The 288358-nt window shown below is 38.4% G+C and overlaps 3 protein-coding genes and 1 non-coding gene across 10 annotated transcripts; 2 read left to right on the top strand and 2 right to left on the bottom strand.

Moving 5' to 3' along the window:
* The first annotated feature begins 43786 nt into the window (after window positions 1-43786).
* On the top strand, window positions 43787-62966 carry PLA2G12B (phospholipase A2 group XIIB). 5 transcript variants are annotated; one of them, XM_060406667.1, is made up of 4 exons: window positions 43787-44158; window positions 53852-53928; window positions 57642-57807; window positions 62553-62966. In XM_060406667.1, exons 1-4 carry the CDS (start codon window positions 43948-43950, stop codon window positions 62669-62671), a joined length of 573 nt encoding a protein of 190 aa, XP_060262650.1. In that variant the 5' UTR covers window positions 43787-43947; the 3' UTR covers window positions 62672-62966. The 5 variants fall into 5 exon arrangements, with proteins under 5 accessions (XP_060262650.1, XP_042096920.1, XP_011960656.1 ...); XM_042240986.2 differs by having other exon boundaries at window positions 62550-62966; XM_012105266.5 differs by having other exon boundaries at window positions 53852-53940.
* Window positions 62967-64706: 1740 nt separating this feature from the next.
* OIT3 (oncoprotein induced transcript 3) lies at window positions 64707-90963 on the bottom strand. Of its 2 annotated transcripts, XM_004021457.5 has the most exons (9): window positions 90874-90963; window positions 86333-86707; window positions 85465-85572; window positions 80534-80656; window positions 76513-76635; window positions 74587-74747; window positions 72558-72973; window positions 66951-67050; window positions 64707-65508 (listed from the first exon to the last, which is right to left on the bottom strand). In XM_004021457.5, the coding sequence occupies exons 1-9, from the start codon at window positions 90932-90934 to the stop codon at window positions 65335-65337; spliced, it is 1641 nt and encodes a 546-aa protein (XP_004021506.3). In that variant the 5' UTR covers window positions 90935-90963; the 3' UTR covers window positions 64707-65334. The 2 variants fall into 2 exon arrangements, with proteins under 2 accessions (XP_004021506.3, XP_042096919.1); XM_042240985.1 differs by lacking the exon at window positions 85465-85572.
* Window positions 90964-101607: 10644 nt separating this feature from the next.
* Window positions 101608-287511, bottom strand: MCU (mitochondrial calcium uniporter). 2 transcript variants are annotated; one of them, XM_004021456.5, is made up of 8 exons: window positions 287353-287511; window positions 147600-147669; window positions 128267-128437; window positions 127062-127166; window positions 116947-117107; window positions 115072-115275; window positions 104993-105109; window positions 101608-103607 (listed from the first exon to the last, which is right to left on the bottom strand). In XM_004021456.5, the coding sequence occupies exons 1-8, from the start codon at window positions 287500-287502 to the stop codon at window positions 103530-103532; spliced, it is 1056 nt and encodes a 351-aa protein (XP_004021505.1). In that variant the 5' UTR covers window positions 287503-287511; the 3' UTR covers window positions 101608-103529. The 2 variants fall into 2 exon arrangements, with proteins under 2 accessions (XP_004021505.1, XP_060262646.1); XM_060406663.1 differs by having other exon boundaries at window positions 101608-105109.
* On the top strand, window positions 123019-123125 carry LOC114110885 (U6 spliceosomal RNA). Its single transcript, XR_003587054.1, has one exon. It is a non-coding gene; the product is annotated as a U6 spliceosomal RNA (small nuclear RNA).
* Window positions 287512-288358: the final 847 nt, after the last annotated feature.

Here is a 288358-nt window from a genome sequence, read left to right as displayed (position 1 = left end):
TCCAGCGGTTAGGACTTCGCTCTACCAATGCATGGGCCGAGAATTTGATCCCTGGTTGGGGAACTAAGATCTTACATGCCATTCAGCATGGCCAAAAGCTAAACAAATTAAAGAATAAAACTAAGGCCTAGGGCATACCCTGGGACAAAACTATAATTCAAAAAGATACATGTAGACTTCCTTGGTGGTCTAGTGGTTAAGAATCCGCTTGCCAATGCAGGGGACACGGGTTCGATCCCTGGTCCAGGAAGAGTCCACATGCTGTGAGAAACTAAATTCTAGTGCCACAACTCTGGAGCCTCTACTCTAAAGCCCAGGCTCCGCAACAGGAGACACCGCTGCAATGAGAAGCCTGAGCATTGCGATGAAGAGTAGCCCCCAGGAGCCAAGACTAGAGAAAGCATGTGTGCAGCAAGGAAGACCAAGCACAGCCAAAAATAAGCAAATAAAAATAAAAAAGATGCATGCACACCTATGTTCAGAGCAGCACTATTCACAATAGCCGAAACATGGAAACAGCCTAAATGTCCATCAATAGATGAATGGATAAAGAAGGTGTAGTACATATATAAACGGCATTCTGCTCAGCCACAAAAAAGAACAAAATAATGCTATTTGCGGAACATAGATGCAACTGGAGATTATCATACTAAGTGAAGAACAAAAAGAGAAAGAAAAATACCATGTGATATCCCTTATATGTGGAATTCAAAATATGACACAAATGAACATGTCTACGAAATAGAAACAGACTCACAGACTACAGAACAGATGTGGTTCACAAGGTTGGGGTGGACAGCAGAGGGATCGACTAGGAGTTTGGGGGGGATAGATGCAAACTATTATGTTTAGAGTGCATAAGCAACATTATTCTGCTGTGTGCCACAAGGAACTACATCCAATCTCCTGGGATAAACTATAATGGAAAAGGATATTAAAAAAAAAAAAGAATGTATGTTTGTGTAAAACTGAGTTGCTTTGCTGTACAGCAGAGATTGACACACTGTAAAAGGGCTACATTTCATTTTAAAAAATCAATATATGAAACAAGAAAAATATCAAATAGTGCCAAATTTTTTTTGATAGAGTTAAAAAGAAGAAGATTAAGACCTGGGGAAAGATACCAGTGAAAAGACAATATGTTTTAAAGCCTGAGGCCCTGAGGAGGTCCAACCACTGGTCAGAAAATTCCTAAAACATGGATTATTTGGGCCCTGCTGATCCCCTTGTACGAGTCCTGTTCTCACAGTTCATAAGTCTGGGCTTCCCTGATAGCTCAGTAGGTAAAGAATCTGCGAGCAATGCAGGAGACCCTGGTTCGATTCCTGGGTCAGGAAGATCCCCTGGAGAAGGGATAGGCTACCAACTCCAGACTTCTTGGCCTTTCCTTGCGGCTCAGCTGGTAAAGAATCCATCTGCAATGTGGGAGACCTGGGTTCAATCCCTGGGTTGGCAAGATCCCCTGGAGAAGGGGAAGGCTACCCATTCCACTATTCTGGCCTGGAGAATCCTGGGTTGCAAAGAGTTGGACAGACTGAGGCACTTTCACTTTCACTTTTTAGAAGTCTAATGGGGAGAGTTGGTTTGTGCAGACTGGGGAGCAGTGAATGAGGCAGTCACCCCTTTTCACCCACTGGTGCCAAACCCATACACCCTCCTCACCCTCGTGCCAGGGAGCACCCAGTATTTCTCTGGTTTGGACCTGAAAGACACACTTATCTTTATTCTCCTCCGTCCAGACTTTCAATACCATTTTGCCTTTGAATGGAGGAACCCTGACACCCTGAAGGATACCCAGTACACACGACAGTATTTCTGCAGGGTTTTTGGGACAGCCTCCATATTTTTGGAAATGCATTAGCAAGGGAACTAAGCCTTGAGAAGGGATCTCTGCCTCAATATTTTGATGATCATTGATTAAGTAGTGAGACCAAACAAGATTCAGATCAAAATACTGTTAAGTCCTAAACTTTCTGACAAAAAGGGGATATAAAGCCTCTTTAAACAAGGCACAAATCTCATAGCAACGGATTCAATATTTAGGATTTGTTTTGACTCCAGGGACATAAGCCCCATCATGGATCAAAAAACAATAATTACTGCATTACCATCTCCAGCTAAAAGAGGCAACTCTGAGGCTTTCTCAGAATGGCTGGGTTCTGTCTGATCTGGATCCAAATTATGGCCTTACAGCAAAACCCTTACATGTGGCACTAACGGGAGGGGAAATGGAACCCTTTCAGTCTAATAAGAACCACCAGCAGGATTTTGAGATTCTAAGACTGAGTTGAGTAGAGCCAGTACTGAGCTTCCAAAGTTGGACAAGCCCTTTCCCTTATACATTCGTGGGAGGTCAGGGATAGCACTAGGAGTCCTGAGCCAAAAGCTGGGCCTGGCTCAGAGGGCAGCAGGTTACTTTTCAAAACAACTGGACCCAGTGCCCCTGGGGTGGCCAACCTGCCTGTGGGCAGTTAACAGCCACAGCCCTGTTGGTCAATGAGGCTTCCAAGCTCACCCTGGGACAACACTTAGTTGTGTTGACCTCTTGTCATGTACCATCTGTGCTTGAACTCAAGGATATGATTGGTTGACTGGAGGAATGTTCACAAGATATCAGGCCCTCCTAGTAGACATCCTGGACATTACCTTAAAGGTGTGCCGGACCCCCACCCACTGACTCTGTTCCCAGTGGCCAAGAGTGGAGATTTATTGCATCAGTGTGAGAGGCTGTGGAGGAGGAAATGGCAACCCATTCCAGTATTCTTGCCTGGAGAATCCCACGGACAGAGGAGTCTGGTGGGCTACAGTCCATGGGGCTGCAGAGTCTGCAGAGTCAGATGCAACTGAGCATACAAACACAGAGACCGTAGAACAAGTTTACTCCAGCAGGTCTGATCTCCTGGGTGAGCCTCTTGACAGCCCTGAGATGAATGATTTGCTGGTGAGAGCAATTCCGTAGAAGTGAGAACTTGACAGGCAAAGTATGCCATAGTCGGTCTAGATGGAGTCATAGAAGCCGAGGCTCTGCCACCCCAGATATCAGCCAAGAAGGCCGAACTAACTGCATTAATGAGCTTTGCAACTGCTTTGCAACTGGGGAAGGAAAGGAAATTAAATATTTTTATTGACTCAATACAGGTTCCATGTGCTACACTCTCATACTGCCATTTAGAAAGAAAGAGAAAATACTAACAGCTAGAAATTCCCCATGAAACATAAAGATTTGGTTCTGGCTCATTTACAAATGGTGCAGCTCCTGACCCGGGTAACAGTAACCACTGTAGGGGCCAGCTGAGGGATGGACCTTCTGTGAGCCAAGGGAACAGCAAAGCTGATCCAATTGCAAAACAGGAGCTCAACTGCAGCAACCTGAACAGGTTATGGCTTTAGTGATTGGCCACCTGAACTCCCTAGCCTTCCCCAGTACACCCCACAGGATCAAGAAAATACGGAGAAATGGGGCTATTAGAAGGGAAGCACCAACTTGTATGAAAAGGAGGCTAAAGATCTAATCCCTGATGCCCAACAGTGGAAACTCACTGATAGCTTACAGGAGCTTACAGGATGCCACTCAGTGAGGAGGGATGCAGTATGGGACTTGACGCCATAGGCCAGTTCAGGGAGGGATTAAAAGAACAGGAAAACAAGTAATGCTTGCCTGTGATTTTTGTGCCCATAATAACCTGCAGTCCCATCCAACACCCTCTCCCTTAGTCAGACCAATCCAACATGGAGGGACATTCAGGGGAAGCCTGGAAGATAGATTTCACCCAGATGTTCCCAGGATCAGGATAGAAATATTTTCTGGTGTTTGTTTTTCCTTTACAGGATGGGTTGAAATTTTCCACACCCAATCTAAAAAGGCTATGGAAGCCTGTTAGTTCCTTTTAAAAGAAATAATCACTCACTTTGGACATCCTAAGTCCCTCGAAAACATTAGCAAGCCCTCTCTTACAGCCAAAATCACACAGAGGCTCACAATGGCCCTTGGGATAGACTGTAAGCAACTATAAGATAGGCTATAAGCAGCTACACATCTCTTAGCACCCAAAGTCTTCAAAGAAGGTCTAGAAAATGAACCATACTTGAAAGAAAACCTAAGCAAAGCGCTGCCAAGAAATTCAGGAACCCTGAACCAGCTTGCTTCCTACTGCAGTCCTGAGGGTCCGTGAGACCCGAGGAGTGGTCTGAGACTTAGCCCATTGAAATGGCATATCGGAGGCCTTTTCTTATTACTGACATTTTCCTGTTGAGGAAGTAAACCAGGCTCTGAGATACATTACTCATCTAGGACAAGTTCAGAAGGCGTCCAGGATTATGCCCACAAGGCACTGCCAGCTCCCACTGAAAACTACAGTAATGGAGCAGCTCCTTCACAAAGAAACTGAATCCTTCTTAAAACCTGGAAAGAGGGGTCCCCCAAAGACCAACTATTGCCAAAATAGGAGGGTACCTATACGACCTATAGGTATAGGTATAGGGAGGATACCTATACCACCCAACTGCTGTCAAACTGCAAGGGATATTGAGTTGGGTACATCTGTCCAGATTAAACTTTTACCTCTAGGAACCTGTCAGGTCACACAGGAGGGACAGTACACCTGCGAGGCAATGGAAAATCTGAGATAGCTATTCAAAAGATGGGCACCAGGCTTCCTTGCTGGTCAAGCGGTTAAGGATCCTCCTTTCAATGCAAGGGAACACTGGCTCCATCCCTGGTCTGGGAAGACCCCACGTGCTGCAGAACAACTAAGCCCATGAGCCACAACTACTGAGCCGTGAGCCTAGAGCCTCTGCTCCACAACAAGAGAAGCCACCGTAAGAAGCAGCTTGCACGCTGCAACTAGAGACGAGCCCGCGTGCCGCAGAAAGACCCAGCGCAGCAAAAAATAATCAGGCACCATCAACAGTGGGACAGTATTCACCATAAAGAAAAATGAAATAATTCCATCTGCAGCAATATGGATGGACCTAGAGGCTATATTAAGTGAAGGCAGACAAAGGAAACTATGTTATCGCTTATATGTGGAATCTAAAAAGATACAAATGAATTTATTTGTAAAACAGAAACAGATTCTGCACACTTCAAAAACAAATGCTACCGTTGCCAGAGGTGAAAGCTTTTGGGGAGGAATAAATTAGGAGCTGGATTAACATATATGCACTACTATATATAAAACATACTCAGGGAAATTCCTGGTGGTCCGGTGCTTAGGACTCTGAGGTCTCCCTGCCAAGGGCCTGGGACAATCACTGGTTGGTAACTAAGATCCTGCAAGCTATGCTTTGTGCTGCTGCTGCTGCGTCGCTTCAGTCGTGTCCGACTCTGTGTGACCCCATAGATGGCAGCCCACCAGGCTCCCCCGTCCCTGGGATTCTCCAGGCAAGGACACTGGAGTGCGTTGCCATTTCCTTCTCCAGTGCGTGAAAGTAAAATGAGAAAGTGAAGTCGCTCAGTCATGTCCGACTCTTAGTGACCCCATGGACTGCAGCCTACCAGGCTCCTCCGTCCATGGGATTTGCCAGGCAAGAGTACTGGAGTGGGGTGCCATTGCCTTCTCCACATGCTTTGTGGTCATAAGTAAATAAATAAATAAATAGATAAAATAAACTAGATAACCAACAAGGACCTACTGTATAGCACTGGGAACTCTATTAATAACCTATATGGGTACATTACCATATGTAAAATAGTTAATTAGTGGGAATTTGCTGTATGAATCTGGGAACCTAAAATGGTGCTCTGTAACAACCTAGAGGGGTGGGGTGGGGAGCGATGTAGGAGGGAGGTTTAAGATGCAGGGAACATATGTATAACCTATGGCTGATTCATGTTGATATATGGCATAAACCATCACAATATTGTAAACTAATTATCCTCCAATTAGAAGTAAGATAAATAACTTATATGGGAAAAGAAACTGAACAAGAATAGATACATAACCACATAACTGAACCACTTCACTATACCTCTGAAACAAATTTAGTAGTATATTTCAACCATATCCCAATATAAAAATTAAATTTAAAAAAGAGAACAATTTAGATAGAGAACAGGCAAAAGTCTATGAAAAATAAAGTATATCATTTAACTAACAATTCAGGATAAGGAGTAAGAAATAACCCAGTGTGCTGAATGCTTTAACTGCTAGACAAAGGACAACACACACATAACTTCTGACTAATGGGAACTGAACAGGCATTAGAAAGCAGTGGAATAATAACACTTCTGTTTGTGATATAGGAAAGTTGTTGAGAATAAATCCAAGAGTTCTCATCACAAGGGAAATGATCTTTTTGCTTTCATTTTGTGTCTGGATGAGATGATGGATGTTCACTACATTTACTGTGGTCATTTCATGATGTATGGAAGTCAAATCAGTATGCTATACAATTTAAACTTATACAGTGCTATATATCAATTAAGTCTCAATAAAATTGGAAGAAAAAATATCTCAAAAAAAAAAAAACAAACAAAAAAACCCTTGCTAGATTTAGACAACTAAGTGGCTAAAGGCAACATTCTTTCACTCACTCACTTGTTCATCAAATGAACCTACCGTCAGGAGACTGCATTTCACCTGTCAATTGTGAGGAGTTACCTGAGAAAAACACCAAAATTTGTCTGTGAATTCTGGGGTCTTTCAGATAGTGCAGGCTATGTTTGGGGGAGAAAACTGGTTATTAAGGAAGGTTTGTTTACATGTTAGTCTCATCTTTGCTGTTATCCTCAGGGGCCAACACTGGATGGAGAGACTTCTTCTCCCCTTAAAATTGCCTTGGGGAAAGTTCTTGCAGTTGCCTGTAGTTCAGTGGAGTTTTCTGGGTTATCTACATCTTGCTCATCTCTGCTCTTCAAGTCAGTTTGAGCCAGTGCTGTTGGTTTCTCCCCTAATCATGTGACAGGAAGGGCTTGATAGATCTTGTATTTTCGTCTTTGACTAGAAGATAGTCACATCCACATTTCAAATGCTGTTTGAAATTTTGTTTTGGCCAATTAAATTTCTTTTCCTTGTATTTGGGGGTCGGCAAACCTGTGTAAAAGGTCAGATGATAAAAACTTATAGACTTTTCAGGCTGTGCAGTCTATTGCAGCTATTCAATACTGCTGAGAAAAACAATACATAAATGAAGGAATGCGGTTGTGTTACAAGAAAAATTTACTTGTCGCAATAGGAAGCAGGCCGGATTTGGCCTGGGGGCACGGTTTACCAACTCTTGCTTTTCATATAATTGTCTCAAATAATACATATACAGTGCTTAGCAGAGTACCTGGAATAGACTGCTGCTGCTAAGTCGCTTCAGTCGTGTCCGACTCTGTGCGACCACAGAGACAGCAGCCCACCAGGCTCCCCCGTCCCTAGGATTCTCCAGGCAAGAACACTGGAGTGGGTTGCCATTTCCTTCTCCAGTGCATGAAAGTGAAAAGTGAAAGTGAAGTGGCTCAGTTGTGTCCGACTCCTAGCGACCGCATGGACTGCAGCCTACCAGGCTTCCCGTCCGTGGGATTTTCTAGGCAAGAGTACTGGAGTGGGGTGCCATTGCTTTCTCTGTGGAATAAACTAGGTAGTGCTTAATAACATTAGCTTTTATAGGTATAGTTTATATATAAGGTATAAAGAAATTCCAAAAGTTAACCAGTAAAAGCAAGAATTGGTAAACCCTAGTATATTCCAGGTACTCTGCTAAGCACTTTATATGCATTATTTCATATAACTGTCTCAAACTTTGACATGGATACTGTCATCCTTTTACAGAATGTGCAACTGAGGTTTAGAGAGCTTCAGTGATGTGCTCAAGTTCACAGAGATAGGAAGTAGCAGACCTATTATTTGAACCAAGGTCAATATGAATATCTTTTACCAAGTTACCAAGCCACTAGTTCTATTAATTTTAGTTTAAAAGGACTAAATGAAGAGACAACCATCCATTGATGAATGGATAAAGAAGATGTGGTATATATACACACAAAAGAATACTCCTCAGCCATAAGAAAAGGATGAAATCTTGGCACTTGCAACAACATGGATGGACCCAGAGGGAATTACGCTAAGTGAAATAAGTCAGATAGAGAAAGACAATACTCCATGATTTCACTAACATGTGGAATCTAAAAAATAAATGAACACATACACAAAAAGGAAACAGACTCAAGGTTACAAAGAACAAACTGGGGTTGGCAGATGAGAGGATGGGGTGAAACGCTGGACAAAATAGGTAAAGGAGATCAGGAGGTATAAACTTCCTAAGTCACAGGGATATAATGCACAGAATAGTCAACAATGGATATAACACATAGTCAATAATATTACTCATAGACTTAATATTCAGTTCAGTTGCTCCATTGTGTCCGACTCTTTGTGACCCCATGAATCGCAGCATGCCAGGCCTCCCTGTCCATCACCAACTCCTGCACTTTACACAAACTCACATCCATCGAGTCGGTGATGCCATCCAGCCATCTCATCCTCTGTCATCCCCCTCTCCTCCTGCCCCCAATCCTTCCCAGCATCAGAGTCTTTTCCAATGAGTCAACTCTTCTCATGAGGTGGCCAAAGTACTGGAGTTTCAGCTTTAGCATCATTCCTTCCAAAGAACACCCAGGGCTGATCTCCTTTAGAATGGACTGGTTGGATCTCCTTGGAGTCCAAGGGACTCTCAAGAGTCTTCTCCAACACCGCAGTTCAAAAGCATCAATTCTTCGGTGCTCAGCCTTCTTCACAGTCCAACTCTCACATCCATACATGACTACGGGAAAAACCATAGCCTTGACTAGATGGACCTTTGTTGGCAAAGTAATGTCTCTGCTTTTTATTTATTTATTTTTTTTAATTTTAGTTTTTATTTTTAAATTTTAAAATCTTTAATTCTTACATGCATTCCCAAACATGAACCCCCCTCCCACCTCCCTCCCCATAACATCTTTCTGGGTCATCCCCATGCACCAGCCCCAAGCATGCTGCATCCCGCGTCAGACACAGACTGGCGATTCAATTCACATGATAGTATACATGTTAGAATGTCATTCTCCCAAATCATCCCACCCTCTCCTCTCCTCTGAGTCCAAAAGTCCGTTATACACATCTGTGTCTCTTTCCTGTCTTGCATACAGGGTCGTCATTGCCATCTTCCTAAATTCCATATATATGTGTTAGTATACTGTATTGGTGTTTTTCTTTCTGGCTTACTTCACTCTGTATAATCGGCTCCAGTTTCATCCATCTCATCAGAACTGATTCAAATGAATTCTTTTTAACGGCTGAGTAATACTCCATTGTGTATATGTACCACAGCTTTCTTATCCATTCATCTGCTGATGGACATCTAGGTTGTTTCCATGTCCTGGCTATTATAAACAGTGCTGCGATGAACATTGGGGTACATGTGTCTCTTTCAATTCTGGTTTCCTCGGTGTATGCCCAGCAGTGGGATTGCTGGGTCATAAGGTAGTTCTATTTGCAATTTTTAAGGAATCTCCACACTGTTCTCCATAGTGGCTGTACTAGTTTGCATTCCCACCAACAGTGTAGGAGGGTTCCCTTTTCTCCACACCCTCTCCAGCATTTATTGCTTGCAGATTTTTGGATCGCAGCCATTCTGACTGGTGTGAAGTGGTACCTCATTGTGGTTTTGATTTGCATTTCTCTAATAATGAGTGATGTTGAGCATCTTTTCATGTGTTTGTTAGCCATCCGTATGTCTTCTTTGGAGAAATGTCTATTTAGTTCTTTGGCCCATTTTTTGATTGGGTCGTTTATTTTCTGGACTTGAGCTGCATAAGTTGCTTGTGTATTTTTGAGATTAGTTGTTTGTCAGTTGCTTCATTTGCTATTATTTTCTCCCATTCAGAAGGCTGTCTTTTCACCTTGCTTATATTTTCCTTTGTTGTGCAGAAGCTTTTAATTTTAATTAGATCCCATTTGTTTATTTTTGCTTTTATTTCCAGAATTCTTGGAGGTGGATCATAGAGGATCCTGCTGTGATTTATGTCTGAGAGTGTTTTGCCTATGTTCTCCTCTAGGAGTTTTATAGTTTCTGATCTTACATTTAGATCTTTAATCCATTTTGAGTTTATTTTGTGTACGGTGTTAGAAAGTGATCTAGTTTCATTCTTTTACAAGTGTTTGACCAGTTTTCCCAGCACCACTTGTTAAAGAGATTGTCTTTACTCCATTGTATATTCTTGCCTCCTTTGTCAAAGATAAGGTGTCCATATGTGTGTGGATTTATCTCTGGGCTTTCTATTTTGTTCCATTGATCTATATGTCTGTCTTTGTGCCAGTACCATACTGTCTTGATGACTGTGGCTTTGTAGTAGAGCCTGAAGTCAGGCAAGTTGATTCCTCCAGTTCCATTCTTCTTTCTCAAGATTGCTTTGGCTATTCGAGGTTTTTGTATTTCCATACAAATCTTGAAATTATTTGTTCTAGTTCTGTGAAAAATGTGGCTGGTAGCTTGATAGGGATTGCATTGAATTTGTAAATTGCTTTGGGTAGTATACTCATTTTCACTATATTGATTCTTCCGATCCATGAACATGGTATATTTCTCCATCTATTAGTGTCCTCTTTGATTTCTTTCATCAGTGTTTTATAGTTTCTATATATAGGTCTTTAGTTTCTTTAGGTAGATATATTCCTAAGTATTTTATTCTTTCGTTGCAATGGTGAATGGAATTGTTTCCTTAATTTCTTTTCTACTTTCTCATTATTCGTGTATAGGAATGCAAGGGATTTCTGTGTGTTGATTTTATATCCTGCAACTTTACTATATTCATTGATTAGCTCTAGTAATTTTCTGGTGGAGTCTTTAGGGTTTTCCATGTAGAGGATCATGTCATCTGCAAACAGTGAGAGTTTTACTTCTTCTTTCCAATTTGGATTCCTTTTATTTCTTTTTCTGCTCTGATTGCTGTGGCCAAAACTTCCAGAACTATGTTGAATAGTAGCGGTGAAAGTGGACACCCTTGTCTTGTTCCTGACTTTAGGGAAATGCTTTCAATTTTTCACCATTGAGGATAATGTTTGCTGTGGGTTTGTCATAGATAGCTTTTATTATGTTGAGGTATGTTCCTTCTATTCCTGCTTTCTGGAGAGTTTTTATCATAAATGGATGTTGAATTTTGTCAAAGGCCTTCTCTGCATCTATTGAGATAATCATATAGTTTTTATTTTTCAATTTGTTAATGTGGTGAATTACATTGATTGATTTGCGGATATTGAAGAATCCTTGCATCCCTGGGATAAAGCCCACTTGGTCATGGTGTATGATCTTTTTAATGTGTTGTTGGATTCTGATTGCTAGAATTTTGTTGAGGATTTTGCATCTATGTTCATCAGAGATATTGGCCTGTAGTTTTCTTTTTTGTGACATCTTTGTCAGGTTTTGGTATTAGGGTGATGGTGGCCTCATAGAATGAGTTTGGAAGTTTACCTTCCTCTGCAATTTTCTGGAAGAGTTTGAGGAGGATAGGTGTTAGCTCTTCTCGAAATTTTGGTAGAATTCAGCTGTGAAGCCATCTGGACCTGGGCTTTTGCTTTTTAATATGATATCCAGGTTGGTCATAACTTTTCTCCCAAGGAGTAAGCCTCTTTTAATTTCATGGCTGCAATCACCATCTGCAGTGATTTTGGAGCCCCCCAAAATAAAGTCTGACACTATTTCCACTGTTTCCCCATCCATTTCCCATGAAGTGATGGGACCAGATGCCATGATCTTCGTTTTCTGAATGTTGAGCTTTAAGCCAACTTTTTCACTCTTTCACTTTCATCAATATTATCATATAGTAAATTTGTATGTTGGCAGATTATTACTAGACTTATCAGTGGTATTATATATAAATGTCAAATCATCCTGTACACTTGAAACTAACATTGTATGTCAGCAATACATCAATTTTAAAAATGTTAAAGGGACAGTACACCTGAAATAAAATTGATGACAAGGCATTAAATCAAGCCAATGCTATGATAAGGAAAATTAACCTAAAATCAAATATTGTCCAAATTATAATTATAGCTATACCTATATAGATAGATAGATACAAGATGTAAAAATTATCCATTTTGTAGCTAAGTACTCTTGCAGTATCTAAACCACCAGTGTATGTAGATGCATTAAAAGGGGGAATTGTCAGGACACAACTGGGACTTTCATCAGTTTGCACTTCAGGAGATGTGATCTCTCAAGGGAAAAAAAATGGAGGTCATAATATCCATTCAAATTGTTTTTATTACTTATCACTTGGGGTCTTTGAAAAAAACCTAAAATATGAAAAAATTTTCAAGAAAGCAAACAGGAACTTGCGACAAGGAAAAAATCCCAGAGAAAGTAGAGCTCTGATAGAAAATCTCACCCTACAACCCAATCAAACTCTTTAAGCCTGAAACTTCAAGGTGATCAAGTAGTGATGGAGAGAAGTGGATAAATTTAGTATGTGCTTTGGAAGTAGAATCACAGGACATGCCGGAGAATTAGATGGAAGGCCTGAGGGGGAAAGGAGTCAAGAACCATATTAAGTTGAACTGTGCAGAAGCACATTTCCATGAGTAAGACATGGGGTTAGAATGAAAACATCTGTTTAGGTCATAGTGAGTCTAGGATATTAAGATGCTTGAGGTGGAATGATTGCTAACAGCCTCCTCTAATCAGACTTTAAAGGAAAGTGAAGGAATCAAGATGAGGCAAAGAGGGGAGAGAGGTTTACTGGGGATGTGAGATGGCTCTGTATCTCAGTTCCTCTCATTTCTTCAGCCCTCTTGAGAACTGCCTCTAGAACAAGTCTCCCCTGTTAAAAGCCTTTCTTGATATGACCAATTTGTTCTCCACCTTATTGAACCTCATAACTTCATTTTATAATCAGTCATGTGTTTGCTTAACATATGCTTACTGAGCTCTTTCTGTGTGCTAGTCTCTGCACTAAATTCTAGAACATGATCTGTAAGGCACAGCCTCTTAAATTCTGATAGCTTTTCCTCTTCTCAACTGTGTTACTCATCTTGAGTTTAAAAGAAACAATTCAAGTGTAACAGGCTCTGGTCTTAAAACTAGTCTTTATTCTCATAACCATCAACATCCTTTGCTATTTACCATCTGCTATCTACAATGACTTTTCATATTTCAAGACTTTGTCTTTGGTCATCGGCAGAAAATCTCACTGGCGGCTTGCTTTGTGGCCTGCGCTCTGTTCACAGAATCTGTTCCACAAACTTTCCCCTGAGCACAGTTATTCTGTGGGACTTTGGATTAGTAAAGTTCTCAAACTTCTTGGTCTCAAGGCCCCTTTGTACTGAAAATGGAGGATGCCTGAGAACTTTTGCTTTATATCTTTCTATGTTTACCCTATTTGAAATTCAATTTTTGGAAAGTTTAATAATTTAATGTTAATGAACCCATTGGAATTTTTTCCTGGCTGCACCTTGTGGCGTAAGGATCTTAGTTCACTGACCACAGGTTGAACCCACAACCTCTGTGGTGGAAGCAGAGTCTTAATCACTGGACCACCAGGGAAGTCCTTGGATTTAAACAAGTTTATGAAAAAGTTATCTTCCAGAAAAAGTGACATCCTTTACATTTTTGAAACATCTTTAATGCCTGATGTAAGAGGAAACAGGCTGAGTCTCGTAACTGGTGTGATGCAACATGTCATGCAGACTTTGAAAAACTCCACATTTGTGAGACTGTGAGTGAACAAAGTAATGTCTTACTATTATAGTTTCATGGGATTTCCTGCCCCAGTCTGAAGTTCCCTGGACCCCACCCTAAGAACTTCATCTCCAAAATATACAAACAACTCATACAACTCAACACAACAAAAAACAACCCAATCAAAAAATGGGCAGAAGACCTAAAGACATTTCTCAAAGAAGACATACAGTTGACCACAGGCACATGAAAAGATGCTTCAATGTTATTAATTATTAGAGAAATGCAAATCAAACTACCATGATGTACAACCTCACACCAGTCAGAATGGTCATCACTGAAAAACCTACAATAACAAATGCTGAAGAGCTTATGGAGAAAGGGAACCCTCCTACACTGTAGGCGGGAATAAATTATAAGTTGTCACTATGAGGAATAGGGGCTTCCCTGGTGGCTCAGATGGTAAAGCATCTGCGTGCAATGTGGGAGACCCGGGTTCAATCCATGGGTTGGGAGGATCACCTGGAGAAGGAAATGGCAACCCACTCCAATACTCTTGCTTGGAACATTCCATGGACTGAAGAGCCTGGTAGGCTGCAGTCCATGGGGTTGCAGAGAGTCGGACACGACAGAGCGACTTCACTTTCACTATGGGGAATAGTAGGAAGGTACTCAGAAAACTAAAATTAGAATTGTCATATGATCCAACAATCCCACTCCTAAGCATGTATCTGTACAAACTATCATTCAAAAAGATACACGCACTGCTATGCTCATAGTAGCACTGTTCACAATAGCCAGAACATGGAAACAACCTTAATGTCCGTCAGCAGAAGAGTGGATACAGAAGGTGTGGCTCATACATACAATGGAATACTACTCAGCCATAAAAAGAGGGGAACAATGCCATTAGCAATACCATGGCAACAACTAGATACCATCATACTGAGAGAAATAAGTCAGAAAAAAGACATACCAGATGATATCACTTATACGTAGAATTAAAACATGGCACGTGAACCTATCTATAAAATAGAACGGACTTGTGGTTGCCACTGTGGGAGAGAGAGGGAGGGACTGGGAGTTTGGGGTGAGTAGGTGCAAACTATTACATCCAGAATGAATAAACAACAAGGTCCTACTGTACAGCACAGGGAACTATGTCTAATCTCCTGGGATAAACCATAATGGAAAAAATATGAAGAATATATTTGTGTGTATAACTAAGTCACTTTTCAGTACAGCAGAAATTAACATTATAAATCAACAATACTTCAATTAAAAAAGAACTGCTTCCCTAGCCTGCTCTGTGTTGGGCAAGGTACAGAGCAGTTTTTGAGACTTAGTTTAGGAAACTAATGTGGCTTCAGTGGCAGGCTTAATTCTCCCATGCAGAGAAAAGATAGACTCCACTATTATTTATTCCACATTGGTTTTGGCTGAGTGTAGAATCATGGCGATGTCATGTATTTTCTTATTTTATCAAATGTATCGGGTGTCTTGGCAATGCTGGGTTCTTTCCTGCTGTTTTGTCTGCTTCAACTCTGTCAAAGCTATTCCACTGTGCTTTCATCTCTATTATAGTGGAGTCCACTGAAGGTAAGTCCCCCTTACCTAGACATTTGGTTCATAGTTCTGTGATAGTTTTACCAAATCTTCCATAAAATACATGTATGCCCAGAACCCCTAGATGTGTTGGCAGCATGATAGAATTTGGGCCAGAGCCAGTGACCAATCAGAGGCATAGCATTACTTCAAATAGGCTTGTACTCTTTCCCTCACTCCTACAAGTTGTGGCTGGGGTAGACTATAAACCAAGGTAACTAAAGTGGGCTTTTTTCAGGGAGCAAGCAAGGGAAACTGTTGTTTGTCCTTGCTCCCCTCTGCTGCAGCAGGGGCCCCAAGAAGGCCTTTCCTGAATTTCCAGTCAGGCCTCTGATCTGTTTTTATTGATGAAGGAGGCCAACAACGCTGGTTGGTAACACTTTGTGGTGCCCAACATGGGGCATGTTCCCTATTAAGGAAAAGATCTGGGCACCTCTGGGACACCTAACTTGGTTTCCTTGTGTGTGACCAGCGGCTGTCTCAACCTCTTGTTCACAGTCACCCACGTTTTTTCCCTCTGCCTCCCTGGCCTCTGGGGGCCTCAGTTCCCTCACTCAGGCAACGCTGTCCCCCTCACCATTTCCCCTTTTCCTCTCCTGAAATCTCTCTACCTCTCTGTCCTCTCTTACTTCTGTCCTGTCATTCTGAGGGTGTAGTCATCAGGGAGCCCACACCTGAGCTTGTGAGACCTGCTCCCTCTGGCCGGCAATGGCTCACCTTGACGGGTGACGAGAGAGGTGGGAGAGGCTCTCCTCATACCGTGCAAACCTTGGCCCAGCGGACTCCCAGCTGACCAGAGATTTATGAGAGTGATAGGGGTCAGAGCTCATTACGTGTGGTGGCTGGAAGTCTGATCACCCCTATATTCTCACCTTCATTTCCTGCTGCCAAGAGGAGTCCCTGAGGTGATGGGCTAAAGCAGCAGATTTCTGTACACTGGTGTCCAAGTGGGTGAGAGGCCCACTTGTGGGTTGCTGTCCCACCCAGGATGGACAACTGTCTGTTTTCCAAGCTTGATCACCCTGGTGGGCAGTGGACAGGGTGCTCCATCCTTCACCGGTCCTTTCTGGAAGCCTGAAGGTTGGGGCCTGAATAGACACGTGCAAGGGGTAGGTTGAAATGGCAGTCTCTCTCTCCCTGTCTCTTTCTCATTTCCAGTCTTTTCTGTGTCTCCTCCCTTTATCTCTCCGTTGGTCCTCACCCCTATACTCTTGTCCTCTTTATCCTGAAAACCCTTGTTTCTGTTTTCAAGTTTTGTCATTGGTGTTTTTGTGATGCAGTTTTGTCTGGCCAACTGCTCCTGCAAGTCTCTGCTGATATTGTGGACACAGTGGGGCACTTAAACCTTGAAATACAAACAAGCCCACATTGCCTGAGAGTTGAGCACTGGGTTACTTATTGGGATTTTAAAGAGCAAAAAGAGAAAACAAGAGCTTGCATCTCTCCTCTGCCTTTGCAATGTAACTAGCCTGCTGGCCTTTCAGGAACCACCTGATTCACCTGTAGTCTTCCAGACTGAGGCGGGGAAAGGCCATTTTAAATTTAAGCAGGGAAACTATGAGATTTCTGGTTCTGTCTTTGTGTAAATATTAACTTTTAAATGAGCTGTATTTCATTGGCTTAAAGGAAATTGAGTGCTTATGCACATTCTCAGAAATATATAAGAGCTGAGAAAAGAGAAACTTCCATACGACCCAGCAATCCCTTCACTATTCTCTGGAACTCTGCATTCAGTTGAGTTGTCTTTCCCTGTCTCCTTTGCCTTTCATTTCTCTTTTCTATTTATAATCCTAAAAGATGATGCTGTGAAAGTGCTGTACTCAGTATGCTAGCAAACTCTGAAAACTCAGCAGTGGCCACAGGACTGGAAAAGTCAGTTTTCATTCCAATCCCAAAGAAGGGCAATGCCAAAGAATGTTCAAACTACAGCACAATTGTGAAATAAGAGCAATAGCAATCCCACTTGTGGACATACACACTGAGGAAACCAGAATTGAAAGAGACACGTGTACCCCAATGTTCATCGCAGCACTGTTTATAATAGCCAGGACATGGAAGCAACCTAGATGTCCATCAGCAGATGAATGGATAAGAAAGCTGTGGTACATATACACAATGGAGTATTACTCAGCCATTAAAAAGAATACATTTGAATCAGTTCTAATGGAGTGGATGAAACTGGAGCCTATTATACAGAGTGAAGTAAGCCAGAAAGAAAAACACCAATACAGTATACTAATGCATATATATGGAATTAGAAAGATGATAATGATAACCCTGTATGCGAGACAGCAAAGAGACACAGATGTATAGAACAGTCTTTTGGACTCTGTGGGAGAGGAAGAGGTGGGATGATTTGGGAGAATGGCATTGAAACATGTATAATATCATATGTGAAATGAATTCCAGGTTGGAACCAGTCCAGGTTCGATGCATGATACAGGATGCTCAGGGCTGGTGCACTGGGATGCCCCAGAGGGATGATATGGGGAGGGAGGTGGGAGAGGGGTTCAAGATGGGGAACATGTGTACACCTGTGGCGGATTAATGTTGATGTATGGCAAAACCAATACAATATTGTAAAGTAATTAGCCTCCGATTTAAATAAATTAATATTTTAAAAAAAGAATTTGTCACAGTTTATTGTGATCCACACAGTCAAAGGCTTGTTCATAGTAAATGAAGCAGATGTAGATATTTTTCTAGAATTCTCTTGCTTTCTCTGTAATCTAACGTATGCTGGCAATTTGATCTCTGGTTCCTCTGCCTTTTCTAAATCCAACTTGTACATATGGAAGTTCTCGGTTCATATACCGTTGAAGCCTAGCGTGAAGAGGAGAGATGCAAGCTCTTGTTTTCTCTTTTTGCTCTTTAAAATCCCAGTAAGTAACCCAGTGCTCAACTCTCAGGCAATGTGGGCTTGTTTGTATTTCAAGGTTTAAGTGCCCCACTGTGTCCACAATATCAGCAGAGACTTGCAGGAGCAGTTGGCCAGACAAAACTGCATCACAAAAATACCAATGACAAAACTTGAAAACAGAAACAAGGGTTTTCAGGATAAAGAGGACAAGAGTATAGGGGTGAGGACCGACGGAGAGATAAAGGGAGGAGACACAGAAAAGACTGGAAATGAGAAAGAGACAGGGAGAGAGAGACTGCCATTTCAACCCACCCCCTGCAGGTGTCTATTCAGGCCCCAACCTGCAGGCTTCCAGAAAGGACTGGTGAAGGACGGATCACCCTGTCCACTGCCCACCAGGGTGATCAAGTCTGGAAAACAGACAGTTGTCCATCCTGGGTGGGACAGCAACCCACAGGTGGGCCTCTCACCCAATCCTGAGAACCTGTATGCAGGTCAAGAAGCAACAGTTAGAACTGGACATGGTACAACTGACTGACTGGTTCAAAATTGAGAAAGAAGTACAGAAAGGCTGTATATTGTCAGTTCTGTTTATTTAATTTCTATGCAGAGTACATCATGAGAAAATGTGGGCTAGATCACTCACAAGCAGGAATCAAGATTGCCAGGGAAAATATAAATAACTTGAGATATGCAGATGAAACCACTTTAATGGCAGAAAGTGGCAGAAAGGAACTAAAGAGCCTTGTGAGGAAGCTGAAAGAAGAGAGTAAAAAAGCTGGCTTAAAACTCAACATTCAGAAAACTAAGGTCATGGCATCTAGTGCCATTATTTCATGGCAAATAGATGCGGAAAAAGTGGAAACAGTGAGAGACTTTATTTTCTTGGGTCCCAAATCACTGCAGATGGTGACTGCAGCTACAAAATTAAAGGACGCTTGGTCCTTGAAAGAACAGCTATGGCAAACCTAGACATTGTATTAAAAAGCAAAGATATCACATCGATGATGAAGGTCCATATAGTCAAAGGTATGATTTTCCAGTAGTCATGTATAGATGTGAGAGTTGGATCATAATGAAGGCTGAGTGTCAGAGAATAGATTTTTTTTTAACTCCGGTGCTGGAGAAGACTCTTGAGAGGTCCTTGGATAGCAAAGAGATCAAGCCAGTCAATCCTAAAGGAAATTAACCCTGACTGTTTACTGGAAAGACGGGTGCTGAAGCTGAAGCTCCAATACTTTGGCCACCTGATGCAAAAAGCCTACTCATTGGAAAAGACCCTGATGATGGGAAAGATTGAGGGCAAAAGGAGAAGGGGTTGATAGAGGATGAGATGGTTGGATGGCATCACCAACTCAGTGGACAGGGGTTTGAGCAAACTCCAGGAGACACTGAAGGACAGGGCAGCCCCATGTGCTGTAGTTCATGGGGTCAGAAGGAGTAAGACATGACTTACCGACTGAACAACACTATCAGATAACATTTAATATTCTTGTGATCTGGGAGATATTCAATATTTAATCAGTATCTGGTATTAGAGCTAGCTTAAGCTTGTGGGTTCCATTAATACAGATCTGTCGTTAAAGCTATCAATGTTACGTACAGGATTCCCTAGTGGTCCAGTGGTTAAGAATCCGCTGGCCAATGCAGGGGACACTGGTTTCGACCCCTGGTCCGGGAAGATCCCACATGCTGCTGGGCAATGAAGCCTGTGTGCCACAACTACTGAGCTGGCATGGTGCAGTTACTGAAGCCGTCACGCCTAGAGCCTGTGCTCTGCAACAAAATAAGTCATTGCAACCAGAAGCCTACACACTGCAGTGAAGAGTAGCCCCTGCTTGCCACAACTAGAGAAAGGCCACATGTAGCAATGAAGACTCAGTGCAGCCAAGGAAAAAAAAAAAACCAAAACATTAAGTACAATACTTTCATTGTTCTTAGGGTTACTGAGAGTCAGTAGGTGCATATTGCTTTTGTTATGAAATCTGTCAACAGGGAAGACAACCTGATACAATTAAAAATTTAAGTAAATGTAACTGGGATAGGAACTTTTTGGTAAGCTCGATAGGAATAATTCTGCCCATCTAATACAGTCTCTCCAAATTTTGGTAAACTGAAATCAAATTAAGTGATAGGAATTCACTGAATATCCAGGCCATTTCAAATAAGATAAAGTACTGAAACATTAATTACAAAACAGATCTAAATTTACCTACTTTTGTCTTCTTATGAAAGTGAAAAAGAAAGATGTGAGAATGTAGTCGCCCAGTCATGTCTGACTCTTTGCAACCCCATGGACTGTAGCCCACCAGGCTTCTCTGTCCATGAATTCTCCTGGTAAGAATACTGGAGTGGATTGCCATTCCCTTCTCCAGGGGATCTTCCCAACTCAGGGATTGAACCTGGGTCTCTCACATTGCAGCCAGATTCTTTACTATCTGAACCACAAGGGAATCCTTGTGTTTCATGAGAGAAAAACTAAAGGTGTTAGGTGCCAACTTGAGAAGTTCTTTACCAATCTATAGAATGTTAATATAGAAGACAGTTCATGATCACTTAAGGAAAGTAGAATTTGTTTTCAGAAAATAAAGTATGAGGAATGGAAATACATATTGTTGAAAGAAAACAAAAAGGTGATTTTGGCCTACAGCTGGCTATTCCTGAATGAGGAAAAGAAGGGGCAAGATGTAAGTACAGAAAGTTTTGATCTGTGGAAGAGGAACACTGAGAAAAGAATTTTGTATGTGGTCCAAGTCTTCTAAAGTTGGATTAAATTTAATTAGGTAAATGAATTTTTAAAAAGAGTAGGCTGATACATGCTTGGATTTGGCTTCTCTCTGTCATAAGAGAACAAAGTTGTCCTGGAATGCTACTTTTGATGTTGGGCTATGTGAGTTTCCATGACTTTAAGTGATCTATATTTATTTTGGATTTTTTCCCCCACCTTAGTCCAAGGAGTATTTTTTCACAGAAACCTATGATCCGATCTAACTGGGTATTTTAAAACTCTCAAAAATTTTTGACTAACTTCCCAAATATCAAATTCTAATTAAAATTCTCTTGGTTTCCAGTTAACTTTGGGGTGTTTCAAGGGGCCCCTGGAAGATCCCAAAGAGGGATCCTAAACTAATTGGGTTAACCTGTGAGAAGAGGTTTGGCAGGATCTCAGAGAACCCTGGCAAGTTTAGAGATTATTTGTCAGTCTAGGGTTGGCAATCTCTCTCACCTGGCAGGACAGCATGGTTATTCTGGCCCACTGTTGCACTCAGGATGAAATGAAGCATATACTGAGAAAGGCCAGGGAACGTGTAAATGGCCTACCGGCCACCAATTCACACAACTAAATTTGCCAGGTGGGTGGGGATGCAATCCCAGAACATGACCCATACGGGGACTATGAAGATCATTTAAGCCAAGCTAGGATAAGACAATATATTACTTGTCTATCAGAAGGAATGAAAAGGTGTATGGTGAAGCTCATAAATTCTGATAAAGTCTGAGGGGTTGAACAGGAAAAAGATGAAAACCAGTCTTCCTGGGCCAGGTGAGAGAAGCATTCAAGGACACCAATACAGACCCAGAGTCCACAGAAGGGAAGAACATACTGGCCATGAATTTTATCACCTAGGCTACTCCTGCTATGCAGATACAATTACAAAAGCTTCAGACTGGGTCCCAAATCCCACTGTCAGCCTTGGTAGAGGCAGTCTTCAAGGTCTACAACAACAGAGATATAACAAAAGAGGCCAGTAAGGATAAAAGGCTAATGAAGAAAATACAGCTTTGGGCTGCTCTGATTAACCCACCAGAGGGACCCTGGAAGGCCAAGGATGACCAAGAAATGAGCCTGAGCCTGAACCAATGCACCTTTTGTCAGAAAGAGGGGCACTGCAAGGGGGAATGTTCTGAGCACTCTCCAATGGGATACCTGGGGACAACCCCGACTGGCCCCAGTATCTTGCAAATCTCTTGGATGAGAGATTCCCACACACCAACTGATGGGGCCTGAGTGCCTGCCTGACTCCAGATTCTGCTTGATTCACCTTCATTACTTCAGTGGAGACTTGGGTCCCTCTTGATGTGGTAACCCAGTCATGACTGCTTTGTGATGGAGGTTGATGGACAGCCAAAGGTCAGGTGGTTTATGTCTCCCCTGCCTGCAGAGTCGGGTCCTTTATTATTTAACTCACTCTTTTTGTACATGCTAGCATACTCTGTCCCCCTCCTTGGGAGAGATTTGCTAAATAAGTTAGGAGCTAGTATATCCTCATGTGTGTGTTAGTTGCTCCGTCATGTCCTATGTGACCCCATGGACTGTAGCTCACCAGTCATCTATGTAGCCCCATGGACTGTAGCCCATTAGGCTTCTCTGTCCATGGGATTCTCCAGGCAAGAATACTGGAGTGGATTGCCATGCCCTTCTCCAGGGGATCTTCCTGACCCAGGGGTTGAACCTAGGTCTCCTGCATTGCAAGCGAACTCTTTACCATCTGAGCCACAAGGGAAGCCTACAGTATATTCTTAGGACAGGGTGAAGTCCGAGAATGTAAAGAATCTGAACAGAGAATGTATCTATCAGTAGCCTCAGATGATCTACCTGTTGGGTATCAAAATATTCTCCAAGGCCTCCCCCAAGAAATTTGAGAACAAGTGGATCTTGCAGTTTGGCTTCCCTCGATGCCAGGAAATCTAAAAACATGTTCCCCCAATAAAAATAAGGCTAAGGCCTGGGGAGAAATACCCATGGAAGAGACAATATCCTTTAAAGCCTGAGGCCCTGAGGGGGAATCCAATCATTACTCAGCAAATTCCTAAAACACAGACTCATTAGGCTCTGCCGATCCCCTTGCAACACCCCCATTCTCCCCACTCAGAAGCCTAGTGGGGAGTATTCGTTTGTGCAAGACTCAGGAACAGTGAATGAGGCCGTCATCCCTGTTTACCCACCAGTCCAAAAGCATGCACGCTCCTCACCCAACTGCCAGGGTGCTTGTGCTTAGCTCCTTAGTTGTGTCCTACTCTTTGCGACCCCATGGACTGTCAACTGCCAGGGAGTGCTTAGTATTTCTCTGTTTCAAACCAAAATAAAAGAGATGCACTTCTCTTTATTCCCCTCCATCCAAACTCTCAATACCTTTTTGCTTTTGAATGGAGGGGCCCTGATACCCTGGAGGCTACCCAATATGCAAGGACAGTGCTTCTGCAGGTTTGGGGGGACAGCCCCCATCTTTTTGGGAATGCATTAGCAAGGGAAATGAGGGACCTGAGCCTTGAGAAGGAGCTCTGCTTACAATGTTGATAATAATTGATCAGTAGTGAGACTAGACAAGATTCAGATCAAAATACTGTTTAGGGCCCTAAATTTTCTAGCAAAAAGGGGATATAAACCTCTCCAACCAAGGTTCAGATCTCCAGGCAAGAGTACTGGAGTGGGGTGCCATTGGGGCCCCAAATAGCTTAAATAATTTTTAAAGGGCAAAGCTAGAGACTTATACTTCCTGATTTCAAAGTTTACTACAAAGCTGAAGCAATCAAAATATTGTATCTTGGCTCATGGAAAGAAATATAAATAACAGTGACTAGACTAAAAACCCCACAATAAACCCCTTCATATAAGTTAAATGATTTTGACAAAGGTTCTAGAGCCATTGAGTGGTAGAAAGGACTCTTTTCAACAAATGGTCCTGGAAAAACTGGATGTCTACATGCAAAAGAATGAAATTGGTCCTTTATCATATACCACATTTAAAAATTAATGCAAAATGGATCCAAAACCTAAATATAAATTATAAAAGTACTGAGGAAAAGGATATGGCAATGCTTTCTTGTCTACGACACAGAAAACATAGGCAACAAAAGAAACAAATATATCAATTGGACACTACCGAAATGTAAGTTTTTGTGTAAAATTCCAAACGAACAAGAGAGAAAAGGCAATCCACAGAATGGGATCAAGTATTTGCAAATCCTATAAGAGATTAATATCCAGAATACACAAAGAACTCCTAAAACTCAGCAATCACCACTGCAATTAAAACCTGGGCAAAGTAGCTTCCCCAACTGTACAGGACACAGCCAATGAGACCCATTTACTTATCTTATCCAAAGTACTGAGTCATAAGCTACCACTGTAGAGGCTGGGGGAGTGGCAGATAGAACTCCTGGACAGCATTAAAGAGACACAAATCCTAACCACATCAGAAACTGCATCAAGAAGCCCACCCAGAAGTCACTGACCTTGGCTCGCCCACTGATCCCCCCAGCTCGAGCACTCTGCTTGCTTTCCTCATGTCCTACCACACCCCGTGTCTGGCTCCTGGTGCACATTCCTGATGGGACTAGCGTGAGCTCTGGCAGATGGCTAGTGGGGACTCACAGAAAACCAGACTGACTCTGCAGACCAGGAGTCTGTCCTAGGTTAAGCAAAGAGGTGGCGGTCAGCACCTGTGAGTATATTGCAGCACTGAGAGAAGGCCTATGAGCTTAAGAATTCAGCCAAAAGAGGGAGCAGGAAGCTTGGAGCAGATGTAGTCAAAGAATCTGATAAACCCTGAGAATTCCTAGCAGGATGATGGAAGGTATTTCTCTCCTAAAAGTGAAAGTCGCTCAGTGGAGTCGGACTGTGTGTGACCCCTGGACTATACAGTCATGGACTTCAAGTCAGCTATAAAAGACAAGAGGAGGTAACTACTACTTTAAATGTAAAGACAACTATGCAAGACTTTAAGGGACATAAAAAAATCAAGGAAACATAACAACACTAAAGGATCACAATAATTTTCTAGTAACTGAACTCAAGGAGAGGGAGATCCCCAGTTCACCAAATAAAAGAATTCAAAAGAATTACTTTAAGGAAGCCCAATCACACACAAGAAAACAATTCAAAGAAATCAGGAAACAGTACATGAACAAAGTGAGAAGCTTAACACAGAGGTAGAAATCATAAAATAGAACCAAACAGAAAATCTGGAGCTGAACAATTCAATAAGTTAAAGAAAAATATAATAGAGAGCACTAACAGCAGGATGAGTCAAGCAAAAGAAAAGTTTGTATGAATTAGAAGATAGGACCTTTGAAATTACCCAGTAAGAGAAGAGAAAAGAATAAAAAGAAAAGAAAAAGCTACCTTGTCTATAGGACAACATCAAAAGAAAGTTTGCTAATTATTGGACTCCTAGAAAAAGACAAGAGAAGTAGGAAGGAAGCTTATTTAAAGAAATAATAGTTGAAAACTTCCCAAATCTAAAGAGAGATTTGGATATCCAAGTTAATGAAGCTCACAGTTCACCAAACTATTTCATATGAACAGATTTGTACCTTTAAATGATATATTAAAGGAACTTAACAGATACAGAATATTCCATCCAAAAGTAACAATGCATACTTTTCCTCAAAGTGCACATGGCCAAAATATATCTTAATAATTTTAACAATACTGAAATCAGATCAAGCATTTTTTAATTAATTTTTTTTTTTTTTGGCTACAGCATGCAGCATGTGGGATCTTAGTTCTCTAACCAGGGATTGAATCTGTGCCCCCTTCTTTGGAAGTGAGTAGTTTTAACCACTGGACCATGAGGGAAATCACAGATTAAGCATCTTTGCTGACATGAATGGTATAACTAGAAATCAATTATAGAAACAAAACTGAAAAATTCATAAACATGTGAGGATTAAACATGCTACTGAATAACCAATGGGTCAAGGAATAAGTCAAAAGAGAAATTAAAAAATACATTGAGACAAATGAAAATATAACATACCAAAATCATGTAATGCAGTAAAAGCAGTTCTATTAATACGAGGGAAGTTCATAGTGGTAAATGATCACACCAAGAAATAAGAAAGGTCTCAAATAAACAACCTAACTGTAGTTTCTTTTAAGAAACTAGAAAAAGAGCAAACAGTCCACAGTTAGTACACTAGAAGGAAGGAAATAAAGATCAAAATGAAAATGAATGAAACAGAGACTAGAAAGACTACAGAAAAGATCACTAAAATTGAGGGCGTTTTTTAAGATTACAAAATTGGCAAATATTTTGTTGAATTCACCTAGGAAAAAAGAGAAAATTCAAATAAAATTAGAAATGAAAAGGGAGGGGTTTCCCTGGTAGATCAGTGGTAAGGAATTCCCCTGCTAAGGCAGGAGACACAAGTTCGATCCCTGGTCTGAGATGATCCCACATGCTCTGAAGCGACTAAGCTGATCCGCCACAGCTATTGAGCCTGTGCTCTAGAGCCTGGGAACCACAACTACTGAGCCCACACGCCCTACAGCCCCTGCTCTGCAGTAAGGGAAACCACCACAATGAGACACCCGAGCCCTCAACTAGAGGGGAGTCCCTGCTTGCTGCAACTAGAGGAGAGCCCCCACATCAATGAAGACCCAGCACAGCCAAAAGAAATCAATAAAAAATTAAATTATTTTTTAAAATAAATTATTAAAAAATGGAAAGAAATGAAAGAGATGTTATAACTGATACTATAGAAATGCAAAGGATCACAAGAGACTACTATGAACAATTAGTAACCAACAAATTGGACAACCTAGAAGAAACTGATAAATTCTTAAACATACACTCTACCAAAACTGAGTCAGAAAGAAATAGAAAATATGAAGGGAAAAAAATTTATGAGTTTGAAATTGAATAATTAATCGGAAACCTCCAAACAACCAAAGTCCAGGACTAGACAATTCATTGGTGGATTCTACCAAATCCTTCTCAAACTCTTCCAAAAACTCAAAGAGGAGGAAACACTTTCAAACTCATTTTATGAGGCCAGCATTACCATGATACCAAAAACAGTCAAGGCCAGTACCAGAAAGTAACAGTACTGGTCAATATCCCTGATGAATATAGAAGCAGAAATCCTCAACAAAATCTCAGCAAACAGAATTCATCATACATTCGGGCTTCCCTGCTGGCTCAGTGGCAAAGAATCTGCCCGCCAGTGCAGGACACATGAGTTTGATTCCTGGTCCAGAAGGATCCCTCATGCCACAGGGTAGCTAAGGCTGTGTACCGCAACTACAGAGCCTGTGTAGCTGCAACTGCTTGAAGCCTGAACGCTCTAGAGCCTGTGCTCTGCAACAGAAGGGGCCACTGCCACGACAAGCCAGCATACTGCAACAAGACAGTGGTCACCGCTCCCCGCAACTAGAGAAAAGTCCACACAGCAACAGAGACTCAGTATAGCCAAATACATAAAATTATATTTAAAAATCCCAATACATTAAAAAGATCATATACCAGGGAGATGCGGCCAAGATGGCGGAGTAGGAAGCCCCTGAGCACATCTCTTCCCACAGGCACAGGAAAAGCACATCTACAGAGCAACTGTAAGAACAACCTGAGGCCTAGAAGAAAAGATTTTCCATAACTGAAGATATAAACAAGGAATTATGAGATGATACAGTACAGTCAAGATACACATCACCTGGGTAGGTGACAACAAATGAGAAGATAATCACAACTGCAGAAATTCTCCCCAGTGATCAAGGAGACTGAGCCTCATGTCACGCTCCCTATCCTGGGGTTCCTCAAGACAAGCCCCAGGAATGCTTGGCTTTGAAGGCCAATGGGGCCTGCGTATGGGAAAGCCAGAGGGCTGTACAAAGCATAGACTGTTCTTAAAGGGCATGCATAAAATCTCACACACTCTGAGTCACAGTAGGAAGAAGCCTGTGTCAGACCCATTTGCTGATCTTAGCACCCTTGAAAAGCAAGAGAAAACTGGAACTCCCTTTGGGAACACAGATGCTGACAGCACTGTTCTGTGGGGAGCCCATTCTACTATGAGGATGTTTATGCTGGCAAGCACCATTTTGGAGTTCTCCCTCTAGCCTATTAGTGCCAGAGGTTTACACATCCACCAGTAAGCTGGCACCAGCACTGTGACTCCTTGGCCTGCACAACTAGCCACGCTGGGACATGGGCCTACCCGCCAACAGGCTGAAACCAGCGCTGTGACTATGCATACTGCAAAGCCACTATGGTGAGACATGCCCCCCAGCGGGTCGTGACACCCCAGGACCCTCCAAGTTACACAAGCAGCTGAGCTAGGACTCACCCACCAGGGAGCTGGCAGTCACTGCATGAGTCAGGGCCTGGCTGTCAACTAAGCCTGGGGCCAGCCATGCCTAACAGCCCTACCATATTAGCTGGCCCCAACACAATAGAAGGACCCATGCAGCAGTCTATATAGGGGGCACCCTAGAGGGTATAGCTCTGGAAACAAGAGGGGAGTGTGCTGCTGGGCCCCACAGGACATCTCCTACATAAGGTCACTTCTCTAAGATCAGGAAAAGTTACTGACCTATATAATACATAGAAATAAACAGAGAATTAAGCAAAATGAGGAGACAGAGGAATATTCTCTACATGAAGGAACAAGGCAAAACCCCAGAAGAAGAATTAAGTAGAAATTAAGAATCTATCCAATAAAGAGTTCAAGATGGTAATCATAAAGATATTCAATAAACCCAGGTGAAGAATGAACACAGTGAGAAGTTTAACAAAGAGCTTAAAAAACCTCGAATAGCCAAAGCAATCTTGAGAAAGAAGAATGGAACTGGAGGAATCAACCTGCCTGATGTCAGGCTCTACTACAAAGCCACAGTCATCAAGACAGTATGGTACTGGCACAAAGACAGAAATATAGATCAATGGAACAAAATAGAAAGCCCAGAGATAAATCCACACACCTATGGACACCTTATCTTTGACAAAGGAGGCAAGCATATACAACGGAGAAAAGACAATGTCTTTAACAAGTGGTGCTGGGAAAACTGGTCAACCACTTGTAAAAGAATGAAACTAGAACACTTTCTAACACCATACACAAAAATAAACTCAAAATGGATTAAAGATCTAAACGTAAGACCAGAAACTATAAAACTCCTAGAGGAAAACATAGGCAAAACACTCTCCAACATAAATCACAGCAGGATCCTCTATGACCCACCTCCCAGAATATTGGAAATAAAAGCAAAAATAAACAAATGGGACCTAATTAAACTTAAAAGCTTCTGCACAACAAAAAAAAACTATAAGCAAGGTGAAAAGACAGCTTTCAGAATGGGAGAAAATAATAGGAAATGAAGCAACTGACAAACAACTAATCTCAAAAATATACAAGCAACTCCTGGAGCTCAATTCCAGAAAAATAAACAACCCAATCAAAAAAGGGCCAAAGAACTAAACAGACATTTCTCCAAAGAAGACAGACAGATAGCTAACAAACACATGAAAAGATGCTCAACATCACTCATTATCAGAGAAATGCAAATCAAACCCACAATGAGGTACCATTTCAAGCCAGTCAGATGTCTGCGATCCAAAAGTCTACAAGCAATAAATGCTGGAGAGGGTGTGGAGAAAAGGGAACCCTCTTACACTGTTGGTGGGAATGCAAACTAGTACAGCCACTATGGAGAACAGTGTGGAGATTCCTTAAAAAACTGGAAATAGAACTACCTTATGACCCATCAATCCCACTCGTGGGCATACACACCAAGGAAACCAGAATTGAAAGAGACACATGTACTTCAATGTTCATCGCAGCACTGTTTATAATAGCCAGGACATGGAAGGAACCTAGATGTCCATCCGCAGATGAATGGATAAGAAAGCTGTGGTACATATACACAATGGAGTATTACTCAGCCATTAAAAAGAATACATTTGAACCAGTTCTAATGAGATGGATGAAACTGGAGCCGATTATACAGAGTGAAGTAAGCCAGAAAGAAAAACACCAATACAGTATTCTAACACATATATATGGAATTTGGAAAGATGGTAATGATAACCCTGTATGCGAGACAGCAAAAGAGACACAGATGCATAGAACAGTCTTTTGGACTCTGTGGGAAAGGAAGAGAGTGGAATGATTTGGGAGAATGGCATTGAAACATGTATATTATTATATATGAAACGAATCACCAGTCCAGGTTTGATGCATGATACAGGATGCTCGGGGCTGGTGCACTGGGATGACCCAGAGGGATGCTATGGGGAGGGAGGTGGGAGAGGGGTTCAGGATGGGGAACACGTGTACACCTGTGGCGGATTCATGTTGATGTATGGCAAAACCAATACAATATTGTAAAGTAATTAGCCTTAAATTTAAATAAATTTAAAAAATAAAAATATGAAGAATAAATAGAACTGAAAGATACAATAACTGTCATAAAAAATACACTAGAAGACACCAACAATAGATTAGATGGAAGGAAGAGATCAGCAAATTAGAAGACAGAATAATGTCTCCCGAAGAGACAAAAAAACTTTCTAAATGAGGATAGTTTAAGAGACCTCTGAGACAACATCAGTCATACTAAAATTCACATGATAGGGGGTCCCTATAATGAAGGAAAAGAGAGAAAAAAAGAGGCAGAGAACTTACCTGAAGATAAAAACTTTCCTAACCTGGGACAGGATCCAAAACATCCAGGTCCAGGAAGCATAATGCCTCAAACAAGATGAACCCAAAGAGTTCCACACCAAGATATGGTGTAATTAAAATGACAGAAATTGAAGATAAACAGAGAAATCTTGGGACTTCCCTAGTGGCCCAGTTAAGAATCTGCCTGCCAATGCAGGGGACGTGGGTTTGATCCCTGGTCTTGGAAGATCCCACATGCGACAGAGCAACTAAGCCCATGGGTCACAACTAACGAGCCTGTGAGCTGCAACCACTGAAGCCCACGTGCCTAGAGCTGTGCTCTGCAACAAGAGACACCACTGCAATCAGAAGCCTGCACACTGCCATGAAGAGTAGCCCCCACCCTCTCAGTTCAGTTCAGTCGCTCAGTCGTGTTCGACTCTTTGCGACCCCATGAATCGCAGCACGCCAGGCCTCCCTGTCCATCACCATCTCCCGGAGTTCACTCAGACTCACGTTCATCGAGCCAGTGATGCTATCCAGCCATCTCATCCTCTGTGGTCCCCTTCTTCTCCTGCCCCCAATCCCTCCCAGCATGAGTCTTTTCCAATGAGTCAAATCTTTGCATGAGGTGGCCAAAGTACTGGAGTTTCAGCTTTAGCATCATTCCTTCCAAAGAAATCCCAGGGCTCATCTCCTTCAGAATGGACTGGTTGGATCTCCTTGCAGTCCAAGGGACTCTCAAGAGTCTTCTCCAACACCACAATTCAAAAGCATCAATTCTTCGGTGCTCAGCCTTCTTCACAGTCCAACTCTCACATCCATACATGACCACAGGAAAAACCATAGACTTGACTAGACGGACCTTAGTCGGCAAAGTAATGTCCCTGCTTTTGAATATGCTATCTAGGTTGGTCATAACTTTTCTTCCAAGGAGTAAGCGTCTTTTAATTTCATAGCTGCAGTCACCATCTGCAGTGATTTTGGAGCCCAAAAAGATAAAGTCTGACACTGTTTCCACTGTTTCCCCATCTATTTCCCATGGAATGATGGGACCAAATGCCATGATCTTCGTTTTCTGAATGTTGAGCTTTAAGCCAACTTTTTCACTCTCCTCTTTCACTTTCATCAAGAGGCTTTTTAGTTCCTCTTCACTTTCTGCCATAAGGGTGGTCTCATCTGCATATCTGAGGTTATTGATATTTCTCCCGGCAATCTTGATTCCAGCTTGTGTTTCTTCCAGTCCAGCGTTTCTCATGATGTACTCTGCATATAAGTTAAATAAGCAGGGTGACAATATACAGTCTTGATGCACTCCTTTTCCTATTTGGAACCAGTCTGTTGTTCCATGTCCAGTTCTAACTGCTGCTTCCTAACCTGCATACAGATTTCTCAAGAGGCAGGTTAAAGCCCATGCGTTGCAATGAGGATCCAGGGCAGCCAAAAAAGGATAAATAAATACATTTTTAAAAAGAGTGACTCTTAACAGGAGCAACATAAAAGCAACTAGTTATATATAAGTGAATTCCCACAAAACTATGAGCTTATGTTTTAGCAGAAACTTTGAAGGCCAGAAGACAGTGACGTTATATATTTAAAGTGATAAAAGGGGAAAACCTACAACCTACAAGAATACTCTACTCAACATGGGTATCATTCAGATTTTTAGGAGAAATAAAGAGTTTTATCGAAAAGCTAAAGCTAAGAGTTCAGCACTATTAAGCCAGTGATTATAAAAGGAAAAATCTCATTCGTAAACACAAACAGTAAAGTTAGTGGATCAACCAGTTATAAAGCCAAAGTAGTAAAGCCAAAGTAGTAAAATCTTCTATATCCACAAATTAGTAGTTAAGGGATACACAAAACAACTAGATATTAAATACTATGCCAAAAACTTTGAATGTGTGTGTGTTGGGGGAAGGAGTAAAAATGCAGGGTTATTAGAATGTGAACTTAAGATAACCATATATATATATATTTACACATATAGTTATACTTCTATATTTGAACCTCATGGTAACCACCCTCCAAAAACTTGTAATAGATACAGAAAAAAAAAAAAACAGAAAGGAATCTAAACATAACACAAAGATAGTCAAATTACAAAGAGCAACAAAAGAAAAAAAAGAGAAATACAAAAGATCCAGAAAATAATAACAAAATGGCAGTAAGTATATACCCAGAAATAATTATTTTAAATGTAAATAGACTAAACTCTGATCAAAATCAGAGTGGCTGAATGGATACAAAAATAAGACCCATATATATGCTGCCTAGAGACTCACTTCAGAGTTGAAGGCACACACAGAAAGTGAGGGGATGGAAAAAGGTACTCCATATAAAACGAAATAAGAAAAATGGAGAATCAATGAGACAAAATAGACTTTAAAACAAAGACTGTAACAGGAGACAGAGGATATTACATAATGATAAAGGGATAACTCCTATAAGAAGAAATAATAAATGTAAATTTATATGTATTCAACATAAGAACATCTAAATACATAAAGCAAATATTAACAAAACAAAAGGGAGAAAATCGACAGTAATACAATAAATACGAGACTCTAACACCCCACTTACATCTTTTCCAAACACAACACTATGAGACTAGAAATAAACTACAAGAAAAAATTTGCAAAAAAGCAAACATGTGGAGGCTAAAAAAATATCCCATTAAACAACGAATGTGTCATTGAAGAAGTCAAAGAGAAAATTTAAAAAATACTTGGAAACAAGTGAAAATGTAAGCATTGATCCAAAAATCTATGAGAAACGGCAAAAACAGTTCTAAAAAGGCAGTTTATAGCGGTACAAGCCTACCGCAGGAAACAAGAAAAATTTCTAATAAACAATCTAACCTTGCACCTAAATGAACTAGGGAAAGAAAAAAAAAATAGAAAGTTAGTAGCCAGGGAAGAAATAATAAAGAGCAGAGCAGAAACAAATGAAAGAGAGACTAAGAAATAATAATAATAAAGATTAAGGAAATTAAGAACTGCTTATTTGAAAATGTAAACAAAACTGGTAAACCTCTAGCCAAACTCAAGAAAAAAAAAAAAAAAGCTAGGCCTCAAATAAAATCAGAAATTAAAGAGAAGTTATAACCAAACCATAGAAATACAGAGTGTCATAAGAGAGTACCACAGTTATATGCCAACAAAATGGACAATCTAGAAGAAATAGATCAATTCCTAGAAACACACACTATCCTAAGACTGAGTCAGGATGAAGCAAAATATGAAGATACTGACTACCAATAGTGAAAATGAGCCAGTAATAACGTGTTAATCATTCAGCTGTGTCCAACTCTTTGCAACCCTGTGGCGTGTAGCCCGCCAGGCTCCTCTGTCCATGGAATTTTCCAGACAAGAATACTGCAGGGGGTTGCCATTTCCTTCTCCACTAGTAATAAAAACAAACAAGCAAACAAACAAACAAAAAAACTCCTAACAGAAGTCCTAGACCAGACAGCTTCACAGATAAATTCTGCCAAATATTTAAAGAAGAGTTAACATCTATCCTTTTCAAACTAGTTCAAAAAATGGAAGAGGAAAGAATACTTCCAAACTCATCCTATGAGGTCAGCAGCACACTGATACCAAAACCAGAAAAAGACAACCCTCAAAGAGAAAATTACTGGCTAGTATCACTTCTGACACTCAAAGATGAACTCCCCAGGTCGATAGAATGCTGGGAAAGATTGAAGGCAGGAGGAGAAGGGAACAACAGCAGTGAGATGGTTGGATGACATCACTGACTCAATGGACATGAGTTTGAGCAAGCCCCAGGAGATGGTGAAGGATGGGAGGCCTGGCATCCCACAATCCATGGGGTCATAGAGAGCCAGACATGACTGAACAACAATCACTCCTGACCATAGATGTCGAACATTGAGGAAACCAGAATAGAAAGAGACATGTGTACCTCAATGTTCATCGCAGCTCTGTTTACAATAGCCAGGACATGGAAACAACCTAGATGTCCATCAGCAGATGAATGGATAAGAAAGCTGTGGTACATATACACAATGGAGTATTACTCAGCCATTAAAAAGAATACATTTGAATCAGTTCTAATGAGATGGATGAAACTGGAGCCGATTACACAGAGTGAAGTAAGCCAGAAAGAAAAACACCAATACAGTATACTAACACATATATATGGAATTTAGAAAGATGGTAATGATGACCCTGTATGCGAGACAGCAAAAGAGACACAGATGTGTAGAGCGGACTTTTGGACTCTGAGGGAGAGGGAGAGGGTGGGATGATTTGGGAGAATGGCATTGAAACATGTATACTATCATGTAAGAAACAAATCGCCAGTCTATGTTCGATGCAGGATACAGGATTCTCAGGGCTGGTGCATGGGGATGATCCAGAGAGATGATATGGGGTGGGAGGTGGGAGGGGGGTTCATGTTTGGGAACTCATGTATACCCGTGGCGGATTCATGTCAATGTATGGCAAAACCAATACAGTATTGTAAAGTAAAATAAAGTAAAAATGAAAAAATTTTTTAAAATGAATAAAGTAAGAAAGAGACTTTAGATTAAAAAATATATATATTAGAAAACCAAATTCAACAACACACTAAAAATATCATACACCATGACCAAGTAGCATTTACTCCAAAAATACAAGGATGGTCCCATATCCACATACACACAAATCAATCAGTGTGATAAGACCATATTAACAAATTGAGTAATAGAAATCACATGATCATCTCAATAGATGTGACTAAAAGTTTCTGATTAAATTGAACATTCATTTATGATTTTAAAAAAGCTTACAGTGAATGTAGAGGGAACATACTTCAACACAGTAAAGGCTAGATGTAGCAAACATACAACCAACATAATACTCAAGGGTGGAAAGCTGAAAGCATTTCCTCCAAGATCTGGACCAAGACAAGGATGCCCACTATGAGCGTCTTATTCAACATAGTATTGGAAATTCTAGCCATAGCAATCAGAAAAAGAAATAAAATAAATCCAAACTGGAAAGGAAGAAGTAAAGCTGTCACTATGTGGAGATGACATGGTAAAAACATCTTAAAGACATCACCAAAATATTAGAATAAATTAATTCAGTAATGTTGCAAAATATTCATATATAGAAATCTGTTGCATTTCTATACACTAACTATAACTATCACAGGAGCTAAGAAACAATCCCATTTACGATTGCCTAAAAAACAATAAAATACCAAGGAATAACTCTAACCAAGAAAGTAAAAGGCTTGTATTTAGAAAACTATTGTACAAAGATGAAAGAAATTGAAAATGACACAAGCGAATGCACATGGAGTGGAAGAATTAATATTGTTAAACAACCATATTCCTCAAGGCAATCTACACGGTCAATGCAGTTCCTGTCAAAATACCAATGGCATTTTTCATGGGACTAGAGCAAGTAATTCTAAAACTTTTATGAAAACAGAAAAGATCTTAAATAAGCAAAACAATCTTAAGTACCAAGTTGGAAACATTACAGTCCCTCATTTCAAACTCTGCCACATTACTACAGTAACCAAAAAAATGTGGTACAAAAAAATAGACACATGGATCAGTGGAACAAAATTGAAAGCCTAGAAATAAACCCACATTACATGGTCAGTTAATCCCCAAAAAAGAGACAAGAATATACAAAGGGGCAAATACCACTTCTTTAATAAGTGGTGCTGGGAAAATTGGACAGCTACATGTGAAGAATCAAATTGGACTACTTTATCACACTGTATACAAAAATAAACTCAAAATGAACTGGATTCAAATGTAAGACCTGAAACCATCCACTTCCTAGAAGAAACCATAGACTGTATGCTCTTTGACAATAGTCTTAGCAATTTTTTTTTAATATGTCTCCTCAGGCATGGGAAACAAAAGCAAAATAAACAAATGGGATTATATAAAACTAAAAAGTTTTTGCATAGCAAAGGGAACTATCAATGAAACCAAAAGGTAGCCTACCAACTGGGAGAAGATATGTGCAAATGATTTATCTGATAAGCAGTTAATAAACAAAATACACAAAGATGTCATATAAATCAACAACAAAAAATAAACAACCTGATTCAAAAATGGGCAGAGAACCTGAATAGACACTTCTCCAAAGACGACATACAGACGGCCAACAGACACAGAAAAGATGCTCAACATCACTACCCATCAGGGAAATGCAAACCAGAACCGTAGGGAGATTGACATCTCGTACTTGTCAGAACGGCTATTACCAAAAAGACAACAAATAAAAAGTGTTGGCAAGGATGTGAAGAAAAGAGAACTCTTGTGCACTCGTGGTGGGAATGTAAATTGGTACAATCACTATAGAAAAAGAGTACAGTTCCTAAAAATTAAAAGTAGAACTACTGTATAAGTAGCAATTCTACTTTTGGGGATTTTTCTAAAGAAAAGGAAAATACTACTTGGGAAAGATATATGCACCCTTACATTCATCACCGGATTACTTGCAGTAACTAAGATGTGGAAGCAACCTAAATATCAACCAATAGATGAACAGATAAAGAAAAGGTAGTATATGTGTATATAGGTACACATACACACACACACACACACAATGGCATATTCGTCATAAAAAAGAATGAAACTTTGCCATTTGGAAGAAGATAGATAGACCTAGAGGGTACTTATGCAAAGTGAAATTTAAATCAGGCATAAAAAGACAAATATATGATTTCACTTAGAATCTTAAAAAACACATGAGCAAACATAACAAAAAGGGAACAGTCATGGATACAGAGAACAAACAGGTGGTTCTGGGGGGCGGAAGCGGGGGTTGGGTGGGGACGAGTGAAAAAGGTAAGGGAGATTAAGAGACACAAACATCCAGTTACAAAAACAAATGAGTCACAAGGATGAAATGTACAGCATGAGGAGTAGAGTCAATAATAGTGTAATGACTTTGTATAGTGACAGATGATAACCAGAGTTATCATCATTTTATAACGTATAAAAATATCAAATCACTATTTTGTACATCTGAAACTAATATTACAAGTCAATTATATTTCAATTTTAAAAATCTTACCTATGAATAAATTACCCACCAAGAATGCCAAAAATAAATAAATAAAATTAAAAAAAAAAAAACCTACCCAGAAGCTGTAATCAAATCTTTAAACTGTTGACAAAAACTGATTCTCTGGTATCATTTAATGACAACACTAGCCATGCCATTTAAAAATTTCGTATGTAGTAGAGAAATGTTTTGCGTATGGTTCCAAAACCATCTGAGCAGAGGGTGGGGGCAGGGGCTGAGAGAGGCGGCTAGCAAGCCTTGGCCTGCAGTCAGGGTGGGGTGCTGAAGCTCCAGCAAAGGTCCCAGGGAGAGGCTGGGGCTGGCGGCTGTGGGGATACGCTAAGAGGGCAACTCTGACACAGCTGTGGATTTAGATGCAACTGCCACTCCCAAAGCCAGAGAAGGTGCCTGAGGCAGTGGACAAAACACCGCGGGTGCTGTCCTAGCCTCAGACGTGGCAGTTTTCACAAGGCTGTGAGCAGGCGTAGGCACTGCTCACACCTTGCTGGGGGCTTAAACAGCTTGGCCTCTCCTAGGGACCCACGAACTGGGGTCTTCTCTGGGAGAAATGGTAAAATGTCTATTTCTCACACCGTCTCTCTTAAGTTCCTGAAATATCTCTTGGAAATACTGAGAAAGGATGATGTGGAGAAAAGCGCCATCAAGGCCATTTTTAAGGACAGGGAACCCCGGAGTGCTCTAGCCCACGGGGTCGTAGAGAGTCAGACGTGACTTAGTGACTGAACAACAAAAACAAAACCTTTTAAAAGTGAATTAAAATAAAACAATGAAAAAATTTCATATGTAAGGAGAAATAGGTGGCTAATCAGGTGTAAATGAAGAATTGTAAAAAAAAAATGTTTTGAATTTGCTGAGGTTTTTCTCTTTTTTTTGCTTATAAAAACTGAATTTTGATTAATCAGAAAAATGTTTCTTTTATCTGTTGATAGATCTTACATCTGACATTGATTTGTAATGTGGTAATGCAGTCTCTTTCAGTAACTGAAATAATGAAGGAGCTGCCTTCATTATTTCTTTATTTCAGCAGAAACAAATGTGGAATCTAGCTTCCTTCTAAACCTCAAAAAAAGGGGGGCTTTCCCTAGTAGTCCAGTGGTTAAGAATCCACCTTCCAATGCAAGGGACATGGGTTTGATCCCTGGCCAGGAAACCAAGATCCCACATGTCATGGGGCAATTAAGCCCTTGCACACCAACTAGAGAGACTATACACCTCAATGGCTGGGCCCACGTGCTGCAACAAAGACCCGAGCACAGCCAAGAAAAGAAGGATCATACATCATGATCAAGTGGGATTTATTTGGGAGATCCAAGGATGGTTTAGTATCTGCAAATCAAGCAATGTGATACATCACATTGACAAAATGAAGGATAAATATCATGCTATCATCTCAAGAGACACAGAAAAGTAGTTGACAAAATCCAACATCCATTTATGGTTAAAAACTCTCAAAAAAGTGGGTACAGAGGGAATGTACCTCAACATAATAAAGGCCACATATGACAAATCCACAGCTAATATCATACTCAATGGAGAAAATCTGAAACTTTTCTCTAAGATTAAGAGCAAGACAAAGATGCCTATGCATACCACTTTTATTAACATAGTATTGGAAGTCCTAGCAGAGCAATTAGGCAAGAAAATGAAGTAAACAGCATCCAAATTGGAAAGGAGGAAGTAAAACTGTCACTATTTGCAGATGACATATTATATATAGAAACTTCTAGAGACTCCACACACACACACACACACACACACACACAAATTAGAATTATAGAGCAATTCAGTACATTTGTAGGATACAAAAATGAATATATAAAAATGTTGCCTTTCTATACACGAAAAACTATCAGAGAAATTAAAATAACAAACTCATATACAATTGCATAAAAAGAATAAAATATCTAGGAATAAATTTAACCAAAGCAGTGAAAGACAACTCTCAATATGGGAGAAAATAATAACAAATGAAACAATTGACAAAGCATTAATCTCAGAAATACATAAGCAGCTCATGCAGCTCCATATCAGGAAAACAAACAACCCAATCAAAAAGTGGGTAGAAAACCTGAACAGACATTTTTTCACAGAAGACATATAGATGGCTAAAAACACATGAAAAGATACTCAACATCACTCATTAGTGAAATGCAAATCAAAATTACAATGAGGTATCACCTCTCATCAGTCAGAATGGCCATCAAAGTCAACAATTCTACAAACAATAAATCCTGGAGAGGATGTGGAAAAAGGGAGCCCTCTTGCACTGTTGATGGGAAGATAAGCTGATGCAGCACTATGGAGAACAGAATGGAGATTCCTTAAGAAACTAGGAATAAAACTACCTTATGACCCAACAGGCAAGCACCCTGAGAAAACCATAATTTGGAAAGACACATATACCCCAAGGTTCACTGCAGCTCTATTACAATAGCCAGGACATGGAAGTAACCTAGATGTCCACCGACAAATGAATGGATAAAGTTGTGGTACATACAAACAATGGAAAATTACTCATCCATGAAAAGGAACAAAATTGGGTCATTTGTAGAGATGTGGATGGACCCAGACACTGTCAGACAGAATGAAGTTAAGTCAGAAAAAGTATCGTATAGTAACATATACGTGGAATCTAGAGAAATGGTACTGATGTAACTATTTGCAGGGCAGAAAGAGAGACACAGATATAGAAAACAGACTTGTGGACGCATGGAGGAAAGAGGAGGTGTGATGAACTGAGAGAATAGCACTGACCTGTATACACTACCATGTGTAACACAGATAGCTAGTGGGAAGCTGCTGAGTGACACAGGGGGCTCTCAGCTTGGTGCTCTGTGATGACCTAGAGGGGTAGGATGGGAGTGGACTGGGAGGGAGGTTCAAAGGAGAGACTATATATATACTTATAGCTGATTCGCATTATAGTACAGCAAAAACTAATACAATATTGTAAAGCAATTATCCTCCAATTTAAAAAAAATTTTTAACTATAATGAGGTATCCCCTCATCAGTCAGAATGACTATCATCAAAAAATCTACAAACAATAAATACTGCACAGGGTTTGGAGTAGAGAGAATCCTCTTACACTATCGGTGGGAATGTGAATTAGTACAACCATTATGGAGAATAATTTGAAGTTTCCTTAAAAAACTAAAATAGAACTGCCAAATGATCCAGCAATCCCGTTCTTGGACCTATATCCTGAAACAACCATAATTTGAAAAGATACACTCCCTCCAGTGTTCACTGCAGCACTATTTACAACAGCCAAGACATGGAAACAAACTAAATGTCCAATGACAAGAATAAAAATGTGGTACATATATACAATAGAACATTACTAAACCATTAGAAAAAGGCAAAATAATGCCATTTGAGATTACCACACTAAGTGAAGTAAGTCAGAGAAAGACAAATATATGATATCACTTACATGTGGAATCTAATAAAAAAGTGTAATAAACTTATTTACAAAACAGACTCATAGATCTTGAAACTTAACGGTTGCCAAATGGGAAATGTTGGATGAAATGATAAATTAGGAGCGTGGCGTTAACATACATACATTACTATACATAAAATAGATAACTAATAAGGACCTCCCATATAGCACAGGGAACTCTACTCAATATTCTGTAATAACCTATATGGGAAAAGAATCTGAAAAAGAATACATGTGTGTGAGTGTGTGTATATATACACACACACACACATTATATATATGTGTGCATATAAAATGATAGAGGTATTAACTAACCTCTGTATGGTAATCCTTGTACAATATAGATAGGTATCAAATCATCATGAAGTATACCTTAAATTTACATAATGTTATATTCCAATTATATCCCAATGAAGCTGAGGGAAAAAATTAGGCAAAGGAGGGCTTGAATAGACACTTCTCCAAAGATGACATATAAATGACCAAAAACCTCAAGAAAAGGTACTTAATATCACTAACCATCAGAGAATACAAGTCAAAACTGCAATGAGATACTACTTCATATTCTTTAGGATGACTATTGCCAAAAAACAAAATGGAAAATAACAAGCATTGGTTAGGATATGGAGAAATCGGAACCCTTCTGCGTTGCTGGGGGCAATGTAACTGGTGCAGCCACGGTAGAAAACAGTATGATGATTTCTCCAAAAGTTCAGTGTAGAATTACCACTTGATCTGGCAAAACCCATTTTAGCCAGGTACTCAAAAGAAATGAAAGCAGGTACTCGAACAGCGATGTATACTAATTTCACAGCAGCATCATATACACAATAAATACTGACACACACTTCAACACGGATAAACCTTGAAAACATTATGCTCCATGAAACCAGCCAGACACAAAAGGACAAACATTGTATCAGTCCATTTCTACGAGGTACCTTCTATAGACAAATTCATATGGAAGGAAAGGATAATAGTGGTTGCCAGAAGTTGAAGGAAAAGAATGGTTAATTACTGTTTAACATACACAGAGTTTCCGTTGGGGATGATGAAAAAGTTCTGGAGATGGAGACTGACGACAGCTGAACAACATTGTGAATGTCTTTAATGTACTTAAGGACACTGCATTATCCATTTAAAAATAGTTAAAATGGTAAATATGAATAAATAATATCTACCATAATAATAATAAATTTTAAAGTATCAAAAAATGGAGAAAAGATACTTTTAATAACTCCAGTAACAGCTGGATCAGCAGAGCCTTCTCAAAATTAAAAATTATCAAAAAGTATCTGAGACCTTGCATTTGCCAAGAGCGACTGGCAATGTTTTCAATTGTATGAACTGAAAATGAAGTCGCTAAAGGTATGAATTTTAATGACTTAATGAATTTGCAGAAAAGTCAGAAAAATGATCAATCAAGGTGTCATACATTAATAATAAAGTATTACATATTATATAAAACGATGACACCAAAAATATTTTTGCAATTTATAAGTTTATATTGTTATTCAGCTATCACTATTACCCAATATTTATAACACAATAAAACATTTTTTTAAAGGAAAAAGCTTTCTATTTTAGGTCCCTTAATAGCAATTTCCCCCTGCTTTTTGAAAAGGAGCTCCACTTTTCATTTTAACTGGTGATGTAGCTGGTTCTGTCTCTCAGCTTTTAGCCTTGATAGCCTGTTTGTCTCTGACTGAGTCATTTCTATCTCAGTTTTCTCACCTCTCAAATGGGTATGGTATTTACCTTTCTTTGTAGAATTGATGTGAAATTAAAAGACACACACACGCACACAATGGTTTTTAAAAATTATAGGCACTTTAAAATATTGGTGGCATTGCTGCTGTTCATATGAAATATTTTATAATGAGTACCATTACTGGAGTCTTTAGACAAATACATTTCTTATCTAAAATGAAGAAATTTAATTCACTATTTTCTGTGGATATTTCCAGACTTTTGACAGAGAAGCAAGATGACTCATTTGATCCATAGTTATTATTTTTTAGCCTAGTGATTTCACAGATAAAATTTATTTCTTCACATGACTAAAAGCAAAGTATAAACTGAAGATGACACCAAAACACTAGACTTCAGTCAACACTTTTAAAGCCTAAAATTTCAAATAGTGTTTCTGAGAAACTCTCTTTTAAGCAACTCAATGGAAGATTAACACTAAGAGTGCTGAGTTCCCCAAGTTCTATCTCAATCTGTAAACACCAGATGCAGCTGAGTATAAATAAAAATACTGCTGTAAATCAAGAGGCAAAAATGCCCCATGAGGAGCTCTGTCAGATTAGAGGACAGAGTCTGAGCTCGAAGCGGCACTGACACAGAAGGTGGGGTGCTAAATCTGAACGCCCCATTCACAGACACTTAGAGCAGACTCTGACAGTACCCAGACCATTGGTCCTGTTGACTCACCCTCACTGGGGATTTCCTGAGTCTTTTATACATCTTCCTGCATCTTGCTAAACACCAGCTGTAGGTGACTGGCTTAGGGGTGTGGCCAGGTCCTTTGTGTCAAGAGGCTGGTCCTGGGGGACCAAACTTGCAACTGATCTGTAGGTTAACCAGCTTGTTTAGGGTAGAATTCCAATGGCTCCACGACTTATGCCTCCAGAAGCTGGCTAACTTCCCTGCTCCAGGGCCGGGGAATCCACTGTGAAGTGTTCGCTCTCTCACTAGCCGTCCCCCAGAAAGGCCCTCCTACTGCCTAACCTTTGCCCTTTCTAATTGCCCTGATCTCATCCTAACCTCCATAGCTGTGTTTAAAGTCCACCTCTGGGGAGCACACAGATTGAGCGTTCCAGGTAATCCCTTTTCCAGTCCTGCCTGGCATCTGGCCGGTGGGCTGTGTACCTGGACTTCCTGGGACACTGGCTGGGGGAGTTTGAGGAGGGACCTCAGCACCCACCTGGCTTCAGGATGACGCGGGCCATCAGCTTCTTGATTTTGTGGCTCAGCCTGGCTGGTGGCCTGGCTCAGAGCGACAGCAGCCCTGACGCAGAGGAGTCCTATTCAGACTGGGGCCTTCGGCACATCCGGGACAGCTTTGAATCTGTCAACAGCTACTTCGATTCCTTTCTGGAACTGCTGGGAGGGAAAAATGGAGTCTGTCAGTACAGGTGCCGATACGGTGAGTGCATGGCTTCTCTTCCTGTGAAACTATCGCTGGCGGACCTGTGAACAGCCTGAGCGGGGCCACAATCCGTCATGCACTTTTCCCCTGTTATCCCCTTCTTACAGGGTAGTTGCCAGATTTAGAAAATTAAAATGTAGAATGCCCAGTGAACTCTGAATTTCAAATAAACAACCAATATTTGTTAAAATATTTGAGATGTTTGAAACATGCTTATAATGACAAATTACTGATTGTTTATTTGAAATATATATTTCACTGCACTTCCTGTGTTTTATCTGGCAAACCTACTCCAAGGAGTTTTGCAATACTTGTTCCCTGGGGCCATTTTAATGGGTTTGTTTGAGGCAGATAGATACTTAGCAAAAGGTGGCAAGGAGGAAAATGAATAGGGGATGTCTTTGTGAGGTGTTCCTAGGGCTGAAAACTGAAGCTGATCATTCAGGGAAAATTCTGAGCTTCCTCAGACACTTTGTGCCTAGCTTAGAAATGGATTCTCCTCTCCCCGTAATACAGTTCACACCTTCCTCCCAGCTATGTCAGTCTCTGATCACTTTGCCTAACCCATCCCACCCCCTACCCCATCCCGAACCGAGAGAGCTGTCCCTGCCTCAGTCAGCAGTGGCAGGCCTTCCGTGAGTAGGATGGGCATCTGCCAGCCGCTTCTGCCCACCAGGGATCAGGCCCTGAGTGACCACACTGTCCCTCAGGCCTGGTCTTGGATGTGGAACTGAATGGGTAGGAGCACTACCTCACCCGAGTTGTAAAGAGGGCACATGGGAAGCTGCGTGAAGGCCTAGCTGCAAAACAGCAGAACCTGAGGCCTGTTCTTGCTCTCCCCAACACTGGAATTCACTGTAATGGGAGCAGAAAGAGGGGCCCTGGACCTTACAGCTAGGAGGCAAGGGGTAACTTCCAAGGAAAATGTTTTTGAAAGCAGACACAGTCTCCTAACAGCATCGATTTCAATGTTTAGTTTATCAAATGTTTCAGCATGGGATTAAGAGATGAAGATGGTGATTGAGCCTAGCAGGAAAACACTTGAGAAATTTTCTCTCCAGACACAACAGATAAAGCTCAGCTTGGAGAGAGACTCAAAAAAGCCACACGCTTGCTGGACTCGGCCAATGTCTTGCACTCCTTTCTTACCCCTGAGCAGAGGGAATCTCTTCTTACAAACTGAAAGTGACTAAGAGACTGTGGTTAGCACTCCAGAACCAAAATTTTTACACAATAGAAGCTTCAACCTCAGAGGGAGATAGTGAAAAAAAGGAAGCTGCTGCATCTCTGTGAAGATTCCATAGAGTAAACCTGTGCTAGAGGAAAACTGCTAGCCACGTCTTTATCCAGGGTGTTTTGGACAAATGCAGAGATGCCTTGTCACAGGGACCATGCTCACCGAGTTTGCATGGATGGGGCAGGAAAGGGTTAACTCCAGGTATTTGATAAACACAGGTGCTCCTTTCCTTCCTAGAAGCAACACAAGGCTTATGAAGTCTGTGGTTTAGCAAATAGACAACACAGGACTTTTTTTTTTCTTTTCTCTTCTCTTTCTTTAGGGAAACAAGACCCAAACCCTCTTTTCTAGTAAAATGGCATTAAAAGATTTCAGCAAAGTTTGGTTGCAAGTTTCCACCTGGGTCAGTCGATGCAGCAATCACTGGTGGGGGATGGGAATAGTCAACAGAGATTACAGGGTCGCAAGTAACTCCAGTCACTCTGCAAAACGGAACCTGTCCAAAGAAGGACCTGAAAACCATATAGGAAAGAGGGGGTTAAGCCTTGTTTCCTTTGGAATGCAGAGAGCCAAGAACCTGAAGGCTGCACCCAAACAGCACAGACTATCTTCTCAAGTTGATTGAGAACCAAGCAGGCTTTTGAACAGATAACATCTAATAACTCACTGTTCGTTTACAGTTTGCTTTGTGACACATTTCTTGTGCAAAACACTTTCTTCAAAGCACTGGCTCCCAAACTTGCCAGCGCTGCAAATCCCTTTAAGGGCTTGTTTAAGAAGACTGCTTCACCTCGACCCCTCCTATACTGATTGGGTAGGTCTGGGGCGGGGCCAGAAAATCTGCAGTTCTAAGAGTTCGCAGGTGGTCCTGCTGCTGCTCGAGTCCTGGGATCACTCTTCCAGGGGGAAAAAGGCTGCTTTAAAAACTGATTTTTTTCTCTTTTTTTTCCCAGAAGGAACAATTTAGCAACAGTTAGTCTACAAGAAAAATTGCCATTTGATAGGTGCTTATCACCACTTAAAACAGTGGTTCCTACCTCACTCAGCACTTAGAATCACCTGGGCGGCTTTAAAAAACACTTGCTGCCCAAATCAATTAAAAGGGAATCTCCTTAGGTTGGACCCAGACATCATTATTTTTAATGTTTCCCAGGTGATTACAAATTGCAGCTACAGTAGACAACACAATGTAAGGGATCATTCTGGAAGAACTTCAGCCCATAGTTGTTCAGACCGGCAATTTGTGCTTGTATCCTGCTAGCATGTCAACACTGTTTTTGCCACACTTCATTTACCTACAGTTAGTTTTCCTGTTAACACACAAAATCTGAATTTACCAAAGGATTGGGCTAAAACATAGAGATTCAACACGAATCAAGAGCATACACGGTACCGCTGCTGCTGCTAAGTCGCTTCAATTGTGTCCGACTCTGTGCGACCCCAGAGATGGCAGCCCACCAGGCTCCCCTGTCCCTGGGATTCTCCAGGCAAGAACACTGGAGTGGGTTGCCATTTCCTTCTCTAATGCATGAAAGTGAAAAGTGAAAGTGAAGTCGCTCAGTCATGTCCGACTCTTGGCGACCCCATGGACTGCAGCCCACCAGGCTCCTCCGTCCATGGGATTTTCCAGGCAAGAGTGCTGGAGTGGGGTGATACATGGTACATACACCTGGTTTAAGGAGTCTGCACTAATGTGAACACCCTCTCCCACCTCAGGGATTCTGACTCAGTAGGGCTGTGCTAGGGACGGCACAAATGGTCCTTGAACCAGGCTTTGATGCAAAAATCAAGGGTTTGATCTGGGGGTGGGGGTGTAGGACATCTCGTTGCTAGTGACCTTGGACAAGTTACCTAACTTTCCCAACCTTTGTTTCCTCATGTTTATATCTAACGTTAATAATATCTATCTTGCAAGATGGTTATAAGAATTAAAGACACTGTATATAAAGAATTAGTGCTGTTAGAAAGTGAAAGTCACTCAGTTGCGTCCAACTCTTTGTGACCCCATGGACTGTAACAGCCCACCAAGCTCCTCTGTCCATGGGATTCTCCAGGCCAGAATACTGGAGTGGGTAGCCATTCCCTTCACCAGGGGATCTTCCCGACTCAGGGATTGTACCCCCGTCTCCTGCATTGCAGGCAGATTCTTTACATCTGAACCAAGCTACCAAATGGAGCATGGCAGGTACCAAACAAATTTTATAAATGTTTGAGAAAGATAGTCAACAAGTTAACTATGCAATCAGATTCTTCTGATTCTTTTTCAATATAAAATTAGAAAACACAGAAATCCCGGTGGCTGGAAAACACCCTCTCGGCTTCTGGAAGAAAGTATCAAATGATGATTTAGATGTTCTGCGTCTTTATGAAGGTTTCTGGGGCAGAGTTTCTGTGTCTTGTATATCATGATTTAAGATATTCATGCACACTGTCACACTTGGATAAAAGGATAATTTTCTTCTTGCGTTAAGTTCTAGGAAAGCAGGTATCCTTAAACATCAGCATTCTTATTTTCTAGAGAACTTTTTACCTGTTTGTGATTTTAGAGCAGAATTTTATGAACCTGTGAGTTTGTGTATTTTTCCAGGCAAAGAATTCACAGCCTTCATCAGATTCTTAGAGGATGTATGGCCCCCCAAAAAGGAAAGAGCTACTGACCTAGAGGGCAAAGGTTGTTCTCAGGAAAGGTGATGAACTGTCGAGGTTTGCCAGGGTGAGGGGGGCGGTGGTTCCTGGGAACAAAGGACTTTAAATACTGAAACAGGGATTGTCCCAGACAAATCTCTGGGACCAGTCGCTCACTTGACCTCATACAGTAACTGGATCTGTTTTAGCGACTGGAATCGAGTTCACTGCCTCAGTTCAATTGCCACAGTTCTGTTTGGCTCCTTGCTGTGTTCCTCATGCTGTGTTTGAGGGTTTCTGGCAGGAAGCAAATTCGAAGCGCTTAATTCGGCAGTCTGACCACCAGGTCGACCCCTAGTGGAGCGCAGAGCTGCCTCCGCTGGAACCAGCTGCGTGGGGAGAAAGTACACACCCTCCCGTGTGGCTTAACCCTTGACCTGGATGATAAACCCCAGACATTTTTACTGTGACAGAGAGAAAAACCGGTTGGGCCCAGAAGGTAGTAGACCTGTCTGCTGGTAGTACTCTCATTTCACGCCGAACTCCCTTATTTGTCTTTAAAGTGTTTTGTGGTGTTTCACTTTAGTCAGATGTTTTAAATCTCCACAAGTCTATCAGGACTTCCTTTATATCTTCTGCATTTTTTCTCTTGCTTAAAGGACCATCCTCAAGATCAAAACAGTTTTTGGCTTGTTTTTCTGTGAAAGCATCTGTGGCTAATATACTTAATGAGTGTTGCTGTGTTCTGAAGAGTTTTTATGAGCACTAAAATTTTAATTTCAAGTTTAATATGTCACAAAATATTATCCTTCTTTTGACTTTCCCCCCAACCATTTAAAAATATAAAAATTATTTTTATCTGGCAGGTTATACAAGAACAGGCTGGACTTGGCCCAGTGTTTGCCAAGCTGATCCAGATCAGGTGGTCAGCCTGTCACTCCTATAGGTAGCCAAAACCCCAAAATAAAACTAGGTTGTGACATCGTGTGTAACTGAGGCCTAGACTAAAAACATCAAACTGAAAAGACGTAACACAACTCAAATCTGCTCCAGCTGTAACATGAGGATCTGGTACATAATTTCCGTCTGGACTCAAACCATCACCTTTTTTCTTAGAATTTTTATTTCAAGCTTCATTCCTCAACAGACTTTCTGCAGCTATCATGAAACATTAAATACAATAAAAGTAACTGTCATCAACAGCAGGCCAGATAGGACGTGTCTGTAATTGGTGACCCATTATCTTTCAAACTGGGAGTTTTGTCTTCTGTGAGTTATTAAGTCCAAAAAAGGCAGAGGGTAACTCAGGAAACTGGACTGAGTCTGCTGCAAAAACCCTTGATCAGAAAAAGAGTTAAATTTCACCATCAAATTTAGACATTTGTTTGTTTACTGAAATGTTCCCCCTGATTTCTATAAACCTAGTATAAGTAGAACATTTGTAAAATAACAACTCAAAGAAGAAATAAAATCACCATAGTCTCACTTCCGAGAGATAATACACATTTAATTGTGTGATTATTTCCATATGTATAATTTGATTACTAGTATTATTTAATACACTTTACCCATTCCCCTACTGCCAGTGCAACACGCACATACACACAAGTTAGTAGAGTATCAATACTAAGTTATATTTCTCAAGGCCTTTGAAAAGTGATGGAGGAATCACTGGTGGGCTGGCAGACTCCATCAACAAGTACAGGACACTTCCATTACAAATAATAAGAAGGCTGAGTGGAAATTAAATATTAAAACACATACATATACACTCAAGCTAGAATGAAATAAAGGGAAACCTGCAAGTTCCTGAAATGAAGAGGAAACACAAAACCAAAGTGATAGCAGGAGCTTATGCTGCTGTGGTCCTTGGAGGTCTCAGTCTGGAACATTATATATAGACTCCATGGGCTGAGGAATGTGCTTTAATAAATAGTCATACAGAGAGAGGAGAAGAACTGTAAGATTTGGGAAGTTGGAACTGAACAGTTTGCAGAAAGTTTAGAGCCTAGGAAACTGTCTAGTCTGTTTAAAAGGGATTAGAAGTAGCAAGGAAGCTTTCTATCCACCTGGGGGTGGGGCCTGCCGGAGGGAATAGATACCCACTAAAAAATCACTACCTGAAGCATATTCTATGCACAGATGAGGAATCTGAATTTCTTCAGTTGGCCTGGTGTGAGTATTCCAAGCTGAGAAATTAACAAATACCTGTGTGTCTCAATTACCCACAGTCTGCTGGAGCCACAGCAAAAGCAGCTAGGGACTACTCTGCAGTATGTGACTCAGGGCACAGGAATTCTTTTAGAAAAACAAGCCCTTCTGAAAACAACTACATACCATTTGAAAAGATAATCCACCATGACAGAGAGTCAGTGGACATTAAAAAATGAAAGGGCATCCCAAGGATTGGAGATAAAAAATCATAACATTTGAAATTATTAAAAATATAAAAGAAAGGATAGAAAATGTAATTAGAAAATAAAACAAAGAAAATGAATACGTAGATTTGAAAGATTTAAATAGAACTCACAGAAATAAAAATTATAGTCATCAAAAGAATTCAGTGGATGGGTTACATATCAGATAATCTAGCAGCTAGTCAACCTAGAGATAATTAATAAAGTAGAAAATAAATTTGATGAAGCTAATAAAAATTCAGTACAGAGAGAAAAATAGGGAAAATATAAAAGAGAGATTAAGATACAAGGACAGGATCAAAAAGATTCACCATTCAGTAGAAAGAGGCCCAGAAGGAGAAATTATAGAGAATGAAGAAACTTAAAAATTCAGACAAGGGCTATGAATTCTCCAGAGGTGAAAGACCCAAAGCCTTCAGATTGTTCCAGATATATAGACCACTTATAGATACACTGTAGTGAAATTGTGAGGATTAATGAAATTGGAACTTCTGTATATTTCCGGTGGAAATACAAAATAGTACAGCTGCTGAAAAAAGCAGGCTGATAGTTCCTCACAATGTTAAACAGAATTACTATATGACCCAGAAATTCCACGCCTTAGGTATAGAAAAATGAAAGAACTGAAAACAGATATTCAAACCAACACTTGTAGACAGTTGATCATAGCAGCACTATTCACAAATAGCCCAAAAAATGGAAACAAATACCATGTCTATTAATGTGGATGAATAAACAAACTGTAGTAGATCCAGAGAATGGAATATTATTCATGCATAAAAAGGAATACGTACTGGTACATGCTACAACATGGATGAACATGAAAGATGGAGATTTTTGTAAAAATGGGTATTGGGTTTCTTTCTGGGATAATAAAAATGTTCTAAAATTAGATTATGGTGATGGTCTCACAGCTAAAACCCACTGAAATACATTACACGAATGAATGTATAATATGTGAATTTTATCTCAATAAAGCTCTCGTAGAAAAAGATGTAATGAAAAAACATTCAAATCATAATGACAACTGCAATAATTAAGTATTGCTGAGAAACAAGTGCCCCCCAAACTTAGCAGCTAAAAATAACAAACATTTTATTGTATCACACAGGATGGGGGATCTAGATGCTCTTCTGGGTGGTTCTGGCTCTGAGTTTCTAATAAAGGTTCTAGTCACACTGCCTGTTGATACTACAGTCTCTGAAGATATGGCTGAAGCTGGAGATTCCTTCCAAATTCATGTGGCTGTTAGCAGGAGGCTTTAGTTCTTTGCCACATGGACCTTTCCATGACAGAAGTAGTAGTCTTTTATAACGTAATTTTGGAAGCAACATACCTCCATTTCTGCCATATTCTGTTGGTCACACAGGCCAACCATAGGACAGTGCACACAGGTATAAATACACCAGGACAAGGATCACTGAGGGCTATCTTGAACCACTGTCTTATAAGCATGTTGTACCACAGTAACAAATACCCAAACAGACTATGGCAGAGACTGCTCATTATCCCCATTTTTTCTACATTCATAAGCCCTCCTTCCAACTTCAAGCTGGGCTCATGGCTGCCTACATTGGAAAAAAAACTTCATTTCCTAGCCCACTTTTGCAAGTAGGTGTTGCCATATGATTAAAGTCTGGCTAAAGGGAAGTAAGAGGAAGTGATGTGTGTAGCATTCTGGAATGGGTTTATTAAAGAGAGGACCTCTGACCTTTTTACCTCCTTCTTCCATTCTGCTGTTTGTAATATGGATGTGTTGGCTGAAGCACCATCTTGGATCATGAGACCCAGGGCTACATTCCAGGGCTGGTAGAGCCGGAAGGTTAGAAGCACCCTCGGTTCCAGAAAAGGGCAGACATCATTCCAGCCTTCTGAGCCTTAATTTTAGATCCTGATATTCTTAAGATATTCTACCTTGTTTAAGCATCTGAATAATATAGTTTGTAGGAGATATAATAAACATGTGGAATAAATCATAACACTCTATTGAAAGACATAAGAAAGATCTAAGTAAATAGAAAGCTATATTAGGCTCATGTCTGGAAATTTAGAATATTCTAAGAAATCCAGTTGTCTCCAAATTAATCTGTAAATTCAATGTATTTCCAATAAAAATCCTGATGATGTCTTGTAGAATGTAATAAGTGGACTCAAAAATTCATGTGTAAGAGTAAATGTCCAAGAGTAATCAAGACAATTTGTAAGAATAAAAGGAGAGAGAGCTTTAAATCATAGACTTAGCATCTAAAACTTAAAACAGAAAGATGGGGTATAAAGAGACTTCAACTATACTTAAAACATTTAATTAAGCATAAAAAATATTTATAGCAAGTTTGGCAACACTGACATTCATTGTCTCTGTATAGTGGGTACATAGGTATTTGTTTCTCTGACTTTAGTTTTGAAATAGTTCATAATACAAAATAATTAAGAATAAAATACCTGATAGGAGAAAATTACAGAAGAGAAAGAAGAAATGCCATGCGTCTCACTTGGAGGATTAATTCCTGGCTTATTTCCTGAGTCTTTTGTTATGTCTCGGATCTCCTATAAGATGAAGAGGAATGAGGGGAAAGAGCATGGGCTTAGGAGACAAACGGGAAAGCTGGATTTATACCCCAATTCCTCCCACTTTCTAAATGACTCAGGCAAGCCACTAAATCTCTTAGTCCCATATTTCTTATCTGGATAATGGCATAAAAATACTCACTGCAGATGACTGTTCTGAGGTCATCTAAGGTCAAGGTTATCTTTATCTATAATGACTACCCTTGATACACTGACAAGGCTTCTCTGTATGTATTTGCAAGACTATAAAATAACCCAAAAGCCATGAAGGAGAAACCAAGAAATCCAAAGCTTTTCAGATAGTTTCACCTTAGTTCTATGACACAAACAACCACAATATTGTATAGGCATGTTTTCTCTGTATTTTGGTAAATAATGCTTTGCCTACATTTATGGAATCTTGCAAAATTTCCTTCAAGTTATTCTAAAAATGTTTGTGGTATTATTTTAATTCTGATCCCTTAACTGTATGATCGGGCAGTGGTCTTTGTGTATAGTATGTGGTCTTACAGTGGATAGAAGAATGAAAGATCTTAAGTTTTAGTTTGGTTTTGCCGTGGACCTTATCTTCAAGGTCACCCATGTAAGAAATGTTAGAATTGTTAGTAAATAAATGCTCATAAAACTCTTCAAGATTGGGAGAAAAATGCCAGTCTGGTCTGGAGAGTATTACTTTTTTTTGATATCATCACTCATCATCACCACCTAATTTAAGTCGGTGATGAGCAGTTATTTTTAAAGGAAAAGTTGAGTATACTTTTAGACAATTTTTATTTGATGAATGTTTCCAAATGCTTCATTTCTAAACTCTTCTTCCTGCTTCTTTCCTGTTTCCCCTGCTAGGAAAGGCACCAATGCCCAGACCTGGCTACAAGCCTCAGGAGCCCAATGGCTGCAGCTCCTATTTCCTGGGTCTCAAGGTACCAGAAAGAGTATGTACACCTCCATTGTTTTCTTAGTTGACTGGTTTTGACTAAGACTAATCTAAGAGGTCCCTCTAATGGAACTCATCACTTATGGAATATGGTTGAGCAATATAATTAGTATTTTAAACTGGATACAGAGAAAAGGAGATAATTTTCAAAGAAAGCATCTAATTTCCTTTTCTCAGATGCAGCTGTCCCTCAGATTAGCCATTGGGTAGTGAACTTTGAAGTCACCAGTGCAAACATCAGCTGAGCCTTAGTGAACCAAGCATAACTTAATTTGAAATAGATCGGACAAGTGTGACTTCTTCAAATTGGTGAGACTTTCTAGAGATGTACTGGAGCTAGCCGGTACTGACCAGTGAGGGCTGATTGCTGTATGCTCAGGACTTTTGCAAGTGGCCGACTTCATGTCTGAACTGTTAAATCAATTATGTTTGGAGTAGTAGCATCATAGAAATCTGCAAACACACACATACACATACTGTCCCCTGCCAACCAGCTGCCGCCTAAAACATTTTTAATTTTGCCACTGACTATTTCTCAAACTATCAGCTTCCTCTAAAAACAAGTAATAATTAATTTTTTAAAGACCTCTCAGAAACCCTTTTACCTTTTTCACTTTAGAAAAGAGGCTAAAGTGGTAGAAAATTTGGTAGAAGCATTTCATATCTTGTTTTGGATTCTAAGCTGGTCCTACTCTTGTGTGTTCTTGCCCCCAGTATTCACAGCTGTCAGAACTAGTGTGTTTTTCTTTTGTGGGAGCTCTCAATGACCTTTTATATATTCCATAGACACAGAGTCTGCCTGGTTGACCGTGTGGATTTAATCTGCAGCTTGTACAGCTGGAGGGAAGGTTTTGGGTCTTCTTCCTTAGCCACACTGCCCCTGGATTTCAACTGTGGTTTTATTTCCACCTCGGGGTATGGGTCATCCACTGGGGTTTGCTCCTGAGGCTGCCCTGGAGGACTTGGCTTTGCCCCTGTGAGGGCCAGGTGTGGGGTGGTGCAGCTGCTTGGGTCACAGGGATTCTGGCAGCTCCAGCTACTCAGGGGAGTTGGCGGCTAGGGCAGCAGGAAATATAGTGCTCTAGAAGGATATGGAAACCTCCAGGCAAATTCCTGCCTGGAGACCCTACCCTGCTTCCTGACAGAGAAGCCTGGCAGGCCACAGTCTACAGAGTTGCAAAGAGTCAGACACTACCAAAGTGAGCCTGTGCGCATAGACGCAAGACTCTTTTTGCCTGTGGTAGCTCTGCCCCAGTGAGAGTTGAGGATGAAGGTGGCACAAATGCTTGGCTTGTGGGGACCCTGGCGACGCCAAGTGTGTAGGGACACAGGCTGCCTCCACTGCAGGAGCTACGGCCCTACCAGAGTCTTTTGTCGAGCCTCTTTTTGCTGGTGATCAGAAGGCCTCTTTGGCCAGTCTTTCTCCGTAGCCCTGCCCTTTCAGGGACTTAGAGGGCTCCCTTGCCTGGGGTCTTTCTCTGTGGTCCGGTGCATCAGGCACATAGAGGGGCCCCCCTGGCTGGGGTCCTACGATGTAGTCCTGCGCATCAGTCACTTAAAGGAGCACCCTGGGTGGGTCCTGCTCTGTCCTTCAGTGCATCAGGTGTTTGGTGGGCCAGCCTCTACTGTTCAGCTGCCGATGCTGGCGTGTGGGGAAAGAGAGGCTATGGTGATGGCTCCACCGCCTCCAGCAGTATCGCCTTGCTTCCATGGCTGCCTGGCTTTCCTCCACAGGCATTTCCCACCACAGTCTCCTTCCTCACATCTGCCCCCCACCCGCTACCCCCATCTGTCTCTCCGCGGTCAACAGCAGCCCTCTCCCTGGTATTGCTCCACAATCCCTAAACTCCAGCTCCCAGCTGCTACGCCTTCCAGGGGAGCAGCATCCCTGTCCGTGGTATGTATGGCTATAGCAAGGACTATCTGATCCTCATCCCCTTTAGGCTGCCACAGATCAGCTGTTTCACTCTCAGCATTAAATGTTTCTCCTATGACTCAGACAATTGCCTTGGTGTGGGGATCGGATCCCTGCTTCAGTTCCCCCATTGGCCAAGGGCAGGTCCAGTCCTACTAACTTTTCCCCCTAGTTCCTTCATCCTTCGGAGGTTTGCGTGGTATGTATATTCTTTTCCTCGGAGAAGGCAATGGCACCCCACTCCAGTACTCTTGCCTGGAAAATCCCATGGACGGAGGAGCCTGGTAGGCTGCAGTCCATGGGGTCGGGAAGAGTCAAACATGGCTGAGCGACTTCACTTTCACTTTTCACTTTCATGCATTGGAGAAGGAAATGGCAGCCCACTCCAGTGTTCTTGCCTGGAGAGTCCCAGGGACGGGGGAGCCTGGTGGGAGGCTGTCTATGGGGTCGCACAGAGTCGGACACGACTGAAGCGACTTGGCAGCAGCAGCCTATATTCTTCTCTACTGGTCAGGTACTTCTGTTAGCTCTCAGCTGGTGTTCTGCATGCATCTCTGTGTCTGAAGGTGTAGTCCTGATGTCATTGTGGAGAGAGATGTACTCCACGTCCACCTACTCCTTCGTCATCTTGTTCTTGATTACTTCTCTTTCATCACTTATTCTACCATGTCCCTTCCCTCTTCAAGTGCATGCCAGCTAAGTTGCTTCCGTCATGTCTGATTCTTTGTGACACTATGGACTGTAGCCCACCAGGCTTCTCTGTTCATGGGATTCTCCAGGCAAGAATACACGAGTGGGTTGCCATGACCTCTTCCAGGGGATCTTCCCAACCCAGGGATGGAACCTACATCTCTTAGGTCTCTGGCATTGGCGGGCAGGTTCTTTACCATTATGCCACCTGGGAAGCCCAGTCAAATCTAACTTGTTACTTTGGAAGTCAAGGCCAGCTATCAACTTGTCTTTCTCCCTAATTAAAAAGTACATATAATAAAAAACATATATCACACAGAGAAGACCCTAGAATGACTAAACAAACTGGTTGACTTGCTTATATATGATTTGCTTATTACTTCCTTTTTTGACTTGTTATATCTTAAGTATACCATTATCTAATAATCCTCTACAAAAGTTCCCATTTGATGTCTCTGTGCGTGGAGGTCTATGAACTTAGTTTATGACAGATTTATAATTGTTTATAGGACACTTTATAAATGTGTATGTGTATATATATGTTAGATGTTGTTTGATCGTAGTCCCGTTGTGGTCAGGAACTATGTTCTATACCCTACTCTGTTCCCCAACACATTACAAACAGATACACACACTTAAAACAGCGCTGCATGGAATGGGTCCCTGCAAAATCCTGGTGACCTCTTTGTGAACTAAGGCTTAATTTTTCATACTTCTGAGCCTTGGAATCTTTGGTTAAAAAAAAAAATCTCACAAAGTAAAGGTTTTAGTTGAATTTGAAAGTACAGAAGCTCTGCCCTCTTGCACTCACTTTCTGATTTTCTATTTTTAGCTCCACAGTGGCCTGTGAATTTGAAAACTACTAAAATCTAAAAGAAAAAGCAGAAAAAGGGGCCATTCAAAGTTATTAAACTAATGACTAGATCATGATTAAAACTTAGCATCCTGTGATTATCAACTTGATGTATACTTTCCAGTCATCTGGTGCTTCTGAACTGACCTGAATCTGTAACAGGAATTTGAGAACAAGGTAGGCAAGGTTGCCTAAGGTCCTTGGTCTAAACGTGGCATTTTCTTCCTTCACTTTTCTCCAGATGGACTTGGGTATTCCAGCAATGACCAAGTGCTGCAACCAGCTGGACGTCTGTTACGACACTTGTGGTGCCAACAAGTATCGCTGCGATGCAAAATTCCGATGGTGCCTCCACTCTATCTGCTCTGACCTTAAACGGAGTTTGGGCTTTGTCTCCAATGTGGAAGGTAGGTATCTTAAGTGCATTGACCTGTGAGCAGAGAGTTTGGTACCTATTTTCACAGAGAAATGTAATCAGAGCCCCTTTACTCAAAGAGACCATCAGAGTTCACTGATCTTTCTTTATAGAACTCTGTGACCAATGAAGCAAGGGGGAAGGGAAACTCTTGGCAATCCTTCACTAAAGTTCTTGCTGTCCTGCCCAGGAGCTGCTGGCGCCACTCCTGATGGACAGGGCCACACCAAAGCCTTCCCAGAGGATAAAAACCTATCCTCTAAGACAAGAGCAAGACTTGCCCAACTGGCTTTCATTATCCATTCCACTGTTAAATAATTTTCCATATCAGGAATTATTCTGTATAGGTCCATGGTGTTGGGTTGAAGCTTTTTTTTTCTTATTTTGTTTTCAGTAAGAGAAAGAACTTTTTAAAACCTATCTTCTTTTTGTGTAAAGTTCTCTATATCCTTGAGGATAATTATTTTAAAATGACTGCTTAGCTGCCTAACTTCTAGCAGTGATTCTATAATTTCTTTTTCCTAATTTATCTTAGGAAAATTGTAATTCTTTAGTTAATGAAGCCCGAACAGTATATCCAGGTATTACTGTTACATGCTTTTAGATGGTAAAGTTTTAAATTCGGGCTTATGAAGAGCTGGCTTTATGCTACTGGGAAAGTCAGCTGCAGGAAGAATCTTGGCTCCTGTTACAGATCAATGTCTAGAGTGTTGTTCTAAAGTGAATGTGCGTAGACTTGAAAATATTAATAATTAATGAGGCTCTGTAAATGGGAGTATCCTTCTATCTATACCTATAAAAGGTGAAAAATGCCTGCTGCTAATCTAGGGTCAGGTCAAGCTACTCCCCACAATAAATTTTAGAACAATTTCATCACTCCACAAAGAAATCCCAGAGCCATTAGCAGTCTCACCACAATGTTCTCCTGTCTAGTTCTAGGCAACTGTTAGTCTTCTGTCTCTATAAATTTGCTATTCTAGACAATTCATATGAATGGAATTACAAATATGTGGTCTTCTGTGACTGGGTTCTTTCATTTGGTAAGGGTTATCCATATTGTAGTGTGCATCAGTATTTCATTCCTTTTTAATAGCTGAATAATATTCCATTATATGGATAAAACAAGTTTTCTTTCATCAATTGATGGACATTTGGACTATTATGAATAATTCTGGTATGAACACTTATTTCAAGTATTTGTGGTGACATGTTTTCAATTGTCTTGGATATATATCTAGGAGGGGAATTTCTAGGTTATTTGGTAAGTTTGTGACAAATTGATTTCCAAAATAGCTACCCCAATTCACATCCCCACCAGCAATGTATTAAGGCTCCAATTTCTCCACATCCTTGCCAACACCTGTTATCTATCTATTTTATTATAAACCCTATTGGGTGTGAAGTTATCTCTCATTTTGGTTTTGATTTACATTTCCCTATGGGCTAATGATATTGAGCATCTTTTCATGTGCTTATTAGCCATTAAATAATTGCTTTGGAGAAATGTCTATTCATTTGCCCTCCTTAAAATTGGGCTCTCTTTTTATTATTGAGTCATAAGACTTTTTAAAATATATTCTGGATGTAAATCTTTTAACAGATGTATGACTTGCAAATGCTTTCTCTCATTTTATGGGTTGATTTTTCACTTTCCTGATGATATAATTTGTAGTGCAGAAGTTTTACATTTTGCTTAAGTCCGTTTTTATCTTTTAAATTTCTTGTACTTTTGATGTCATATGTAAAAGGGCTTTGCCGAACTCAAAGTCACTATGTTTTCTTTTAAAAGTGTTGTGTTAGCTCATATATTTAGATCTATGATCCATTTTAGTTAATTTTTCTGTATGGTGTAAGAAAGAGATCCAGCTTCATTCTTTTGCATATCGATATACACCATTTGTTAAATAAAAGACTATTCTTTCCCACCACTTGTTCCTGCACCATTTGCTGAAAGAGACTATTCTTTCCCACATTAAATCGTTTATGTACCCCTGTCAAAAAAATCAGTTTGTCATAATTGCAGTGTTTATTTCAAGACTTTCAATTCAATTCTATTCTATTGATCTATGCCAGTACCACGCTGTTTTTATTACTGTAATTTCGCAGTAAAATCTGAAATCAAGAAGTGTCCTTCAACTTTGTTCTTTTTCAAGATTTTTTCAGATATTCTGTATCTCTTTCATTTCCACATGAATTTTAGGTTCAGTTTGTCAATTTCTTCAAGAAATGGCAGGTGAGATTTTGATAAGACTTCTGTTGGCTCTGTAGATCCATTTGAGGAATATTGCCATCTTAAAATTATGTTTTCTGACCACTGAACATGGATGTATTTCCACTTATTTGGGTCTATTCTAATTTTTTTAAAAACTTTTTTTTTATATTGGAGTATTGCTGATTAACAACGTTGTGCTAGTTCCAAGTGTACAAAAAAGTGATTCAGTTATACATATACATTTATCTTTCTTTTCAAATTATTTTCCCAGTCAGGTTGTTACAAAATATTGAGCAGAGTTCCCTGTTGGTACCTGAGTTACAGTAGGTCCTTGTTGGTTATCCATTTTAAATATGGCAGTGTGTACATGTCAATCTCAAATTCCCTAACTATCCCTCCTAGCAGTTCTATTAATAAGAGGAAAGTTCATAGCAATAAACCTCAACATCAAGAAATAAGAAAGATCTCACATCAACCACCTAACTTTACACCCCAAAGAACTAGTAAAAGAAAGCAAATGAAGTCCAAAGATTGTAAAAGGAAGGAAGGAAGGAAGATCAGAGTGGAAATAAATGAAATGAAGACTAAAAGGACACTAGAAAAGATCAATTAGTTTTTTTTTAAAAAGACAAAATAGACAAAACTTTACATTTGCCAAGAGAAAAAAAAGAGGATGAAAATAAAATCAGAAATAAGAGAGAAAACATTAAAACTAATATCACAGAAATATAAAGGACCATAAAAGTCTACCATGAAAAATTATACACCAAGTTAGACAACTTAGAAGAAACAGATGAATTCCTCAAAACAATCTATCAAGAATGAATCATGAGGAAACAGAAAAACTTGAACAGAACTGTTACTAATAAGGAGAATGAATCAGTAATCAAAAGTCTCCCAACAAACAAAAAATTTAGGATCAGATGGTTTCACTTTTTTAAAAAAGGTGGAAATTTTCTATATATGTTAATTTAATTAGAGATAAATTTTACATGAAGTTAACAAAAAATCAAATTTCAAACAAATATTAATAAGCATTATTTCTTAAGAGAAGTCATTGAAATTTACAAAAAAATTTATTAAAAGACATGAAAAAACTTGCATCGTTATTTTGAAATTGATGTTTCCAATTTAGCCAAGAACATTATTCTCTACCATTTCCTCTCTCATCTCTGATTTCTGTTGTTATATCTGTTCCATGTCATACAGAAAGTGTCTAATCCAAAAGATCTGGGTTATTAAAACTCTGCGCATTCCCAAGAAATGGCTATTTTCTAGCCATTCTAGCTGATGACTAGCCCTTCATCAGCCCTGGGGAAGTGAACTCTTGGAAAATTCTGACTGATGAGATGTTTTGGATGCCTAAGATCTTGAGGCACACTATACCAGTTGGTCTAGATGGCTCATACAATCAGTGTATTTTATGGTGAATACCTGCTTTCCTTCTGCGGGTCTGGGAGTACCAGTGACTGAAATAAGTCACATAAGTACCATATGCCTATGTAACTAATGCCCAATAAAATCCCTGGACTCTAGATTCAGGTGAGGTTGCTGGCTTCAACATTCAAAGAAAATCAGCTATTTAAGCGGCTTCAACATTTAAAGAAGAATTAATATCAATCCTTCTCTCCTCTGTCTACGGGATACTCCAGGCAAGAATACTAGAGTGGGTAGCCATTCCCTTCTGCAGGGAATCTTTTCAACCCAAGGACTGAACCTGGGTCTCTCTCATTGCACGCAGATTCTTTACCACCTGAGCCACCAGGGAAGCCTTTCAAAAAGTTCAAGACAGGACTTCCCTGGTGGTTCAGTGGTTAAGACTCTGTGCTCCCAAGGCAGGGAGCCCAGGAACTAGATTCCACATGCTCCAACTAAGAGCCCATAAGCTGCAACTAAAGATCCTGCATGTGGCAGTGAAGACTCTGCAAGCTGCAACTAAGACTGGGCACAGTCAGGCTGATTAAAAAAAAAAAAAAATCGAAGAGGAGGGAAAACTTCCAAACAAGTCTTATGAGGCTAGCCTTACCTATACCAACAGATAAGAACACCACACACACACACACAAATTTACAGGCCAATATCCCTGATGAATACAGATGCACAAATCTTTCACAAAATATTAGTAACCTAGTTATTTATCCCACACTTGAATAGGGAAAGCTATAGGAAACATAGCAATGTTATTTGAGTCCTCCGGAAAAAAAATGTAATTTTCTATGGAGTGAGCATAGTGATGTGGGAGATTCTGATTGCTAGTCATGGTTTTGACCTGGAGGCCCCATAAAAGGAGGGCATCTCAAAGTGTGTTCTGCTTTATTAGCCTGGCTAGAAGCTTCTCTGAAAAAGCTTCTCATAAATCTTTTTTTTTTTTCCTTTTAATTCTGTATTTGGGTCACTGCTTCTAACTTTCCTCTGGGTATCATGTTATCCTTGGAAATATGCTGCCTCTTCAACATTACTCAAACTACTACTTGGGGTAGTCTTGTATATTAACCCTTATATTTCTCTTCATCTTTTTCAAGTAGCCTGTGATTCCCTGGCTGATACTGTGTTCAACACTGTATGGACTTTGGGCTGCCGGCCCTTTATGAACAGTCAGCGGGCAGCTTGCATCTGTGCAGAAGAGGAGAAAGAAGAGTTATGAGGAAGAGGTGATTCCTTCCCCATTTTGAGTGACACCACTCAAAGCTGTCAGTCTGGGAGTATGGCAGATGTGCCTCATCCTTTTTCCCAAAGTTTGGATACCACAAAGCACAGAAAGGAACACCATTTTATAGCTGAAAGTGAGTCTTGACCTTGGAAAAGGAAGATTGGAAAAAAGACACCAAGTGATTTGAAAACTACTCTTCACTTTAACACCAATCTCCCCAACCAGGACATATTTGCCTGGAAATTCAGTGCTTACTTTGAAGACTAAAATAAAGACTAACATACTGGAATTCTTGGAATTGATAATTATATTAATAAGTGAAATTTTGGAGAGTCCAACCATTCGAGAGGCAATGACTTTCCTCTGGTCCATGTTTCAGTTGCTAATAAGCATCTCACATATTATATAGTTTTTAGAAAATGTGAAAAGAGATGCATGAATTCCACTATCACCAATGTGCTTCCATTTCACTTAGAAGAGAACAGAACCCAACCTGGTAAGTTCCTCCAATGACAACAATTATAACCACTAGTGCTGAAGAGTTAAGAACAAGACAAGGTCAGAGACTTACTTGATTAAAGCCTGTGGAGGTACAGGTCAGACAGAGTGAGGTCTCTGGGGTTCCATTTTTTTCCTTCATTGAACTAGTCCTATTGAAATTCCCAATTACTAAGCGGTGTTAATGTCATGTTAAGATCTGAGAAGCATTTGGTAAAAACTGCTACTGAAGACCGGCAATGGCACCCCACTCCAGTACTCTTGCCTGGAAAATCTCATGGATGGAGGAGCCTGGTAGGCTGCAGTCCATGGGATTGCTAAGAGTCAGACATGACTGAGACTTCCCTTTCACTTTTCACTTTCATGCTTAGGAGAAGGAAATGGCAACCCACTCCAGTGTTCTTGCCTGGAGAATCCCAGGGACGGGGTCGCACAGAGTCGAACATAACTGAAGCGGCTTAACAGCAGCAGCAGCTACTGAAGACAGCTAGGAAAAGTCCGTGGAAACTGAAGGGAATGAGACTGAGTCCTGATTGCTGATTAGAATCACCTGATGAGTATTAAAAACACTGGTTCTCAGCACTGATTTAGATTAGAATCACCTGAGGAATATTAAAACCCTAAAGAACCTCTGGGGGCTGATGCCTGCTGCTGCTGCTGCTAAGTCGATTCAGCCGTGTCCGACTAAGTGCGACCCCATAGACGGCAGCCCACCAGGCTCCCCTGTCCCTGGGACTCTCCAGGTAAGAACACTGGAGTGGATTGCCATTTCCTTCTCCAATACATGAGAGTAAAAAGTGAAAGTGAAGTCGCTCAATTGTGTCCGACTTCGTGACCCCATGGACTGCAGCCCACCAGGCTCCTCCATCCATGGGATTTTCCAGGCAAGAGTACTGGAGTGGGGTGCCATTGCCTTCTCCAGGGGCTGGTGCCTACATCTTGGTATTTTAGAAACACTCCCCAATGATTCTGATGCACTGTGAGGCCTGAGGACCACTGAAGTTAGGGACCGACAAACAAAGGCCTGGGCCATATCAGGCTTAGCGCCTGTTTGGGTAAAGTTCCCGCTGTTCCTGTGCTAGGATAGCCGAGCTGAGTAGTTGCAGCAGGGCCTGTGCGACCAGGGAAGCCTAAACTAGTTACCCTTCAGCCCTTTACAGAAAAAGTTTGCCAACCCCTGATTTAGATTGTTTTCTCCTTTTTCTTCCTTTTGTTAATGTTACTGGTTCCAATACAAGTTGTTGGTTGCAGCTTTTTCTAAAAAGAAAAGTAGAAAAACTGTTTTCTGATCTTCTGTAAAGCCATAAAATGAACTGGCATATTTAGCAAGAGGATTTAACTGCGGATAACATTTATCTCTGTGGTTTAGGATAGTTACTTCGATAAAATGTATTAAGCATCTACAAAATAGAGTATGGTGTAGCTTTATAGCTTTTTCTATTGTCAGTCTGAGGGCGCAGGATGCAAAATAACAGGGCATATGTTACCATATTTTAATTTTGTCTACTGTTGAGTCACTGAACCACTTAAATCCATGTTAATGAATTTATTAACATTTATTAATTGAAAATAGTTTACTTAAGACAACATAAAAACCCCAGAGGAAAATATTATGCAGGAGAAAATCCAAATAGTTTATTTTTAGTACATACTTACAGTGATAAACTTCCAAATCCCCTATAACTATTCTGTATTTGAATGGAAATTTTGGGGTATAATTATTGTTTACATATTTAAGGAGTCAGTGGGTATTTACGTCATAAGTTCAAGCCACTATTTCATTTTTTAAATTCCTAATTTGAAATGATATACCCAACTTCTGATTTTAGTGGTGGTGCTACTGTAGCCTACTCTAGGTGTTTTATTGCAGGAAAGAAATGAGGGAGCATGGGAGTGAGCTGTTTTGGGGGTGCATGGCACAGCTTTCCACATTAGGAGGATGAAGTTCCATCTGGAACAGGCTGGTCAGCAGTGAGGTGACTTTTCCTGACCCAGTGGGCTGGAGTCAGAGTGAGTCGGTTCTGGGGGTTTGTCTAACCCCGAAGTGTCAGGTTCAAAGCAGCATGGTGCTCTAGAGTGTGGACTGATGCTCTCAGAAGGCGAGGGGAGAATTCCAGAGAGACAGGCTGCCTGCAGGAGGACTTGGGTGATGGGCTGTCCTAGTCCTCCCAGTCGATGCTGATCGGCCCGCCTGTCAGCATCTGGCTCTGTGGACCAGTGGCATCCTCTCCTTCTACTGCCTCACGACGCACTCGCCGGTGGCAGCCCTGAGCACAGCGAGAGCGCTCGTCGAGCATCCCGCAGACCAGGACCCGGCAGTGCAGGAACACTTCCTGGAAAGATTACAATGATAAAGAATAAAAACAGTGAAGACAGCTGCCAGGTGGGGGAAGCCAGACACTACCAAATGTTTCATATGTTTTATCTCATTTCATCTAAACAACCACCCTTTGAGACAGATGTGATCCCCATTTTACAGATAAGGAAACTACGAAGGTTAAGGAACTTGTCCAAATCCACACATTTAGTAATGAGGCAAACATACTCAGTCACATGGGTGATTTAAAACCTGACATCCACAACTTATGCCTCCGTGCCTGGACACGTGCAAAGACAACTTTGTGAGGACAACGTCTAATAACACTAACATTTTGATTCATCACATCAAGGTCTGGGCATAACATGGGGTCCCACCCACTTCTGTGTAAAGTAACAAGTTCTTTCTACAAGCTTCTTCCTATAAGTAACTTCCCAATGCATGCTGCCCAGTTGAAGAGGAAGATCAGGGTTAGCCATCATGGTTAGCAGTTATTTCGAAACAATGATGAAGCTGGATAGCACATGAATACACTTAGATGCATTATGGAAAAAACTGTTGGCCTCAAACTTTCCTTTGCTTAAGTGTTTCAGCAATTCTGCTAAAATAAAAAACCTTCCACCTTAACACAGTATATCAATATATGGCCTCTTATAACCTCTATTTACTTATATACATTAAAAAACTGTTTCATATTCAATTTGCATTTAAATTTTTTGTGACAAGAATTTTTTCATATCTCCTTTTTCTATATTTCTTTGTACATTAACTGCTTAATATTGAATCAATTGATGCACTGGTTTAATGCCTCTCTCATAACAGTACTCTATAAGCACATTCAACAAACCATGTTTTTATTTTTGTTTCTGAGAAGCTGTCAGAATTGAAATTTTTGACTGATAATTTTATGGTTATTACACATTGTCAGATTATTAATTAATTGTCAGGTTGTTACACAACTTTCCAGAAAATATATCAACTTATATTGCTACTATACACATCTCCCTAGAGCCTTGAAAGTTGGGATTTATAATTTTTAAAAGTTTCATATGTATATAATAGTCTTATAATTATTTGAATTGGCATGTAAAACAGTGAAATGCTGTTTTCACTGAACATTTCATTATTTGTCTTTTTTGCAAATATTCTCTCCATATAGTTTGCCACGTGACCACTACACAGGCTTTTTCAATCACACCTGCTCACAAGGATTTTGGATTATAATCACATCATATTTTCTTTGAACAAGCCTCGTTAATTTATTGGGAGGGGGCAGATGATTCTGACATTCATGGAGGTGTTAAGATTCTAGACGCCCAGTGTTATAGTATTTTTCATAAAGGTCATACAGGTCCCAATGGTAGGCTTTAGAATGTGAACAAATGGGGACAGTAGGAAGGCTCAGGTTCATGAAGGGAGAGGGCAGGCAGCTTTGTAAGGTATAGGTGTTCAGCTCACCTTGTGGTCTTTGCCCACAAACTTGAAGACGGGGGCCTGAAAGTGCTTTGCGAGGTGATCCCGGGATGTGTACTGCTTTACTGAGTCATCTGAAACACAGCTGGAAGTAGGGCAGGATAGCACGTAAGACTTGATTTCTTAAACAGAGGTGGAAAAACAACCCAGTCCAACGTGTTTGGTCCAAGGAGAGGCAAGCCGGGTGGAGGAGGTTGGGCTGCACTCAAGATTTTTGAGAATGAAGGAAAAATGAAGTCCCTTCCCTGTGAAGGCATCTCAGACACAGCTCTGCTCATTAACGCTCTCTGTCCCATCTCTCATTCACTGTACCCACAAACTGTGCACCAGGACCTCCTGTTAAGTCAATACATTGAAGAATTAGTAACAGCAACAACATTTATTATAAAGATATCTTTCGATATGGGGTATCTTTTTAAGGCTGTAGTTTCATTTTTAATACATTGTAGGAATTCTGCATTCATGTACTTTATTACTGATTTGAGAAGACTTTTCTTTATTTATCAGACACCTAACAGACACTCACACCTGAAGGGGATCCAAAGGTGAGCAAACCCCAATTTGTACAACAAGGAGCTGCATAAAAATGTCAGTTTCTTAGATAATAACTAGACCTATTGGGGGAAAATAATTTAATTCTAAAATGTTTTAGTACCTCTTTTCACAGATTTAATGCCAAATTTTAATTTATAGGCTTTGAGATTTTAATCTCAGGTCTACCACTTGAAGTGAAACTCCTCGGCTCGCCTCAGGGTTAGCTGGGGGGAAAAGAGGGGTTCTTGATTCTCCACTTTGAGCCCAAGGATTAGAATAGATGAACCATTTTTCCTAAAGGCCAGGGCTCATACATATATTGTCTTTTCTGTTCTGAATTCAAAAGGAACTTTTATCTATTTTCCTTTTTGTGGATGTGGATGCTTCATAGTTTCTGTCTACCAGGCCAGGAAAAAAGTGGGATCAGATATAAATACCTATAAAACTGGATACTTACTCCACATATTTACAGAACACTTTCTAGTTTATTGCTAATTGCTGTTTCATGGCAGTCAAAAAATCCAATGAAATTATTTAAAAATATGACACCTTGACTTGTATTACCACTGGTACCTTATTCCCCTAAACTGAAGAGGATCTAGAAATATGTGGTTTCTGTTATTTATTATATTTATGTACGCATTGTCATTTCCCTGAGGTTAAATGAAGCTATGCCATTTCTGATTATGTTCTCAAACACCAATTGCATATCTAATCTGTGTGACACACTCTGCTGGGTGCTGCAGAGGAGTCAGAGATGAACAATATGGTCTGTGATGTCAGGGAACTTAAAAGTCCATTAATGGCCTCAGCATTTTCAATTTATCTTTACCTAAAATACTAGTTTTATGATTTACGATGTTAATTTCTGATGTACAGCAAAGTGACTTAGGTATACATATATATATGTTCTTTTTCATATTCTTTTCCATTACAGGTTATTACAAGATATTGACTATAATTCCCCGTGCTATAGTGTGTGGGTATGCTCAGTCGTGGCTGACTCTTTGCAACCCCATGAACTGTAGCCCACCAGGCTCCTCTGTCCATGAATTTTCCAGGCAAGAATACTAGAGTGGGTTGCCATTTCCTCCTCCAAGGGATCTTCCCAACCCAGGGATCAAACCGGTGTGTCCTGAGTCTGCTGCACTGACAGGTGGATTCTTTACCACAAGTGCCACCTGGGAGGCCCTATGCTATACAGTAGGCCCTTGTTGTTTATGTTATATATAGTAGTGTGTATCTGTTAATCCCAAACTCCTGCTTTATCCCTTCCCCAAATCCCAACTTACCCTTTGGTAACCATTAGTTTGTTTTCTATGTGAGTCTGTTTCTGTTTGGTAAATAAGTTCACTGGTATCATATTTTAGATTTTACATAAAAGTGATATCATGTGGTATTTGTTTTCCTCTGTCTGACTTCCTTCACTTAGTGTGATAATCTCTAGGTCCATCCATGTTGCTGCAAATGGCATTATTTCATTCTTTTCTGTGGCTGAATAGTAAAAGAAATACTATTTTTAAAAGAAAAAGTGTGACAGAAAGAGTTGTTGTAGGGTAGCACATTACAGAATAGAACCCAAGACAAATTCCGGCTCTTGATTGGGTGTTTGCTGTGATTAGACAATTCTAGTTCATCAACTCCAAGTTCATGTGCTAAAAGAAAGTAACAACAAACAGCACAGGATAAGTCCAAATAACTGATCACCCAAAAGTTGTCCAATACTGGATTTTGGAATTCAGTGTTTCTTTTTCTGGAGATAAACTTTCTAATTCTACTTTGCTTAGGCTTACATTAAATTTTTTTGTATTCTCAGAGCATATGCCAACTAAAACTAGAGGGAAGCAAATCAGATGTGTTAAATATCAGGGGAAACCAGCCTGATTTAAATTTTAAGCTGAGGACAATGAATAATCAACCAATTTACAAATATAAGTAAACAGCATTATGTTTATTTCAGGACTCTGAACTAGCCCCAAATTAGTATTATGAAAACAGTCATTCAATAGTTCATTAGACAAATAGTTAATGACCTTTACTGTATGTAGGCAAGGCATTGAGGATGATGAAAGGAAGATTTCTAGTTCTGGTTAGAACAATCAGGGCAGGCTTCATGGAGGGAAAAAAATTCCCAGTGTGTCTCAAAGGACCAGTAAGAATCAGACAGGAAGAAAAAGGAAAGATTTCAGGCAGTGGAAATGGCAGCTGCAGAATCAGGAAAGTGTAAGGAGGAACAGAAGCTGTGAATTGCCCATAGTTCTCTATGGCAGGAGCAGAAATCAGAGAAGGTAGAGGTCAGAGGGTGAGGCAGAGTGAGCCAAACTGAGAGCTGGATTTTATCTTGAGCGAATATCTCAAATGCACCATTACTGTTCTTAGCTAATACTGTACTATCCAGTATTGCACTAGAGATGAAACTATTTGCCTATGTATAGTGGAAACAGGTCCACATAGCTGTGTTTTCGAGTTCTGCTTATGCTTTTGAACAATTTTAATATCTTCCATAGCATTGTTTTTGTGTGTGCTCAAGGCTGGAAAATTAAATAGCACATCTTCTTAGAACTGTATAAAATATAAGCATATAATCCTAACTGAGAGTCTGAATAAAGTTTATAAATAAACTTCACCAGCTTTATTGAGACTGTAGGTTACATGTTTTCCCAGTAAGTGAGTTAAGACTATATGTTTGCAAAAGGAAATGCAAGGGGCAGGAGGAAACTTGTGGCAAGAGAAATATTCACTGCCTTGATTGTAGTGATAGCTTCACCAGTGTGTAGACATCAGAACTTACCAAATCGTACACTTAATCTTTTGGCCACATTGGGCGGCTTAGTTTCCTGACCAGGGATTGAACCCAGCTCCCTGAAGTGGAAGCGTAGAGTCCTAACTACTGGGCCTCAAGGGAATTCCCCAAGCTGTATACTTTGAATAGCATATTTATTGTATACAAACAGCACTGCAATAAACCTATAAAAAATTTAAAAGTAACCAAAACCCACCCCCCACAAAGTAAATCCATCCCCAAGTCCACTTAGCACTAATTATGTGACTGAAAAAAAAAGAAATAAAAATTGATGCTTCTATGTTTCATTTTAAAACTTTGTGGAGATTACTTTAAGACGACAAGAAACCCAAAGGCCTGTTGTCTCCCATGAAACCTGCCTCTAGCCATCCAAAGGAGCTCAGATGCCTTTTCCAGATTCTGAAAACAAGCTAAGGAGGGTACAGGAATCTGAAGCTAGAGGTACTCCTGCTAGTAAACAGCTAAATTTACCAACCAAAGAAGTCAAGAGCCATCAGTATATTTTCAACAGGAATCTGACTATATATATAATTTGTTTTTCTTTTGACTGGATACCCAGGGCTTTGTGGAGATGAGACTTGAGAGCTGGGATGTAGGAGGCTGTGTTTGGAAGCTTTCATCTGTCCAGGTGAAAGATAAAGAGGGCTGGAAATAAGGCAGTTAAGAGTGGAGAAGGGAGTTGGGATATTGCTACTTTTAGAAAGGCTTTGCAGTTGATCCTAATGTGTATCAAAAGTTTAAAATCGCTGTGCAGGAAATCAATAGCAGCATGGAAAGGTCGCCTGCGGTGAGAGATCCAGGGGGTTAAAAGCAAAGGAGAAATTTCAGAGTCTATCAGGGTAATTAGCAAAGGGCATGAACCAGGGCACCTCTGTGGTGCTCTTCACTAAGCCATTTGCCTTTCCTTAAGCGGCAGGTCCTGACCTGCTAGAGATATGTCCCATCTGACACTGAGGATGAGGAACTGATGAGATACAGCTAGGAATTTAGGATGTGAGTGTAATTTTCCTGGGAATGTAAGCAGTAGATGTGGTAACTGTTAGGCTTTTAATGACACATGGACACATGCAAAGTTCTCAATCTAACAACCTCAACAGATATGGAACTCTCCTTTGTATAAAACAAGCAAACAGAAACAAAGTTCACTTGATCTCTCCTCTCCTAAAACCAACCAATTATTTCATCTCTCTCCTTCACGACCAAACTTCTTAAAGCATTTGCTGCTTCCACTTCCTTATCCTCTTGCATTTCTCATTCCCCATCTGCCATCCTTATGCGAAGAGCCTACTCATTGGAAAAGACCCTGATGCTGGGAAAGACTGAGGGCAAGAGAAGGGGGCGACAGAGGATGAGATGGTTGGATGGCATCGTTGACTCAATGGACATGAGTTTGAGCCAACAGGGAAGCCTGGAGTGCTGCAGTTCACGGGGTTGCAAAGAATCAGACACGGCTTAGAGCCTGAACAACAACCATGTGACCCACGCTCTACAGTCTCTCTGACCAGGTTAATCAATCCTATGTATGTATATTAAGTTGCTTCAGTTGTGTCCAACTGTGTGACCCAATGGACCCTGTAGCCCGCCAGGTTCCATGGGATTTCCCAGGCAAGAATACTGGAGTGGGTTGCCATTTCCTTCTCCAGGGGATCTTCCCAGACCAGGGATCCAATCCATGTTCCCTGCATTGGCAGGCAGACTCTTTACCATTGCGCCACCGGGGAAGCCCAGGCATTTACATTAGAATATTATAATTTGGAATTATCATATTCAGTATTTTTACAGTAAATCTGCTTTTCAACCTATGTCCTTTCATCTTGGTTAAGGACATCTAATCAGTTATACAAGTTAGACCCCTTGGAGTTATTCTGGACTCTGCCCTTCTCACCAGTTTTTACCACCAAAATGTACACAAGTGGTTTCTGAACTAATTAAGAGCAGGCAAGAGTGCTGCTTGGTTTTATGAAATGATTGAAGTTGTTGCTATTGTGTCCAGAGATCAAATGTGAAAGTGTTAGTCCCTCAGTCTGTCCAACTCTTTTCAATCATGGACTGTAGGCTACCAGATTCCTCTGTCCATGGAATTCTCCAGGCAAGAACGCTGGAGTGGGTTGCCATTTCCTTCTGCAGGGGATCTTCCTGACCCAGGAATTGAACCCGAGCCTCCTACACTGCAGGCAGATTCTTTACCATCTGAGCCACCAGGGAAGACCCAGCTGAGAACTAAGGCTAATCCATCATTCAAGAAGCCTACTTACCCATCCTGGATGAGGTAGTACTTCATGATCTCGTCGATCTTGGATGTGGGAGTGGCAAAGCAGCTCTCCACCAGGCTTTCTAAGCCATTCACGTGCACCAGGGGCTCAATACCAAAGTAGAGGGAATCTCGCAGCTTGAGAGTAGGCAGAGCTTCCCGGTAAGGCTCTTCGAACTCATGGTCCTTGAAGATCTCCAGAGTGAATGGGAAGATTCCATGACTGCGGCTCATGATTTCTAGCGGGGTGTTGCGAAGGTTGGGAACGTAGCCTTCGGAAATGGTGTACAGGCGTGGAAACTCACAGGTCACAGGAATCAGCAGTTTGCTGGTTCGAATGATGATGTCACCGCTGCTCCCTGGGGTCTGCTTGGGTAGACCTGTCACCAGGTTGCTAGCCACGATCTTGTCGTTCACCACCTGAGCCAGGCCAGAGCCAGGAGAGGAAAGAGTCTCTGTTTATTATTACAGAGCACCCTACCCACTGCCCACCATAACATTCTCCAAATTTCTCTTTACATCAAAACACATGAGAGATTCAGTTGCTAAAACCTGAAATTAAAAAAACAAAATCACTTCTCTTCTTTTTACTAACATGTTTTGACTGTTAAGAGTTTTATATACGACTTCATGGTCAACCCACACATTCCTTTGGAGTATTAGTCATAAAAACCTGAGCTATGCAGAATCAGCAAATTCAAAGCTCTGATAGTTTAGAAAAGAACAGCCTCTGTAGATTATATTTTTCTGGAATCCTAGACTTGGTGATTGTGCAGCAGCATGACCTTGGGCTGAGCTCATCTGCAATGGGCTTCAGCTGTCGCATTTACTCAGATGATTTTCAGTTCTTCATCTCTAGCCTTGTCTGCTCTCCTGTGTACCAAGAACCCCTGGCTCATTGCAGAGCATTTCTATTTGATTATCCACAGATATGACAAAACACAATTTGCCTAAAGTGGGTCCTTCTCAAATATCTCCCCAATGTCTCATCCCAAGTCTGATTAGCTCTCTGACTTTTCTCTATTTGTTTCCATAAATAAATACTTGTTTATTTGATTGCACGGCCTCTACACCAATCTCCTGGGTCTAGGTCCTCTTTTTTCTATTCATTTTGTCCACTTCTGATTTCATCATAACAGTGCCTGCTTCATCCCGTTCCTATGGGAAAAAGCCAAATGTCTCACCCCAGCACACAAAGCAGATCTTTGAAAGCACAGTCTCCCTCCACCCACTTTTCCAGTTTCCTTTCCATTATTCATTCCTTGCCAGTCAGGTTGTGTTGCCCATTCGCTCAGCATAAGCCTCAAGAATTCCCATCTCTGAGACTTGATCACTTGCTTCTCATCTGAAATGCCCTTTCTCCACCTCTCTGCCTGTATAAACCACGCATATGCTTCCACCCCAAATCAAGTCTCACTTGTCTTGACTACTCCCGGGTTTGTCCCTTTCTGGCCTCCTATACCACCTGTCAACTGTATCCCTGACTCACATTTTATGTGTGTTGGTTTTAGGAACCATGTATGTTCCTAAAAGTCAGGAATCTTATTTTGCATATATCTCACATATCGCTCAGCCTCCCCAGCACAGGGCTGTGCACAGATTCCTGGAAGGAAGAACAAATCTTTTACCTCTGTCTGGTTCAATCCTTGGACTCATTTGTTATCTCATGAATTAATCATTGTTTTCTTCAAGTAAAATAATTGGTCAGAGGAGACACAGTAGGCCTCCTGGTACTCGTGCTGACACACTCAGGAAAATGTCTGTGCATATTGGAGAGATGGTATTCAATACTATTTGAGAACTGAAAGAGCAGAATCCTTTTTAACTTGCTGTCTTCCCAGTGTCAGGACCACAGCACAGCACAGATGCTCAATAACACATCTGTTAAATGAACAGCCTATGAATTTTTGAGCACCAGACTTTCATGCGGAAATATGTCATCTATGACACAAGCCACAACGCACACCTTCATCAACCAATCCCAAAAAAACTAGATTTGGTCATTCCCCAAGAGTCCTCCAGAAAGAACCTACATCAACCACTGTGCCACACGTCTTGAGGGAGAAGAGGATGTTGACATGGGTGCCATTGGACACGCCTCGGCAGGAGGTGTTGGTCAGGAAGAGCTCCAGACCGCCAACCAGGTCCCTGGGGATGCTCACTTCGATGGTGTTCGACTTGCAGAATACAGGGACTGCGGGGACAGGGGGCGCTGTTAGAGCCGGGAAAGCGGGGCTGGGAGAAGGGGGAGGAGACCACTAGGAGAAACAGCTTCTCCCTCTTGCACTGTGAGCTTTTTCGTGGTCAAATAATGCTCATCAAATACTGCATTATTTCCCAAATGAAGAAATATTGTTCTGAAGTTTCAATTTAACAAACATTTCAAAGCGTGTCTAGCGTAACTCCATGTATCAAAACACTAAAGATGAACTTTTAGCGGAAACACAATTTATAGGCAATATAGGAAAAGTACTGCTTTGATATGGGCTTAAATTACATAATGTTACTGCTTTGACTTCACCATTAATTACTGCCCCATAAAACAGTGGTAATAAAAACAGCATTAGTGCACTTGGGGAAGAGTTCCAAATCATCCTTGCATGGCTCCGTAAACCATAAACTGTGACTATAAATCCCACTTTAATTTAATATAAAAAGATTGCTTTTCTTAAGCATTCTCGTCTCAAGACTGTACAAATATCCTAACACGAGTACTTCTGAGTACTGTCAGACAAAACACAAGGGCAGTATCAGTGTATGAGGGCACATAATAGCAATGACTTAGTATTAAGAAATCACAGATAGGTGCTTATTAAATATTTGCTGGATTGATAAATTAATATTCTGAACATAAATAACTAGATTTCCAGAAAAACAATGATCTGTTAGAAAAGAGGAACTCCACCTAAATTAAGTATTGAATATTAGTTATACAACTAATAATAGAAATCAGGGTAAATAAAATCAGAAGTAAAAAGCAAAGGAAACCATATGTTCCAGCAATCCATTTCTGAGTATAGATCCCAAAGAAATGAAAACAGGATCTCAAAGAGATATTTGCATACACATATTCATAGCAGCAGGAGAAGGCAATGGCACCCCACTCCAGTACTCTTGCCTGGAAAATCCCATGGATGGAGGAGCCTGGTAGGCTGCAGTCCTTGGGGTCGCGAAGAGTCAGACACGACTGAGTGACTTCACTTTCCCTTTTTACTTTCATGCATTGGAGAAGGAAATGGCAACCCACTCCAGTGTTCTTGCCTGGAGAATCCCAGGGACGGGGGAGCCTGGTGGGCTGCCATCTAATGGGGTCGCACAGAGTCGGACATGACTGAAGCAACTTAGCAGCAGCAGCAGCAGCATTCATAGCAGCATTATTGACAATAGCCAGGAGGAGGAAGCAATCCAAATGTGCATCAATGGATGAATGGATAAATAAAATGTGGTGCACGCACGCAGTGGAATAGCTTTATAAAGGGAAGAAATCCTGTCATACGCTACCTGCATGAAACTTGTGGACAATTTACTAAGTGAAATTAAGTCAATCACAAAATGACAAATTGCAGGAATCCACATATATGACGTACCTAAAATAGTTGGCTTCATGGAAATTGAAAGTAGGATGGTGGTTGCCAGGGGCTGCAGGGAGGAAGGAAGGAGGGGTAGCTGTTTTTAACGGGTACAGAGTTTTAGATGTGCAAGATGAAAAAGTTCTGAAGATTTGCTGCACAAAAATGTGAATATACTTAACACTGCTGCTAAACTATGCACTTAATACTGGTTTAGATGGTAAATTTTATGTTACATTTTTTAACTGCAATTTTTGAATGATTCCAGAGTGAACACACACTGCTGAAAGAGCTGGTATTGTAAAAGATGAGAATCTTGACACACTTGGGTGAGGAAGACAGGGAGATTCGGGGCAGAAGAGGTCAGAGCAGAGGCTAAGCATGTACTACCTTGGCAAGTGTGGTTATCCTCAGACAGCACCAAGCCCCGGGGACATTCACACTGATAGCCTCTCTCAGTTGTAAGGCAAGAATGGCTGCAGCCACCATTGTTATTGTGGCATCCTTCAATGTCTGCAATAAAAACCGAAAGAAAAAGGAAGGATCTTGTAGCCCTCTTCCCCAAGAATTCTGGTTCTTGGACTTACGGTTTGCATCAGGCATTATACTTGACTTACCATAGTATCACTGGGGCCCAGCTCAGTCACTGAGGCATGCAAGAATGTCCACAAAGAAGTTTTGATTAAATGTCAGAGCTACAAAGAGCCATCTTACAACAAACACAGCTCTCACCATTTAAGCTGCTCATTTTGTAGAACCCCTTCAGCCTGGATTTGTCTGTTTTTCTCATGATTAAAGTATAATTTGGGGAGGAAGACCAGAAAGTCATTTCTTAATTGCTGTAAAACTTGTCCACCCAATTTTGAAATGTTTATTACTGATGTAAAAGGAACTCACGGAATATAAACTCAAGCAGAGCAGCTAAATGGATCAGAGTTACTCAGAGTTATTGCCAATGGTTGGATCACCAGCCCCTCTCCTCGAATCTCTAGGAATAACAGCATTGGAGATATTTTTCTTGGGTTGACAGCACATTATAAAAATGAGACCTGGACAGCACACTGAGAGATTCCAGTCTACTGAGCTCTTTCATTCTTCTCTTATGAGGTAGCTTTAAGTTTTCTTTTTAAAAGGTTTGTATTTTCAAAAAGCATACTCAATCAAATGGGCAAAAAAGGAAAAATATTCAGTTGAAAAATGAAGAAACTACCACATAATGTCATAGTTAGCAGAGGAAAAATAATGACCTTTGTGGGTTCTGGATGCTATCTTCTAGATCATGGATCATCAAACTCTGGCTGCTATATGCTGTTGTATATAAAGTTTTATTAGCACACTCAGTCATGCTCATTTATTTCCCTCTTATCTATGGGGTGCCTTCTCACTACAAGGGTAGAGTTGAGTAGTTTCAACAAATTCCATATTAAATATCCACTGTTTGGGCTATGCAGAAAAAGTTTGCTGCTCCCTGTTTTAGGGGTAAGGTAATATTTTTAGGACTTCCCTGGTGGCTCAGACGGTAAAGCGTCTGTCTACAATGAGGGAGACCCGGGTTCAGTCCCTGGGTTGGGAAGATCCCCTGGAGAAGGAAATGGCAATCCACTCCAGTACTATTGCCTGGAAAATCCCATGGACAGAGGAGCCTGGTAGGCTACAGTCCATAGGACTGCAAAGAGACAGACATGACTGAGCGATTTCAAAGGGAAACCTATTTAAAACGGAATGCCTTCAGGAATCCTCTGGTGGTCTAATGGTTAGGACTCTGAGATCTCAATCCCAACAGTCCAGGTTTGATCCCTGGTCAGAACTAAGATCCTTCATGGCATGGTCAAAAAAAAAAAAAGTGGGAGAGAATGCTTTCAATTCATTTAAGATGTTCAAGGAAAGATATTAGCCAGTTTCCAGTTATAGGTATAAGTCTCAGTTCAATAATGATAAAAATATTAATTCTTTGGAACATCAGTTAATTCAGTTGGAATGAATCAATTTTTGTGAAATAAGGAGAGAGAATAAATTTGCAACAAATTAATCTTCACAAAATTTAAGAGAAATTAGGTTATGACCTGTTTATAAATCTGTAGGTAAAAAAGATAAAAGTATTCTTACAGGTTTTTTAAATAGCTGCAAATGATATATAATGATATAGGAGAAAGCATAAAATATGCTATAAAATGTTAAAATCAACATTAATAGGAAATTTTTTTCTTAAAAGTGATGTTCCTTAAGTCATTTAATTTTCCTGGGTGTCAGTTTCAATAAATGTAAAATGAAAGTGTTGGATTAAATGTTTATTAAGAATATTTCCAGATCTAAGACTGCAATACCCAAAATAAGCTGAAATTCTTACTTGGATTGAAGAATTTTAAGTCTCTTACAAGGATATATATACCAAAATGTTTAGAATGGATATATCTAGCAAATGGGATTTCTGGGTTCATATCTCTCTTTTACTTCTCTGTATTTTCCTCTATGAACATAACTCTCTCATAATAAAACAAACAATAAAAATTACTTAAAAATTAAAAAGAGCCTTTTATTTTAAAAAAGAAAATATGCTAATCTAACAGACTAGCTAAACAAACAAATATGTTTGGACTATCAATAAAATGTAAGGATTTCCAGAAAAACAAAAAACCAAAAAAATCTCCAGAAAGGGCTTCAAATAGGAACCTTAATCCTAAAGTATAATTCATATTCAAACTTTATCTTCTGCTAAAATACTTTTCAGTTATGATTATTAGGTTTTAAAATGATATGAGGATTAACTGTAATACTTCCAATAAAATACTCATAGATAATTACAAATGTTCCTCATGGAACATTTCATTAATAAACAAATACGCAAAGATGGTTGTATAAAATAAGATTTAAGGAGGATTCAGGATATTACCCTTATCCAATAAAACTTAAAGTACATTTAGCCTTTTTATGAGAGACAGCAGTTTGATATCCTGGTTAAGGACCCTGAGTTAATAATGCAAACTTTGTGGCATGAAATAAATTGTGACCACTAGCCATAATTTTTCCTTTTAGGGTAGCAGTTTATTATTTTGAATATAGATAGAATAAAGTGAACTCACAAGCAGTGTTATAATGTATTTGCCACATATTCAGTTACCCTCTGGGACATATATGTCCTCTGTAAATAATGATAAGCAGCAGCAGCAGCATTTATTTCTTCATATAATCTGCAGAGTTTTTTTCTTTTTTTGGTCTCTCAACTCTCACTGTCATGAGATTCAGATTTATTAAAGTAGAAATTACAAAATTTCAGCCCAGATAATCTGCAAGGGCAAATGTGCCTGAGAGAAGGGATATATCAAAGCTTCATGTCATAACAGTAGACAATTTCCATTTCAGTTATTCAACATACATTTCAAATTATTTTTTATTACTTAATTATACAAAATATATACAGAATTTTTGGACTTCCCTGGTGACTCTGTTGGTAAAGAATCTGCCTGAAATGCAGGAAACCACTGCAATGCAGGAGACCCAGGTTCCATCCCTGGGTTGGGAAAATCCCCTGGAGAAGGAAATAGCAACCCGCCCCAGCACTCCTGCCTGGGAAATCCCATGGACAGAGGAACCTGGCAGGCTACAGTCCATGTCCAGCTCTACAGTCCGAGAGTCGTACATGACGTAGTGACTAAAACTGCCGCCATACAGCATTTCTACTATCAAATCAGGTAAGTTTACTTATCTCCAAACGTGTTAATCTCTAATAAATGCAATGCATATGAGTAAAATAAATGACTTCATAAAACCCAGTTTCCCAAACTTCCAAGATGGTAAGACTCAGGTAGGAAACTTGGTAAAAATACAAACTGTAAGGCCCCGCCCACCTCACTGAACCAGAGTCTTCAGGAGAGAGACCTGGGAAGGGCCAGCTTTAAAAGCATGCAGGTGATTCTCAGCAAGGAAGTCTGAAAAACTGCTATAAACCATTTGTTCTGCCACCTGCCTCCCTTATCTTGCTACTTCAGACGTGCTCCCTGGGTCTGCAGCATGGTCAGCACCTAAGTTATTTAAAAATGCAGGATCTTCACCTGACCCCAGACCTACTGAATCAGAACCTGCATTTTAACAAGATGCCAGGTGATTCGTGGGTGTATTAAAGTTTGAGAAACATGGAATACCCAATTTTTATATCCCAAACTAAAAATGCAGCTCTCTGCCTCTTGCAACATGCAACAGCTCCCTTCTGCCAAAGCTTGGAGATAAAATCAACACTGCATTCTGTCTGCAACACAAGCATTCTGCGGTGATACTCAGTGATGATGGTTTGTGGTTTCTTTACACAGCCAAATTGTTACTCTCTTCTAACCCTGCACAGTTTCATAAATGTCCAAAAAATAAGCCAGTGGCTTAGTGGGGACTCTTGATGTGAATCCCTTCTTGCCCATCTCACCTTCACATGTCTTGCCATCACTTCTTAGCACACGGCCAACCCCACACTCACAGCGATAGGAATTTTTGAGGTTTACACATATCTCACTGCAGCCACCATTGTTTTGCTCACATTCATTTTCATCTGTAGAAGAGAAAGCACACCATTTACACAGTGCTGAGCCATGCAGTCTTTTCCCAAGCCCCTTAGCAGAATCACTACATCTTTTCAGATCCTGTTCATAGACTTTCCACAAACGATCTCCAATATAATCACTTCTATAATATTAACCTGGTCTCCTCAACCAAGTCATTTGTCCCTCTGCCCTCTGCTGGCATGGAAGGCAGCTGGTTGTTTGCCAGTTCCCTCCTCAGGGCAAAACTGCTGGGGAAATGAAAATCCCTTTGTTATCTGGTTTCACTTATTTGCTTGTATTATCGAGTCTCATTTTCTCCAATTCCTGAAACTTATAAATCAAACTGTGTTTTAAATGCATTAAATAAATTTACATTGCAAAAGGATAGGTCTGATGAACTTTTTTGTGAAGCAGTCTTCCTTAATATATATATATATTTTATTCAAGTATAGTTGACATACAATGTTTCAGGCGCACAAGGTGATTTAGTCATACATCTACACATATATTAGTTTTGAGATTATTTTCCATTAGAGGTTATTACAAGATATAGAGTATGGTTCTCTGTGCTATACAGTAAAACTTTGTTGATTGTTGCATATCTGTTTTTTTTAAAAAATAAAAATCTAGCATTCCATTCATACTAAATCAAACAAGTGGAATCAAAATGTTATGAGCTGTTTAGCTATGCAAAATTCATGTTTTCTAAAATATATGTATTGGGCATACTATTAGTGAGGCAGTCTTCTATTGGGTTGGCCAAAAAATTTGTTCAGTTTAAGTAAAAAAAGACACATTTCTCGTTTTCATGAAGAACTCTATTGACTCTGTTTACCAATTGAACTAACTTTTTGACCAACCCAACATTATCAACAACTGCCTTTAAAATCTGTTTTAACTATCGGAAGGGCCTTCCCTGGTGGTCCACTGGTTAAGACTTTGCAGGCAGTGAGGGTTCAATCTCTGGCCGGGGAACTAAGATCTCACGTGCCTCGTGGCCATAAAAACAAAATATAAAACAGAAACAATGTTGTAACAGGGCTTCCCTGGTGACTTAGATGGTAAAGAATCTGCCTGCAATACAGGAGACCTGGGGTCAATCCCTGGGTTGGGAAGAGCCCCTGGAGAGGGCAATGGCAACCCACTCCAATATTCTTCCCTGGAGAATTCTATGGACGGAGGAGCCCGGCAAACTGCAGTTCATGGGGTTGCAAAGAGTCAGACACAACTGAGCAACCAACACAATGTAACAAATTCAGTAAAGACTTCAAAATACTAAAATACCACCTTAAAAAAATAAACATTGGAATATTCCCTTATTGTACTTAAGTAATGATTGTTATCCTTTTTAAGAATCTGATAAAGGATAATGATTTTTGTTATAAAAAATGTACAGTTGGAAACAAATGTCAATCCACTTCCTTCTACAAACAAAAAATGGGGGGTTTGAAGAGCTAAATTTGTCATGGGTTGGATATAAGATATAAACTAGGGACTGGGATTTAAATACCCACTAAATGACAGAAGGCACGGCCGCGGGTCCCTGAGAGAAGATGAGCTGGAACTGAAACCCTGCTCAACCCCGGGACCTTGGAAAAGGCCTCCCCGTAGTGAAAGGGGGAGAAGAAGGGCTCTGCTCTGAGGCCAGGGTAAGCAGTAAGGAGCTCTCTGCCTGAGGTTCTGAGAGAGAAAAAGCCTTCATAAAAGCCAAGTCTGGCTCTGCCATGGTTGAAGTATGAAGTCACAATTCCCACATCTTGTGGGGATCTTGAAACTGAGAAACTGATGTAAACTTTGACCTGGATTGGTTGAACTTTGGTGACGAAAGAATCTGGAACACTGCTGCGTAGTAAAAACAAAACAAAACAAAAACCAGCTTCTTCAAACCAGGTGATTAAGAGTGGAGTTCCACAGAAAAGACAATCACAATAGAAGACGGTTTAGCATAAAACACTACACAGGCGGAGATGATCCGCTATGGGAAAGCTGATAAGGTAACAACTGGTAATCTCTGAACTATAGAGAACAGAACAACCCAAGAAAATGTGTAACACAAGGATTTTAAAAATTACTAAACAGATACGAGGACAGTAACCAAATAAAAGAATGTGTAGGAAGACAAAGCAGAATTGAAACCAAATACACAGAACCTGTAGAAATGAAAAATACAGTTGATAAGATCAGGCCCTACTGCCTGGACAGTGGATGAACAGGGGTGCTGGCAGCCTTCCTGGATACGGCCACACTGGTGCTTGGGTCCAGTCTCTCCCCAAAGCCTGGACTGCTTACCTTGAGACTGATTCTTTTTACCAGAGAGAGAAATACACTTCTATTTATTTAAGCCATTGTTATTTGGGAGTTAATTGTCCGTTACAGCCTAACTTAGATACTCAATGCCCCAGCAATTCCAATTTTATAGGTATAAAATGAAAAAAGTGTGGAGAAAATCTCACAGAAGAGTTAAGGTTCTTAAAACTATGTTAATTTTAAGAACACACAAAACAGTGCTATATAGTTAGTTATATATGTTATATTGTGATTGCTATTTATTACATAAATAATAAAAGCATAAAAACAGGGACCAGAAGGACATACACTAACTTCAAAATACTAATTCCCCTGGAGGGTGAGAGAAGTAAAAGAGATGGCATGAGATAGCTTTATCTGTGTCTGTAAAATTTTATTAAAAAAAAAAAAAAAGAAGAAAAATTTAGCTATAAGTCTGGGTACTTGAGGGTCTGTTATATTATTTTTCTTTACTCTTCTCTCTCTCTCCCCGAAATACATAATTTATAATAAATAAATATAATAATAAATAATAAATATAATAATAAATAATTAAAATGGTTATATATATTTTTAAAAACTAAAGTAACATTGACACAACGTTTTGCCTCTAATTTCAGGGAATTCATGATCTCCCTGAAACCAGCAGACAGACCCCAGGTAGAAACTGGCAGCTTTTCCCTGTGTCCTGATAGGCAGAAACATCCAAGGTAAGTTGCTAAGCAAGAGAGATGTATGGTGTGAATAACAGGTGGCCTTTGATTTAAACAACAGCAATAAGTAAATGTGTATATTTTTATTTTTATATCTGCCTGAAGAAATCCTGGAAGCATACATAAGTAAGTAATGTAGGAGTTTACTTGGGGTGGAGTTGGAGGAGGGGGAAATAAGACAAATGGAGGACACAGAGCTAGAAGTTTCACTGTATGCCTGTCACGACGCTTTAACCTCTGAGACACCAGGGAAGCCCATTTAAATACATTACCTATTCAAAATTTATATTAAAATAAAGGCAGAGAAATGAATGAAAAACCCCTGCCTTAAAAGGAAGCCAAATAGTTTCCAACAGATGTGTGTGTGTGTGTATGTGTGTGTGTGTGTGTGCATGTGCCTGGGCAGTGTGAGAGGTTGGGGGGACTGGAGGAACCATCACCCCCCACACCCCAAATCTGTTTGCAATAAATCACATAGTCAAAATCGACCATGCAAGAGCCATAACAACTGTTATGGGAGGGCCTAACCCTGCTCCATGAACAGTTAGTGGGGGTGGGGGGAAGCTGAGAAACAAAAGCTTTTCTAAAATAAGAACGCTTTGATAGCCCTTTCATCCTGATCCCTATCCCACCCTGATCTTATTACTACTCTTCAGAGGAGGCAGGTGTGGGGCAGTGCTTCCCTTTGTCCCTAGACTTGTTTTAAATCTCTTTGAGTCTGAATACAAAAAGCTTCATAACATTAAACAGAAAAGAGATGACCTTCAGTCCTGGGTTTTTCAATTCTATTTTCTCCCAGTTGTGGACAATAAAACATATATACAATTAGACAACTCTGCATTTCCAATGAATAACCTGACTCCCCTTTCTTGCCACTCGGACAAACCAAAATTATGTCACTGAAGCTATAGGAGTATACCTGTAGGTAATTCTAAACCAAAGCTATCCAATAGAAATACAAAGCAAGCCACACATATAAAATTTCCTATTAGTCACATTAAAAATTTTGTTAAAAGGCATTGGTAAAATTAATTTTAATAACATATTTCATTTACTCTAGTATTTCCAAAATGTTTCATTTTAATACATACTCAGTATTAAAATCATTGAGATATGTTCTTTTAACTAGTCTTCAAAATCCAGTGTGTATTTTACACTTACAGCATGTCTCAATTTGGATGATAAATTTTCATCAGAAATATGTGATTTGTACTTTAGATTCATGAAGTTTACAGTTCACTCAAGTTGTTCCACATATTTTTAGTTTTCCAATGACAATCAAGCATTAGCTTTTAAATTAAAATTATGTAAAATTACAGTTCAGTTTTCCAGTCACAGAAGCCACATTTCAAGAGCTTCATAGTTACATATGGCTAGTGGCTACTAGCTGCCATTCCCTGGTGGCTCAGACGGTAAAGCGTCTGTCTACAATGCAGGAGACCCAGGTTCGATCCCTGGGTTGGCAAGATCCCCTGGAGAAGGAAATGGCAATCCACTCCAGGACTATTGCCTGGAAAATCCCATCGACAGAGGAGCCTGGATAGGCTACAGTCCATGGGGTCACAAAGAGTCAGACACAACTGAGCAACTTCACTATTAGTGGCTACTAGATTGGACAACATAATCCTAGACTGCCCCAGTACATGATATGAATTTGACTTGTGGCTTTAGTTATGGACTAAAAAGGCAAACCCCATTCTGAGTGTTCAGAGACACAAAGTGGAAAAATGGTGGTGCTATGAGTCAAGAAGAGTTTTTGATTTGATTTGTCCTTTTGCTCCTAATAGCCTGTTTCTACTGCAAGAGGAGTTTCTTACCAAAGCATGTCTGTCTGTCGGGGCCTAGCACGGTTCCTGGAGCACATGCGCACTCAGTGGTACCCAGGCAGCTGCCATGGCAGTCGTCATCACAGATGTCATAAAAATCTATGGAAGGATAAAGATGACCCTTCATGAGGGGCGAGGGTCAGAGGACACTCTCATCCATGAGAAAGCCTCACGAGTTCAATCATGGGGTATGAATTCCTAATTAACATCAAGAGAATTCTCACTGTTCTGGGTTTATATAACCCACTGGCAAGAGGTACTGTCCAGGGGCATGGGCATGTTCTGTCATTGAGATCCATGAGTCCTAACTTCAGATCCACACACCCCTGGGTGACCCTGGTGTTTTCTGCAAAACCTCACCAAACACGAGCTGTAGATTAAATAGCATTATGTTCTACTCTTCTATGCAGTCTATTTTTAAAATGTATACAGACTTTGATGGGATTAATAACATGAAAATTCATTTGAAAGTATTACTGATCTCAAGTAGCTTCTTCCCAGTATACATCATTTCTAAAGAATATCAATGGATAGTAAGCACAATGCTACCATATGGATGTCTGAAATATATCTAAAAAAGGGGTCTCCCCTGCTCAGAAAGGTTGGAAATCCACACTAAATTACATAAAAGACAAAACTGGTCAAAGTCATAGCTCCCTTCCCTTTCTATTCTTAGGAACTTTTCAGAAATCTTAAGAGCAGACCCCAGAAATCATGAGCTAGAGATAACTGCACTCCTAAATCAATGTTCTTCAGGCGCTGAGATACTACTACAACAGAATTTCCTATGGTGCTATTCTCTTTGATGCCATTCCTGTGACCTTTGAGGGGAAGGAAAAGAGTCCAGAGAAGTACTCACGGCCACAGTAGGCATGAAAGCAGACGCTGGGCTTGGTCAGACGGTACACATAGTAGCCTCCAGGGCAAGACTTGACCTCCACAGTGGTGTTCCATAGGCAGCAGTTGCTGTTGAAGCTCGCACAGGCCTGGCGTTGCACAATGCCATCACCTTCCAGAGGGTGGCTGCCATTGAGCCAGACAGGTGCATGGGTTCCACAGTGGTTTTCTGGTATGCAGAAGGTGGGCATAGCATCCCCCGCCATGCCTGTGAAGCGGTACCACTCCCCGTCCACACTGTTGTCACATAGAGGGGAACCTCGAGACTCGTCGAATTGGTGCTCAGTGTTCCTCCACGGCTCGTTCAGACTGATGTAAGCAGAGCAAGGGTCTAGGGCTGGGAATGAAAAGGACACCTCAGAGGCACCTTGATGGTTTGGATCACAGTGGCAATAGCCTGAGTTTACTTTCTTGATCTTAGATTTCAAGAAAGAAATAATCTAAAGTCCCTAAAAGCAGTTGTTTAAGATTCAAGTTGATGTAAACATATTTCATAAATGCCTTTTACATTTGAAAAATTATTTCAAATCTACTTAAGGCTCTGGGTTTGCATTGGACTAAACCTTTTATCCACAGTATTCCTCTGATAGGATTGTTGTTTAGACCAAAGGAAGTTATAATCTTACTGAACACTGCACTGGTCAGACTGGATTTTGAGTACTGTGTTCATACCTAGAGGCTATACTTTATGAAAGTAATGGACAAACCTGATGTTCAGAGGATGGTGACCAGATTTAGAAGGGAGCCTAACAATTATTTACTGGGAAAGAAGCTGAGAACTATCATTTGGAGAGAAAAAAACCCTGTATATTATGTATTACTTTCCAAAAAATCTGGAAAAGGCTTGTGAAAGAGGAATTAGGTATTCAGTTACAATGACAAAACAAATTGCTATGGGGAAGTGCATTTCAGTTCAGCTATCCAGTAATGGTGGTTTGATCGCTAAGTCATGTCTGACTCTTGTGACCCCGTGGACTGTAGACTGCAAGGCTCCTCTGTCCATGGGATTCTCCAGGCAAGAATACATGGAGTAGATTTCCATGCCCTTCTCCAGGGGATCTTCCCAACCCAGGGATTGAACAGGCTTTTCTTATGTTTTCTGCGTTGGCAGGTGGGTTCTTTACCATGAGTGCCACCTGGGCAGCCCAGTAATGGAGAAGCTGTATCACAGTGTGGTAAGATCTTCATCTTTGAAAATTCTGAAAAAGACTGGATGGTCCAACTAGATGGTCATTTATAAGCAAGCTTATGGGTGGAATTTTGTACTAGTAGGTAGTTTGGCTTGATAATAAATATGTAAACTTTTTCTGCTGAGAAGTAAAAGGCCTCTGGCACATGCTTTGAAATATACAGTATAGTGGCAAGAGTAGTCTCCATGTGAATGTTGGTACATGTTCCACCAGCTTATTGAAAATATCATGAACTTTGTGTCTTCACAATTAGCCGTGGCATCACTGTCTAGAATACAGCAACATTTCAAGCATGCATTTTTAAGGCATAAATAACATAGACAAGTATCTTATCAAAACCATTTTAATGACTGAAGACACCAATATCTCCAGTTTTCTCACTGCTTCTCTCAATTTCAGAAAAATGCTGAATTAACATAGGCAAATTTTGCTTATAAAGAATCTTACAATAAAATCAAGAAATTCTAGAAAGGAGACCTAGCCGGAGGATACTATCCTTCTTAATGCATGTGAGGCTGATTTAATTGACATTGTAGGCCGGGAATTCATAGCAAGGCCAGTAAACTTTGTGGACAAGAAATTCAGCTTTAAAAAATACTGCACAATAATTAAATGTGATGGGCCTTGTTGATAAGTTGTCAAGAAAATATTTTGAATTTTCCCAGTCTACATTTCCAATTCAAGTTTACTCTCAAAACTTCAGTCACAGGTAGAGGAGGGTGTAGCCTAGTGCCCCGCTAAGAATACAACAGGGATAAGAAATGAGTAGAACACTGCATATTCTAAAAAAAAACTTTTGCAGAGTTACACATGGAAGGCACAAGCCTCCTTAAAATGTCCCTGAGGTACCCCAACTGTGTCCTAGGCAATGGTTTGATGCCCCTTGAGGGGAAGAAAGGTCCACATATGGACTCTCTACCCTCTGAAAAGGGAAACGTTCCCTCATCTGCTCTCCCAGCTGTGATTCTCTTATGAAGAAAGGTTTCCAGGGCAAATTCACAGGTGATTATATATTCATAGAAATATTTGGTTCATCTCCTTGGCTCTAATTTTACAAGAAATGGTTAGGCACTCAACTGGTAATGGCTTTTACAGAAATTCCTAAGTGTCCCTCAATAACTATTTCATGATTTATAAAGTTTTTCCTTAAATATAACTATCATTTCTTGTGCCATTCTCTAAAAGTTAATTTCTTCTCTTGTAGGGATATATGGCACACATAGAAATTTACTATCTTCTGTAAAATAAACATATATTAAAAGTTACTCATGCAATATTTTCTAACATTAAAGAAACCCATTCCACTCACCCCCCTTTTAGGGGAGTACTTCAATCCTTAAATAATCTGGCCGCTGGTGTCAATTCCTGTTTTCAGACTCTCAGTGTGGAGGCCAGAATTCGGTATTGTATGCTGCGTCCTGAATTGCTGATATATGTACACACATCCATATATACACTCCTCAAATGAAAACAGCCGGGTGGATTCCTCTCGAAGTTCAAGCCAGGGGGCCTGGCTGGGAGAGAGCCGGTCAGCCTTTACCAGGATTCTCGCCCATCAGCCCCCTGGCCAGCTGCCCCTCCCGTATCCCCCGAGCCGGGAAGCGGCGCGGATGTCCGTGCGACCCGGAGCCAGCACCTCTCAGCGGCCCAAAGCAGAGAGCAAATGTCAGCATCGCCGCCCTTTCATCCCCGGGGACCAGGAGTCCCTGACGGTCCCGGTCCGCACCCCCGGCCCCACCCCTGGGGTGGTCGAGGTCGCCCGATTCTGCGCCCTCTCTCTCTCTTAGGCCGGAAACCCACCCTCTCTTCTATCCCTCTCCCCCTTCACTCCCTTCCCTCCCACCTCCCCTCTTCCCTGGCTCTTCTGTTCCTTTTTACTCACTTCCCCTCTCCTCTCAGGCAACCTCACCCCACCTCAAAAAGTCCCCAGCCCCTAAAGTTTTCCCTTTTTATGGCTTGGAGTCAAACGTCCTAGAAGTGCTGGGGGGAAAAATTAATAAAATAAAAAAGATCTAAGAAGGGATCCAGAGAGATGATATGGGAGGGAAGTGGGAGGGGGGGTTCAGGATTGGGAACTCATGTACACCCGTGGCGGATTCATGTCAATGTATGGCAAAACCAATACAGTACTGTAAAGTAAAATTTAAAAAAAAAAAAAGGGAGAACGCGTCTGATGGCAGGGTACAGGAGGTAATGGACAGTTAAGCCAGGGAAGAGAGTGGGGAGAAAGCAGAGAGGAAGTTGAGGAAAGGACGACTTTGGCTCAAGCGACTCTTGGTTACTTACTGGCAGCAGATACAGGGTGATTAAACTTGGCCCAAACCTATCTTTAGGACTATTTTTTAGACCAGTTTTAGATGTAGAGAATAGCTGAGAAGACTGTGTAAAGAGTTCACATCTTCTGGCACCCAGCTTCCCCTCATGATCTTTGCCACAATTAAGAAAGCCCTGTTGATACCTTAACTCAAGTCCACAATTTCGATTTCTTTAGTTTTTGCCTATACCTTTCTCGGTCCCAGGATCCGATCCTGGATACCACATGACATTTAATTTTCCATGTCTCCTTACTGTCTCAAGCCTAATTTTAACGTTTATTCTTAAAGGTACAAGAGCAAGGCCTTAGTTACTCCAAAGAAATAGGGGCAGTTAAACACTGAGCTTCCCCAAAATGCCAAGGAGTATGGTTCTCTTCATCTCAGCCTCTTGTCACTCTGTCTTCTAGTTAGAACTTAAATTCTAATGGGAAAAGGAGAGAGAAAATTGTTACTAACTGTAATGAAAACTTTGCTTTGTTGGCCTGTTTTACAACAAAGCTGAGTGGGGAGAGAGTTTAAGATTCACTGAGTCAGTGCAAAAGTCATATTTTAAGATGTCAAACCTAAGAAGTCTGATTTATCCAGATCTGTGCCTTTGTGGGCACAGTCAGTCCCTTGTGTTTGTTAAAGGAAAAACTCTATCCTCCACTCTGAAAATCTTTTTTTTTTTTTTGCTCTTAAAGTTAGGACTATAAAAGTGCCTAGAAAATAAAGCGGTTAGAATTCCTTTTACACATACTCCAAGAAATATTTAGCTCGTGGAAAGTTGTTTGGATTTGGCAGATCCATGGAAATTTTGGATGCCAGGTGAGAGGCTAAATGGAACATGAAATGAAATTCTCTGAAAACATATCTCCATAGGTTATCAATGACTTTTCTTATACTATTCTAGAAACAGTATTTAAGATAGCGGAATCTTGCTCTTAATAACCTGTACATAACAGCAAATTCCTCCAAAAACAGAAAATATTGTGCCAAGTACTTGACACAAGACTTACCCCTTGGTGACACTAGTGTTACTATGATGAAGAGGCAGGCGAAAAGCAGGAACTGAGGCATCCTTCTGAACCAGCCACCAGAGACAGACTGGAAAATCCTCTTGATTTCAGTTTCCCTTTGTCTACTTCTTTTTCAAGCCCTTTAAAAAAGGCCTTTGGCTCTTATGAAAAAGTCTTTTTACTACTGGTTGGGGCTTTATCAGAGGAAGAGGATGAGTGGGATAAGGTGTCCATTGCTCTGGCCTTGACCCCAGATAGAGGCACTGTTTTACATTGTCAAGTTATTTTATTGATATTTTTCTTTAGGGGAAAAAAAAACAAACAACAAACCGTCACAATCCCTCATCCTCCTATTGTATTTTTTTCCAAGACTTCCCTGCAATGAGGCCTCCAGTATCTTATCCAGAAGGGAACTCTAAAAGAGGGACATCCCCTCACGTCAAAATCTTGTTTTGTGACTTTAAGAAATTGATTTCACGATATTGAAGCCAGAGCATAGCATACTAAATGAGAATGCAATAAAGTCTAATTCTGGAAAAAGATCTTTAGAAAATGTCTTTGTCGGGTAAGCAAGGAGTTGATAATATCACACAAAAAAGCAGTAGGGATCAGTATGGAATGAGGACAACGTTCTCTTAAAGCAGGCTGCCAAGTCTGGTTTATTATAGCCTTTGGTATCAAAACTTACTAAAGAAACAAAGTCTAAGCTGTGTTTGAGGAGCAGTATCTCATGTTTTCACAGAGCCTTTCCTCTCTGAATTTAAAATGGCTTAATGTTATTTCTTTTACTAATTCTCCCTAAGATAGGGGTTGTTGTTCCGTCGCTTAGTCCTGTCTGACTCTGTGATCCCATGGACTGCAGCACGCCAGGCTTCCTGTCCTTCACTAACTCCCAGAGCTTGCTCAAACTCATGTCCATCGAGTTGGTGATGCCATCCAACTATCTTATCCTATGTCATCTCCTCCTGCCTTCAATCTTTCCCAGCATCAGGGTCTTTTCCAATGAGTCAGCTCTTCGCATCAGATGGCCAAAGTGTTGGAGCTTCAGCTTCAACATCAATCCTTCCAATCAATATTCAGAGTTGATTTCCTTTAGGATTGCTTGGTTTGATCTCCTTGCTATTCAAGGGGCTCTCAAGAGTCTTCTCCGGCACCACAGTTTGAAAGCATCATTTCTTTGGTGTTCAGCCTTCTTTATGATCCAACTCTCATATCCATACATGACTACTGGAAAAACTATTGCTTTGATATATGGACCTTTACTGGCAAAGTGATATCTCTGCTTTTTATTACACTGTCTAGGTTTGTCATAGCTTTTCTTCCAAGGAGCAAGCGTCTTTTAATTTCATGGTTGCAGTCACCGTCTGCAGTGATTTTGGAGCCCCCCAAAATAAAGTCTGTCATTGCTTCCATCTTTTTCCCTATTTTCCATCAAGTGATGGGACTGGAGGCCATGATTATAGTTTTCTGAATGTTGAGTTTTAAGCCAACTTTTTCACTCTCCTCACTTTCATCAAGAGGCTCTTTAGTTCTTCTTTGCTTTCTGCCATTAGGGTGTTGTTATCTGCATATCTGAAGTTATTGATATTTCTCCCAGCAATCTTGATTCCAGATCGTGCTTCATCCAGCCTGGCATTTCATATGACATACTCTGCATATAAGTTAAATAAGCAGGGTGACAAATATAGCCTTGACGTATTCCTTTCCGAATTTGGAACCAGTCTGTTGTTCCATGTCTGATTCTAACTGTTGCTTCTTGATCTCCACACAGGTTTCTCAGGAGGCAGATAAGGTGGTCTGGTATTCCCAACTGTTTAAGAATTTTCCACAGTTTGTTGTGATCCATACAGTCAAAGGGTTTAGTGTAGTAAATGAAGCAAAAGTTTTTCTGGAATTCCCTTACTTTTTCTATGATCCAGCAGCTTAATTGGCAGCTTAATCTCTGATTCTTCTCCCTTTTCTACATCTAGCTTATACATATGGAAGCTCTCGGTTCACATATATTGAGGCCTAGCTTGAAGGATTTTGAGCATAATCATGCTAGCATGTAAAATTAGCATAATTGTGCAGTAGTTTGAACATTCTTTGGCATTTCCCTTCTTGGGATTGGAATGAAAACTGACCTTTTCCAGTCCTGTGGCCACTGCTGAGTTTTCCAAATTTGCTGGCATATTGAGTGTAGCACTTAAACAGCATTCTTTTAAGATTTGAAATAGCTCAGTTGGAAATCCATCCCTTCCACTAGCTTTGTTTGTAGTAATGCTTCCTAAGGCCCACTTCACTTCATACTCTAGGATGTCTGGCCTAGGTGAGTGACCACATCATCGTTGTTACCCAGGTCATTAAGATTTTTTTGTATAGTTATTCTGTGTATTCTTGTCACCTCTTCTTAATATCTTCTGCTTCTGTGAGGTCCATACCATTCCATTTCTGTCCTTTATTGAGCCCATCTTTGCATTAAATGTTCCCTTGGTATCTCTAATTTTCTTGAAGAGATCTCTAGTCTTTCCCATTCTGTTGTTTTCCTCTATTTCTTTGCACAGATCACTGAGGAAGGCTTTCTTTATCTCTCCTTGCTATTCTTTGAACCCTGCATTCGGATGGGTATATCTTTCCTCTTCTCCTTTGCCTTTCGCTTTGCTTCTTTTCTCAGCTATCTGAAAGGCCTCCTCAGACAGCCGTTTTGCCTTTCTTTTTCTTGGGGATGGTTTTGGTCACTGCATCCTGTGTGTTACGACCCACCATCCGTAGTTCTTCAGACACTCTGTCTACCAGATCTAGTCCATTGAACCTATTTTTCACTTCCACTGTATAATCATAAGGGATTTGATTTAGGTCATACCTGAATGGCCTAGTGGTTTTCCCTACTTCCTTCTATTTAAGTCTGAATTTGGCAATACGGAGCTCATGATTTGAGCCACAGTCAGCTCCTGGTCTTGTTTTTGCTGACTGTATAGAGCTTCTCCATCTTTGGCTGCAAAGAATATAATCAGTCTGATTTTGGTATTGACTACCTGGTCATGTCCACGTGTAGAGTTGTTTTTTGTGTTGTTGGCAGAGGGTGTTTGCTATAACCAGTACATTCTCTTGGCAAAACTCTGTTAGCCTTTGGCCGGCTTCATTTTGTACTCCAAGGTCAAACTTGCCTGTTACTCCAGGTATCTCTTGACTTCCTACTTTTGCATTCCAGTCCCCTATGATGAAAAGGACATCTTTTTTTTTTGGTTTTGGTTCTACAAGATCTTGTAGGTCTTCACAGAACCATTGAACTTCATCTTCTTCGGCATTAGTGGTTGGGCATAGACTTGAATTACTGTGATGTTGAATGGTGCCTTGGAAACAGAGATCATTCTGTCACTTTTGAGATGGCATCAAAGTACTGCATTTTGGACTCTGTTGACAACAAAGACTACTCCATCTCTTCCAAGGGCTTTTTGTCCACAGTAGTAGATTTAATGGTCATCTGAATAATTTTGCCCATTCCCGTCCATTTTAGTTCACTAGGAGTTTCAAATTAGGAACTACTCATCTAATTGCTGACACTTAAAAGTAAGCGACAAAGTTTACTAGAGTTTCATTTTTAGACAAAAGAGGGAAAATGTAGGGTCCTGTATATTACATGTCACTAGATATAGCCTTAGTAATTACAGGTTTGGAGCTTGCCAGCCCCCTGACATCCTACAGTGTGTAGAATGAGACCTTGTAATCACTGAAGATAATGTGAAGGGGAAGGATACAAAGAAGCATAGAGAAAAGGGTTTTGTTTGTTGTTTTTTAAAATACTACATTAGACAAGGAACCAAGTGAAACCAAATTTTCACTCTCCTAATCTTACCTTGACCTGATGCTTTGGGCTTCTAATATTTATTTTTCCTCATCAATGTTCTTTTTCTAATACCTGAATTTCTAATGCCTGGCAAAGGAATATTATTATCTTTAGGTAGTAGTCCCTAAACTTATCTCCATAATCTTTCAGCACATTTTCTTACTAAGTAGCATTCAGATTACTGTGGTCTCTTTCCTCTGGGGTTTCAGTTCAATTAAACATTAGTGCTTAACAGGGGTCAGCTAACATGCTGGTCACAGGTATTTGACAGTGATTAAGGTGAAAGTGGTCCCCACAAGCAGAATTTACAGTCTGGCAAGGGGTTTCTATTGATTTAACTTGTAGTTAGCTACTTCATCCCTAATGCTAGCAGGACACAGACAATTTGACCATTAGCTTATTAACTTGAAATCTCATGGCAGCAATGGATGACTCTGAGACTGAGAAATTGTTTCATTGCGGGGTAGTGCTGCTAAGAGACAATAGTCTTAACAGAAAAACAAAACCCTGCAATCTCCTGCCCCTGAGAACCCATTTGACTACTTCATATGGGCTGCACAGAAACAGGATGTGTGCATGAGATAAGCTCAGATTTGCAGCCAGGATTGATTGCCATAGTCAAGGACTTTTACCAGATATCCATTTGGTTCTGTAAACAAGCCATCCCTGGATAGTAGGATTTTTTTTTTTTTTTTTTGCTTATTCGTATTTTTCCCTTTTTAGTTGACTTGCCCTATCAGTTTAATTTTTTATGATGAAAAATTTCAAATATATACAAAGTAGAAAACAACAAGGACAGCCCTGCTACAATAATAGTTAACAATTCATCAGTCTTATTGCACTTATACAGCAATATGCATTTCTAACAAATGGTTTTTCTCTTTTATATAACCATATTATTATTACAACTATGGGAACTAGCAGTAATTCCTTAATATCATCTAGTGTTCATTCCATAGTTAAATTTCCCCAGTTGTTTCAAAAACACAAATTTCTTTGTATTACTGATTTGAGTCAGGATTCAAACAAGAGCCATACATTGCTTGTGGTTCAGTTCAGTTCAGTCATTCAGTCGTGTCCAACTCTTTGTGACCCCAGGGACTGCAGCACTCCAGGCCTCCCTGTCTAGCAACAACTCCTGGAGTTTACTCAAACTCATTTCCATTGAGTTGGTGATGCCATCTGACTATCTTATCCTATGTCATCTCCTTCTCCTCCCACCTTCAATCTTTCCCAGCATCAGGGTCTTTTCCAATGAGTCAGTTCTTCGCATCAGGGGCCGAAGTATTGGAGTTTCAGCTTCCATCTCTTTCAGAATTTTCCAAAGTTTATTGTGATCTACACAGTCAAAGGCTTTGGCATAGTCAATAAAGCAGAAATAGATGTTTTTCTGGAACTCTCCTGCTTTTTCAATGATCTAGTAGATGTTGGCAATTTGATCTCTGGTTCCTCTGCCTTTTCTAAAACCAGCTTGAACATCTGGAAATTCATGGTTCATGTATTGTTGAAGCCTGGCTTGGAGAATTTTGAGCATTACTTTACTAGCGTGTGAGATGAGTGCAACTGTGTGGTAGTTTAAAGTTGGCTTAAAGCTCAACATTCAGAAAACAAACATCATGGCATCTGGTCCCATCACTTCATGGGAAATAGATGGGGAAGCAGTGGAAACAGTGTCAGACTTTATTTTGGGGGGTTCCAAAATCACTGCAGATGGTGATTGCAGCCATGAAATTAAAAGACGCTTACTCCTTGGAAGAAAAGTTATGACCAACCTAGATAGCATATTCAAAAGCAGAGACATTACTTTGCCGACTAAGGTCCGTCTAGTCAGTGCTATGGGTTTTCCTGTGGTCATGTATGGATGTGAGAGTTGGACTGTGAAGAAGGCTGAGCACCGAAGAATTGATCCTTTTGAACTGTGGTGTTGGAGAAGACTCTTGAGAGTCCCTTAGACTGCAAGGAGATCCAACCAATCCATTCTGAAGGAGATCAGCCCTGGGATTTCTTTGGAAGGAATGATGCTAAAGTTGAAACTCCAGTACTTTGGCCACCTCATGAGAAAAGTTGACTCATTGGAAAAGACTCTGATGCTGGGAGGGATTGGGGGCAAGAGGAGAAGGGGACGACCGAGGATGAGATGGCTGGATGGCATCACTGACTCGATGGATGTGAATCTGAGTGAACTCCGGGAGTTGGTGATGAACAGGGAGGCCTGGCGTGCTGTGATTCATGGGGTCGCAAAGAGTCGGACACGACTGAGCGACTGAGCTGAACTGAACTGAACTTGAGCATTCTTTGGCATTGCTTTCTTTGGAATTGGAATGAAAATTGACCTTTTCCAGTCCTGTGGCCACTGCTGTGTTTTCCAAATTTGGCATATTGAGTGCAGCACTTTCACAGCATCATCTTTTAGAATTTGAAATAGCCCAATGGAATTCCATTAGCTCCACTAGCTTTGTTCGTAGCGATGTTTCCTAAGGCCCACTTGACTTCACATTCTAGGATGTCTCGCTCTAGGTGAATGATCACACCATCGTGATTATCTGGGTTGTGAAGATCTTTTTTGTACAGTTCTTGGCACCTCTTCTTAATATTTGTATTCTTTGTATTCTTAATATTTGTGATCTTTGTATTCTTGCCACCTCTTCTTAATATCTTCTGCTTCTGTTAGGTCCATACCATTTCTGTCCTTTATTGAGCCCATCTTTGCATGAAATGTTCCCTTGGTATCTCTGATTTTCTTGAAGAGATCTCTAGTCTTTCCCATTCTGTTGTTTTCCTCTATTTCTTTGCACTGATCACTGAGGAAGACTTTTTTATCTCTCTTTGCTATTCTTTGGAACTCTGTATTCAAATGGGTATATCTTTCCTTTTCTCCTTTGCTTTTCGCTTCTCTTTTCACAGCTATTTGTAAGGCCTCTTCAGACAGCCGTTTTGCTTTTTTGCATTTCTTTTTCTTAGGGATCATCTTGATCCCTGTCTCCTGTACAATGTCATGAACCTCTGTCCATAATTCATTAGGCACTCTATCAGATCTAGTCCCTTAGATCTGTTTCTCACTTCCACTGTATAATTGTAAGGGATCTGATTTAGGTCATACCTGAATGGTCTAGTGGTTTTCCCTACTTTCTTCAATTTAAGTCTGAATTTGGCAATAAGGAGTTCATGAATGGCACCCCACTCCAGTAGTCTTGCCTGGATAATCCCATGGATGGAGGAGCCTGGTAGGCTGCAGTCCACGGGGTCGCTAAGTGTTGGACACGACTGAGCGACTTCACTTTATTGGAGAAGGACATGGCAACCCACTCCATTATCCTTGCCTGGAGAATCCCAGGGATGGGGGAGCCTGGTGGGCTTCCATCTATGGGGTTGCACAGAGTCGGGCATGACTGAAGCGACTTAGCTGCAGCAGCAGCAGCAGATTTGAGCCGCAGTTTGCTTCCAGTCTTGTTTTTGCTGACTGTATAGAGCTTCTCCCTCTTTGGCTGCAAAGAATATAATCAATCTGATTTCAGTACCATCTGGTGATGTCCATGTGTAGAGTCTTCTCTTGTGTTGCTTGTAGTTGTGAAGAAACCCAGTCCTTTGTCCTATAGAATGTCTCACATCCCGGGTTTGGCTGACCACTTCGTGTGGTGTTTTAGCTTCCCTTCTCCCACATTTAATGTTAAGTCTTTGTATTTTCTTATTTTTCTAACAACGTATGTGCTAAGAGAAATTAAAAATACCCTGGTGACACTGAACCAATTTAATGCTTAGGCAGGAATGCTGAAAATAGGTCAGTTAGGAGGTGGGTTAACCCATCTGCTCTTCAGGAGAAATCTGAACTAGAATAACAATTTGAGAGCTACGAGCTTATAAAAGGTAACTGAAACTGGGATTGGGGAGAATGGATGAGACCATCCATGGAAAATGGGGTCCAACATGGGAACTTGGAGAAACCTAATATAAAACTGTGGGCAGAGAAAGTTGCAAAATGACTGAAAAGCCGTCAAGAGACGCGGGTTATAGTCCATGGGGTTGCAAAGAATGAGATATGACTGAGTGACTGGGCATCTATTCGCCACAGCAGCTGAGGGTGGTTTCAAGGTGGGTGGATTCTTCAGTGGATGATGCATTTATAAAACGTACATAAATGAAAATTTATAAAGTGGGTCATTTTATATTCAGTAGCACATGTTAAAGTTAACCTATGTATTTATCCTAAGGAAATAACCACACAGTGCATTTTGGAAAATAAGGAGTTTGGACTTATTTGGGAAAGCAATGAATTAAAGGTTATTGGTAGTGATAAAAATGAATTATAATCCTTAATAATTTTGGTGAACTTGATTTCTGAAATCAAAGAAGTTTCACTTTTCTGTGAAATCCAGATAGAGTAAAAAAATTCAATTTATTTGTATGTTTCTGATGTGCTTACCACTACACCTTCCCACGCGAGATACAACAGTATGTACATGCGACTCGACCGTTGCCCTTTCCATTTACCATTGTCACCGTACTCACCAGTTCTCACTTGTTCTGGTTGTCTGATCACAGGATTCACTGATGACTTGTGACACAGTTACCCTCTTTACGTCTCAGGCTCCTTTCCTTTAGAGCAATGGTTTGATGAGGTCAACGGTTTGCATCAGTCACTATGAGCACTTTTTAAACACAGATTGCTGTTGTCTAACTCCTTGTTTGATTCAGTAGGAAGCAGAGAACTTGCAGTTCTGGAGATGTAAGTTGCTGTTCCAGGCACCATATTCTGAGGATCATTTTATTAATACTTTTTTCAGCTCTAAGTTTATGATCCCTTTGCAAAACTGCATTACCTACACTCACAAATGAATTTAATACTCTGTTATTCTACAAAGCATAACGGGATATTGTGGAATATGTAGTTATTATTTGTCTTTTAAAAATTCATTTTTATTGGAGTATAGTTGACTTACAATGGTGCCAGTTTCAGGTGTACAGCAAAGTGAATCAGCCACACCCACATATATATATTCTTTTCCAGACTCTCTCATGTAAGTTATTACAGAATATTGTGCTATACAGTAGGTCCTTACTATTAATAGTTACCTGTTTTATATAGTGTATATATGTTAATCCTAAATTCCTAATTTATCACCTCCCCCAACACATCCCCTTTGGCAACCATAAGTTTGATTTCAAGATCTGTGAGTCTATTTCCGTTTTATAAATGTTCATTTTTATCACTTTTTAAAAATCAAATTTGACATATAAGTAATATCATGTGATATTTTTCTTTCTCTTACTTCATTTAATATGATAATCTCTACATCCATCCATATTGCTGCAAATAGCATTCTTTCTTTCTTTTTATGGCTAATATTCCACTGTATATATGAACCATCATCTTCTTTATCTATTCCTCTACTGACGGACATTTACACTGCTTATATGTCTTGGCTATTTTAAGCAGTGCTGCAATGAACACTGGGGTGCATGTATCTTTTCGAATTCCAGTTTTCTCCAGATAAACGCCCAAGAATAGGATTGTTTGATCATATGGTGGTTCATATTTAGCTTTTAAAGGAACCTCCATACTGTTCTCCATAACGGTTGTATCAGTTTATATTTCTACCAACAGTGTAGGAAGATTTCCTTTTCTCCACACCCTCTGCAACACTTATTGTTTCTAGGTTTTTTGATGGCCATTCTGACCGGTGGGAGGTGATTCCTCATTGTCGTTCTGATTTGCATTTCTCTAATAATTAGTGATGTTGAGCATCTTTTAATCTTTTTGGTCATTGCCTATCTTCTTTGGAGAATGTTTATGTAAATGTTTTGCCTATTTTTTGATACGGTTGTTTCTTATTTTAATATTGAGCTGCATGATCCATTTATATATTTTGGAGATTAATCCCTTGTCAGTTGCTTAGTTTGCAAATGGCTTTTTGTCTTGTTAATGGTTTCCTTTGTTGTACAAAAGTTAAGTTTAGTGAGATCCCATTTGTTTTTGTTTTTATTACTCTAGGAAGTGGATCAAAAGATACATTGCTGCAATTTATGTCAGAGAGTAGTCTGGTTTCCCCTAAGAGTCTTATGCTAGCTGTCCTTACATTTAGGTCTGTGATCCATTTCAAGTTTATTTTTCTGTGTGGTGTTAGCAAGTGTTCTAATTTCATTCTTTTACATGTAGCTGTCCAGTTTTTCCAGCACCACTTACTGAAGAGACTATATTTTCTCCCTTGTATATTCTTGCCTACTTTGTCTTAGTTAGTTGACCATAGGGGCATGAGTGTAGTTGTTATTTGTTGAATGCAAACAACAGCTTAACATTTTCAATCGTATCTTCTTAAGCCTTATGTATCTTAGGAATGTCTGTGTCAGTGGCTGTGAGCTGACTGGAGGCAGGACCCTGGCTGTGGAGGCTCTTAGTATATCTCATACTACACTTAATGCAGAGATTTAACATGTGCTTTTCAATATGCCTTCAATGGACTAGGCAGCATGTGGTATCTTCCCATTTGGTAAACATTGTAAATTTGATACAAACTCTTAAAATAATCAGAATTTGATCTTAGTTCATTCTCGAACAAGTTTCTGGAGTCCAGGAGACCACACTGGTGTTCTGATACAATGGACATAGCTCCTGTTAGCCAGGAGATAAGGATATTAGTCTCAGTGTCTTCTGTCAGTGCTCTCTGGGTTGTTGATAACTGAACTTCTGGTGGCTCTGAAAACCTAGGAAAATGTCAACCATCTTAACTTTAGGAAGACTTTGTGAAATGCCTTTTAAAAATACAGGCTCTGGGTACAAAACAATTTCCAAATTGTATTTTTATAAACATTAATTTTAGACGTTAAAACCTTCCTACTTTGAATCAGAAGAAAACAAGCTTGTTTTAATTTCTGATTTTGGTTGCTTTGCTTTAAAGAATGAGATGCTATAGTTCAAAAATTGAATAAGTATTTATTGTTCCAGAAGGTACATTGCTTTTTATACATATTTCATAAATGATACAGGATTTTACACATGTTCAATATTTTGCTATTTGTTTAAAGGACTTTTCTTCACGTTCTCCCCTCCCTAGCCTCCCACACAACCTGAAAGGATTTGCTCATTGCACTGTGCTGTTTCTTCTTAAAAACCCTGCAGTACAAACAGGATAAATGGTTTAAAAATAATTCACAGAGCTTAACAGAAATAAATGAGGGAAGGGGGCTGAACAACTTGGGGGCGGATGAGGAAGGAAGTGGGAGGAGGGATGGGAAGTGGAGGCATGCATCCTTTCATTCCGTCATGCCAGTGGAAGGGAGGGGTGGTGGCAGGAGCAGCAGCAGCAGCAATCCTGGCTGGCCTTCAGCCTCTGCAAGGCACCTGGAGTCTGGGTTTGTCACTTAGTGTTTCTCTTCATACACAATGATCCCAAAGAAGGAAGAAAAAGAGAAAGAAAACCCTTGCCACGGGAGGAGGGACGGATCATGTGAAAGAACAAAGTGAATCAACTAGCTGTGTGGCAAGCCCCATCATCCTTTCATCCTGCCCCCACAAGTCGTTATTAGTAAAAACAGGATATTAGACACAGATTCCTTTGACTCTCCAAGTGCAGATGTCATCTGGAAATACGATAGAAAATATTTTGATAGAGTATAAGATTATTTCCTCTGTCTCTCAATTTAAGATAAGAAAAAATAGGGTGAAGAGGGTAGGCTGAAAGAAACCATAGAAATGTATTACTATATAAAGATAAATTGCACCCTTTGAGATCCACTCACTTGATTTACAACTACTTAAGTGGTGGAGGTGGGAGGGTTCACAAACAGCATGGAAGTGTGTATCCTTCAAGACTAACAAAGCCTCCAGACAAGGCAAGGCCATCTGTGTGGCCTGGAATGCTGTCATACAAGCAGATTAACAGCAATGAAACTATTCGGGTTCTGAAATGGCTACAGAGCCATGATTTTTAGCCAATTTGTAAACCTTACATCTTCCTGATTCAGTAATATAGCTAAACATTCCCCCTCTGGCTTGAGCTGTGGAGGGAGAGAGGAATATCAATGGGATAGTTAAATAAAGGAGGGAAATTTGTCTTCCTCTTAAAGATTAATTAGTAAAAAACAAAACAAAACAAAAGAAACCTCATGCAGTGTTGCCAATGATTTCTAGATAGTGATTCAGAGCACTGAAATATATAGACATTTAAGAAGGTATGAAGGGATAATCCAAAGTGTCAATTATCAAACAGTCATAAATTGGTTCCAATTATCATATGGATAAAATTAGCATATCAACAGGTGTGGGTGGTCAGAAATGTGCACAAATGGGAGAGCTTCCTGGTAACTTTGCAGAGACTGGGTCCAGTCTAAAATAAAAGCTAATGACATGGGCTCAGACTCTGTTTGTCACCCACATATCTTGAGGTTTTGCTTTTCTGGTGGATTTATTTACTCCTATGTCAAAATTAAGAAAAGTTAAATTAAAAAAAGAAAATTAGAGTTGAGTGGGGTGCTGGTGTGTTACTGTTTTGCTGACCCTGCAAAGAAGATGCAAGAGACAAACACCCCCAGCATCAATTTTTCTTTGTGAATCTAATCTCCCAACTATATAGTGCATCGTTTTCATCCAGAAACTGAGATGCTTGATTAAGACAGTATTTCACTAAGCCCTTTGAGCTTATATTCCAAAAAGCGTGATCCTCAGATTTTAACACTCCTTTTTTTCCCTAAGATCTTTTTGTTTTTGTTTTTTAATTAAAGGTAAAAACCCTCTACCCCAACATGGCTCCCAGCTTCCACCTGCAATGCTTTAATTAAAAAGGCCATAGTTTTAAACAGGTGTTCTTTCTGCCAGGACTCAGAGGCTCTTTGCAGATCAATCTTTTTCACCAATTTGTCGGAGGGGCAGATGTACTTGTAATGGGTCTCTCAGTCTCTTAAGGTCCATTTCTGCCTAAAATAGAAACAAAAGGTGAGAAAAACTGGCTAGGCAAGCTTTCAATGATATTACTGCCTCCTGAGAAAAGGAAATTGTCTTTCCTCCATCATTATGAGTCAGAGAAATCATCTGAATCACTCTGAAAGTACGAGTGCCTCAGTGGCCAAGGGTGTTAAAGGCGCAGGACAGTAAAGGGGTATGGAAACAGAAGCTGATCCTGGTAGTTTCAGCTGTCAACAGAGCCTCCAGCAAAGGCTGTGCAATCAACGGGGCAGGACTCAGGGCTCAAGAATGCGAGAGCATTGGATGTACCTTGATGGCATTTCTTCAGAGAAGCCCTTGCACAAACTTTTGTATGGAGCCAGAATTTATGTATTTTTGGAGCCAGAATTTAAATTATGCTGCTCAAGACTTTAGTTATTTGTCTAGTTGCTGTTTAAGGTTTTCATTTATCAGTAATTTTAAAAATAGGGATGTGAAGTCAACTGCAGCACTTTCAAAACTCACACATGCTTGGGCCTCACCCTCAGTGTGGGGACGGGGCTGAAGCACCTATTTTTGTCATAGCTCTAGAGACCACTCTGCTACATTCCCTCCAGTTGACAACTACCACACACAGCAACAGAAGGTAAGAATTCACTTAGGCCGAGGCAGGAAGACAAATTAAACCTATTCAGAGCACAACCCCATCACCACAAAGAGAGAGAGAAGGTGGAGAAGGTCCAGAGAAGATAATTAAACTTTGAAGAGAAGGGAATGGTTTCCTGAGGTTTTAAAAAACCTCTAAAGTAATGAAAGACTGCAAAGAAAAGGAATGAGTATTTCTTAACCAAAATCAAAGATATCAGAGTGAGGGGGAGGCATAATCAGAAATGTGTAAGAGGTAACTGTTATAAGAAATAAAATACCAATCTTTTAAAAAACCATCTAGTAGCTCAATAAGCTCTGACTTGCACCTGGCAAAGATTCCTAGTAGGCTCTCTTTTACCTGGATTTTATTTTTGCCCCATTGCTACCACACATTTTAGGTGAGAGATCTTGGGGGTCAATTGTAGAAAGATTAAAAAAAGAGAGAAAGATAAAAGCAGACAGAAAGGTAAAGATAAACAAACTAAAAAATTAAAATAGGTCTAAAAATTTCAATATGCTAGTGTTAACAGGATAGATCGGACACATTATTTTTTCTTGTGTTATATAATACCTGCTTGTGTTATATAGAAGTTCCTGGAGAGGTGTATGTGTTAAAACAGTCATTTCTACTGGTTGAGGAATAATTTGCACAGGAAGAGGATTGGATCATTCTTTCAGAGTTTACCCATTTAAGTAGTGTGATTATAGACGATGATGCCGCCACTGTACATGATGGGGCTGGGGTTTACTTTCATTTTTGGAAAACTTACCTGAGCAATTGCATCCTTGAGTTCATTGTATTTCTCTAGGTCAAAACGTGACTTTTTGGCTCCTTTATGGAAGAATAATAAGTATTGTCTGTCTCTGGCTTCTGGATAAACATATTCCTACAAAAATAAAAGAAAACTTAAATTATTAGTCCTTAACACACTATCGTCACAAAATAAGCCCTTACTATTGATTAGATTCAGTACACATGATTGCATATAAAGATATACTACTGACATGTGCTATGTTAAATATTTATTTCTTAAAACTTTTTTGTGTGAAAACACTCACAGAAGAGTACACAAAACAAAAATGTACTTCCTAAAGAATCATCTTCACATAGTAAATGTTAATCATCACCTGGTAAAGAAAATAGAATATTGCCAATAACTCAGAAGCCTCCTTCCTGCCCCTGCCCAATCACTCACCCTTTCTTCCCCTGCAAAATAATCACCATCGTGACCTTTATAGTGTCTGTTTTCTTGCTCTCTTTATAGCTTTCTCACTTACAATGCATCTTCCTGAGCCCTACAGATCAGTTTCACCTGGTTTTTAAAATTCTCTATTAATAAAAATGAAGTCAGAGAGTATGCAATGTGCGTGACTACCTTCACTCAGTATCATGTTTGCGATATTCACCTTCTGCGTGTACCAGTTTCAGGTGTATTGCACGGTGATTCAGATACAGGTTATAACAAAACACTGAGTATCATCCCATGTGCTACACAGTAGGTCCCTGTTGCTTATCTGTTTTATATATAGTAGTGTGTATGTGTTAATCCCAAACTCCTAAATTATATTATTTACATGACTACCTCATATTTCACTTTATAAAATTTTATCTATTCATCTTTGGCTGTGCTGGGTCTTGGTTGCTGCATAGGATTTTTCCAATTGCAGAGAGCAGGGGCTGCTCTCCAGCTGCGGTGTGCAGACTTCTCACTGCGGAGGCTTCTCCTGCTGTGAATCACGGACTCTAGGCACCTGGGGGCTCGCAGTTGTGGCTCCGGGGTGGCTTACTTGCTTCACAGCATGTGGGATCTTTCTGAACCAGGGACTGAACTTGTGTCTCCTGTACCAGCAGGCAGATTCATAAGTCACCAGGGGAGCCCTACCTTACATTTTAAAAACAACTTTACTTGAGATACCATACGATTTACCTATTTAAGGTATAATAGTGCTTTTTAGCAGTCACAGAACTGTACAATCATTACTACAGTAAATTTTAGAATATTTTCATCATCCCCCAAAGAAACCCCATACCCTTTAATATCACTTCTGATCTCCCTCCATACTTTCAGTTCTAGGTTAATTACCTGTTTACTTTCTGTCTCCATAGATTTGCCTATTCTGGATATTTCATAAGTGGAATCTTACAACATATAGCCTTTTGTGTCTGGCTTCTTTCAAGGCTCATCTATTTTTTCATGTATCAGTACATTATTTCTTTTTTTTTTTTTAATTTTTTTTTTATTGCCAAATAAGATTCCATTGAATGGATATGCTACATTTTATTTACTTACTTGTCAACTGATAGATACTCAGGTTTTCCCACTTTTTGGCTATTATGAATAATCTTGCTATGAACATTTATGTACAAATTTTTATGTAGACACACGTTTTTACTTCTCTTGATGATATACAGCATTTTCATGATGACTCGTGAGGCTGAGGCTTTTTCATATCCTCTTTTATATTACTGGCCGTTTGCATACCCTCTTTTAGAAGTGCCTGTGCATATCTGGATTGTCTGTCTTTTTCTTATTGGCTTGTAGGATTTGTTAATATATATGGATCCTTTGTTGGATATACATACTGCAAACATCTCTTCCCAGCTCATTCTCCATCCTAATGGTGCTCTTCAGTAAACAGATGTTCTTAATTGTTAATACAGCCTAATTTATTATTCCTATTTTTTATGGCTAGCACTTTTTATTGTGTAAAAAGTTATTTCCTATTCCACAGTAATGAAGATATTCTTCTACATTATTATTTTCCAGGAGCTTCATTGTGTCACCTTTCACATTTGGATCAACAATCCATCTGGAATTAATTTTTGTTTAGAGTATAAGGATGAGGCCATTTCTTTTTTTTATACGGACAGTCAATTGTCCTGGCACCATTTACCAAAAGCCCTTTTCTCTGCAGGGCCATTTTTTACCATCAAGTGTTCACTTACACTAGGACTGTTCCTACTTTCCTCTTCTATTCCACTGGACCATTCGTCCACCCCTGTGTCACTGTCTCAATCACTGTAGTACCGTAGTGTCCTCGGTACTGTAGACTACTAAAGGTGTAGTCTTCATATCTGATACAGTAAACCCTTTTATGTAGTTTTTCTTCAAGAGTTTATTGACTTTTCTTAGTCTTTTTATTTCCATATAAATTTTAGAAGTAGCTTAATCAAATCTCTTCCCCCAATCCCAAACTTATTGGGATTCTAACTGGGGTTTCAATGAATCTAACAGATCAATGTGGATAGAACCAACATTTTTACAGTATTTACTTTTCTGGTCCATGAACATGTGGTATCATTACATTTATTAAATCTCCTTTTATTTTATGCTTTTCTACATAGATATCTTGTATATCTTTTGCATGATTTATTTTTAAAAGTCATTTTAAGTTGCATCTTTTAAAAAGTTTCATTTTCTAACCATTTGTGGTTGGCATATAGATATGTAACTCATTTATGTGCATTGACCTTGTATCCAGTAACCTTAATGGAACTCACTTATGACTTCTAACCAATTATCTATATATGTTTTAAAATTTTTTCTATGTGCAAAATCTATGAATCATGTCAGTTGTTTTTCTTTGCAATATTTTCATCCACTGTATCTTTTTCTTGCCTTCTGCACTGGTTAGGACCAAAAATAAAAGTGGAATGGAAGTGGTACTTTTACCCTTTTTCTAGGCAACAAAGGGACATTAGAATCCTTCCAGTTCACTGACGCCTCCAGATACAGATGCTGTTCTTGTATGTTTTAGTTTTTTCTGTATTTTAAATTCCATAAGAGTTTATTAGGTTGTTTTACACATTCACTATTCATTTAGCATTATTTTCTGGCTGTGCCGTGTCTTTGCTGCAGCACGCGGGCTTTCTCTAGTTGCGGTGCATGGGCTTCTCATGTGCTGGCTTCCCTTGCTGCACAGGCTCTGGGGGGTGCGGGCTTCACTAGTTGTGCTGCACGGGCTTGGTTGCCTTGCGGCACGTGGAATCTTCCTGGACCAGAGATCAAACCTGTGTTCTCTGCATTGGCCGGTGGATTCTCAACCACTGGACCACCAGGGAAGTCCATTTAATAGTCATTTAGATTCACTCACAGATTTACCATTTTCAAGGCTTTTCATTCCTTCCTGCTCTTTTTGACTTTCCATCTGTGATAACCTTCCTCTGCCCAAAGAACAACCTCCTCTAGTATTTCCTTTGTACAGATCTACAGGTGACAAGTTCTCTATTCCTTTGTTTGGAAACATCCTTATTTAACCTTTATTTTGGAAGGATATTTTTGCTGAGTATAGAATCCTAAGTTGACAGTTATTTTCTTTTAACACATTGTAGGCACCATTCTATTATCTTCTGGTGGTTGAGATTACCTTCATTTCTGTGGTTGACACACTACCTAACAGTGACTCCTTTGAAGGCAATGCTTTCTTTTTCTCGTTTTGCTTCTCTTAAGATTTCTTCTTTGTCTTTTGCAATTTTCCTTCTGATGTGTCTAGATGTGGGCTTCTCTTCCCTTGTATTGGTTGGTATTTGACAGAATTTTTAAATCTATAAATTAATGTCTTTCATTATTTTGGCAAACTCTCAGTCATCAGCTCTTTAAATATTGTTTGTTCCCATTCTTTTTCTCCTCTCCTTCTGAGACACTAAGAAAATTAAAAATGTATTAGGCCTTTTCACTTTATCCTCTATACTTCTTACCTTCTCCTGTATTTTACTTCTTTATGTCTTTCCTTATTTATTTCTTCTGATTTATTTCCAGGTCACTATATCCCACTTATGTCTACTCTGCAGTTAAATCAATCCATTAAATTTGTTCTCTAGAATTTTCATTGTTTTTTTTTTTTTTTGAATCAAGTTATCTGTTAATATTCTCAACCTTACCTTTTATCTCCCCTAATATAGTAAGTATAATCATTTTAAAGGCTTTGACTGATAAATCCAGTTACTAGATCTCCTATCTGTGTTTCAAACGTCTGGTGGTTTTATAGGTATTTTCTTGTGTATCTGTTTATTTTTTATTGTATGTTAAACTCTGTATTTAGGCTTAGGATAATGTTATCTCCTCCTAGGGAGAGTAATATTTTCTTCTGCCTGGAACCTGTGAGATTAGCACTATGGGATTTCCAGTATTCCAGGACTACTTCAATAAATTTACCACACTGGGATGATTCAAAGAACAGGTTCTTCTATTCTACAACAGCGGCCTTTAAAATTCCAAACCAAAGCAAACGTGTTTCAACCTATTTTAGCAATCCCTGGACATGAATGTCTATGGCTTTGGTCCTTCTAGGTTATCAAGTATGGCTCAGCTTCTTGGCCTCTCAGCCTTTAATCAGTATAAATCCCCAGGGGAAAAAGGACACCTAAACACCAGACTCACCTTACTCAGACTTCTCTTCTTTTGGTCCTTGCCTGGTAATTTTTGTTATCCTGTGTGTTCTCTAGAAACTACAGGCAGATGTGTTTTATGTTTTGTTTAACTATTTTAACATTTCCTAATGAGAGCATTGTTCTGATTACCTAGTATGCCACAACTGGAAAAAGAAGTAAATATTTAAATACTGAGGATGACAGATAATGACTGAACAGTAGTTGAGGGGTTTGTGGAAGCTTTATAAAAAGACAGAATCATGATCTGGATCAAATAATATTGACCTAAGGGAGTTGGTGATGGACAGGGAGGCATGCTGCGATTCATGGGGTTGGGAAGAGTCAGACATGACTGAGCGACTGAACTGAACTGAACTGAAGGGACAAATGCTGGATTAAAACCTTGAGAGAAAGCCCTCTACTTTCATCTAAGTTGCTGTGACGCTACTTACTTATCTTTGGTAAGAATATAAATGTATACACTAATACAATTTATTCAGATCTAGTCTATGTATCCTCTCTTGGGCAACAAGCATTTACTAAGCAACTGCATGCTAGACTCTATTCTAGAAACTTGGTGATTTGATAATAACTGAGAGGAAAGACATGGAGAGCTTTATTATAAAGGAAAGAGAGTCAGAGAGGGAGAGTTTGGTAACATAGAGAACACACAAAAAATATATACTGGGGTAAGATTCCGGAAGGAGGTAATAAGATTAAGAGAAAGTAGAAGAGCTAGCCCTGATTAGGAAAATGCTACCTCTTATTTGGATTTAAGGAAATAGTATGAAAGTCAGTAAGGATACTATTAAATTCACAGCGTTTAGGAATTAGAAAGCTTCTATCTGTTAAGGTCAATTTTCTAGGAGAAGTAGAAGGCAAAGTTAAAGGTGGGATGAGGAGCTTGATGTGAAGTCTTGAAGTAACTAATAATTTTTTATGGGGGAAGAAAATCTAATTAGAAACACAAGAAGTTGCCCATCCCATACTATTACATGATTTTTCTCTAGCAATGTTCAGTAGCCTGGATATATGGTAAATGGCTAGAATTATCCAAGATTAGGAGTTTACAAAGTACATATAATGGAAAGACAATGGAGCAGTGATTGAACAGAATGACAATATGGTCTAACTGGGACAGAAAAGGAAGCAACACATGAGGAAGGTTACAGAAACAAGTTAAGAGAAACGTCAGGAGCCTAACTAGTTTTCATTATAAGTAGGTCCTGAATGGTCACTGAAGCAGTTTGCTGGAGTATAACAGAACATAAAGCATGAATGTTGGAACTGAGATGACAAAGGGTATTAAAGGCTAGGCCAGTGTTTCTTAATCTTTTTTCATCATTACCTTAAGTTGCCTTTTTAGATATTTTCCCCTTAGCTGCCTCTTCTCCCCAAAGAGGTTTTAATACCACAGATAGACTGTATATCCATTTATCTGTTGTAATTTCCAAGATGTTTTACTCCTCAAGAACCAATTTTTGCCTCCTTGAAGGTGACATCCCCTTTGTTGAAAATACTTGGGCTAGGGTATTGAACAGTGGTTCACATGCCTGCTGAAGTAACTTTTTCAAATGGCATTTTCTTATCATCAGGCTCCTTTTTCATATGATAGAAAGTGGTTCTCAGGACTCACTGAAATATTAGTAAAATTCAATATTCTACTTGATTTTATGATCTCAAGGAACTTGTCATCTTATAAAAATTCTTTGGAACTTAATACACTTTGGAATCTATTTAGGTTGCTGCTGCTGCTGCTAAGTTGCTTCAGTCGTGTCTGACTCTGTGCAACCCCATAGACGGCAGCCCACCAGGCTTCCCCACCCTGGGATTCTCCAGGCAAGAACACTGGAGTGGGTTGCCATTTCCTTCTCCAGTGCATGAAAGTGAAAAGTGAAAGTGAAGTCGCTCAGTCATGTCTGACTCTTAGCAACTCCATGGACTGCAGCCTACCAGGCTCCTCCGTCCATGGGATTTTCCAGGCAAGAGTACTGGAGTAGCCTTCTCCGATTTAGGCTGCTAATAAATGCTTATTCAACAGTTTAAATGCTACTGAATAGGCTTTTGCTTCATGGGTGTTAATTATGGATATTGATATGAGGAAGAATATTTTATATTCAATTTGGTCAATGTTTTCCTATTCACAAGACTAAATTGTTTACTACTGCTATTTTGCAACCAGTCACTTGGGGGCAGCAAAAATGTTGAGGAATCACAGCAGTTCAGCATTTAAACAGTAGGACAGATAGGCACTGTATTAGGCATGGTATGGAAATAAAAATTGAACACCCTGCTTCAAAAACTATCACAGTCTAGTAGAAGGGACAAGACACTGAACAGGAATAATTATAATACAAGATGGCATAAGATGAATGAAATGAGAGGCACAATATGCCAAAGGAATTCAGAACAGGAAGAGATCAAAATGGGCTGCAGGGAAGTAGTCAAAGGTTAATGAAAGAGAAGCATTAAGTAAATCTCAGATGGTAAAAGAAATCTGCCTGCAATGCGTGAGACCCAGGTTTGATCCCTGGATCAGGAAAATCCCTTGGAGAAGGGCATGGCAATGTACTTCAGTGTTCTTGCCTGGAGAATCCCCTGGACAGAGAGAAACCTGAAGGACTACAGTCCACAGGGTAATAAACAGACAGACTCGACTGAGCGACTAACACGTTCACACTTTCATAATTAAATCTTGACGTATCAGGTAGAGATCAACAAGGAAAACCTTTCCAGTTAATAGAATGATATGAAGGAAGGAAGTGGTGGAAAACTCAGGGCGTTGGGGGGAAATAAAGACCATACAGTAGGACTGTCTCAGTTCAGTTCAGTTGCTCAGTCATGTCCAATTCTTTGTGACCCCATGGACCGCAGGATGCCAGGCCTCCCTGTCCATCACCAACGCCCGGAGTTTACCCAAACTCATGTCCATCGAGTCGGTGATGCCATCCAACCATCTCATCCTCTGTCGTCCCCTTCTCCTGCCTTCAATCTTTCCTAGCATCAGGGTCTTTTCCAATGAGTCAGCTCTTTGCATCAGGTGGCCAAAGTATTGGAGTTTCAGCTTCAACATCAGTCCCTCCAATGAACACTCAGGACTGATCTCCTTTAGGATAGACTGGTTGGATCTCCTTGCAGTCCAAGGGACTCTCAAGAATCTTCTCCAACACCACACTTCAAAAGCATCAATTCTTTGGCGCTCAGCTTTCTTTATAGTCCAGGTCTCACATTCATACATGACCACTGGAAAAACCATAGCCTTAACGAGATGAACCTTTGTTGGCAAAGTAATGTCTCTGGTTTTTACTATGTTGTCTAGGTTGGTCATAACTTTTCCTTCGAAGAAGTAAGTATCTTTTAATTTCATGGCTGCAGTCACCATCTACAGTGATTTTGGAGCCCCCCAAAATAAAGTCAGCCACTGTTTCCACTATTTCCCCATCTATTTGCCATGAAGTGATGGGACCAGATGCCATGATCTTCGTTTTCTGAATGTTGAGCTTTAAGCCAACTTTTTCACTCTCGTCTTTCACTTTCATCAAGAGGCTCTTCAGTTCTTTGCTTTCTGCCATAAGGGTGGTGTCATCTGCACATCTGAGGTTATTGATATTTCTCCTGGCAATCTTGATAGTCTAGACAGGATAGTCTAGAGGGCCACAGTCCTTGGAGTGTCACAAAGAGTCCAACATGACTGAGTGACTAACACATTCAAAGACTATACAGTTGACCCTTGAACAACATGGGTTTGAACCAAACAGGTCCACTTATATGTGGATTTTTTTTCAGTGGTAAATACCATAGCACTACATGATCCACACTCAGGTGGATCCCAGATGGGGAACCATGGATACGGAGAAACTATGGATACAGAGGAACCATGGATTCGGAGGGACAACTGTAAGTTATATGTGGATTTTTTTTTTTTTACTTCACAGAGGGTTGATGCCCCTAAACCCTGATGTTCAAGGGACAACTGTAATTAAATGTGTTTAAAATACCTAGTACATACACAGATGAGTTGAGAGACATTTGGAAAGGACAGCAACCAGTTATGAACATTGGCTAAAGAGTCTAGATTTCAACTGATAAAAAGAACCCATTAAAGAGGTGTCTTAGTGGTAAAAAATCCACCTGCCAATGCAGGAGACGTGGGTTCAATCCCCGGGTTGGGAAGATCCTCTGGAGAAGGAAATGGCAACCCACTCCAGTTTTCTTGCCTGGGAAATCCCATGGACAGAGGAGCCTGGTGGGCTACGGTTCAGGGGATCACAGTAAGACACAACTTGGAAACTAAACAACAACAACGAGATATATGAGGGAGAGGGACAGGGCAGACAAAGAGGGAAAGACATGGACATACAGACATATGCAAGCCATGCCCAGAGGTGTGATTAGATAAGACTGATCTGGTTGCCAGCTCTGTTCATGTAGAGTGAACAGGACTCATATTCGAGCTAGACATGGGATTGAGTGCTAGAGATGCTGAGCAAACAATAGCAGGACATGAGCAATGTACTTTCTTCTGCCCACTAGACAAATTCGGGAGGCCCAGAAAGGTTAATTAACACCCTGGAGCTTTCATTTTCCCTCACAAAGGTAGACCTATGACCACTGGTCTAATGACAACAGAAACAAAACACCTGTGTTCATTCAACAGCGGCCATGTAAAAACATAAGAAGCAACTCTCAGAATTCTTTTGATACTTAAGAAAGCAGAAAAAGTTTCTCATCTGTCTCAACTATTTCTAATGATTTTTATTCAAGGGAGCCTGGATCTGTGGTTGTATCACATAAAGCAATAATAAATCCCTCATACTTCCCATGGACTTCCAAGCTACTAAAAAAACAGCACTAACAGCAACAATTAGTTCTAGATACTGATATTTAATTCATGACCCTTGATTGTTAAAGAACAGAATGGTGATTAGATACCTTTCACTTCTCTTCCTTGACATTAAAATAACAATAACAAATACCTATACTACTGATACATTTAGAAGCAACCCAGAGTTTTATTTGATTAGTTTTCACCAATTCTCCATTCCAAATATTCAATAAAAACAAAAAACTACCCCATCTGACTGCTACATTAATTACACAGTACATAAAAAGCCAAGCCAACTGAGCTGAACAAGTTATCCTACAGCTGACCTCTCTTCTCCTTTGCCTTCTTACTGTCTCTCTTACCATAATATCATTATGAATTTAGCAGTTTACATGGTTCTCTTAATAGTCTGCTCCATGGGGGCCAAAGCCACGTGTTCTATTTCTCTATTTCTAGCGCCTGGACTAGTACCTGATACGTAATCGGCACGCATGAGCATGTGCACGTCTGTGTGTGTGTGAGTGACTGTGCGTAAAGGTAAGTGATTTACTTAAAGGGAACTGGCCTTATAAAGAATATGAGAGAAAAGAGAACTACTTTGACAACCAAAATTTCACTATGTCACGAAAAGTTACTTGAAGAGGAATTCTTACCTGGCGTGTCATTACAAAATATGCGTACATCGCCATGGCGCTTCCGTAAGTGATGAAGTAGGTGACTGGCTCCATGATGTCCCAAGAATATTCCCACCAGGTGAGCCGCGCCAAAATGCCAAACTGTGTGGCCATGTAGGCAAGTCCACCCCATAGCACCAAAGTGGTCCTCTTCTCAGCTTTTCTGCTGATTTCAATTCGTACCTATAGGTTGCACATGATCAGTCAACTCGAAAGCATTTTGACATAGAACCAGTTTTAAACTCTTATTTAAACTGTTCTATGTTCACTTAAGAACAAGGCTTGCAATCAAGATACAAGTTAGTCTGAATTCTAGGAAATATAGTTTGTCTTCTTAAATAATATCTGCAGTTTTTACTGAATAATATTTTATAGGAATAACATTTTTAGTACACTAGTGGCTGAAAATATGGTGAAATAAGTTAGTTTCAATAGGTCTTTATCCAACCACAAGATTATTTTCTTTGAAAGAGGGAAACAAAAATAGGCTAATGTTCTCTAACTGTAGCATTCAAGATTTAATCCATCATTAATTTTTTACTCAAGAGGTCTACTGGGGCAAAACAGCACAGTGAGTCAGAAAATGGACTCTGGATTCAGAACAGCTAAATTCAGACCCTGATCTGAGAATTACCATAACTTCATTAATGAGTTGTTCTGTGTAAACAATTCTCTTATTTAAATAAGAGAATACAGGTAAAATACGTAGGACAATTCCCAGCACAAACTAAATATTCAGTAAAAGGATGATAATTATTTTGTTATAGCTAATACATTAAAAAATGCTTTACATTTTGAAAATACAAAGTTTAAATTTCATCTCCCTTTACAATAGTTCCTCAAACATTTCTAAAGGTCTTAAATTTAATGAGAACAACCTTGAGATATATGTTCATTACTTTTAAGGAAATAAGAAAAAAGCACAATATTAAGAGTATTTATTCTCCTCCTTAATCTCTAATATAGTCTAGTTTCTTAAAGTGGAAATACTTGTATTATTATTAAAAAATAAGGATGACATATCTTCAGTGTAAAACATTCAGCAAAGTATAAAGAAGAAAAGTTATTCATAATCCTATTATTCTATTAGCATTTGGGAATACGTCCCTTCTATTTTCTTCTTTGTGTGTGTGCGTGTGTCTGTGTGGCTATATGTGTAACATATATTTCAATTAAAAACGGAATCACAGTAGGCACTACCATGGGCTTCCCTGGTGGCTCAGTGGTAAAGAATCTATCTGCCAGTACAGGAGATGCGGGGTTGATCCCTGGGTTGGGAAGATTCCCTGGAGAAGGAAATGGCAACCCACTCCAGCATTCTTGTCTGGGAAATCCCATGGACAGACAGCCTGGTGGGCTATAGTCCTTGGGATCACGAAAGAGTTGGACGACTTAGTGACTAAACAATAACAAAATGCACTAATGTGTACATTATTTTATAATTTACTTTTCATAAAATATGAGTTTTCTATAGCATATTATATCCACAGAATTGTTTTTTAACAGTTGCATGATATTCCATATAATATTAATTCTTAAGTTGGCTAAAATGATTATTCACCTCACTTAGAATACTTCTTGATCAGCAATTATTTCAATCTTTGTCATAAAGGTAGTATGTTTGGTTAATGAGAATTTATTCAGGCCTCAAAGCTCTAGGTACATTATCAAGGCCCACACTATTTCTTTTAAAGTTCTTTCATAGCTTTAACTGGAAGATTTTTATGATTCAATTCCCCAACTCATCAGATTAACATAATTCAATCACATACAACTTGGAAGGGGGAAAAAGCAAACATATATGCTCTGGAAAAAATACTAGTGAAGAGAAAAGTGTGAAATTTGAATTTGCACCTTTTCCAGGGGCGCCAGCTGTTCTTTGAGATCTTCTAATCTTTCAATGAGCTCCCTCTCCTTGTTTAGCTGGTGCTGCTCGATGCACAGTGTTGTGTAGAGCTGCTGGACCAGTGTCTTTACATCATTCAGTGTTGCTGCATTTTCATGGCTTAAGAGGTCTGAAAGAAAAAGATTATGTTTTTAAAAATGTAAGCCTTAATTCGAGGGCCCCCAATCTCTGGGGTCATAGACCAGTACCTCCTGTCAGATCAGCGGCAGCATTAGATTAGAAATAAAGTGCACAATAAATTAAACGGGCTTGAATCATCCTGAACTGTCCTCCCCAACCTCCCACTGCCCTGGTTGTGGAAAAAATGTCTTCCATGAAATTGGTTCCTGGTTCCAAAAAGGCTGGGGACTGCTGCCTTAAATAAAGAGTTGCTATTCCAAGGGCTGTTAGTGATAAGAACAAGGCAGATTCATCCACTATAGGGAATCTACCTGCAGTGCTAAACTGAAGGAAAGGAATAGCTCCTTTTTAAAAAGGAAGAGTCTATAAATCCTAGAAAGTAAGTTCCCAGTTTGGGCAACTTGAAAATTTTGAAGCCAACATCCACCATTATACTGTTGGAAGTGTAAATGCTACAAGTAATAATAATCTTCATTAGATGAAGACAAAAAGTTTAAAATAATATGTGAAAAACTAGTAGAGAAGTTTAGAATTAATCTGATTATTATCATGCTTATTAAAATTTTGATCTATAATTTATCTGTGGTCTTGCCATTTTAATTGGTCATATTTTCCCTTTAGTAATTAACACTTGAGGGAAAAACATACAGTATTTCAAATTTGCAAATACAAAGGTATAAATAAAAATATCATCATCCTAATAATCTTAGCCTCTATATACCTTCCCCCAACATATCAATTTTTATTTATTCCTGTTGGGCAAAGACATGGAATAGCTGTATGAGTCTCAATATCAAGCTTGAAAGAGCATGAAGTCATGAGAATGACTGAAAAGGTAAATGATTAAATAATTCTTTGATTCACTATCCTCTTCTGTGAATAGCATGTGTTTCCAGAACCCTAAAAATTGTTTTGAAAATTTAATAAAAAGCCAGCTAATCTTAGCTGTCAAAGAATTTTTTAAAAAGCACCCAAGTTAAAAAAAAAAAATTTAAAAAGCACCCAAGTGAAGCTTTTGTTTTAGAATCTTATTAGCCTTAAATGTGACATTCTGTTAACTGGAGCAGAAGGTCGGCCTTCTTCTAAATCAAAATAAGCCATGGTCAGAATTAGTCATGCGTTATATATGGAATTTAGAAAGATGGTAATGATAACCCTATATGCGAGACAGCGAAAGAGACACAGATGTGTAGAACAGTCTTTTGGACTCTGTGGGAGAAGGCGAGGGTGGGATGATCTGAAAGAATAGCATTGAAACATGTATCTTATCGTATGTGAAAGAGGGATGGGATGGGGAGGGAGGTGGAAGGGGGGTTCAGGATGGGGAACACATGAAAGCCCATGGCTGATTCACGTCAATGTATGGCAAAAACCACTACAATATTGTAAAGTAATTAGCCTCCAATTAAAATAAATAAATTTTAAAAAATAATTAATTAAAAAAAGAAAATTAGGTATAAATGGAGCAGTTTAGGTGAAACTCATTTTAGATTCCAGTATAATTTCTCTAAATATTGCTTCCATATCTTCAGAAAAATGTGTACATTTTAAGTACAATGCAGTGAAAAGAGCTCTGAACTAAAACCAGGAGTCCTATCTAATTTGTGCCATCCAATATGGTAGCCTCTAACTACATGTGTCTGTTGAACACTTAAAAGATGACTATACTTAACTGAGATGTACTCTAAAGAAAATTTACACCACAAAAAAAGTCTTCATATAAGTTAAAGAATATAAAATATCTCACTAATAAAGTTTTATATTGATGATACATAAAATGAAATAATCATAGTTTGGATATATGAGACTAGTTTAAAAGTTATTATAATTAATTTTAACATGTCATACCATGACATGGATGAAACTTAAAAAATCATATGCAATGAAAGAAACCAGACACAAATGGCTACATATTGTATGATTCCATTTATATGAAATGCCCGTAAGAATTGATGCTTTCAAACTGTGGTGTGGGTGAAGACTCCTGAAAGTCCCTTGGACAACAAGGAAATCAAACCAATCAATTTGCTGGAAGGACTGATGCTGAAGCTCCAAGACTTTGCCACCTGATTTGAAGAGCAACTCATTGGAAATGATCTTGATGCTGGAAAAAATTGAGGGCAAGAGGAAAAGGGGGCGACAGAGGATAAGATGGTTGGATGGCATCACTGTCTCAATGGACATGAGTTTGAGCAAACTCAGGGAGACAGTGAAAGAGGGAGAGAAGCCTGGCGTGCTGCAGTTCATGGGGTTGCAAAGAGTCAGACACGACTGAGACTAAACAATAAGACCAACAACAATAAGCAACTGTTGAGAGGTGAAAATGGGAGTTGACTGCTATTGGGCATGCAGTTTCTTTTGTGATAATAAAAATTGTCTAAAAGTTAAAAAAAAAAAGAATTAGTCATGCATGTATTTCAAATATTCTTCAAGGTTGTCCTTCACTAGAGTTATCACAGAAATTCAATCAATAAAAAATTCAAAAAAGAGTAGCAAATTGGATTAAAGAAGAGCTGATACAGGAATATGGGCTATAGCACCTAGCACAGTATCTTGCATACTCCAATCAATGTGTGCTGCATTAATGGGAAAAGATTAAACCAAGAACACCTTGAGCTCGAGAAGTCGTCTGTGTCAACAGGGTCTGTTTTGCACTAAACTTGCAGCTCACATTCACACATGATTCCACACTTTTCAAAGTTCCAAAAAGAGAAAACTGCACTCTGGAATGTCACAGTAAAGTGGCAAAGTCCACACCTCCTGATCCCCAGGCCTGGAACTGAGTTATAAGGCTTTTACTATATCAATATTAATATTTTCCTACAAGCTCAGTCCTCCTTCAAAAAGATAACTGTTTAGGTAGGTATAAATTATCTATGGTCAACAAAATTCTCTCACACATGTTAAACTCCATATTTATTCTCATAAATATAATAGATATTTAGAAGTGAGGAATTTGAGTTCTTCAATGGGCTTCCCTGGCAGATCAGTGGTAAAGAACCCGTCTGCCAATGCAGGAGACGTGGGTTCAATCCCTGGTTCAGGAAGATCTCTGAAGAAATCCCATGGAGAGAGGAACCTGGTAGGCTACAGTCCATGGGGTTGCAAAAGAGTTGGACACACTTAGAGACTAAACAACAACAGCAGCAGCAATTTGAGTTCTAGAGAGATAAGATTAACAAACATTTTTGTATTAGGTACCAATAACCTCATATATGCAGATGACACCACCCTTATGGCAGAAAGCGAAGAACTACTAAAGAGCCTCATGATGAAAATGAAAGAAGAGCGTGAAAAAGTTGGCTTAAAGCTCAACATTCAGAAAACGAAGATCATGGCATCCAGTCCCATCACTTCATGGGAAATAGATGGGGAAACAGTGGAAACAGTGGCTGACTATTTTTCTGGGCTCCAAAATCACTGCAGATGGTGACTGCAACCATGAAATTAAAAGATGTTTGCTCCTTGGAAGGAAAGTTATGACCAATCTAGACAGCATATTAAAAAGCAAAGACATTACTTTGCCAACAAAGGTCCATCTAGTCAAGGCTATGGTTTTTCCAGTGGTCATGTGTGCATGTGAGAGTTGGACTGTAAAGAAAGCTGAGTGCTGAAGAATTGATGCTTTTGAATTGTGGTGTTGGAGAAGACTCTTGAGAGTTGCTTGGACTGCAAGGAGATCCAACCAGTCCATTCTAAAGGAGATCAGTCCTGGCTTTTCACTGGAAGGACTGATGCTGAAGCTGAAACTCCAATACTTTGGCCACCTGATGCAAAGAGCTGACTCATTGGAAAAGACCCTGAGGCTGGGAAAGATTGAGGGCAGGAGGAGAAGGGGACGACAGAGGATGAGATGGTTGGATGGCATCACCGACTCGATGGACGTGAGTTTGAGTGAACTCCGGGAGCTGATGATGGACAGGGAGGCCTGGCGTGCTGCAATTCATGGGGTCGCAAAGAATCGGACACGACTGAGCGACTGAACTGAACTGAACTGAGGCACACAGGACTGATGGCTACCATATTGAACAGTGCAGAAATGGAACATTTTCATCATCACAGAAGTTCTATTTGATAACATGGTCTCAGGGATTTCTCCACCAGCCCTTCTTTGCTAAGAAGGTTCCCTGGCAAGCTTTCATTTGTCCACATTTGCCACCACTTCAAAATTAGTACCTTTTCTCTGATCTTCCAAGCTCCCCTTTACAGACTTTTACTTCTTTACTTTCATCTACAACTGTACAAAGTCTCATGCCTATAATAAATCTTTTATTCCACATTATTCAGAGCTCTGTTTCCCCAATTGAATCCTGACTGACATATGCAATATGTATGATATGCTATTAGTTGCATAAAAAGGGGAAAAGATTATGCATTCACACTTGCTTATGAATGAACTGACTATTTCTGACAGGAAACATAAAAAACTAAGAACAATGCTTGCTGGTAAGAGGAGAAAGGGGTGGCTGGTAAAACAGGAATGAGAAATTTTTTCCTACATATTCTTAGACTTTGGGATTTGAACGTTGTGAATGTATCACCTATTCAAAACAGATAAGATTTTATGTGCTCCAATATACCTTCAAATGGCAATGAAAATATTATAAAATGATAATTCATAGATCAATCTTACAGATTTCTAGTTCTAGACCTGGCTGAACAAAGAGCTGGTATCTTTCTGACCAGGTATCAGGAAAGCCCTGGCAAACTCAGGGACTTAGCTTTATTTTGTTAAGATTTCCCTGACAGGGAGCATATGCTTGCATGGTATTGTCACGGTAGAGGAAAACAACATCCTCAAACCCCTCAACCCTGAAAAATCTGCCCATATATTTGGAGATGAAATTATAGGAAGAGAGAAGATAAATCTGCTAATGGCTTAACAGAAACACTTCTGGATGATTTGAGTATGCTTCACTAAAAATGTAATTAAGATGTTTATTAATATTTCTGCACATGCCATCAATGCCAGGATAATTAATGTACACAAAGATAGAGAGATGTGCAAAAATAATAGGGGTTAAACAGTCTTTTCCACTAGTATAATGGTTTGGAAAAGACTCTGGCTATTTGAGTCACTGGTATTTGGTTTGCCTGTTCAACTGTTTCTCTCAATTATTCACATTATTAGGACAGAAGCAAGGTCTCCAGTATCCTCTGGATGGATAAATGGGACAAATGGCTCAGTGGTGCCAATCAAAATGATTCTTCTTATTACAAAAACTTTCAGACTCTTTGCAACCCCCATGGACTGTAGCCCACCAGGCTCCTAACTCCATAGAATTCTCCAGGCAAGAATACTAGAGTGGGTTGCCATTTCCTTTTCCAGGGGATCTTCTCAACCCAGGGATTGAATCCAGGTCTCCTGCACTGCAGGTGGATGCTTTATTGTCTGAGCTACTAGGGAAACCCCAAGATCAAATTTAAAACCATCTAATTGCTAAAATAACTACTTCTCTCATCCTGCAGAGGTCAGAGGGGAATCCAGCCATATACAGCTATGGTAACCAAGAGAACACAATGGAACTTGCAACTAGCCTTGCTACTAGGACCTGTCCCTCTGTTCCATTTCAGCTTTTTCCTGTCTCTTCCCTCCAATTTTGGTGTTAGGTACAAGAGTTGTTAGTACTTAAGTATCTATGTACTATGTAGTACTTGTGATCTAACAACTATATTAGGATCTAATAACTATATTAGATCCTGCATGAATAAGTTCTCTATCCTCAGTGCCTGGTGAAGTGTGTGAAGGTAAACTTTACTGGTGTGCAAAGTTCATAGAGCATTTAGTTCTAAAGTGCTACCCAAACACAGGGGAAAGAAAAATAGGAGGAAAAGTGAAAATTAAAGGAGGGTAAGGAATGAGTAGAAAAAACTGTGCCAAGACTTTAAAAACTATTCTGGTGCTCACTTTGGCAGCACATATAGTAAAACTGGAACGATACAGAGAAGATTAGCATCGCCCCTGTGCAAGGATGGCACACAAATTCATGAAGCATTTCATATTTTTCTGTATCAACCTAGAGGGGTGGGATGGGGAGGGAGATGGGAGGGAGGTTTAAGAGGGAGGGGACATATGTATACCTATGGCTGATTCAGGCTGATGTTTGACAGAAAACAACAAAATTCTGTAAAGCAATTATCCTTCAATTAAAAATTAATTTAAAAGAAATCTAAAAAACTATTCTGGGAAAGTTTTCCTTCATTAACTATTTTAACTTTTATTAGATAAATTATATTTGTTCCATCTGCTCAATGTATATACAAAATCCTAGTGTTCTCATTATCTAACACCTCAAACCTAGTGCTTTCAATTTATTTCCTCCATTTGTGAGTGAAAGTTGCTCAGTCATGTTTGACTCTTTTCGACCCCATGGACTATACAGTCCATGGAATTCTCCAGGCTAGAATACTGGAGTGGGTAGCCCTACCCTACCAGGGATCAAACCCAGGTCTCCCACATTGCAAGCGGCTTTACCAGCTGAGCCACAAGGGAAGCCCCAAAATACCAGAGCGGGTAGCCTATCCCTTCTCCAGCAGATCTTCCGGACCTAGGAATTGAACCGGGATCTCCTGCATTGCAGGCGGATTCTTTACCAACTGTGCTTTCACTAAAAACAGTTACAATGTTGAGACCAATAGGCTTACTCTTCTGGATGAGCAGCCTCCCTCTCAATACAGAAATTCAACTGTTTTCTTACTGAATGCAACTGGAAAAGAATGGTAACTTGGATGCCCGCATTATCTTCCTCAGACAGAGAGAGGAAGATAATATAATGGGAACACTACCTTGTGTGTGCGGGCTGAGTCACTGAGTCATGTCTGACTCTTCGTGACCCTGTGGACTGTAATACACCAGGTTCCTCTGTTCATGGGATTCGCCAGGCACAAATACTGGGGTGGGTTGCCATGCCCTCCTCCAGGGGATCTTTTTGACCTAGCGATCAAACCTGCGTCTCCTGCATCGGCAGGCAGATTCTTTACCACTGAGCCACATGGGAAGCCCTACAACTTACATTTTTTCAAAAGAAAAAAATACTAAGTTTTACTATGTTTTAAAAGTTAAGGGGAAAAGTACTTATAAACTTAAAGGAGTATTATTTAAGCTTCTGTGAAAAATGGCTAATAAAGCAGAGCTGAAAGAGCTTTGATGTCTAGATTTAAATATTAAATATTAAAATTATCTTTTTAAGTTCTATAATAATGCTGCTAATGAGCTTACCAAATTTCACATTTCAATTTACAATTATCCCATGAATTAGAGACTTCTGACCCATGTGAATTTCACGTCTGTCTTCTAGCGAAGGTGGACAGATATTCTACAGTTCTGAGGTATACATAAGTCAAAGAGTTATATATGGCTACCAGGTTGATTACCAAAGAATCAAACATAATTTCTCCCCTTTTTGGTTTCTACCTTTATTTTCCTTATTCAACTTGAGAACAGTCTTATTAAAGAAACTAAAACATATTCATTTCTATTTAAAAAACACAGTATTAAGACAAGATGGTTGGAAATATTCATTGATTAAAATACCTCTAGTTTTTGAAAACATAATAGATGGAAGCTGGGATCATTACTTTCCTGATTGCTATACCTTACGTAAGACTACATTAGTCAACTTTTAATATTTTAGTGAGATTCTATTTCCTTTGGATATATACCCCAAAGTGGGACTGCTGAATCATGTGGTAGTTCCATGTTGGTAAAAGGGTATTAATTTTATATTTATAAGACGAGTAAGTTCTGGGGATCTAATGTCCAGCATAATGACTATAGTTAAAACTGTAATGTACACTTGAAAGTGGCTAAGAAAGTAGAGCTCAAGTATTCTCATCAAAAAGAAATGGTAACTGTGAAATGATGGAGGTATTAACTAATCTTACTGTGATAATCATTTCTCAACATCTAAGTGTATCAAATTATCATACTGTATATCTTTTTTTGTTGTTGTTGTTGGATTTTTTTTTTTAGTTTTTTATTTTTAAAATTTTAAAATCTGTAATTCTTACATGCGTTCCCAAACATGAACCCCCCTCCCCATACTGTATATCTTAAATGTACATAATATTATGTGTCAATTATGTATCAATAGACCTATGGAAAAAATAGAGTAAATTTAAAAAACAACAACAACAAAACTAAGTAAAATAAGGCCTGTACTTCTATTTTAGAGAACTTTTCTAGTTCAAGAATAAAGAAGAAAAACATATTAGCATAGCTAATATATATAGCTAACAATTCTTGGTTTACATGGTTAGTGATTCCAACTTAATAAAATCTGACTTAGTAATGTCTTACTATTTAAAGGATACTTTAACTCACTTAATTCACTCAATATAGAATGATTACCTAAGTCAACAGGGATATAAAAATCACAGGACCTTCCCTCTGAGCACTTGAAAAAGGATTAAGAAGGATTCAGAGAAGACAGTGATCACACTTCTGGTTGGCTGGGAGTCAGAGAAAGAATAGGATCATGAAAGCCTTCATGGAACTGACATTGATGATTTTGACATGAGGAAATGGGAAAAAAGGAAAAAGGCATCTCAGAGGAAGGGTGAGCAAACACTACCATGGCAAAGAATGAGGACATACACAGTTCAGGGAAGCAGAAAGGAACACAGTGGAGGAAAAGTGGCATCATTTAAAAGGAAAAGAGAACAAATGTAAAGGTAGAGGCAAACCAGATTTTGAGGAAGGCATTCAATACTTAGGGTTTTACTTTTTCTACATTAGGGACAGTTCACAAAAGAAGAATGGAAAGGACTTCCCTAGCGGACTAGTAGTTAGGAATCTGTGATTCCACTGTAGCGGGCACAGGTTTGATTCCTCATCAGGGAACTAGAATTCTGTGCAGCAAAAAAACAAAACAAAAAGCAGAATGGAAAAACACAAGTGTCTTAGGAAGCTGATGGATGCAGTGGTGGTAGTAGGAGGGGAATTAGCAGCAGCAGCAAGCGACTGACTATCAAGGCAAAGAGAGAAAAACGACCCAAAAGACACACTTCAGAGTGCTATTCCAGAGGGTTATTTCCATCAGTACTGTGCAGAGTCACATTGGAGAGCAGGGTGAAAAGAAAAATCAGTAATGCTGATTGTCTTTATTTAAATTTTTGATATTTTATCAATAATTTTTTGCATTAACTTTGGTTTTTAACAGTAGTTCTTGAAAACATTTGATTACTGAGTTTCTTGGCGTGTTCTGAATCTGCACCTAAGGCAAATATCCTAACTTTTTTCACACAAAAGTGTATACATGTCAGAAGTTCCCAAGAACTACTATTGTACAATAATTGACTTTCAGACTGCTAACCCCTAGCCATCAAAAAAAAGGGGGGTTAATTCCTGTTACATACATTTAAGAGGACAGGGACTGTATGCAAGACAGCAAAAAAGACACAGATGTGTATAACGGACTTTTGGACTCAGAGGGAGAGGGAGAGGGTGGGATGATTTGGGAGAATGGCATTCTAACATGTATACTATCATGTAAGAATGGAATCGCCAGTCTAAGTCTGATGCAGGATACAGCATGCTTGGGGCTGGTGCATGGGGATGACCCAGAGAGATGTTATGGGGAGGGAGGCGGGAGCGGGGTTCATGTTTGGGAACGCATGTAAGAATTAAAGATTTTAAAATTAAAAAAAAAATAAATTAATTAATTAAAAAAAAAAAAGAGGACAGGGAGTTCCATAATTTGTTTACAAAAGGTTCCCCAAATAACATTAAAATAATGTTACTTTTAGCTTGAATGGAGGGAAGGAGTTTAAATTATGTAGAACACTTCTGGTTTCTAGGTTTTAGTTTGTATCCTAGCCAAGTGCTACCTATATGTAAAACTTTGAGTATTCTTTGAATACTGTCTGTTTCTCAAGTTTATCCAGGGAAAAACAAAGTTCTTTCCAAAAGCCCTTCTCTGGCCTTATCAAGGTTACTTTTTACCTCTCTTTGGTGGTCGTACATGATATGTTAAGTCATTAATGACCAGCTTAAAGTCGTCAAGGAGGAGGAGGTCTATTCCTGTTGAGGCAGCAACTCGAACGCCATCTGTGAAAAATTTAAATGTGAAAAATTTAATTTGTCATATGTCCATAATTATTCAAGAGTGGTCAGGAAAGAAAGCAATCCTCAAAATAGATTTTAAAATTATGTCTTTTAAATTTCAGTTAGCTTTTTGCCTTATCCCCAAACTCTATGCGAAATAAAGCTTATATTACCTGAGGCTTCTTGTTTTCATGGCCTCAACTCTATGAAGATTTGACAACGTACTTTTTCTGGCAGAACTTTATGAACAAATGAAATAATTACACAGATGCACAGGTGTCGTCTGGAAACCTAGGGTCACTAGGAGAGCTGCATGGATGTCTATTTGCCTACGATGGAAATTCGTTGTTAAAAACCCAACATCTTCTAGTATATGGAACTTTGCAGTATAGTTACTGATTAGTTGCCAATAATTCAGTAGGGGCAGATGCTAGGGTAAGTAAAGTACACCAAGTTCATCTATTAATTATGAGTTGAGAATTAAGCATATTTAAACTACAGGGACTTACTGTACTAGGCTTTTATGTTTTCTGTACATTTAAAATTTTTCAAAGTGAAAGTGGTAAAAATGTAAGGCACTTAAAAAATAAATAAATGAAATGGATGTCATGTCAACTGGGAATTTTAGTGCCTTATTTTCTATTACTTTCAAATCACATGCCTTTATTTTATAAACGTTTATGTGAAAGACATAAAAAGATCTAAAAGGAAACCCTAATATTTCATATCTTCAGAGATGATGGCTCAACTACTAGATAAGTTTATTCTATGCCTAAGGTAATGACAAAAGGTCTCAAAAGTATAAAATGTGATTGATGGCTCATCTTTGCCCATGGCATTATATGTGAGGTGCTTTTGAATGAGATCCCTGTGTATTAATATATACCCTTGCTAAAACTGAACAATCACATTCTAAAAACTGGGAGAGAAATCACTGTCTCTCCTGACATTTGCTAAGCAAAAAATTATGTCCCAAAGTAAAAAGCATGGGATTAATTTGCAGCGCCCGTGTGTGTGTGTGTGTGTGTGTGTATGTGTGTGTGTAGAAGCAGTTTAGGGGGGGACAAGGGGTGGGTGGAAATGAATAATGAAGGTGACTATACCTGGTGAATAGATTGCAACTCTGTCAATTCCCCGATCCTCTTCTTGTAGTTGTCGTAAAAACACACCAACAGAGTCTGAGATGGGTTTGAGTGTGAACTGACAGCGTTCACGCCGGGATGGTAGCCTCACAGATATCACAGGCAACCCATTCTGATACACCACTGTCACATCTGGATGAGAAAGACCCATAATCATATGATAATCAGATTCCATTATAAGTTAAGTGATATTATTAATCTTCTTAAATGGGGGTTTATTATTATTAGTATGGTTTAAAATGTTTCCAAAGGTTCAAGAATATGCCCTTTAGCTTTAATTGAACATTATTCCGGGAACTGGCTTATGGAAGATTATATCTATCACACAAATCACTTTTCAGAAAAAATAAAATATGCAGAGGATTATCTTTCAAGTGGGTCAAGAAGAGGCTTTCCCAGAAATTTGAGGTAAAGTTCTTGGTATTGGTGAATACCAACCCTGATTCCATTTACTAAAATTTTATTAAATAGCCAGAGATTGCTGGGCCAAATTCTATACCCTGTAGGAGATGGCTCTTGGGAGCCAGAGCTTTCAAGGATTCATGGGGAATAACATGTGGAACTATACCAATAAGTAAGACTTACTCAAGGACAGCAATTCATATTTATAGTACATATAATATTATATCCAAGGTGCTTGATAAGTAATCATTCTCTTACACAATATGGACATACTATGATACAATAAAAAACAATTTCTTTTAAGTTCTCTTGAACATTTTCCTGAGGTTAGCAAGAAGTCAAAGCTCAACATTTTGGGACTTACTAACAAAAAGTTATTAAGGGAAACATTCTCATAAGCTACACAACTGACAGGATTCTCCACAACAGTTTGGCACAGAATTCCTTATTTTCTTATCTTATTCCTTAATTTTTAATTTATAGAACCGAAACTTAGTCTCTAAAACAAGTGTCATAATAACTCTTTCAAATCATTTTCAAATGAATTTTCAAATAAATTTTAACAAGAATTTTTTACACAAGCAACCAAGCATTTAAAGATGGTAATTTAGCATTAGCCTGTAAAAGGAAAACAGGGTATGGAGTCAAACCTGGCATGGGATCCTGACTTTAACTTTGGACATATTATATAACTTCTGTGAGCCTCACCTTTTCACATATCAAATGGATTTAATATCTAACTGATACAGTTGTTTTGAGGAAGAAATAAACCATTTATAACAATATACTGCTTTTAGATGAGTGATGTTTATTAGCTTTTTTAAAAAAATTAAAAGATACATTCTATAAAAAGTTTGTAAGGATTCATACTCCTTAAAACTGAAGAGCTGAGAAGAAATATACTTAGAACAATGTTCTGGAGATTCTAAATGCATTAAACTTTCATAATTGTAGTCATTTACATCTTTTTTCCTCACCTGGTCTAGTAAATGATGGCGCCTATAATGAGCACAGACGCCTCACACTACATTGTTCACGACTTAAATAATGCTTATTGAAACACAGTTTATCAATAACAAAACACATTCTTATCTGAAATGAATATTTGATGAATTCTGATGTAACAGGATAAAGAACATTTCCATCAGACCCCCAAAATCTCTTGATCCCCATTCCAGTTAACCCCTGGGCAACTACTGATTAGATTTTTGTCACCATAGATTATGTTTAGATTTTTAGACTTTTATACTGCTGCAATAATATAGCATGTACTTTTTTGTACCTGGATGATTCTGAGATTCATCCATGTTGTTATATGCATTAGTAATTGATTTGTTTTTATTGCTGAGTAGCATTTAACTATACATGGATACACTGTAATTTTGTTCATCCATTTACCATGACTGACATATGGATTGTTTCCAGGTTTTGACTACTATGAATAAGCTTTTTATGATTATTTACTGACAAGTCTCTGAGTAGACATATATTTTTGTGGTATACCCTTTCTCATCCTTTTACTTTTAACCTACCATGTCTTTATATTTTAAGTGGGTTTCCTGCAGACAACATATGGTTGAGTCTTGCTATTTTATCCAATCCGACAGTCTCTGTCTTTTAAAGTATGTATATAATTTGCATTTAATAAATTATAAATATGGTTACGCATAAGTCTGCCATCTCGCTACTCTTCTTGACTCAATTCTATCTTCTGCTTTCCATCTATTCTTGCCCTCTTTTAGATTAACTGAGTATTCTTATGATTACATTTAACCTCTACTATGGGCTTCCCTGGTGTCTCTGTGGTAAATAATCTGCCTGCCAATGGAGGAGATTCAGGTTAGATCCCTGGGTCAGGAAGATACCATGGAAAAGGAAACGGCAACCTACTCCAGTATTCTTGCTTGGGAAATCCCTTGGACAGAGGAGCCTGGTGGGTTACAGTCCATGGGGTTACAAAAGAGTTGGACATAACTTAGCAACTAAACAACAATACCAACAACAAACTGGCTTCTTAACTGTACCTCTTCATGGTTTTGGGGTTACTCTACAGAAAGTAATGGCAATGTTTTTCTATAAAGGGTAGATTATTAAATACTTTAGGTTTTTGGCAGTCAGAAAATCTCTGTTGCAACTTAAGACTCGGCATTGTTGTTCAAAAGTAGCCCTAGGTACTATGTAAACAAATATGCATGGCTGTGTTTCAACAAACTTTATTTACAAAATTAAGGAGTGCACTGGGCTTGGCCTATTGGGTTTGCAGAACCCACCTCAAGGGTTTGCAATATACATCTTTAATTATCACTTCAAGTATTATATACCACTTTAGACATAGTGTAAGAACCTTGTAACAATATGCTTCCATTTCCCCTGTATTGTGCTACTGTTCTACATTTTATTTCTATATGTTATAAACCACAAACTATTTTTACTTTGACAACGAATTATATTTTAAAAATTTCAAAATGAGAAAAATGTATTTTATATTTATGTACATATTTACCCTCTGTGTTCCTCTTTTTTTTTTGGTATAATCCACATTTCCATTTGGTATCACTTTCCTTTTGTCTCATGAGATTCCTTAAACATTTCTTGTTGGGCAGAAATGTTGGCAATAAATTCTCTCAGTTTTGGTTAAGTCTGAAAAAGCCTTTATTTCATCTTCATTTTAGAAAGACAATCCTGCTGTTTAAAAATCTAGGTTTTTTTTTCCTTCCAGTACTCTGAAGAACTTCTAGTCTGTACAGTATGTTACACATTTGTGTACATTCTTATCTTTGTCCCTTCGTATGTAGTATGTCTTTTTCCCTCTGGCTGCTTTCAATATCTTCTCTTCATCATTGGTTTTCAGCAATCTGATTATAAAGTTCTTTTCTATGGTTTTCTTTATGCTTGTGCTGTTTGGGAATTGTTAAATTTCTTAGGTCTGTGGGCTCATCATTTCCATCAAATTTATAAACACTCATTACTCAGATATTTTTCATGTCTCCCACACCTCTCCTTCTGGATTCTAATTACACTCATATTTGTGGTACTGTCACACAGGGACCTGAAGCTCTTTTCATATATTTCAGTTTTCTCAGATTCATTTTGGATAGTTTTAATTGCTATGTACTTCAATGTCACTGATCTTTTCCTCTGTAGTATTTAATCTGCTATGAGTTCCATCCATACTGGTTTTCATTTCATACATATTTTCATCTCTAGAAGTTCCATTTGTTTATTGTTCTATTTTTCTTTGTATTATGCTTATGTTTTTTCTTTTCTTTCCATGAATATAAGAATCATATTCATAGTAACTATTTTAAAATCTCTGTCTGTTAATTCCATCATTCCTAGGTCTGGTTCTGTCGACTAATTCCTGCCCCCACCCACAACCCCGCAGCTTCTTCATATGCCTAGTAATTTTTGACTGGAGATTAAACATTGTGACTTTTACATTGCTGAATGCTGGATTTTGTGGTATAGTTACTGCATATTAGCTTGATCCTCTCGAGTCTTTTAAGACAAATCTAGAGAATCCTTTATTCTAGAGCAAATTTGGCACTCCTTCCAAGTTATGCTTCTTCTGGGAGTCTCTACTGAATGTTCATGTAGTCAGTGATGCCTCTCCTCTCTAGCCGGAGAGAAGTCAAACGATTTCTGGCCCTGAGTGAGCACTAAGAGTTACTCATTTTACAGCTTCTGCTGCTGCTGCTGCTAAGTCACTTCAGTCGTATCCGACTCTGTGCGACCCCATAGACGGCAGCCCACCAGGCTCCTCTGTCCACAGGATTCTCTAGGCGAGAATACTGGAGTGGGTTGCCACCTTCTTCTTCTTTACAGCTTCTGGTAATTGCTATCTCCTGGGAAGCTGTTATAGCCTGGCTTTGTGGCTTAGAATTTAACCAAAGCCTCAGGCTGTGAGCTAAAGCAATGTAAGGTTAATTTCACTTGCTTCTCTTTCCTCAGATCAAAGTCCTGTCTCGCTTATTGTCCAGTGTTAAAAACAGTATTTTCTTGTGTTTCTATCTGGTGTTCTAGCTGTTGACAGCAGGATAGCAATTCCCACAGCAGTTAATGCTTTGTGGATACATGATTTGAATTTTTACATAAAAAATAAAAAGCAGAGTCATAAATCTCGTATTTATTCTTTCCAAAAGGACAGTCTGAGTTTTCTAAGGAAAATGAGGCCAAAATAGTAATATAAAGTTAATACATAGTATGTACCATCTATAGTTTTCAATATCTAAAATGACTTGAAATTTTTGTCGTTTTCTTTCTTGTTTTTAAAAGAATCCTCAGCCATCCATTGCTTCTTTAAAGTCAGAGACAGTAATGTTAGGGAACGCCCACCCTGGCCAGGCACCATAGTAACCATTTGTTTTACGACAGGAGGTTCTGGCAAGGAACAGGGAACTAATAAGACTCCACCAACCAGAAGAGTTCGGGAAAGGTCAAAAGGAGACACAACCTGTCCAACCACCTCCCAGAATCCTTCTCTCTGGCATCCATCTTGGCTGAACAAGGCGTGTACGACCAGGAAGGACTCTGAGTCAGAATGACTGGCTAAGGACAACCCAGAAACTAATCCCATCACCATAAAACCCGAGATTGCAAACCACGTGGCAGAGCTGTTCTCCTGGGTTACCTTACCCTACTGCTCTCCACCTGGGTGCCCTTTCCCAATAAAATCTCTTGCTTTGTCAGCATGTGTCTCCTCGGACAATTCATTTCCGAGTGTTAAGACAAAAGCCCAGTTTCAGGCCCTGGAAGGGGTCCCCCTTCCTGCAACAGTAACATAAATATCCTTATTTGTTCTATAAGCAGTAATGATGATGGGGGTCATAAAATTAGGTGATTAACTTGTCTACCTGGTGTTCTCCCTCACCACCATCCAGTCTTCTTTCTACATGTGAAAATATTCAACCACAGATTTCAAGTAGTAGTCAGAGTTGAATTAAAATAAAAGATAGGAATCTGTGCATCTTAAACACATAAACTATGGGAGATTTCACTATCAGTTTCATGGGTAACTGTTGTTTCAAAATAACTGAGACAAAATAAACAGACAAAATTAAGGTTTTTATCACTCAGTTTAACTTTTTTCTTTAAGATTATGAAGTTTTTAAAAGGAGTTAAATATGAAAGCTTTGAAAAACTTGGCATAGATAGCACATTTCAGAACTAACAAATCTTTAATATAATACTGCTTTTGAAATAAATCCCCAGGTCGCCTTCTTTCCCACACACCTGATTGTAATGCAAATATTAGATTTCTTGTTTTGCAACCAGAGAATAACAATTACCAAAGTTCCTCAAGTTTAATAATATACAAAATGGCCGTTGGTTGTAGAGAAGTCACAATGGGAATTTACAAGCTAATGACAGCTGTCAGCTACTGTTCTCTAGAGTTAAATATTCTTTTCAAATGCAAATTGAAACAAGTAGCTTTTTGGTTGGTTAAAAAAAATATTCTGCTCTGATTTCCACTTCAATAAATAAGAAATAATCTAAAGTATGTTCTGGAGCAGAGTACCTCAAAGAAACCTAGAAATTATGGGGCATCCAATATAAATACTGAGAGAGAGAATATGACAACTGAAGTAGGAATAAAAATTAAAAGGCAAGGAATTTTCCAGAGTAAAAAGAGAACTGCAAGGACAACAGACATTGGGTTAAAGAAGTAATATATTAAATAAAATTTTTAAAAATGCTTGGGAGAATTACAGAAAAAGTCCTATAGTAAAAATGCTTGTTATTTAACCAGTTGTTAAAATTCATAGGAGGAAAATTAATCAGTGTTAAAAATAATTAGCAAAATCTCCTCTAAAATATATAATTTTATGAACACTGTGACTGAACACAAGTTTGTGTGCCTGAAGCACAGAGAGGTCAAACAAACTGAAATGTCAAAGTCTGGTTCAGAGAAAAGTTTATTGCAGGGCCAATCAAGGAAAATGGGTAGCTCAAAAATCCCAAACTCCCCAACAGTTTAGGGGAAGAAGTTTTTGTTTTTGTTTTTAAATACTATTAATTTATTTTTTAATTGAAGGATAATTTCTTTATAAAATTTTGTAGTTTTCTGTCAAACCTCAACATGAATCAGCCATAGGTATACATATGTCCCCTCCCTCTTGAACCTCCCTCCCATTTCCCTCCCTTCCCACCCCTCTAGGTTGATACAGAGCCCCTGTTTGAGTTCCCTGAGACATACAGCAAATTCTCATTGGCTATCTATTTTACATATGGTAATGTAAGTTTCCATGTTACTCTTTCCATACATCTCACCCTCTCCTCCCCTTTCCTCATGTCCATAAATCTGTTCTCTATGTTTGTTTCTCCACTGCTGCCCTGCAATTAAATTCTTTGGTACCATCTTTCTAGATTCCATATATATGTGTTAGTATATCTTTCTCTTTCTGACTTACCTTCACTCTGTATTATAGGCTCTAGGTTCATCCACCTCATTAGAATTGACTCAAATGCATTCCTTTTTATGGCTGAGTAATATTCCCTTGTGTGTATGTACCACAACTTCTTTATCCATTCATCTGTCAATGGGCAGCTAGGTTGCTTCCATGTTGTAGCTACTGTAAATAGTGCTGCAATGAACATTGGGGTACATGTGTCTTCAGTTTTGACTTACTCAGGGTATATGCATAGGAGTGGGATTACTGGGTCATATGGTGGTTTTATTCCTAGTTTTTTCAGGAATCTGGGGGAGAAGTTTTTATAGGCAAAGTCTGGGGTGAGGGCTGCAGGGTTTGTGACTTTCTTCTGACTGGTTGATGGTGAGGTTACTGGGTGCCCCAGGAATCATGTGCTCAGTCTGAAGTTACTATCTTTCACCTGGGTAAGGGCCTCAGTTCCTGCAGAAGAGCTCAAAAATATTATATGGATATACACTTAATTCATATGATATGTATATACTGCCCCGAGGCTGCCCTATTGTTTTTTGATTGCTCCTCCCTCGTTTCTGCATTCCCTCTGCTCCCTGATTAGCAACTGTCTGAATCAGCCCTTTGGACCATAGAAGGCGGAATGAAGCCTATTTTCCATAAACAAGAAATGGGGACCCAGAAAGGATTTGTACACGGGAGACCCACAGGGTCTTGCCTGGTTTCAACAAACTGTATACCTCTTAAAGATTTATTATGAAAAAGGAAAAGGTATAATAAGGAAGCACATTTAGGGTGTTCTCTGCAGAGATACTTAGAACTGAACTTTATTATGATAGATGATTCCAGTGGCTTATGACTTTGCCATCATCTGTTTCTTTTCTTTCTCTTTTTCTCTGCTATTCTGCATTAAGAATATGAAATACAATAACCTAATTTTAGTGTTGGAAGGGTTAAAGAAATCATACAGACTATAAGGGCCGTTCTTCTAAGCTGCTGTTGCTTCGTCATGAAGTCGTGTCCAACTTTTTTGCAGCCCCATTTCCTTTACCATGGGAAATGGTGCCATTTCCCTCACCAGGGGATCTTCGTGACCCAGGGATCAAACCCCTGTCTCCTGCATTGGCAGGCGGATTCTTTACCACTGAGCTAGTTGGAAAGCCTGCCCTTCTTCTATAGCTAAGAACAATAAAGAACAATAAGGTTAGATGATATTCCTAAGGTCCATCCATGTTGTCCCAAATGGCAAGATGTCATTCTTTTTTATGGAATATGCTATTGTACATATATGCCACCTCTTTACCCATTCATCTATCTGTGGACATGTAGGTTACTCTGATATCTTGGCTATTGTAAATAATGCTACAATTAACATAAGGGTGCATGTATCTTCTCAAATTAGTGTTATTTTCTTCAAAAAAAATTCCTGGAAGTAGGATTGCTTAATCATATTATAGTAGTTCTATTTTTAATTTTTTTGAGGAATCTCCATACTGGTTTCCATAGTTGCTATACCAATATACATTCCCACCTTTTCTTCACATTCTCCGCAACACTGTTATTTCCTTTTTGGTAACAGCCATTCTGACAGGTATAAGTGATATCTCAATGTAGTGTGATTTGCATTTTTCTAATGATCAGTGATGTTGAGCATCTTTTCATGTGTCCGTTGGCTATCCGTATATGTTCTTTGGGGAAACATCTATTTAGGTCTTTTGCCCAATTTTTAAACAGGTTGTTTGTTTATTTGATGTTGAATTGTATGAGTTCTTTAAATAATTTGGATATTAACCTCTTATCAGATAAATCATTTGCAAATATCTTCTCCTACTCAATAGGGTACCTTTTCATTTTGTTGATAGTTTCCTTTGTTGTGCAAAAGCTTTTTAGTTTGAAGTGGTCCCATTGTTTATTTTGCTTTTGTTTACCTTCTCTGAGGATATATATCCAAAAAATATTGGTAAGACCTAGGTCAAAAGTGTACTGCCAATGTTTTCTTTTGGTTATTTGGGGTCTTTTATGTTTCCATATGAAGTTTAGAATTATTTGTTCTAGTTCTGTAAAAAAAAAAAAAAAAAATGCCACTGGTATTTTGATAGGGATTGCACTGAATTTGTAGATTACCTTGGGGAGTATGATCATTTTAACAAGATTAATTCTTCCAATCCATGAGCATGGTATAGCTTTCCATTTGTTCATGTCATCTTGAATTTATCAAAGTCTTATAGTTTTCTAAGTATTTACCTCCTTGGTTAGATTTACTTTTAGGTACTTTATTGTTTTTGATACAATTATAAATGAGATTATTTTCTTAATTTCTCTTCTTGATAGTTCATTGTTAGTTTATAGAAACACAATAGTGTTGGCCTTTTTTTTTTTGCTGCACCATGTGACTTCTGGAATCTTAGTTCCCCACCAAGGATCAAACCCACCCCAACCCCCCCACCCCCAATGCAGTGGAGGTGCAGGGTCCTGACCATTAGACTGCTAGGGAATTCCTGCAACAGATTTCTAGATATTAATTTTATACCCTGAAACTTTACTGAATTCATTTATTAGTTCTTTTTTAAAAAACTGCTTATTTTTGGCTGTGCTGTATGCACAGGATTTCTCTAGTTGTGTCCAGTGGGGACTACTTCTCTTGTGGTGCATGGGCTTCTCATTGTGGTGGCTTCTCTTGCTAGGGCACAGGCTCTAGAGTGTGAGGGCTTCAGAAGCTGCGCTTCCTGGGCTCTAGAGGGCTGGCAGCATAGGGGTTGCAGCACAGGGGTTTAGCTGCCCTGTGGCATGTGGAATCTTCCCAGACCAGGGATCGAAGCTGTGTCCCCTGCACTGACAGGCAGACTCTCAACCACTGAAACACTTGGGAAGTCTAGAATCATAAATTTAGTAGTTTGATAAATCCAGCTGTTGGGTCCTTCCAAGTGGCAATATAAATTAACTTAGTGAAATCAACTATATATTTCACTGTGAACCTAAGGTGAATTAGTGTTTGTACAACTGAACCTCTCTCTCTCTGTAGAACTATGTAAAAAACAGTTAAGTGAAGTTATTACTAGGCTTAAATGATAAAATCTGTGAAAACAGTTAGAATTATAAACTTTTTAAAAAATATATGGTATTATTGGTTTTGGGCTTCCCTGGTGGCTCAGAAGGTAAAGAATCTGCCTGCAATGTGGGAGACCCGGATTTGAACCCTGGATCAGGAAAATCCCCTGGAGAAGGAAATGGCAACCCTCTCCAGTATTCTGGCCTGGAAAATTCCATGGAGAGAGAAGCCTGATGGGCCACAGTCCATGGGGTCACAAAGAGTCAGACATGGCTGAGCACCTGACACACATTATTGGTCTTATGTTAAGTATGTCCACTACAAATTGGCACTTGCCAAGAGGCCTGGCATGCTGCAGTCCATGGGGTTGCAAAAGAGTCAGACATGACTTAGCAATGATTGAAGAACAATAACAATGACAACACAGAGCACTGATAGTGATGAACAACAAGGGCTTTTGCCATCGGTTGAAGCCTATGAGGCTGCAGCTGTTGACCTTCAACACCCACTGAGGGAGTTCAGGGTGGAGTGAGGCTCTCTGTGAGCCAGAGAATCTGGTGGAACAGGGCTTTAGATAGTTAGGTATTTTCAGGAACTGATTTCATCATCCCAATCCTTCCATCTCTTCATATCTAGAAAAGCACTAAATCATTAAATGACGATATCTGCTCCTCGTGACTAGTAGAAATCTTTTGTAAAGTAAGCGCTGATTGCAATGAACTCCCTCTTCACCTCTTTGGAATAGTTTCTCAGAGTTATCTGAGGCGCTGTCTCCCAGGCTGCAGTCCTCATTTTGACTCAAATAAAACTTAATTTGCAACTCTCAAGTTGTGCATCTTTTTTTGTCTACAAATAGTAGAACAACCTATATAACTTTTGTTGAATCTGGTTCTTTTAAAATCTGTTTATGAAGATAATTAAACTCTCATAAATGTCAAAAGCATTTGGGCTAAATAAAAAGTCATCCACATCCTTCATCTATTCATTCTGAGAATTAAATATTTTACATTGTTTTGTAAAAATAAAATCCTGTCCTAATTTAGTGCCCTAGCATTTTTTTCTTTTTTAAGAATAATTCTTTTCATGGTGCTGCTTTGAAAGTAACTTCATTAATCCTTGACTTTTGGCCCACTTTAATTTCTGGATGGTGTAAAGTGGAATATAATCCTAAAGTACAGAGAGTAAAGTGTAGCAGAAGAATTATAGATGTTGGAATCTCAGATTTGAAAACAGTTCCTGAAAATCTCAAATTCTACCACAGGAGACACCTTGAATGTATGGGCACATTACTGAATATACCCTTATCTCATTCACCTTACCTTTAATACAGAGATTCTAATAACTCACAAGGAGGCTGAGAAGATTCAATGAGGATATAGAAAAATGCTTTCCTTGGTAGTTTTTCTTGCTTTTTTAAAAATCTACAGTCTTAAAAACTAAAGTCTAAAGTCATACAAATTTCCATGAGAAAATTTCCAGTCAAGGCTTTAAACCCCAAGAAAACAAAAATGACATGTTCTACCGAGGGCAACAAGGAGAAAAAGAGCATAAATTATATAAACCAATTCCTGTTCCTAGGTATTTCTGTATAACAGACCTCCTTGACAACCTGAAGAAGGTATGGATTCCCCTCTTAGACCTATTTCCTGAAAAAATTCAAACAATTTATACATAAAAATTTTAGATACAACACATTTGTTGCATTGAAAAATTATTTCCTTCATATTAACTGTTATGGACTGAATTGTGATCTCCCCAAATTTGTATTTTTGAAACGCTAATTCCCCATGTGCTTATCTGGAGATAGGGTCACTCAGAGGTAATTAAGGTTAAAGGAAAAGATAAAGTTAATCTGATAATCTGTTGTGCTAATCTGATAGCACAACAGCTATATATGAAGAGTAAGACCTTTCCCCATACCTTCACTAGGTGGAAACACAGTGAGAAGGTGGCTATCTGCCAGCTAGGATCAGAGTTCTGATCAGAACTTAACCATGCTGACACCCTGATCTGGGAATTCTAGCCTCCAAAACTGTGAGAAAATAAATTTTTGTTGTTTAAGTTACAGTATTTTGTTATGGCAGACTATAAGCGAAAGACTAGTACACTGCCATATTTTTAAAATAAATGTTAACAAAAATTGAAGCATTTTTCCTCATTTTAAATAAATAAGTCATTTTTTTAAGAAATAAAAATTTACAAATTAAAACAGAAAATAAACTTTAATTCTATATAAAAGGATATTTCAATTATAAGACTGGTATTGTTTGGCTTGAATAAAAAGTCACATAATGGCTTGGTTTTGGAACATGCTAACTTGAATATTACCTTTAATATCTAAAAAGGTTGTGCCTTTCTGTTTTGATGAAAAGAAGCTGTAAAAACTCAGAGACTCTGGGAAAGGTATGTGGTAACACAGCTCTCATAGTTCACTTTGCCAGATAGTGCTTGGCTAAGCATGTGTAAGGAACCTAAGATTTCTTCTAAGACTCTTAGAATTGAATTTATATCACTTTCTGTTTTGATGCAGTATCAACAGTGAAACGACTGGAAATCCAAGTCCCAATTTTAAAGTTTCTGAGTGGAAGTAATCTTCAAGAGCTCTAAGTTTTTTCTAATTCTTACAGAGAAACTGATAAACCTTTCCATTCATGACTAGCCTAGAGAGAAACTTTCTCCAGCAGCTGAAAAAAATCACAAGGTTGTCTACTTCTTTCTATTTCAGAGCTACAGCTTGGTTAAAAGGGTTCATGAGTTTCCTACCAAGTATAAAATAATGACTGTAAGGTCTTGAACTGGAAGATTATGCTCATTCATAAAGGCCCAAATATCCCCCAAGTTAATCAAGACATAATTAAAAACACTCCCTTGTAATAAACTTTCTCTTCTCTTAAAAAGCAAAACTCCTATCCAAAGTTTAATATAGCAAAGGAGAATTTATATATTTATTCTTTTTCTCACAAAATCCTGTTCTCAAAATACTGACTACTTCTGTGGTAGCAGGCAAGGCCTCTTTTAGGGACGGTGGAAGTCTTCAATGCCAATGAAAAAAACAAAGCATTATTGCAATGGATAAAGCTCCTTTCTCCTCCGAGGTCATAGTTTGGAAGATGTGCCATCTGTCCACAGAGTACCAAGATCTTTCTTAGAGAAAAAAACAAAAAAAATCCTGGTAGTTATTTTGGAAAAGAAATTTAACACTGTTTCAAAGATGGTGATAGCCATTAGCGTTAACTGTTTTTCTAATTTCCATAAGAGATCACATATAAGGGATTTTTCTTTGTATCAACATGTATATTAACAGATACAATTGGAAACTAACTCCTTAAAACAATATCAGTAGTTTAACCACATCACATTCTGGAGGGAAATGACATAGTCTCCGATTTCCTCAAAACTTACTTCAAAATATTGAAATAAATGATAGCAATCCTAGAATGGATGACATCTGAATTGTGATATAAATTTACTCTGCTCCATACTAACCCAGTTTAAATACTGTCAGCACAGAAAGTTTAAACATCTTTCCAAGTTCATATGGTTGTTTTTCTTAGCAATGTGAAAGTCAATTTCATAAAAGCCTTCAAAAAGACTTTTGTGATGCAACAAGTTCAACCATATTTTGGTACTTCAAACTGAAACTCCTACTTACCAAAAAAAAGTTCAAACTGTAGGATATATTTTTAAAATGGCAAAATAAGGTGTTTCAGCTTTCCCAACGTCACATCTAGGTTGGTGAGAAATATGCCCACATTAAAACACTGAGGTTTTCTGTTTCTATCATTTTTTGTGATTTTATTACTTGTGTTTCCTTTTTGTTGTTAGGTTTTTAAAAGCTAGAAGGAAAGACAGTGGTGGGGTATGTTTATGCCCTCAATATAAATGATGACAATAAATACAGAAATTCCAACTGTATATGAATAGCCATGAATAATAAAACATGATTTTAAAAAATCCACCCTTTCCCACAAAATTATTTTAAAAGTAACATGAAAATTTCTGGAATATATAAAGAACACATACAAATCAATACTAAGACAGTCAATTATTTTAAACAGGCAAAAAGTTTGGCACTTCATTGAAGAACATATTTTAATGGTTAATGAGTACATTAAAAGATGCCCAATATCTTGATTGTCAGTGAAATGCAAATTAAAACCTCCATGAAATAATACTACAAATCCACTAGAATGTCTATTATCAAGAAGTGTGACTATACCAAGTGTTGGGGAGGATATAGGGAGACTGAAAAACTTAAATACTGCTGGTAGGAATGCAAAGTGGGACAGCCACTTTGGAAAACAGTTTTGCAGTTTCTTAAAAAGTTAAGTACATGATGAAAGAAACTGAAGACCACACAAGCAGTTGTACAGATAAGCTGTGTTCTTAGACTGGAAGAATCAACATTGTTAAAATGACCATATTACCCAAGGCAACGTACATATTCAATGCAATCCCTGTCAAATTACCAGTGACATTTTTCACAGAACTGGAAGAAAAAAGTTTTTCATTTGTAGGGAAATACAAAAACTCTGAATAGACAAAAACAATCTTGAGAAAGAAGAATGGAGCCAGAAGACTCAAGCTCCCTGAATTCAGACTATACTACAAAGTCACAGTCATCAAATCAGTATAGTACTGGCACAGAAAGAGACGTATAGATCAAGGGAACAGGAGAGCAGGCACAGAAATAAACCCACATACTTAACGGTCAATTTATCTATGACAAAGGAGGCAAGAATACAATGGAGAAAAGACAGTCTCTTCAATAAGTGGTGCTGGGAAAACTGGGCAACTACATGTAAAAGAGTAAAATTAGAACATTCTCTAACACGATATACAAAATTAAACTCAAAATGGATGAAAGACCCAAATATAAGATCAGATACTATAAAACTCCTGGAGGAAAATTTAGGCAGAACACTCTTTGACATAAATCATAGCAATATTTTTTTGGATCTACCTCCTCGAGTACTAAAAACAAAAATAAACAAATGGGACCTAATTAAACTTAAAATTTTGCACAGCAAAGGAAATCATAAACAAAACAAAAAAGACAGTGTACAAAATGGGAGAAAATATCTGCAAACAACCTGGCCAAAATGGGCTCAATTTCCATAATATGCAAACAGCTTGCATACCTCAATACAAAAAAAAAACCCCACCCAATAAAAAAAGATGGGCAGAAGACCTAAATAGGCATTTCTCCAAAGAAGACATACAGATGGCCAAGAAGCACATAGAAAGATGTTCAACATCACTAATTATTAGAGAAATGCAAATGAAAACTACAATGAAGTACCACCTCACGCTATAGATAATAAATGCTGGAGTGGGTGTAGAGAAACGAGAACCTCCTATACTCCTATACTGTTAGTGCAAATGTAAATTGGTGCATCGGTGATGGAAAACATTAAGGTGGTTCCTTAAAAAAGTAAAATAGAGTTTCCATAAGTTCCAGCAATCCTACTCCTGAGCGTATATAAGGGAAAAATGAAAACTCTAATTTGAAAAGATACATGCACCCCAACATTCACTCCAGCACTGTTCACAGTAGCCAAGACGTGGAAGCAACCTAAATATTCATCAACAGATGAGTGGATAAAGACGGGTGTATATGTATATATACACATACACACATAATGGAATATTACTCAGCCATAAAAAGTTTAAACAATGCCATTTGTAGTAACATGGATGGGTCTAGAGATTATTGTACTAAGTGAACTAAGTCAGACCAAGACAAATACTGTATGATATCATTTATATGTGGAGTCTAAAAAATGCAAATGAACTTATTTACACAATAGAAATGAACTCACAGACATAGAAAACACACTTGCACCCAAGGGGAAAGAGGGGGAAGGATAAATTGGGAATTTGCAATTAAGAGATACAAACTACCATATATAAAACACATAAAAAACATAGGACCTATTGAATAGCACAGGGAACTATATTCAATATCTATAATAACAAATAATAGGAAAAATCTGAAAATAATATACATATGTATGTATAACTGAATCACTTTGCTGTACACATGGAACAGTATAAATCAACTATACTTCAATAAAGAAATTACACATATACTTACCATATGACCCAGACATCCCACTCCTAATATCTACTCAAGAGATATAAAGACATAAGCAAATGTTGATAGCAATATTACTCTTAATAGTTCAAAATGGAAAACAATCCAAATGTTTTTCATTTGGTGACTGAAAAACTAAATGTGCATTTCGTTTATTTCCATATATTAGAATTCTACTCAACAATAAAAACAAAGAACTTCAAACCATGCTGCAATATGGGTAAACCGCAAAAGCATTAGGATATGTAAAAGAGGCTAGATGAGAAAGACTACATATTGAATGAGTCCATTTATATGACATTTAAAAAAAGGTTTAACTACAGAGAGACAAAGCAGATTAGCATTTGCCTCAGATTAGTGTTTGCCTAAACCTTAGGGTCGGAGCAGGGACTGGTTGCAAAACAGGAACAGGAGAACATTTTGGGGTAAGGAAATAGTTTGAAGCTGGATTGTTATTATGCTTGCATGATGTTACATGAATTTTATGGTACATAAAATACATATAAATAAAGCTTTTTCAAAAGTAATGGGACAAAAAACAAAAAAACTAGGGCATATATCTAGTTACTTAGGTTAAGAATTTATATATATTGTCTATATTTGGATTAAACAGATGATTGTTTATTATTAACCAAGAATTTTGATAACTGTTCATTGCTAAAATTAATTGCCCTCAAACAATTTTTGTAAGGAAATTTTATATTTTTTATTAACTACAAGACAACATTTCTTTCTATCACAGCTCTCAATACAAGGCTAATTAAGTAGCATTACATTTCTGGATAGAGAAATGAAAGCAGCTAGGGAGACTATTTTTCTTGCTCTTATTCAACTTACCTACAGTGAAGATATGTCCTGGCTTACTGCATTTAGAACTGTCAGGACAACTCTGGTTGTCCTCGATGTATTCTCAAAAGTATCCTGGGTTGGGTGATAAATTATATAGTCAACCTGTCTATAGCAGAATTGTTCTCATCCTTCAGTTCAGTCGCTCAGTCGTGTCTGACTCTTTGCAACCCCATGAATCGCAGCACGCCAGGCCTCCCTGTCCATCACCAACTCCCGGAGTTCACTCAGACTCGCGTCCATCGAGTCAGTGATGCCATCCAGCCATCTCATCCTCGGTCGTCCCCTTCTTCTCCTGATCCCAATCCCTCCCAGCATCAGAGTCTTTTCCAATGAGTCAACTCTTTGCATGAGGTGGCCAAAGTACTGGAGTTTTTTCATTACTATGAAGGGGAACCCCTGAAAGTTTTGAAAGCCTTTAAATAGGCTATAAACCATGCAGTCATAAAAATTTCATTTTATGAAATTTTACAAAGGAGGAGGAGAGACAAAGCAAATTAGCGTTTGCCTCAGATTAGTGTTTGCCTAAACCTTAGGGTCGGAGCAGGGACTGGTTACAAAACAGGAACAGGAGAACATTTTGGGGTAAGGAAATAGTCTAAAGCTGGATTGTTATTATGCTTGCATGATGATACATGAATTTTATGGTACATAAAATACAGTCATTTTACAAAGGAGGATCTGGGGCATAGAGAAATTAAAACGAGAAGCCCTAAATCACATTGCTTTGATTAAGGTTTTAACACTACCACACACACCACTCTTTATACAATAAAAGTTTTTGTTGGATAAGCACATTTTTCTCTTGGAGGTAATAATTATTACTATCTCCATTTCACATATAAGGCAGGAGGTTTTAACAAGGCAATTATTTTGTCTAAGATTAAACCATGGCTTAAAAGTGAAAATTGGGATGCAAATCTTGATTACAAAGCTAAACACAACCTCTAAGCATAATGCCTCTCATCAACGGGACCGTGGGCCTGGGTACAGGGATATGCGTGCGCGTGTGCACAGTGTGGCCAAAGTAGTTCTTGAGCTGAGGTTCATGAGACCAGGGTTGAGAGAGCCTGTATCACTAAGAAATTCTATGTAACATTGCCTATGTGTATGTAAAATTTTCTTCTAGAGAGAGAATGTAAAGCTTTTACCAGATCCTCGAAAGTATTTATGACACAAGAAAAATTGAGAACCTTCTACATTGCTTTGGTAGGGAGGTTAAACATTTAAGATACTCTATATTTTACAACAGCTATCATAGTCATAACTAGAACATTTTGTCCAACAACAAAATTAATAGGCAATTACTGAGAGGCAGTATATATTTTATATATTATACATAATATTTGTGTGTGTGTGCTCAGTCTTGTCCGACTCTTTGCGACCCTCTGGACTATAGTCCATCAGGTATATAATGTAGTATTTTGGATTTTGCACTTTTTTTAAAAAAACAGGATCAAGCCCTCATTTGATATATTAATAGAACATGACCCAGTAGCCATGACAGTAGTGAAGAATCAATGATGGGAGAGACGCTTACTACTGGTGGCTAAATTCTGCTGAAGTAGCTGTGCGTTAAACAGAGTTTTCTTATATGCTATACCAGCCTAAAGTAAGATTAATTTAGAAGTACTAAATAAGAAAGGTACATAAATTGAGAGTAGAAAGGACAACAAATTTCATTAAATCAAATAATTTTCTGCTTCTGTTTCTTGATAAGTAATACAAGTTGATTTTCTCAAGAAGGACAATAGTATTCGTAGGAATTTTGGGAGCAACTCTTTTTTTCAAAAGTATATATCATTTTACCTTTGTAAAAATATTGTCTTCAATCCCTCATACAACATAGAGGCAACATACTAGCATTTATATCCTGGGATAACATTCAGCCAGACACACCAGTACAACTTTAGTATTGTTAAATCATTGAAAGACATGGAAACTGACCCCAGTATTCTTGCCTGGAGAATCTCCATGGATAGAGGAGCCTGGTGGGCTACAGTCCAGGGACTGCAAAGAGTCGGACATGACTGAGCGACTAAGCACAGCACATAGCACATACAGATTGGTACACAGGATAATGATAACTGTATTACATGATATAATTAATAATAAAAATTTCAATATAAAATCACTAGTTCAAATTATTTGCCACTGAATATCATAATAAAACTGGTACAAGAGTACTGTTGGAATGTGACTTAGTTATCACTGAATATATATAACTTAATGAATATATATTTATTGATACTGACACCAAATATTTAACAATTTTAGACAATATTATTAAAACAAGAAGTTTCTAAGTGAAATGCTTCAGCAAAAGCTGAGAGGATTCATCACTATGAACAATATGTTTATACTGGAGAAATTCTCTCTTTATTGAAACTCTCCAATTGTTTTGATTCTGGCCTATTTTTTAAGAAAAATAAATTTGTATGTCAATCTGAGAGTGGGAAACAGTGAGAAAGGAAAAAAAAAAAAAGCACTGGACATTAAAAAAAATGTGCCATAACTCACCATCAGAGGGCACAACAGTACTGCAATAAACAGCTCCCAAATTAGGCCAAGAAGAGAGCCTCTGGTGTACCTAGAAAACACAAAAAGACACATCCATTGTCAGGGCACACAACAGATGTTACATGCATATGGGTATGAATATAACAAATAATAGCTTTAAAATCATTTAAATAATATGTATCCTTTAGTGGAAGAGTTTAAAAATCCAGATAAAGGAAGTCTCTCAAACTCTTTTCATCCTAAGATGTTAGTGATGCATTTTGGTTTATTTCAAGATTTCATACAAACACATTTACACACACACACACACCCATACAAACTGTTTTTTTTCATCTAGTGTTTTAAACACTTAGTACTGGTTTTAAGCACTGTCAAGTCTAAACAAAACTTTGTTTCTTGTTCCTCTTACTAGTTTTTAGACCTGGATTTCCTTTATGTCTTTCACTAGGTCTAAGACAGTTATTAAACAGCTATATCACTACTCTACTGTTATTGGGGAGACATCTATCTGTTTACTCTCCTTTTTTCGTTTTAATTTGGTCAGGCAACTTCACTCCTGGAGTCTTTAATCGTTATCATCTTCTGAATATTAGAGGGAACTCACACTAATATCCACCTTTACTACTTCCTCAAAGAGTAGTGTCACTGTAGATTTAGGTTTAGAACTTAGGCTCTCACAATTAAACTAAGTTTCAGAAAGATTATTGAATACGTTTCTGAGTTGCTAAATGCTTAATTTATTCCCTTGTACCTTTTAATTTCCTACCCTCAAAAAGTATTAAAGGAGGAAGAAAAGAACACATTAACGGACTAAAACCCAACATATTAGCCTCAGAGCCAGATATTATATTCCACTCCAAGAATCCAAACAAAAATAATTTAGGACTCTAAGTCAATGCATACCTAACAAGACTATGGTGTATAACAGACATCTTTCAAGTTAGTATCATAAATTCCTACCTCTTACCAGCTTAAGAAAGCATGCAGAATGCAAGACTGTTTTCTAAAAATGAAAAAGCCACTTAAATCACTTGAGACTTCATGGCTGATCATTACACATTAATGTTTTGATGCCGTCATTGAGAATCTTTAAGCTAATATACATAACAACTTTAGTGTAGACTGCCACTTTCAGATTTTTTTTGGTCTCAAAATATTTAGTTAAACTCAATTTTACTCAGAGATCCAAGAAGGCACTGGTTAAATACAGGTGTGCTGGGAAATCCTACAATCCTAATCCTTTGCTTCAACACTTTTAATGGGGACCAAAGAATCCTTAGCTCCATAAGGATGTTTTGAAAAAGAAGATGAGTCCAAACTCATTCTACAAATGAGAAAACTGAGACTCAGAGAGGGAAAGGGACTTACAAAGAGCCACATATCAGAATCAGGATTAGAACCCAGGCCTCAATACTGCTACCCATCTTTTACAAAAAATACAGAGGGCCTGGATCTCGTCCTCTGTAGGTCTCAACTGGCTCAACCGTAACTATAGGATGCTTTGTTGTTGTGCAGTATCTAAGTTGTATCCAACTTTGTGACCCCGTGGACTGCAGCACGCCAGGCTTCCCTGTCCTTCACTCTCTCCTGGAGTTTGCTCAAGTTCATGTCCATTGAGTCGGTGATCCACTTCATCCTCTGTTGCAGCTCTTCTCTCCTCCTGCCCTCAATCTTTCCTAGCATCAGGGTCTTTTCCAATGAGTCGGTTCTTTGCATCAGGGGGCCAAGATATTGGAGCTTCGGCTTCAGCATCAGCCCTCCCGATGAATATTCAGGATTGATTTCCTTTAGGATGGACAGATTTGATCTCCTTGCTGTCCAAGGGACTCAAGAGTCTTCTCCAGCCCCACAATTCAAAAGTATCAATTCTCATGATGCCTAGCTATGGTTTAACAAGATGCTCTTATTTAAAATGTTTAAGTTATCTTATTTAGTTAGACCGGAAAAAGCAAGTCTATGATATAAAATTCAAAAGAACAAAAACTAAGTAAAAGATTAATTATTTTACACAAAATATTGGTCTTCCTCCCATCTTTGTGGTCCAGCTGCTCAGTTCTCCTCTCCAGAGAACTCTTCCATGGCCTCTATTTTCTCAGGTTTAAATCTTTGATTCATTAGGAATTAATTTTGTTAAATCCGGAGAGTCTATCAGACATTATTTATATATACATAAGTGTGTGCATATATGTCTAAGCATTTGTGGAGATTTTTAAAAATGCAAATGGTAGCATGCTATAGTCCCATTAGTCATTTGTCCCTTCAATACATTATAATAATAATAATAATGTTGTCTGTCAATAGACACATGATACTTGATTCTCCCTGGTGACTCAGATGGGAAAGAACCTGACTGCAAAGCAGGAGACCTGGGTCAATCCCTGGGTCAGAAGATCCCCTGGAGGAGGCATGGCAACCCACTCTAGCATTCTTGCCTGGAGAATCCCATGGAGTCCGACACAACCGAAGCAACTAAACGTGAGCATGATACTTGAATGAATATCCTTACATGCGGGCACAGACATCTGAGAACAAAAGACTTCAACAGAGAGTGCTAGGTTAAAGACACATGCTCTGCAACTTCTGAAAGCTATTATCAAATTGTTTTTCAAGGGGGTTATATGAATTCGCATACCTATCAAATATACTCTAATTCACTAAATGAGTATGTGGTCTCTATGCCCTCCTAAACAATGGACTATTATCAAACTCTGTTATGTTGCCAATATTGCAGGTGAACAGTATTTCACCACAACTGTAATTTACATTTTTTTGTATTGAGTGATAATTTATACATATTTTAATCTAAGAGTTAGTTGACTTTGTTTTCCTATGCACAAAGTATTTACATCTTTTCCCAGTTTTTGAATCTCAATCTTGGTCTCGAATATTATTTTGTAGAAAGTCTTTAAATATTAAGAAAATTACCTCTTGGTCAACCAAAAACCCCTTGGTTATAAAAATTTCCTTGTTTTTATTTTTACTTTGTTAATGGTGTTTTTGTAAGAACACAATTTTCATGTTTTAAGAGTCGAACTTTTCCATCTTTTCTGTGTGGTTTAAGGGGCCTGTGTCATGTATCTTACCAGGCTTCCCTACTTTGAGGATATTATAAAATTCTTCCATGGCCTCTATTTTCTCAGGTTTAAATCTTTGATTCATTAGGAATTAATTTTAGTCAGTTAAGAAGTAGCAATCCAACTTACCTCTAACGAAAACTGTCGTTTTCCCTTTCATTTCTTGATTGGCTGAACTTCATCTTATAGAGGTAGGACTCCTGAGAGCTGAATTCCCTACATGTTGGCATGTTAAAAAGTGTTTGTCTTTGCCTTTATACTGAATGACTATTGTACCAGCTGTACTTTGTATGCACCAGCTATACTTTTGTTCTAGGACCTTTGTAATAGCTAGTCCTCTACTTAGCATACTGTTTCTCCAGATAACTCCCCCCAACTCCACGTTTTTCTTTCATTGATTTTTTTTTTTACTGGAGTGTAACTGCTTTACACTGTTGTGTTAGTTTCTGTTGTACAATGAAGTGAATCAGCTGTATGTATATATGTATCCCCTCTGTCTCGAACCTCCCTCCCACCCCACTATTTCACACCTCCAGGACATCACAAAGTACCAAGCTGAGTTCCCTGCGCTATACAGCAGGCTTCCAATAGCTATCAATTTTACACATGGTAGTGTATATATGTCAATCTTACTCTCTCAATTCATCTTGGATTTGTTTATTTTAATGACGTATTTGGACAGCTTGTTAAACAACTGGAGTTTCACTACTTAACATCATTTCTGTCCTGCACCCTTCCAGCTTTTGTTAGTTATATCATTACTACATTGTCAAAGTTTTAAATATTCATACTCTGCTCTGCAAAATCTAATCTTCACATTTGTTTTAGTCTTAATTTTATATATCAGTGGACTCTATGTATACTACCAATACTTTAGATATTATTTTCCCTTTCATTTCTTGGTTGGCTGAACTTCATCTTCTAGAGGCAGGATTCATGAGAGCTAAACTCTCTAAATGTTGGCATGTTAAAAAATGTTTGTCTTTGCCTTTATACTGAATGATTATTTGGACTGGCACAAGATTCCTAAATTAATCTTTCTTTGAGGACTTCATTGGTAAAGTGTGAGTGTTCACTGCTACTTTGGAGAAGTCTGAGGGCAGCCATTATTTTGGAGAATCAAGCTCTTTCAGCTTTGTTGGAGATCTGCAACCATCCCACAGGCATCCTCTCTTGAAGTCTTCTCACACATTTATTTGACCTTCACTAGATCTGAAGTCGGAGAAGGCAATGGTACCCTACTCCAGTACTCTTGCCTGGAAAATCCCATGGACGGAGGAGCCTGGTGGGCTACAGTCCACAGGGTTGCTAAGAGTCGGACATGACTGAGTGACTTCACTTTCACTTTTCACTTCCATGCATTGGAGAAGGAAACGGCAACCCACTCCAGGGTTCTTGCCTGGAGAACCCCAGGGACGGGGGAGCCTGGTGGGCTGCCGTCTATGGGGTCGCACAGAGTCAGACACGCCTGAAGCGACTTAGCAGCGGCAGCAGTAGCAGGTCTGCAGTCGTTCTTCATATATTGTGCTTTGGGATTGCAGAGATCTCGCTGGTTGTACTGAAGATGGAGTTTCTTATTCTCCTTCCCCCAAGAGAGAAACTGCTGCCCTTTATTGGGCTATCATTTATTCAAGAGGTAACTTTTTATTATGAACTTTTTCAAACTTACACAGAAGTAGAAAACATAGTATGGTGAATTTCTTCCATTCACCCATCACCTGCTTCTGTATTTACCAAAATTTTGACAAACCTGGTTCATCTATATCCACCCAGTTTTTTCCACAGAGTATCTTAAAGGAAATCCCAAACATCATACTCCTTTACCTGAAAATATTTCAGTATACATCTTCTAGGCCATTTTAAAACAGGAAGTCCTCTATTTTAAAGATTATCAACAATAATAAACAATGTGTTTGTGAGGCAGAGAACTAAATAAAAGCATGGCTGTTTATCCACCTGCTTTTGTAAATGAAGTTTTACTAGAACACAGCCAAACTCATTTATTTACTATCTAGAGCTCATTGACCCACTTTGACACAACAACAGAAGAGCTGAGTGGCTGTGCAGTTGCAGCAGAGTTGGGTAGTTGCAACAGAGACCATATGACCCACAAAGCCCCAAATATTTGTCATATGGCCCTTTAAGAAAATGTTTGCTGACCTTTGCTGTAGAAGCCTACCTCCACTATTCTGAGAGAGGTCACTTTCTCAAAGTCCTTCCCAGTCACTTCTATAATGACATTGACAATTACACAGCATTACTTCTTAAGTGTTCACACACACACATAAGTCCTTTTTTTCCTTTAAACCTTTTGATAGCCTATAGACTAATAAGGACACTGGGACAAAACATATTTTGTTCTTGCCTTTTTTCTTTGAAATATGGCAACAATAAGAACAACAAACAAAAGCAAAACAAAGACAAAAAAAATAAATAAAAGGAATGTAAGTATTCAAGACCAAAGAGGCATTGGTATTCTAAAGTGTATTCCATGTGTCTCCTAGATTGAATATATGTTGCTGTTTAAACTGTATATTCTTAATAAATCACAAGAAAATAGGAAGAGTTTAATAAATACTTGATTTGTGCTGAATGTTTTAAAAATATGTCAAAAAGTTAAAAAAAGAAAAACATTCAGGTAAATAGCATGCATTATTCACATATTTAAATTTCATAGGCAGAGAACAAGATTAAGGTTAAGAAAGTAAATATTCAGAATGAGCAGAAATCATCAGAGAAAAAGTAAACCTCTAGGCAATCAATGCCAAATAAACACAGTGATGTGGTGCCAACATGGTCCCTTGAAAAGAAAACACAAGTTTATATCTTTGGCATGAAATAGTCTGTACCTTTGATAAGTATTTTGAGAACCTTTAGGAAAAATTGGGGCTTCTAGTGAAACTAAAGGAAGGTGTAACATCTGCCCTGGTATTATAACCATCACCCTTAAATCCTTACCCCAGGAAAAGAAAAATGCTAGCATTATTAAGTTAGAGTCTGACTACAAAATACTATAACTTTATTTTCCCAAGTCATAAGATTTAAGATAATTTTAAAAATCAAACTTTTGAATTATAAAAATATATCTCATGGCCCTAGAACAAATTACTAAATTTAAGTCAAAACTAACTTTCAAATCCTTTAGTTCTATGATTTATGCGATTCTCCTACATGTACCATTCATTGTTCAGAAGAGCAAACTTAGCAACATATTCCTGCCAGCAACTTGGGAAGACTGTCAAATCTAAATATCCTGTCAATAACCGATAAATATTCAGTCAGTTGGACATTAAAGCAGAAGCTGGGAAACAGAAAAAATAAAGAGAGAAAGAGAGAAAAAAAGAAAGAGGAAAAAGGTACTTCCATATTAACCCAGTTCCCTCTGTTTACAAAAATCTTGGGACCTAATTTTATTAGGAAGTAAATATTTGTTACCTGTGTCAAATACTAAATATATATATATACTATATATATACACACATATACATATATATATATATATATACTTATCCATGGCTAAAACCAACTTATAAATAGCTTCACTATTATCATGAGTTTAGATATGTCAAATCATATTCCCCTTTTACATTTCCCCTTGTAACAGGGAAGCTTAAAAGAATGGACCCTTTCAATACATGCTTCAAAAGTCTCTCTTCTTAAAAAAGTCTCTTTTCTTTAAGACCAGAGTACCGAGGTTTCAACAACTTTTCCATACCTTTAAAATCCAGTGCTTACATGTATACTAGGATTAACAGTGTAAAAGTATTTTAGTTGTTCTAAAGCAAGACACCCCTGAGTTGGGAAGATCCCTTGGAGAAGGAAATGGCAACTCACTCCAATATTCTTGCCTGGGAAATCCCATGGACAGAGGAGCCTGGTGGGCCATAGTCCAGGGGTCACAAAAAGTCAGACACGACTTAGGGACTAAACAACAACAACAAGCAAGGCACACCTATACAGTGTCTACGATTTGGCATCAGTTTTTATCCATATCCTTGATATAATAAAACTGTTGAAGCATTGCATCACCAATAATTTCTCACTATTTTAATATATATACTAAAATAAGACTTCAAATCCTCAAGATCTGATATAGGAGGAAATGCTGCAGTTAAAGAGTTGGGGCCAGCTGAAATCTTGATTCGACCCCAAAGTCTCAGTTTCCCCAGTTGTTAAAAGAAAAACAGCAATGACAATAAAACTATTTCACAAGGCTGATTTCACTTAAGGATAAATAAAAGTATAAATATGACCAGGTTTGAATGACTAACCTTCTATGAAAATTTTAAGACATTCAGAAATATAAATTCTGAACAGGGACCTCCCTGGAGGCCCAACAGTTAAGATTCTATGCTTCTAGTGTGTGTGTGCGCGCGCGTGCGCGAGTGGTGGCTGGGGCGGGGGGCGGGGGTGCCTGAGGAGAGGCTGGGTTCAATCCCTTGTTTGGGAACTAAGATTCCACATACCATGTGGTGTGGCCAAAAGAACAAAGGACAACCCCCTCCCCCGATCAAAAAAAAAAAATCTCAAAACAAATCAATCTCTTTAAATGCCTTATTTACAAGAATTTAATTAATTTAACACCTTTCAAAAGTCAGAACTATCACTAAACAAAGAGATTGTTGTTGTTCAACCTCTAAGTCATGTCTGACTCTTCTGCAACACCATGGACTGTAGCCCACCAGGCTCCTCTGTCAATGGGATTTCCTAAGCAACAATACTGGAGTGGGTTGCCATCTCCTTTTCTAGGAGATGCATGCCATACAATATAACACCTTGTGATGTTAAAGCTAGAAATCTGAAGGTTTAAAGAGAACCTCTTCAGAAAGCACTATTAAAAACATTTAAAGGGTTACAGGGCATATTTTATTCTCTCATTAACTCACCAAGGAAACAAAGTTTCTGATACAGTTTAAGTGAAAGTGGTAATTATATTCTGTAAGCTAAATTACATAATACAGCTTAATATTAGAAAATTATTTTGTCCTTGAATGTTATTTTAAATAGTTCCTACATTTTATTATAACGTTGACAATATTTTCCCCATTAGAATATATTGTTCTTCATATTGAAAGTCATGATTCAATTTATATACCTTTGACCTTCAAGAGAATTTCACATCTACAAAACAAGGCAATATGAAAGGCTTTCGTTGTATCTTTCAACATCAGTTTTCTAATTAGGAAATCAAATCTAGCTTCCAAATTATCAATAAGGTATTTAAAAAGTAATACTTGTTCAACAACTCACAGTGCTTTGGGGATCGAATGTATATAAAGATACACTTATAGAATAACATGTGTGCACGTGTGCTAAGTTGCCTCAGTCATGTCCAGCTCTTTGCGATCCTATGGACTGTAGCCTGCTGGGGTCCTCAGTTCATGGGGTTCTCCAGACAAGAAAACTGAAGTGGGTTGCCATGCCCTCCTCCAGGAGATCTTTCTGACCCAGGGATCGAACTTGTATCTCCTACGTCTCCTGCACTGCAGGCGGGTTCTTTATACTAGCGCCACCTTGGAAGCCCTTGTAATAGCATGCTGCTGCTGCTGCTAAGTCCCTTCAGTCGTGTCCGACTCTGTGCAGCCCCACAGATGGCAGCCCACCAGGCTCCCCCGTCCCTGGGACTCTCCAGGCAAGAACACTGGAGTGGGTTGCCATTTCCTTCTCCAGTGCATGACAGTGAAAAGTGAAAGGGAAGTTGCTCAGTCGTGTCCGACCCTCAGTGACCCCGTGGTATAATAGCATATACGTATATAAAGGCACTTAGTCACAAAATCTTCACTGCTGATCTAACAACAGACTAAAATAATCAGAACATTCAAACCTTAAACATAATTAATTATATATCATATCATTCAACATAATATGAATTGACATAAAGGTCATTTTTAAATCCAAGTAAATATAAATATCAACCCACTCCAGTATTCTTGCCTGGAGAACTCCATGGACAGAGGAGCCGGGCAGGCTACAGTCCATGTGGTCACAAAGAGTTGGACATGACTGAGTGACTAACACACACCACATTTTTTAATGGTATCAAGAAATGTTCAGTCTTCCCTGGTGGTCCAATGGTTAAGACCACATTTCCAATGCAAGGGGCATGGGTTTGATTCCTGGTTAGGGAACTAATATCCCACATGCCTCACAGTGCAAGCAAAAAAACAAAAAAAAAACAGTTTTAAAGAAATTCAATTAAAAGATGCTCATTAAATTATCTTAAATTAGCTTTTGAAATATATATCTAGGTTCTAAACTTGAAAATATTACCAGAATTTCTAGTATATCACTACTTATTGTTAATTTAGTATGAATTAAATTAATTGATAAACAATGTTTCTAGTTAAGATTTTGGTATCACCTCAAAATTACAACCTATAGTTTATACTGGGTAAGAACTAGAATCTAATATCTGCTAAAATTTCACTGTGTAGTCAAAACCCTTAGTATCTGAGGCAATTCTACACCTACACTCAGAATGTGCTTACACCCTAATGGTTGCTACATTTTCCTTAATGGATGCAGCTTTACTCTCTTGGATCTCAAGACAGACATGTTAATGATATGAAGGCATTTCTGCTTTTCTTAAGTGACAATCTGCCTTTCCCACAGAGAACTGGGAAGTTCTTTTCTATTTGGTTCCTTTCCTTCTATTTATTAAGAACCTACACTCATAAGAAAAGTAAAAACCATGGCTCCACTATATCATACTGTTTTTACAATTATTATTTTATCTAATATTTTATTATGAATCTTCAAAGAGCAAAGTTGAGTTTTATAGTGAACACTTTCATACCTTTCACCTGGCTTCTACATTATCATGTTATCTATCCATTTTCTTTTACAGAAATTCTGAATTCTTGTTTCTTTAATCATTTTAAAAATATATTACATTCTCTGATTCCATTTCCTCTACAACTTTCCTGCACTGCTCCTAGATTTTGTCCATACCTGTTTTCATTTGTCACACTGTATTCTAATTCTGTTTAGATGCCTGCCTCCCTTTCAAAGTAATGATCACCCTGAAGACTGCCTTTCTTTCTTTATATGTTGGTACTCTACCCTTCTACATGAGGAGAAAGCAGAAGCTTAATAAATATTTATCTAATTGAGTTGTTTTCTTCATTATATTTCAGTTTCCTTCACATTTTTTATGACTTTGCCTTGTTATATTACTGCTAAACTAATCCAAGTAATAAGTAATTATTATTTCCATAAGAATTTTGGGAGATACTCAGAGTGCCAGTTTCTTCATATATATGAAATGTCTATTTTATTTTTAGCTGCTGTAAGTACAAATGTATTCCATGTTGTATTGAGATGGCCACTAAGTATTTTATAAACAACAACAAAAAATCCAAATGCAAAACCCTTAAAAAACTCACTGTCCCATAAAATCTAGCATTTGTACCTCTTGATAATCATTTAGACAATTCAAAACAGCATACAGACTTAGATATAAAGGAATGAAATCAGCATGTAAACTACATGGGAGTGTGAACTCTCAATAAGTATTTGTTAAATGAATAAACATAAATGGTTTAAAAGATCTTTGTATTGAGAGTAAAGATATAACTTCACTGGTTGTGTTTTTTGATTCACAGTTCTATTTGGCTATGGTTCTTTTCATCCTCTGAATTAATATTTCCTTCTAAAATACCATTAAAGTCTGTAGAGTCTCAGTATAAACCAATGTTAGGGAAACAGTTAGATACATCTATAAATTAATGTATTGGGATAAAACTCCCTTCTCTAACGTGGCAAAGAAGTTAGGAAAACAAAAACTTTTTTAAATAAGTATTTTATTTTGGCTTGATGATAAGGAAAAAGGTGTTAGTTATATTATTCTTTATGCTTTATATAACAGAAGTATTTTTTAGTTTTTTGTACTTCGCTGATGCCCAGGGGCTATGAGATTTCTGAGCTGGTTCTAGACAACTGCTACTCAACATGTAGTTCATGAATCTGCAGCATCAACATCAGACAAATATGTTAGAAATGTACATTCTCAAGCCCCATCTCAGACTTACTGAATCATAATTTGCATTATAACAAGATGGCAAGAGAAGCACTGCTCTAATTCATTCAGATGAGATTCAAGGGATACATTAGTTAGGACATTTTACCTTTCTTATTTATCAAGACCCCAGCATAAGCATCAAGGGCGGCAACATGACATAAAAGAAAGAATATTGCATTCAGAGCTTGAAAAGTCAGATTCTAATCTCTAGTATATGACCTTAAACTTCAGCTCTTCTTATCTGTAAAATGAATGAGTTATACAACATATACTGCAGGGCTCTTTCAACTCTAAAAGTCTATGAATATATGAAAATAAATACTAATAGGTATTTGGGGAAATGACTCAACTGTATGTACTATCTTAAGAAATTTGGCTTACTTTAATGCTACAGGAGTGTGGTCCATCAATTACTTTGTTTAGGTTTGAAAATCAATCTCTATTTTTCATTTTCACACTTGGTTTCTGAAAGATGCACAGTGGTGAATAACTTGGGAAGTGGGTGGCTACTATTAATAATTCCTCTCACTGCTTCCTTTGTTCTTAAATGCCGATAAAACACAGGTAATAGACAGGAGTCATGAAAAAGTTAAATCAGATTCTGTATTTTGAACCAGAGCAGGAGAATAATATCATTCTTAGGAAAAACATGGTTGAAACATTAAGAGGTGAAGGATTATGATGCCTGACACTGTCAAATAAATCAGAAAATAATAAATAATAGTGAGTGTGTGTACATATATCCACATGTGTGTGTAAAGAGAGAGATAAAGCAAATGTGGCAAAATAATAATTGATGAATCTAGGTAAAGGGTTTAAGATTGAATATTGTAATCTCTACAAGTTTTCTGTAGGTTTGAAATTTTTCCAAATAAAAGTGGAGAAAGAAAAATAATTAACATAAATGTAATAGATACTGACCCCCAAATACCTTGTTGTTATTGTCTCTGTTTTTAAAAGTAAAGTATAGCAGTTTTATTTTTCTGAAACTTTTAAAATGCAAGAGAAAAGCTAGGATAGAAAGGGGATAAATATCATTATATACAAAATTTCAGTAACTTATACTCCCATATTGATTCTATACTTTGCCTTTTAGTTAACAGATTTGCTTTATTCTTTTCTTAGCTTAGGATAAAATAAATGGGGGGAAAGAAGTAGTAGTGAGAAGCTGTGTCATGTCTTTCTTATATTAATGAAGTAAATGATTTCAAACCAGAAGCTGCCTGTGATTTTCATTTTCATTCTAGTTTCAGCTAATAATGAAAAAGAATGTAGTCACCACTCACAAATATAAATAACTACAGACCCTTTTTATTCCTCTGCAATGAGAGGGACATAACAGCTGAGAGGGACATAACAGCTGCTATAAAAATCACTCTCAACCCTCCCATGTGTTATGTAAGTATAATATACTTATACCATGAGAAGACCAAAACATAAAATGAAAAAGTAAGAGGAAAACAGCTATTTTGTTTAAGAATTCCTTTTTCATTTATACTAAGTTATTGTACCAAACTAAAAACAAAATAAACATGCTGCCTGCATTCCCAATGTAGTTGTCCTGCTTAATAGTCAATCTCAATCTGGAATATGAGCAAAAGAATCATGGACTAGCTGACTAGTATTTTCCCTTCATTCCTTCCAGACTTTATCCAACAAGAGTATTACAAGAACAATAAATTCAGCTTTAACTAATTGGAAATTTCAAAACACTCATAAGTCTTGTTTGTTCTTAGCACTGTGGCCTCATGTAGATACACAGATTTGGATAAACTTTCCTCCTTTTATTATCTTTAGTGAAGGAGATTTATTTTAGTTTTCTTGATTTTAAAAAATATTCTTATGAAGCTGTTCCAGAGTGTAGCTTCAAATAATAAATACATTTCTTAAAATTAATACAAAAGAATAGTAGTCATTGAAGGTATTTTAATATGAAAGTTAAGATGGTTTTCATATATAATTCAAACTGAAAACACTGAACCCAGAATAGTTCTCAGCCCACTCTGACTCCAGCTGATCTCTCCATATGTTTAAGGGATCACATGGGGGCCAATGTCTCAGCTAACAATACTTTAAAAACATTTTTTTTAATCGAAGTATAGTTGATTTACAATGTTCTGTTTAATTTCTGCTAGATAACAAAGTGACTCAGTCATATATATATAATTTTTTCATATTCTTTTTCCATTATGGTTTATTACAGGATATTGAATACAGTTTCCTCTGCTATACAGTAGGACTTTGTTATTTACCCATCCTACACATAATAGTTTATGTCTCCTAATCTCAAACTCCCAATCTTTCCCCCTCCCAAACCCTTCCCCCTTGCAACCACAAGTCTGTTCTCTATGTCTGTGAATCTGTTTTGTTTCTCAGATATGTTCCTATATGTCATATTTTAGATTCCATATATAAGTGATATAATTTGGTATTTGTCTTTCTCTTTCTCACTTATTTTGCTTAGTATGATAAACTCTAGGTCTATCCGTGTTGCTGCAAATGGCATTATTTCACTCCGTTTAATGCCTGAGTAATATTCCATTGTGTGTATATACATATATACATCTTCTTTATCCAATCATTTGTTGATGGACATTTAAGTTGTTTCCATGTCTTGGCTATTGTAAATAGTGCTATCTTAATTAACAGTTCTGATCACAACTTTACACAGTTAAGACTGAGACTGAGAGACTGGCAGATCCTTACCTATGTACAAGATAGGCCCTTACTACTGCCCACTAGCATCCTCTCCATCTTCTAGGGATGTATAAGGTCTAAGTTTTCAAAATACTTTATTTATTCTTTATCTGTTCTACAAAGAATTTGAGGCAACAACAACACAATCACTCCATAAAATGGTGGCAAATTTGTTTTTAAATCTGAAGTTGAAATTAAAAAACTAAGACCAAGAAAAATAAAAATATTAGAGAACAAAAATTGAGATTAAAAGAAGATTTTACGTGGCTCATCAAACAGATGCTAAATTAAGTTCCATATTTAGCTTGAAGTCTCTGTGGTAACCAGAATAACAACCTCCTCATGTACAATGTCTATGTCCCAATCTCTGGATTTTGTGGGCATATTACTGGCAAAGGGAAATTAAGGTTCCCGATGGGATTAAGGTTGCCAATAAACTGAGTTTAGAATAGGAGATTATCCTGGAGAGGATCAATAGTATCAAAGGGACCTTCAAACAGTTAGAAGATGATGTGGCTATAGAGAACCAGAGAGACGCCAGTTTGACGAAGACCAAGAAGGACTCTCCCCAATGTCACTAGAGAAAAGAGGGTCATGGCAAGCAAGTAGCTTCTGAAGCTGCAAAAGGCAAGGAAACAGGTTCTCCCTTGGAGCCTCCATAAGGAAATGCAGACTTGCTGACACCTTGGTTTTAGCCCATTGAGACTTGTACTGGACTTCTAACCTACTTAACTATATAATAAATTTATGTTGTTTTAAGCCACGAAGTTTGTTGTAACTTCTTAGGGCAACAATAAAAAACTATTATGGCTTCTTTGCCCCCAAGACAAAAGACAGCACAATCAGTGATAATTCTCAATAACGGTAGAGAGAAATCATAACAATTTGTCAGAAAAGGCAAAATATTTTCTGGCACAAAGTTCTAAAAGAAATTTCTGATGCAACGATTTATGTAGGAGGCTCTGAGTAATAACAGTGGATACAGGGATCCCCCCATATTCTGGATATTAGATTAAATAAAGCATTTCACAAGATTATTTCTTACAGTACTCTTTGATAAGAGATGAGGCTCTTCATCATCTTAAAATATAACTGAGTAAAGTCAATCTGAGGGGGTAAAATAATACAAATTCGTTTTGCTTTTTATTTTTTGGCAGAGCCAGCTTGATTTTAAAAGATGATTATAACTTAGAACAGCATGCATATTATGGACAATTAAGTATAATAATTCATATAATAAAGTTTATTTAGAATTCCCTGGTGGCTGAGACAGTAAAGAATCTGCAAAGGAGGAGACCCAAGTTTGATCCCTAGGTCAAGAAGATCCCTTGGAGAAGGGAATGGCTACTCACTCCAGTACTCTTGCCTGGAGAATTCCTTGGACAGAGGAGTCTGGTGGGCTGCAGTCCATGGGGTTGCAAAGAGTCAGATACGACTGAGCAACTAACACTTCCATAATAGATCTATAAATTGGTAAATCTCAAGATTTAAAAATTATATAAGGGTAAGCAAATTACAGTACTCTACATATAAGTTTAAAAGAAACAAATATATACATACCAAAAAAGGCCTGGACTTTATATTAACGGAACCACACAGAATGTATTAATTTGAATTTGTCTTTTGTTGCTCAACATTATACATATTAGATTTACCCATGTTGTTGAGTATAGCAGCAGTTAGCTCTTTTTCATCCCTGTGTATCTATGTATCCATTACACGAATCCATTGTAGGAATATTCCAAAAGGGACATGTGGGCTATTTTCAGACTTGGGTAATTATGCTGTGATGAAAGTTCCTTATATCTTTTGGTACACTTACGTATGCACATCCTCTGTCTGGGTATATAGCTAGGAGGAGAACTGCTCAGTCACAGGGTATGTGTATGTTCAGTTTTAACAGATATACCCAGTTTTGCAAAGTAGCAGGTAACAACTTACATACCAACCAGCATTTAAGAGTTCCAGATGCTCCGCGTTCTTGTGAATACCTGGTATTGTCAGTTTTGTTAAATTATGGCCATTCTGGTAGATGTGTATGTTATCTCCTAATAGTTTTATTCCTTGATGATTAATGAGGTAGAGATCCTTTCCCTATGTTTAGTGAACATTTTGATAGCCTCTTATGAGTATCCATTCAAAGTTTCCTTTCTCCTTTAGTTTTCTCGTCAGATAGCTTTCTTTTCTTATTGATTATTAAATTTCTTAATATAGTTGGGGTATGAACCCTTTGTCAGATACATGTATTGTTAATATCTTTTCTCACTCTGTAGCTTGCTGCTTCTCTCATACTGGTATATTGATGAACAAAAATTTTTAATGTTAATCCAATTAGTGATTGTTTCCTTTATAATTAGTACTTTCTATATTCTTTACAAGAATTTTTTCCTATTCCAAGATCATAAAGACACTCTATGTGTTCTTTAGTAAGCTTTATTATTTTACTTTTATATTTACATCTATATTTTAAGTAGAAGCTTTTTATATCTGCTGTCAGGTAAAGCCAAGATTAAACTTATTTTTTTTATATGGCATCAAATTGACCCAGCGTGTACTGAAAACACCATCCTCTCTCAACTGAATTAAGAGGGAGGATTTGTCATAAATCAGATATGTAGGTATATCTCTGTATTTTCCACTTTGTTCCATTTGTCTATTTATTTGTCCTTGTACCATTCTACACTATCTTAATTACTATAGCTGTATTAAGTCTTAGCATCTGGTATTGTAAATCTTTCAGTTTTTTTCTTCATGGTCATCTTATTTTTAGCCTTTTGCATTTCCTGGTACATTTAAAAATCCGTTTAATTCCCACACAGAGTTTTCCTCAGGTTTACATTGGGTATATAGATCAATTTAGGGAGAAGAGATAATTAAACAGTGTTGAGTCTTCCAAAACTTGTTTTATGGTCTAGTTTGCAGTCAATTTTGGAAACCGTTCAATGTGCATTTGAAAATGGCCAAGCGTCTACAGTTGTTGGATATGGTGTTATCAGAGGCTTTTAATATCACTGAGTTAAAGCTGACAATTTTTGGTGACAATTAAAGGGCTTAACTTTGTTTCTTGTTTGACTGGAAAGAAGCAAAGAAAATGCTTCTACTCCTGCAAAGAATATGCTGATTCAAGAAACTGTTCTGAGGAACTTTCCAAACAGAAGAAACTGCTTCCATAAACACTGTGGAGTTAAAGTCAAGCAGAAAACCATGCTTGTTTCCTCTTGATAAAAAGACAGACTTCATGTTCAGACCCCGGGTATGAAAGGAAACTATAAACAAGGTGAAAAAACAACCCTCAGAATGGTAGAAAATAATAGCAAATGAAACAATCTACAAACGATTAATTTCCAAAATATACAAGCAGCTCATACAACTCAATATCAGAAAAACAAACAATCCAATGAAAATGTGAGCAAAGACCTAAACAGACATTTCTCCAAAGAAGACATACAGATGGCTAATAAACACATGAAATGATACTCAACACTGTTCATTATCAGAGAAATACAAATCAAATCTACTGTGAGATATCACCTTACATCAGTCAGAATGGCTATCATTAAAAAAAAATCTACAAACAATAAATGCTGAAGAGTGTGTGCAGTAAAGGGAACCCTCTTACACTGTTGGTGAAAATGTAAATCGAGCCAAGCCTGGGGTGCTGCAGTCCATGGGGTCACAAAGAGTCAGACACGACTGAGCAACTGAACTGAACTGAACTGAACTGATAGCCACTTTGGAAGATAGTGTGGAGATTCCTTAAAAAACTAGGAATAAAACTACCATTTGACCCAGCAATCCCACTACTAGGCATACACCCTGAGGAAACCAAAATTGAAAAAGACACATACCCTAAGGTCACTGCAGCACTATTTACAATAGTTTGGACACGGAAGCAACCTAGATGATCATCGAGAGATGAATGGATAAAGAAGCTGTAATACATATATACAATGGAATATTACTCAGCCATAAAAAGGAACACATTTGAGTCAGTGCTAATGAGGTGGATGAACCTAGAGCCTATTATAGAGTGAAGTCAGTCAGAAAGAGAAAAACAAATATCATACAGTAACACATACACACGGAATCTAGAAAGATGGTACCGATGAACCTACTTACAGAGCAGTGATGGAGATGCAGACATAGAGAACAGACTTACGGACACGAGGGGAGGGGAGGAAGGACAGGGTGAGACAAATGGAGAGAATAACATGGAAACATATATACTCCCATACATAAAGTAGACAGTCAATGAGAATTTACCCCAGGACTCAGGGAACTCAAACCAGAGTTCTGTAACAACCTAAAGGGCTGGGATGGGTGGGATGTGGGAGGGAGGTTCACGAGGGAGGGGACATATGTATACCTATGGCTGAGTCAGGTTGATGTATGGCAGAAACCAACACAATATTGTAAAGCAATTATCCTTTAACTAAAAATAAATGAACTAAAAATAAAATTTTTTATAATATATAAAAAAAAAAGAACCCAGGCATGCATATTAATCTTATTAAGGCTGGACTCAAAGACTGGACTGGGTTGTTGTACTCTCTGGAGCTACATGACTAATTGATAGTTAAACCAGTTTTCTAGAAGAATATACATTTTTCAAAAAGCTTATCACATACAACTGGTAACTCTTAGACATCAGATAAAGTTTAAAACTAGCCAATTACTTCACTATATTTTCAATGAAAGGAACATTTCATTAGGAAATATCCTGTATTTCACTACATTCTAGGCTTTGGGGACCAAATGTTTTGATTTAAAAAGTATTTTAAGCCCTTATAAACCTTCGTTCTTTGACTTGTATCACAGATCATTGTTAGCTTTCTAGTCTGTTTCTTGCAATATAGAAACCTATCGCTTCTCCTAGACAGAAGCAATAATCACAAGGAAGTTAGAAAGTTAAAAATGGGACAACACTTTAAAGATAAAGCAAAAATCAATTTCAGTTGGCAGAATGGGCACTGAATCAAGGAACAGAATTTGATGTACAAAGTTGAAGTCTTGTTCTCAATATTGAGTTGAAAGCAGATGACTGTGTGGAATCTAGCATCAGTGTCACCATTTGGGGAAGAAAAAAGAAAACAAAATAAAAAACAGAACACAAACAGGATGAGGTAGGGAATAACCATTGACTGAAACACTGTGAAACTTCATATTATTATCCCATTTAAAAAACCCTAACCAAATGGATGAATGAGAAGTCCAAAAGAGATATCTACTTGACCACTTGCCAGTGAAATATCAAACAATCCCTTGTTATATTTCAAAGCAAAGCATGGGTAATTGTGAAAACCACCTAAATGTTTGCCCTCCAGCTAATATAAACATGAAGTCAAAAGTAACACTAAAATACCAAAACTATTTATTTCCTTCCAACAATGAAGCTGGGCAGTTCATGAGCATAGCTTGTCTAAGAGGAGGATGAGAAAAATTAAGAATCAAATCTAACAGTTCTTATGTTACATGGCACACAACATCTTATTTCTTACTGATAAAATTCTCTACAAATGTTAGCAAGCATTAGAACAAAACCATGAGGTATGTAAATACATATTACACACATGCACAGATGAAATATTCTTTGAAGCACCAATAAGGTAAATAGACCATGTCTTTCAACAGATTTTCATCGATGAAAGCTGCCCACCTCAAGCACATGACTACTTCCTGCACTGTAAAATATATATACCACTCAACTTCATAGAATAAATGGCACACTTTCCCTCCAAACTTATTTTCAAGAGGGAAAAATGTATTTATCTTTGAAGTGGGTAGAAAAAATTTTTTTCTTGAGTCAGCAATACCATCTAACTATGATATGTTTCAATGTACTGTGTATTAGTTATTAGCACTGGATCAATGTTAAATTTCTTGAGTAATAAATATATTATGGTTATATAGAAAAATGTTCTTATTCTTAGAAGACATATGCTGCACTTTTTATGGATGAAGTGTCAATGATATATCAAAAGGTTCCGTGGGGGAAAAAAGCATACTTTGGCAAAATGTTAATCATCAGTGAATCTATATAAAGTAAATTTGAATGTACACTAGTACTATTCTTTCAACTTTTCTGTAGATTTGAAATTTTTCTACAAAAACGGAAAGCATTTACTAAAAATCCAGAAGCGCTATGGTTGATAGGCTACTACAGACTAGGGAACTGCAAGTACTAAATATAATGCTTAGAATATTCTAAGCTCCCTGAATGAAAAAGCTTTCCTTTCTGACTGCCTTTTATATTTATCTTGATATTTTACTTAATGTGCTGATATCTAAATCTCCTGATGAGTATTTAGCATGTTGGGGTGAAGCAAACAGTGGGAAACAGGAGTAGCAACAACTGATTAAAGGACTAACAACTTGTCTTAACACTGTGTTTGTGCACACATGTGCCTGTGTCTTAGTTTTTCCCTAAAATCCTCGCCTAAAAAAGTATTCTTAATTTTAGGACACGCTAAGATCTTCAATATCCCAAACCCAATCTAAGCAGAAGAGAGGGAAGGTAATAAATTCCTTTACTATAAAATTCAAATAGGAGCTGCCACAGTCATGGTGGGCTCTTTTGTTAATCCAAAAACAATATCCAAAGGCCTAATAGTGACAGACTGGCAGTGATTCCGGTTTACTCCTGTCCCCACTACACTCCAATGGGCGGGTCTCATGAATAGCTCCTTTAGCACTTCTATAGGAAATGCAATGTCAATCCCCAAAGCCCTATCTTTAGTTAGATAAATATGCAAACAGATATCAGAGGCTTCAAATATACAGAGACAGAAGTGTTTCTATGCCTCAAAGAAAAGCTTTTCTCCCCTCCTTTCTTTCTCAATTACCATTCTCCCTTCTCACCAAAACGTCAGACTTACACTGAAAACAATTTCCTCAAAGCAGCTTTTCAGCTGAACTATGCAAGTTTCAGGGCCTATCTTGACTCACTCCAATTTGTCAAAATAATAAAAATTGACCTAAATCCCTCTCTGCTGTTGATTTTTAGAAATGCCATTTAGGATCCAGATACCAATCTCCATAAGGTCCCCCCACCAAATTTTCAAATGTCATCCAAAGAAATATCTCAAATCTTTTCCTATCCTGCCCAGCAGAAAAGTATTTTAGAGATATAACAGTCAAAACTGGCAGCTGTTTATATACTGAATTAATGTTCTTATAAAAGAAGGAAAAAGAGCATTTAGAATTGAGTTAGTTTTATTTCCAGTGTGTAAGAACACTCAATGCCAGTCAGTCAGTATGTTTAATGTCACTGAATAGCATCATTAAAACACTGCTCTGAGTCAATGCTGTCTTTACATACTTTAACAACACAAGCTCTTTGAGAATGGCCACAATATTACATTCTTCCTCTTCTGATTCAACACTACTAAATAATTCAATAATTGGTCTTCAGTAACAATTGCAATAAATAGAAGCTAGTCTATTCTATAATTAGGATGTGTTAAAGGAGTTCAGCAGGACAAGAAGAAGCAACAGTTAGAACAAGACATGGAACAAAAGACTGGTTCAAAATTGGGAAAGGGGTTCTTCAAAGCTGTATACGGTCACCCTGCTTATTTAACTTATATGTAGAGTGCATGAGAAATGTCAGGCTTGCCAGGAGAAATATCAATAACCTCAGATATGCAGATGATACCACTCTAATGGCAGAAAGTGAAGAAGAACTAAGAGTCTCTTGATAAGTGTGAAAGAGAAGAGTGAAAAGATGGCTTAAAACTCAACACTTCATGGGAAATACATGGGGAAACAATGGAAACAATGACAGACTTCTTCTTGGGCTCCAAAATCACTGAAGATGGTGACTGCAGCCATGAAATTAAAAGACACTTGCTTCTCAGAAGAAAAGCTATGACCAACCTAGATAGCATATTAAAACGCAGAGACATTACTCTGCTGGACAAAGGTCTGTCTAGTCAAAGTTATGGTTTTTCCAGTAGTCATGTACGGATGTGAGAGTTGGACCATAAAGAAGGGTGAGTGGCGAAGAACTGACGCTTTTGAACTGTGGTGTTGGAGAAGACTCTTCAGAGTCCCTTGGACAGCAAGGAGATCAAAGCAGTCAATCCTGAATATTCACTGGAAGGACTGATGTTGACGCTGAAGCGCCAATATTTTGACCACCTGATGCGAAGAGCTGACTCATTGGAAAAGACCCTGATGCTGGGAAAGACTGAGGACAGGAGGAGAAGCGGGTGACAGAGGTTGAGATGGTTGGATGATTTCACTGACTCAATGGACATGAGTTTGAGCAAACTCTGGGAGATAATGAAGTACATGGGAGCCTGGTGTACTACTGCAGTGGGGCTGCAGAGTCAAACACGGCTTAGCGACTGAACAACAAAAAGGAGTTTAAGGTGCTAAAGGTAGAAATTATCACCGAAGTCAAAAAGGCCAAAGGAAAACTTAAGTGGCTTCTCAGAACACTACATTCTGTTTTATTTTCACAGAGTAAGCACCATGGAGTCCGACTCACAAGGAGCCAGACACAACTGAGTGCCTAACACTTGTTAGCATAACACTGTGTTATTATTACCACAATAAGACAAGCATGGTTTACTTATACTTAGTCCACCTGTCCCATGAATCATTTTACATTTGAAAAAAAATCAAGTTTTCAGACTTTCAGAAAATCTGAAAAGTCACAGAAGAGGACAGTGACCTAGATTACTGAGTGGAACTTTATTTTCAAAATCACTTTTTTTCAGTCTTGTAATATAGCCAGAACAGTTACTCAATTATAAGCTGTTAAAGTCTTTTATATTTTCCACTCTATTACTGTCCTATCATCTAGTTCCTTTCCAAAAGGGAAGTTGAACACTCCTGATTCTGTCTACTTTCACACAGCTATTTTCCATTTTACAAAATTCTAAAGGAGTAAGACAAGTCAAAATATTATCCACATTTTAGTGATTAGAGTTAATTAGAATTCAATTCACCTGATTGAATTTTTAAAGTACTTAGTACATGCAGGCACTGAAGAAATGTTAATTTCCTTTGGGATAAAATTTCAGAGCCCTCTGGGTCACTCAAGTCTCCTGAGGTCTCCACTACTCTCCCCCTATCACTTTACTAGTACAGAGTAATATCCTTACAGCTTTTACTGGCATTTATATTACTTTCCCCAAATAAACTGTAAGCCCTTGAAAAACAAAGTATCATGTACTCTTAATACTAATTTATAATAACCACTTAGTAACTTTGGTGTTAAAGACAATAATAATTCTAATACTGAGGCCAGTAGCCACTGTAAACAATACCTAAAGAACAGATTCAAATGCTTACCCAAAATAATATTAGGTTTCCTTATAAAGTATTAGCAAGCCAGCGTATCTCAGGCTACTTTGAAGAAGGTGATACAGTCAATAACCAAATAATACTGGCACTCCACAGAGAAAGGATATGTAATGAGACAGAACTAGCTAGGATGAAAGGGTTCTATTGCTGTATTATGCAAATAGTGCTAGGTAGAAGGGTAAGAAACAAACATATCTGAGGAGAGTCTACTCTCAAAAGTAAAAGCTTACTTACATAATTACTTTATTTGAAATCTGTATATACACGGCATCAGATTTAACAGAACTTGTAAGGAGAGAACTATCCACAAACTATATTCTGAATCCTTCTGAATTAAACTGATTTTAGAGTGTATGCCAGGGGAGCAGTATGATAAAAACCAATTCCAATCAGTAAATTATAAATTCACAGCAATGAAAAGAAGTAGGAAAAAAAGATTGGCAAAAATATTGCTGTATAACACTTTTGTTAATCAAATTATTAAATTCAACTATTTCAATTATGACATTATGCCACCAGCTCCTCATGTATTTGCTTATTTGCCTGGTTTCTCAGAAGACATTTTATAATGAAGCTCAATAACTTTACCAGGTCATGCCTTAGTTTATGATAATTACAGCCTGTATTAGCTACTTGGAACCACATACCAACTGAAATACTTTTTAGTTATTAAAGTGCAGGAAGTGACAGAAAATTTCCTTTTATTTAAATGACTATTAGAAACTATTATACAACCAAATAAATTCTTATTTTTTGCCCCTTCCAACACACTCTTATATATTACTCTTAGAATACTTGAAAGTTTTCATTGAATTATCTGAAGAAAAAGGATCTCACGTAAAGCTGAAAAATTGCTCCTAAGTGCTACACCAATGACACTCCTAAAAGATCCCTCTAGAATTAACAAAAATTATGAAAAATATTAAGAACCCAGAGCAATTTTTTAGCTATGTTCAACTTTAAGGAGTATTTATTGATTCTATGCTATGAAAATCAGTCTTGAATATTCATTAGAAGGACTGATGCTGAGACTGAAACCCCAATACTTTGGCCACCTGATGTGAAGAACTGACTCATCTGAAGAGACCCTGATGCTGGGAAAGATTGAAGGCGGAAGGAGAAGGGGACCACAGAGGCTGAGACCATTGGATGGCATCACCAACTCAATGGACATGAGTTTGAGTCAACTCCGGGAGTTGGCGATGGACAGGGAGGCCTGGCATGCTGCAGTCCATGGGGTCACAAAGAGTCGGACATAACTGAGCAACTGAACTGAGCTGATGCTATGAAAGATGAAGAAAGGAGCACATTTATATTTCCTGTTATGCCCCTTGCCCACCCCATTGTTATTATTAATATTAAATTAATAAATTTATTTATATATTTATATTATTTATTTTTATATATTTATATTATTTATATTATTTATTTATTTAAATATTTATTTATAATATTATTATAATATTAAATTTTATAAATCTATAATCTATTCTAAAAGTGTAACTTCTACTGAGGTATATAAGTTCTGTAATGAAATTAATTTAATTTATCATTATTACACTAATTTTTTCATGGTTTATTCCTGAATTCTTTACACTGATTCACCTTTTAATTAGGTATATTTTATTATGATATAATTTGATTTAAAAAGCTCTCATGGGTATATGTTTGTTGAGCTTTTCCATGCTCAAGTACATTTATGTGTTGTACTCATGCTTAAAGTATTTGGCTGGTATGAGGTAAACCTCAGGACATGGTAGACATTCCCCTGTTGTTTTCTGACATTGCTTCCTATTGAGGAAAAAGCTAAAGCAAGTCCAAGTTCTGCCCCTCACCTCACTATCTAGATGTCTACAGATTTCTGTCTTTATTCTTCAAGTTCAATAATTTGACCAAGACATGACTTGATATCAGTGCATCTATATTATTTATTTCCAGGCCAAAGGGTAATCATTTTCATTCAAGGTTTTAATCATTTCAGGAAGAATTTTTTTCTATTATACCTCTAAATATTTTTTAAATCATTTGCTGTTTTTATTTAGAGGTTGACAAACAACAGGCAAGATACAGCCCACCACTTGTTTTTGAATATATCTTTTTACTGGAACAAAGCCATAGGTAGCATATTCTTTTGCACTGTAAGAAACAGGGCTGAATGGCTGTAACAGAAACTGTACTGACCGACCACAAAGGACTAAAATATTTACTGTCTGTCCCTTTACAGAAAAAAAGGGGTTGATCCCATATAGATATTAGATCTCCTTTATTTTCCTGTATCACCTATAATTTTTAAATCTTATATTTTCATATTTAATGTTATTAAATTTCTTCAAGCCTTTCAGCCACGTCTTGGATTACGAACATGGACATCACCAGATGGTCAATACCAAAATCAGATTGATTATATTCTTGGCAGCCAAAGATGGAAAAGCTCTATACAGTCAGCAAAAACAAGACTGGGAGCTGACTGTGGCTCAGATCATGAACTCCTTATTGCCAAATTCAGACTTAAATTGAAAAAGTAGGGAAAACCACTAGACCATTCAGGTATGACCTAAATAAAATCCATTATGATTATAAAGTGGAAGTTAGAAATAGATTTAAGGGACTAGATCTGATAGATGAAGTGCCTGATGAACTATGGACTGAGGTTCGTGACATTATACAGGAGACAGGGTTCAAGACAATAGCCATGGTAAAGAAATGACAAAAAGCAAAATGGCTGTCTGGGAAGGCCTTACAAATAGCTGTGAAAAGAAGCGAAGCGAAAAGCAAAGGAGGAAAGGAAAGATATAAGCATCTAAATGCAGAGTTCCAAAGAATAGCAAGAAGAGATAAGAAAGGCTTCCTCAGCGATCAATGCAAAGAAATAGAAGAAAACAACAGAATGGGGAAGACTAGAGATCTCTTCAAGAAAATTAGAGATACAAGGGAATGTTTCATGCAAAGATGGGCTCAATAAAGGACAGAAATGGTAGGGACCTAACAGAAGCAGAAGATATTAAGAAGAGGTGGCAAGAATACACAGGAGAACTGTACAAAAAAGAGCTTCATGACCAAGATAATCACGATGGTATGATCACTCACCTAGAGCCAGACATCCTGGAATGTGAAGTCAAGTGGGCCTTAGGAAGCATCACTACCAACAAAGCTAGTGGAGGTGATGGTATTCTAGTAGAGCTATTTCAAATCCTGAAAGATGATGCTGTGTAAGTGCTGCACTCAATACACCAGCAAATTTGGAAAACTCAGCAGTGGCCACAGGACTAGAAAAGGTCAGTTTTCATTCCAATCCCAAAGAAAAGCAATGCCAAAGAATGCTCAAACTACTACACAATTGCACTCATCACACATGTTAGTAAAGCAATGCTCAAAATTCTCCAAGCCAGGCTTCACCAATATGTGAACCATGAACTTCTGGATGTTCAAGCTGGTTTTAGAAAAGGCAGAGGAACCAGACATCAAATTGCCAACATCCGCTGGTTCATCGATAAAGCAAGAGAGTTCCAGAAAAACATCTATTTCTGCTTTATTGACTATGCCAAAGCCACTGACTGTGTGGATCACAATAAACTATAGAAAATTCTGAAAGAGATGGAAATACCAGACCACCTGACCTGCCTCTTGAGAAACCTGTATGCTGGTTAGGAGGCAACAGTTAGAACTGGACATGGAACAACCGACTGGTTCCAAATAGGAAAACGAGTACGTCAAGGCTGTACATTGTCACCCTGCTTATTTAACTTATATGCAGAGTACATCATGAGAAACGCTGGACTGGAAGAAACACAAGCTGGAATCAAGATTGCTGGGAGAAATATCAATAACCTCAGATATGCAGATGACACCACCCTTATGGCAGAAAGTGAAGAGGAACTAAAAAGGCTTTTGATGAAAGTGAAAGAGGAGAGTGAAAAAGTTGGCTTAAAGCTCAACATTCAGAAAACGAAGATCATGGCATCTGGTCCCTTCACTTCATGGCAAACAGATGGGGAAACACTGGAAACAGTGTCAGACTTTATTTTGGGAGGGCTCCAAAATCACTGCAGATGGTGACTGCAGCCATGAAATTAAAAGATGCTTACTCCATGGAAGAAAAGTTATGACCAACCTAGATACCATATTGAAAAGCGGAGACATTACTCTGCCAACCAAGGTCCATCTAGTCAAGGCTATGGTTTTTCCAGTGGTCATGTATGGATGTGAGAGTTGGACTGTGAAGAAAGCTGAGCACCGAAGAATTGATGCTTTTGAACTGTGGTGTTGGAGAAGACTCCTGACAGTCCCTTGGACTGCAAGGAGATCCAGCCAGTCCATTCTAAAGGAGATCAGCCTTGGGTGTTCTTTGGAAGGAATGATGCTGAAGCTGAAACTCCAGTATTTTGGCCACCTCATGCGAAGAGTTGACTCACTGGAAAAGACTCTGATGCTGGGAGGGATTGGGGGCAGGAGGAGAAGGGGACGACCGAGGATGAGATGGCTGGATGGCATCACGGACTTGATGGACGTTGAGTCTGAGTGAACTCCGGGAGTTGGTGGTGGACAGGGAGGCCTGGCGTGCTGCGATTCATGGGGTCGCAAAGAGTCGGACACGACTGAGCGACTGAACTGATTGAAAATTTCTAGTACGATTTTCGTAATTCTAATGCTTTTCCTTTTCTCTTAGACTTATTTCCCGAAGTTCATCCATGGATACTTCATCTCCTTTTTTTGTCCTATTATCTCTTAACACTTGTGTTGGTGAGGTTTTATAAAAATTGTTACTGTATTTTCGGTAACCAGTCATGTCAGTAATTTCTTTGAGGCTATGAACAACATGTCACAACTCCAAAAAAGGGTCACTGGTTAGACCTTTAAAGTATTATAACGCTTACTTTTAGAGAAATCATATATTGGCTGGAATTGCCAGGAGGGGTTCAGCATCATTTGGCATGTGGTCTAGATTTTACAGTATTTAGCTAATTGTTTCACTGTCTATATTTTGGGGCTCAGCCTTATGCCTCATTTTCCTTCTTTTCTATTTTCCTGTCTTCTTATTTTTAGTGAGTTTCAAAGGAGAAGGGAAGGGTAAAACTTTCTTCACTCTGCTACCTTTAACTGAAGTCTCCTCCTCACGCATTATACTTTAAGATGAGCTAATCTTCTAAAGCAATAAATTATGGGCTTGATAGGTTTTAATGCATAGGGGAATGGAAGATAAAAATCCAACATCAGCAGTGTGAAAGAACTGCTTAGAAGAAGCCTGTGCCAGGAACAACATTTGTTTGGAGATCTGTTCAAGCAACTGTGCCAAATCAGTTGTATCACTTGGATTAAAAGTAGTTGCAGAATGCTGTCTGTACTATAAAAGACTTCCATAGGATGCTTACAACTAGGTTTAGGATTAGTATCAGCAGTTTCACCTGACCATCACTGATCCCTTATTGTATTCTTATTTGATTCAGCTCTCATTTGTTGACATATACGTACGTAAATGCTTTTACTTTTCAATCATCTGCCACTCTGGTTCAAATATCTCCTCCAATTTTAGGAGGTTAAAGTGATTTTTAATGCTTAAAATTTGTTAGGACTAGGCATTAAAATATGCTGTTAGTTATAAAACACATTGTGCAGTATGAAACTGAGTTATGTTTTAAAAATATCTATGTATTGACTAGAAGGACATGTGCCAAACAGATGTTAGGTGGTTATATCTGTATAGTTTCCAAATTATTTACAGTAATCACATATTATTTTACAATCAGAAAAAAAAATCACAAAAATATGCTATCCATAGTGCAGATATCAAAAGATAAGGTATTTACATTAACAAAACCCTCTTATATTCTTTCCCAAATTTGCCTGATTTTTTATCAGCTTCTATAATTAAAGGTTTCGGTTTCTGCAGTCTTCAGAGCGGTTTACAGCTCTGGGTCTTAAAGCACATTGCTGGCTGATGCCATTGCTCATAAAGAGATCCTCTGTGTCTAAGTGTTAATTTCCAAATTGGCTGGTCAGTAGCGCTCAGTAGAGGTCTATGGCTGGCTATATCATTTGAATTTGTGTTCCAATGGGTTCTATTCATCTTACTAAAAGCTTGTCTCATTTCGGTTTCCTTGTGGGCATCTGTTTGGATGACATGAGTCATCCTCAATATATGAAAATCCAGAACACTGGGCTGGGCTACTGGACTAACAACTAGGCTGTGTTCCAAGTGCTGGCAGCACTATTTAATGTTTAGTACAGCTTAGAAATGACACTGATGAAAGTGATCCAGGAATAAGATGTGTTAAAACACATTTTTAATCTTCAAGCCACAGAGATGACTAAATTGTAGAGGTGTAGGTCTTATGTTTATTCAAAGGCTGGATGTCCCGCTGCACCAATCTCCAACAGGACACTAATAAACAGACAACATAAAACCTAAGTATTTGATAAAACCTTATTTAAAGCAGTAATGGGAAGAAAGGTTACTTCCTCTTTATATTGCTTTGCAAAACTTTCCTTCATATTGCAACAATGTTTATGTTAGGTATTGTCAGAAAACAGTCCTTCACCTCAAATGCTATTTTAGAGCATATCCTCAATAATGAATGCTAACATTAAACTGCCAACATCCAATGGATCACAGAAAAAGCAAGAAAATTCCAGAAAAACAACTACTTCTGCTTCATTGACTATGCTAAAGCCTTTGACTGTGTGGATCACAACAAACTATGGAAAATTCTTAAAGAGACAAGAATACCAGACCACCTGACCTGCCTCGTGAGAAACCTGTATGTAGGTCAAGAAGCAATAATTAGAATCAGACATAGAATAACAGCCTGGTTCAAAATTGGGACAGGAGTACATCAAGGGTGTATACTGTTATCCTGCTTATGTAACTTATATGCAGAGTATATCATGAGAAATGCCAGGCTGGATGAAAGACAAGCTGGAATCAAGACTGCTGGGAGAAATATCAATAACCTCAGATATGCAGATGACACCACCTTTATGGAAGAAAGCGAAGAGAAACTACAGAGCCTCTTGATGAAGGTGAAAGAGGAGAGTGAAAAAGCTGGCATAAAACTCAACATTCAAAAAATGAAGATCATGGCATCTGGTCCCATCCCTTCATAGGAAATAGATGGGAAAACAATGGAAACAGTGACAGACTTTATTTTCTTGGGCTCCAAAATCACTGCAGATGGTGACTAAAGGCATAAAATTAAAAGATGCCTGCTCCTTGGAAGAAAAACTATAACAAACCTAGACAGCGTATTAAAAAGCAGAGACATTACTTTGCCAACAAAAGTCCGTCTAGTCAAAGCTGTGGTTTTTCCAGTGGTCAAGTATGGATGTGAGAGTTGAGCAATAAAGAAGGCTGAGCATGAAGAATTGATTCTCTTGAACTGTGGTGTTGGAGAAGACTCTTAAGAGTCCCTTGGACTGCCAAGAGATCAAAGCAGTCAATCCTTAGGGAAATCAATTCTGGATATTCATTGGAAGGACTGATGCTGAAGCTCCTACACTTTGGCCACCTGATGAGAAGAGCCAACTCGTTGGAAAAGGCCCTGATGCTGGGAAAGACTGAAGGCGGGAGGAGAAGAGGATGACAGAGGACAATATGGTTGGATGGCATCACTGACTCAATGGACATGAGTTTGAGCAAGCTCTAGAATGATGGTGAAAGATGGGGAAGCCTGGCATGCTGCCGTCCATGGGGTTGCAAAGAGTCAGACACGACTGAGTGAGTGACTGACCAACAACAAGAAAACTATTCATTAGAGTCTATCCCCGAAATTCCTTTCCCCCTTCACAACCTGTATAGACCTTTAAATCTCTTTATAGAATTCTGTTCTCTCTGCTCACTGGATCAGAGGTTCCTTTTTTTTTCTTTTGTCTCTTGCTCTGTCCACTGTTCCCACCTCACATTGATAATGAAGTATAAGAAATCCTGAGATTACAAATTAAAAACATTATACTTTCCACACTAAAAAAACACTATTCATATCTAAAGTGAAGAGATAATATAATTTATAATATATAATAAATTATATATAAATAATATATAATATATAATATGATTTATAATATATATATATATATGCACATTGCCTTCAACTGTATCTAGAACAGAAATGATAAGGAACACTGGCTTGGCTGAGTGAAATTTGATCTTGTCCTGAAACGTAGGAAGACACAGAAGAATGTTTCAGGTTATATCTATAATGATGGCAAAGACATCTTTCAGAATTCTATAGGTACCAAAATTAGACTGAAAAAGCAAGTAAGGTCTGTTGGTAACATTCTTTCCCCCCAAAAAATCATGCTATCTTGAGAAATTGTCATTTGTCTTCCAAGACAAGTTGGTTAATGTGGAATTTATTTTTCAAATATTTAAACAGTCTCATTACTCAGTCTCTGAATACAGATAAAAGGAAATCATTAAACAATAAGCTCAAAAACAACTTATGCATTTTTATTAACAGTATGCCTTTTCTATCGAACTAAACTGAATTTGAAAGATAACTTTCCTCCTGCTCTAAAATGCATTCGTTGAAAGAAAAGCAATCCAGAATTGGGTGGCTGCCTAGTCAGGAAAAGAAAATCCAATTGTAAAAATAATCTGAATAAGTTCCATTGATCTTATGGTATAAATCTTATTTAACAGATTTACAGAAGATCAAACCTATTGGTTATTACCCAAAGGGTTAATACAGGTTGTGAAGGGGAAAAGGAACTTCGGGGATGGACTCTAGTGAATAGTTTTTTGTTGTTGGTCAGTTGCTCAGTCGTGTCCAGCTCTTTGCAACCCCACGGATTGCAGAACGCCAGGCTTCCCTGTCCTTCACTATCTCCTACATAACTACAAAGGCACAAGAAAATGTTTATCTCATAACAATGCCAATCCAGTTCAACAAAAAACATACATGAACACATCAACAAGATATTAACAAATGTTATTTTGGCTCATCGATGCTACAGTGGGAGCTTCCTTTAACATCAACAATCTTTTTCTAGAAACCACCACCACAAAACTGAAAGGCAGCATTATAAATTACACATTTTCATTTAAGTAAGCTGGCAGTAAAAGGTTTGAGTTTAAACTATCTTGGGTCATTCAAAGTGTGACTTCACAAAGGAGACCAATAGAGTGTACACTAAATCCGTTACTAAAAGCATGTGCTGAACAGCTTTGAGATCTCTTAATGAGTGAGTGTGACCAAAAGAAGTTACAGTCTTTTTCAGTATTCTCCCTTGGCATATTCAGGCCTACCCTCCTTGCTCTTTTCCTTTCTTAGGATTAGCCTTGTTTTAATTATCTTCTCTAGTGTCTCAGGTTCCTTGACCTCCTAGAGCCACTTTGTCAACCCCTGCTGCTGATAAATCCACTTCACCAACTCCTATCATAGGAGGAGGCAAGGACTATTTAAAAAGGTAATACAGCTGTCTTAACTGACACTGATACAAATTCACATTATCCAACTTCAGACGAAGTTTGCTCAGTAAATAAATATTTTCACATATTTCTAGTAGATACTCAGACTTCTTCCCTACAGAGCTTTTCAGGATTGCTTCCTATACCTCTCAGTGACTTTACCAAGGTCAAGATCTTATGAAATTCATTTCAAGATTTTTCTTGTTACCACAGAAAGTGAAAGTGAAGTTGCTCAGTCGTGTCCAACTCTTTATGACCCCATGGACTGTAGCCTACCAGGCTCCTCTGTCCATGGGATTTTCCAGGCAATAGTACTGGAGTGGATTGCCATTTCCTTCTCCAGGGGATCTTCCCAAACCAGGGACTGAACCCAGGTCTCCCGCATTGTAGACAGACACTTTACTGTCTGAGCCACCAGGGAAGTACAGAAAAGCTGCTCCACTCTCTTTCCTCCCCCAACCCCATCTATCTATTGTACAGTTGAATTACAATGTTGTATTAGTTTTTCTTTTATTCTATATCCAGAGAAGCAGCATCTGTATTCCTTTTCGAGGTTAATCTCTTTACTGCTTCAGTTTTGGCTCTTTCCCCAAAACTGAAACATGTCTTCCTCTGAACTACATCCATTCACCCACCCCACAAACTCTTACCTTCACTGATTCTATTAATACTTTCTACCCAAACTAGTTTTTTCACTGTCAAATTTCCCATTGCCTTTTTCTCAGTTCTCATATATTAATACCTTTTGGAAACACTTGACACTGCTGACTACCTTGTCCCTCTTGAAATTCTTTTCTTTGAATTTTAAGAATTCCTGAATTTACTTCTTGCCCTGCTGTGCCTTCGATTATTTCTATCTCCTTCATTGACTATTGCTCTTTCAGTTGTCCCCCAAATACTCATGAAGGCCTGTTCTTTGCCTTTGTCTTGTCACACTTCATTATGCATGAGGAGCTCAACCTTTGTTTTTAGAACTTCCAAGTTATTATCACAATGAAAATAATAATTTGAGTCCTTTCTGTATTGGTTTTCAGGTCCAAATTTCCAACTGCTAGATATCTCTGTCAAATATACCTACAATTTCTTAAACTATATGTTCCCAAACTTGTTCTACTCCAGTGTTTCCTATTTTGATTAATTAACTCCAATCTTCTGGTTATTCTTTCAGGCTTAAAACCTCACAGTCATCTTAGAATCTGCACTTCCTACTCCCAGTCTATTCCATGTATCATCAAATCTACCACCACCATTTTCACCCCTTTTTAGTTGTGTGTGTGTGGTTTTTTTTTTTTTGTTAAACCAACACTGGTATATAATTCAGAGGTTAAGTACACAGGCCCTGAAGTCAGAAATGAATTTGAATCTCAGCTCCCCAATTTACTAGCTTCTTGATTTTGAAGAAGTTTGTTTTTGTTTTTAACTACCTAAAACCTTAATTTCTGCATCTATAAATTTCCAGATGTAAGTAGCAAAGGCCTAATGTATAAAAGCACTGACACTCAAAAACACTAAAATTACTTTTTGCTCTTGTTAACTACTCCTGCAATGGAACCTATCCTTCTAATATATTCATCAGAGTGTACTAGTCACTCCCCCATAAATAAAGATTGGATGATATTAGTATCATCACTTCTTCAACACACTTTCATTCACTTCTCTTTGCTCAAAGGATAAAGCCAAAACTTTCTATAATTTTCAACGTTTTCCACAAAATAAATGGATCCCAACTCTTCCTCAAAGTACTAGAAGGATACTTCCTTCTAAAAAATTACCTTAAAAACGTGTGTTATTAGATTCTTATTATTTCCTTTATCTAACAGTTATCTATCCCATGAACATGAGGAATATACCTGAAAATTTAACAAATTTCGGGGGAAACTTTCTTCTTGTGTCAAACTGTAAAATATTTTCTTGGTATTCTACAAGCCTTTTGAAGTTATTATTTCAGATGTCCATGACTTTCTATCTCACAAAAAGTTTCTACAGTAGACTTATCTAATTTCAGGGCTAACACTTACTTAATTCCTTTCTTACTTGGCTGGTAATGAGCTCTGCATAGGAATCAAAGAAGAGAACCTGGCGGAGTTTCAGAGATAACAGGCGGAAAAAAAGGTTGGCCAACTGCTAAATATAATGACAAAAGAAACCTAATATCCATTAGTGATAATAATATGTTGTTGTAAAATGTTTCTATTCTTTAAATGTTATTCTCTTCCTAAGCATTTCTTACAGAAATCATTTATCATTAAGTAAAATAAAATAAGTGTCTAAAAAGTATTACAAAATTTCCTGTTTCATGTTGCTCATTGACTAGTTTGTATCTAAGTGACTGTTTCTATTTGGAAAAGTAGATGTTTAAACAAGTAAACAATCTGGACAGAAATCAATGACTGACTGCTTTTTTTCTCCTATTTTATTAGTTTATCTTACCAATAATGTATAAATACACATAAACAGAATAGTATTTATATGTTATTTCACGACTAATACATGTTCCTGGGTGAGGAAAGGGAGAAGACTCTATCCTATCCTCTGTTGGCCATCCCTTAGGACAGCCAGTCAATACTTACGTTAAAAATCCAGTACCAGGTCAATTCTCTAAGGAAAGTTTGTGTGTGGTGTGGGGGTGGATGGGGGGTAAAAATGGGGAGGAGAAAGATAGTATAAATATGGAGAAGGAAAAGGAGGCGGAAAAATCACAGCATTAGATTTACTGTTCCAATAAACAATTTAGAATTTAGTTAAAATTTGGGCTTTGACCGTTTCATGATGACTAGCCTCCCTTTCTAATAAAAAAAGACCAAAAAAAAAAAAAACCCAAAAAACTCATTTAATTTGAGTAAATTTTATTGGTTTTCTTGACTTCTGCTACATTAACAGTTACTGGCTCCAAGGAGAAGCACCTTAATTGTATATATTACATTTTTTTTTTTTTCAGTAAAAGCACATTTGGCCTAATGAAAAGTTATTAACATATTAACATTAGGTAATACCTTCCTCAAGATTGTCTTTTAGGTTTTACTTCAGCTGACTGTGTTGTGAATGAGGAATTATTAAATTTTGTCAGAGTCTCCCCTCTATCCCATGCTGACTCCAAGATGAATCACCTTGTAATTATATTTATTTATGGCTAAAGTTAGGTTTTTAAACTTACCTAGGTATCCAAATAATGTATGAAAATGCTGCTTCTATGTTTGAAAAGCAGTACCATAACTATTGTCTCTCAAGGACTTAAGAAACCACATGAATTACTAAAGAAATGTCACTCGCTAGAGCTGTGCTATACAGACTAGATAAACTAGAATGATGCTATGAAATTCACTTCCACATTTGTGTTTTACACTGGATTAGTGAAACGTTCTATGCAGGTAAGTGAGACCATAATAGATTATACAAAGCTCCTGTAAAATTTTGAAAAGAAGGAAAAAATGGTAAGAGAATTGAGACATCACAGCACACATAGTAGTGTATGTATGACAGACTCAAAAGGATCCAAGCAGTGAAAATGAGTACCATAATCATCTTTTATGTTGGTCATTTAATTTTTTTAAACTTTTTATTTTGCATTGGGACATAGCCAATCAATAATGTTGTGATAGTTTCTGGTGAACAGCAAAGGGATTCAGCTCTACATATAGAGATATCCTTTCTCCCTGAAACTCCCCTCTCGCACAGGTTGTGTTAGCCATTTAATTTAATGTTAGCAAAACATTATCACATAAAACTAAGGCCACTTGAATTTTACTAGTTTGGTAATACGGTTTTACAGCTATATAGGAGCTATATGCCTCTTTGATCTTATTGTGTACCTCTGTTATCTTTATTCCATAGATCCACGCCCAATGATTTCTTACAGTTGCCTGAACTCGCCAACCATGTTCTGTTCTTACGGCCTTACACAATTTCTTTTCTCTGCCTAGAATGTTCCTTCCACAGATTTTCATGGATTGGTTCCTTTTTGTCATTCTGGTTTCATTAAATACCCTACTCAGATGGGTCCTCTCTTTCTATTCAGTTAAAGTAGCTCAATAGTTACCATGAACACAAGAGTTGGGTTTATTTTATTCTTGCTGCTTCTCACTATATGATCTTATTGATTTGTTTTTGTCCCGTTCCCTTCTGCCTACACCACTGCTGGAGCACAAGCTTCATGACTGGTTCAACTATAAGTTCCTGGCAATAAGAGAAATGTACCTAATACATAATATTCAAATAATATCTGTAAATATGAATGAATTAAGGCTCTCAAGACCTCCACATAGCTGTCTGCAAAGCCCTTCACGACGTATTGCCAACCTATATCTCTGGCTTGATTTCATACCAGACCTCCTCATTTTCTGTAAGTCAGTATACACTGCTTTTGCACTTACTTAAATTCTACATTCTCCTCTTTGGGCAAAGGGTCTTTTCTCATTCAGTCCATTTACAGAAAGACCCCAGTTTATTCTGTTTAAAGAAAGATCCCAATGTATCCCTTCAGCTGATCATTTCTGCAGCTCTCCTTCAGCCACCACCTCCTTGAAAACCAGACTAGATCGAATCCCCTTAATAAATTCTCTTAGAGTTCTTCATATCTCTATTCTAAGCACTGAAAAATTATAATTTATATTAAATTGTGAGATTATTTAATTACTATCCATTCCTTTATTAGTCTGTAAACTCCTTGGAAGCAGGAAGCATGCCACCTTTATAGTGCCTGGCACATTACAGGGTCTCAGTATTTATTAGATATATAAATATATGTGGAATGAAAATGCAAAACAAAACTTAAAGAGAATCTTCATTTAATTAAGTAGCTTTTTTACCCTATAGTTCTCATTTAAGGAAGTCTATTCTGGGAATTAGAATTGAGCAGAATCCTGTTTTTAAAGAAAACATTACATATCTAAAGTTACGAAAGAAAAACAACTTGTTTTGCGATGTTTAAAAGTTCCAAATTGATTTATTTAAAGCAAGGTTTCAGCATCAAGCTTTTAGACTGCTTAAAAATATTGAAATGAAAACTGGGAGTTGTGGTACTATACCTTAACAAAAGGAAAGATAAATAAACATTGTACCCTCTGATGTAATGCAACAGGAAGTATACAGAATCACTTGTAATGTATTCTTGCCAAAAAAATTGAACTAGAATCTGCTTAAACTTCTACACTTAATTAACAATATGTAGGAATACAGGAGAGAGGAAAGTATGTTCAAAGATATTAAAAGATGTCACAAGGATTAGTAAATTTTATAGGGAATTTCTATAGCACAAATGATCTGATTCATCTCAACAAATAACTAACAAAGGGGAAAAATTTAAGTGAAAGATTCAGTGCTCATTCACACCTAGCCAAAATGAAACTCTCATTTGTCAGAAATATATTTGATAACACATGCATACAATTATAATGCACCACACCTTTTTATCATTTTTGTTGAAAACAGCACAAAACAGAATTAACTGTACTCTTTATTATAAACAAGAGTGCATCTGTTTGTCAATTTGTTCTTTTTTGGCACCCAAACTTTCAACAATAAAAAACAAATTTTAATTAACCATACTAGAGAAAAGCCTGAATTAACTATTGCCTTCTACAGAAAATTACCTTAAAAAACTTTTATTATATGAAGAAATGATCAAAGAGTATGAAGACAAAAAACTGCAAGAATAAAGTACCACAGTGCCAAAAGTACCAAAGAAGCGTTTCAGGTAGTTAATAAAAATTTTTGTTACTATCCTGGAATATGTGTTTGTTGGCTTTTGAAATGTGTAAGTAGTAAGAGCTTTTTTCACATTCTAAATAAATATTCATTTGTACTCCTTAAAACAAAAAGGTGAGAGAATAGGACCCTACAGATTAAAAGAGAATATAATGTATGGCCCTGGTTTGGATTCTGCTGTGAATGAACCAACTATAATAAAACATGTATGGGACAATTAGGACAATTCGAATAATTACTAGTTACTTGATTCAGGGCTTCCCTGGTGGCTCAGACAGTAAAGAATCTACCTCCAATGTGGGAGACCCTGGTTTGATCCCTGGGTTAGGAAGATCCCTTGGAAAAAGGAATGGCAACCCACTCCAGTATTCTTGCCTGGAAAATCCCATGGACAGAGGAGTCTGGCAGGGTACAGTCCATGGGGTCACAAAGAGTCAGACACAAATGACTGACTAACACTTCCATTTTCACGCTGATGATATTAAGGAAATATGTTGATATTTTTAGATGTGATGATGGTATCGTGGCTATACTTACATCTCAGAGAACTATATTAAAGTATTTTTGAAAAAATAATATGATAGATGATTTACATAAAACAATCTAATATTCATATGTGTGTGGAAGGGAACAAGTGACAGTAAAGATGGAATAGTGGCCATAAGGCTTATAACTGATGACGTTAGGTAATGTACACATGGGATTCATAAAGCTATTCTGCCAACTTTTGTAAAAGTTCGAAATTTTCATAATAACATACTAAGTATACAAAATGGAAGTTTGAAGTTATTTATTATAAAAATTTAGGAAGATAGGAATTGAATATATATTAAGATTCTCCAAAAAAATGTCTTCAAACACAAGCCCCCTTTACAGTTTCCAGTAGGCAGAGATAAATGAATAGTAGAGGATGCTACTCAGGAACAAACTGAACAATCCTGATTCGTGGGTTTGGATTTTTGTTTCTCTGTGGTAGGTACTTGCTCATTCTTTCCACTACTGCATTATTAAATGAAAGTTTTGCAGTTTCCTTAGGCTCATTGAGTATTACAACAGGCAAGCAGAAGGGGAAAATGAGAGCCAAATGGATAAAAAACACAGGAAAAATCAGAACTGCTGCTGATTCTGTGAAGAAATGGTTTCTAAAACAAACATACAAGAGGGGAAAAAAATAACAAACCATCTACTTTATGATCTACAGTCTCCTCCACAATAACACAAAACAGTTTATCCAGATGGAAAAACCCACCTAATTTTGCTTCTGAAAAGTATTCTATTTTGAGTCTATCTTCTCTGACAATAAAACTCACAAAGAAGAATGGGGGGAGGATATTATTATAAGAGAATACAGAAACAGTGAGTCATGAATAATACAAGTGAAATAAGACATAATCCTTTTGGTACATCAACTGAAGGATGTACAGGGATGAAACCATGTTGATTACGCTGTACTGAAAAAGTACTCAATGCAATTACACGAGAGGTATAAATATTTCAAAGTAAGTTTGAGTGATGATGTTTCTGTCAAGGATTGTATAGATTTACCAGCTCACTTTTAATAGGTATTTATAGAATTAGAAGAAACATATAAATAAGTATTATTTTAATGTTCAAATAAAGGCATAAAACACAAACAGAAGGTAAAGCTTTAAAGATTATGCAAAGAAATCAATGTTCTGTTTGCTTTTAAAAACAAAGGCTGAATATTTTGAAGATATATACAGACTGAATACAGTGGAGCAGGGCAGACTCTTAGAGCACTGACTAGCCACCAGCGTAGAGTAGTTATTAATAAGCATTTGCCGTTACCATAATTTTCCTTTTTCACTCAGTTTTTGATGAAACTACAAATGTGTAGGACTCATTTACACATACCTGACAGTTTCACTAAAGGACTTTTAAGACATCATTCAGAAGCCCTGACCAGAGCTATTAGCTTTGAGTCACTCATAAAACCTTTCTTTTAAAGAAAACTCAAGCTTGATTTGTATTCCAATTAAACACAAATATATTTTTAAATGGAAATGGGGTTAACAAAATGCCTTTGTCTTGTTTATCCTGTATGCTTGCTAGACTCACTGAAAATGCTGAAGTTACTGACGTAAGGATAGATGGTTGTCTCAAAGGAGGCAAGGAAAATCTTCAGGATACACTAGGAGCCTGACTCTAGAACTGCTTTTATCAGTAAATGCTTTATGGCCCTCAGGATAGAACGGGCTGACCTCTCAACTGTGGAAGTTTCCATTTTTGAGCGGAACATTTCCTCAAAGGCCACATATGTGTTCTTAAAGGAAACCTTGTATGAATGTGGAAAACGTGCTTAACTAACGTTTTAAACTAACTACCTAGAGCGCTCAGGGAACAAGGTATGTTTTCTATTTTCTTTTAGAGTAAAGTAGCCATTTTTAAGAAAACAAACTGGCAAAGAATTACCAAAGATAATCTTCTAAGAAATCAGTGGATCAGAGTCAGTCCCAAGCCTCTCAAAAGGAAGTTGAGCCTGTGGGAAGAACAAGTCAGAAGGCCAGAGTTCTGTTAGCTCCAGAGCTAAGATCATGACCTCTCTCAAGTCCCTCACCTCTCTCTGAACTTCAGTTTCTCCATCTGTGACATGAGGACTGGATGAGATGAGTTTAAAGGTCCTAACTATAAAATTCCATGAAATTGTTTTGATCCTACAGCTTCTATAACATAATCCTAGAAAATGAAAAATAAATTTACATCAAAATGTCACTGAAGTTACCTGGCATTAAATCATTTAAGAAGAGTCATCTTAACACATTATATACCTATAAAATCAACAACATAGATCTTTTAAAAATACTTTCAACAAAAACTAAAGGCACTGAGTTAATAATCTAGAAAATTAAATTAATTTGAACCCCTCATCACCTATATTTTTAAAGCATTTTAAATTTCTATCACACATTAACAGTTATCTCGTTTAACAGATGGTACTGTATTATAACACTAAAAGTACTATAAATTTTGTGAAGGATAGATTTCAAAGTGAAAATGAAAGGGTTAGTCACTCAGTTGTGTCCGACTCTTTGCGACCCCATGGACTGTAGCCCGCCAGGCTCCTCTGTTCATGGAATTCTCCAGGCAAGAATACTGGGAGTGGGTAGCCATTCCCTCCTCCAGGGGATCTTCACAACTCAGGTACGAAACCTGGGTCTTCTGCACTGCAGGTGAATTTTTTCACCATCTGGCCACCAGGGAAGCCCTATAGATATGGTCCCTACCTACTCCTACCTCCCAGGTTAAGGATAACATGCTAAACTTTGGTTTCTCCCTTTACTGAAACAGTTTTAAAAATAATCCAACACCTAAAATTTGTATTCAAAGATATGAGTGTTCTCTGGAGAACAGATTCCTGAAGGCTCCAAAGTTAGTTTTGTTTACTACAATGTTTTTAAAACCAGTCATCAGAATCTGTGATCAGACTGAGGGGTGAATAAGTAACAGTGTGCCAGGTATTACTTAGTTTTACAGGAAAATTTGGCACAACTACCTGGAGCTTATTTTTCTTGGAGTTATGATAGAAAACATTGTTATATTCCCCTACTTTTTGCAGGTTCACTTTATTTACTTCACTTTTATGAAAAACCTACATTAGTACCTGCTTTCACTAACTAAAAGAAACCTGATGATTTTTCTTTTTATGAAAAAAGGCAAAAAAATGAAAATAGTGTTCAGTGTTTGTTTTGCCATGTTAGGGGCAGTGGAGAACCTGAGCGACGAAAGTAGTACCATTAAACTCCTTCCTGGGAACCACACTTAGCATCTCAGCATCAAGCCACCAGAGCTTTGAATTGTGTCTGTGAGCATCTGCACTTTATCTCATTTATTTTATGCATCCATTAGCATAAGCTGTCCTAAGGTAATGCTTCTTCATTTTATGCCATTTCTGCTTACAAAGTTTCATAGGAGTGCTCTACTTTGGGATACCAAAGAACCTTATATATATAAAGATATACATACTTATAGTATGTAAGTGCTAAGTGTGCTAAGTCGCTTTAGTCATGTCCAACTCTGTGCGACCCTATGGACTGAAGCTTGCTAGTCTCCTCTGTTCGTGGGATTCTTCAGGCAAGAATACTGGAGTAGGTTGCCATGCCCTCCTCCAGGGGATCTTCCTGACCCAGGGATCGAACCTGCGTCTGTTATGCCTGCATTGGCAGGCGGATTCTTTACCACTAGTGTAAATGAGAAGCCCTATTTAGTACACAATAGCATAAAAAAATGTATGTAAGCTTCAAATGGGAATTTGGAAATGGGATTTCAAAGAAATTTCGTATTTGCCAAAGATACTCCTAGGATCCTGAGGGGGTGTATTTCTCACTCTCTGTAGTGAGGGGTACTTCAGGAAAAAAGCTTGAAAATCACCTAGCACCGTAACATTTTTGGTTATAAAGCCAGGCAAGATCCAGTTAGTAGATCATGAGGTAGCCTTTGTGGATAAACAATGTAATCATAAAATTTTTAAAAAAGAAAAGAATTGAGAACAAAAATTTCAGTGCACAATTGTAGGTGACCAAAAGTACCAAATAATAATGTCTCATTTGCTTGGCACTATCAGAAAACTGAGTACTTCATATAAGTGAGTTTTCCATGAAACTAAAACCTATCTTTTTAAGTATAAAATCTTCTTAACTTTTAACCTACCTCTGAAGAACTCCCAAAATATTTTTACTTTAAGGTTTAATTATGGAAAAATTTAAATATATGCAACTATATTGTATAATGAATCCCCATGTATTCACTACGCAGATTCAACAATTGTCAACTTATGGTTGATTTTATTTCATCTGCCCCACACCTCAATTCCCCTACTTATCATTTTCAATTTTTAAGCAGTTTTAGTGAAGATTTTTCCTAAATTTAATCATTTTACTTAGGGATTATGAAACAACTTCTATTTGGCAGTCCAAAGTCAATATTCCTGGAGGTGAGGTGCTATTACATCAAAAATCTAAAACATGTGGCATTAACTCTGAAACAGGGTGGCAGACTGGCTTCAAGGAGACTGCTGATGAAAGCCTAAAGGAAAATGAGGAAAATTTTATCAGAAGCTAGAGGAAATATATGTAATAGTGGAAATTTTGACAGTATCGCCACCTGCAATAATGTAGGAAAAAGGCAATATACCTAACGAACTCAATTTTCTACCTAAGGAGATTTTAGGGCAGAGTTCTAAAATACTACCGACCTTCTTGCAGCTATCTATGGGAAAATACAAGTGGAAAAGAGAAACTATTTTTTTAATTTATATTTTTATCTCCCCCCAAAATTTAGCAGAAATACAAACAACCTGGGATTTGCTGGGTTTGAAAATAAAACTTTTTCTCATTTCAAAACTACAGAAGGCAAACTATTCTCAAATTAAAAAATAAATTCTAGTCAAACACAAAATTGAGAATGAACCTTTAAGATCCTTCATTAAGACCCTGGCAAGACTCAAAGTGATGCAAAGGCAGGAGACAGATGGGCCCTAGGCTGAACAGCTTCTCCCCTATGGACAGAAACTCTGTAATAGCAGTGTGGTGCTGCGCTTAGTCACTCTGTCATACCCGACTCTTTGCGACCCCCATGGACTGTAGCCCACCAGGCCCCTCTGTCCATGGGGACTCTCCAGCCAAGTATACTGGAGTGGGTTGCCATGCTCTCCTCCAGGGAATCTTCCCAACCAGGGATTGAACCCAGGTCTCCCTGCATTGCAGGCAGATGGTAATAGTAGAAACTCCATTAAAGGAGGATGATGGAGGAGGCTGGGCCCTGCCCAGCTAACAGATGAAAGACCACATGTTTCTCATTCTTGGAGGCAAAAAGACGTCCCCAACTACACATGCACAGAAAGGCTCCCTGGAATCAAAAAGGTAGGGGGCGCCACCTAATAATAGCTGATATCAACTACCCCTAAGTCTCTTCACTAGAATCCATCCTGACTAAGAGATGAGCACACACACATGGGAGAATACTGAGGTATACCAAATAGGGACTCAGAACAAGGCAAATCAAAATGATTAGCCAAAGGAAACCCAGAAAAAATGCCCCATAAAAGTGATTCAAATCACTCTGAGGGTGTGACTCTCTCTCTGAGTCTGCCCATGAGCCTATCCACACGTACTGTACTCTTTCTTCTCCCAATAAACACTTTACTTGATTACTTTCTATCTTTGTGGGAATTCTTCTCTGCAAAGCTGAAGAGCCTGGGCCTTGTCACTGACCACTGGTGGAGTGGTTAGGATTCGGTTCTCTCACCACTGCAACCCGACCTCAATCTCTGGTCAGGAACCAAAGTCCCACTTCAGTGCCTTAGAGATCCTTTCAAACAGAAACAGAAAGGCTATCAATAAGGGCATACCTCTTGGATCCTATCCTTTAAACAACAGGGTTTCTAAGAATCTTAAGGGTCTTGTCTCATAGGAATCTCAAGGTTGAAAAGGGTTTATCTTGAAGAAATTTTTGGTGAGAGTTTGACTAATAAACTGAATTTATAAACTGATTTAATGAGAAGCCCACAAATGCTGGCTTGGAGAAACTCTATCAACTTGGATAGAAAAGGTTACAAACTAAATGGAGGAAGGCTTTGGACCTCCCAAACTTCTATAAGGCAACTCAACAGCAAACAAAAAAGAAAGAGAGACTAATTTTTATGCAAAAGCAAGGATGACTCAGCAGAATCAAGAGCCCAGAGGGCAGAGCCAAGAATTTATAGCAAACAATCCCACAGACAGAAAAATTGAGCCTAATCAAGGAATTGGCAATACATGTTTGGCCAGACTCCAGAACTGCTACAAATCAGTAACTGCTATGTATGGCTTGTTTTTCCCTCTTTTCCAATGGGAGGATCTATCATGGTTATCCTATACTTGTCCTGCCATTATATGTTGCAATGTATTGGGTGGAAAATTCAATGGAAAAACCTGAATGAACTTTTTGGCCCACTCACTATGTGGGGCAGACAACTTTTCTCTTTAGTCACAGGTCTTCAAATCAAGAAGGAATGGTTCTCAAGGAGATGAATATAGGGAATTGTACCTGAGGCACTTCATTCACACCTGGACTTGATAAGATCCCAGACTTGGAATTGCTGCTATAATAGAATGTGAACTGAGATCTTGATAGAGGAGTTGAATGTATTTTGCATGTGGGATATGAATTCTTACAGACAGAGGGCAGACTGGCAAATTGTGTTTACTGAAGATGACCACAATATACCCTATCCTGCAGGTTTATCTCACAAAATGATGAAGCCATCATTCTTTTCATCAAGAGGAGGGTCTATGATTCTTCCAATCTGGGTGGACCAGTGAGTATGGAAGAAGTAATAATATATGACTTCTGAAACTAAGTCATAAAAGGCAACAGAGCCCCTTTGAGATATTCACTCTCAAAAGCCAGCCACCATGTGCTGAGGAATTCTAGGTCATATAAAGAGAGAGGCCATATGTAAATATTCCATATTACAGCCCCAGTTGAGGTACAACCTAACAGCCAGCCTCAGCCAGACATGTGTGAAGAAGACCCCATCATCATTTGACTATGGCCACATGAGACAACTCAAGCAAGTTATCATCTTGCTACACCCAATCAACTCACCAAACCATGAGCGATAATAATACAATAACTGTTGTTGTCTTAGGTCACTAAATTTTAAGGTGACTTTTTTTAAAGCAATAGATAACACAAAAACAGTATATCTCTCTTTAATAAGGTAAAGCCTCATGGCTACAAAAGGATGTAGGACTGTTTACCTATATAACGTGTGGCCCAAGACTACTGAGCGTCTATAAAATATTTTCTTATAGGTGTTCCTTTTGCTGGTTATTTTCTTTTTGAGTGGTTTCAAAATCTGTTGATCCTAGCCATATAATTGCAGTAAGCCTTAAAAGCAGCAGATACACATTATATCTTACATGTATTGATGTCATTTAATCTTCAAAAGAAACTCCTGAGGTGGTACTATCATTATTCCCATATTTACATGGAAACACTGAATGACTTTATCCAAGGTCACACAGCTAGGAAGTGGCAGAACCAGGATTCAAACTTGACTTCAAAGGCTTCATTCTTTACTACACAATATGGTTCCTTTTGATAAAGGGAACTGAGGTAGCAATCTCTTCTGGATAAAGTCATTTAAAAATGATTGTCGCTTTTCAGCACAGAAAAAAATTCCCACATAGAAGAGAACATGTTCAGAAGGGGAAATTTTTAAATAAATTAATATAATCTCATATTCTTACATAAACGTGCAGAGATCATCTGCACTCGAACAGTAATTATTCAGGTAAGTCGTACTTGGTGATTCACGGCACGTCAATAACTATAGGAAAGCAAACTGGCTGAAAGGCTTCCGGATAAAAACAAAAGTAATTTTCCCCCTATCTTAATAGGCAATATAATTAGGCAGAAACTTCAAACAAAGAGAGAGACAGAAAGAAAAGGTATAGGTTTTAGCATTGTTTTAAATAGAAAGATATCCTCTAAAGAGAATCCATCTAAGGTTTAGCATAAAAACTTTTGATACCTTTTCTCCTAGACTAGGCATATAGATGATATGGTGAGGAGAATAATAAAACAAACGGGAGTAAAAATAATAAATACCAATGGTTACAGTTTGCAGTCCATATATGACATTAAAGGGAAATTCTCTTTTTGCACCGCTTTCAGATATAGCTAGCCAGAAGCTGAGCTTTACAGACTGAAATCTGTCTTTAAAACATTACAGTTATTTAATAACATAAAGAAATTTAAGACCTAAGACCCATCACTAATTTTAAATTGTTGGGAATAAGCAGGGCAACAAAAACAAAAAAGTGCCACCCCATCACTCCTTACCCCTCAACAAGAGAAAAGATTATTTCTCTTAAAATATTATTTCAACCCCCTCCTTCCATCTACAAAGACATACATACATATACAAAGACATATGATATACAGTAGTATATCATATGAACTCGATTCCTTCTGGAGAGAATCAATCATTCTGAAGAATATCTACTAAGTACATACCAATCAGGAAGGCTCTCACGATTTTGAAATGCTTCCAAAATATCTGATGTATCTTTGTCAAACCACAATATATTTCTTTGTTTCTTATTTCTCTATAATCAAAATGAAAGCACTATTATGATTTAAATTATATACTGGATATGAGATCCCAAGAGATTACATTTCAACTGAAGTACCATTATTCACAAAAGTACTTCTGCAATCAAAGCTTTCTGAGCACAATAGCTTTTACTGTCTAGCCACAGCCTTCCTTAGATACAAACTTATTTAATAAGGACCAGGGAATCCCAGGAACAACCAGGGTTATTATTTTATTAAGCAAAAAGAGATTCAATATTAACAGGAGATATTTCAACTCCACACTTCATCTCCATCCACTTATAAAATAACAGGATTCAAAAATAAAACATATCAGAATCATCTTGCAGAGCTTGTTTTCAATATCACAATTTCTGAGAAGAGTACATACAAGTCACCTCAGATCTCATTCAGTTAACAATCTTTATATGTTTGTTTTAGGCTGCTGGGAAGTATATAACACATACAACTTCCTGTATTTCTTACTCCCACTGGGTGAAGAGGGTGGATAGAAAGAAATGAAAATAGGAAAGTCTAAAATTAGCCTAAAAATTATTGCCCATCTCATTCTATTGATACAGACTCAGGGAACGTCTTTTCCTCTTTCTCCTTCGCTGAATTTTGCAACGTGGAAGACGTACACTAGAACCAGACCAAAATGCTGAACTGCAATGCTATAAAGGGTAAGAAAGATCTACAGAATTCAGAATTCTGATGTACATGTCTACAGTTTAAGTGGCCTATGACAATGCATGGTACAGAACATGTTCCTTAAAAGTCTCCTGAATGGTGCTACAGTTCAAACCAGAACCAAAGCCAGTAATTATATCAGAAGTGGCTGGTGGGTCATGTAGTGAGAAGAGGAACCAACATCCTTTTGAGGATCTCTGATCAGGGATGCTAGCTGGTCTTCAAATTTCTTTTCAAGTACTCCATACTTGTGTGACTTAGATGGCTTAATGAAGTCTGAAATGCTCTTAAAAGAGGGTAATCGCTTTAGTGCCATGATTTGAAACATGAATATAATTTCCAAAGCTCAGGAGGGTCATAAAGATTAATGTATTGATGGTCTATCTTTTTCTTACATGCATATTTGATGGAGAATTTGAAAGAACAGGACTCAACAGGGGTTAATGGGAAGAGACAGGGAAAGCTGGAAGCCCTGGAGATGAACTGCACCGATCTTATATCTGAATGAAGGGATGAGGGGAAGAACTATATGGAATGGAATTTCCCCATAAAACAAAATCAGACACAGATGCTCAGTAAGATAATTAGACTCTAATATAAAACTAGCACTATAAATTCTTATAGCTGCAACACTTACTTGACATCAAGCTAAAATGAATGCAGTTCAAACACCACAGAACTTATAGACATTTGAGAAAGGTCATATTATAACAAACTGTACCAGCAATAACTCAAATTCCAGCCATTTGACTTTGCTACATATTAACTGGTACTCATACTACCAACAATAGAATGTGAATTACATAGTATCACTTAAATCTAAAACATCTTACTACCTATTGTGCTAAGATTATACTCTTAAGAACCCTGTTTCCAAAATTTCCAGCCATTCAATCTCATTTTGGGAAATGGACAAGTTACTTTGTGTATCAATTCTGCTCACTTGACGGTGGTAGGTTTCAAGGTCCCTAAAGTGTATCTGACCATTAGTGAACACAGAGATAGTCAATGGGAGGACCCAAAGAAAGATGTGAGAAGTTACAAGCCTGACTTCTAATTTTTACTGATTTAATACCCCAACTCACTCACTATATGCCTCAAGGAGTAGACACAGTCATCATTCTAGACAGGCACAAATGAATCAGTTACAGCACTCAAGGACTCTAAGCACGGTCTTATTTTCCCACTTGAGAAAAGAGATAGATAACAGGACAGAAAAGATTCAGGAGAACAGCAAAACTGGCTCCAAGACATCAAATCCCATTCTAGACTGTAGTCAGAGGAAGAAATCCAGACATACCCAATGCTTATTCTCTTGAGTCATCCTTACTTAATATGTGAGGTTTATTCCAACAAAGCACCTGGTTCACTGTTGCAGCTTTTAAAACAGAGGATGTTATAAACTAGCAGGCCAACACTCTGCTGAGTCAATTACTCATGATGTACAACTAGGTGACAATGCAAAATTTAAAAAATGATTTTTTTAAACACACTTCTCTACCTATCCTTTAGCAATATGGTATGGTGTAATATTTCTAAATAGATTGGACGGGGGAGCCTGGTGGGCTGCCATCTATGGGGTCGCCAGAGTCAGACACGACTGAAGCGACTTAGCAGCAGCAGCAGCAGATGAAATTTACTCATCAGTAGTTTATATGTGCAACTACTTATACAGCCTACTACCTTTGTGTTTTCACTATAATCCCATCATTTTGATACTACATTATCACTGAGTTGTTTAACCAGCTGGAGTCATATACTCAGAGTCAACAACTACTTGTTTAGGTAATGGCTTCAATATCTACTAAATGAACAGGCCAGAATTCCTTCCACAGACTAGAATAGAGGAGAGACTATGTCCTTGTTTCCTGACAACTGTTATTTTCCTTCAGTAAAAGCTATCAGGTCAGTACTTATTATGTACAGACACACTGTGAAGAAAATAAACAATCAGAAAAGGTCTGTGATGTCTAAGAGGTAACACTCTAACTACCAAGGCTCGATACAATCATAAAACAGACTGGTTTATAACAATGCTTAGATGCCAAATGAGAGGAAACTCAATGCAATTTAAATAATCAAGAGAAGTTGAATTTTCCGTACATCAAGATTATTGTAGGCAGGAGTGATCAAAGAAGGCTTCTTGGAGGTGGGACTTCAGCTGGATCCAGCAAGATATATTATTTTACAAGGTGCCAGGGGCAGCAGGTTTGTCTTTCAAATTATGCTTTGTTTGGCTTAATATTAAAATCATTTTATATTACATTATTAAGCTGATGGAAAGATTATCCTTTTAAGTTTGAGATTAAAATGTGGTCTTTGAAAAATCTTTCCCTCTCTCTATGTAAATTTCCTTAGTTATTTTGCTATTTGAAGTTCAGAATGTACAGTAAAGGGTAGGAGATCACTGATTCAATGGTTTGGACAGGGACAAGTGCCTAAAACCTCAAACTCACATGTTCTACCAATGTTCGCATGTTTCCAGGAGGACTGAATTTAGCAAGAAAACTGGAGAAACAATGTTTATGTATTTCAAAATAATTTAATCCCAACAAATCTGTGAATCAGTAACCATTATCCTAATTCTTCCAATGAGAAAACAGACGTGTAGGTAAGTTATACAGCTAAGAAGCAGCACAGCTAGGATTTGAAATCAGGTGCATCTGATTCCAAAAACTCCTCTCTTTCTACTATATGTGACTTGTTTTAAGGTAGCAAAAAGAATGACTGCTCACTCAATGCTGGAGTGTTCAAACACAACACAAAATAGGTTTATATATGTGTGTGTGTAAACCTAGCCAGAATTCCACCAACAGCTATCCTGAACTATATTAACTACTAACTAAATTAACTATTTAGGCACATCTCTGAACACTAATCTCATGTCTAATGAAAATATTTCTATGGCCAATCAGTTCATTATGTACCATTCTATTCTTGAACTCCTACTGCATAGCTTAATGTCTTATTTAAAACAGTCTTGTTCACTTACTGTTCCATAGGCAACGTTCATTGCCTTGAGTTGGTAAGAAACACCTTGCAGCCAAGGACATATTATTCTTTCTTAGAATCTATAAAGTGCTCAATATGTTCCCATAGTATATATTCAATAAACATCTATTAATTAAGAGTTGCTGAGCAACAATCCTTTGTGCTTTGTGTGTGATTAGATGCTCAGTTGTGTCTGATTCTTTGCGACCCCATGGACTGTAGCCCACCAGGCTCTTCCATCCATGGGGATTCTCCAGGCAAGAATACTGAAGTGGGTTGCCATTTTCTTCTCCAGGGGATCTTCCCAACTCAGGGACTGAGCCCAGGTCTCCCACATTGCAGGTGGATTCTTTACTGTCTGAGTGACCGGGAAGCCCAACAATCTTTTAATTTCTATCCAAAAAAAATCTCCTTTCCAAAAAGATTCCTTCAATCACTTCTACTATTAGACAACTAACACTGAAATTAAAATAAGTGGCTATGCAAATAATTTTTTTTAATAAATTAAACTAAGGTAAAAAGTGCTGCCCTTGTAGGATCTTACTTGTAATAAGACAAGGGTCAGAGATAAAATGAGAACTTATTTTCACGAAATGAGCCAACAGAATATCACATAAACATTAAAACATGAAAATCATTGCAATTCTGGAATATATGCCAATACACAGAGGAAGCTCATTTCAATTTGTCAGACAAATGCCTACTCAACAAGCGTAACTTCTTAGAATATAATCTATTTTATATTCTGTTTCCTTAACCTTCTACTAATTGTGACAATCAGAGAATGTTTTTGGACACTGGGATGTATTTCTGTAATGCACTGTTTAAAAAAAAAACTCTAAAATGTATTTGTAAAATACATATCTAGTCCTTGCAAACCATATGCAAGTTTATGAACCTAAGTGGCAGGGGGTGGCAGGAGGCAGGGAGATGGGTGGAAGCAGAGAAGGAGAAAAAGAAAGCTGTAGCTTCAGTAAACACACAGCCACTAACCTTGCTGCAGAGACACCAAGGTTACGGGAAACCCGCTGGCGGCAGCACGGCCAGGTTTGTGTGGAGCAGCCACTGTGCCATTTGCTTCCAGGACTGTGTGACACACGTGGAAACTGGGGAGACTCTCCTGCTGGATCAATAAGCTGCATCTGCGGGCTAAATATCCACAGGCAGGAGAAGCCCAGGGGAAAGGAAAGAAGGGCAATCCCTGAACTGTGTGGAATCCCAACTCCCTTGACAATAGCAAGACTGTCAGCTTGAAGAGCTCTTCCAAGCAAGTAAAAGATATACACCAGGAACTGGCTGATTCATGTTTTAAAATCATTCCCTACGTGCTTTTTGCTCCTCACTCCGACAAGGCCATTATCACTTTAGAGCTGAAAATATATCAGGGTTTAGCATTTCCCCAAATCCACTGGGTAGCAGGAATTCCCCACACCAGTGCTCGGGAAAGGCAAAGCCTCTCTGCAGTCTACTTCAGCCAGAGACAGATTGCCCAGCAGCCTCTCATATACACCCACGCCTACTCAGACACAGGCTTTCCCCAGCACTGGTTCCCTGCACAGCACCACATTAACATTTATGGGAGCTGTTGGGTGTGCAGAGGGCTTTTCCTGACAAAGACATCCAGAGATCAAATCCCCTCAACAACTGCTTTGTAGGACTTTCTGCCCTTCTCAGACCTGCCAGTAGGCAGCCAGCTTATTTAAATCTATTCTTTAACCTCTCCTAAAATTAGCCAGTTAAAAAGTGCACTTATCTTCAATAAATTGCTCAGGAAAATTATGCTACAAGACAGCCTGATTTTAAGTAAATAAATTACACATTAGCTTTTAAAAACCACAATTATTATCTGCATAAGACACCTGCTTCTAAGAGATCTATTAAGAAAACAGAGCCACATTTTTTCAAATTTGATAGTATTAATTTGATAAGATCTGAAAAAACAAGTGAACAAAAGCCTATGTACTTTCTTTTTAGTCATATTCAAAGCAAGCAATCCCCTTTCCTCCCAACTCGCCACCCCCACCCTACGCCTGAATTAGGCATGCTCTTTTCATTGGTTCTTAAGAGGGAGTAGAAAAAACTACCTTACAAAATGTAAACCCCCTCACAGATCCAAGTAGATGGGTTCTTGAGTCTTGCAGCACAACATGAACGGTTAAGCAAGGCGCTAACATCATCCAACAGTGCCTGGTCTTCCCCCGCTTCCCTTAGATCAAGCAGCAGGGTTAATTATGTGGAACAGCCAAAAATGTAGAGTAATTAGCTATTGACTCTTGGGGGCTGGTAAATTTCAACAATGCCTATGGTTCTAGACTTTATAATAAACTTCTATTTAACCTGCTTTTGAAACCAAAAAGGCAAAGTATTTTTTTAAGAAAGAAAAGAAAGAAGCAATATCACTTAAAAAAATTTTTTTTCCAGTTCATCATGAAGGTCTTTCCCATATGCATCTGATTTTAGGTACTTATATTTTGTTCTCCACCTCACTCCACTCTTGTGTTTTCTTGCTATGATCTCTGCTCTCTCCTTTACTTTGAGAAAGCAGAGTAACACTTTGGATACAACAGCTCCCCTCAATGTCCCATCCCCCTAAAGCCTCTATTTATCCTCCAGTGTTTAACCTGACATATTTTTCCCTCAGCAGAAAATAAGCTGGAAATCCCGACACTGTTCCAACTGACCAAACTCTCCTAGGAAGAGAGTGTTCACAAAGTATGTAGAAAAACCTCTCAGATGCCAAAGACCAACCCAAACAAGTGGCATGTGGCAATTTCATATCTGAGTCCAAAGCACAATCCAAGGAGCCACTAGGTTTTGGTTTTGGTTTTATCATACCTTGTGTCTTAAATAATATTCTAAAATAAATAGCAAATCACACTTGTCCTGGACATGAGGGTAGGGGTGAGGGAAGGGGAGGGAATTAAAGACCATAACTTGATTCTTCAAAATATCTGGAAGTTCCACATAACATGCACCCAGATGGGGTACCTCTGTCAGGTAATAAAATCCAACTTGAAAACAATTTACACACTGACATCCTCTAGCCAAGGTGGAATACATGCAATGCATTGGTTTCATTTAAACTAGTCAATGAAGTACTTAGGGTGGATATTGATTATGCTTAAAGTGCATTCAGCAAAAAAACCCAAACCAATTGAATTACTGTTTCTTTTTTTATGACTGGGAATTCCCTTCACACTTTCCTGTAGAACTATAAGCTACAAACTACTCAGGTTTGCCTTAGTGGAAGGAAGGTCCACGAGAGACACCCCAGTCACAAACATTTCTAAGTTCACTGGGTTTTTGATTATTTATCTTTTTCTCTTTAAAGTTCAAGGACTAGTCCCATATGTGCTACCAAAGGATGCTGGCTCATGGTTAGACAGCTACAACAGAATAATCATCTCTGGTGTTCCTGGTCTTGCTAACTACCAGTCAAGATACGAATAAAGCATGAGTCCTACATACAAGGGACTTAGAAACTAATAAGGGAAACTAGACACACACCCTTGCAAAGTTAAATACGAAAACAAAAGTAAGACTGGGTTCCTCAGAAGAGGTAGAAATTCAGTTAAGACTTTTACAAATAGAAGGTTTTTTTTAAAAAAAGGAATATCTGGGAGTACATGAATAAAGGAATAAGTATGATATGACTACTACTACTAACACAATGGCATTTATTTGGCTTCCCAGGTGGCTCAGTGATAACAGAATCTGCCTGCCAATGCAGAAGACACAAGAGTGGTGGTTTTGAGGAGGAAATGGCAATCCACTGCAGTATTCTTGCCAGGATAACGCCATGGACAGAGCAGCCTGGTGGGCTACAGTCCACGGTGTTGCTAAGAGTCGGACACAACTGAGCACTATTATTTTATGGTGTGAAGGCGACAATGTACCAGGCGCTCTACAAAGGGAAACTATTTCAGGCACTGCTACACTTCTACAACCACTTCACAGTGGCATTTTTTGGGTGAACTGAGAAGGGATATGGCATTCTTTCATATTGCCAATTTTTGAGTTTCTCCCAGTGAATGTGTGGTTAGGGTATATTCTGTGGTGAAGAAGGGTTCCAGGACACAGTACAGAGAATCATGATCCAAGGACTACAGAAAGGATTCTGCAGTCCTGGTAACATTCACCTGTTTCCCTCATGGAAGTGACTCCCAAAATCTGATAAGAGTTAAAAGGAGTTTTCCCTTTTTGTGGCCTATTTGCTATTCACTCACTAAGTCGTGTCCAACCCTTTGCAACCCCATGGACTGTAGCATGCCAGGCTTCCCTATCCTTCACTATATCCCAGAGTTTGCTCAAACTCATGTCCATTGAGTTGATGATGCCATCCAACCATCGCATCCTCTGTCACCCTCTTTTCCTCCCATCCTTAATCTTTCCCAGCATCAGCGTCTTTTCCAATGACTTGGCTCTTTCCATCAGGTGCCAGTATTGGAGCTTCAGCTTCAGCATCAGTCCTTTCAATGAATATTCGGATTGATTTCCTTTAGAATTGACTGGTTTGATCTCCTTGCTGTCCAAGGGACTTCCAAGAGTGTTCTCCAACACCACAGTTCAAAAGCATCAATTCTTTGGCACTCAGCCTTCTTTACAGTCCAGCTCTCACATCTGGAAAAACCATAGCTTGATTATATGGACCTGTGTCAGCAAATGATGTCTCTGCTTTTTAACATGCTGTCTAGGTTTGTCATAGCTTTTCTCCCAAGGAGCATGTGTCGTTTAATTTCATGGCTGCAGTCACCTTCTGCAGTGATTTTGGAGTTCAAGACTTTCCAATAAGCAAACTGTCACTGTTTCCATTTTTTCCTCATCTATGATGGGTCTGGATCCCATGAACTTCATTTTTTGAATATTGAGTTTTAAGCCAACTTTTTCACTCTTTTCTTTTACCCTCATCAACAGGCTCTTTAGGTCCTCTTCACTTCCTGCCATAAGGGTGGCATCATCTGCATATCTAAGGTAGCTGATATTTTTCCTGGCAATCTTGGTCCCACCTTGTTCTTCATCAAGTTCAGCATTTTGCATGATGTACTCTGCATATAAATTAAATAAGCAGGGTGACAATACACAGCCTTGACGTACTCCTTTCCCTATCTGGAACCAGTTTGTTGTTCCATGTCCAGTTCTAACTGTTGCTTCCTGACCTGCATACAGATTTCTCAGAAAGCAGGTAAGGTGGTCTGGTATTTCATCTCTTTAAGAACTTTCCACAGTTTGTTGTGATCCACACAGTTAAAGGTTTTTCTGGAATTCTCTTGCTTTTTCTATGATCCAACAGATGTTGGCAATTTGATCTCTGGTTCCTCTCTCTTTTCTAAAACCAGCTTGAACATCTAAAAGTTCTCGGTTCACGTACTGTTGAAGCCTAGCTTGGAAAATTTTGAGCATTACTTTGCTGGCATATAAAATGACTATAATTGTGCAGTAGGTTGGACATTTTTGGCATTGCCTTTCTTTGGGACTGGAATGAAAACTGACCTTTTCCAGTCCTGTGGCCACTGCTTAGTTTTCCAAATTTGATGGCATACTGAGTACAGCAAGTTCATAGCATCATCTTTTAGGACCGGAAATAGCTCAGCTGGAATTCCATCACCTCCACTAGCTTTGTTCGTAGTGATGCTTCCTAAGGCCCACTTGACTTCACACTCCAGGATGTCTGGCTCTAGGTGAGTGATCACACCATCGTGGTTATCTGGGTCATGAAGATCTTTTTTATATAGTTCTTCTGTGTATTCTTTCCACCTCTTCTTAATCTTCTGCTTCTGTTAGGTCCATACTGTTTCTGTCCTTTATTATGCCCATCTTTGCCTGAAATGTTCCCTGGTATCTCTAATTTTCTTGAAGAGATCTCTAGTCTTTCCCATTCTATTGTTTTCCTCATTTCTTTGCATTGACCACTTAGGAAGGCTATCTTTGCACTGATCACCTAAGAAAATTCTACAATGGAGCAGTATTGTTTCTAAGAAAGTAACCTTAGGGGTACATGTAACAAGGGTAATCTGGGGTCACTTTTCCTAAGGACTTGGGTTCTATCACCAAATTTAATCAAACACCTAGTGGCCTCTAAGTTATAACAGACCACAGTAAAGGATGAGTTGGGGTTGAAAGATTCCCTTATATCATGTGCACAACTTTGACTGTTATTTTTCTCATCTACCACATCTGGTATGTGACTGTCAGATAACAAATGCTGGTCTAGATAATGACTATACAAAACTTTTATATCATGAAGAAATGGGAGTGCAAGCAGCCCAATGGATTTTCTTCTCATAAACTAGTTTAAAACTATGAATGAAATCACAGTACTGCTCAAGTAAAACATTTCTTGTTTCACTGGAACAAGAATCAAGAGAAGATTCTTCCCCCGCCCCACTCATCAAATTAGGAAATCACACAGAAGAATATTTTCCCCATGACTCTGCTCTCTCCCTTGTGCTTCTCTCAGAAAATGGTACTATCATAAGTTGTTGAAATTAAAAACTTGGCCATCATTTTTAACTCCTTCCTCCCACCTTCCTTCCTTCAGTCACCAAAGACTGTGGGTTCCAACTCTTAAATAGCTGTTAAACCCATCTGTCTCTTTATTTCCAAGGATGAAATGCACCAATCAAATTCTCCCTGCCTCCTATCTACCCTCCACAACACAACCAAAATTATCTTTCAAAAATGCTTATCTTTTCATGTTACTCTCTTGCTTAAAACACATTTCACTAGCTTTAAGAAATTTTAAAAGTCCAAATATTAAAGGGAGGAACAAAAGCAGTAACTGATTTCCAAGAGTTTAGTGTCATGAGTATATAGTTTAAAAAGGGCCAAAAGAAAAGATATGGATTAGTAAAATGCCAGTAGGAAAGAGAAGGGCAGCACTGGGACCTAGGCTGTGACTAAAGCCAGTGCTAAAATTAAAAAGTGGCATAAAAACTATTTTAAAAGATGAGTAAATTGTCTTTGTGGCATGTTAAAATTACAATATGACTTCATATTACAATAGACTTTTCAATTCAACATATATTTAATAGAGCTTCTACTATCTAGAAGGCTTTGGATTATCCACTTATTTGTAACAAGCCTCCATTCCAAAGACTTGCTATAATTCCACATCCCCCATGGCCTACCCACAAGATAATACCTTCTCTGACTTCATTTAAAAACAGAACTAACAAAGTATTTATAGGTAGAATGATATGATGCTTGTGATTTGATTTAAAATAATTATGAGAAAGAAGCAAGTAGAGGGAGGGAAAGATATAACAAGACTGGCAAGATGTCCATATGCTGAAGCTGAATAACGGGTGCACTGAGGTTCGCGGGTTAATTATATTGTTTTCCTCACCTTGTGTAGCTCTGTAATTTTTCTACGATAAGAAGTGAAACAAAACCCCGCCAAAAAATTATAAGAGTGACTCTAGTGCTAAAATACAATGCTTTTTTCATTCAACAAGCTTTCCTACAGAACAGGTAGATAGATTTTCCTATTTCAGTCATCATGTTGATATGATTTTGAACCACAACCAGCAAGGTTATTCTTTCAAATTCAATTATGCAACATAAAGATTGATACCAAAAGTTAAAGAGAAACAGTATGAGAAATCAAAGTTGATTTTCTTAGGTAATAGCTTCTGCAACTGAAATAGGAAACCACATTTGTTTTAAGAAAACCTGAACAGAACCATATTTCCATTCTTTCGTTCTTAGACATATTATTGGAAAAAAGTATATCTTCAAGTTAGTATCTATTTCACCAATACTTGATTTTAAGTAGTCCTGGTTGATATAAGATAGGCTACAGGGCATTTTGTACTTCCAAAAATGAAGTTTTTGTGAACATGATCATGTTGTTCTCTTTAGCTCTAAAACTATCCTTGGTGTTGGTTATAATGCCCTACAGGAGGATTTCTTAACTTCAGCACTACTGACATTTGGGCTAGATAATTCTTTGTTGTAGGGGCTGTCCTGTGCATTGTAGTATGTTTACTAATAGAAGCATCTTTGGCCTCTACTCACTGATGCTAGTATCATTGTTGACCCCCAACCAGTATTTGACAACTGAAAATGTCACCAAACGTTGCCAAATATCTCCTGGGGTGGGGAAAGATGGGACAAAAGTACCTTCTATTGAGAATCACTGCCCTGTAGCAATTAGGCAATATGATTTATTTTAGTTGCTTATTATAAAAATATACTCTCTTCTTCATAAATACATTTTCCTAATCTAAATCTGTGAGACACCCAGGAATGTGTGTATATATTACTATCATTACTTACAGGAACAGCTTCCTAGTCACAAAATCACAGAAGCATCTTAATGATCTAGTCTGACGTTCTCATATGGACCACAGCCCAGATCTGTGGCTGTGTATTCAAGAATTCAGGAGTTACCTATGAAAGGTTTTAAATCTTCCACCTTTACTACTGATAATCTTTCTAAAAATATTTATTTGTTTGGCTGCACCAGGTCTTAGCTGCAGCATACAGGATCTTCATGGTGACGTGTAAGATCTTTAGTTACAGTGTGTGGGATCTAGTTCCCTGACCAGGGATTAAACCCTGGCCCCCTGCATTGGGGACACAGAGTTTTTGCCACTGGACCATCAGGGAAGTCTGTGCCACTGATAATCTTGGAAAATTTGGTTCATCTCAATGAATACTTTATAATTAAGTGTTGCCAGGTATACAATAACAATTGGTGCATGAGATGACCTATATTACAATGCTCTCTTTGCCAGTGGCTAAGTGTGTGATTTTTGGACAAGTTACTAACACCACTGAACTAGTTTCTTCTGAGTAAAATAAAGGTATTGGACTAGATCAGCAAATTTTCAAATTTGAGTTATGTACAAATTATGACTTATGCTCTGAACAGCTTAAAAATAAAAAACCCTCCTTTCCCTATTTCTTATATTAGGTAGTCTCAGTGAGGATTTACCTATAAATAAGAAAAAAGCATAAGTCTTTTTATAATTTTTTTCTCATATCAATGTAGAATATCTTTCATGTGATATTTAATATATGGCAGTTATCATAAGACTTCTCAAAGACATACTTTGAGAATTAAGCAGGAAATTTTAAAAAAACTGCATTAAACATTGATCAGTTTAAAAAATATTGTATTTGTGAAACTTACTAGCTAATCATTTAAAGGGAACATTCCTTTCGTTGTGCTTTTAAAATCCATTTACTTCTGAAAGAAGCCTGTATTTGCTTAAAAACGGAAGAGCCTTAGATAAGCCTGTGATGGTAGAAATTATTAGCCTTTAACAGTTAATTTTAAGTCTTGTTTTTGAGGAGACAATGCAAGCAATCATATTAGTAACACAGAACAAAAGGAAAGCACTGATGTGGTAATGTATAAGAAGAAGCTATAGGATTATTTGTATGAATTTAAACTTTTCTGCTCTGATCTACTTCTCATTTCACTTTTAGAAAAGAAGAAAGGTCGCATTAGATAATCTCAGTGCCGTCTAACTGCTAGGATATAGTTCTATGAAGATGCCTAAAACTTAAAAATAGTCAGTCAACTTGTTCCTGAAACAAAAATCAAAGAACTCAGGGACTACAAATATTTTCTTAGCATTAGACTACCTTCACCATACTGTTGCGGTTAAATCGCTTCTTCCTTGTTTTATTCGTTTCCTATTGTCTCTGTAAAAAATCACCATAAAATTAGTATTTTTAAACAACACATTCTTATTCTCCTACCGTTCGGGAGGTCAGAAATTTAAAATCAGTCTCACTGGGCTAAATAAACTCAAGGTTTTGGTCTTACAGAGGCTCTGAGATAAGAATCCTTCCTTACACTGTTCCACTTCTAGACCCCTCCTCCATTCCTTGGCTCATGACCTCTTTCTCACATCACATTTGCCACTAACTTTCACTTCCTGCTCCCTTATTATAAGGACCCTTGTGGTTATAGCAAACCCATCTATATAATCCAAAACAATCTTCCCCCAAATTTAAGAGTAACAGGTTTAAGAGTAGCAAGGATTTGTGACTCAGCAGTGAGGTGTGCAACTATCATACACTATAATCAAGTCTCTGGAACTAATGAAACTACATGTTTCACCTTCTGCTAGTTCATGCCTAAAGGCTTTTTCTACTTGATAACCTGTAACCACAATAAGGCAACCTTCTGGTTTAATGCTATTATGAACCAATCACAGACACTGGATTCGAAAAATACTTCACTGCATTCCACATCCAATAAGGCCCAAGGACAAATGGTTACATATTTTCAGTATTTTCAGCTGTATCTGCATAATGAAAAACAATGAACAATATATCTGCTCAATGTTTGCTGCATGTTCTATACTAGCCTGTAACATATATAACATATAAAAACCCTATTTTAAAAAATTATTGCAACTCTTGCCATTTTACAGTATCCTAATATTATTATAGTTTTGTATAAGTATTAGATAAAGAAATTACTGGATTAACATTATACAGATTACAAATAGGTATTGTTTTCTTAATTTGAAAATAAGTTGTAAGAAACTTTAGATACTATCAAGCCACAGTCTCAATAGTGTTCAGCATGACAGAAAGTCTATTCCAGATGAGAGTAATCAAGAACGTAGGGCTTCCTCTATTCCCAAATCCCAACTGAGGATTATGCTGTCTAACAGGTGGGGCAGTCCACCTGCATTTCCCCTACTTCCACTTCTGTGATGCAGACGCTCTGTAAGAAGAAAGAGCAGCTGAGAGCTCTGGGCTTCACTTCTTCCAGCCAGTCCCAACTCCCACTCATAGGGTGAAGTTCTACCACAGCAGGCAAGCCTTGCTCCAGCTTGCTCACAGATTTAAAGTTTCCACAACAGAAGAAGCCCAGAAGACCAAGTAATAGTATCATTACAAGAAAAGGGACCACTATCTTCACTCTCTGCTCCACGGCAGTGGCAGAGGTTTAGCCTGGGGTAAAGGCAGGACACAGAAGACAGAAAGCTCCAAAGCGCTCCCCAAGAGAAATGACTTTATTTGGAACACAGTGTGGGAAAGCTAATAGTGAGGGAACTGCAGAAGATAATAGAGATTTTGGTAGTAAGCAATTAAGGCACTGGTAAATCTTTGAGAGTAACAAGCTAACCCATAGAACAGCTAGAATTTTACAAGAGAAAACCAGGGGGAAAAGCAGCCAAGAAGAGTCCTGGGTTTAGAAAGCAACCTCAAAGACTGCTGCAAAATTACCCCTGCAGTGAGGCCCAAATTTAATCATATTGGCCTGTGGAAGAATTTATGCTACAGGCATTACTGATAACAACAGAGCAAATAGGAGAAGCTAACACATGATACCTATAGAGGGAGACAGCTGGATAGAACAGAGAGAGAAAGAACCCAAGAGAGCCTTGCTAAAACCACCATCATCCTAGGATGATTCTGTGCATGTCCAAGACTGACTTCTGAGGAACAATATCAATAGCTATACACTACAGGGAAAATTGTTTTTGTTGTTGTTTAGTCTCCAAGTCATGTCCAACTCTTTTGTGACCCCATGGATTGCAGCCCACCAAGCTCCTCTTCCTGTCCATGGGATTTCCTAGGCAAGAACACTGCAGTGGGTTGCTGTTTCCTTCTCCAGGGTATGCTCCGACCCAGGGACTGAACCTGGGTCTCCTGCACTGCAGAAGGATTCTTTACTGCTGAGCCACCACAGAAGCCCACAGGGAAACAAGACTTCACTACAGTGGTCTAATCAAGCCACAAATAAACAAGCAAATAACCACAGCCAACTGAATGAATGTGTCAGAACTAGGGGTGGACTTATATCCTCAGTTGCTACAATATGTTATCTAAAATGTCCAATTTTTACTACATATGAAATAGATAACTGACAAGGACTTGAGCACAGGGAACTCTACTCAGTACTCGGTAATGATCTATATGGAGAAATCTAAAAAAGAGTGAATATATGTATATGTAAAATTGATTCACTTTGCTATTCAGCAGAAACACAACACTGTAAATCAACTATACTCCAAAAAAATTAATTTCAAAAATGTCCAGTTTTTGGCAAAAAAATTATATAAGACATACAAAGAAACAGAAAAGTATGCTCCCTACCCAGGAAAAAAGAGCAAGCAACAGAAACTGCCTTTGAACGATGTTCAGATGTTGGGCTTAACAGGTAAAGACTTTGAAACAACTATTATAAATATGTCTACAGAGTTAAAGGAAAAAATGCTTTAAACCGTAAAGGAAGCTGGGCTTCCCTGATGGCTCAGTGGTAAAAATCCACCTGCCAGAGCAGGAGACATGGGTTCGACTCCTGATCTGGAAAGATCCCACATGGCACAGAGGAGCAACTAAGCCCATGCACTGTAAGGACTGAGCCTATGCTTGGGAGCCTGGGAGCCGCAACTACTGAGCCCAAGCACCCAAGAGCCTGTGCTCCACAACAAAGAGAAGCACACTGCAACAAAGAGTAGCTCCCGTGTGCCACAGCTAGAGAAAAGCCATGAAGCAACGAAGACCAGGCTCGGCCAAAACTAATTTTTTTTAAGTAAACAAGGAGAATATCCTGTCAAATATACAGTATCAATAAGATATAAAAATTATTTTAAATAGTGGAAATTTAGGAGTTGAGAAGTACAATGACCAAGAAGAAAAATTCATCCCAGGGACTCAACAGTAAATATAATATAAAGTAGCAGAAATATCAGAAACTTGGATATAGATGGATAGAGACTGTACAATCTGAAGAACATGGAGAAAAAATAATGAATACATATCAACAGTCTCAGAGAAAATGGAAAACCATAAGAAACAGCAACATGAGAAGAAAGAAGAAAACTTTTTTCACAGAAGTAAGGAAAGGAAGAGAAAATATAATCAAAGAAATAATGGCTAAAAACTCCCCAAATTGGGCTATAACAATCTACATTTCCAAGAAGCTCAACATATTCCAAGCAGGAAAGCACTAAGAGATATCATACATATATAAGACATATCAACAGTAAATATCTTGGAAACAGCAAGAGAAAAACAACTTCTCACTCACAAGGAAATCCCAAAAAGGTTAACAGCAGATTTTTCATCAGAAATAATGAAGGCTAAAAGAAAGTGGAATGACATATTCAAAGCGCTGAAACCAAATAAATATGTGAACCAAGAATCTGACAGTCAGAGGACTTCCCTGGTAGTTCAATGGTTGAGACATTGAGCTTTCACTCTGGGGGCACAGGTTAATTTCTTGGTCAGGAAACTAAGATCCCACTTGCCATGCAGCACAGCCAAATAAAAAAGAATCTTATATTCAGTAAAATCATCTTTCAAAAATGAAGACAGATAAATACATTCCCAGATAAACAAAAATTGAAAGAATTCACTGCTGGCAGACCTGCCTTACAAGAAATAAAAAAGGAAACTATTCAGGTTGAAAGTATAAGACCCCAAAAGAAATTCAAATCCACATTAAAGAATCAAAGGACTTCAGTAAAGGTAATTATTTGGCTATATAGCACAAATGCATACTTCTTCACTTAACTATTTAAAAAGCAGTTATATAATATGTACATAGTTGTATTTTAACATTTAGGAAAGTAATATTTAGGAAGGAGCCTTTAACGTTTAGGAAAGTAATATATTCAACAATAACAGCATAAAATAAGTAAGTAGGAGCAAAGCTGCACTGGAGTAAGGAAATGATAACAAAAATTACTTGAATTTAAAAAAAGGAAGACAGCATGTGGTAAGTAAGAAGATTCAATATAAGATTCTATAAAAAATATACTTGCTTCCATTCTTCTCTCTGCATAAAATTACATAAAGTAATCATTACCACACTACTAGGTTTTTAACATATATAGCTATAATACAAATAACAATAGCACAGAAGAGGAGGAGGAACTATAGCTAAATTTGAGAATACTTCGATGTTTCACTGAAATTTAGTGTAAATCTTAACTACTTAACTACTTTTGGCAAGTTACCTATGGTAAGCCCTAGGGCACCCAGTAAGAAAATAATTCAAAAAAAAAAAAATAGTGAAAATCATTATCAGAGGAATTGAAAGGTTACGCTAGAAAATATTCACATAATGCAAAAGAAAGCAGTAAAGAGTAAACAGAAGAAAAGGAACATAAGGCATCACAAACTAGGCCATAAAACTAGAATCAATTAATTTAGAAGGATTGAAACCACAGAAAATATATTCTCTGGACTTGTGGACACAGCAGGGGAAGGACAGGGTGAGGCAAATTGAGAAAGTAGCATTGACATTATACACTATCATGTGTAAACCAGATAGCTAGTGGGAAGCTGCTATATAACACAGAGAGTTCAGCTTGGTGACGACCTAAAGGGGTGAGACTGGGGTGGGGGTGGGGATATATGTACATTTATAGCTGATTCATGTTGTTGTACAGCAGAAACTAACATAACATTGTAAAGCAATGATCCTTTGGTTAAAAAAAAATAAAGTGTGTTTTCTGATCATAAAAAATAAAATTTGGAATAAGAAACAGAAGGAAATCTGGGGATTCACAAATTTATGGAAATTAAATAAACTTCTAAATAATCAATGGAACAAAGAAGAAATCACAAGGGAAATGAGAAGATACTTTGAGATGAATGAAAATGAAGATACAACATAACAAACGTATAGAATGTAGCTAAAGTGATGTTCGGATGCAAACTCTCCAATCAATACCCTAACCTTCCCCCTTAAGGTTACACAGTATATGATTCTATTAGAGAAATGTCCAGAGTAGGTAAATCCATTCAGGAAGTATACTATTGGTTACCTAGAACTGGAAGGATTGAGGGGGAAATGGGTATGGGGTTTGATGATTGTGGTGATGACTAGGGTGATGGCTGTACAACTCTATGGGTATACTAAAAAATAATTATACACTCCAAATGAGTGGACTGTATTTTTTTTTATTATAACTCAATAAGCTGTTAAAAACACTCAAATAAATAGATAGTACATTTCATCAATACTAAGACTTTTTCCACATGCTAAATAAAAATGGACCTAAAATTAATTACTAAAATGATTAAAAATGACTAAAATAAAATTAGTTATCATCTTGATAACTTAGTTCCTATAATACATAGAGTTCAAGGCTGATTTGCCTAGTTCTAAAGTGAAGTGAAGTCGCTCAGTCGTGTTTGACTCTTAGTGACCCTATGGTCTGCAGCCTATCAGGCTCCTCTACCCATGGGATCCTCCAGGCAAGAATACTGGAGTGGGTTGCCATTGCCTAGTTCTAAAATTAATATTAAATCCTAGATTTACTAAAAGGTGTTTAAATCAAGAAATGAATTATCAAAATCCTTAGTAGGGAAATTCTTCAGAACCTATTATTACTGGCAATAAACCAAATTTTTTAAGAGGTCACGTCTATCCTGCAACCTGGACAAGAGGGGCAAATTTTTACAATACCAAAATGACTTCATTTAAAAGGATCGAGAGATTCTGTATGAAAGAGTCTTTTATTTTGTGCAGAAATAAATGCAATTAAAAAAAAACAAATTTTAAGTCATTTAAAAAATTTTTATAAGTCAGTTTTCTTCTCAGGATCAAAGATTGATTACTATTTATTTCAATCTTCTTTTTCCCCTTTGAAAATTTTCACTCTAATAGATAGTACATGTCATTTTAAGAGTCTTAACATTTTCTGTGTTTCCTTAAGAGGTTTATTTAAAAGTTGACCTGATCATCTAGTGTGTGCTTCAATTAAAAGTTAAGAACCTAGCGAGATAAGACAAAACCACCAGTGCAATCGCTCCCCAAATTAGACAGATTTCTATTCATTCATAAATTCTCTTAATTCCTATGACAACTCTCAATTTAAATTTTCATTTTTCAGATAAGAAAGCTGAACTTCAGAAACCTTGTGACTAAATTAGTCACTTTAAAAGTGTGTGTGGGGGAGGCTCAGCACTCCAACAAATCCTAAACCCTTATTTTCATTCTTCATAAATTCATCAACTTAATGTGCTGGATTTTCTACCCCATGGACTGCAGCCCACCAGGCTCCTCCCTCCATGGGATTCTCCAGGCAAGAACACTGGAGTGGGGTGCCATTTCTTTCTCCAGGGGATCTTCCCAACCCAGGGATCAAACCCAGGTCTCCCGCATTGCAGGCAGATGCTTTAACCTTTGAGCCACCAGGGAAGCCCAGATGGTATGACTCAGTCATATAAGCCAAAAGTTTAATTGAACTACATATGAAGATACCTGAACAAAAGTATCCTAAGGCTATGGTTTCTCCAGTGGTCATGTATGGATGTGAGAGTTGGACTGTGAAGAAAGCTGAGCACCAAAGAATTGATGCTTTTGAACTGTGGTGTTGGAAAAGACTCTTGAGAATCCCTTGGACTGCAAGGAGATCCAACCAGTCCATTCTGAAGGAGATCAACCCTGGGATTTCTTTGGAAGGAATGATGCTAAAACGGAAACTCCAGTACTTTGGCCACCTCATGCGAAGAGTTGACTCATTGGAAAAGACCCTGGGGGGGATTGGGGGCAGGGGGAGAAGGGGATGACAGAGGATGAGATGGCTGGATGGCATTACCGACTCAAAGGACATGAGTCTGAGTGAACTCCAGGCGTTGGTGATGGACAGGGAGGCCTGGCGTGCTGTGATTCATGGGGTCACAAAGAGTCGGACACGACTGAGTGACTGAACTGAACTGAACTGAAGGACTTCTTAGTTAAGGATTTAAAATAACTATCCAGGATTATTCACGTAGGCACAATCCAAACACATGAGTCCTTAAAATCAGAAAACTGTTCCCAGCTATGGAGCCTTAGAGACATTGGTGTGAAAAGAACTGGACCCCTATTGCTGCTGGCTTTGAAGATGGAGGAAAAGGATTATGAGCCAAGGGAATGTGGATGGCTTAAAAGGAACACAGCATTATTGACACCTTGATTTTAACCCAGTAAGATCCATCAGATTTCTGACCTATAGAACTGAAGCTAATAAATTTATGCACTTTTAAGCCACTAAGTTTATGGAAATTTGTTACTGCAGCAATAAAAAAATAACATACTTAGGGGTTTTTTTCTATTGTTGTCTGTGTCTGATTGAGGGTAGGAACTCTATCTTACTTAAAATTGTATTCACAGTAACCTAGCACAATTCATGTCTACAGAGATGCTCAACAGTATTTTAGAACTGTACATGTTCACTATTTAATTCCAAAAATCCTACAACTATAATTAAAACTTTTTTTTTTTCAATTCAGAATCTTAAGTGGCAACATGAACTGCTTTCATTCCTCATTAGTCATTTCAGGCACAGAGATCTATTAATACTTGTTTATTTCTTCTGACTTGTCTCCTTTTATTAATAGGATAAGTACTCACTATGACACAGTCTTCTCATGGAACTTCATGCATACAACTTTTTAAATCTACATTATTGTATCATATCAGATACATCAATAATTTTTAAAATCATACATATTGTCATTAGAAACATATTTTTAGTTCTATCAATCCCAATAACCATTTAAAACTACAACTGACGCTTAATTTGAACAATGAGGTTGAATTGCACTTACACATGGTTTTTTTAACAGTAAAGACTACAGTATAACACTATCCAAGGATTCAGAACTATGGATACAGAGGAACTACACACGGAGGGCTGACTACTAGACTTTAAGGGGATTTTTCACCACATAGAGGATCAGTACCCCAAACCCTGTATATTCAAGGGTCAATTGTATTTTATTTATCCACAGGGTTTTAAATTTAGGTCTCCTGAGTATATGAAAAATAAAATTAGTACTAGAAGCTCATTTCTTGAATCAAGGTTTTAGAAATATTCAGAAGGTAAAAGTACCATTTTATAATCCTCTAAAATTGATGTTATTTACCCCATATCAGAGGCATGATGGCATTGTGAACCACAGTTCACAATGATATCAGCTAACATTTTTTAGGCCATTATATGTGCCTGTCTTTGTGATAATTAAGTGTTTCACAAGCATTATAAATCTTTACAATGACCCTTTGAAGGTAATTCTATTACTCCCAATGGGATGGAGTGGGAGCTCAGAAGGATCAAGTACCTTGCCCAAGATTAGCTATACAGCTCAAAGGTAAGGAGCTGAGAATTCAAATCCAAAGCCAATAAAAGAGAGAGGGGGAAAAAAAAAAAGGAAACTTTTTAGATTAACACCTTTATATATAAGTTTATCCTACTAATCAAAAATGGAATTTGGGAAAAGTCAACCTTCACACCTGACAAAGAGTTTTCAAAGTGACAGGTACTCACAAAGGTATGGTAGTGGCTATCATAAAATACCAAAAAGTACCATCATTTGACAGTGAGAAAAAGTAACTGGCCATAAGATAACTTCATTTTCTTTGTACCTTAGAATTTGTTTTCTGGAATGGATAGGTCAGTAAATCATATGTCAGTACTGTTCATCTTTCTTATCAGCTGTTACTTCCATTCTGTGAGAGACAAAAAGAGAGATTCTAAATATCAGGCTCGTTTTGTGGCTTAAGGTTGGTTCCATATGAAACTCATTTCTTTCAGTATTTGATGTTTCTCATTACTAATGGTTGGCCTTTGAAAAGTGAAAGTCACTCAGTTGTGTCAGACTCTTTGTGACCCCGTAGACTGTAGCCTGCCAGGCTCCTCTGTCCATGGAATTCTCCAGGCAAGAATACTGGAGTGGATTGCCATGCCCTTCTCCAGGGGATCTTCCCAACCCAGGGATCAACCCAAGTCTCCCACATTGCAGGCGGATTCTTTACTGTCTGAGCTACCAGGGAAGCCAGTGGTTAGCATTTACACAGGATTAAAAATGGACTGCAAAATGTTAGCAGTATTGATCTTCACTTCTCTAATTATTCAATAGCTCTACAGTCGTAAGTCACTTCACTAACTTTTTGGGAATTAGAGAATGATTTAAAAGCTTTAGAAGGACTATGTTTGAATCTCATTCCCATCACTAATTATACAACCTTCTGCAAGTCTTAGTTTCCTTATCTGTAAAATAAGGACAAAAATAAGTACCACCTATAGTTCTTGGGAGGATAAAATTATTAAATATATTTTTCAAAATGCACCCAAAACAATGCCTGGTGCCAAGTAAGTACTCCTTTCTCTTTTTTAAAATATATTTTATTGAACTATAGTTGATTTACCATGCTGCATTAATACCCTTCAAGTGTGACTCAAGTATTAAAACCAGATTTTTTAGGGAGTCATTTCTTGAATTAAGATTTAAAAGTTTTGTAGGATTTAAAGATATCACAGTGTCAGGGGTATCTTAATCTACACAGGCTGCCATAACAAAAATACCACAGATGGAGTAACTTAAACAAAAGACTTATTTTTCAACAGTTCCAGAGGCTAAACATCCCAGATAAAGGTCTGATGGGGTTGGTTTTGGGTGGGAATGTTCTTCCTGAAGACACCCATCCTTGTGCTGTGCAGTGCTCTCCCCACTTCTTACGGTGCCAACTCTGGTGGATTGAGGCCTGACTCTTACGACTTCATCTTAATCGCCTCCCCACAGACCCTGACTCCAAACACAGCCACACTGAAGATTAGAGCTCAAACAAACGAATTTTTGGAGGACACAAACATTCAGACCATAACAAAGAGTATTACTGTATTTTGGGGCTGAGAGGCTTTTACGCTAAAGCAAATTTTACAGAACTCATTCAAACCTCATGCCAAGTTTCTTCAACAAATAGAAATACTACAATCCTACATGGAGACTGGAGGGACAGACATGCAAAGGTTAAGGAATATAACCCAAATGATACACATGAATAGAGGCAGAATTACAAATAGAATTTTAGCCTTTTAAATTTGAAACCCATCCTATTAAATAATATTGCATTTTTCAAACTTCTATTTCTAAATGTTTTATCACTGTCCTCTTTGACATTACTTCTTAAATCTGCCTTTAAATTCTTTCAACCGAAATTTTAAGTGATATTAAAGAAAGGGAAGAGTTTTTAAAAATGACTGACCTTCTCAAAGTCAAGGAAATAAACAGAGCCTTGATAATCAGTTTAACCTTATGGTTTTGTGATTTCTTCTTTTAGAAAAATCCAAATACTGGTAAATTCAGAAAAGTCATTAGCTTGTTTCTTGACCAACACTCATCAATGAGGCTAATCCACCCACGGGCAAGTTGGAGTTAGATAATCATTTCCAGAAGCAGAAAGCTGCCTATTCATGCTTGCAGAAAAGAAGAATATTGCTTTAATAACTATAATTCACTTTCTCTGAGTGGCAGAGATTTTATATACCATCTCTTTGAGATTCAAATACTAGCCTATATCTTTGGGCAAGATACAGCATTAAAAAAAAGTGAAAATTGCTCAGTCGTGTCCGACTCTTTGCAATCCCATGGACTGTAGCCTGTCAGGCTCCTCTTTGGGCATGATATAGGACAAAGGTTCATTCAAAGAACATTTTCGTGGAGTGGGAGGTCAGAATTCTTCCGTAGGGAAAAACACTGGCTTATATTTAACTGGTATTACTCCTTAGACCACTTTGGCTACACCTTAAGTTCTTCTCTTTTTAGAGACTAAGAAAAATGTAAAACTAGGTGATGTTATTCCGATTTTTATGGCTTTTTAAAAATACTTTTATCCTTTAGCATTGACGTGCAGGCTGGCACCTCCAAGAAAACGTGAGAAGCTTCCTTTCAAAAATAGCAATTTTTACGGGGCTTTCTGTGCTTTTAAGAGGCGGGGGAAGAAGAAAGAAGAAACTGAACTGAATCACATTGTACTTGCTTTTAACTAACCAAATGAAACACTACCCCCCCCCAGCCCCCACCTCAAAACAATGTTTATAACTGTGCAATAATGTTGCACCTCCCTGTGTTTCTTCAGCTGCAAAGAGTGGTAGTAGTGACTTCCTGTTGCGAATCTTCTTATTTCACCATCTCTTATTTGGTTCTCTGCTCCTCCATTACCTGTGTTACAATTTTCCCATATAAAATTCCTTCTGTTGTAAACACTTGAGAATATGTGAGATGGTTTCTGTCTTCCTTGGGAGATTCTGACTGATAAAACTGTTTATTGGCAATTTCTATCATTTATTGCTTTTTGAAATGCTCATTAGCTTTTTCATATACTCTGTGCTTTAATATAGTTCAAGTACAAATCTTAAGCTTAAATTTATGGATTCTTAGATTAAAACTGATCGAAACTTCTCAGGACACATGCTGAAATAAGGATGGAGAGTAGAGAGAGGAGAAAAGGCAGACAGGGAAGGTCAGGGAACAAAACATATGGCAAAAGCTATGCAGGTAATATGCTAGATGAGCCAAAGCAATGTCAACAAGGGAGTCTCTATGACTGAGCTATTCTTTGAATACAGAAAAAGTCCCATTAAAAACAAGTATACTGACAATGAATACAACAGGCAATGATAATGCTATTATAATCTCTAAGAACTTCCACTGAATTACAAAGTTTCTTTAGAGATGCTCCCAAATTGCCTAATGATCCAAAAAAAAAAAAAAAAGTTTTATATATGACTAATTGTTGATGGCTATCACCTAGAGCAATCTACTTAAAATGTAATTCTAAATGGTAACAATCCAAACAGATTTCTACCACTGTAGTACAGGCATCATTTTTTCAGGGGAAAAAAAGAATAGAGTATGCTGTATGGCTGTGCAAGCTTCTTTTATGAATTGGGGTAGGAACCCTACAGCAAGTACTTTGACACAATCTTTGAAAACTCCTGTCTGGCAGGAAAAAGTCCCAAGAGACCACATTTATTTGAGGATATTTTTCTTCTTCTTCTTTTTCTTTTTTTTGGCTTCACTGAACAGCATGTGGGATCTTATTTCCCTGACCAGAGATTGAACCTGGGATTGACTCAGTGGGAGCACAGAGTCCTAACCACTAGACTGCCAGGGAATTTTCCCAAGAGACCATATTTAGATGATCACTGATGTTTCAGCAAATCAAACTGCTTTGACTTACAGACACAAACTCATAATGATGTAATACTAATAACAACAAAAAAATATAAGCTAGCACTTAAATAATACTTATACTTATGTGCCGGACACTGTTCTAAGTACAGTTCAGCTCAGTTCAGTTCAGTTGCTCAGTTGTGTCCAACTCTTTGCGACCCCATGGACGGCATCACTCCAGGCCTCCCTGTCCATCACCAACTCCCAGAGTTTACTCAAACTCATGTCCATTGAGTTGGTGATGCCATCCAACCATCTCATCCTCTGTCGTCCCCTTCTCCTTCCACCTTCAATCTTTCCCAGCATCAGGGTCTTTTCAAACGAGTCAGTGCTTTGCATGAGGTTGCCAAAGTATTGGAGCTTCAGCTTCAGCATCAGTCCTTCCAATGAACACCCAGGACTGGTTTCCTTTAGGATTGACTGGTTGGATCTCCCTGCAGTCCAAGGGACTCTCAAGACTCTTCTCCAACACCACAGTTCAAAAACATCAATTCTTTGGGGCTCACTTTTCTTCCCAGTCCAACTCTCACATCCATACATGACTACTGGAAAAACCACAGCTTTGACTAGACGGACCTTTGTTGGCAAAGTAATGTCTCAGCTTTTTAATATGCTGTCTAAGAACTTCATATATTTAACTCATATAGTAATTCTTGCAACTGAATGGGATAGGAACTACTGTTTCCCACTCTACCTCTAAAATTACAGGCATGGCCTAAAGACATAAACTAAATTTCCCAAGTTCACACAGTAAGTAACATCTAGAATCTGATCCCAGGGAGTTAGCCCAAAGTCTATGCTCTTAACCATTATACTACATTCTTTCCCTAACATGATCAAAATCATACAGCTAACTAGGTGATGAAGTCAGGAATTTAACCCAAGTCTTGAGCTACGTTTAACCAAAAACATTTATGAGACATATGAGTTATAACTCTTTAGCTCTTCCCCGCTAAACCCCCTCAAGTCTTTCCTATCACCAACAAACAATGCCGGTGAAACTGGGCAGTAGGCATAGCATAGTATGGAAACTCCAGTGTCATTTGTAAGTCAGCCAACCTGCACGGTACACCACAGAAAGAGTAAAGTGTTTGTGGTCAGAAAAAAACAAAGGGGGCTGAAAGTAACTTTGCAATTAATTGGCAGTGGGCTTCCCCGGTGGCTCCACCTGTGAGGTAGGAGACACCAAGTTTGATCCCTGGGTCAGGAAGATTCCCCTGGAGCAGGAAATGGCAACCCACTCCAGTATTCTTGCCTAGGGAATCCAATGGATAGAGAAGCCTGGTGGGCTACAGTCCAGGGGGTTACAGAGTCAGACATGAGTTAGCAACTAAAACAACAAAAAATGCTGCTAAGTAGACTACAGGCTCTGAAGTCATTCAGACATAGACTGAATACCTGGCTTAGAGACCATTGTGTAGGGTGATAAAGTTTATGCATAGAATAAAGGCACCTTTTTCTCTTTGTCAAAAAAGCAAAATGGGAATGAACTTCTGCCCTCGTTCAGCTCACCAAGCCATCCACCCAGGGGCTCCATTTTCTGTAAGAAGTGGCACCTAACCCAGCCCCAAGCTACTGATTAGAGTGATGCGGCAACCAGGACGAAGTCTCAGTTATCCAACTTTCTCCACAAGGGGGCGCCTTGTTATATTTCAGAGGTGTCTATACACTAGTGGCTACCTCCTACTCTAGGACTCATTACTGCTGCTGCTGCTAAGTCACCTCAGTTGTGTCCAATTCCGTGCGACCCCGTAGATGGCAGCCCACCAGGCTCCTCCGTCCATGGGATTTTCCAGGCAAGAGTACTGGAGGGGGTGCCATTGCCTTCTCCAGTACTTACTACTACTAGTTATGTAATCTAAGGGCAAGTTACTTAAACACTCTAAACCTCAATTTCCTTGTACGGAAAAAGTGTTTGAAATAGTACTTCCCTTACAGTGTGGTTTCGAGGATTACATAAAATGATGCAAGTAAAGTGTTTAATACAGTACCAGGCCCTGAGTAAGTACTCAATAAACTGCAACCAATAAATAAAAACAACCATGTGCAATATCACATTTCTCTGAGCCTCAGATTCTATCCCTGTTAAAATGAATATCATATAGTTCATAAGCCATTTCCAAGAACGTTGAATTTTGATAATACGAAAGCATTTCCATACTCATATTTGAAATACGAAAAGCCATTTCATATTTATTTATAACTTTCATCTAAAGAATTAGGAACTACAAAAAGTTCTTGGTGCTTAGCACTTAATAAATATACAATGAGTGTTAAACAGTATTGTTGCAAGAATTAACAATTTATTTTACATTTTTATACCAAACATTCATGTTCTGGGTATTACTTATTTTATGGAGGATAATTATGCTCATGGAACATTTTAAATTTTGAGAGGAAAATTATCTCCTTAGTTCAGTTCAGTTCAGTTCAGTCACTCAGTCATGCCCGACTCTTTATGACCCCATGAATCACAGCACACCAGGCCTCCCATCTCCCAGAGTTCACTCAGACTCACGTCCACTGAGTCAGTGATGCCATCCAGCCATCTCATCCTCTGTCGTCCCCTTCTCCTCCTGCCCCCAATCACTCCCAGCATCAGAGTCTTTTCCAATGAGTCAACTCTTCCCATGAGGTAGCCAAAGTATTGGAGTTTCAGCTTTAGCATCATTCCTTCCAAAGAAATCCCAGGGCTGATCTCCTTCAGAATGGACTGGTTGGATCTCCTTGCAGTCCAAGGGACTCTCAAGAGTCTTCTCCAACAGAGATATCTCTAATTAGATATCTATATTTATCTATTAATTAGATAAATATCTCTAATTAGAGATATATCTCTCTAAATATCTCTAATTAGAGATATTTGTTATCTCTAAACAAAACAAATTTAAGGAATCTAAGACTGAGGTATATAGTCTCCAAAAAAAAAAAAATCTTACAATCCATCAGGTTTGAGCTTTAAAAAAAAAAAAAAAAAAAAGGAAAATTCATCTCAGAGAACACTAAATTTTCTTGCTTAAGATCTGTTATTGTTGTTTAGTCACTAAGTCATGTCCACCTCTTTTGTGAACCCAGGGACTGTAGCCCACAACATTTCTCTGTCCATAAAATTCTCCAGGCAGGAATACGGAAGTGAGTTCCAATTTCCTTCTCCAGGGGATCTTCCCAACACAGGGATCAAACTCACATCTCCTACATTGGCGGGCAGACTTCTTACCACTGAGCCACCACGGAAGCCCTGCTTAAGATTAGAGCCTCTCAACAGGAAAGCTGTGTTTTATATCCATGTGACACACACAGATCACCAGATTTTCACACAGTGGCAAAGCTGCAGTTTCTCTGAACTTGAAAACAGTGTGCCACAAAAACGGCCTGTTGATTCAACTTCAAAATAGATACTTGATACTGCTCCCTTAAGAAAAGAGCTCCTTCCACCCATATTGCAATGTTTGGGGTATTTAAAGCTTCACTTCCCATAAATTCCAAGCGTATTCACCTCCCATAAACTCCAAGTGTACAGTCTCACAGCAGCCATAATTGAGCTACAAGGGAAATACACCAGAGGTCTACAGACTAGAGGATTTAACAGGACTTCAAATCTGCAGAGTGATGTTCACCGTGATCCATACAGTTGGAAAAAAAAAACAAAATAAAACAAAGACCTAAGGCTGCCATCAGATCTTATCCTTCTTTCATGTCTCTCTATCTTCCAAATGTGCTTACAAGTTTTGCTGTCATTTTGTTGCTACTCGAGGTTACTAACACCACCAGAATGCTAGCTACACATTTGCCGATATAGTACTAAAGGAAGAAAAGAATGTTTCCTCATCTTTATGTTTGTATCTTCTTGACACTCTAACAAAAAACACATCCAATATTTACTGTGGTTTATTTTCTCCATCAAGAGACATTTTGATAGGATAGACACCAGAAAGGTCTGTATTCAAATCTGAATCTGTCACTGAATAGTGTTATGTCCTCAGTTTATCATTTAACCTCTGTGAGTTTCCTCCAAAATAATCTAGGGAAAAGATTTTTTCTATCATAAACTGATATACATATGGAAATAATTATTTCTGCCACCACTATGTCACACAAGTAGATATAAAAATCCATTTTAGTTATTTCGATGTACAATAAAGGAAAAGTTGTGAAAGTGCTTTTCAAGAATAGAAGCATTCTATAAATGCAAGCCTTATAAATTACATCATCTTTTAATTCTTTGGAATTTTATTGTAGTGCTTGCTAAAGTACTACACACAAACAGCTCAATCAAAAGGTAATCATAATGGGAACTTCTGGAAGCGTTAAGTTTTGACAGTTGGGACAATCAGCTTCATCAGCAATACAACCTGTTTGCCAATACTTGCTATATTCTTTTGGCTTGTTTAGTAACATTTCACATAGCCCATGCTATCCCACAAGGGCAGTAAAAGTAGAGTTTCAAGTCTGCCTATCCTCACATCTCTCAGGGTTACTCAGAGCATGCAATATTGCCTCTATTTAAAAAATGTCCCATAAGACATTTCTGGGCAATCACCTAAACACATGAAATAAAAGTTAAAGCCAGAAGTGGAGCAATAAATAGGCTAGATTCACTGTTAGATTCACTGTTATTTTTCCTAGAATATACTGCCTTCCTTGGGGCAGGACAAACCTCCACGCTGAAAACAACAACAAATCTCCCTGTTCTTTCTCCCAGGCTTCTTTACTACCTGAGAATTACGGAAAACAAAGCAGAGGAAGCAAAAAAGTTTGTCCCATAAAACATTTCAAGGAATTAACTTCCTGAAATCTTTGGTTGCTACTTGGCGGCTCTACAAACTCTCAATATATATAAACTGATCTCCATTAAGATCCAGGCCAGACTCATGTGACTCAAGCTTCTCTATTCGGGAAGGAAACACTGGGCATCTAGCAAAATAATCTGTCAAAGGACAAGTCTCCTTGTATCATGAGCAGGCAGATGAACATGGCTATCAAACATCAGGTATAATACTAAACTGCTATTGCTAATGTACTTTACTACATTTTAAAAGGAATTATCTTTTTATTTAACGTGCATTAATTATTATTAAAGCATAACATCTCTAAGCTAAACATAAAACATGCCGCTAAGAAGTAAAACAGGGATCAAGAGGGAGGGGACATATGTACACCTCTGGTTAATTCATGTTGATGTACGACAGAAATCAAACCAATACTGTACAGCAATCATCAAGCAATTTTTAAAAATAAATATAATTTTTTAAAAAAGAAAAGCAACTACTTCAAATGGCTTTAAAAGACAGTTTAGAAGCCATATACATAAGAGTAGTTCGAAAACTATATCCCAAAATTAAATCCTCATTTGGTATATAGTGTACAAACATGCTGTCAGTTCAGTTCTTCCCTGGTAGCTCACGGTAAAGCGTCTGTCTACAATGCAGGAGACCTGGGTTTGATCCCTGGGTCGGGAAGATCCCCTGGAGAAGGAAATGGCAACCCACTCCAGTATTCTTGCCTGGAAAATCCCATGGACTGAGGAGCCTGGTGGGCTACAGTCCATGGGGACACGACTGAGCGACTTCACTTTCACTTTGGTAAATAGTGTACAAACAGGCTGTCAGTTCAGTTCAGTCGCTCAGTCGTGTCCAGCTCTTTGCAATTCCATGGACTGCAGCGCACCAGGCCTCCTTGTCCATCACCAACTCCCAGAGTTTACTCAAACTCATGTCCATTGAGTCGGTGACACCATCCAACCATCTCATCCTCTGTCGTCCCCTTCTCCTCCTGCCTTCAATCTTTCCCAGCATCAGAGTTGTTTCAAATGAGTCACCTCTTCACATCAGGTGCCCAGAATACTGGAGCTTCAGCTTCAGCATCAGTTCTTCCAATGAGCACCCAGGACTGATTTCTTTAAGGATGGACTGGTTGGATCTCCTTGCAGTCCAAGAGACTCTCAAGAGTCTTCTCCAACACCACAATTCAAAAGCATCAATTCTTCGGTGCTCAGCTTTCTTCACAGTCCAACTCTCACATTCATACACGATCACTGGAGAAACCGTAGCCTTGACTAGACGGACCTCTGCTGGCAAAATAATCTGCTTTTTAATACGTTGTCTAGGTTGGTCATAACTTTTCTTTCAAGGGGTAAGTGTCTTTTAATTTCATGGCTGCAATCACCATCTGCAGTGATTTTGGAGCCCCAAAAAATAAACTCTGTCGCTGTTTCCCCATCTATTTGTCATGAAGTGATGGGACCGGATGCCATGATCTTCATTTTCTGAATGTTGAGCTTTAAGCCAACTTTTTCACTCTCCTCTTTCACTTTCATCAAGAGGCTCTTGAGTTATTCTTTGCTTTCTGCCTTAAGGGTGGTGTCATCTGCATATCTGAGGTTATTGATATTTCTCCCGGCAATCTTGATCTCAGCTTGTGCTTCATCCAGCTCAGCGTTTCTCATGATGTACTCTGCATAGAAGTTAAATAAGCAGGGTGACAATATACAGCCTTGACGTACTCCTTTTCCTATTTGAAACCAGTCTGTCACTGGTACAATATTTTGCTAACAATGTATGGCAATATTGATTAGGTATACTACATGTTTAAAACAGCTGCTCATCTAGGCTTGAGGTCTACAGATGAAGTTAATGCTGATTTGGTTTTAACACACTAAATACGTTTCAGCTGCTGAAATATATTATCTATTTGAATTTATACAAAGAACACAGTCCATAAAATATAACAAAGCAGTATGCAAATTTTCAGAAGGCAGAAAATGGGCAATAATTGTTTTTCTTTAGATGTGTTTCAAGTTGATACACAGTGGGTTATTTTTAATAATTTATTTTTATTATTTATTTTAGGTTGCAATGGGATTTCGTTGCTGAACATGGGTTTTCTCTAGTCACGGCAAGCAGGGGCTACTCTCGCTGCAGTGTGCGGGCTTCTCATCGTGATGGCCCCTCTTGTTGCGAAGCACAGGCTTTACACACATGGGCTTCGACAGCTGCAGCACTCAGGCTTCAGGAGTTGTGGCTCACGGGCTCTAGAGTGTGGGCTCAGCAGCTGTGTCCCACAGCATGCAGGATCTTCCCGGCCCAGGGATAGAACCCATGTACCCTGCACTGAAAGGCAGATTCTTATCCACCACATCACCAGGGAAGTCCAAGATACAGTAGTTTTGACACAGAGGTTGTTATTGAAGATTTGCATGTGACAGAAGATCTGTGCTTCTGTGGCCATAATTTATATGAAATGTATTTAAAAGCAATTTAAAGTCAAATTTAAATTTTAAAATTTTCAAGGTGTAGTCTATTCACTTTAATTTTTCTCTTTCATGAAAACTGTGTTTGAGTTTCTGAGGTGCTGGCTGGCTGACTGATGGTTCACAGATAATCACTGCTCCAAATCTTATCTGGGATTTGTCTCCTGTGCCATCTTCCCTTTCCTAACACATAACAATTTGGGTTCCTGTACTCAATTCGAACACGGAGAGTTTTCCAACGCCATCAATAAGCAATTCTTGAACACCAGCAGGGTGTCTAAGAAGTCAACTTAATTCTGATCTGACACCATCCACCTGGAGAGAGAGTGAGAACTTCAGGAACAATTAGATGGAAGAGAAGTATAGGGCAAGGTATATAAGGAGGGCTTCTCCAGGTAGACCATTTCCCCTGCATCTCCACATGTTCACCAACATGAAGCTTCAAGCAATGATTTCTGAAGCAGAAGATCTGAAAAGACCAACTAAGGACCACTGATTTCATATTGGAGGCCATTAAAAAAGGGTTTTTCTGATGTAATGACATTTAAAACAGTGCAATTACACAGAAAACATTTAAAATTGATCCTGAGAGCTGGTTTTAAATAGGAAATGAATTATAGGCATAAATGGGCAATTCACAGTAGGAGAACCATGAATAGCTAACAAATACTTTAAAGTACTCAACTTCACTCATAATCAGGAAGATGATTTAAAAGACTTAGATATTCCATTTCATATCCATCATATAGGTTAAAAATATAATAAAAAAAACTGTCAACAACAAGTGTTGAAAAGGATATGAAACAATGTAAACTCTTATATACACTGCTGGCGGAAAAATAAATTGGTGTGATCACTTTGGGAGCATCTGTAAAGGAACACATGTAAACCCTATATCCCAATAATCCTAATCACAGGCACACCACAGAGAAAGCCCAGCACATGTACCCAAGGAGACCTGCACGACAATGTTCACAGCTATACTCTTATTAGGGAAAAAAATGGGATAGCTGCATGACTATCAATAGGAGAATAGATAACAATATTCAAAAACTTCTTGCTGAATGAATGACATCAAGGGATGAATAACAATTTTCTCAAAGGAGGTCAGAGCCTCAGGAATGTGTGGGACAATACCAAAAAGTATAAAGAAAAAGAGTATGGTACACAAAAACAGAAGACAAACTGCGGTACATTAAACAATGGAATACTATTCAGCAGTGAAAAAAACAGGAACAAATCATTGGAACAACATGGAACATGTCACTGGAACCACTGGAACAATATGGATGAATCTCAAAGGCATTATGCTGAGTAAAAGAAGCTACTTTCCAAACATTACAAACTATTTGATTCCATTTATATGAAAATCTGCAAAAGGCAAAAGTATAGGAACAGAAGACAGATCCCTTGCCAGGGATCAGGGATGAGAGGAGGGTTTGAGTACAACAGAAAGCGTAAGAGAATTTTAGAGGTGATGAAACTGGTATTCTGATTACTGAGGTGGTTATACAGATCTACATGTGTGTAAAATTCAAATAAATATACACTTCAAAAACCCAATTTTATTATACATAATCTTTAAACTTCTGATAAAAAAAATCAAGGTCTCTTCCAGAGAGCTGTATATCTGAGATTTATGACATCATTTACCATATATCTTTTATACATAAAAGGCCACCAGATCATGCAGTTAGATGGCCATCCACATAAATACTGACGTCTTCCTCAACAATCGTTAGCAAAAGCCTAAATAAGGGCACTGAAGAATAAAAATCAAATATATAATCAATGTCTTATAACAAAATTTGCTTAGAAAGTACCCATTTTTTGTACTTACTTTATGAAGTTAATTTATAGAATTTAAAGGCAATAACTTGCATAATTAAAAGAAATTTTTTCTGTCACAATGGTTTCATGCTTGCAAAACTTTCTTGCAGGGACAGGATATATTGCCAGTCTATTCAACTAAAATTCTTTATCTTTTCCTTCTCATGCATCTTCTCAATTTCAGTGTTCTCTGAATAAAAAATTATCTAAATCCTGGGATGGAGACTCCACCAACAGATCAGGACATTAACAGTGAAAACGTCCATGAATTCACTTTCCACAGCCTACTAGGGCTGCCTAAAGAGCAGGTGGCAAAGCTATAACACTGCCCTTTAACTCCGGTGACTATCTGTCCCAATCTGCCTGGGACAGCCCTGGTTTAACACCTGCTGTCCTGACATAAGTATTAACACCACCTACTTTCAGGTTAAAGGTGCTGAGTTTAGACAATGAATTATATGGCCATTCTACTCTTAACCCATTTTCCTTTAGAAATCTAATTCACAATTCCTACCTACTACCAAGAAATAGAAAGGAGACCTACAAAGAGAAGCCCTTATACCAGGTTGGGTTTTTTTTTTAAAGATAGGAAAAATGAATTTAATTAATCTAATGTGTCATAGTTACTTATTTGGTCAATTTTAGCTAATAAAATCCTCTTCTTAGGATTCTATAAATATCCTAAAACTCTAGTGAATCCATACCCTCAGATTTAATATCACAGGAAAAACTTCTAGTTATGCTGAAAAAAAACCAAATTACCTATTTAAAATCTCTACCCATGTCTCTATTCTCATTTTAAAGGTATTTAATAGTGTAGAGAGGCCAGTTGCTTCTTTAAAAAAAAATTGAAGTATAGTTGACTCACACTTTCATGTTAGTTTCATGTGTAGAATATAGTAATTTGATATTTTTATAGATAATATTCCCCAAAGTTATTATAAAATATTGGCCATATTCCTTGTTCTGTACATTACATCCTTGTAATTTACTCATTTTATTCTTAGCAGTTTTCAACCTCTTACTCCCCTTCACCTATTTTGAAAGTGAAAGTCACTCAGTCATATCCAACTCTTCACGACCCCATGGACTATACAGTCCATGGAATTCTCCAGGCCAGAATACTGGAGTGAGTGGGTAGCCTATCCCTTCTCCAGGGGATCTTCCCGACCCAGGAACTGAACCAGGGTTTCCTGCATTGCTTCCCTGGTGGCTCAGATGGTAAAACATCTGCCTGAAATGTGGGAGACCCAGGTTCAGTCCCTGGGTTGGAAAGATCCCCTGGAGAAGGAAATGGCAACCCACTCCAGTACTCTTGCCTGGAAAATCCCATGGATGGAGGAGCCTGGTAGGCTACAGTCCATGTGGTCACGAAGAGTCGGACATCGACTGAGCGACTTCACTTTCCCTTTTCTCCTGCATTCCAGGCAGATTCTTTACAACTGAGCTATGAGGGAAGCACCTATTTTACCCCTCCCCTATACCTCTTTCCTCTGGTAACCACTAGTTTGGTCTTTGTATCTATGAGTCTGTTTTGTTTTGCTAAGTTTTTAGATACCACATGTAAGTGAAAACATATAGTATCTGTTTTTCTCTTATTTTTCTAAGCATAATATCCCCCAGGTCCATCCATGGTGTTCCAAATGGCAAAATTTCATTCTTTCGTATGGTTGAGTAACATTCCATCGCATACATATGTAGTATGCATACATACTACAAATTCTTTATCAAAGGCCAGTTCTTTTTACTGCAATTGAGGATACTATTTGCCAAACTCTAAGGACACTAAATGGCTCCAATATGTTGTATCTCCAGATGGTAGTTTACCTGTTTCTTTGATGTGATATCATTCATTATCAAAGAAAAACCAGGTTTCAAATTACAATTATTTCTTGAGACTGTAACAAACATGGACTAGTAAGTATATCTTTCTTTTAAAATCTACCTAAAGCAATGAACCTACTTCCTCAGGGAATGAACTACCCAGACTCCTTATATCTCCTTGTCATCCACCCTTTGGACAGGTCACTGGATAGGAAAAGGTTAATATTTGCTATCATTCCTTGGTAACAAATCTGATGGGTTAAAGAGAATAAGATAACAGACCTACTCTGTGTTACAACCGCTATTAGTCACATGATTATTGAGCTGTGTGGTAAGATTTTGAGGACAACTGCTGCTGCTGCTACTAAGTCACTTCAGTCGTGTCTGACTCTGTGCGACCCCATAGACGGCAGCCCACCAGGCTTCCCCGTCCCTGGGATTCTCCAGGCAAGAACACTGACTGAGTACCCCCAATAACTCAGTTTTTTCATCTGCTTCTTTTTACCTTTTCTAATGTGGCTACTAAAAAGTTTTAAATTACATACATGCTGCATCATATTTCTATTGAATAGACCTATAATAGACTGTTTTGATGTGTTTCCATAATAGTTTTCATAATAACAATAGCAGGTATATACTGAGATAGTTTTAAAGTCTTTGCAGTGGCACAGAAAGTTCTTAAACAACAAAATTATCTGTAACAAGAACAGTCCTTGTTACTCTACATTAACAAGCAGTATACTCTTCTTAAAAGATTTCTAAAAAAGAAGAAAATGAAAACCAAAGCAAAACTTGTAATATTTCTTAATGTAATACTCCTCACTTTTTTTTTTTCTTTTGTTTTTTCTTTCCTTCTTTTAAAAAATTGCTGGTTCAAGGAATATTCTTAACTATTTGTCGGGGCACTGTGCAATCTCTAAAATATATCAAAGCAATCAACCATAGATTTAAGACCACAATAATAGCTTGGGAAATCTACCTCCATAGCAGAGTGCAATGCCAGATGAGGAAGCAAAACCTGGGTCATGTACATAGACTAAATACAGCATATAGGAGGCAATCTGAGTTCAAACAAAAATAAGCTCAAACTATTACCCCGTAACACTTTGTCCTATCTGCTCCCCAACTTTTCTTTTTTTTTTTAGTTTATGCTGCTGCTAAGTCGCTTCAGTCGTGTCCGACTCTGTGCGACCCCATGGACTGCACCCCACCAGGCTCCTCCATCCCTGGGATTCTCCAGGCAAGAACACTGGAGTAGGTTGCCATTTCCTTCCCCAATGCAGGAAAGTGAAAAGTGAAAGTGAAGTCGCTCAGTCGTGCCCAATTCGTAGCGACCCCATGAACCACAGCCCACCAGGCTCCTCCATCCATGGGATTTTCCAGGCAAGAGTACTGGAGTGGGGTGCCACTGCCTTCTCCTTTTAGTTTATATTTTTACCTAATTTTGGTCACATCTCCAGATGTAGGCTGAAAAGCCCTAAACACTTTCATTGTTGGGTTCAGAATTCCCTTTATAGTTCCAAATTTCAAATAGTGTAATTTCATGCTTCATAACCTACCACGAGGTGTTTACCAAACTTCTAAATAAATGATAAAAAAAATCAGGCCCCGCCCAAGCCCCTATACACTGACAAGTCTTGATATCTCAGAGTTGCTATTAGAAGAACAAAATAAATTCTTTCTCCTGTATCCTGGCTTACCTTACATGGTAGCAATTATAACAAACTGGTATTAATTTCAGATGGCTCTTGAATTATAAATATAGCATAAAAATCTCCAATGTTACTAGTATGATCTCTGTCTGGAGGCAATTTCAGATACTTCAAACACTGAATCTTATTACATATCCTAGAATAAATAGGAGACCTAAAAATAATGGACTTTAGACTTACAGGACAGAGCTTCAATAAATATAATTCAAAATGATACATCTCTCTAGAGAACCATTTATCCAATTTAAAAGGGAAGTAATATCTATACAGATAACAGGACATTTATGCCTCTGACACTTAAATTTAACTAAAAATCTACTGTATAAAAGTTTTGTTTTTTTTTAAACCACCACATAAAATTGGATTCTCCAGATATGTGATGTAACTTGGAGCTTCTACTTAAGTATTTTTCCCTTGCAAGTCTGGCCATATTCAAGCATTTTATGCAGGCTTCTAATTTTTGAAAAACTATAGCTATGCTAGTGTGTAGTTGGCATCAGTCCTGTATTTGACTATTATAGCCAACGGTTACACCACTAGGTTCCATGCCCTACCAGCACACAGAAGGTGCTCAATAAATATTTGCCGAGAAAATAACTGAGAAGATAGAAATACAACTGCACACTAATATCAGATGCAAAGAAAAACCAGATGCAAGGAAACAAAATACAGGTAGAACTAGGTGGGATGCCCTTCCACTAAAAACATTAAAAATAGCTATCAGCATGGGATGATGAAAGAGTTTTGTAGATAGATAGTGGTGATAGTTCACTACAATGTCAATGTATTTAATGTCACTGAATTGTACACTTAAATATTATGAAAATGGTAGATTTTATATGTATATTGTGCGTGTGTGTGTGCTTAGTCATGTTCAACTCTTTGCAACCCCCAAGGACTGCAGCCTGCCAGGCTCCTCTGTCCCTGGAATTTTCCAGGCAAAAATACTAGAGAGGGTTGCCATTTCTTCTTCCAGGGAATCTCCTCTATGAGGAATGAGGGATGGAACCCGAGTCATGCAGCTCCTGCACTGGAAGGCAGATTCTTTACCACTGGGTCACCTGGGAATTATGTACATTGTACCACAGCTTAAAAAAAATTTAATAGCTACTCAGGCAAGGGTGACTACAGACTTTCACAGGAAAATACTGAGACTATAGTGAGAAATTCTGGGCATGTAAAATATTACGGTATATGGTACAGTTTTTAAAAAAAAAAACACCTTTAAAATAAGAAAAAAAGACTCTCACTGTGAGGATACTATTTTACAAAATATCTGTTTGCTAAATTATTGTGACAAAAAGTAATATACTATGGTAATTGTTTATGTATAAAATACTAAATAACATTTGTTCTATGGGAAGAAAAACTAAGTATACCTCTAGGTAAATGGAATTTGAGTCTTCAGATATAAACCTGCTTGCTTAAAAAACTGAATTAAACTGCTTTAAGTTGTCCATAAGCTCTTCAATTTTATATATTTTAACTCATGTAGACTAACCACATAAATGATTTTATAATATTAATATGAAATACTTATTTGCAGATCTTATTGTTTAGTTGCTATGTGGTATCCACTTCTTTTGAGACCCCATGGACTACAGCCCACCAGGCTCCTCTGTCCCTGGGATTACCTAGACAAGACTACTGGAGTGGGTTGCCATTTCCTTCTCCAGGGAATGATCTTCCCCACCCAGGAACTGAGCCTGCATCTCCTGCTTGGCAGGTGGATTCTTTTCCGTTGAGCCACCAGGGAAGCACGTAGATCTTATTACGCAAATCCAAAGAGGGGCAAGTCACTTTAAGGAAAGAAAACTGATAAACCAAATGCCCAGTGGCTAAAAGATATCATGAAATCTCAACTAGTGATCTGGGGACTATCTGTTGACCCAGAGGTCTATCTGAACATTTTTCTAATACTCTTCCAATAAAACTCAGGAACAGGCCTTGCAGAAAGAAATCTGCCCTGTAGCTCAAAGAAATCTGGTATGAATGAGATGTTTTTAAGAAAAAGAGGGGGCCTGTGATTTTTGAACCACCACCAGCCTTGCAGTTTCATTTCACTTTCTGTTTCAAAGTTGTGACCAGTCAGCCAAAGATTCTAGTATCTTCTCCTCCTCACCAACCCTTCTGGATTTAAGGAAGGAGTTGGCAAAATGAAATCAGTCCACTGATCAAGTCTGCACTTGGTCTGTCACTAAGTCGGAACATCATGTTAATGCTAACATTAACCATACAAAAATAAAGACAAACAAAACAACAACAGCAAAAAAACGCTTCTTTAGATCTAGGATGGGAGGAATAAAGTCATAAGATAGTCGCTACATAATACAAAGACAAGTTTATATAGAAATAGTTTCTCTATTAATAATGGGTTTATTAATAAAAGAAATTGGGCTAAAACAAATTTCGAATGGGCTTCCCAGGTGGCTCAGTGGTAAAGAATTCTCCTGCCAATGCAGGAGATGCAGGTTCGATTCCTGGATCAGTAAGATCCCCTGGAGAAGGAAATGGAAACCCACTTGTTATTCTTGCCTGGAATATCCAATGGACATAGAAGCCTTGGCTACAAGCCATGGGGTCACAAAACAAACATGACTTGGTGGCTAAACAACAACAATTTTCAAATGACAAAGCAATAAAAACAAAGAAAAAATACATATATAAGACTGTCAAAGGAAAGATGAGTAAAAGGTGAGTTACAGCATTACCAACAAAAAACAAATGACTGGAAAGAGCCACAGAGTTTAATTATCCTACAGAACAGCATGTTGGCTTAGCTTCTCAGATTCAGCTTCGGTCACGCACCAAGAGAACGTCAAGTATAGGTAAAGCTACTATCTAGAACAAGGGTTATTTTCAAGTATAATCAGTTGTCTCAAATTCTGTCATGGATATTCCAAATCTTTCATGGATTCTTCACAGCTACTCTTCCAATAAGAGCATCCTCCTTTCTAGGTGGTAAGATAGAATCAACCTTTTTTAAGTTTCTTTCATTTGCTGCTAAATTCATAAACCAATATATCATACAACTTATACTGCAAGCTTCTAGAAGCAGAATTATGACTTATATAGCACCTTAAAGGAACAAGTGAACCAAGAACTTCCAGATGTTCAAGCTGGGTTTAGAAAAGGCAGAGGAACCAGAGATCAAATTGCCAACATCCACTGGATCATCAAAAAAGCCAGAGAACGCCAGAAAAATTTCTACTTCTGCTTCACTGATTATGCTAAAACCTTTGACTGTGCGAATCACAACAAACTGTGGGAAATTAAAGGTACTGGAATACCAGACCACCTTACCTGCCTCCTGAGATAACTATGAAGCAGGGCAAAGACTAATAGAGTTTTGCCAAGAAAATGCACTGGTCATAGCAAACACCCTCTTCCAACAACACAAGAGAAGACTCTACACATGGACATCACCAGATGGTCAACACCGAAATCATATTGATTATATTCTTTGCAGTCAAAGATGGAGAGGGTCTATACAGTCAACAAAAAACAAGACCGGGAGCTGACTGTGGCTCAGATCATGAACTCCTTATTGCCAAATTCAGACTTAAATTGAAGAAAGCAGGGAAAACCGCTAGACCATTCAGGTATGACCTAAATCAAATCCCTTATGATTATACAGTGGAAGTGAGAAATAGATTTAAGGGCCTAGATCTGATAGATAGAATGCCTAATGAACTATGGGATGAGGTTTGTGACATTCTACAGGAGACAGGGATCAAGACCATCCCCATGAAAAAGAAATACAAAAAAGCAAAATGGCTGTCTGGGGAGGCCTTACAAATAGCTGTGAACAGAAGAGAGGAGAAAAGCAAAGGAGAAAAGGAAAGATATAAGCATCTGAATGCAGAGTTCCAAAGAATAGCAAGAAGAGATAAGAAAGCCTTCTTCAGAGATCAATGCAAAGAAATAGAGGAAAACAACAGAATGGGAAAGACTAGAGATCTCTTCAAGAAAATTAGAGATACCAAGGGAACATTTCATGCAAAGATGGGCTCGATAAAGGACAGAAATGGTCTGGACCTAGCAGAAGCAGAAGATATTAAGAAGAGGTGGCAAGAATACACAGGAGAACTGTACAAAAAAGATCTTCACGACCCAGAGAATCATGATGATGTGATCACTATTCTAGAGCCAAACATCTTGGAATGTGAAGTCAAGTGGGTCTTAGAAAGCATCACTACAAACAAAGCTAGTGGAGGTGATGGAATCCCAGTTGAGCTGTTTCAAATCCTGAAAGATAATGCTGTGAAAGTGCTGCACTCAATATGCCAGCAAGTTTGGAAAACTCAGCAGTGGCCACAGGACTGGAAAAGGTCAGTTTTCATTCCAATTCCAAAGAAAGGCAATGCCAAAGAATGCTCAAACTACCGCACAATTGCACTCATCTCATGTGCTAGCAAAGTAATGCTCAAAATTCTCCAAGCCAGACTTCAGCAATACATGAACCGTGAACTCCCTGATGTTCAGGCTGGTTTTAGAAAAGGCAGAGGAACCAGAGATCAAATTGCTAACATCCGCTGGATCATGGGAAAAGCAAGAGATTTCCAGAAAAACATCTATTTCTGCTTTATTGACTATGCCAAAGCCTTTGACTGTGTGGATCACAATAAACTGTAGAAAACTCTGAAAGAGATGGGAATACCAGACCACCTGACCTGCCTCTTGCGAAATCTGTATGCAGGTCAGGAAGCAACAGTTAGAACTGGACATGGAACAACAGACTGGTTCCAAATAGGAAAAGGAGTACGTCAAGGCTGTATATTGTCACCCTGCTTATTTAACTTATATGCAGAGTACATCATGAGAAACGCTGGACTGGAAGAAACACAAGCTGGAATCAAGATTGCTGGGAGAAATATCAATAACCTCAGATATGCAGATGACACCACCCTTATGGCAGAAAGTGAAGAGGAGCTAAAAAGGCTCCTGATGAAAGTGAAAGAGGAGAGTGAAAAACCTGGCTTAAACTCAACATTCAAAAAATGAAGCTCATGGCATCCAGTCCCATCACTTCATGGCAAATAGATGGAGAAACAACAGAAACAGTGACAGACTTTATTTTCTCTTGGGCTCCAAAATCACTGCAGATAGTGACTGCAGCCATGAAATTAACAGATGCTTGCTCCTTGTAAGAAAAGCTAGGACAAAGCTAGACAGCGTATTAAAAAGCAGAGGCATTACTTTGCTGACAAAAGTCTGCATAGTCAGAGCTATGGTTTTTCTAGTAGTCATGTATGAATGTGAGAGTTGGACTATAAATAAGGCTGAGCACCAAAGAACTGATGCTCTTGAACTGTGGTGTAGGAGAAGACTCTTGAGGGCCCCTGGGACAGCAAAGAGATCAAACCAATCAATACTAAAAGAAATCAATCCTGAATATTCAATGGAAGGACTGACGCTGAAGCTGAAACTCCAATACTTTGACCACCTGATGCAAAGAGCTAACTCATTAGAAAAGACCCTGATGCTGGGAAAGATTGAAGGTGGGAGGAGAAGGGGACGACAGAGGATGAGATGGTTGGATGGCATCACCAACTCAATGGACATGAGTTTGAGCAAGCTCTGGGAGATGGTGAAGGACAGTGAAGCCTGGCGTGCTGCAGTCCGTGGGTCACAAAGAGTCGGAGACAACTGAGCAGCTGAACAATAGCATCAAAGGAACAAGTACAGAAAAAGAAAAGCTTCCGATGATGAAACAGCGCCTCATACACAGAAGGTACTAAGTATAAACATGTTTGAGTGAATAAAGGAATGCACTGTAGCAAAGTTTACCATCTTCCCCTCATAAAGATGTTTACATTAAAGGGAATTAAGAAATGTTTCTCCAGACAGCTAATCTCCAGGCAAGACCATGAAACATAACGTGGTGACCAAGCGGCTCATTCTCACACTCACACTCACACTATCTCCTACCGCCCCGATTCCCCACCCTCAACACGCTCCAGCCACTCAAACACACTCATACATACATATACACCTAATATCAAAGCCAAATATAAAGAATGTGTTTCTTCCCTTTCTGACTTCCTGCCTTGAATAAAATCTCCAGTAATATTACAGTTTTGTATCCCTTAAAAATCAGCTCAGGAATTGTCCAAATGAGCAAGCAGCCATTCTAACTCTGTCTTTAAGATAACGACCTTTCCTAACCCATGTTCTCTGGTGCTTTCTATCTGCTCCAATAGGTAAAGTCACTCCTGAAAAATTACTCACAGTCCTGGCATGGCCAACAGATTCTTTATAATTAATGGCTCTTTGTTATTAGGCATACCCATATATATGGAAGTTGTTGGGCAAGACATTTGTATGTCCTATATGAACCCTGTGTCCATATGAACCATTGTGTCCTATATGAATTTTACTAGCTACAGTTTTCGGAGAATGCGATGGCACTCCACTCCAGTACTCTTGCCTGGAAAATCCCATGGATGGAGGAACCTGGTAGGCTGCAATCCATGAGGTCGCTAAGAGTCGGACATGACTGAGCAACTTCACTTTCACTTTTCACTTTCATGCATTGGAGAAGGAAATGGCATCCCACTCCAGTGTTCTTGCCTAGAGAATCCCAGGGACGGGGGAGCCTGGTGGGCTGCCGTCTATGGGGTCGCACAGAGTCGGACACAACTGAAGCGACTTAGCAGCAGCAGCAGAGTTTTTACTCAGTGACTTCAGTCAATGAATAGGCACACACTCAATGTACACATGAAAATGATGGCTATTAATTTATAAATAAAACAGTGACCAGTGGTGACCAGTAGGTTGTGACTATAAGAGTTTCATTTCTTATAAAAGTGTTCATTCCTGAGTATTATTTACTTATTAAAAGGCCTAGAAGTCTAAAAGGTGGCTGAAATGTATAAAAAACATGATGAAAACCTCTAAGGAAAAATGGTAAAGCAACAGAGTATAAATTAAATTGCAAGTCTGAGGAAACCCCTATGACAACAAAGATGGACAGAGTACACAGGAAAAAACAGAAACAAGTAGAAACAAGAAGATTAATCAAACAGAAGTCTTAGATACAAATAATCTACAAACCACAGTCAATTTGCAAGCATGACACAGGAAATGTCAACAGTGGTGGCCACTGACCACAGCGAACACGGACAATCTTCTCGCAGTACAGACGCCTTTCATTCCAACTGGTACAAAAATACCTTCCACTTTCAAAAGACTATTTCTAGATGTTTATCTTTTGCAGTGAATGGCTATAAATTACAGGGACATTTTTTATGTAATTTGCTTATGCCTACTGAAACCTATAGGGCTTCCCCAGGGGCTCAGCAGTAAATAATCTGCCTGCAATGCAGGAGACACAGGTTCAATCCCTGGGTCGAGAAGATCACCTAGAGGAGGAAATGGCAAGCCACTCCAGTTTCCTTGCCTGGGAAATCCCATGGACAGAGTCCGGGGTTGCAAAAGAGTCAGACACAACTTAGCAGTTAATCAACAACACAACACTGAAACCTATATTCAGTTATGACCAGTTACATGCTTGATTACTAAACTCATTCCCATGGACAGAGGAGTCTGGGGTTGCAAAAGAGTCAGACACAATTTAGCAGTTAATCAACAACACAACGTTGAAACCTATATTCAGTTACGACCGGTTACATGCTTGATTATTAGACTCATTAACTGTTGTATTTGAGGTGGGGGGGAAAGGTAGTTAATTGTGTATATAATTAAACATATGAATACATGCATTAATATTTTATTAACAACTACTGAAATATGCTGGAACAGTCCACATTATGCCAAACATAACCAGAAACTATTTTACACATCTACTAAGTCTCTGCCTGATTTAAAAACTCTTCTCTCTCAGAACCATGCTCTCATCTCCCCACCGCCACAACCAGATTAAAGTATCTGTCCTGACAGACAGTCATGAAGAGAGATGACCTCACCTAACAGCAACACATTGGCTGTCCAGGCAAAGGAGCAAATGACTCACAGGACCTGCTGGCTTGGACTCACCCTTGTACTACATCAGCTTTTATGACCTTGCTGCAATCAAAGTCAGAAATCAAGAAAACAAATAACACATAGGATATGCATACAGAAAGGAGTCAGGGGTCAGAAAAAAAGGCAGAACTAAAAAATCATAATTCTGAAGCTTGGTCGTTTCAGAAATTCTAAGACGACCAATGAATAAGAAGTTTTATTTGGGGAAAATCATTCCTAAAAGTTACTTCAGTACATTTCACTGTTATGATTAGCCATGAACTATGGAATTTGCTATTTTGAGGTAACAGAAGAAAAAGCTTCACACCAGAAGGGAAGAAATCATGAGAGAGAGCACACTTTTCCAGCTGGCTATAGAATAGTAAGCAAGAGAGCTATTACTAATTAAAATACAACAAGGAGAAAAAAACACTGACAGATTCAAAGCAAAATAACAATAAAAATTTTTTTTTCCACTTAGTTAACTTCTTATACTACGCCTAGCCTACTAAGAAGAAAGAGGCTAAATAACCACACACGCTGCCTCTCCCGCCCCACCCCCCACCAAGCTCTACATTGCAAAACGTCAGACTACAGGAGCATAAGAAGTCAGCTTTCTTTAAAATGGAAAATTCTCCTCTATCTCATAAACAGAGCAGCCTGAAGGAACTGCTGCAAGGAAGGCTATTAAGATGCTAAATTTGCCTACAACTGAAATTAACACTTTTTAGCTAGAATTCAAAGAAAACAGGCATATATATAGTCTGACTTTATCACCTTTCTAATTCCCAACACTACAGATTTTTAAAAACCCTACTTGGAAAAAAAGAAAAAACCCTACTTGATACAATAAATTTAACAAGATTCAAATTATGCTAAGCATAATTTCAAGTGTTATTTTTAAAATATATAAAACGGAACGGTCTATCTCAAATCTGAGTATGGACTTCAATGTATACTCATTCCAGCCTTTTCTTTTACAGCAACAAGTCACTAGTAGTCAAAAAAAATTTTAAGGAAAGTTACTCCTAGACACTCCAATTTACAGTTCCAACTTCAGTAATTAAAAAAAATTTCCTGTGCCTCAACTATGAGCAGCATATCACTGTGGCACGACATTCAAGCCTAAGTATTTACACTAAGAGCACATATTAGCTGTCTTCCAATACATATCCCAAAATATTTTCGGCTCTAGCTGAACATAATAATGAGGAAGTATTCTATTTAACAACAGTATAAATTACTGGGGCCTTGAATAAAGAGCTGGAGCCTTGAAGAACGAACGATATTTTGACGGGTAGAAACATTCAGAAGGACAATCAACATAAAAAGAGGCCATGAACAAAGAAAGAACCATGAGGCTTGTCTCAGGAATCTAGCACAGCAAAAGTCTAGGTTCCTACAGGGAGACAACACAAAAGATGAACCTGGAAGATCAGACTTGGTTCAAACCATGAAAAGACTTTTAATACCAAAGTTCACAAATTTTAAGCTTTTTTTCTCCAGGAAACAGGCAAAAGAGTTTAAGCAGAAGGGTGACTATTAAAAACTGTGTACCAAATACAGAACTTCCACAGATAAGAAATTACAAGTTTCACATAACATTTCCTTACGTTCTGTTATTTATAACCCTGAACTACTGAAACATGAAGCTAGGATGTCAACACTCTGGTTATCAGTACTCAACATTTCCTTTTTCAAGACAAATTAAAAATCCACATTTCCTTGCTTAGGATAAACTTTCTAGAAAGGCTTTTTTTTGGTCCCATTTCACCTAAAACAAACAGCACAAACCAGAGGAAAAAGTAGAGTCTTTTCTAAAGTCTGCTCAGTCTGAAAGCTAAATCTGGCACATAGGGTACACACTACTTTGTTACTATATATGACTGGTGCTATTCCCTACTCCATGAGGCTATTTTTGATTCGTTGTACATACAACTAAAGGAGGGATGAATGAGAAGAATTTCTCAGTGCCCCAGGGTACTTACTCATAAAACTTTACTCCTTTCCTCCCCTCTATCTTCCTCAGAAAAACTTTTTGATTACTATAATTATAAGTTTTATTCCATTAACAGAGGCAGGAAGCTTTCCAGTGGTTTTATTTATAACAGACTATAACTCTGTCCCCAGTTCTAGCCTAAAGCTTTCTCATTCTTTTAAATTATTACAGGATTTCTCCAGCTGTACTAACTTCCAGAAGTCTACAAGTCCTCACAATTAACCAAAGCAGCAAGCAGTAGATTAGAGGTACTACTGTACCTACAGGTAACCCCCCTCTATACCACTGCTTATTGCTACTCCCATGCCAACTTACAAGCAGGAGAACGATAAGGAATTGTTAGGGATATATCAACAGCTTGCTGCACCTGGAGCCTATGTCCAAGACTGCCCACTTTTAAAATTCAGGTAAAAAGATAAGAACCAGAAAAGGGGAAAACACTGACAACTTTCCTCCATGGAATTCACAAAGGGTTGCTTCCCTTATCCTCTCAAGTTTTAAATTATAAAATCTTTTACAATTAGATTATGTGCTGTATGAGGTCTGGGGCCAAGGCTTAGCAATGTGGGTCTTTTACATTGAAGGTACAGAATAAGTTGGTTTTTTCTTAAATAAGTATTTTTCTTGAATAAGTATTTCTTGCATTGAGGTTTCTACTCACCCGTTTTACCACTTTTGTTTCTATCCTGCTCTAACAGAAAGTTCCTACTGTTTCATTAGTGATCAGCCTTCTTTGTTTTCTCACTTCTAAGACAGTTACTCTTTAACGTCTCTGAGAATCAAATCATGACTGGAAAGTTGGACTTTTCACTACTGTGGGTAACAACGGAAGAATTCCTGAAGTTTGGAAAAAGCAAGTTATTTTCAAGAAAAATGTTTGTGGCCATTTAGAGTTTAAGCCACAAATCAAACATCCTGTATGCTTCAGTAACAAGACTAAGAAGCTTTACATAACACCACAGTGAATTATAAGTAAATTCTTACAGAAACTTTTCATAAACATTGAAAGCATAAACCCAGTCTGTGGAAGCACTATGATCAAACGCTAACAGAACCATTTCTTTGATACTATGGTTTCTAACACCAAACAACATGCTGACATCATTCAACAATGTCCAAGATAATCTACCACTTAATTGCTAAATTCTTGGCCTAAAAATCATCAAAAAGGTACTGTTAGGCTAAGGCAAAGGAAGTATGGTAATAAATCTTTCCTGACAAATGTTACAGATTTTTTAAGTACTTGAGAGAACAGCAGCATTTAAAACATTAAAATCCAAACCTAAAATTTATTAAGATAATAATGGGGGGGTATAGCTCAGAGTTTTTGTTTACAACTTATTTATTAAGGCAGCTTAGCAACATTTCTCCCAAACATCTCCAGGAGGCAAATACTGGTCATAATCCTTCTCTCCCAACAAGCAAAAAGGGTTGGTCCTTGGTCTCCAGGGAATAAAACAAAATCATCTGAGGGAAAACAAAACACATCTGGATTACAAGGAAATATTTTCCTAAGAGAATGCAACAATTTTTTCCTTTTAGAACTAACATTCCTTACAAGTACAGGGGTATTAGGCAGCAGAGTCAATGGGGGAGAAAATGAATCACAGAAATTAGTCAGAATCTTATTATTTAGTTATCTAATAATCCAGACCTGAGGCTGGAGGTAAATCTGAGCATGTAGAATGATCTGCCAAAGCCCAACCAACTTTCACTGTCACCATACAGAGAGCCACTGAAAGGAACAAAGGCAAGCATTAAGCAAAGCACCCTCCCAAAGGTATAAAAAAGCATGTACCTAACCTCCATGTGTACACACACCTCTCAATACAAGCAAAGAATTTTAAACACTAAAAATGCTTATATTAATTTACTATATTTTTTATTTCAAAAATTAAACTATTAAGTTGTGTTGATTTGCAAAACAAGAACATTTATGACTTTTCCTGCTTTTTAAAAAATGGAATAATACATACTAATTGTAAAAACTAAAATTAAATACAGAAATACTTAACATGGAAAGTGACAGTCCCCTGCAACTCATTCCCCACAGACAACAATTATTAAAAGTTTAAACTACAGGATCTTACAATGTTCTATAATTACGAAATCTCAAGGCTGAGGATCCACAAAGGTAGTATGTACGGTGGAGCACCTTCTTCACTCCTAACTAGAGATACTGAAATATTTTACAATGCCTCTGGCCAGTATTCAGCCAGCCTCTGCTTGAAGAAATCTTTTGACAAGGACCTGACTACCTCCCAAAGCATTTCCTACTGGCTTTCATTCTAATACTGAGCGACTACTACCTTTCTGTCAGATCATTCTGGCTTCTCCCTTGAATACATCTCTGTTGTTAAAAGTGCATCCATGAAATAAGGCACCCAGAAATGAACACAATACTCTGGAACAATCATACTCCTTATTCTGGACTTTGCTTCTATTAATAGAGCTCAAATCACACTATGGACTCACACTGAACATTCTGTCAAATGAAACCCCCTCGGGGATTTTTCATGTTATCTGTTGTTAAACCACATCACATCTAGCTAAAATAACACTTATTTTTGGAATCATATGCAAATTTTACAGTTCAGTTCAGTTGCTCAGTCATGTCCGACTCTTTGCGACCCCATGAATCGTAGCACGCCAGGCCTCCCTGTTACACTTACTGATGTTTAATGAATCTTGATCATTTAGTCTATTCTTTCAGTCTAATTATTTTCAATCCCTGTTTTGAAAAACAACACATTTTCTATACAACTTATTGCCAGCTATATGGATTTGCAAAGCAAGTCATCAATAGTTCATCCATGTTATTAATAAAAATGCTGAAGACTAAAATACTATTCAGCTATAAAAAAAGGACTAAAATCCTGATACATGTTACAACATGGATGGACCCTGAGAATATTATGCTGAATGAAATAAGCCAGACACAGAAAGAAAAATACTGTATGTTACATTTATATGAGGTACCTAGAATTGGCAAATTCATATAGACAGAAAGAAAAGTAGAGACTACTAGGGACCTAGGGGAAGGGAATGGAGAAGGCAATGGCACCCCAATCCAGTACTCTTGCCTGGAAAATCCCATGGACAGAGGAGCCTGATAGGCTGCAGTCCATGGGGTCGCTAAGAGTCGGACATGACTGAGCGACTTCACTTTCACTTTCCACTTTCATGCATTGGAGAAGGAAATGGCAACCCACTCCAGTGTTCTTGCCTGGAGAATTCCAGGGACCGGGGAGCCTGGTGGGCTGCCGTCTCTGGGGTCGCACAGAGTCAGACACATCTGAAGCGACTTAGCAAGCAGCAGCAGCAGCAGGGGAAGTGAAAATTATCATTTAATTGGTAGAGTATTTGGAGGGATGATGAAAAAGTTTTAGGTATAGTAATAATGTATTTAATGTTTCTGAATTATATACTGAGTGATTAAAATAAATACTATATTACATATATTTTACCAGATAAAGAAAAAAAGGAATGAACTACTGATAAGCGCTGAATGGGGAAAAAAAAAAACATTTCAAAAGGTTACACACTGCATGAGTCCACTTATATAACATTCCTGAAATGACCAACCTAGACAAAAGGATTACAGAATAGTTGTTGCCAGGTGTTAGGGAATAGGGAGAGAAAGATGGGTAGGATTTTAGAAAGAGAGAAAGTTTCCTTATGGTGATGGAATTGTTTTGTATCTTGACTGTAATGGTGGATACAGAAGACTACACATGTAATAAAATTCCGTAGAACTAATGCACACACACACACACACACACACACACACACACAGATGAGCAAAACTAAAACAGAAAATCTAATAAAATCTTAGGACTGTATTGATGTTACCATCCTGGTTGGGACACAGTACTACAGTTTTTGCAAAATGTTATCATTGGGGGGAACTGGCTAAACAGCAAGCTGGCTCTCACTACAATATTTCTTACAATTGCATGTGAACCTATAATCACCTCAAAATTAAAAGTTTAATTTGAAAAAATAAGTAAATTTTAAATTGCTGAACAGAAGACAACACGACATAGTGTCTGCCTCTACAACCATGTTCCCGCTGTCTGCTGTGATCGTGGTCAGTACCACTAGACCATCCCACCATTAGAGATGAGCATTTATAATTTTTAAAATTCATTTTTAAATCATCTATTCTAGAATCCTGCCTGTGTCACTAATTTCTCTTTGGTCTGCAAATCTACTTTCTTCTCCTTTTCAGAAGACCCATCTTCAATTTTCCAGTATTTCTCTCATTTTCTAAGATTTCTGAAAGACCACAGATAATTTCATGCATAAGTTCTGACTACCATGTAGCTGTTCCCCACCCCCCGCCCCCGGGATAACTCTATATGCTCTCCTTATACAATCTTCACTATTCCCAGACGTGGGCTCTCCTTTACTAGTGTCATTTTCATCCTTCAAGTCAAAAGAGGTTCTTTATCTGAAATGTAAATAAGAGATAAGAAATTGTGCTTTCACTGTCATTTGTTTAACGTTATTAAATATAAATAGCAATTCTATTCTTACTTTTTCCTATTATTCCACAGTTTAAAAAACGTTTTTGTTGTTTTCATTTCTTTAGAAGTATCATCTTATTTGAGCTCATTCTGTAATACTCTAAAGTCACTCTTGATTGTATATCCTCCCCACTGGTCTTTTGTAAAGGTCTGTTTTAATCTGAGTCAAGCAAGAAATTTTTCTCTTGTAGTATGCATGAATCTTTAAAGAATCCTCTTCTAGTTCTACTTATAATTTCCAATTAGCATTGCTACTACTTACTTCTTTGAGATTTTTCTTTCCTTCTACCATATTCCCATTTTTAAGCCTCTGTTCAGATTCCTATTTTTGAGTTTTGTAAATGTAACTTTCAAAATGATTTTCCAAGTTTTCTTCAACAAGCATATTTTACCATTAAAAAGTTAATTTTAAAAATTAATTTTAATTGGAGGTTAATTACTTTCTAATATTGTGGTCGTTTTTGCCATAAACTGACATGAATCAGCCACAGGTGTACATGTGTGCACCATTCCGAACCCCCTCCCACCTCCCTCCCGATCCCATCCCTCTGGGTTGTCCCAGTGCACCAGCTCTGAGTGCCCTGTTTCATGCATAGAACTTGGACTGTTCATCTATTTCACATATGGTAATAATATACATGTTTCAATACTATTCTCTCAAATCCTACCCTTGCCTTCTCCCACAGAGTCCAAAAGTCTGTTCTTTATATCTGTGTCTCTTTTGCTATCTCGCATATAGGGTCGTCATTACCATCTTTCTAAATTCCATATATATGCGTTAATATACTGTGTTGGTGTTTTTCTTTCTGACTTACTTCACTCTGCACAATAGGCTCCAGTTTCATCCACCTCATTAGAATTGATTCAAATGTATTCTTTTTAATAGCTGAGTAATATTCCATTGTGCATATGTACCACAGCTTTCTTATCCATTCATCTGCTGATGGACATCTAGGTTGCTTCCACGTCCTAGCTATTGTAAACAGTGCTACAATGAACACTGGGGTACACGTTTCTCTTTCAATTCTGGTTTCTTCAGTGTATATGCCCAGCAGTGGGATTGCTGGGTCGTATGGCAGTTCTAGTTGCAGTTTTTTAAGGAATCTCCCATTAGTTCATGGGAAATAGATGGGGAAACAATGGAAACAGTGTCAGACTTTATTTTTTTGAGCTCCAAAATCACTGCACATGGTGACTGCAGCCATGAAATTAAAAGACGCTTACTCCTTGGAAGAAAAGTTACGACCAACCTAGATAGTATATTCAAAAGCAGAGACATTAGTTTGCCGACTAAGGTCCATCTAGTCAAGGCTATGGTTTTTCCTGTGGTCATGTAGGGATGTGAGAGTTGGACTGTGAAGAAGGCTGAGCACCGAAGAATTGATGCATTTGAACTGTGGTGTTGGAGAAGAGTCTTGAAAGTCCTTTGGACTGCAAGGAGATCCAATCAGTCCATTCTGAAGGAGATCAACCCTGGGATTTCTTTGGAAGGAATGATGCTAAAGCTGAAGCTCCAGTACTTTGGCCACCTCATGCAAAGAGGTGACTCATTGGAAAAGACTCTGATGCTGAGAGGGATTAGGGGCAGGAGGAGAAGGGGACGACCGAGGATGAGATGGCTGGATGGCATCACGGACTCGATGGATGTGAGTCTGAGTGAACTCTGGGAGATGGTGATGGACAGGGAGGCCTGGCGTGCTGCAATTCATGGGGTTGCAAAGAGTCGGACACAACTGAGCGACTGAACTGAACTGAACTGAACTGAAGGAATCTCCACACTGCTCTCCATAGTGGCTGTACTAGTTTGCATCCCCACCAACAGTGTAAGAAGGTTCCCTTTTCTCCACACCCTCTCCAGCATTTACTGTTTGTAGACTTTTTGATAGCAGCCATTCTGACAGGCATGAAATGGTACCTCATTGTGGTTTTGATTTGCAATTCTCTGATAATGAGTGACGATGAACATCTAAAAAGTTAATTTTTAAAAAATAAAAGTACATCCAGATTTGCTTTGTCTACCTTCTGCGAAATTAAATCATCAGAAAGTCTTGTCAAGACTGAGCGAAATAAGACTATCTAAATCAAACCATAAAATATAGCTGCTGCTGCTGCTAAGTCGCTTCAGTCGTATCCGACTCTGTGCGACCCCATAGACGGCAGCCTACCAGGCTCCTCCATCCCTGGGATTCTCCAGGCAAGAACACTGGAGTGGGTTACCATTTCCTTCTCCAATGCATGAAAGTGAAAAGTGAAAGTGAAGTCACTCAGTCATGTCCGACTCTTAGCGACCCCATGGACTGCGGCCCACCAGGCTCCTCCATTCATGGGATTTTCCAGGCAAGAATGCTGGAGTGGGGTGCCATTGCCTTCTCCAATAAAATATAGCAGGTACCATCAACTGAGCACTAGCTTATACACTTGTACATTTGTTGCCTCACTTTATCTTACAACAATCTTACCAGGCAGACTTTATCCATCACATTTTATAGATGAGAAGACCAGTGTTTAGAGATTAATGTGGCTTGTCCAAAGTCAACCAAGGAAAAAATGGTAGATTTTTGAAACCTAGTCTGGCACCAAAGCCTGTGTGAGCCCTCTCCACCTTTCTCTCAGCAGTCCTTACAAATATTCTATTTGTTTATATTTTCTCTTTTTATCAGGCATAAGAGCTCTTACTGAAAGATTACACTCATTAAACCCACTAAATGCAGAGGAAAAAAAAATCAAAAAGGCCGTTTTGTTCTCATGGATGCTCTCTCCTGTAATTTAATCAAGCAAAGAATATACTTAATAAGCCTCCATTTGCCACTACAAAAGATGACACATATGATAGCTATGTAAATCATTCTCATGGTCCAGTTAAACCAGTTATGAATTCTTTGAATACCCAAATTCTTTCGGAGGGAGAGTTAAAAAAACTAAATATAAAATCTAAATGTTACATACAAAACCTTTCAATACCAGGTACAAGTGTTTCTTATATTCTTGATGAGTGAATGTGCTGGAGGAATATGCCAGAAACCCAACAGCATTTGTTTGACACCTGCAGCAGTCATGACTGCCTTCCTCAATGACATTCCCAAAGGAATTAATCGGATTTAATTCAGTTCACCAGATCCTATCACATTTGATCAAAATTAATAGTGCTTTTATAAATTCTTCCATTCATCTATCTGTACATCAACAATCTCCATTTCACTGTTTTACAAACATGACTTACTCTCTTTATGACTAACACTTTAAAAAACTGAAAGACACTGAAAAGGACACATGACTGTCTTCTTTGAAAAAAGATTCTGTGAGTTGTCAGTTTAAAAAATGAATGGATGATAGATTCATAATGAAGTAAAGTTTTAAAAATGCATCCCTACTCTAAAACTCAACAAAAGACAACCCAATGTAAAACTGTGCTAAGGACTGAATAGGCATTTCTCCAAAGAAGATACACAAATGGTTAAGCGCATGAAAGTCTATTCATCATTAGTTATTAGGGAAATGCAGATTAAAACCACAAAGAGATACCACTTCACACCCACTAGCACAGTTAAAAGAAAAAAGACAGTAACGAGTGTCTGTCAAGATGCAGAGAAACTGGAGCATTCATAAACTGCTGATGGGATTGTATAATGGTGCAGCCTCTTTAGAAAACAGTTTGGCAGTTCCTCAAAAAGTTAAACATAAAATTATCCTATGACCCTGCAATTTTACCACTAGATATATACTGAGGGGAAATGAAAGCATACATCCACAAAAAACCTGTATGAGAATGGTCATAGCAGCATTATTCATACTAGCAAAAAATGGAAACAACCCAAATATCATTCAATTGATGAATGGATAAATAATATATGTATTTATATATAAATATACCCCCACAATGAAACATTATGAATTATAATATGCAATAAAAACTACTGAAGTATGCTTTAACATGGATGAATTTTAAAAACATTGTGTTGGGGTAGTTCAGTAAGGAATTCACCTGCCAATGCAGGAGACATGGGTTTGATCCCTAGCCTGGAAAGATCCCATATGCCCTGGAGCAAGTAAGCCCGTGAGCCACAGCTACGGAGCCTGTGCTCCAGAGCCGAAGCTGCAACTACTGAGCCCACATGCCACGACTACTGAAGCTGGAGCGGCCTAGAGCCCATGCCCAGCCGGAGAAGCCACCACAAATAGAAGCCCTCGAACTGCAACTAGAGTAGGCCCCACGTGCTGTAACTAGAGAAAAGCCTGCACCGCAAAGAAGGCTCAGCATAGCCAACAATTAATTAACTTTTAAAAAATGGTGTTAAGTGAAAGAAATCAGTTACAAAAGCCCATGCATTGTAGGACTTCATTTAAGGGAAATGTTCAAATTAGGAAAATCCATAGAAAAAATAAAGTAAATTAGTGATTACCAGGGGATGGATATAGAAGGGAACGGTGAGTGACTGCGAATGAGTTCAGGATTTCTTTCTGTGGTGAACATGTTCTGGATTAGACAGTGCAGAACTCTGAATATGCTTAAAACCATGGAGCTGTATACTTTAAAAGGGTGAATGGTATGGTATGTAAGTTATATCTCAATAAAGCTGTTTTTTTAAAACCAGAGAGATTCCTATCATTTGACACTGAAGTTGAAGACAGCCATGGCTGGTGCTCACTGACAAGACTACCTAGAATAAAAGACTCGAAGTCTGAATGAGGTAGTAATTTTTATTTTCTCACAGGTTTGTTCTCTGCAAATCTTTAATTTTTACCATTTTGGGCCATTTAAAAACGATTTTTTTTCCCCTTTGAAAAATGCTGAGGAAAAATAAGTATAACCAAACATACCAGTAAGAGAAAATCAGAGCTGTTTTTTGAGCTCAGAAAAAATGTCTTTAGACATTGCCAAATATCACCCCTGGTTGAAAACCACTGTTCTAACTATACCTTTTTCACTTTTAAAAAAAAAACGCATTCTTCTAATGGTCATTTCTAAAAATATCTCCTGGTCATATCCTGTAGGTGCTTTGCAGAGAATGCATGTTTCTGAATACGATCTCCTTATCTTAAACATGCAGAAGGTTTTAACACAGTTTCAATATGACATGACGGAATCTCTTTTCCTTGTATGTATATCCCTTGGATTTTTCCAATATTATTTTTGTGAGATCATACAAGATAATGCATGTGAAAGTGCACTGTGGGCAATGATGACTGATGCAATGGCCAATGTCTCAACTGGGGGCTTCTTAGATGGCTCCCAATGCAGGAGACGTGGGTTCCATCCCTGGGTTGGGAAGATCCCCTGGACAAGGAAATGGCAACCCACTGCAGTAATGTTGCCTGGGAAATCCCATGGACACAAAAGTCTGGCAGACTACAGTCCATGGGGTCACGAAGAGTCAAACACCACTGAGCTACTGAGCATGCACACAAGCCAAATACTAACTTTCACCTTTTCCCCACTGTGCAGCAGTAGAACAGTTTCTGAATTTGACCCTTGTCTCACTTCTGAGCTTTGATTAGCCTAAGCTAGTAGTTTCGAAACTTCCAGACATGACCTACCAAGCTGCCATAAAGTCAGTTTAGTAGAGGGACAACAAGCTTACACATGTGTAATACAAAAGAAACAGTGCATTGTGTGTAGTAAGGATAAATATTATTTCACAGAATGATTGTTAATTTGTCTGTGTATAGGTGCGTGTACTGAATCTTGATATAAAATACATTTCTTATTGTGGCTTGTAGTTGATTTCTCTTTAAAAAGCAGTCTAAAAGGCAATTTTCTCTCACTTCATTATATAGTGCAATTCTTTAACAAGAAAGATCTATCAGTGTTATCTGGGGCTGGGGACTTCTGCTATTCTGAAGCAGTTACTAGAGCTAGCGCATTATCAGTATAACTGTAGCCACAAAGCACCATTCTCGTGCATCAACATAAGAGGGATAAAGAAGCAATTTTTTCAAGGCCCACTAGGCTGTGGCACTGGAATGAAAACAGGTTTAATCCCAATACTCACTGGCACATAGTCTTTCTAGTATTTATCTTTGCTAGAAACATCATGCTGTTCTTCTCCTAAACCGTATATAAATAATTTTAGTCACTCTATGATACCCAACAGCTCATGGGGTTTAATAACACAGAAATATCTTTCTTTTCTCCACATCTATAATTACATCCCTACTCTCAACGGGACATCTCAGGGGGAAAAAAGGGAAGTAAGATGAGCATCTTCAAACTTCCATTAAAACAAAACCAAACAAGACCATCTTTTGTAATTTCACACTATACTCCCTCTCACTCAACACACTCTGGCAATATCAGCCATCCTTGTTCCTCTAGTTGGCTAAGCGCATCCACCATCTTGCGCCCAACCCCTCATCCTGATCCCAAACCACTGCCTTTTCACTGTTCCCTCTACTGAAATATTCTTCACCTTATCATTACATGGATTTCTTCAGCTTAAGTACCTTGACCCTAGAAAGGCCTTCACTTTCAAATCTAAATTAACCCTGCAGCCACTCTCCACCATGTCAGAGTCTCCATGGTTTTAAACTACCCAACACCTTTAAACAGCCTTCAATGTTTAGAGAATTCCTCTTAAGTCCTGCCTATCCATGTCAGAAGTCAGAAATTCACTTTCTCAGCCTTTCCTGCAAACATGAAGCAGGTTTGTGACCTATCTAGTATTTAGAATAGTGCTGCAGATACAAGAGTTATTCAATTTAAAAAAAAAAAACAAAAACCTCTTTGCTGCTACATAAATGCATAGTCCTTGGAAATCAGTCTGAAGAAATTCAAAATATCAGTGCTGCAGAAGTTAAAAGCTAAAAAGGATCAATGTGGATTGGAGAGGTCAGAGGCTTCATAAAGGAGATGGCACTTGAGTACTGAAAAGATGGACTGTAATCCATCTATCTATAGGAAGGGGAGATACGTGACTTCTAAAGGATGCAGACTAATGACCAGCACTGGGAATGCGTGGCAAACACAAAATAGAGAACTAAGGAGACGTGTGTTGAGCTGGGTGGAGAATATCTTAGGTATGCAAGACATGCAATATTATGAATGGCTCTGAATGCCAGGCTTGGGGAATGGTGTATTTGATGTTTCAAGAACACTAATCCTCAATGAGCATTTTCATCTATTCTTTATTCTAGATGTTATCTGCTATGTAAACCTACAACAGCTACCCACACATTTTCTACAGCACTCCCTCTCTGAACATTGGTGCTCTATATTTATCTGTTCAAGCTGAGAGACTACTAGAGAAAGAGATTCTTTAATTAATCCTCCTGTTACCAAGCGAATATCCAATTTAAAGATAAAAAATCTATTACCAAAATGGGCTTTATTTCCCAACCTCATCCCCAAAGTCAGATTCTAAAATTTGTCACAATTCCCTTTATTCTCTGATGTATTAGATTACGTTGGTACTGCTGCTGCTGCTGCTAAGTCGCTTCAGTCGTGTCCGACTCTGTGCAACCCCATAGACGGCAGCCCACCAAGTCCACCGTCCCTGGGATGATTCGCCACGCAAGAACACTGGAGTGGGTTGCCATTTCCTTCTCCAATGCATCAAAGTGAAGTCACTGAGGCTTGTCCAACTCTCAGCGACTCCATGGACTGCAGCCTACCAGGCTCCTCCGTCCATGGGATCTTCCAGGCAAGAGTACTGGAGTGGGGTGCTGGTACTAGGTACATGAATTGAAGGTTTTTCTGGTTGCTGTTTGTTTGGCTGCACCACGTAGCATGCAGGATCTTCACTCCCAGACTGGGATCAAACCTACACCCTATGTAACGGAAGCAGGGAGTCTTAACCACTTGACTGCCAGGGAAGTCCCTGAACTAGGGCTTCGAGGAGAGAATTTTGTTTTATTTTGTATTAAAGTAACACAGTCACCTAGAACACAGAAAGAAAAGCAATTTTATAAAGATAACTCTTCAAATAAAGTCTTATTAAGAATCCAGCAAATCCTGTAACTAACAACTATTAAAAAGCTACATAATTATATTTTATGGTCTTCCATGAATCAGAGGGACCTTAGAAGACTCTCTTATGTTGATGGTTTTGGAAAACAATCTGACAGTAATCATCAAATGTTACTAAATATAGGGCTTCCCTAGTGGTTCAGTGGTTAAGAATCTGCCTTGCAATGCAGAGGACACCAGTTTGATCCCTGGTCCAGGAAGATCCCACATGCCTCGAGGCAACTAAGTCCATGTGCCACAATGACCAAAGCCCACATGTGTCTAGAGCCTATGCTCCACAACAAAAGAAGTCACTGCAACAAGAGGTCCACATGTTGCAACTAGCGCAGCCGCTGCTTGCCACAACTAGAGAAACGCCCATGCACAGCAACGAAGATCCAAAGCAGCCAAAAATAAAGTAAATAAAAAATTCAAAATATTACTAAATATACATATATATGTATACATCATGTGACTCACTCCTGATTCTTTATCTCATAGAATAAATGTGATACAAAAGATTACTATCAATACAATGTTCACATCAACAAAAATGGGGATCAAATTAAATGCTCATCAACAAGGAATGAACTAAATAAACAATGGTACCAGCTGCACCAGGGAATAATCTCATATACAATGCCGTATTTTATATAACCATTAAATGAATGACTTAGAGCTATACTAGTTGACTTAAAATAAGTTTTATGAATTATTACTGAGAAAAACAAGATACAGAAAAGAAAGTATAATATGGTCTCATTTTATAAAACAATGTGAAATAAAAAACACTGCATATATGCACATAGGAGTGTGGGTTATATTGATACCTAGGAAGATATAAGATGATGATTCAAGTATGGAGACAAATAAGGAAGGATAAATACTAAAGGTTACCTTGGAGCACAATGGGACAAAAGTAAGAAAAGAAATTAGGCAAGAAAGGAGGAAAGAAATAAACTCACAATTATATAAAAACACACACAGTTGTTTAGTTGCTAAGTTGTGGTCGACTCTTTGTGACTCCCTGGACTGCAATATGCCAGACTTCCCTGACCTTCACTGTCTCTGAGAATTTGCTCAAACTCATGTTCACTGAGTTAGTGATGCCCTCCAACCATCTCATCCTCTATGCACCCTTTTTCTCCCACCCTCAATCTTTCCCAGCATCAGGGTGTTTTCCAATGAGTCCGGTCTTTGCATCAGGTGGCCAAAGTATTGGAGAGTCATCATCAGTCCTTCTAATGAGTATTCAGGGTTGATTTCCTTTAGGATTGACTGGTTTTATCTCCTTACTGTTCAATGGGCTTTCAAGAGTCTTCTCCAGTACCACAATTCAAAAGCATCAAGTCTTTGGTGCTCAGCCATCTTTATGGTCCAACTCTCACACCCATACATGACTACTGGAAAAACCACAGCTTTGATTATAAGGACTTTGGTCCAAAAAGTGATGTCTCTGCTTTTTAATATGCAATCTAGGTTTGTCACAGCTTTCCTTCCAAGGAGCAAATGTCTTTTAATTTCACGGCTGTGGTCACGGTCCACAGTGATTTTGGACCACGAAAATAAACTCTATCACTCTTTTCATTTTTCATACACGTTTCTCACAAGATAGGTAAGGCGGTCTGGTATTCCCATCTCTTTAAGAATTTTCCACAGTTTGTTATGATATGGAAATTTAAAAGAAGGGTTTTTAGAAACCAACTAATTTAACCTTCCTAATCATCCAAAGATTCATTTATTCAGTACCAATTGCCTACTTTGTGCATTCAACAGGGACAGGGTTGGTGTCTCCATTCTAATGATAGATCTAGTAACAAAGAATTCATCTAGTCCCAAAGATGCCCAGTGCAGATTAAAGCTGATATCATCAAAGAAGATGTCTTCCATGTGCTTAGCTGAAATTTGCTTCTCCGTAAGGAGAAGGAATTAATTTATTCTAACTTCCATGCACATAATTGTCTTCACATATTTTCAGGACTGATATTTTATTCACTCAGCAACTACAGATAGCTCTCTACCTTCATATTTAACACAGCCCTTAAAATTTGCCTAAAAGTTGAATGTATAGACTCAAGACCTAAGGGATTTAAATATTAACAAAAAAACAACAAACTGGGGGGAAAACAATGCAACTCAGATTACAAAGAGTTAAGTTTCCTAACATATAAAGACCTCCTATTAAATCACAAAGAAAAAGACCAATATCTTTACCAGAGTTAAGAAAAGGAGATCTGGTGCACAGAAAAAAAAAAAAAGGATAAAAACAATTCTTTAAAAAGATGTTCAATTTCACTCACTGAATACAAATTAAATATGCATTGAGTACCATTTACTCACCACAATTTGGTGTTACTATTGAAAGCTGGTAACACCTTTTGATAGCAAAGATGTAAGCAGACAGTAATTCTTGTACCTTCTGCTTTTAGGAACATATTTTACAAACTCATAGGGAGGCAATGATGAATGCACAAAGTCATTTACTATAGCAATGCAATTATTCTGAATGTGGTACCAGAGAAGACTTTTGAGAGTCCCTTGGACAGCAAGGAAACCAAACCAGTCAATCCTAAAGGAATTCAACCCTGAATATTCACTGGAAGAACTGATGCTGAAGCTCCAGTGCTTTGGCCACCTGATTCAGAGAGCCAACTCATTGAAAAAGACCCTGATGCTGGAAAAGATTGAGGACAGGAGGAGAAGGGGACGACAGAAGATGAGATGGCTGGATGGCATCAGCAGACATGAGTTTAAATAAACTCCAGGAGATAGTGAAGGACTGGGAAGCCTGGCATGCTCCTGTCCATGGGGTTACAAGGAGTCAGACACAACTTAGCGAATAAACAACAACAATGCAAATAATAGCAAAAAAAAAAAACCAAAAAACTCTAAACATGTAACAGAGGGAATTAACATTTTTCCGTAAAAGCTCACATCTATATGAAAGAGTTTCATGCTATAAAAATATCAGATAGCAATTCTTTTTTATTTTTTTAAACTTTTTCTTTTGTATTGGGGTATAGCTGATTAACAATGTGACAGTTTCAGGTGAACAGTGAAGTGATTCAGCCACACATATACAAGTATCCATTCTCCCCCAAACTCCCCTCCAATACAGACTGCCACATAATACTGAGCAGAGTTCCATGTGCTCCAGGCAGCAATTCCAAAAGAAGAGTTTATAGGACAATTGCCTCTTAATATTCTTTTTTTAAAAAATATAGTTGATCTACAACATTGTGTCAGTTTCAAATGTACAGGAGAGTGACTTTTTGTGGTTTTTATTCCATTATAGGTTATTACAAGATATTGAGCATAATTTCCTGTGCAATACAGTAAATCCTCATTGCTTATCTATTTTATGTATAGTAGTTAATATCTGTGAATCTCATACTCCTAACTTGTCCCTTCCTGCCCCTTCCATTTGGTAACCATAAATTTGTTTTCTGTCTGTGGGTCTATTTTTGTTTTGTAAATAAGTTCCTTTGTATCGTATTTTTAGATTTCTCATCTAAATGGCATATGATATTTGTCTATCTGACTTACTTCCTCAGTATGACAATCTCTTTCTCAATCTCGCTGACAATCTCTTACTTCCTCAGTATGACAACATCCATGTTGCTGCAAATGGCACTATTTCATTCTTTTTACGGTAGTGTAATATTCCATCCTGTGTGTGTATCATATCTTGAACATTCGGGTGTCACTGGACACTTAGGTTGTTTCTGTGTCTTGGCTATTGTAAACAGTGCTGTTATGAACACTGGGCTACATATACCTCTTAAGAGTTTTCAGTTCTTCCAGATATATACCGAAATGTGGAATTACTGGATCATATGGTAGTTCTAGTTTCAGTTTAAGGCGCCTCCCTACTGTTTTTCGTAGTGGCCGCACCAGTTTACATTCCTACCAACAGTGTTATGAGGGTTCCCCTTTCTCCACATCTTCTCCAACATTTATTATCTGCAGCCTTTTTGATAACAGCCATCCTGACCAGTGTGAGGTGATACCTCATTGTAGTTTTGGTTCACATTTTTCTAATGTTGCATTTCTTGAATTAGCACTGTTGAGCATCTTTCCATGTTGGCCACCTGTATGTCTTCTTTGGAAAATGTCTATTCTGGGCTTCTCTTTCCGTTTGTCTCTTGATGTTGAGTTGTATGAGTTGCCTGTATATTTTAGATGTTTATCTCTTGCTGGTTGCATCATTTGCAAACATTTTCTCCCATCCCATAGGTCGTCTTTCCCTTTTGTCAATGGTCTCCTTTGCTGTGCAAAAGCTTTTAAATTTAATTAGGTTCCACTTGTTTATTTTTGCTTTTATTTCTTTTACCTTGGAGCCTGATCTAAGAAAACACTGCTATGATTTATGTTAAAGACTGTTTTGCCTAAGCTCTCTTCTAAGAGTTTTATGATATCATGTCTTACATTTACGTCTTTAAACAACTTTCAGTTTATTTTTATATATGGTGTGAGGGAATGTTCTTATTTCATTGTTTTACATGTAACTGTCCAGCTTTCCCAACATCACTTGTTGAAGACACTGTCTTTTCTCCACTGTATACTATTGCCTCCTTTGTGTCATGGATTAACTGACCATAGGTGTGTGCATTTATTTCTGGAATGTGTATTCTATTCCATTGATCAGTATATCTGCCTTTGTGCCTGTTTTTTGCATCGATGTTGACTGTTTTTATTATTATAGCTTTGCAGTATAGTCTGCAAGGGTATTTAGGTTCTTCAAGTTTGGCAGTTCTGGGTCTTTTGTAGTTCCAGATAAATTTCAGGATTATTTGTTTCAGTTCTGTGAAAAATGGCATGGGAAATTTGATAGGGATTCCATTAAAACTGTAGATTGCTTTGGATGCTGCTGCTGCTGCTAAGTCGCTTCAGTCATTTCCGACTTTGTGCGACCCTATAGACGGCAGCCCACCAAGCTCCCTTGTCCCTGGGAATCTCCTGGCAAGAACACTGGAGTGGGTTGCCACTTCCTTCTCCAACGCATGAAAGTGAAAAGTGAAAGTGAAGTTGCTCAGTTGTGTCCGACTTGTAGCGACCCCATGGACTACAGCCCACCAGGCTCGTCCATCCATGGGATTCTTCCAGGCAAGAGTACTGGAGTTGGGTGCCATTGCCTTCTCCATGCTTTGGATAGTAAGGCCATTTAAACAGTATTAATTATTCTAATCCAAGAGTACTGGATATCTTTCCATTTCTTTGAATCATCTTCAATTTCCTTTATCAGTGTTTTATAGTTTTCAGTATATAGGTCTTTCACCTTCTTGGTTAAGTTTATTCCTAAGTTTTTTTGTTTTGTTTTTTGGCTTTGCTGGGTCTTCATTGTTATCTGTGGGCTTTCTTTCTCTAGCTGTGAGTTGCATGTGGAATCTTCCTCAACCAGGGATTGAACCCATGTCCCCTACACTGGACCACCAGGGAAATCCCTAAGTATTTTTTTAATGCAATTTTAAATGGGATTGTTTTATCACATTCTCTTTCTGATAGTTCATTATTAGTATATAGAAATGCAGATGATTTCTTTATATTAGTCTTGTATCCTGCTACCATGCTGAAATCACTTGTTAATTCTAATAGTTTTTGTGTAGAGACTTTAAGGTTCTCTATACTGAGTGTCATGTCATCCGCAAATAGTGACAGCTTTACCTCTTCTCTCTCAATTTGGATACATTTTCTTTCTTCTTCTTGTCTAACTATTGAGGCTAGGACTTCCAATACTATGTTAAATAGAAGCAGTGAGAGTGGGCATCCTTGTTTTGCTTCTGAATTCAGTTGGAAGGCTTTCAGCTTTCTACCATTGAGCATGATTAATTGCTTGTGGGTTTTTAAAAAATGGCCTTTATTATGTTGAGATATATTCTCTCTATATCCACTTTGAGTTTACTTCTTAATATTCTTCATTACCAAATCTACAGACAGAAGAATGAGCTTTCCAACAGCCATACAGAAACCTAACAGTCTTCACTAAAATAGTAAAAGGTTTTTAGAAGACAGCATCTCAAACAGATGGACTTTTAAAGATGCTTTAAATAACTTTATTGTACTTTGTGCTTGTTACTTTTGAGTGTATAAGAATGAGATCAGGGCAGTAACCAATTCTGTTTACACAGTAACACACAACAGAAGGATCCTCTCAGGGGGTTTTTGTTGTTATTTTCCATTTTTCCTTAACACTTGTTTCAAGGGGAAAGAATGTTTATTCTTTAAAATTCTCAAATATGCCACCAACAAAATCTATTTTGAAAATTGTATCATAAACACAAGCAATGATACAGCCACTCTGGAGTATTATGCTGTCATTAAATGTTCATGACACAGTTGTTAAATATTTGGCAAAATGCCAAGCAAAAGAAGCAAAATATATACTTTTATGTTGTACATAAAGATCAATGATTCTTTTATCAGAGGAAAGATGAACTCCATAAAAATGTCTGGAAGGGAACACATAAAAATGTTAACAGTGGTTGTCTGTCAGGAGTCTTTTCTTCTTCCTTTCATTTTTCTGTGTATCTCAGTTTTTCTATAATATTTATTACCTTTATAATAGAAGCAAGCTTTTTAAAAGGATAATAATTCTGACTGTGTTAGAAAAAATAAGAATTACACAGCATCAGACATGTGAACAGAATACTAAGGTTATCTCTGTTCTCTGAAAAATTTAATCATTAAAAATGTTGTTATAAAAAATCTGTACCTTCATTCCAATTTTGCTCTGAATCTTAAACTGCTCGAAAAAGTCTTAATTTAAAAAACAAAACTCCAGAGGATAAACATTTTCTGAAACCAAAAGTGACACAAGAAAGGAAGTTAAGCTTTTACAAAAGCAAAAGGGCTTTCCCTTCAATGTTCAAGTCTGTCGGAGAAAAATACTGTAAATTTTAGTTAGTGTCACTCAATAAAATAACATATACACTCATAAAGAAAATCAGACTTATCTCCATTTCTTAATTATCTGCCAAGAAGAAGTGACAGCTTTTAGTTCAAATTATCCTTTTCTCTGACCTCTGTGAATCAAACCCCCAAAATAAAAATGTGTTAATATGGTTATACCCGAAAGATTAATTTGAAAAAAAGTAACTCTGGCTATCATCTTTACAATTCTTATTGTGCTATAATTTTACTTGTAAAAATACTTAAGTGTAGAAGAAAGAAAACTCTTGGTTAGTAAGTACAGCTCAATCTTGCCACCTGAACGTAATGTTTGTCTATGCACAAACTTAACATTCAAGGAACAAAGATCATGGTGTCTGGTCCCATCACTCCATGCCAAACAGATGGGGAAACAATGGAAACAGTGACAGACTTTATTTTCTTGGGCTCCAAAATCACTGCAGCCATGAAATTAAATTAAAAGACACTTGTTTCTTGCAAGAAAAGCTATGACAAACCTAGACAGTATATTAAAAAGCAGAGACATTATTTTGCTGACAAAGGTCCATATAGTCAAAACTATGGTTTTTCCAGTTGTCATGTATGGATGTGAGAGCAGGAAAATACAAAAGGCTGAGTGCCAAAGAATTGATGCCTTCAAACTGTGGTGCTGGAGAAGACTCTTCAGAGTCCCTTGGATTGCAAGGAGATCAAACAGTCAATCCTAAAAGAAATCAACCCTGAATAATCATTGGAAAGACAGATGCTGAAGCTCCAATACTTTGACCACCTCATGTGAAGAGCCGACCTATTGGAAAAGACGCTGATGTTGGGAAAGATTGAAGGCAGGAGGAGAAGGGGACAATAAGAGTATGAGACAGCCAGATGATATCACCAACTCAATGGACCTAAGTTTGAGCCAGGGAAGCATGGCATGCTGCAGTCCATGGGGTCACAAAAAGTTGGACATCACTGAGCAACTGAACAACAGCAAGACTAAGTGAAGTGGAGGAGTGAATTCCACTTCAGGGGGGAAAAAGGCAGCAATTGAGATCAAGAGAAAAAGGTAGTATTTAGTTCATAAAAAGTCTTTTAAAATTCTAATAAACCAGTGTGCTCAACTGGTCTATAAATTTTAACATTTATACATAAAAAAGTCCCGATAAACCTATCTTAATCTTCAAATAAAGTATACAAATTACATTTTATCATTAATTATCACAGATATTCAAACTCACAATAATGTTATTATGGATTAACACACTAACAAACATATACTTTACCATAAATACTGTTGAATTCCTCATAAAGAACTGAAATAAACAATAATATCAAGTTTCAAGTACCAGTGACAGGGCCAAACTGATTTGTTTATATGTATTTCAGATATTCTCCTTTCAACCAAAATGAAATGCTACTTTTTCAGTCTCAACAGCAAATATAACCATTATCCCCACCTACAGAAAACACTGCCTAGAAAGAGCAGTAATATATCACTGCAGTTTGGCATCAGACAGGTATAGAGACACTGCAGTATATTTTGGAAATCATCTCAGGACAACCAAAAAAAAAAAAATTTAAAAATTCCTTCCATACAAAGGATGTTCCCAGATGGGAAATACACACGCTCAAATTATATCTTTAGAAGAAGTACATATAAATTCATTCAACAACTTTTGAGTGCTTATGTGTTAGGCTTTGGGTGCTAAGGATTCTGTCGTGAAGAAATTGCTTCTGCTATAAAGAGACAGGAAGGGAAGGCAAGTAACATTGATACATAAACATATTATATGTTGGAAGTACTAGGAAAAAATAAAGCAGAGAAATGAAGAAAGAGTGTGGTGAGAAAATGTTGGGAAAAGACTACAAATTTATATAGTGAAATCACAGGAGATATTTGGGCAGTCTTGAGAGAGGTAAGAAATAAGCAAACCTGCACGTATTCAGAAGAGCATTCTAACTATGCATGCAAGCTCAGTCATGTCCAACTCTCTGTGACCCCAGTAATCAAACCCCCATCTCCTGCGTCTTCTGCATTGCAGGCAGATTCCTTACCTCTGAGCTACCAGAGAAGCTCAACTCTAACTATACAAAGCTACGAATGCAAAGATACTGTGAGGTGAGTGCGTGTCACCCACCAGGGAACAGCAAGGACAGTACCACAAGAATAGAGTGGCCAAGGGGGAAAGTAGCAATAATTGGGTGCCAGTCAGAGAGCTAAATGTTCAGCAGTGGTAAGACAGAACTGGCTGGAACCATAACAGACTATTTATTATACTTTCTAGAACTTTGAATCCCACGGCAGGAATAATAATAGCACAAAAACAGGCATATGCTACAAATCAGAAGCTTTTCCTTTTCCAGAGATCTATTTTATCAGCACATTGCTGCTTGGAGGCCACTTAACATATTTTTCTCTGCGTGAGAGCTGAAGCTGTTGGAATGGTTGTCTTCTTGCCTGACCTCATCACGTCCATTGCCTGAGTTCTCACCATGAAAAAAAAAATGCAAAAGCAAGGCGGCTACTTTGGAGGCTGTTGTTATATTCTAGGTGAGGTAGGTTGGTGGTCTAAAACAAAGTGCCAGTGGTGAGAAAAGGAGAAAAAGTTAAGTGTCTATCAACAAATGAATGGATAAAGAAAATATGGCATATACATACAGTGGAATATTGGTGGTGTTTAGGCACTAAGTCGTGTCTGACTCTTTTGCGACCCCATGGACTATAGCCCACCAGGCCCCCCTGTCCATCCAGTTTCCCAGGCAAGAATAACTGCAATGGGTTGCCATTTTCTTCTCCAAGAGATCTCCCCAACCCAGGGACCAAACTCACATCTCCTGCATTGCAGGCAGATTCTTTAAAGATGAGCCACCAGGGAAGCCCACAATGGAGTACTATTCAGCCACAAAAATTTTAACAAATCAAACGTTGCCATTTTTAACAACATGGATAGACCTAGAGGCTATTATGCTTAGTGAAATGAGTCAGTTCAGTTCAGTCACTCAGTTGTGTCTGACTCTTTGCCACCCCATGGACTGCAGCATGCCAGACTTCCTTGTTTATCACCAACTCCTGGAGCTTGCTCAAACTCATGTCCATTGAGTTGGTAATGCCATCCAACCATCTCATCCTCTATTGTCCCTTTCTCCTCCTGCCTTCAATCTTTCCCAGTATCAGAGTCTTTTCAAATGAGTCAGTTCTTTGCATCAGGTGGCCAAAGTATTGGAGTTTCAGTTCAGCATCACTCCTTCCAATGAATATTCAGGACCGGTTACCTGAAGGATTGACTGGTTTGATCTCCTTGCAGTCCAAGGGACTCTCAAGAGTCTTCCCCAAAACCACAGTTCAAAAGCAGAAATCAGTCAGATAAAAGAAGTGAAATGAGTCAGACATAAACAAACACTGTCTGTTTTCACTTTTATATGGAATCCAAAAAATAAAACAAATGAACAATTATAGCAAAACAGAAATGAACTAACAAATACAGAGAACAAACTTGTGGTTACCCATGAAGAGTGCCTTGGGGAAGGGGCAGAATAGGGGTAAGGGGTTAAGATGTACAAATTACTAAGAATAAAATAAATAAGATATAAGGATGTATAATGTACAGGACAGGGAATATAGCCCATATTTTAAAATAACTTGAAATGGAGTTTAATATAGAAAAATATTGAATCACTACATTGTACACCTGAAACTAATATCATAAGTCAACCATACTTCAACTAAAAACAGAGAAGTCAAACTCTTGATATAAAGAGCTATTCTGAGGTGAAATCAGTACATGATAACAGTTATCAAGCTTCTTGCTTACAAATCAATGATATGTAGTTCTAAGCTAAATATATCATTCCTGGTTCCGAATTAAGAAGCACAAAGAACTAAGAGTCTTATATGCATATATCTTCAGCTATTAACAGTTCTATTATCATTTCAAATGATCAACACATACACTTATTGTTATATACATATAAGGTACTGCAGGGGATATAAAAAATCCTATAATCTAAGCCCTCAACCTCAAGGAGGTTAAAATTCTAAAGACTAAACTAAATCAACCATGTATTAAAAACTACAGACTCAAGGCAATAAAAGTATAAAATATATGGTCAGGCAAGTAACTATTCTATAAACTGCCAGGAGGAAGGGAGAGGAAAAAAAAAATCACTGAACAGATGGAACTTGAGCTAGGCCTTAAAGGATAAATACAATGAGACTGTGAGAGAGGGATGAAAGGAACAAGCAAGGGCCTTCCAGGCTGAGGATCTGCAAAGTGAAAGAGCTAGGATGAAGGTGAGAGTGTACTTGGTGGTTAGGGATGGGTCTATTCAAGGCATGCAGGAGACAAAAAGCTACAACTATAACTTGTACTAGCTAGGGCACATTATTTAGAACCCTCCAGCCTCTATTTCCTCAACAGTGGTAATAATAGTATGTACTTTACAGGAATAAATTACATAAAACCATGCATGTATGGTGCTTCACACACCTGGAAGTTAATAAGCAATCAATGGCTATCAAAACAACATTATCATTAATGGTGGAAAGATGGACTGGAATTCAATTTTAGAAGGTCCTGAATATCAGACAGTGGCCACAGGACTGGAAAAGGTCAGTTTTCATTCCAATCCCAAAGAAAGGCAATGCCAAAGAATGCTCAAACTACCGCACAATTGTACTCATCGCACATGCTAGTAAAGCAATGCTTAAAATTCTCCCAAGCCAAGCTTCAGTAGTACATGAACCATGAACTTCCAGATGTCCAAGCTGCTTTTAGAAAAGGCAGAGGAACCAGAGATCAAATTGCCAACATCCTTCGGATTATTGAAAGAGCAAGAGAGTTCCAGAAAAACATCTATTTCTGCGTTATTGACTATGGCAAAGCCTTTGGCTGTGTGGATCACAACAAACTGTGGAAAATTCTGAGAAATGGGAATACCAGACCACCTGACCTGCCTCCTGAGAAATCTGTAGGCAGGTCAGGAAGCAACAGTTAGAACTGGACATGGAACAACAGTCTGGCTCCAAATAAGGAAAGGAGTACGTCAAGGATGTATATTGTCACCCTGCTTATTTAACTTACATGCAGAGTACATCATGCGAAATGCTGGGCTGGATGAAGAACAAGCTGGAATCAAGACTTTTGGGAGAAACATCAATAACATCAGATATGCAGATGACACCACCCTTATGGCAGAAAGTGAAGAGGAACTAAAAGCCTCTTGATGAAAGTGACAGAGGAGAGTGAAAGTTGACTTAAAGCTCAACATTCAGAAAACTAAGATCATAGCATCTGGTGCCTTCACTTCATGGCAAATAGATGGGGAAACAGTGAAAACAGTGACAGATTTTATTTTGGGGGGCTCCAAAAATCACTGCAGATGGTAACTGCAGCCATGAAATTAAAAGATCTTACTCCTTGGAAGAAAAGTTATGACCAACCTAGATGGCATATTAAAAAGCAGAGACATTACTTTGCCAACAAAGGTCTGTCTAGTCAAAGCTATGGTTTTTCCTGTGGTCATGTATGGATGTGAGAGTTGGACTGTGAAGAAAGCTGAGCACCGAAGAATTGATGGCTTTTGAACTGTGGTGTTGAGAGAAGACTCTTGAGAGTCCTTTGGACTGCAAGGAGATCCAACCAGTCAATCCTAAAGGAAATCAGGCCCAAATATTCATTGGAAGGACTAATGCTGAAGCTGAAACTCCAATATTTCAGCCACCTGATGTGAAGAGCTGACTCATTAGAAAACACCCTGATGCTGGGAAAGATTGAAGGCGGGAGGAGAAGGGGGGACGACAGAGGATGAGATGGTTGGATGGCATCACCGACTCAATGGACATGAATTTGAGTAAACTCCGGGAGTTGGTGATGGACAGGAGGGCTGCCGTGCTGCAGTCCATGGGGTCACAAAGAGTCAGACATGACTGAGCCGAACTGAACTGAATATCAGACTAAGGTATTTATATTAAATCCTAAAGGTGGTGGCATGTAAAAGTTTTTTGAGAGGACATGCTTTGGTGAGATTTTTTAAAGATAAATCTGGCAAGAAGATACAGGAATGGACTGATTGCAGAGGAAACACTGAAAAGTTGAGATGCTATTTAGACAAATGTCCAGACACATGCTAAAAGTTCTAATATAAGGATGGTGATAAAGGGAACATAAAGTATAAGATAAGTGAGATGAGAAAGGTAGGCTCCAACTAGGATTTAGTTACTAGATAAAAGGATGGGATACAGGTATACCTCATAGATTATTACAGGTTTGGTTCTAGACCACCACAATAAAGCAAATATTGCAATAAAGTGAGTCACGTGAATTTTCTGGATCCCTAGTGCATCTGAAAGTTCTGTCTGTTTACTGTAGTGTTAAGTGTGCAGTAGCATTATGTCTGAAAAAAGAGTACACACCTGTGAAAATGCTTTCTTGCTAAAAACGCTAACCATCTTCTTAGCCTTCAGCCAGTCACAGTAGTAACATCAAAGATCACTGATTGCACATCACCGTAAGAAATAATGAAAAGGTTTGAAATATTGCTAGAACTGCCAAAATGCGACACAGAGACATGAAGTGAGCAAATGCTGCCAGAAAAACAGTGCTGACAGCCTTGCTCAACACAGGGTTGCCACGAACCTCCAATTTGTAAAAAACGCAATACCTGTGAAACACAATAAAGAATCAAAGGTATCAATTAAAAAAAAAGTGAAGGCACAAAAAGGGGTGCCATTTGGGGAAAAAACTCTACATTCTGGTTACGTTTGAAAGCTCACTCACTGATTTAATGACAATCAGAGGGAAGGTGAAAATCCAGCATGTATAAATACACCAGTATCTCCATGTGGCAACTACTTGGCTTGTCAGTCTTTTCCATAATAAAGAATGGATGAAGTATTTTCTGAGGCATTCCCCAAACCTGGTTACAATAAAGAGCAGTCATTAACACCTACTTTAGTCATCTCATTCAGCTCCAGTAACACAATGGCACTCTGATAATTCTATAATTCAGACACCATATATTCTAAGATATGAGGTTACTTTGTTCAGCTTTTTTCTCCACATAACCTTCAAGTGTTGACAATGAATTTTCTGTGTTTTTCAGAGCTGCTAATATTTTTGTATACTTTTTTCTTTGAAGAATAACATAAATAGAAATATATAAGCTTGGTGAATTTTCACAAAGTGAACACATCCATGTAACCAGTACTCAAAAGAAGAAACAGAACATTACTAGCACCTCAGGAAACTGTTTCATACCCCAATCCAAACACTTTCCCCATCCCCAACAAGGATAATCAATCTCCTGACACACAGATAGTTTTATCTGTTTTTGAGATATATGTAAGTGAATACTGTTTAGTGCCTGGCTTCTTTTGCCAGACACTATTATATTTGTGAAATTCACATATTATTATAAATAGCTATTCTCTCTACACTGTGATCAATGTTTAACATTCACTGTGTGATCATGCCAGAAAACTATCTGCCCATTCTACTGTTGATAGGCATTAGGAAAATTCCAGTTTGGACTATTACAAGTAGTCCTGTTATGAACGTCTTTGTTCATGTCTTCTGGTGACTACATGCACAGTTCTGTTGTATATAAATCTAGGAGTGGAACTGATGAGTCACAGACCATGTATGTGTTTAACTTCAGTAAATAACATACACTTTTAAGGAAGAAACAGTTTAAGGTCTTTTTGAGGAAATTTGAATGATTAATGATTCATCAGAAGGTGCTGACTTAAAAAACTACTTTTAGGAGGGTAAACATATTGAAGTAGGATGGCTGATCTGCACTGCTTCCAAAGAAAGCAATTTATTTTAGAATATTTTCACCAGCAATTTTGCATATGACAATAACAGAAGTAACCAAGTCTGTCTTGTCCTTTCTGGAATTGATGATACTAAAAATTTAGGAACAAACTGAAGAGCCATTGCTATTAAAAGTAACTACCTTCTTGACAAGTTACAGAATATAAATGTTACAAGTCAGAACTCTGCAGTAGTTAAGTCTGTACTCATTTAATCATACTCCTGGAAACTGAAAGACTTCAAAACTAGTTTAATACTCAGGTGGTCATATAAATGCCTTCTACATCAGTGAACATGCTAATAAAATTCATTTAATCCTAGAACAGGAAAAGAATATTATGCAAAGACTATGGGAATCTGAATAAAGCACAGATCAGTTAATAATAATGTATCAATATTGGTTCATTACTATATATATATGTTCATTAATTATAACAAATGTACCATACTAATGTAAGATGTTAATAACAGGGAAAATGGGGAAGGGGTATCTATGAGAATTCTATATATAATCTTAGTCATTTTCCTATAAATCCAAAACTGTTTTAAAATAAAATTTATATTTAAAACTCATAACATAATCTGCAGATTGTAGTACACCTGCTAAAGTCTTCTTAGGATACAATCCAAATGCACTTTGAGCTGTTAGACACTCATACACACATACATACACATACAATCCTGCTATCTGTGAGCTTAGACACACAAATACATGAAGGAAGCTTTCTATCTGTGCCAGTTTTGGTTTTGCTCCCAGCTATAAAATTATTATCAAGGCTTAGACTTTTTTTCATTCCAACTAACCTAACCTTTTTTGAGTATACACTATACGCACTTAGTGATTCATTAAGAAGCAATTCCCCAGGTACCTTCAAATGATAAAACCATCCAAACTCCAGCTAAGGTCATTTCTCTAATAAATCATATCTTTGTGGTTTAAATCATTTGAGTTTTTGCTTTTACTTCACAGAAAACAAAGGAAAAAAGATTGTACCTTACAGCTAGTCGGGAAAACAAGTAGCTCTAATGTAGTGTAAGACCTGGTAGAAGGAACCCTGAGCAAGGAGGCAGGAGACCCAGCTTCCAGCTTCAATTTTATCACTTTTCAGCTAACCTAATGAATGCAACTGTGGTCACACGATGTCTATCTCTAAGTACAACCTGAAGTTTGGTTCTTTTGTAGGAGAAATCAGCAAACTTTTTCTCAAAGAGCCGATTATTTCAGGCTTTGTGGGTCATATGGGTTCTGTCACAACTCAACTCTGTTATTAGTACAAAAGCAGTCATAGACAACATGTAAATGACAAACGTGCCTGTGTTCCAATAAAACTTTATTTATAAAAAACAAGCAATGGTCTTGGTTATAGTTTGCCAGTTCCTATTCTATAATATCAGGGGTAAGAAAATCAACTGACAAGTTCAATTTTATAAAACTACTCCACTGAAATAAACTGTGTTTTGTTTGCAGGGAGAAAATGCTTATGAATCAGGATCTTCACATACCTGAGAATGCTCAAGTTTCCCCTGCGTGAACAGGTCACATCACCAATACCTAAGACAGAGCAGGAAAACACTCTCCCTTACATGGTTGTTATGACATAACAGGGGGTGTGTTAATTTATATAGGCAAAATTTACAAGGTGACCTGCAAAAGTAAAATACCAAGTTTTAGCAACTTTAGCAATAAATACAGAAACCCAAATCTCATTAACACTAATAATCACTTCTTCCTTATAGTAAGCTAAATTAATTCAGAAAACTGCCAAGGTCACTGGCTTTGCTGGGAGAACTGTTTTGTTTCCACGTAACTCAGCTGGTTTGGGAGAAGGCAATGGCACCCCACTCCAGTACTCCTGCCTGGAAAATCCCATGGACAGAGGAGCCTGGTAGGCTGCAGTCCATGGGGTCGCTGAGGGTCGGACACGACTGAGCGACTTCACTTTCACTTTTCACTTTCATGCACTGGAGAAGGAAATGGCAACCCACTCCAGTGTTCTTGCCGGAGAATCCCAGGGACGGGGGAGCCTGGTGGGCTACCGTCTATGGGGTCACACAGAGTCAGACACGACTGAAGTGACTTAGCAGCAGCAGCAACTCAGCTGATTTAGAACAACAGACCCTTGGTCATCCATAACCTATTAACTTTCCAGGAGGCCAGAGTAGCTAACTGTTTGAACTAATTTAGAAGTTTGATTCATTCTGGCATGGGACAGGGATTGTTCATCAATATATATGGTCTAATCAAGCCAAGATCGTATCTACCATCCTTACAGGGTCTATCCTAGTAAAAATGTTCCTTTCTGTGTTAGTCACCTTGCTAAATTCAGCTTCATGTCAGCTACCAGATATTCAACAGCAGGCTGGAGCAAAGAGCCGGCCCACAAGGATCAAGCAAGTGCCTTTTTAAAAACTAATCTTAAGGAGTTCCTCTCCATGGCTTTGCAAAATAAGCAAAAACCATGCCAAATAGTAAAAAAGGCACTTACTTGACTCCCACAGACCAGCTCCACACTCTAGCAGCTGTCACTGGCATGGTACATGGAGAGTGAGGTGGAAACGATTATCTTGCCAACCACTGTAGGAATGGTAGCGAAAGACCTAAAAGAATAGAGAAATGTAAAGTCAATGTCAAAGGTAGAGGCCCTCCTGAGCCTGCTGACCTGGGTACCTCAGCTTTTAATGCCGAAAATGAAAAGGAAGTCTGAAAAGTTCAAGTCATTCTTAGCTGCTGGTTATTACAAGCAACGCTTTAGGACAAGAGAGCACTTTTAAAAGAAAATGAGTTATAACCTAGAATAAATGTGGACTGGTTATGAGAAACTCTGAAACACACTTTTTTTTTCCAGACAAAGTATTGAATCATACAGAAATAAAATTTAATCATTGAGAAATAATAATAAAATAAAAACAGAATCATAAGAGAAATAAAAATAGTGAGAATCTGAAGCAACAACTCTTAAATTAATACTTTTAGAAATAGTATTAAGGGGAAATGTTTTTCACATACCCCTACCATTCTAGCATTTGAAAAACAGATAGAACCCTGATAAACCATACAGAAATAAGAAATATTTGTAAAAACTTGGGAGTTTCCCAGAAATAGAGGTGTCAGCCTATCGAAGTTCACTCAGGAACTTTCGCCAGTTTCAGAAACAAGTTTATAAAACTTAAGAAATTTGGGGACAGTTAAAAAAAAAAAATTCAACTTATTTGCATACCCATACAACTCTCTGGTTTAGAAAGTATGTTTTAAAATGCTTGACTCTTGGCCATTTAATTAGAGGTCATCCAAAAACAAGAAGAGTAATTTTTATTTTTATTTATTTTAAATATAACCTTATCTTATTTTTTGGCCATGCTGTGTGGCATCCTAGTTCCTCGATCAGGGGTCAAACCCACGCCCTTTGTGATGGACATGCATAGTCTTAACCACTGGGCCACAAGAGAAGTTCCAGGAACAATTTTTTTAAAAGTCTGTTTACATACCTATCTCCTCTCTCCATCCTACACTATTTATGGGTGAAATAATTTATGGGAAAAAAAAAAAAACAGTGTGATGTGCAAGAAAAACAGCAACAGTGAAAAAACAACAATCATTCTCAATTCGCAGTACCCTCTTCTCCCATCTAACCATTCCTACCAAAACAAAGCTAGCAAAAAATAAAAAAACCTCTTTTACTTGCAGGCCCATTCAGCACGCTTTTCCTCAGAACCACAATCCAAAGAAACAGGCAGTTGAGTTTACTCATTCTTGAGGCATCAGAATCCACCCAATAAAAACAAGCAAATAATTTAAGCTTTCAATCTAAATAAATTATAGCCAAAAGACTAATCTTGCACTAGCCCTTAATTCTAATATGTTTAAATTTGGGTCACTTTTTAAATGGACAGTCTAGTGATTCAAACTACCCAGGCCTCAATTAATTTAATTAGAATGGAATATTCACCGTTAATAGCAACTCTGGCCAGACTACATCTTGGGTGTGTAACTAATGTTCTCTTCGTAATTTTGGCTTGTGTTCGCTTTGCCTCAGCTGCAGCCCCTGGACAGCACCCCATCTGTTGGTGTTTCCCTCGCTGCGTCAGCATTTCTGGTCAATGCGCTCTAGCACACTGTTTGGAGGGGCAGCCCGAATGAAGCTCTGTGCTGTGTATTCTGCAAAACTGTTCAGCCCACCATATGAAAGATATTGCAAAGGAAAGACAACATGAGACTGGGAATACAAAATATTTCTCAGAGACCGGTTTTTTAAATTAACGACTACAAAGAAAGAATATACACTGACATACATACATAACACGGATATATGCATACATAATTTATTATTAACACAAATATTTATTTCACACCAACTACCTGCCTCAGAAAGAAGTACCTCCCCTCAGTCCCACGCTTTGTGTTTCCTTCACTGCATCAAAACCATGACACAATCCAAGAATAGTTTTTTGGTTTATTTTTTACCACATAACGGACATATCGTTTTACAAAACAAAGGAGATGGCTTTAAAATACAAATTACTCCAAACACACAGAAAAGAAATAATGACTAAATACCAACAAGTTTCTATCCACAGCTTGCCTGCACTTGAAAAATCTGAGAATTTTAATAGAATTAACCAAGCTTTTGCTGCATCTCAGTCCCTTATGAGTTCACTGTAATACAGCAGATGCTGTTCTGCATTTTGTATAAGATATGTTCATCTGTGTAATGAAACATTACTCGTCTCTGCCTTCTCTTGGGAAGTATAAAGGGCTTTCCCAGAAAAATGATAAATGAGGACATTCCACACCAAAAAAAGAATTGGCCTTTTTGAAAGACAAAACAACATTCCTAATCTAACTTTTAAAATGACATATTTCTCCTATTCCCCTAAAATATTCAGCTAAAAAGGTTTTCAGTCAACAGGAAAATGGATAAATATGTGCAATAGAGAATGAAACATCACCCAACTAAAAATGAATGAGTCAGAACCAAAGGTATCAACTGCGTAATTTAAGAATTAAGCAAAAAAGAACAAATTACATAAGGATATATACAGTGTAATATCTTCTAAATAAGACTTAAAACATGTTTACAATGTTATATGAGATATATGGCATAAACATATACAAGGGAAACATCAAATTGGAGAGTGTTTGGCAAAGAGGAGAAGAAATAGGCCTGAGGAAGGAAACCTGGAGTAACAATTATAATTGTATTACTTCTTAAGCTAAAAGGAATACATTATTCTACTCGTTTTTATAGATATTACATACTTCATAATTTTTAAAAAAGGCTTTTTCCCTTTATATGTTTGACAAACAACAAAATTCCTTATGAAGGATATCCACCTCCCCACCCCCAGCACCAAAAAACCACCACCCTCAGGTGTCGGTATGGCCTTTCCAAGAGGGCTTCTTTGAGAGCCTGATCCTCAGTAGTTATCTTTTTTCTTTTACTAGTGCTGCTACTTTCTGATGCTGGCTGTGATGTAACCTTCCAGATCCATATCTCAGAGCCTCAGCCTGTCTCTACTTTTAATCTTAACAAGAGTATTCGTTTTAGGCAAGAAATCTATTACACATAGTTCCCTTTCATTTCCCCCCTTTTACTGCTAAAAGCTATAGTAATCATTAAAAAGAGAGCCATTATGTATCTAAAGCTCACTCGACTTTGTGGCAGTTGGCCAAGCTATGAACTCTATTTCCTTCTGAATTAACTACTAACACAGGATGAGATATTAAAATTAAAGAAAGTACTGACTGGAGTTCAAGTCTCCATTTAATAAATGAACGTTCCAAAATTTTGTTACATGGTATATACTACAATTCTGTTCTACCATCTCAGTTGTGCTTGGATAACATTTTGTTTTGATGCTTAAGTCAGAGCTAGAAATGGAAAAAATAAATTTCATATTTTGGGGGGTTAAAATGAGAACAAAATAAGAAAACAAAACCCAATTACTAACATGCATATAGATGAGACATTCAGACAGAGTACACCCTTGGGATCCCCTCAAAAACAAAAACAACGACAAAATCACTACTACCTCTTTGTGATCAGAAAACTCGTTTTTCCCTGTCTACTCAGCAGCTTCTATCCGTAGCATTCAGAGATCAGGGAAAGAGAGGTAGTAAGAAAGAGACAGTGACAGCGACAGACATAAGCTGGTATTCTTCTGCTTAAGAAAGAAATGTAATTCCATCAAAACCAAACCAAAAACTCTCCATTTTCTCACTTGCTTTTTACTACTTCTTCCACTTCATTCCATCTTTAAATACTTCTTTAAAGTATTCTGACAGCTCTAATCTGTTTTAAAGTGAAAAATAGGTTTTTATCACACTTGGCCACTTGCCACAGCCCTGCTTCATGGCAGCTAACAGAATTCTGGCAGTACACGATACAGGATACAGTGGGGGTAGATGGAAATACAGAAGATTTGTTCCAAAATAAACACCTCCAAAAACCTGTCATCCTTGGAAATATGTATCAGTAGGGAATCTAGAGTTGGCAGCACCTCGTTCAAATAGTTCCTTTCTCTTTTCAGCAGTGCCCAGCCCTTCACTCTTCTCTATTGTCCTTCACTTGCTCCAAATACCTGCCAGGTAGATGTCACTGTGTCAATTCCTTAAATTATCTATAGTGTAACAACCCTACAGTCTTTTTCCATTACTGTTTTTACTTAACATTGTACATAGCCATGCTTGTTTCAGCACAACCTGCGAAGTCTTTTAAGATTATTAGCTGCTGTCTGAAGCAAAGTCATTCCTTCTTGATAGCTCTATGATTTCCATCACTATAGAATCAAGGCACAGAGAACAAGATGATATACCAGGTTGAAGGAGTCAGACAATGGTCCCTTGGACTTTTTAACTCACGGACTCATTTGTCCAACACTGACTGAATGTCTACATCACGACACTGCAGTAGACTCAGTTCACAGGGTTTGGAAGACCAGACTACTATGGACAACTAACCACTTGTTAAGATTTTCACACTGGGGATTCCTGTAGTATAAAATCAAAGAAATATTTTCTGTTCCAGGCTGGCAGGTCACAACTCAGAATTAATGAATGATTAGCACAGTCCTGTCTCACAACACACCATCATTAACTGCTTTTTTCCTCCTCCCCTCTCTCCAACTCTGAATTCCCCACCATATCTTTACCTCTTTTCCAACTCCCTCAGCAGTTTGAATTGGAAAAAGAAGAAAAAAGAAAGATGGGAATAAAGGCTTAATGAATTAAGAGGAACATAGGGTAAATTGTTCATCAAGATGTCAGAAGTAATTATACAAACTGTCCTGAAAAGGAATTGGAAGGCTCTTTTTTGTCACTTCAAGCCCTTTGCTCTTGTGAGAATAAGTAAATATATAACCATCAGTTAATGATTTTATACAAGCTACCCAATGATATAACATAAAAATTACTTGTCGTGTTACATAAAAATGATAAATTAGAATTAAAGAACTCCTTTAGGTTCACTTGACCAAGCATCCTTATTGAACTGACAAAAATAATAGGATCAAAAAGTTATGTCACTTACTCAAAGTCAAACAGCAAGTTAATGGCAGAGAAAGGAGCAGAACTCAGACTCCCAACTCTGTTATACCACATGGCACATAATTCTCTTCAATTACTTACTTATTTTGGTGACTGGGAAACACACACCACACATATACATACACACTCTTAGCACTTCCATCTTTTCATTTGTTTAACCATCTCAGAGAACTATCAATAATAAATTCTCTGATGGTACAACTATTATTTGCTCCCATAAGATTTCAAAAGGTTCATCAACTACACTGCAAATACAATTTTTTCTGGTAGAGCAGATAAACTAATCCTCTAAATAATTGTCATAATTGTAAAGTAAATACTTACCTTTGTATTATAATAAAACCTAGAAGACCAAAGAATACGCGCTCTCCAGTAAGAAAGCCAGTAAGGTCCTACTCAATTAAAATGTTAGAGAATCATTTCAAAAAACTTATTCTCAACCCTATATAAAGGCTCAGCGCCAAAGAATTGACGCTTTCAAACTGTGGAAAGCATCTTTGGAGAAGAATCTTCAAAGTCCCTTGGACAGCAAGAAGATCAAACGAATCAATCCTAAAGGAAATCAACTCTGAATATTTATTGGAAGGACTGATGTTGAAGCTCCAATATTTTGGCCATCTAATGTGAAGAGCTGGCTCATTTGAAAAGACCCTGATGCTGGGAAAGATAGAAGGCAGAAGGAAAAGGGACGACAGAGGATGAGATGGTTGGATGGCATCACCGACTCAGTGGACATGGGTTTGAGCAAACTCCGGGAGATGGTGAAGGACAGGGAAGCCTGGCGTGCTGCAGTTCATGGGGTCACAAAGAGTCGGACACGACTTAGCAACTGAACAACAACAACAACATATATGTGTGTGTGTGAGTGTGTATATATATATCACTACATTTGCAACACTGAGGGATAATACATATATATTCCTACTGCTTCTGCCACTCCAATTTCTCATATTATGAATTTCTATACAAGAAAGAAGACTACATTCATAATATGAGAAAGAAGACTGCTAAAATTTCACTAAGAAAAGATTTCATGCTTAGGAATAGCTAGTTTTGTTTGCTTATTTGTTTTTTAAAAGATAAGATCCTCATACTTAAAATTTGTACTCAATGCTTAAAATTTCCTACAGGAAATCAAATATTACAGAAACGGAAAGTTAAAGGGAACAAAGCCCAATAAAATTACTCAAAAGTATTCATCTAGTTAATGAACATGTTAAGAGTTTCTGCTTTTATAGAGTATAATACACAGAACATATTCTTTCAACAAAGATTTGCTGAATGCTCATCATGCTGTGTGAACTTTTTCATACTGCTATGCAAATCTTCCAGATTCTGATATTATGTGGTACAGGTGGGGAGGCAGGAATAGAGATAATGTGGATATCCGATTTTATATATAAATTCTAAAATCATTTAAAAATAATTAAACCAGTTTTTTTAAAATACAAAAGCAGAGGTGTAGAAAAAACAACAAAGAAACATACTCCACATGACAATAAAAAGAAACTCACAGAAAAGGTCAAAAAATAAAATTTATCTACCTGGGTAATACAGTCAGAAAGGCCTTGAATTGAACTGCCTTTCTACCTAGTACTTACTAGCCGAGTAACAGTCCACAGCCAACTGTCAAGTCCTATCAGCTCTACTTCGTAAAACTCCCTTCTCTCTGTTCTCTTTTCCTCTATCCTCAATGCTACTGTCCTAGTTCAGACACCTTTTGCCTGGTCAATTAAGATGTTCTACTGGTGTCTGTCTTTCCAGCCCCAGCCTCTCCAATGAAGTCCTCACACTGATGCCAGTGTGACCTACCTAAAAGCAGAACCTAACCATGATTCAACTTCTTGAAATTCTTCCCTTGCTCACCTATTCGACAAGTAGCATTTCTGCAAACTGTAGCTTAAACTGCAGAATCAATTTAAATAGGTCCCAACCGGAATTTCCTTAAGAAAACAGAATAGAAACTGTACTTGTCTCATACATAGTAAAAATATTGTTGCATGAGACCTTTCCCAGTTTTATGCACACATGCATATACTCAATCAAAATACAAAAGGTATTTCTAATGTGGGTTGAGTTTAAAAAAAAAAAAACACTGACTTAACATAATAAAATTTCAGCTCCTTCACAGGTTCTTTCACAATCTGATCCTTTATCATAGCAAGTGGTTAAGAGATAGGCTCTGGAGCCAGACTACGTGGGTTTACACACTAAGTATGCCACTCACTAGCTGTGTTATCCTGGGCAAGTCATTTACTAGCTGTGTGTCACTGACTAACTGTGATTCTGGGCGAATCACTCAATCAGCCTGATGCAACTCAGTTTCACTATCTATAAAACAAGGATAATAACAGTACCTACTCATAGAGTGTCACAGAATTAAGTGAGACTGTATAGAGCTTGGGACATGGTGCACTTGATAAATATTATTATTGGTATCACTACTGTCCAACTTAATCTCCAGCTATTCTTACCCAAACTCCAATTATAACAAATTACTGGCTATTTCTCAAGTACACTGTACCCCCTCATACTATCATGTTAGATACTACTGCTGCCTTAAATATGAATCAACCTTTTCAGTCCCCCACACATCATATTTCCTCATATTTTAGCTCAAGCAAGGTTTCCCCACTTAAAGCCTTTCCCAACATCCTTTGGTAGTTCTCAGCGTTTTCACTGAGTCTCTACAGGGGAAAAAAGAAAGAGCACAGCCAGTTGCAGTCTTGTTTATGAAGGTCTCCTGGCCAGGCTGTGAACCCTTAGAACCACAACAGAAACATGTCTCTACCAGCAGTGTCTCACAGAGAGTAGGAGTTCCACAGTATTCTCTGAATGACTCTAGGTCAATGACAATGGGGATCGTATTTTGCCTGAAGGGTTGTTATGGAGTACACTACACAATGTTGTAAAAGTGTTTGATATGGAAGCAATGCTCAGCTATTGCCAGGTTTACTGGGTGGGACTTTTTAGAATCTCAAACTAAATTTAAAAGATCTTGGGGGGCAGGGGCAGGGGGAGTGGAGGGGAAGCAATACCTTAGACCCTTATCAGCTAACATCTGGTGGGGAGAGTGAAAAAAAAGATTTAAGAAATGTAGCCAATGGGAGGGATGATTAAGATCTCTTAGAAGAAACTGCAGTAGATGCTTGAGAAACAAACACAACTGAAGGAGCAGACCCTGAAAAGGAAGACCCACATTGACAACCAGCATGCTACAGCTTTAATTTTAGCCAGACTCAGGCTTACATCTCAGCTCCAAAACATTTGTTCATCTTTGCATCCCTATCATTAAAACAGTTTATGAAACGAAAAGAAGACATGAATCTATTTCACCCTCAATTTCCTTATCTATAAAACTAGCACAATAAAATGCTTTCTTCTGTATCTACCCCTCTATCTTTAGAGGCCAGGTAGTTCAGCTAACCTATTTGCTCTCCTGTTATTTTATAAACTATCAGTTGCATTAATACTCTTAAACATCCTGTGACATCATTTACTATAGGTAAGAAGTACAAAGTGGGCCAGTCTTAGAAGGTAAAAAAGAAATTTAAAAAATCTTGCAACCTGTAAGATAGTTAAGCTCAGGACTGAACATTTGAGACTACCCTCTGGATAGCATCATACACCTAACGGGCTCTGCTCAGCAGTTTTCTGGTGATTATTACAAGTGCTCTCACCAAAATAAAGTGGACAATAATAAGAAAAAATATGTAAAAATTGAAAACTTTAGTATTTCACCCTTCTGGATTAATAAGTATTATCAACATCATTAAAGGACTTGTTTAAAGACTCTTATTTTTAACAGATGTCAAAATGCAATGTCATATTAACCAATTATTCCCGAACTGAATTAGAAAAAGTTCAGTTTTAGTATGCTAGTAGAGCCAGTTGGTGATGTAATTTACCAAGTTATGCTTTTACCAATAAAAAAAAATTCGAGCCTGTACATGGTTTATGGGTCAAGAATTCACTAAGCTTATTAAAATTACTGTGCTTGAAGTCAACTTTGATTTTTACACAGGCTGTCTCACTGCAAGCATTTAACGAAGTGCGTGAAATAAATAGATTATTTCCCATTTGTGTTCAGCTGCAGAGGACAGGTTTTTTTAACCAGATGTCATCATGCTTAATCTAAATCAGGGAGTAACCAAGATTCAGTTTGACTTTAGGGTCTTGCTGGAAGAATTTGACCCCAATTCACTTTTAAAAACCAGTCTCAACTTAATCATTTTTAGAATGAAACAGAGAATTATATAATTTCAAGGGGAAAAAACTGAATGGGAAAATCAGCAGATGTGTGAGCCATTATCAGCTTTGTAGTAACTTGTTAGGTACTAAGGAAATAAAAGTTCCTTTCCTTTACCTACAGTCTTGTCAAGCTCTAAATTCTAGGACTCCTTTAAGTACACATCTTCCACAGTAACATCTTCCTGTAAGATGTTGTTCCTGTACTGTATCAATCAGTCAAATAAAGATTAGAGGATTCTTCTATACTGAGTGGTTATCTTGAGATCTTAAAAGGTAATCAAATCCTTAATTACAGGAAAACAAATAGTAATTTTTTAAGAAAACCCAGAAAGCACAAAGCCAGAATATAAAAAGAAATAAAAACCTACATCTCAGTAGTTATTGAGAAAATGGTATCAACGAAGCGCTACTATGGAAGACCATGACCACTCCTTGATTTCACTTTCAAACAGGAGGAAGCCCCAAAACCAAACGGATTCACATCCAAGTTGTTGTTTTTATCACACGCCATTCTTGATGCTGCATTTCTATTTAGATTCCCTCTTGGAGCAGAGTTCCATAAAGCATAAAATAGAACCCCTTGGGACTTAGAAAGTTCAAATAATCACAGTTTGTTGACTAAATCCAAATTTACTCATCCAACCATCTTTGGGGCTCAAAATAAGCAAGATTTTAAAATAAAGTTTCCTTAATAAGTCTGCTCTAAGCATATTTATCCAGAACCCTCAAAATCTTAATATTTTAGTTGACTAAAACAACAGTAAATCTAGACCCTGATTCAAACATATATTCCTAATAATCTGGGTATTTCATTTACTTTGGATAGAAAGTTTTTACCCCCCCGCCCCACCAACTCTCCTTTACTAGTCCACCATAAAGAAGTGTAATATACAACCAAGGACAGCACTGGCAATAGCAAACTTAAAGCAATTACCCAAATTAACCAAATATGGTTACCTAAGCAACAAGTCATTAAACAAGTCAAGGTTGGGGGAGGGGGCGTGGCAGAGCACACCTTTTCACTGGCAAGCAGACAAAAGAGGGTGTATTCAATTAACCCTTGTCTGAGTGTAACCCATGTATGTAGCACTGCTCTGGAGTCCATGAGGGACAAAAAGGTAACAAGATACACAATCTTTGCCCAGTAAGATAAGACATCCACAAATGAAACATTTAGAGCACAAGCCAGAGTCGATCTGTATCCTGAAAATACTAAATCCTATCAGCTTTCAGAGAAGACAGAACAGAACAATGGGAAGGGGTTAAAAGCTAGGAAACACACAAGATTCAGACTAACATTGCTCCTTGAATCCACCTCTATTTAAAAGCATTTTTATCCCATGGACAGGTATGCTGCTGCTGCTGCTGCTAAATTGTTTCAGTCGTGTCCGACTCTGTGCAACCCCAGAGACGGCAGCCCACCAGGCTCCCGCGTCCATGGGATTCTCCAGGCAAGAACACTGGAGTAGGCTGCCATTTCCTTCTCCAATTCATGAAAGTGAAAAGTGAAAGTGAAGTCGCTCAGTCGTATCTGACTCTTAGCTACCCCATGGACTACAGCCCACCAGGCTCCTCCATCCATGGGATTTTCCAGGCAAGAGTACTGGAGTGGGGTGCCACTGCCTTCTCCATGGACATGTATACACTCCTACATCTAAAATAGATAACCAACAGGGACCTACTATATAGCACATAGAACTCTGCTCAATGTTATGTGACAGGTTGGATGGGAGGGGAGTTTGGGGAGGAGGGATACATGTACATGTATGGCTGAGTCTCCTCACCATTCACCTGAAACTATCACAACATTGTTTGCTAATCAATTACACCTCAATACAAAATAAAAGCTTCAAAAAAAATGTTTTTAAAGAATTTTTATACCAGATGTCATTAACCACAAACGGAACAAGTCACTTCCCTCGGTTCCCATCAGGTCTATTTTCTCTTCTGTAAAGTGAGGAAGTTAGGTTCAAAGAGGAGTCACAGGTCCCAGTCTCTCACCTAAAATGGACCTTAGAAGATAGACGAGTGATTAAGACTAAAATTCCACTACAAAATCTGCATAAACATTTAGTATGAATATATGAGACGCTGGTTTAAGTACAGTGGAGTATTTGTGCTGAGTGGATCTGGCAAGGTAAGATTCAGCCAGTTCATGAGGAACCCAATTAAAGAACTGGGACTTGTCTCTGCATCAGGCAATGTAACCTCTCTTAAAACTTCTAGGTTAAAAGAAAACAAAATAAAAAGCTTTCTCAGGTTAAACTGAAACGATATCACTGCCAAAGACCTACAATGTGTAAAGTAGAAAGGGACAGCCATGATCCGGAACAGTATAACGACAGACGTTAAGAGATTTAGTAATTCAGCATAGCCGTTGACCACTAGGAAATGCCAGCATTCAGGCTATCATAATCAGAGATGAGACAGGTTGGGCAAAGAAATTACACAACTCACAATGAAAGGCAGTTCCCTTCAAAGAATCATCCTTGACAACAGCCACCTTCACTAACTGCACAGAAAGATATGCAACAAATATGTAACATCAGTCTTCGTTACAGCCACAGGCCGGAAAGCAATAACAGGCTCTTCACACAGAAAAGGAAAAAATTACACTAGATGGTGCTACAAGCACTGAATAAGCCCCTGCAGCTTTTCTCCTATTTACTCAGTTGAACAATGTTTTAATGGGTGGGGGGCTGCGGGGGGAGGAGGCCAAGTTCTGTTTCATAACTTCACAACCACTTTTACCTATATTTTAGCTGAACTGTATTGCTCTGGGCTTGTTCTTCAAATTTGGAAAAGATTCAACAACATGCCTCTCAAGCAAAAAATTAACCAGTACTATAACTGGTTATTTATACTGATTAATTAAATTGACTCTAATTTACCATACTTACTACGGCAGAACAAGAGTGGCACAAGCAGGACTTGTGATCTTGTCCAATGCAGAGTGCCATCTGCTGCACACACACAGGATGTCACTTATACAAGATTCAACCTTAGTGTCTTCTCGGGGACCTTTATAAGAGCGAGTTGTTTGCTCTATATTGCCTAATACATGTGCCTCAAACCAAGAGAGGAGAATTCTCATTCATGAGGTTTTGAAATACCAGTACTTTCATAACAAGCAATAGTAAGTTTTAAAAGGAAGGAGAAAGATGTGAAGGAGCAACTGCACTTTATAATCAAAAGAATACAATAAGAGGGACAGAAATATCTGGAGTGGATCAGAGTCCTAAAACTGTTATATATTCCCCATACAATCTTGGCCAAGTCTCTCCCCTTTCTGGATCTCAATTTCAGGCATAAAATGTCAAGAATTAAATAGGTCTCTAAGAGATAGCTTTCAAATTTTGAGCCTTGTGAGGAATCAAAAAATAACAGATGGAGACAGCGGTACACATGATAGCTTTGGAGAAATCATAGAAAAAGAAAAAAAAAAAACTTTACATATTTTAAATAACCAGGCACAACTTTTTTCAAAAGCTTACGATTCTAAGTTCATTTTCAAGTCACCATTCTTACAACACTTCGGCCCTTCAGAAATAACACTTCATTTAGTTGCGCTTTCAGCTCAAATTTGGCACATCACTTTTACCCACCCCAGAATAGCATAGAAAAACACTTTCATGAAGTACCTGCACAAGGAAGGCACTCACAGCCTGACAGACTCACACAGTGTAAAATACACAAGGCACAAATTTCAAAACGCTAAATGAACACCACACCCAAATAGTCTTAAAAACAACGGCAAAGTCGAATATATTATCAAAATACAGAGATAAAGACAACTTGGTAAGTCTTTAAATGGTTTTAGGGGGAGGGGAATGCAATCAGATTTTTGGATGGCCTTATGTTTTTAAAAGAAGAAAACATATAACTGGAGGCTATGAAACATGCAAATCTAAATTGAACTGTGGAAAGCTCCGCTCTCACCCAAAAGCTTCAGCAAAGCAATATGTCAGTACGCCAAAATGAAGTACAATTTTCTCACAAGAAGGAGGATAGGGTCCATATCTGTGACTAATAATAACAATACCATCTTGCATTTAAAGAGCATTAGCTCTTTTCACTGCTCTTTCAGACACCTAATTTTATGCTGTCAACAGTCAGGGTATCCTCTAAAAACCACCAGTTCAGTTTCCTCTCAAGAGCCATGTGATCAGAACAAGAAGACAGGTGGGTGTATTTGTTGAGGGCTGAAGGTACTAGTTTCTGCTATCAGGCTGTCTGCAGTGATTCTCATTACCACACTACACAACTTAGCCCTAGGAAATAAAACCTACACTCTTTCTTTTGGAGTTGGCCAGAGATCAAAAGTATGGATCTAGAAAGTCCAAAGAAAGATAACCTGCTGACTTGTTAGATCAAGAATTCCAAGTCAACTTGATCTCTTGCAACTTAAAAAGAAATATACACACACCTCAAAGCTGTTCTAATAGAAACTCCTGTGCGTTGCCAGCCAATGAAAGCCAGCAATAACGGGTTAATACAACCACCAAAACCCTGCCGCTAGGAACAACTTGTCATATTCGCTTCCCCTCTGCCTGCTGCCCACCCTTCCTTCTTCAGGCACGCACAAGCTTACAAACCAGCCCTCCAAAAGGGCCACCGAGGACCTTTAAGGACCTCAGAGGATGGAGCTTGCCTCCTGAAGCAATGCAGCATCCATCGCAAGGGTGCTGTGCCCCATGCCCACAAGCAGGAAGTCACAGAAAGGGATAAAGTTTGATTTTCCGCCTTGCCGGTTCACACAGGGCCGAGAAAAAGAGGGAGCAGCCCCGCTGGGGTTCAGGATTGCCCTCCGGGGGACAGTTCCCAGCAGCATGGCACTGCCACTCCTGACACAGACACAAGGCAGCCGCGGCAACTCAGGACACCCCAACCCGCCCGGAGGAGGAGGGAAAGGGGACAACTTGAACAGTGCTCAGTTAGGGAGCAATGGAGCAGAGCTGTTAAGGAAAAAGGAGGGAGGGACCGAGATGGGGGCGGGTCGGGGAGAGGTTCAAGTCCCTTCCCTTCCCCGCCCTGGTGTCCCCGGTCCTGCGGGGACATCCCAGCCGTCGCCCCTCCTCCTCCTCCTCCTCCCGGCTTCCTCCGCCCTTCCTTTTTTCTTGGTTGCCGCCGCAGGCGCCTGAAGGGCACGGCGGCTCCTCGGTGCCCGGCAACCTCGGGAGCGGCTGCGAGTTGAGGTAACTCCCCGGCTGCCCCGGCGGCCTGCCTGCCGGCGGCTCCCACACGCCAGCACCGCCCCGCCCTCCCCGGAGCCGCCGGGCGCGCTCGCTCACCGTCCGGTGGTGCTGCTGCTGCCGGTGGCGGCTGACGCCCAGAGCGGGGAAGCAGCCCGCAGTCAGCGCTCCGCAGCCGCCGGCGCCCCCGCCGCCGCCGCCCCGGGAGGAGAGGAGCAGCAGGAGCGATCTACCTGCGGCGGCCGCCATCTCTCAACTGGAAACGGCGCCGACCCAGGCAGCGCAGCGGACGGCCGGGGCGGAGCTAAGGCCCGCCACTCACCGGCGCCGGCCCAACCGCCGCCCTGGACTGAGTTGATGAGGCGGGGCTTCGTGCAAGGTCCAATCGACAGGCGGGAGAACCACACTAGAGACTGCCTGTCACTTCCAGAGTTACCTATTGTGGGGCATAGTCAATTACGGGCAAATTCTAGGGAACCGGTAATTGGCACCCTAACCCCTCAGGATAGCAGCAGTAGAGATAGCGTATTCGATTCGGCTAATCTTCATCAAGGATACAGCTATAATAAGTGTAACTGGGGAAATGGATATTTGTGCAAAGCTCTGTAGTTCGTGTTTTAAGTTGGCAAAATAGACTCCAAATTAGTAATCATTAGCTAGGTACGCTGGAACTCTCAACGACACGCCCAGAGTTATCATTCATAACTGATGGTATTTGGATATGCTGAAATTATCCCCACATCCTGAGGTTATCTAATAACTATAATATGCAGCGTGGTACGGGAGGGGTAGAATGGTTATGATACCAAAGTCCCAGAATGAGTACATGTTATCAGTAAATTAACAGACCTGTATACACTTCAAATACTCAGTTCACTTTTATAGCACCTTTATACATAAGCAACACTCTTATTTTCTTAGCACTTTTGACCTTATGTGTGCTTATTAAACTATAGAAACAGAACATGCCCATAATGTAATAAAAAAATCACTTGAAGTTTACTTTAATGAATTTTCATAATTTAGCGAAGTTAGCCACTAGAATACACTTTGGAATAACTCTTTCTCTTGAAAAATACTTCTTTCCACAGAAATAAGCTCATAA

Source organism: Ovis aries, chromosome 25 (genome assembly GCF_016772045.2).
Source record: "Ovis aries strain OAR_USU_Benz2616 breed Rambouillet chromosome 25, ARS-UI_Ramb_v3.0, whole genome shotgun sequence".
NCBI classification, from domain to species: domain Eukaryota; kingdom Metazoa; phylum Chordata; class Mammalia; order Artiodactyla; family Bovidae; genus Ovis; species Ovis aries.
Note: the sequence above shows the minus strand (reverse complement) of the source record. Positions and strands in the feature narration are given on the sequence as shown.

Bases quoted from the DNA above. Each gene is read 5' to 3' on its own strand.
- MCU (XM_060406663.1), bottom strand. From the start codon at position 287,502: ATGGCGGCCGCCGCAGGTAGATCGCTCCTGCTGCTCCTCTCCTCCCGG. The intron at 127,167-128,266 runs GTATAGTCACCT...AATTTTTCACAG, and splicing joins AGTTGCAATCTATTCACCAG to ATGGCGTTCGAGTTGCTGCC. The intron at 117,108-127,061 runs GTAAAAAGTAAC...TTTTTCTTTCAG, and splicing joins TGTACGACCACCAAAGAGAG to ACCTCTTAAGCCATGAAAAT.
- PLA2G12B (XM_004021458.6), top strand. From the start codon at position 43,948: ATGACGCGGGCCATCAGCTTCTTGATTTTGTGGCTCAGCCTGGCTGGT. The intron at 44,159-53,851 runs GTGAGTGCATGG...TTCCCCTGCTAG, and splicing joins TCAGTACAGGTGCCGATACG to GAAAGGCACCAATGCCCAGA. The intron at 53,941-57,641 runs GTATGTACACCT...ACTTTTCTCCAG, and splicing joins GTCTCAAGGTACCAGAAAGA to ATGGACTTGGGTATTCCAGC.
- OIT3 (XM_004021457.5), bottom strand. From the start codon at position 90,934: ATGCCTCAGTTCCTGCTTTTCGCCTGCCTCTTCATCATAGTAACACTA. The intron at 80,657-85,464 runs GTAAGAAACTCC...TCTCTTCTACAG, and splicing joins CGACAGACAGACATGCTTTG to ATGAAAATGAATGTGAGCAA. The intron at 76,636-80,533 runs GTGAGATGGGCA...TTTTTATTGCAG, and splicing joins TGATGGCAAGACATGTGAAG to ACATTGAAGGATGCCACAAT.